Here is a 245639-nt window from a genome sequence, read left to right on the forward strand (position 1 = left end):
GTAGACATGGCCATTTTATGATTATTTAAACCACAGGAAATAAAAGAGCGCTGCGTGAAAACATAAATTATTATTGCTAGAAAAATCATTTATTTTAGGTGGATTTGTTGGGTAAATTTGACCACCCAACATCTTTAAGGAATTTAAAGAACAAAACAAAACAAACAAACGGAGGGAGCAAAATACCACATGAGGTATATAAAATAAAACTTTATTGTTGAATTTCGAACAATTACCTTCTAGAAAAAAAACTTGATTTTTTTTACTCTTCTGGTGAACAATTATATAATTAATTTCATATATAATTAATAAGGAAGTATGTTCCCTGGCCCCACTGACTTTGCTATTTATATATGTATATAGCATTTGATTGCTCCCGGGGATGATAGTGTAAATTTTGTAATTTTTTACCCCTTAATTTCATATTATAGAGTTTAATGGAGTCAAGTTAAAAGGTTTACCCTGCAGAGAGGCAGACTCAAGATGTGATTTGAAATTGCTCTAATAGCAAAAAATACGGAAACCTGCTTAGGGGTCTTTGTTTTGGCCCTAACAAAACGACGCTACTTTGAAATGTTCTGAAAACAGAGCGCTTGACAGACATTGGAATTTAAACGTAGCCTAGAAACTGTTTCATCTTATCTATACAACGTATACATACAGAATTATAATTTAACGTACGATCAAACGCATCAGAGAGGCGGAGAAACCGACATCCCCGGGGACGTTTATAGCTCCGGAGCGCGATATTTCTAAGCTTTACAAATAAAAGTCGAAGCTGATCGCCTTATCTAATTGCATGAAAATACGTACCGAAAAAAACAAACAAGCAAACAAAATCTGATGTGATCTAATTTCGCTGCAAAAGTTTAAATCTACAGTATTACAGGGACTCCATCGCCTTATGTCAATGTGAACTGAACATTTATAGGAGAGTTTGGCCTTAAATATTTCGGGGGACAGATATATATGTAGAGTATCAATGCACGTGTAGAAAATGCGTGTTTTATTTGCAGCAAGTTGCTTTGCATTTTTGCTTTGTGTAACAAATGTGATTTTGGGGGAGAATTTAATTACAGAGGAGTCCGCTGGAATAGAGTTCTTGGATTGGTACAATACAGAGCTCTCAGAAGTGGAATATAACTACTGGACAGTACAGTGGCAATATTACACAAATATCACGGATTTCAATCAAAACAAAACGGTAAGTTTATATTTAATCTCAATTCATATAAAAAAGAAATAATTATATGATTTTAACCGCCTATTACAAGCAATTTTTTTTTCATTTTTCACAAGTAAAACCTCGCGGAATGTTTATAATATGCAGGGTTTTTTTGTACTTCAAAACAGATCCAACAAACAAAGAACATATTATCTTCAGTGTAAATAATTATTCAGTAGACTGTGCAAACACCTTTAAAGAATCCGTCTCTACTTGTCAAATCTTCGCTTTTTTATTCAGAGAATCACGATTATTTGACGATAAGGAATAGGTACATTTTTGAGATACAGTGCTTTAAGTAGTTTCGGATTTTCTGCAGTTCCGGATAATTTTCGTTTAAAAATGAAAATTAAACACACAAAATGGATTTGTCTTTTGTGAATTTTTGTATAAACCATTGAATTTATTGTCTAAAATCTAGACAATAAAGCAAGATCATAAAGTCCGTCTCTCTTTCCATGTTAACAGCTTAATGTTTACTACCAGAAGCGCTTTATTTACGTTGATTAGAAAAATTACATGCTGTTTCTAAAGTTGTAGGTGTTTTTTGAAACTTTTTAAGGGTACCTTTGTAATTGGTGAAGTGTGGATAAGACACTGGTGTTTCTTCTTTCTCTAGTATTTTGGGTTTCCTGATACTACGAAGCATCTCCAAAATAATGGGCAATCTTCACAACATCTTAATTTAAGTAGTTCTGGATTTAAAACTCTAAACCATACAATATTTTTAAAAAAAAAATAAAAAGGACAAAAACATAATTTAATTTTTCATTGAAATATTTGTAAATAATTAAATTGATTTCAAAAGGGCTGAGAAAGTGTATAGAAACATAAGTTCACTTCATGTTGCGATTAATTCATGTTTTCATTTTCAATAAATTTGCTTAAACATCATGTTTTCTCTTTTATATTTTTATTGATATAATGCATATATAAATTACATGTTAAGGTCTCATTGTAGGGAATTCTCTACAAATTGATCATTTATAATGAATTTTGATACGATTTCAATTTAATAATCCCGATAAATGGCTATAACCGGAACTACTTGAAATTTTCGAAACTGCTTGAATTCCCTTATATCTAATGTACGAGAGTTTTATAATATAGTGTAACATTTTTAACAAAATGCCTTTAAATGAAGGTAGGTAAAGGACTATTTGATTCAGTTTAGAAATCAAGTTTAATACGCAAACAATGAAATGATTGATTTAAAAAAAGCAAAAAATTATTGTGTCCTAATTACGTCAACATATCTAAATTTTAAAGTTGTTTTCCCCAAAATCTTCCCATTACCCTTGATTTTCAAAAAGAGCAAGTATAATCGTAACAATAAAACAATAATTTAGACCATTAATCCCAATCAAGGGCCATAATTACAAATTCAGATGATGTAGATATTTGAAAACTCTAAATTACCAATATGCAACGTTTATACAGAAAATTCCATTTTTAAATGATAGGTATTTTGGAAAATTGCGTTCAAATTTATTAACAATTGTTAAGACCACCTAATTATAGATTTTCTAACCGATTTTCATTGTTTCGACCGCGTAATCCGTTCACCGGTAACAAATAGAAATCAAAAAGTATGTCAAAATATTATTGTTATTGTATGTAAGCAGTGCGAAATAGTGTGGAAAAAATTCATATAAATGTCTTCATTAATTTGTGCTTTCAGAATCTGTTTATTAATTATATATAATTTAATACTATTTTTTAAAATTTATTTTCTAATAATCGTAATTTTTCTTGAAGTTTTTTGGTTTCCTATATGTCTTATGCTATAACTCTTATCTCACTTTGTTTTTAAAGTTAGATAACAGTCCAAATAGACAAACATTCCGATTCGGAAAAACAAAATATTAAAATACAATCTAGCGAAAACATATTAAAATGTTAAATGTAATTCTGCATTCCAAGTATTGATAAAAATAGCAAAGTGTTACAGTGCCAAGTTTAGAAAAATAATTAACCCATTTCATCTTTAAAAAGGGTAAAACACTCATCTTATCTGTACAAGGTGTACATACAATAAATTGTTTTACAATAATACAGGTAGAAGCAGATGTCTTGAGATCAAAATTCATTCGAGAAGCAGCGAAAAATGCCTCCCACATTGACTGGAAAAAATTCCAAAACGAGACTGTCAAACGGATGTTCTGGAAGATAACTAGAAATGTAGGACCGACAGCTCTTGGCGATCCGGAAAAAATGAAACAGGTACACGAAAACACTGCTTGAGTGCTCTCTGATAAATGAACAACATAAAAATTCCAACAGTCATTACATAATGTAGTTTAGCAACTACAAATGGATTCACGCACCATATATGTATAACTACCTATTTATTTTTAAAGTTAGGTAACGTTGAAGCCGAGATGAAGAAGATTTACAGTGAAGCAGTTGTATGCAATGTCACGCGGAGCGACTGTTTAGACATGGAATTTGGTCAGTTTGAAAGACTTTTAAAATAATATAATTAGTAATTTATCTAGTATGGAAATTAATGAAAAGCGCCGAAATACATTTGTTAAAAGTGTGTAACACTGGGACAACATTTCATTTTAACTCCAATCATGGCGGACAACAGGAACTACGACACTTTACTTCGGGCCTGGAAGGGGTGGAGGGACGCCAGCGGCAAACAGATAGGGGACCTATGAATAGTCACAAAGTTTTACAAAGGACCCGGGGGTAAGAGTATACTGGTGGAATATCGCGGTACTTAATTCTTTTGCATAAAAAGTATAATTTCAGATTTTTAAATTTAACTTATATCAAACGATATCAATAATTCTGTATAGCCTAAAAGAGTCAAATTATTTTCCAACAGTGTTTAATTTATGTTATATTTTTAATACAGGAAGTCTTATTTACCTCCTAAGTTATAAAGTCTCATTTTATCGCGGTATGGGACAACATGGATGCTTTTAGCTGACATGAACATCAATTTTTATTTTTGAATTTTCTATGTAACTTTACATGAAAAAGTAAACAATTGTATCAACGTAACAGTTTTAAAAGATAAATTTTATCAAAATTTTTACGAGGTTATAAATTTAATGGTCTAAATATAATAAAACGGGACTGGAAATCTGTAAAATTACGTTTTATATGAATATTTTTTTTTCAAACGGATGCTCATAATTCTTAATCATCAAAAAAGTAAACATTCAGACAACATACAGATTTCCATCAACAAAAAAGAATATAGTTATTTCATCATAACGAATTTATAGTGTAAAGGGCGTGTAATTGTTTTAAAGGGTAATACTTTAAGATATTGAATGTATATAGTGATCACTTTTACGCTTATGAAACAATCTGAATACGGGTACTTTATCAGTTTAGCATTAAAATTGGACATATTCGTCTTCATTCTGATTAGTTACATTACTTTTCACCATCTTTAAAATCTGACCACAATATTCAGAGTTGCTCTTCAGACAGACACCCTTTTTCCAGCTCTGTGAACATGGAGTGTCACTTTTTTTTTCTGAGTTATAGATTACGCAGACATGGGGGAGTATTTGCAGGACTGGTACGAATCGTCCACGTTCCAGAGAGATCTAAAGGACCTTCTGAGACAGCTACAGCCCCTGTACTCCCAGCTCCACGCCTACGTGAGGGCCCGCCTACAGGAACAATATCCCCAGCAGCGCTTCCCCAAGTCCGGCCATATTCCAGCACATATCCTCGGTAAGGTTGTTTTACTTATCAAGAAGATGCATGAATTAATATATGCTGGATAAAGCTGGCTGACATATTGAAGCGTAGTGTAAATATATCCTGGATAAAGGTGACTGACACATTGAATCTAGTGTAAACATATCCTGGATAATGCTGATTGACACATTGAAGCCTAGTATAAATATATCCTGGATAAACCTTACTGACATATTGTAGCCTAGTGTGAATATACCCTAGATAAAGCTGACTGACATATTGAATCTAATGTAAACATACCCTGGATAATGCTGACTGACATATTGAATCTAATGTTAACAACATACCCTGGTAAACATATGGATAAAGCTGACTGACATTGACTCTTGTAAACATATCCTGGATCTAATGTAAACATACCCTGGATAAAGCTGACTGACATATTGAATCTAATGTAAACATACCCTGGATAAAGCTGACTGACATATTGAATACTAATGTAAACATACCCTGGATAAAGCTGACTGACATATTGAATCTAATGTAAACATACCCTGGATAATGCTGACTGACATATTGAATCTAATGTAAACATACCCTGGATAAAGCTGACTGACATATTGAATCTAATGTAAACATACCCTGGATAAAGCTGACTGACATATTGAATACTAATGTAAACATACCCTGGATAAAGCTGACTGACATATTGAATCTAATGTAAACATATCCCTGACATATTGAATCTAATGTTAACATACCCTGGATAAAGCTGACTGACATATTGAATCTAATGTAAACATATCCTGGATAATGCTGACTGACATATTGAATCTAATGTTAACATACCCTGGATAAAGCTGACTGACATATTGAATCTAATGTAAACATACCCTGGATAAAGCTGACTGACATATTGAATCTAATGTAAACATACCCTGGATAATGCTGACTGACATATTGAATCTAATGTAAACATACCCTGGATAAAGCTGACTGACATATTGAATCTATTGTAAACATACCCTGGATAAAGCTGACTGACACATTGAATCTAATGTAAACATACCCTGGATAATGCTGACTGACATATTGAATCTAATGTAAACATACCCTGGATAAAGCTGACTGAAATATTGAATACTAATGTAAACATACCCTGGATAAAACTGACTGACATATTGAATCTAATGTAAACATATCCTGGATAATGCTGACTGACATATTGAATCTAATGTAAACATACCCTGGATAAAGCTGACTGACATATTGAATACTAATGTAAACATACCCTGGATAAAGCTGACTGACATATTGAATACTAATGTAAACATATGGATAAAGCTAACTGACATATTGAAGTATGTAATTTATATATCTTAGGATTGTAGCCTTGTGTAAATATATTCTGGATAAAGTTGACTGACATATTAAAGCATAGCAGTGTTGTGTAAACAAACACATTGAAGTGATTAAAGGTAGATCTTTGGAATGCGGAAGGACATATTAAAGCAAGCATAAACACATTTGGGGAAATCTGACTGATTTATGTAAGTGTAATGTAAACATATCTTAGAAATGCTGATCCTAGGAATGCTAAAAAAAACAAATAAGAGTGAGGTGTAAAAATATCCAGGGAATACTTACTGACATATTGAAACCTTGTATAAAGATATCCTGGGAAAACTTTTTGACTTAATGAAGAGTAGTATAACATATCCTGAGAAAATTGAATGACATATTGGAATGTGGTGTTAACATATCCAGGGAAATCTGACTGACATATAAATAATTAATTATAAGGTCTTCAGACATTTTGAAAATGGCATAAACATATTAGTAAAGGCGTCTAAAAACAAATCCCGGTGAAGCTCACAAAGCTCTATGTCCTATTGAAGCGTAGCATTAACATGTACTAGGAAAAATCAGAGGAAATACTGAATCATATAGTAAACATATGCTTTGTTAAGATAATTTGACGTATTGAATGATATATGGAGATAACGAACAGTATTCAAGCTCAAAAGTCCATATAACAATACAAAATAGGAGCAGAGCAAACACTGGCCTCCAAAACAAAAGAAGTGGGGTTAGGTGCCATAGAGAAGTAGGTATCCCCTGCCGACCGGTCACATTCGCCGTTTGCTCCTTGTCATGATTGGGAAATAACGGAAAAATCCGTCGGCAATTCAGTTGGCCTAACAATAAGTATGAAGTGAAGTGTAAACAGTGAGGCTTACTTAAGCACCATTACTTTTTTGGTGCTTTATGTTGTTACTCAGTAAATGAAGAAGTTTTTTTTTTTGCAGAAACCTTTAACACTTGATATTGTGTTTTCAGGAAATATGTGGGCTCAAAACTGGGAAAACGTGTACCACATAGTTCAGCCTTATAAAGATAGACCGGAAATCGAGGTTACATCTTCACTCAAAAATCAGGTATACACGTAGAACTGACAGGGGAAATAGATAATATTTTGCAATGTAATCGAAGGTTTAATTGACTCATTATTGATAGACATATCGCTTATGTATAACCAAATATTGTATTATTACTTAGAAGCTTCAGCAAGTCAAAGTCGGGATTTCTGTAATACATGCTCAAACTGTAATATTCAACTTTGGAAAAAAATGATTTAAGAGAAACTTCAATTTATGATTGTTTCAAATATTCAAGGTTCAGGAAATTCTTAGGATAGGCCTCTTGTAGAAATCTCCTACATAGCTTTGATTTATTAAGGACAACTAGAACTGAAGATTAGTACATCTTTTTGTACAGAACTACAACGCGACAGAAATATTCAGGACAGCAGAACAGTTTTTCACCAGTCTGGGATGGCCCTCTCTGCCACACAGCTTCTGGGAAAAGTCAATGTTGACAAAACCAACAGACGGCCGAAAAGTCGTGTGTCATCCGTCGGCATGGGATTTTGGCAACAGCAAAGACTTTAGGTATCAATCATTAAAAAAAAGTTGTACTGCAACTCAATGAATTTTTAACGAGTTTGAACCGAGAAATAGGTCTGCTCCATAGACGTGTAAAAAGGCTAGAACTTGGATCCTGAGAATTCTAACACTAGTTCCTAAGGTGTGAGTCAATCCATATAATGTTACAATGTATTTGACATGCTATTTATCATTAGTTTTAGTTGCTGTGTAAGATAATTACAATATAAAATGCACATAGCATTAACGTTTTATAAAAAAAAAGTGTCTGTGGTATAAAGAATTTAAACTTTATATTGGCCTTAGGAGTAAGTTCGTTTGTTAAACGAGCGCCATATTTGTTGCAAATAGTTTCCAAAAGCTTTATCAGGTCTAAATTTCTATAAATAGTCCCTTGTAAAATGCAAAAATACTAGTAATTTATTCATCTATCTTATATATGTTTCTAGGATAAAGATGTGTACCGCCATCACGATGCCTGAGCTGATTGTTGTCCACCATGAGATGGGACACATTATGTATGACATGTTATATAAAGACCAGCACATCACGTTCAGGGAAGGGGCAAACCCGGGTAAACAGAAATATAAAGTTTTATAGCATTTACTCATAACGCCAATTCCTACGATTTAATCAATTTAAGAATTAATTAATTTAAATTTCTATTTATATTGTTCTTAAATGATCTAAGATTTAGCATGTTCTTTTGTAAATATTTTTTGTTTATCTGCTTATTTCTATATAAAATACATATCAATATGAATTCAAGCTAGTCCTTCTTCAATCCAAAATTAAAAATAATAAATAAGTCATAAAAAAATTATTATAAAATAAGATTTAACTTTGTAATTCTCCCAGCGTTGAAAAATACATAGGCAGCTGTAAAAAAGAAATAGTGCAGCCAAAGTATATGTATGTCACTTGAAATTCATTAATGACGGTGATAGATAACTTGTAACGAGGAAACGCAAAAATTCTGCAGATGTTACATCTCAGATAAGGACACCTATGTATACTTCATTTAAGAACATGTGAACTTTAAAGTAAATATTGCCGTTCTAAATTCAACATAATCACACATACGTACTTCTAGATGTAAATCAGTTATATTATCAATATACATGAAGAGTAACTGCGTTTTCTTATAAAGTGAAAGGAAACAAGCATGATAAAGCAATAATACGACAGGTTTTACCATAAACAAACCCAGCAGCATTTCATTCAGTTAAAAATTCAATTTGTCCCCGTCTATTTACAATATACTACCAAAGGGGAGTTGTCAAATGTGAATCGTATTAGATTTGATATCGAAAAAAGTTGCATAAATAAAATTATTTTTGAAAGCTTGAGATACAATTTTCTTTGCGAAATATTGTGAATGCCTTATTTCTGTACAATGGAAATCAATCTGGACACAATGATAAATATACAATGTACACAATAATTTATAATTCCTTTTAACTTAATAATATAATATAGACAATTTGTTTTGAATTGTAAAGTATTTTACAGGTAGCAGAGGTTGTTGAGTTCATTTCAGATGCAGTGCTCACCAAAATATTTCTCTTATAGTATTTTAGAGAAAAATAAATTAAAGTTTTGTTGATATCTTACAGGTTTTCATGAAGCCATTGGAGATTTGATAGCTCTGTCGGTGTCAACGCCTTCTCATCTGAAGAAGATTGGCCTGCTGGACCGTGTACAGAACGACACAGGTGACAAAGAATAACCAGACAAACCAATAAAATATCTCCAAAATAAATAAAATATAAAACAGAAGAACCTTGTAGATAGGAGGAGAATAATAATTTTAGTTTGAATGAAGCATCAGTGCAATAAGCTGAAATTGGAAATGGTTAACATTAGAAGTATTTTGTATCAATCAATTATACATATTTCCTAATTCCATCTCTGGAAAGAATATTTATAAAAATGATATCAAACGTTAAATTTAACTATAAAGGAAATATTCTTTTAAAATAACTTAATGAAGGTAAATGTTTAATAGAGAGCGATCTGAACTTTCTGATGGCACAAGCTCTCCGGAAGATAGCCTTCATTCCCTTTGGTTACCTGATTGACCAATGGCGATGGAGCGTGTTTAGCGGGAACACTACGGACTCTAACTACAACAAACACTGGTGGGACCTCAGGTCTGTATAGGAAACTCCATACAGTAAGGAAGCGTAGCCTCCGTCTATGAACAAAAAATTCTAACCCCGCTTCTGATAATTGTTTGTGCAAGAAGCATATAGTTATGGTCAGAGTTGCATAGGAAACTCCATGCGGTAGGGAAGAGTAGCCCCTATCTATGAGAATGAATAAATGTTTGAACAAGAAACACAGAAAATTATTGTTTTACAGAAAACCCAAAGTTTCCACTAGTTCCTTTTTAAAGCTGTGCGTTCAAATTCTTTTTATATCAGGGGTATTATCATATCGGTATACCCCGTATATCAGGTAATAGATCACAGTTGATAAAAGAATTTTTAAAAAACTAAATTAAAAATATGTCTTGGTACCAAGTAACAATGCTTGTAACAATATACGAGGGCTGGAATTTGACGCTTTTCGCGCAATGATTTAATCTTCATTATCAATCTCTCTTGATTAAAACACATGTCCGTAACATTTTGTATCCAATTTCCCATTTTTTTCTTAGTATACTGGAAAATGGCCGATCCAATGATTTCCTGGACTTGTTTCTTCCTTATTAAAGGTGTTTTTTTTCAAATTTGGAAATAGAAACAAGTCAAAAGGTCTAAGATCTGGCGAATATTGTTAATTTGAAAAATATTTACAGAAAGTTTTAATTTGAATTAAATATTTTTTTTTGCAAACATACTCTAGAAATTAAATACAGATTTTACCACTAATATTTAAGAAATTTGCATATAAAAAGTTTCCACTGTTTTGTAGTTCCGTAAATTTTGTTTTAAAGCTATCAAGCGTTTGAATATCAAAACAACATGGATAACTCCAATTATTGATATATTTTTTGAAATGGTAAGACATTTGTCGCTAACGTTTTAACTCATTTTTCAAAATATAGGGTGACCTTTGAGTACTAAGCTTTTTTACCGTCAAACGTTTCTTCACAAAAGTTTAAACTAACCCCGATGTGATGTCTATCAAATTTGCTATGTGTTTTAAAGTCAATCCTACATCATCAAGTATTATTTGGTGAAATTTGGCAAACAGTACATAAGTTGTTATAATTTTTGTTACCATTTTTGATGCCCATTATATAATTTTTTATCTGAAATTGCTTATTTGTCTATAAAACAGGCATTAGTTGCTGTAAATGTCACATATTTCAGTGAATATTTCTTTTGGATTTTTAACAAGTTTTACAGCAGATTTGATCCTTTGGTGCATTCATTTATAAAGTGTACCATATCCCATGAAACTATGTGATGAAAAGTGGTCACATAAACTGTTATAAATTCATTAAAGATTCAACTATTAGAAAAGGTAAAGTTTAATGTTATATGATATCTGTATTGTATGTCATACAGTTCAGGACATTATTTATTGAACAGCCCTCGTAGACTTTGTCTGTAAGGGACATCGATCATAAAATATCATTAGTCATCTAGAAAATTACATTGTTACATATTCTCAGACTGATAGAATATGAAATATGGAGGAAATGAACTGTGTTTGATCTCAAAGTCCATATAAACATTACAAATCAGGAGCAGAGCAAACATGGACCACCAAAAACAACAGAAGTGGTATATCTCGCCGTGTGCTCTTTGTAATCGGGAAATCATATCAGTTCGTAAATAATGGGTACCCCGTTGATGAACTGAAAAAATTGTATTTGTCGACAAGGTCATTGTATCCCATACGAAATGGTGTACGGAAGATCTTGTTTCATCATCTTTTTTGTTTTAGCTTGCGTCGTTTTAGAAAATTGTTCATATGTGGAGCATGCTCTTGCGTATCAAATGAACTGAAAAACTGAAATCCCATATGTAGAAGATAAGGGTTTATTACTGCATAAGTAAGGGACGTTGAAGACTGAAATGATGAATTCTCGCGTTTATCATAAATCATTGTTGTTCCTATTACCATTAACATTTTTTTCGTGTAAAGTATCCAAGATTGAAACGAATGCGTCCGACTATTTCACTTATTTGAAGTAAATCAAATATATACAGATAACGAACAATATTCGAGCTCAAAAGTCTATTAAACATTACAAAATAAGAGAGGAGCAAACACGGACCTCCAAAACATAAGAGGTGGAACCAGGTGCCATGGAGGAGTGAGCATCCCGTAATGACCGGTCACAACCTCCGTGTGCTCCTTGTCGCGATCAGGAAACAACGCAAAATATCCTTGGACAACTCATGATCAGTGTGTAACCAATGGCCTAACAAGCAGTTTGAAGACAGTCCGTCAGCATTTGACTTAATGATAACTACTGAGTATTGTATTTGGTAATACGTCGTCGATATATCGGAATGTCCAGTTGAAGGACACAAACCCAAATAAACTGCTGAAATATCTTAATGTTTAAAGGATTTCGTCGGCATCAAGTCCTCCTATACCAGTGAGATTGTTATATTGGCCTTCGTTTGTAAATGACTACAGAAGTCTTATTTTACCTTAATCAGAACATGACTCACGGCGGGTATACATGGATTGCTTTCCCCTTCCTGGCACCTGAACATAATAGATTTTGAAAATAAATTGACTACTGAAGTCGTTAATCATCTTCACCCTTTACTTTATTTTAGTTTGGACCATTTGTACTATAAGTTTCAGATAAAAGTAATAATAATTTGCCACGAAACCTTATTTTCGGAATGTGTGGAGATAATTAATGTTTTCATTATATGAAGATAATTATATTATGTGATGTTTTGGAGGTCCATGTTTGCTCTGCTCCTATCTTGTTTTGTAATGGACTTTTGAGCTTGAATACTGTTCGTAATCTCCATATTTGAACAAACTTTTACTATATTTTAGTTTCCACATTTGTATCTTTCCTGGCCCAGTGGTTCAGATAAAAGATTTTTAAAATAATTTCCTATGTAAAACTTATTTTGGCCCCACCCTAATGTGTGGTCATGATTTAACAAATTTGAATCTACACTATATAAAGATTCCACATTATATTTTCCTGATGTTTTGGAGAAGTTTTTTAAAAATGCCATTAATTTTTCTCTAATTCATAATTTTGTTGAAAATGGCCCTTTTGAACAAACTTGAATCCCCTTTACCCAAGGATGCTGGCATATATGGTCATTACTTGAGAAGAACGAAAATAACATTTTAAAAAAATATATAAATCAAATCATCGACTTATCCTTTGGTCGAATTTACATTGACGTGTTATTTGGTCGAATGTTTACTGACATCATCATAAAAAACTATTCAGCTATTCATTACGCACTAAATTATCTAACCATTTTATTCCATTTACCTAATTGTGATAAGGAGCAAGTGTGACCAATTAACATTGAATGTTTTCTCCTCTAATGCTCCTGGTTGTTTAAGAATTCGATGTGGCATTTTTCATTATGTCATATATTTTATAATTATAATGGATAGTACACGACACGGTACGCAAAAAACGTATTAAAATATATAAAAGAAGATCCTAATTTTATTTTAATTACTTAAAGGTACTTCGTCAGCTATATTCTTCAGTTCCAGTTCCATAAGGCTCTGTGTGAGGAGATGAATCACACGGGTCCACTGCACACGTGTGATATTTACAACTCTAAAGCCGCAGGAAACAAACTCAAGTAAGAAACCTTATCAGGACAATGAAATTCGTTCAAGTGATTTGGTCCTTCACTTTGCATTCGTTAAAGTGATTTTGTCCTTAATTATGCATTTGTTAAAGTGATGGGACGTTTGGTGTTGCATTTTTGAAAGAGATGTGGTCTTTGATTTGCATTTATTAAATGATAGTTTCCTTGAGATTGCGATTATAAGGATGAAAAGGTCATTCTTTTAGCGGTCGTTAAAGTGATTGATTCTCTTTCACAGTATTGAAGACTGCATAAACCAATGCAAAATGAAACAAAAAATATTAACCGTACAATAATACAGAAAATGATTTTAAAATGTTCCCAAATAATTTTGTTTGAAATCTTAAAAAGTCTTAATTTGTAGTTTGTTTAGAAAAACTTTATTGTAAAAACTCGCGAAATTAAATCTGTATTTATTCAGGTTACAAATATACAATGTAGTTTTTTTAACGTTTGAATTTTAAAACGGGTCTTTTGTTTCTATTAAAAGATTTATGAAAAAAAATCATAAAATAAATGATAGGATACGATGAAAACCTATAATTTTCTATACATTAAAATAATCAAATTGACTAATATGTACCGAGAATGATATGACCTTATTATTGCATTTTTTTTACAATGGGTAGCTTTGGATGGCTGATTGATTTAGAGTTTTAAAATTTTCTTATCAGATAAAATAAAAATTAACAATGTACTGATTACCTTAAATTGCCATAGCTTAATAAAATTATTTTAGATCCGCCCTAAAGCTTGGCTCATCTAGACCATGGCCAGAAGTTCTCAAGGTCTTAACTGGGACATCTAAAATGGATGCAGGGCCTTTGATGGAATACTTTGCCCCTCTTATTGAATGGTTAAAGAACAAAAACGAACAAGATGGAAATACCCCCGGCTGGGCCCCATACGGATGCCCGTCTCTAAGGTAAGGAGACTAAACTGTCATGATAACATGCAAACAAGACTTGTCTTCAAAAGAGAATGGTCAGTAAACTTAATGTACTAGGCATCCCTTGCTTATGAGTTTCATTTAAATACGTATACAGTGATCAATCTGTACTACAGCATAATAATTGTTTATGAGTTTCATGTTAGAACAGTTATCAATCAGATATTTTTTTATGGTTAGGACAGGGCGGGTTGGGGATGAAGAAGCAGCCCGAAGGTTCGCCAGAGACTTTAATGACTTGGCAGAGACTCAATACAGCAAGGACGCGGAGGTCAACTGGCAATATAACACAAATATTACAGAGTACAACCAACAACAAGTAGTAAGTGTAACAAATGTTGGAAATATATTACAACATTAGTACAATCAGAAACAAATTTCAAGTCTCAAAAAAGTCAGGAATTTAATGCAAATATCACAGAACACAACGAGAACCAAATGTAACATGTTATGAAAGTCGCTAATATCATTGAAATACTTCGGTGTAGCAACCTCTAATGATACAACGCCCCTTAATGATGAAAATATCATTAAGCGTTGCAATGCAACGCTTATTGTCAAAAATTACCGCCTTAATGGTTGACATTCTCAACCGCTAATGCTTAATCGCCGCTTAATAATAAAAAAGAATTATATCATTAAGCGATTGAAAAAGTCAACTATTAATGCAATAATTTATGACATTAAGCGTTGAATTGCAATGCTTAATGATACTTCTGTCATTAAACGGCGCTGTATCATTAGAGGTTGCTAAAACCTCATCTCACCTATCCACTTCGTGCCCACTGGCCCATAAATCCTCAATACACGGCCTCCACCTGTCTTTCTTTGAATGCTGCTCTCGCTGACGCCTACATTGTTTTTTGGCAGATGTTCCTCTTTTCTTCTTGATGCCATGTCCTTGCGGTGGTACAAATTCTGTTGATCTCTATCCTCAGCACATGACCAATTCAATTCCACTTCCTTAGAGTTAATCATGTTAATATCTCACTTGCTGTAGTTGTTTTTGTGACTAGTATACTATGATGAATTTCATCATTTCACATTTTATCAGCCTAGCATACTCACAGATTTTTCTATGGAATCTATTCTGGAATGTGTAAATTTCTGTTTGTTTTGGTCCGGCGTTTTCCATGTCTTACCTCGATAAATAAGAACCGACAGGACCAAGTAATTTATTGAATAACTTTACTTCTATTTGGATGGAAATTTTTGATTCCTCTGAGCCTTCCAAACTGAGATTTAGACTTTCCTAGACTGTTGTTACTGTTCTCCTTAGATCCTCCCTTTGTTGTTCTCACACCTCCAATTGTTTCTACATTCTCCAGGTCTTGTCCATCTTGACTGCCTCTATTTTGTCAGAGTCCATCCTCATCTCTTTGGATTCTCTATGTTTATTCTGAGCAGCAAATTCATTTAGTCTTTTTGTCTTTTTTTGGATGTCCCAAATTGTTTTAGAAAGGTAGAGCAAGTTCATCTTTGAAGTATAGATCTTCAAGTTTTGTTAATTTCTGTTCTTGTAGTTCTTCTTATTATAAAATCGATAACTAACAAAAATAGGAATCCAGACATTGTCAAAGTTGCTTACAAACAATACTGAGTACCATACGCTTTTACTGAGTGTTTTGCTCCACACGCAGCTGCTTTTCCACTCCATCATGGAACCTTTGCATCGATGTTCTGAAGAATACTTTGCTTCACACAGACTGTAGTGTTATACCTCTATCACTTTTCTTTGGGATCTTTACTATCATTCCTTTACTCCAAACCGATCGTATGGTGCCTTGTTTCCAAATTTTTGTAAAAAGTTTTCTACACTATACCTTGCTGTTGTCTCTGTATCTTCTTTTAACATCTCAGCTATTATCCCATCTACTCCTTCTGTTTGTCCATTCTTTTGTTTCTTTATAGCTTATGATTTCCTCTTTCCGTACGGGTCCTGTATCCATCTCTTTTCTTACTTGTCCTTCGCTTCCAACTTCTAATATGTGTTAAGGTTGTCGACGGCTTAATGTTTCTTTCTTTCGTATTTGCTGCTCAGGATGTTTCCCTTTTTGTCCTTTATTGCTGTTGCCCTTCCTTTCCTCTCATTACTTTGTGCTTTAAGTTCAATAAAAAGAAATTGATGGCAAATTAAAAACTAGATGTTAACTTTTTCTTCGTAATACGAGTATTCTTATTTCAATTGATTTGGTTTCATACCACGAAATATAGAAAAAATCTATTTCACAAATATGGTTCTGATCGACCTTGCTCACGTATATTTTCATGACACCCTTTTTTAAAAACCATGACTACATTTTATAAATAATTGATTAATTATATATAGCTTAACCAGTTAAGCCTGAGACGGCAATTTTTAAATCAAATTTCGGCTTACATTTTTCAACCAAATGTCCGAAACATTTTTGAAACAAAAATATTTAGGTTAAATCTAGTGTGGAGATGGCCGAATTCAAGAAAGAAATGGCAGACCTAGTTACTCTTTATGACTGGCAACAGTTTGAAGACGAAGATTTAAAAAGATTGTTCAGTAAAATCACCGACATAGGGACTTCAGTCCAGGAAGATACAGATAAACTAGCTCAGGTAAACTAGCTCAGGTCAAATTAGCTCAGGTAAACTAGTTCAGGTACTGCTTACTTGATGTCTGAATGTAATGGGTAAAGGTTTTAAATTTATTTTAATGTAATTTGAATATATTATATTCCTGTTTATTAGAAAATGAGCAAACAGATAAGACAAAGTATCGCATTTAGTAAGAATATGCTAAAAAGATTTAGCTATGCATTGATTTAAAGTATAAATTACAAATAGAAAATTTGATTTTCTGTGTTTCAATCAATAATTTAACAGATGAACCAGGCAGGGTCAGAGATGGAATCTATCTACAGCACAGCTAACGTTTGTCTGAGTGATGGATCGTGTCATCAAATAGAACCTGGTGAGAGAGAGAGAGAGAGAGAGAGAGAGAGAAATGCCATTTGATAGAACCGGTTGACATTTTTAATAATTTATCAGAGAAAGAAAGACAGGGGCCGGACACACAAAGAAATTATGTCAAAATAGAAACTATTTATAAGATTTCTAAGCAGAGAGAAAAAATTGAGAAAGAGAAGAGTTGTATTAGTTGTGAGAGGGTAAAACATCCATGTTATTTGTATTAAAGGTCTAACTGAGATCCTGGCAACGTCTACGAACTACAGTCTCTTGACGGAAGCGTGGAAACTCTGGCGAGATGCGACTGGAAAGAAAATGAAACCCAAGTACAAAACACTTGTGGGTTTAAGTAATGAAGCCATCAGACTAGCAAGTATGTTGAAGTCATCTTTTAAAAAAATAATAATGTTAACAAGTCAAATTTTTCTGAAAAAGTAAATAATACACGAATGACAAACGTTATGTATTCATGATTAAATTGAAATGAATTTCAGATGTACGATAGAATTTTTGTTGTATAAGATCTTACTTACTGGTTGTCTTTCTTTTGGAGAATATACGCAGATGTTTATGTCTTCTGACAAATTGATACAATTTTCTAAATCATTTGTTTTTAGATTTTTCTGACATTGGCGCTTATTGGCGATCATGGTACGAGACACCAACGTTTCAGAAAGATTTAGAAAAATTACTGGACGAGCTCAAACCCCTGTATGAAAATTTACATGCATATGTCAGAAGGAAGCTAAAAATGATTTACAAAAATGATGAGGATAAGTTTCCGAAATCTGGTCACATCCCAGCCCATCTACTAGGTAAATAAAATATTATTCATAAACTAACGAATGCGATGGCTAGAATGTTCTAAGTTTCAAATTAATCTGTCTTTTTTCCACTCTGGGTAATATTTTTAAAGTTTTCAATAACATAGTATTAAAGAAAATGGTTTTCATCCTGTGTTTTTAGGTAACATGTGGGCCCAACAATGGAATAACGTGGGTAAATTTGTCATGCCATATCCTGACAAACAAAGTATTGACGTCACACCAAAACTGAAGGAAAAGGTAATTATTTGATATGAAAACTCTGTTAAAGAGATCAAGAATGAAAAAAAATCAAAAATGCTGAGTACTAATCAATTGTAATTTAGGGATACAATGCCAAGAAACTGTTTGAAATCTCGGAGGAGTTTTTTGCGTCTTTGGGATTAATTAAGATGCCGGACAGTTTCTGGGCAGACAGCATGATAACTAAACCCGCTGACAGAGAAGTGGTGTGTCACGCCTCGGCTTGGGACTTCTACAACAGAAAGGATTTTAGGTAAAAAAGAGAGAGAGCAAGAAAGAGAGAGAAAAAAACCATGTGCTGGTTACCTCAGGAAAACTATTAGCTGTCAATTTAATGAGATGTTAAAGCAAAATAAATCTGTGTAAAATATTTTGTTGCGCTCAGCACAGCATATCACAGAATAATACACCGTTTGTCTTCAGCATGTATATGTAAGTCAAAAACATTACAAAAACATTTTAATGGTAAGACAAAACATACACGGGACATTTATACTTTTTGAGATTTTAAAGAAAAAAACAATTGAACAAGACGACGAATCTTTATCTTGGATTTTGAGAAGAGAAGAGATTTAGAAGTGATATCTTAAAACAATGGATCTTAATTTTGAAAGTCATACATGTTATTAATGTTTTTTCTAAGAACTTATATTAGAGTATTTTATTTTATGTGCAAAATACACATACGGTTTGTGTTACAGAATAAAAATGTGCACTAATATAAATATGGAGGACCTAATTACAATTCACCATGAAATGGGACACATTGAATACTTCCTACAATACAAAGACCAGCCTCTATCCTACAGGGACGGCGCTAATCCAGGTAAACACATATACCTTCAAATACATAAAATAGAGATAACCTGACTTGGTTAGGTATAGGTAACCTGACTTGGTTAGGTATAGGTAAGCCTTATATACCTATAAAAAATAGACTAACCTGACTTAGATATCGGTAAGCCTTATATACCTACAAAAATAGAGTTAACCTTAAGTGGTTAAATATAGGTAGACCTTATATCCCTACAAAAAGAGAGTTAACATTACTTGGTTAGATATAGGTAAGCCTTATATCCCTACAAAATAGAGTTAAGCTGATTTACTTAGATATAGGTGAGCCTTATATTCCTACAAAACAGAGTTAAGCTGACTTGGTTAGATATAGTTAAGCCTTATATCCCTACAAGATAGAGTTAAGCTGACTTACTTAGATATAGGTGAGCCTTATATTCCTACAAAACAGAGTTAAGCTGACTTACTTGGATATAGGTGAGCCTTATATCCCTACAAATTAGAATTAAGCTGACTTACTTAGATATAGGAAAGCCTCATATCCCTACAAAATAGAGTTAACCTGACTTGGTTAGATATAGGTAAGCCTTTTCATACTGAAAGCTTGTGTACACAGGTTAGATATAAAGTAGCTTTATTCTTATGAAAAGTTAGTTATATGTATGTTATATATTTCTGTTTTGAACATATTTTATTGATAACATGTCAAAGGGATTGGACACAATTTCCAAAAACTTAGATACCGTAAATCTGGAAATTTTTACGTCGATTTATTTTTGCAAATTTGGGTCAAAGAGCTGTTGATTAATCTTTACGCTTCAAAATTTTGCGAATTGTCACTGGCGCTAAAAATAAAAATCACTTAATTATTAAAATGTACGTTCATATCAGTTTATGTTTTAAATTAGTATAGTTAGAATAACACCAATATACTTGGCAAGAAATTGCAGAATCGCTCCGAAACTAAAAATACAAAAGGATTTTACTGAAATGACTTCTAAATTAATAATAACAAACCGTTTAGAGGTTGTGTATGCCTTTTAACCTAAAAATAATCCAAATAAAGCTTATTTTCTCAACGTTTGTTTTTTTTTTCTCTCCTAAAATTTACACGCCGTGTTTACATTTGGAACTCTCTAGTAAATGCACTGAGTTCGAGTTATCGCCCTTGTTGATACATGGTTATATAAAATAACTGGTCTCTCTAGCTATCTTTCTTGGCAAAATAATTAAAAGGGACATAACATCACACAATAATGCATATAATGAGGGCAATTTACACACGCGGATAATTAGCTTGTAGTTACAGTAGTATAAACACTCAGGTTTCTTTTTAAAAATGACCAGTGCTTACCGATGCCTATTCACTGAGTTAAAAATAGACACCAGCTTTCAGAAAAAAATTCTTTACATGTTGATTTATTTTTAAGAAAAATATTTTTGCGAATGCGGTGCACGCGCAAATTTGCTAAAAATTTATCTACAGTAAAAAATTCCAGATTTACGGTAGTTCTCTTCCATCTATACATTTTTATTGCCTTAATAAAAGTGAAAAATTGCTTGCACAGTATTGATATTAATATAAGAAGCTTTCATCATTGTTAAACTTCACCAGTTTAGATAACCTACGTACGGTCGCTAACCTGGATTGAATATAAAAATGTCTTTGTCATGCACAAAGAATGAATAAGACAGATCAAATATAAATTTGACACCACATCCTACAGAGACTGCTGACAAGAGTAAAAATATAAACAATTGAAGTCTTTGTCATTTAACGGACTTGCCTGCATGGGTCAAAGAATAAACCTGATAAAAGGCTTTTATTATTTTCCATTAAACATTTTGATTCCATGATGTTTGATGTTTCATTTCAAAGAGATATCTTTAACGATTGAACTGTCAATGGTTTATGCACACTTTTGTCTACTTATAGGCTTCCACGAAGCAGTTGGTGACGTCATGGCTCTATCTGTCTCTACACCAGAACACCTTCATGAAATAGGTCTCCTGGACAAACTAGAAAACGACACAGGTAGATGGAGCCCAAATAATGTATATTTATTATATGCATGTGGAATGAAAAATCATATAATATCAAATTTAAAATATAATAAATATTCTAAACTGTAGGTTATCATCTAATATTGTAAGTTATTAAACATGTTAATCTCATTTTATATTTCATATATATTTAAAACAAATTTATTCTCTATTAAGAGAAATTACAATAGAAATTGTATACAAGCACACTATTTTCATTGTGGCATGATTTTAATTTGATTATATGATTATAAACGTATATTGTCTAAATTCTTTTTTTAAAATTTTTTTTTCATTTTCCGTACATGAATAATTTCTCATTTTTCCTTCAGAATGACGGCTTTCCTAGTGAGTAGAAAATTGAGTTTTATACTTGTTTTTCCAGAGACTGATCTGAATTTCTTGATGTCGATGGCCCTTGAGAAGATTGCTTTCCTCCCGTTCGGGTATCTTATTGACCAGTGGCGATGGAGTGTGTTCAGTGGGGATACGTCATACACAGACTACAATAAAAAGTGGTGGGAACTTAGGTATTGTCAACAAAACTTCCCAAACTTATAAGTATGTTCAGTTATTGATAAAAATCCCAGATTAGCTATTTTTTAACATACTCAGTAAAGTACAAATTTCTCATAGAGGACAAATATCAGGATAGCCAATTGTAATGAGATGATGCACATATGTAACATGGTGACAAACAATATATGTCTGTTGATTTTTACCATAAACTATAAACTCCAATTGTTTGTCCAGATGCAAGCACCAAGGTATTGCTCCACCTGTGCAGAGATCGTCGGACGATTTTGACCCAGGTGCTAAATACCATGTACCAGCCAACGTCCCCTATATCAGGTATACACCTCTTCACCGCCTGTGACGATTACACCTGTACATCATTATTTGAATGCGCAGTTCTAAAATTGCTTGACAAAGAAATCCATTTAATCGTTTGTTAACTTTCCTTTTTCATTTTAGGTATTTTGTTAGCTTTGTGATTCAGTTCCAGTTTCACCAGGCTCTGTGTAAGGCAGCGGGCAAGACTACGGTTCCACTTCACAGATGTGACATTTACAAATCAAAGAAAGCAGGACAAAAATTAAGGTTTGTACCATACACTTAACAAATTTGCAAACAAAGGCCTCAATTTATTTTCTTCTGTAAAACTCCCTTAGTCTCATCAGCACCAAAATTTGTATTTGGCTGCCCAATGAAGTCGTTTTTATGGTTGTCTTGCAGTCACAACCCTCTAATGGCCTTTTCTCCGCTTATATACATTTCAACGATTGTGTACTTAAATGGACAAAAGGTTTCTGGTGATGGTCAATTAGGTTGCAATATTGATGGTAGTGTCCTTGTCTCTGAAATAGTGTAGCAACTCCATGGCCAAGTAATCGTTCAGTGTTTCTTTGGTATTCGTATCTGTGCCTGTATCCGATCAGATTAACTTCCACTTGCCTCAAATTTGCGATACAATGATAGAATTGTTGTGATGTGTCTAATGAATGCCGTTGCTGCCCATAAAAAAACATTTTTACTTGTTGATATAGTCTTCGTAAAGTAGAATGAACAATTTTTCCCCCAAAGAAATTTATGATTTACAATCCTTTACTTAATGATTGCAATCTTAAATACAGAGAGAAATGCTAAACAACATCTAAGACATGTTATTGTATAATAAAATTGATAAAATTCTAACTTTATTTCTGTGTCTATGTCCCTTTAAAAGATATTTTCCCTTCACAAAGACTGAAGTCATGCATCTTTAAATATTATCACCAATGCAAGATATGCCCACTAGTTTCATAACGATAACTAAGACACTCCATGAACACTTCAGTAGACGGATTCTTTCTTTGATTTAGAACTTGTTTTTCCTTTAGAATGTACAAATAGTTACATGTATCTCAAAATTTGATTGTAGTGTAAATGTGGAATGATATATTAAAACTTTTCAAGTTCCACTCAAACTATCAGCATACCGTATATCCGGTTGTTTTTTTTCGCGATGATCTGTTTTTGGGGATCATTTTGAATTCGCAAAATATAAAACACGCAGAAATATAATCATCAATGCAAGATATGCCCACAAGTTTCATACCGATAAGTAAGACACTCCATGAACACTTCAATAAACGGATTCTTTCTTTGATTTAGAACTTTTTTTCCTTTAGAATATACAAACAGTTACATGTATCTTAAAATTTGATTGTAGTGTAAATGTGGAATTATATATTAAAACTTTCCAAGTTCTATTCAAACTATCAGCATACCGTATATCCGGGTTTTTTTTCGCGATGATCTATTTTTGGGGATCATTTTTAATTCGCAAAATATAAAACACGCAGAAATATAATCATCAATGCAAGATATGCCCGCAAGTTTCATACCGATAAGTAAGACACTCCATGAACACTTCAATTCTTTCTTTGATTTAAAACTTTTTTCCATTAAAATTTACAAATAGTTAAATGTATTTCAAAATTTGATTGTACTATAAATGTGGAATTATATATTAAAACTTTTCAAGTTCCATTCAAACTATCAGTATACCTTATATCCGTATTTTTTTTCGCGATGATATATTTTTTTTGCGATCAATTTTAATTCGCAAAATTCAAAACACGCAGAAATTATGTCAGCTATAATGTGACATAAACATTACCAATTTATACAAAAAATCAATCGTAAAAAAAGTTACGCAAAATAAAAACTGTACTTATGTAACCCTTTTTTGCAATAATTCCAACACGCGAAAAAACCAGATATACGGTATTGTAAAATAACTTTTTTACGATAATTTGACTAGTCAAACGATAGTGATTCTGCAATTCAGATGACAGACCAGTTTCTTATTTTAGTGACATGCTGAAATTAGGATCTTCCGTGTCCTGGCCAGAGGCAATGGAGAAAATTACCGGACAGCGTGAAATGAGTGCAGAACCTTTAATGGAGTACTTCAAGCCTTTGACAGACTGGCTGAAGAAAGAGAACGAAGGAGAAGACTTAGGATGGACAGAAGCGTGCCCAGGGTCTGGACGGAGTGGACACGGAGATGACCCCTCGGGATGGTTAGAGGAGTACAACAAGGCGGCACAACAACGGATTTATGAAGAGACGGAAGTGGAGTGGAATTATGCGACAAATATCACAGACGAAAATTCAAAGAAACTGGTACATTGTGAATGTATATTCATTCCCTATACTCCTGTTTTGGTTTGCATAATAATGCGGTCTTTTATGTTTATAAATGTTTCCTAAAGCTTGCTGTTGCAGTATGGTTTGACAAATTCTATTTATATGTTCATTATCATCTTTTTTAATAAAAAAAAAGAACTTGTATGAATCAAATTTGACAGTCCCCTAGCTTTAAAAAATCTCTGATTTTAGGTTGACGCAAGGTTAAAGAAAGCGAAATTTGAAAAGGAGGCGGCTCAAAATGCATCTCTGTTGTTAAAAGAATACGATTCCAGTCTGACTACAATCGAGAAAAGGGAACTGAAGAAAATATCCATAATAGGAACAGAGGCATTAAAAGACGAGTCAAAATTAAAGCAGGTACACTGAATACTAAACTCTCAATAAAAAACAAATTGAATGTGAAACATCTCCATGCACATTACTTAACTGTTATGCAAGGAGCTAACGAGCTAGTTATTTCCAGTTAAACACTTTACAATCGGAGATGGAAGGAATATACGGCAAAGCCAAAGTTTGTGTAGAAAAGGAGAAATGTCTGTCTCTTGAGCCAGGTAAATAAACATACCCCAGGTATTGTCAAAAATTAATTTTGTACTGATGACCATATAAAAATACTATATAGTGGTTCAAACAATAAAAAAAATCGTAAAAAATATTCAGGATTAAAGTAACTCAAATGAGCGCTATGCTCCTTGACTTCTATAGTTTTTTTCTTTTAATTTTTCATCAGACATCTACCATATTGTGGCGACCTCCCGGAATTACTCAGAACTTGAATTAGTGTGGAAAGGTTGGAGAGATGCCAGTGGGAGGAGGATGAAGGATAAATACGAACAATTTGTGGCCCTCAGCAATCAGGCGATACAGGATTTAGATCAAGGTAACGTGGTCTCACTACATTTTATAGTAAAGAATCTCAAGAAAATATATTTTTCTGGGCAAAGCAAGCTTACCATAGTTTGGAGGTTGTCAGTGGTATAGTAACAATACGGAGTATTTTTAAAATTAAGTACGTTGCAAAAATACTGTCTTTAGATAGATAATCTTTCAGATTGAAAATACGTCCGCTGGCTAGTTGTTTTCTCTACATCCAAGAATTGTTCACTCAATTGGCTGGTGAAAGGTTTGAACCTGTTACCGGCATTTATGGCCTTTGAGCAGTATGGATTCGTTTTTGTTTCATTAATTACTGCGAAATGGAACATGTTTCGATTACGGTTTCATCTATAGGAACGGTCTCCACGTCCTTCGATGGGTATTGGAGGCAATTTATCTTAAGTTTGATATACCTAATGGGATATGTACACAGCAACTTTTCTATTTTCTATTTCTAAATCTTTCACTTTTACACAAACTCAATATGTTCTAAGCTTTCATATTTGTGTAAATCCTATATTGCCATTATAAAATAATATATAAAAGAAGCAGCAAGCTAGAGATAAAAATACAAAGCATTGAGATACATATTGCACAAATACTACACCACAAAAAGATACCAGTTTAATGGTAATCAAAGGCAATGTAAGATTATCAAAACGACCATTCAGTTCAGCTTGGTACAAGTTTACATGTAGCTGCATGCTTTAGGAAATCAAGCAGTATATCTTGTTTTGAGAAATGTTACTGACATTTCTGAACAAAATCGCTCTATTGAAGGGTTTAATGACACTGGCGACTACTGGCGATCGTCTTACGAGAGTCCCACATTTAAGGAGGATTTAGTTAGTTTGTTGGAGGAGCTCAAACCCCTGTATCAGGAACTACACACTTACGTCAAAAAGAAGCTCATCCAGCTCTATGGAGCGGAAAGGTTTCCCAAAACTGGACATATCCCCGCTCATCTTCTAGGTAGGAATTAAAAAAGGATCAACTTAACGATTACATTTTAATTCTGATTACTTTTAAATATAACGGCAAAATTATATATAGAATCCGGATCCATTGATCTATTACAATTTGATAATGTAATCATTAGAGAATATTTCGTTTTATTTCCTTAAAAAAGTTGTATTTTTATCGTATTCTATTGATACAGACAAGAATAGATAAATTATGATATCATACAAATGTATCAATAGTTTTATTAAATTATTTATATTTCAATGTTTTTTAGGAAACATGTGGGCCCAGCAATGGAACAATATCTATGATATAGTTATTCCATTCAAAAATAAAACACGTGTGGACGTTACTCCGACCATGATAGCTAAGGTATCAAAGCATCTTATTTCAATAAAATTACTCAGTTATTAATTAATCTGGAAGATGCTGTATAAATTGATTTTTTGGAGAACTTCCCGATTCCACGCACATTGGCCAAAGAGAACTTGTAAAAGAACTTTATTCTCCAATTGCCCAATTTCAACTAGGCCTTACCAAGAAAAACAAAATATTCTATAGGAGTCTGACATGTTTAAAAATTAAAAGCATTGTCAAATTCATTGTATTCATCAAATATTTTTGGAAAACATGTGCACAAGATATTCAAATGTTTAAAATTACACTTTTGCATTGGAATCTGTATTCCGTTATAAATATTTTGCTTAAAAATTTGGATGCTAATTTTCGTTAAGCGTTTCATATCTTCCTTATGGCAGTTTAATGATGTCCGATGATCGAGTTTAATTATTCTGAAGAAATTCCTTGTTTCCCTTTTAGTTTAAGTCTGTGGTAGTTTTATATTTAATAATTCTGTTTGATTATAAAATTATAATGATAATACTCCCTGTTCTGCCATCTGGTAGTTGCATATTAAGAAACAATTCAGTTAGATAATAGCATAATAAAAATAACTCTGTTTGATTATAGCATTATAACGCAACGAAGATGTTCCGCGTTTCTGAGGAGTTCTTTATTTCCCTTGGACTGAAGCCTATGCCTCAGACATTCTGGAACAAGTCAATGATAGTTAAACCGCCCGGCCGTGAGGTGGTATGTCACGCCTCGGCCTGGGACTTCTATAATCAGAAGGATTTCAGGTACCGCACCATCCAGCCAGGATCTGTTACTCGTTTCTTTTTACATTCACTTTTCCAAACATTATGAAGATTTTAAACTACGTCATTAAAGATGAAAATATAGCTGTTTAATCATGTTAGTGATTAAGATATAACCGCATCAAAAAAAGTTTGAAACCAAATTTTGACAAATATATTGATATATTCATAAATGTGAAATGACAAAACATTTTGTTATAGAGGATTCTGTTACTTTTCCATTTTCATGATCTATTAACCATATTTTGCTTTCGGTCACACCATGTTTTGGTCAATGTAAGAAGATAAGTGTTCAAGAAGTTGCCAAATCTTACTTTAATTGATTTCTATTCTGTAGACTGTGAAGATATCAGCTTCATGGCAATTAGTATAAATATTTATCAAAATATGACTTGATTTGTTAGAATTAAGATGTGTACAGCTGTAAATATGGAGGATCTGATAACTATACACCATGAAATGGGACACATCCAGTATTACCTACAGTACAAAGATTTACCGGTCAAATTCAGAAGAGGAGCCAATTCTGGTTAAAGAAATTATCTCTTGTTCTTGTTTGATTTATCTAAGTTGATGTAACAAGACATAAATGAGATGACACAGTACATGTTTTTAATCAAAACAGCGTATTTATAATTTTTCTATGATATTCGCTAAGTTTTATACATAGAGACGGCATAACTTTGAGGAATCTCATTTTCTGAGGTAATAAAAATACGCAAACAAGTTTTAAGGTGCGATCTACTGCATTTTAATTATAGGTTTTCATGAAGCAATCGGGGACACAATGGCTCTTTCTGTTTCTACTCCTAAACACCTACATAGAATCGGGCTATTGGATGAAGTTCAAAACGATACAGGTTATCATTTTATATTGATTAAGTGAATAAAAATAAAAGGCTTCTTTGTGATTAAAGCTGATGTGAAAATGAATTCTGTATGAAAAGTAATTATGTTATTAAGGATGACGTTTACTCAGGTTTCAGAAAACAGTAAGGAAATTTTATAAAGTATAATATTTTAAATCAAAAATTGTTCTAAATGGATAAAATATCTAAGTTTTAACTCATTATCAATTAAAAAATTGATATTTTATTATTTGAAGAAAATATACAGGAGCAAAAGTCAATGAATGGTAATGCAGGGTAAATTCGCACTAAATTTTAAACTTTTTATTTTTGTCAAAATCTTTTATTTCTTGCAATATTAATCACAATGTAAAAGTTACATGTATTTTTAATACAACATCATTTTGCAAATATCATAGGTGTTAAAGCTCATGAATTATTTCAAATTATTTCACATAATCGAATGCTATGAAATAACGGAATTCCAAAATATGAGCAACACTTCCAGACAACATATCTCAATAATTTGATCATTGACCCCATATAATGTCAATACGTTGAGAATTAGAGCAACAAAGGTAACCTGAAACTCTATATAATTTAGAGTTCTTATCATTAAGATTTTTGTAATATTCGACTAAAAATGGGGAAAAAATATAAATATGACAGAGGAAATTCGGGCTGAAATAATTATCAAGCTTTTGGCCAAAACTCTAATCGTTTCTTTACATGAAGCAAAACTGTTCCATTGCTATATTTCATTTTTAAAGAGTTTTGTTGCTTGTAATATTTTGTGAGTGCAGAATAAAATGGTCATAGTGTGAAAACTTGAGGTATATCCTGAGAAATACTTAGGGGCCACTAGCATGAAAAGTAGGTCATTGACCTAGTAATTTGAAATTGAAATTTAACACCAGAATTATAGGTGTACAATGTGCAATAGGTGGTTTTTCGTTCTTATCAGTGGAATTTTTAGTCATTTGAGTAAAGGTATATCTTCAATGCAGTAAAGAGTATTTTCTTTGTAAGCCTCCCATTCGTCACAAAAAGACATTTTTTTCTGGTATTTAATAGAAGCTGATATTAATTTCCTGATGAAGATGGCACTAGGGAAGATTGCGTTTCTCCCCTTTGGGTACCTCATCGACCAGTGGAGATGGAGTGTTTTCAGTGGAGAGACGCCCAAAGACAAATACAACCAAAAGTGGTGGGAACTGAGGTACCGAAGGGATCTTTTAGACAAATATTGGCATTTCACATTGAAAGAATGAAATGATTATGTAATTATTTGTAAGGCTCATTATTACAATTCCATTTTTAAAAAATGATTTTCGGTCTATTAGTCATTATTAAATTTTCCATAATTCCCTTTCTGCGGATGAAATTCTTCAAATCATGTTTCATTTTAATTATTTTTAATATTCCCAACAATTAAAATGAATTTGATTAATCATATCTTATTATGTGTCAGCTTTTTAATATCTCCTCAACAATTCCAACCGCCAAGAAGAACTTTCATCAGCATACCAATACTTTATGCATTAACTTCATAAAAGTAATTAAAAACAAAGATATTAAGGCGAGCTCTTGTAAATGTTCTACAATGGCTTTTACTGAATTCCTAACGAAAATGTTCTCTATAGAATTAAAAGAATGTGAATTTTTTTTTATTTTTACTAAACAATAAATATTATTCATATCCTATTACTTAGATGTAAATATCAAGGTATATCTCCGCCAGTGGATCGGTCAGAAGAGGACTTTGACCCCGGTGCAAAATACCACATACCAGCTGATACACCATATATTCGGTAGGTATTTCATGGGAATTAGCAGAGTTAGATCACATTCGGTGGGTATATCATGGGATTCAGCAGGCATAAGGCTCATTCGTTAGGTATATCATAGGATTTGGCAAGGGTAGATCACATTTGGTACGTGTATCATGGAATTTGGAATGGGTAGATAACATTTGAAAGGTATGTCATGGGATTGACAGTAGTACATCACATTCGGAAGGTATATCATGGGATTGGCAGTAGTACATCACATTCGGAAGGTATATCATGGGACTGGCAGGGGTACATCACATTCGGTAGGTGTATAATGGGATTTGGCAGGGGTAAATCAAATTCGGTGGGATTATCGTGAGATTTGGCAGGATAGATCACATTCGGTGGGTTTATCATGGGATTTGGCAAGAGGTAGATCAAATTCGGTGGATTTATCATGGAATTGGAGGGGGTAGATCACTTTATAGGTATATCATGGGATTTAGCAGGGTTAGATCACATTCGGTAGGTATATCATGGAATTTGGCAGAGGTTGATCACATTCGTAGGGTTTATCATGAATTTAGCAAGGGAAGATGGCATTCGGGTTTATCATGGATTTGGCAGGGTAAGATCACATTGGGTAAGTATGTCATGGGATGTGGAAAGAATAGATCACATTTGTAGGTATATCATGGGATTTGGCAGGAATAGATAGGTATATCATGAATTTGGCAGGTGTAGGTCACATTCCGCAGGTATATCATAGAATTTGGCAGGGATAGATCACAATGGGTGGTTATTTCATGGGATTTGGCAGGAGTTGATCACATTCAGTGGGTTAAATCAAGGGATTTGGCGAGGGAAGATGACATTCGGTCGGTTTATCATGGTTTCTGTTTCGAAAGGGTATATCCCCGTCCCATTTATTTGTCCATGTATCTTATTGGTAAGATTTTACCTCTTTCTAAGTTGCTCTCTTATAAAAACAAAGGCATCTTTTTTTCTTTGCAGATACTTCGTTAGCTTTGTACTACAGTTTCAGTTCCATAAGGCACTCTGTGAAGCTGCAGGACAAACTGGTCCCTTGCATCAGTGTGATATCTACCAGTCCAAGGAGGCAGGGAAGAAACTAGGGTATAAGCCTTGAACGTACATAAATTTAAATGTTGTTCCTTTTCCTTTTATTTATTTCCCATTTACACTAAAATCTCTTACTTTTTCTGCGAAAATAAAGCAAATCGGCTTTGAATTGTTTTCCTTGTAAAGCTGTCAATGATCATATTGTCAATTTAAGGACAGATAATACAATCAAAAAATGGATGCCTGGATCGATATATATTTTTGGGCCTACTTTCATTACAAATGATGCAAATAACAAAATTCTAGAGTATAAAGAAATTGTAAACCTGTGATGTTCAAAAGTCTACCCTTCTGAAATCATCCTTATTAATCTATACAAAATATTTTCACATTTTGTGAAATTTTAATAAAAAATTAAAAACTACGAGATGAAACTTATTCATTTTACTCCTTTAAACATGACCCAAGTCATTATTTTCATTTTTTTTTTTACATAAGATTGTATCATCTGTCCTTAAAAACATATTTTCATTTTTTGAGTTACATCATTTTTCAGGGACATGCTCAAGTTAGGATCTTCTGTTCCATGGCAAACAACAATGCAACAGTTAACAGGACAAAGTAAAATGAGCGCAAGCGCAATCATTGAGTACTTTAAACCTTTAACTGATTGGCTGAAAAATCAAAATGGAGACAGTGTCAAAGAATGGCAGGAGAAATGTCCCACATATTTATCAGACGGCGATAAAGCAGCAAAGGAATGGTTAAAGGGATATAACGTAGCGGCACAGAAAGCTTATTATGAAGAATCGGAGGTGGAATGGTCTTACGCCACCAACATTACTGACGAAAACGAAGAAAGGCAGATAAAGGCCAGGCTAGAACTGGCTCAGTTAGATAAAGAATGGGCTAGGAACGCTTCGTCCATTTTACGTGAACACAAAATATCAAAACTGACGGATAGCGGGAGACAATTGTCAAGCATTTCTAATATAGGAAGCAGCGCTCTCAGGAATCAAACGATGCTTGAAAATGTGAATATATGTACTTGTTCTCGTGAAACATATTTTATTTGAATTAATAAAAACACCTATTTACTGTATTTAAATTTGGAAATAAGTTCTAGAATTAATACAAAGACCAAATTACATTTTTTAAAAAAAATATTTATTTGCAGTTAAACAAACTTCAGTCAGAAATTGAAGGCCTCTATGGCAAGGCACAACTTTGTCTGAACAATAATCAATGTCTGTCCCTTGAGCCAGGTAAAATGTTATCTTTTAAAAACTCAATTAAGAATTGTGCATCAGAAATTTACGAGAGGATCGAGCTTTTATGGATAAGAAATTGTACGTGTTGTTTATCTGAAAACGCTGACTGAGTTTGTATCGCTTTCATTATCAGACATGTACAGAATAATGTCCACATCGCGGAATTTTACGGAGCTACAGACGATCTGGAGAGGATGGAGAGATGTCAGTGGCAAGAAAATGAAAGAAAAGTACGCAGAATTCGTGAAACTGAGTAATCAGGGAATAAAGGAACTGGGAAGGGGTAAGAACCAAAACTACTCAAGTCATTGTAAACATTATTTTGGAAAAGCAACAATATATTTAGAATGGCGTGTGATAATTTATTAAATATTTACGGTCAAATAGCATTCCTTTATATTAGATACAATCCTCTTCAGTAAGAACTTGTCATTTTAAATGTAAGATTTAGCTTTGATCTATTTGCTAGTATGAATTGAGCATTTTCCCTGGAAGGGGATTTTGGGTACACTGTTTTGTTTTTATTTTGTTTTCAGAATATCTAGATTTTTGTAATTTTTTTTTTTATAATTTTTAATTATTTTGTATCATTTGGAGAAAGAGGATGACATCTGCACAGTAAATCCTGTCTGTACAAAGTGCTTAAAGTATTTCACAGCGTAAACAAAACATAAACCAGTGAAATAATTTTGTCTCTAACTTTAAGGTTATAAGGACACTGGAGATTACTGGAGATCGTCATACGAGAGTGATACATTCCAGGACGATCTCCGAGAGCTGCTTGAGCACCTTAAACCTTTGTATCAGGAACTACATACATACGTCAGAAAGAGGCTCCGTCAATTCTACGGAGCAGACAAATTCCCTAACTCAGGACATATACCGGCCCACTTACTGGGTACATTCTAAAGCATTAATTACAACATGCTGAATATGCAAACATCTTATTTTAAAAATTTGAATTTATAAATTAAATATGTTTATGTAAAACTTAGTCAAATATTTGTAAGGCAATTGAAGGTATATTTCTGCAAGATACAAATCAACAAACCTTTTAAAGGTTGTATTACATTATTCTCAATATCCCGCTACTTTGAATGTCAAACGACAATTGTACACATCGTTTTTTTTTTGTAGGCGTTCTTCATTATATTGGTGAATTTTATATCCAATTATTGCATATTGTTCTGTTTAAGGAAATATGTGGGCACAAGAATGGCAGAATATTTATGACCTCCTTATACCATTTAAAGGCAAAACTAACGTCGATATTACTCCTACATTAAAAGCAAAAGTAAGTCATATGAGATGTAAAATTTCTTATTCCCCACCACAGTTTACACTAAAAGATTTTATTTGTTGTAAATCTCAATTACAGAATTACACAGCACATCGGATGTTTAAAACAGCGGAGAGTTTCTTTAAGTCCCTCGGTTTGGAACCAATGCCAGAACCGTTCTGGAATAAGTCAATGATTGTGAAGCCTCCGGGACGGGATGTCATATGCCATGCTTCTGCCTGGGATTTTTATAATCAGAAAGACTTCAGGTTATATATATATATCCTATCCTGGACATTTATGTACCCAGTATTATTTTCACTTTCATTCAATGTTTTTTTTTCCTTTTTAATTTTTCGATGAAGAATTAAGATGTGTACCGACATAACAATGGAAGATTTGATTACTATTCACCATGAGATGGGACATATACAATATTATCTACAGTACAAGAACTTATCTGTGACCTACAGAAGTGGTGCTAATCCAGGTATAATTGGCTTACCTTTACTAAAAGCTTCATCTTATCAGCTTTATTTAAAAGCTGCCTAACTTTTTATAAAGTTCGAATGATATATCGTCTAAGAATGACAATACAGTGACACCATATCTTTTGAGCTTAAATGAACCCCACATTCAGAAATGCTAATATTACTGAGAAATATTGAAGGATTCCATGAAGCTATAGGAGATACTATGGCCTTATCAGCATCAACACCGAAGCATTTACACAAAATAGGACTTCTGGAGAACCTGCAGAGTGATCCAGGTATAGAGCCAGCTGTACTTGCAAATACATATTTATCAAAATTGAAATACATGTATGTATATACAAGAAGATAAATACAAAATAAAAATATTAAGTTACAAAATTTATTGTGTTGAAAGTAACTATGCCTTGGAAAGTACTCAGTATTATTTACCTCGGTCAGAGACTGACTTGAACTACCTGATGAAGATGGCTCTGGAGAAGATCGCCTTTCTTCCCTTTGGTTACCTGATTGACCAATGGAGGTGGAGCGTGTTCAGTGGGGAGACAACTCCGGATTATTACAACGAGAAATGGTGGTCACTGAGGTAGGAAAAACAGTCTATAATAAAATTATGTATTATCTATGATAGTTTTTGCAGTTTAACATGTACTTTGGTAAAGAGATACAATATTTCAATGTTGACTTCGACCATCTCGATACACTTTTGCTGATCGTCATAGGGATAGTAATTGAAACAGTATTTGTTCATCGGTGAGTTCGCACAATTTTTAAGTGTATAAAATGGATTAAATTAGAAAATAAATGAAATTCAGAACTTTCAAATTGATGTGATTTCTTTTCTGTGGATTCAGGTGCAAATATCAGGGAATCTCTCCACCAGTAAAAAGAACAGAAGATGATTTTGACCCAGGAGCCAAATACCACATTCCCTCCAATACACCGTATATAAGGTTGGTCCACAAATATCCGTTTGTCGGTTTTAAACAATCAAACAGGTGCGTTTTATTCAAAGAATAATAATCTTGCATCCATTGTCTGCTTTGTTTCAGGTATTTTGTCAGCTTTGTTATCCAGTTCCAGTTCCATAAAGCTTTATGTGAGGAGGCGGGACAGACAGGGCCACTTTATCAGTGTGACATTTATCAGTCAAAAGAAGCGGGCAAGAAACTGGGGTATGACAGAACCTGCAGACATAATTCTTAATTTTAAAATTCGCATTTATTCGTCTTTGTAATCAACTTAGGAAACACTTTTCGAGATATTTTCAATTTTACTTCTTTATTACTTCAGTGACATGCTTAGGTTAGGGTCTGCTTATCCATGGCAACATGCAATGGAGAAATTAACAGGGAGCCGGAAGATGGATGTGGGACCTTTGATTGAGTACTTTAGACCCTTGTTGGATTGGCTGAAGGTCCAGAACGTAAACGAGACAGGTGGCTGGATGGAGGAATGTCCTGCTTTTCTAAATAAAGTAGATACAAACATGGCTGAACAATGGCTAAAGAAGAATGACGAGCTAGCTCAGATAAAACTCAGCGAGGAGAGTGAAGTAGAATGGATGTATGCAACAAACATTACAGACAAAAACGCACGGAAACAGGTCACTGTCTACAAGATTAATTTTGTATTGATCTTAACAATGAAGATGATATACTTCATTTGATATATTATTTCTATTTCAGGTAGAAGCACGGATTAAACTCGATAATTATTTAAAAGATTCGGCAAGACAAGCATCTTACTTACTTCGAGCTCTTAACATCTCAAAAACTACGAGAACTGGACGGGAGTTGTTCAAAGTATCTGACATTGGAACAAGTGCCCTTACGGACAAGTCCAAACTGAAAAAGGTATAGGCCTATATACTAGTATTTGCAAAGGTTTTTTTTTTATCTTTTATGATCATCTTTTAAGAAGATTGAAATGTTTATATATGCATTGGTGAATTGCCCATTGTCCAATAACTTGGATGTCTATAAATGATTTAATATTCAATTTTATATTTGCTAAAAATGCCATGTTTTATTTAGTTGAATGAACTACAGTCAGAAATTGAAGGAATCTACGGAAAAGCTCATTTCTGTGTGAACAATGATACTTGTTTATCTCTTGACCCGGGTAAGAACTTATGGAATAAATTATTCTTATTAACATTTTACGAGGAAATATTTAAACATATTGGTAAAGTAGGTTAATCAGATCTTTATAATTGGCAGATATGTATAGAATAATGTCAACATCCCGAAACTTCACGGAACTAAGAATGATCTGGAAAGGATGGCGGGACGTCAGTGGAAAGAAAATGAAGAATAAATACGCTGAGTTTGTCAAACTTAGTAATGAAGGAATCAAGGAACTTAATATGGGTAAATATTAGGATAGAATATGTTATGGCTAAATTTCAATATGGGTTTTATGTGAATTTAATTTAGGATATTAGTGAGAAATGTGGGAGTTACTAGGTCGTTGATCCTTTAGGAATCCTAAAATCCTGGCTTCTCTAGACATTCTTTTTCATTTGAAGGATCTAATGACACTGGGGAGTATTGGAGGTCAAAATATGAAAGTGCAACATTCCAGGAAGATCTAAAGCATCTTTTAGAACAATTGAAACCATTGTATGAAGATCTCCATACCTATGTACGTAAGAGGCTGAGAAAGCAGTATGGAACAGAGAATTTCCCTGTGTCTGGTCATATCCCGGCTCACTTACTAGGCAAGTCATTAATAAGTGACAGAAAAATATTGTAGAATATTGTATTATTACTGTAGTCTTCTTGGAATCATTAAAGTATTTGGTAATTTGATTTTCAGGGAATATGTGGGCTCAAGAATGGCAAAATATTTACGACTTGGTGATACCATTTAGAAATAAACCAAATATAGATATCACCCCTGTATTAAATGAAAGGGTAAGCAAATTAACATAAATTAAAAAATAAATAAAAGCGATGTGTTTATATTGCTTTTGTGTTCTCATACTGTACATCAATTTAATTGTTAATATTTGTTTATATTAAAACTCTTTCTTTTTTTGCAGAATTTCACGGCACTCCAAATGTTTAAAACAGCCGAAAATTTCTTTACGTCCCTGGGTTTGAAGCCAATGCCTGAGACGTTTTGGAACAAGTCAATGATCATAAAACCTGAGGGCAGAGAAGCTGTGTGTCATGCTTCTGCGTGGGATTTCTATAATCAAAAGGATTTCAGGTATTCAGCACATAAGATAATTATTTTGTTATAAAGTCATTGTCACCAATGGACTTGAAACAGCTTTTAAATCACGATTTAAGTGACTATCTGTGATCGGGAGGTCGTGAGTTCGAATCTCGGCCGCGACTGACCTAAGTCGATAAAAAATAAAAAAAATGGTTAGCAACTGTTCATTCGCCATGCGCTCAGCACTTGAAGTGAAAGTTGCGAGTCCTTCGGATGAGACTTTGAAAACCGAGGCCCCTGTCACGGCAAGGCGTTGGCACGATGATGATCCCAGTGCCGAGTAAAGGTCAAAATTTGAAGCCCTTCACCGGTATATGGTGACGTCTCTATATGAGTGAAAGATTCTCAAATATGACGTAAAACAACATACAGTCAATTAATCAATACTGTGAATGTGTTAAATAGAGATTTACCGTATCCTATGAAAGGAAACATAGCTTTATTTCTTAAAATTCATTTTATTTGAATTTTCTAAATCTCAATTCTCGTAAGATAATTATTTTATTTTTTAAAAGTAACATATTATAGTTTTTAGCTCACCTGAGCTGAAAGCTCAAGTGAGCTTTTCTGATCACATTTTGCCCGGCGTCTGCCTGTCTGTCTGTCTGTCCGTCTGTCCGTCTGTCTGTCTGCCTGTCTGTAAACTTTTCACATTTTCGACTTCTTCTCAAGAACCGCTGGGCCAATTTCAACCAAACTTGCCACAAAGTATCCTTGGGTGAAGGGGATTTCAAATGAAGGGCCAATTCAAGGGGAGATAATTGGGAATTAATGAAAATTTGGTGGCATATTTTAAAAATCTTCTTCTCAAGAACCACTGTGCCAGGAAAGATGAAAGTTATGGGGAAACATCCTCAGGTAGTGTAGATTCAAGTTTGTTCAATTCATGACCCCCGGGGGTAGGGCGGGGCCAAAATGGCCGACCAAAGTTTTACATAGAAATATATAGGAAAATTCTTTAAAAATCTTCTTCTCAAGAATGACAAAGCCATAATTCATCATATATATATGGAAGCATGCTCAGGTAGTGTAGATTCAAGTTTGTTCAAATCATGACCCCCGGGGGTAGGGCGGGGCCAAAATGGCCGACCAAAATTTTACGTAGAAATATACAGTGTATAGGAAAATTCTTTAAAAATCTTCTTCTCAAGAATGACAAAGCCATAATTCATCATATTTATATGGAAGCATCTTCAGGTAGTGTATATTCAAGTTTGTTCAAATCATGACTCCCGGGGGAAGGGCGGGGCCAAAATGGCCGACCAAAGTTTTACATAGAAATATATAGGAAAATTCTTTAAACATCTTCTTTCAAGAATTAATTCATCATATTTATATGGAAGCATGCTCAGGTATATCAACCCCCGGGGGTAGGGCGGGGCCAAAATACAAAGTTTTTAAAGATATATATAGGAAAATTCTTTAAAAATCATTTTCTAAAAAATAGCAAATCCATGATTGGTCATGGGACTACTTTTGTAAGAAACCATTTTCTACTTTTTCCTACCCTTAGTGCTCAGGTGAGAGATGTGGCCCATGGGCCTCTTGTTAATTTCATAACAAAATTTTATAAATAGTTTTCAAGTTAAATCCATTTTTATTACCATGATATATACATGAGTATAATAAATCACGCTTATTTGTGTTAGATTTGAGAATTATCGAAAATTACATTGATTATTATCTTACTAGAATCAAAATGTGCACTGACGTCACAATGGAGGACCTGATAACCATTCATCACGAGATGGGACACATTCAGTACTACCTTCAGTATAAGGATCTCCCAGTGGCCTTCAGAGAAGGCGCCAATCCAGGTTATACTTGCAGCTATTTTTTTCCAGAAATATATCTATTTTAATTTGTCGTCTTTGGAAATGCTGCAAAATAATGTTTACAGAATTGGATGTAGATTAAGTGAAAGTAAAGACATTTTTTGTCAATATCAAATATGGTTTATTGGCAAATTATTTTGAAAAAACTTAAGATGCAAATTTTGAATATTGTAATTTGAAATTAAGCACCCATGGATTACTTCTATGTTTCTGAAATCTTGACATTTTCAACGAATTTATCTAGAAAGTTTGATGTAAAAAAATTATTTCAGGTTTCCACGAAGCAATAGGCGATACCATGGCTCTATCTGTTGCAACACCAAAACACTTGCATAAAATAGGACTTTTGAAAAATCTTGTAAATGATACAGGTCTGGGGTGAAACGAATTATTCTGTCTGATTTTCATTTAAACTATCAAAATTATGTGTTTGTCTGCTTTTTAGTACTTTTGATAAATGTACTAAATTCTATGAAGGAAGTTGTTAATTAATTTTTATCATATTTCATAGAAACAGATATTAATTTCCTGATGAAAATGGCACTGGAGAAGATCGCTTTTCTCCCCTTTGGGTACCTCATTGACCAGTGGAGATGGAGTGTTTTCAGTGGAGAGACGCCCAAAGACAAATACAACCAAAAGTGGTGGGATCTAAGGTAATGAGAGAGAGGAAGAGAGAGATGGAGCAAGAGAGAGCAAAAGAGAGAGATGGAAAATGAGAGCATAGAATACCTGTAATGCTTAACAAGAGAAACTCGGATTTCACCTGTTGCATGATTACAGGTGTCAGTATCAAGGTATCACTCCACCTGTGGAGAGGTCTGAAGAGGATTTTGATCCCGGAGCTAAATACCACATTCCTTCAAACACCCCTTACATCAGGTTTGTTTGCAATTTTCATTAGTGTTTGGATCTGAGAACTTCATTTTTAAATGTCATCAAGTTTTTGTTTTTAAATATACATATGTAATTCTAGGTACTTTGTGAGTTTTGTGATACAGTTCCAGTTTCATAAGTCTTTGTGTGAAGCGGCCGGACAGACGGGTCCTCTGTATCAATGTGATATCTATCAGTCTAAAGCAGCAGGACAAAAATTAAGGTACGACATATTTCCTTTGACCTATTATGCATTAAGTGTGAAACAGGGCATACCACGCTTGCCAGTCTTATTATAGCAGCTTTAAACAAAGTTATTGCAAAATATTTCACTCAGATTGTACTGTTTCTAACACCATCGTTGGTTATTGCTATTCCCGCCATTTACAAGATGATTGTCGCTAGAACTGGATGCAAAATTTCTATACTGTATTGTCTTGCATACGAAAGATTAACTGTAATATTTACAGTGTATATTCCGGTTAGAAAGGTAGGCATATTCAAGTTCTGTACGTAAAATGAAATAATTATATGTCCAGATTAATATTATGTATCAAGAAGACATATCTTTGACCAGACACAGCTGTATCGAGCAGTATATCATAGAACATTTGAAATCATCCAATAATTAGGGATTAACTCCGATTCTCAAAGTTTCCTTGGCCCTTTTAACATTATTGAACATGGTACTATTATCTCAGGTCGGGGGGGGGATTGTTATAATTGCTTGTTGTAATATACTAGTAGATAAATCTCTTTTCATGATAACTCCAATAATATGTTTATTTACCATATAACATGCATAAGATTCACTGATATATATGTCTCATCTAATTTGCTTTGAAAGTTTTTAGTGTATTGAGAATGAAAACAACACTGAATTTAAATTTGCTTTTCAGAAACCTGCTAAAAGCGGGATCTTCCAAACCTTGGCCAGAGATAATGAGAGAATTGACAGGGCAATCCAAAATGGATGTCTCTGCAATTTTAGAGTACTTTAAACCTTTGCATGTGTGGCTAAAGGAGCAAAATAAAGGCGAAATGAAAGGTATTCCTGTACATCAAAACACATATATTACGTCAGAAGCAGGTGGATAAAGTATCATAACCTTTACACAGATATACGTTAAATACTGTTTAAGATACAAAACACCTGATCCCATCTCTCTAGATATTTCTATAAGGAACTCTTTTGCTTTATTCTCAGTTTGTACTGTTTAATTTGACCTCTAAGCATGCTTACTATTCATGATCTTCACGTTTCTAGGTTTTGCAAAAAGAAAATGAGGAATAATTTAATTGTAGGATGGGAGAAGAATTGTAACAGGTTTACGTATGGACAGTTGTTCAGCTTTTGGTTGAAGAACTATGAAGATAGGGCTCAAACAGAGTTTCACAACAACATGAAAGCAATTTTTGAATATGAATCAAATATAACCGATTATAACGAAGGAAAAAAGGTAACTGATATTTCTTGATAAATATGGTGATAAAATTATATTGGATAGGTAAACTTGTTTGTAGGCAAATATAATATTTCACTACGATTAAATTTATGATATGTTCCAAAATGAAACTAATTCTTAAATTTTTATTTGCTTTAAAACCAAGTATTTTTTCTTTTAAAATATTTAGAGAGAAGCTTCATTAAGGTTTACGGACTTTAGGAAAGAGGCATATGACTATGTCAGACATATCGATATTCCCAATATTAAGAATGAGCGACATCGACGGTTATTTGCAAAAATCAAAGATATAGGAACAGGAGCATTAAAAAGCAAACAAGATCTGGGAAGGGTAAGTTGGGGAATTAAATTGATTGTTAGAAAGGGACACATTAAAGAATTCTCTTCATTATTGATCATTGGACATGACACTATCTATATTTAAACGATAAAATTAAGTCGACAAGCATAAAGACCAGTATACAAACAATAAACACTATAAATCTTTCTTTCTGTTAAGGTATGCAAATCTAATAATTTTTAAATAGCTAGAGAGAGAGAGAAGAGAGAGAGAGAAAGATAAAAAAATCTTCCATTTTCAGATGGAAGACTTGGGATCCCAGATGATAAATATATACAGCTCTGCTAAGGTTTCTGTGAATGGCGTTATAAAGGAACTAGAACCAGGTAACAGACAAGTTGTTTGAATTTCTTAATAGCTTAATAATAAAAAAAAAATGTGTATCAATTAAGCTCATTTTCATTAACCCTTTTATCACTATCTGTTATTTCATGCAATCATTCAAGAAACTGACATCTGTACAAAAAACGTTGTAAATGTTAGCTTTTCCCTCTTTTATAATTATTTCGGTGGAAAAATTTGAGGAGAATATAAAGTATTTGTTTCTTATTACAATATCTAATTTTCATTGTTACGTGGAAGATATTTTTTCCTTATCGTATTGAGGTTTAACGAGGATTTTAACCGAATCCTCGAATTATGATGAACTCCTTCAAGTGTGGAAAGGATTTCGAGTTGCCACGGGACCTGCCATTCGACCCTTGTACGTGGAGTTCGTTTATCTAGCAAACAAAGCCATCAGGGATCTGGGCTATAAAGATTATGGGCAATGGGAGAGACGAAGCTTTGACATGGAGACTTTGCCACAGGAAGTTGAGAAGATTTTAAATGGAATGATGCCAATGTATCGTAATCTTCATGCCTACGCAAGAAAGAAACTGATGACGGCGTATGGTGCTAATAAATTTCCTGAAACTGGACACATTCCAGCCCATTTGCTCGGTAACATTTGACTTTAGCTTATAATATTATAAGATAAAGTTATTGTGAGGGCTTTCAAATGAATTCATAATGAAATTTTTTGGATGTTTTGTTTGATTTGAAAAGATCTTTATTAATGTATTATACAAATTAACATTAAATTTAATACAGTACGTGTATTTTAAAACGTTCTCTAAATGATACATGTATAAAATCTATCGTTCATAATACCCGGTATATCATTGATTTGTCATTTAAATCTTCATATGTTGTTGTAATTATTATCAAAGAAATTTTGAAATTTCATTTTCCTATCACGTGTTAAGTATTATTTAGAGAACGAGACGGGTTCTGTATCGTAGATACTTTGGGGGTGGAGACGAGTGCGCGAGCACGAGTCTCCACCCCCAAATTTGTATCTACGATACAGAACCTGTCGAGTTCTCTAAATGATTTGTGACACGATCAATCAAAAATAGCTCCGCCCACTTTATAACTTTGCAGCATCCAAACTTCCGCCAGAGTTCTTTAGATGAGGCCCCGACGGGGAGTGCCATCCGCAGTATATATATTTCCACGGAAAACGTAAAATTCGGTCAGATTAGTTTTGACAATTTAACGGGGTAGACGTAATCGAGTGATAGTCAGTCTTAATGGATAAGGTGGAGGATTTAACCGTCATTGTTGTGATCTATTAAATTGAAGATGGAGATTTATCATAAATTTATTTCACTGAGGGGTCTTAAAATCCCGGTTTATCTAGATTAACAAAAACAGGATTTACAGAAAACTCTTCGATGGACTTTGATGTCACGGATTTTTATTTTCAAATTGAATTGCGACATTAAGAGACGTTTGGCTGTCGTCAGCGAGAAGGGTTTTAAAAAATAAAAACGCGGAAAAATTGGACTTGAATGATTTTGCACGAGGAGAGTGGATGTTTTCCGTTATTGCGAATTTTCCGTTTCGTTTGGAGCGAAATTACGTACAGAGGATGTTTTCCGTTATTGCGAATTTTCCTTTTACTTTGGATCGAAATTACGTGTTGATTCTGTGTGGAATAAGTTTTTAAAAAGTGATTGAGAAATTTTGACATTTTACATTCTCAGGAAAATACCGGGTATTTCTCCAAAATTTATAATAGGAAAACATCAGCATTTACTATTTGTACGTGTTTTTGCTAAGTTGAATCAGATTTATTTTTAGACCGTGCTGTATTTTAGATACAGAATAGTTGGCAAATACAATGCTGTATACAGGGCTTATACAGAACGGAAAGTAGCTCCGCCCACCACAGTCCCGTTCTGTATTGCTAATACAGAACAGTAAACTTCAAAGAAAAACACCGCTATCGTGTCACAATATCAATTATACAGAACAAAATCTCAGTGCTTATATTATTTTACGTTCAAGATGTAAATTGCGTAAAAAAGGTATGCTTAACTAAGTATATGATTCAATTTTAAATTTGATTCTCCAGGAAATATGTGGGCACAGAAGTGGGACAATATTTACCGGTTACTCCAGCCGTATAAGAACTCCGAGCTGATTGACGTCACTCAGGAACTGGTCCGACAGAACTATACAGTCGATAGGATGTTCAGAACGGCTGAGAACTTCTTCGTGTCCCTAGGAATGGACAGAATGACGGATAAATTCTGGAACCTTTCTATGTTAACAAAGCCGTCCAACAGAAAGGTGCTATGTCACGCTGGCGCCTACGATATGTTCTCAGACAAAGATTTCAGGTACAAAAACAGTAACTTGAGGCATCAGTATACGCTAAAACATTAGTGAAGTGTTTTGGATTTTTAAAAATATTTAATTAATTATTTAATTACTGGTATGTCCTGATTTTTTTCTCTAATATGTCAATATATTTGCGTCAGGATAAAGATGTGCACGGTTAAGACTCATGAGAGTTTGATAGTGATTCATCATGAGATGGGACACATCCAGTACTTCATGCATTACGAGAACCAGCCCGTTAATTTTAGAGATGGAGCAAATCCTGGTGAGTGGAAAACCAGCCAGTTATTTCAAAAAAAACAATAGCCTTGTTGCTTTATGTGCAGATTATGAAATAATACTTGCGTGTATTGTGTTGTATACATTTTGTTATTATCTTTAATTAGAAGGAATGGTATTTTTTAATCTGACATTTGTTCATTCATTTTTAATGATCCTTCTCTTATTTATTACATTTTAAGGTAATTAATAGATGAACTTTCAAAGACTGGGATCCTTATTTAATACGATTTTGTTTTGAGATTGTTTCATTGGTCCTTGAAGTTTCTACGATTATAAGAATTTTAAATACTATAAGAAAATCCTCAATAACTCTTAGCAAAAAGTTTATACTCTTCTAAAGAAAACATATACTGGTAGTAAAGTATTCTCTCGGAATGTATTAAATGAATATGCAAATTTACTTCTCATTCATAGTGTTCTTATATATGCTTTTATTTTCCAGTCCTATAGCTTGTTTTCTCTGATAAATGTTAGAGTACTAGATAAGTTTAACTTTCTTCTTTATTAATTGTAGGTTTCCATGAAGCCATAGGAGACACGATATCTCTGTCTGTACAGACCCCTGGGCACCTCCAAAAGATAAACTTGCTAAATACAACCAGTACAAACAATGGTACAGTTATAATGTCATTATCAAGGTCTTCCGTCTTCAGTGAAGACCTTCTTCTTATTGTAGAGGGGCCAGAAGTTTTTTCCTGATGTCTTTAAAAGTATTGAAAATTTGCTATACAATTCAGAAGCAAAGTTGTTCAAAATGTCAATTTCAATAAATTGGGGTCGTCAAAATTCATCCAAATGTCGTCACTTCCAAACCAAATCAAACCAGAAATAGCTAAAATATCTTACTTTTGCAATAATTAACATAGATTTGGAGGATTTAAACAAGTTTTGGACGTCATTACTCATTTTGAAAAAAAATGAAAGTTACTTCCGGTCAAACATGACGGAAGACCTACTCGTTACTTTGCAAACGAGCTTTGCTCTAGCTGTTATAATTTTTTGTGTGCAGTTTTAACATCTAAATATGCATCATAAATTGGGTTAGGTTTTATTTGACTTCTTTTTTCAGCAGAATTGCAGTTTTAATTTATTATAAATAAAGCAATGATTTATCGTTTTCTTACTTCTTGTGTAGTTTAATATCCAAATTAACATCTTACATTGAGTGTATACTGATTTGTTGCTTTCATTTCTCAGAATCGGATTTAAATTTCCTGATGAAAATGGCATTAGAGAAGATTGCATTCCTTCCATTTGCTTTCGTGATGGACAACTGGAGATGGGGTGTGTTTAGCAGAGAAATCAGTCCTGATGATTTCAATTCCAAATGGTGGCAACTCAGGTTAGCTCATGTATACCATGTAAAAACGGTCAATTATGAAAGGAATTGCCGCTGAGGTGCTCTTACGTCCAGAAGAGAACATATTCATGCAGAGCTCATGGTTTTCAAGGAAATTCATCAATAGTCCGGTGACACAATAAGGAACTTTAAGTTTCCTGTCTGTCTGTCCATCTATCTATCTTTTTGTCATTCTGTTCCTGTTGTATTCCATATTTTAAATGCTTGCTTTTATTGAGTGCAGTTTTGGTAAGTTACACTTTGTAGTGGTGGTGGTGTGTGTGTGTGTATGCTGGTATATTGCATAAGCGGTATTCTCGGAATATCTTTTTAGCTCACCTGAGCCGAAGGCTCAAGTGAGCTTTTCTGATCAAAATTTGTCCGTCGTCTGTCGTCGTCGTCGGCGTCGTTGTCGTATAAGCGTAAACTTTTCACATTTTCATCTTCTTCTCAAGAACCATGGGCCAATTTCAACCAAACTTGGCACAAAGTATCCTTGGGTGAAGGGGAATTAAGTTTGTTTAAATGAAGGGCCACGCCCCCTTCCAAGGGGAGATAATTATGAATTTGTGAAAAATTTATGGCATTTTTAAAAAATCTTCTTCTCCAGAACCGCTAGGAAAGATGAAACTCATGTGGAAGCATCCTCAGGTAGTCTAGATTCAAGTTTGTTCAAATCATGACCCCCGGGGCAAGGGTGGGGCCAAAATGGCAGACCCAAGTTTTACATAGGAATATATAGGAAAAATCTTTAAAAATCTTCTTCTCCAGTACCACTGGGCTAGGAAAGATGAAACTCATGTGGAATCATCCTCAGGTAGTGTGGATTCAAGTTTGTTTAAATCATGACCCCCCGGGGCAAAGGTGGGGCCAAAATGGCTGACCCAAGTTTTACATAGGAATATATAGGAAAAATCTTAAAAATCTTTTTCTCCAGAACCACTGGGCCAGGAAAGATGAAACTCATGTGGAATCATCCTCAGGTAGTGTAGATTCAAGTTTATTCAAATCATGACCCCTGGGGCAAGGGTGGGGCCAAAATGGTCGTCCCAAGTTTTACATAGAAATATATAGGAAAAATCTTTAAAAATCTTCTTCTCAAGAACCACTGGGCCAGGAGAGATGAAACTCATGTGGAATCATCCTCAGGTAGTGTAGATTCAAGTTTGTTCAAATCATGACCCCCGGGGCTAGGGTGGGGCCAAAATAGCTGACCCAAGTTTTACATAGGGATATATAGGGAAACCTTTTAAAATCTTCTTTTCAAGTACTTCAAAGCTATGACTTGTGATATTTATATAGAATCATCCTCAGGTAGTGTAGATTCTAGTTTGTTCAAATGATGAACGCCTGGAGGGGGGGGGGGGAGTAAATTTAAGCCTGATGTGCTCAGGTGAGCGCTGTGGCCCCTGGGCCTCTTGTTATCTTTTGTTTTCAAGACTTTATAATATTAATTATACTCTAATTTGTTTAGATCAATTACAATTCCTCTCAATGCTTTGAAATTAAAAGGCACAATCTCGGATTGTTACATGTATTTATACGACTTTACATTATTGTATTTGATCATCGCTTTTAAATGATTGGAACACCATAAGAATTATTTTTTTAAATGGAATACTGGTATGTTCTAACCTAGGTGCAAATATCAGGGAATCTCCCCACCTATCAGAAGAACGGAGAGCGACTTTGATCCCGGAGCAAAATATCACATTCCAGCTAATTATCAATATATTTCGTAAGTGGTATATTTCCAGTTTGCAAGAGCAAGTACTCAAAATGAAAATCATATTTTCTAAATTCTGAGCTAGTCTGTTATATAAAAGCATCACGTTATAATTAAGGATAAAATAATTTTTCCCCTTTTCTTTTAGATATTTTATGAGTTATATCATGCAGTTCCAATTCCACAAAGCTCTTTGCAATGCTTCTGGACATACGGGTCCTTTGCACACCTGTGATATATATCAATCTAAAGAAGCAGGAAAGCTGCTAAGGTAAGAGATGCAGTTTAAGAATCAAACAATGACTACACTAATACGTATGTATCTGAATGTTTCTACATTTCATACTATATTTCTTCCATTTCAGTGACATGTTAAGGCTAGGATCGTCCGTGCCCTGGCGTGATGCTATGGAGAAAATAACTGGGCAGCGGAATGTAGATATTGGTCCACTTCTCGAGTACTTTAAGCCCTTAAATGATTGGCTAGAAAAAGAGGTCAAGGACGAACGTAAAACCTGGACCGACGAGTGTCCAAACTTGCCTCCACCTGAACCTGTGACTGGGAGCAAAAGTGATATAAATAGCGCTTCATTTATACAGGCATCCATATATACAATCATCTTGATGATAGCAACAGTTTTATTACCATTCGTAACCTGACATTGATTTTTTTATACTATAAGAATAATATTTTATCCATGCTTTAGGAAAGCAATATATATACTGAAAGGAAAAAGAAACGCAGGGTAGCATAATTTTCGATAAAAATTTGACCATATGACCGAAAATTACGAAAATTGGTCGGAAGGGAAATTTAGTTACTGTGCATCAAAATCAGTATTCAGAATTACTCAACCGTAAAATTTATGACGTCACGTAGGGAAAACGCTAAAAAGCCCAAAACACGTGCAATTTGATAACGACGAGTTTGTCAACAAATCTTGTTGCATTATTTGATGCATATGAAGTATGCACATCTTTTTTCATTATTAAGAGACATTATGAATTTATTGCAATCTTGGCACAGTTTACGGAAGTTCAATGGGGTCTTGTTTTCGAATTGCCTAATTAATGAAAAAGGCAACAACGGTTTATTAAGCAGTCTCTTGTAAATTTCCCCCCATAAAACGTTTTAGCCGTTGTCCGAGAGGGTCTGGTGTGGTTTTCAATCAACCGTAACGATGACGGTAACGCGAAACAGAGTCATGTTACGAGCGGGTTATTCGTCCTGCTATCTCTTAAATCGCCACCTTATATACCACAAAAACAGCCATTTATAGAGTAGATGATTATAATCAATACACCAATACGAAATTTGAAAGAAAACATTTCTGCAATTTGGTTTTTTGAGCCAGTCAACTTACGGTTGTATTCCTCTCACTGGCGCATGCGCGCGCCGTTTGACTTAATTTTTTGCATGGTTACCCATGCTTAATATAGCCAGGATTTGAAAGATAAACACTCTGATGCAATTCCATAAAAAGGAGAAATAAGACTCTGACAAATGCACGAGACAGACATTGAAGATAATGCGAGTTTTCGATTTTCACTTTTGGGGGGTATCGTCATTTGAGCTTCAATAATTTATGAATAACTAGACAAAATCATATGAGAATTTGGTTATATCTTTTTGAAAGATGATTTTAAAAGGTAGATAGGAAAACTAAAAAGTTTTTTAAGAAAAACAAATTTAATTCACCTCAAAAGTTTACCCTGCGTTTCTTTTTCCTTTCAGTATATTTTGTTATAAAACTTTTTTTTCAAAAAATTCTTTTATTTCCTACTTGACTTTTATGAATGGCATATATGGAGATAACGGACAGTATTCAAGCTCAAAGTCCATAAAACAATACAAAATAGGAGCAGAGCAAACACGGACTTCCAAACCATCAGAAGTGGGAGCAGGTATAGTGAGCATCTCCTGCCGGCCATTCACACCCGTCGTGTGCTCCTTTCATGATCAGGAAATAATGGGAAAATCCGCCGACAATTCAGTGTGTATACAATTACCAAACAATTGGTATTAAAACATTTATTTAACATTTGACCTTCATCAACAGAATATGGAGTTTATAATCTCTCAGTTGATTCTACACGCAAGAACATGCTCTACGTATGTACAATTTCTCAAACGAGGTAAATTATTGACAAGTTGCTGAAACAAGAATATCAGTAGTCTCATTTAAAGTCATCATTTCGTAAAATTTATCATGTTTATGGTCGATACAATATGGTCTTGTCAGCAAATACAATTTATTATTGAGTCAAACGCTGATTGACGTTTTTCTTACTAATTGTTAGTCCATTATTTACACAATGAATTGACAAAGGATTTTCCCGTTATATCTCTATCATGACAAGGAGCACACGGCGGATGTGGCCAGTTGGCAGGGGATGCTCACTCCTCCATGGTACTTACTTGTTCTGCTCCTATTTTGTATTGTTTTATGGACTTCTGATCTTGAATACTACTAGTTATTTCTGTATGTTTCATTTATGGACATTTGAGCTTGAAATATGCTGACAAGTTCATTGTATCGACCATAGAACTTACGAAATGATGACTTCAGACGAGACTGTTGATATTCCTGTTTCAGCACCTTGTTTGTTAATAACTTACCTATGATCTAGCGTATAAAATCAACTAAGAGATATAAACCCCGCATACTGGTAAGGTAAATTGCTCTATATATACGTAAGGGGAAGTTGACGATTGAAAAGTTCAGGCCTACACACAAGGATTAAACAGTACAACCCCTTCTCCTTCGGAAGGGGGTGGGGGTGTAATAATTTCGCTAATGACCAATGACAAGGTAAGTAAAAGGAGTTCCATTTTCATTGCAAAAGCTGCTGTCGATGATATCAAAAATCCTGGACTTAAATTCATCGTGGAGAATGGTTGGAAACAGATTGATCGAGTTGAAAAGTCGCAAGTTTTAAAGCTGTTGATTTTGGCAAAGTTTTGTGATTTCAAATACTAGTAGTCCAAAAGTTCCTTGGAATTTTTCAAGTTTCGTTTGATTTACACCACTTCTCGCAAATATTGCTGCACCCCTGAATCTGGCTTTCCCCATTTAAATGTTATAGCCTTGAAAATACTTTAGCGAAATACATCCTTGTTACACCAACTTATTTATCAATAGTTTGCCTTATTTTGGACATTATTCTGATGTAGAGTATGCTTTTGTGTATGGAATTAATTGGACACTAAAACCAAGATGTAGATATTTTAAAATGGAATATTGCTACATAATCAAGGGAAGTCTACGGTAGAGAAGTTTTAGTCATCACATTCATTATTAAGTTATTGTAACATCTTTTGAAATAAAATATGCTGTAGCTTTTACTAGTATTTCGATTTCCGAGGGATATATCAGATCAGCGTGAATGTAGGATTGAGAATCTCTTTTTAACCGATAAAATGTGGAATATACCAGCATACTTAAATTTTAGTTTAATATATACTTTATTCACAGAAATGGATTGAACAGCAGGCATAAATGCCTATGATCGTTCTCTCCAAACTTAAATTTTGATCTTAGCAAGAAACTCTTCGTTTAGAACTTACTTTTTTGAATAAATTCCGCGTCATAAAACTGATAAAAGTACAAAAACAGGTTTTCTAAAAACTGGTATCCATGGAAATTTCGGCAGATTGTTTGAAAACTTGATTTTTCTGCTCTAGAAGTAAATTTATATGGTCCTGATACAAAGTAGGAAGGACATAATCCTAAATTGTTGTTCCTACTCAACCCATCATCACCAAAACGTCATAACGTATTATATAGAATCATTGTGAAAGTAAACCGAAACATTTTTCAATACATCGATCTTATTTCAACTTTTTAAAGTTTCTGATCAAAATTTGTCCGTTGTCTGTCGTTGAAATATTTATGTCCAACTTTTCACAGACTTCTTCTCAAGAACCACTGGGCCAATTTAACCAAACTTGCCACAAAGTTCCTTAGGTAAAGGGGCATTTAAATCATGTTTGTGATATGAAGGGCCCTTGCCTTAATGGGGAAGTATTTCTTAGGGAAAAATTAATGGTTTTAAAAAAAAGTGAACTTTCAAGGTATAGTGGGTCTTCGCTCCATTTTTTTGTAAATCAAAAAATATTTTTTATCGCAAACTTTTAAGATTATATTTCAAAAGAATGGAGCGAGGACCCACTCATATTGAAAAATGTTGTTAAAGTATGAAAAAATGATCGTTTTAGTTCTTTTCTGTCTGTGTATGCTTTTTCATGGGCAAATATTTTCAGTCTTTGTGAGATTTTTGTAAATTATAGACATTCTACATTAAGTACACTTCAATATTAGATGAAATAAAAAAAAATTGGGAAATAATTCAGATTAAATTTTTCACTTCTTATCTGTCGCGCGGGGGTAGGTTGGGGCCACAATGGCCTATCAACAGTTTTACATAGGAGTATATAAGGAAAATCTTTATAAAAATCTTCTTCTCAAGAACCACTGGTCCAGGAAAGATGAAACTCATGTGGAAGCATCCCCAGGTAGTGTAGATTCAAGTTTGTTCAAATCATGACCCCCGGGGGTAGGTTGGGGCCACAATGGCCGATCAAAGTTTTACATAGGAGTATATAAGGAAAATCTTTATAAAAATCTTCTTCTCAAGAACCACTTGGCCAGGAAAGATGAAACTCATGTGGAAGCATCCTCAGATAGTGTAGATACAAATTTGTTTAAATCATGACCCCCGGGGGTAGGTTGGGGCCACAATGGCCGATCAAAGTTTTACATAGGAGTATATAGGGAAAATCTTTAAAAATCTTCTTCTCAAGAACCACTTGGCCAGGAAAGATGAAACTCATGTGGAAGCATCCCAAGGTAGTGTAGATTCAAGTTTGTTCAAATCATGATCCCCGGGGGTAGGTTGGGGCCACAATGGCTGATCAAAGTTTTACATAGGAGTATATAAGGAAAATCTTTAAAAATCTTCTTCTCAAGAACCACTGGTCCAGGAAAGATGAAACTCATGTGGAAGCATCCTCAGATAGTGTAGATTCAAATTTGTTCAAATCATGACCACAGGGGGTAGGGCGGGGCCACAATGGCCGATCAAAGTTTTACATAGGAGTATATAGGGAAAATCTTTAAAAATCTTCTTCTCAAGAACCGCTTGGCCAGGAAAGATGAAACTCATTTGGAAGCATCCTCAAGTAGTGTAGATTCAAGTTTGTTCAAATCATGACCCCCTGGGGTAGGGTGGGGCCACAATGGCTGATCAAACTTTAACATCGGATTGATAAAAATATATAGGGAAAATCTTTAAAAATCTTCTTCTCAAGAACCACTGGTCCAGGAAAGATGAAACTCATGTGGAAGCATCCTCAGGGAGTGTAGATTCAAGTTTGTTCAAATCATGACCCCCGGGGGTAGGGTGGGGCCACAATGCCTGATCAAAGTTTTACATAGGAATATATAGAAAAATCTTTATAAAAATCGTCTTCTCAAGTACTTCAAAACAATGATTAGTGATAGTATAGGAAGGAAATGTTTTTAAAAGATGTTTTTGTCAAGAACAGCAAAGTCATATGCTGTATTAATATGAAGGCATTCTAAAGTAGTATTAAATTCAAGCCCCCCCCCCCCTTTAATAAACTTTTCAGTTCTGATCTGATTTGTGTTTTTTCCTAGACGATTTGCTCAGGTGAGCGATGTGGCCCCTGGGCCTCTTGTTTAAAGTTTCGTAGAGAATTTCCCCGAAATATTTATTCCAACTTATTTTCTGTTGAGGGCTGCAAAAAAGATAGAGGGATAATGCGGGCAGAATGCCTATAGCGTCAGATATTAAGAAACCACATTTGATATGTAAATTGAGCATTTAAATTTACTTCTCATTATTGAAATTCATGAAATTATGAGGGGAAAAAATTTTTGAGAGAAAATAAGTCTCTTTAAAATTTTCATTAAAAAAATATTAGATGGTTTACGTGGGGTTCGAACCACAGCAATAAAAATACCAAAGTATCATACTGCTTTAAGACTAACACGCTAACCACTATGCTACATGGTTCTTCATGATGAGGGGCATTTAAATCATGTTTGTGATATGACCCTTGCCTTAATGGACGAAGTATTTCTTGGAAAGATGCGAATGTTTTGTCATAAAAGTGTACTTTTAAGGTATAGTGAAAATGCATGATTTTTTTGTAAACCAAAAAATTTTTTTTCATCGCAAACTTTTAAATTATATTTCAAAAGAATAAGGACACTCATATTGAAAAATGTTGTTAAAGTATGAAAAAATGATCGTTTTAGTTCTTTTCTGTCTGTGTATGCTTTTTCATGGGCAAATATTTTCAGTCTTTGTGAGATTTTTGTAAACTATAGAGATTCTACATTAAGTATACTTCAATATTAGATGAAATATGAAATATAATTGGGAAATAATTGAGATTAAATTTTTCACTTCTTATCTGTCGCGCTATAGGCATTCTGCCCGCCTTATCCACCCATCTTCTTCATACCATACGTAATCTTTGAGTAGTAAGGGATCTTTTTGAACCCTTACCTGCTACAACACAGGGCTTGGTCTTGTATGGTTTAGCTGATGTGAATGACCAATCCTGCAGTAGGATTCAAACCGACCACGGAAGGATCTACTCCTTACTTCACAACTCCATATCAGACCCTTCAACTGCTGTGCTATTTGGGCTAACCCTATTTCAATTCAGAAATTTCACTGATCTTAATAAAGATGCATTTATGCTAGATTTGCAAATTTTCCCACGGTTATTTGGAAATCCAAATCTTATGTTGCACTTTCATTTGAAATCTTGATAATTAGAGCAGTTTGAACGTTCCTGGAAATCATAAAAATCCGATTCGCTGGAAATTATTTCAGTGAAAATCCTGACATTTCTGATGCATCTTCATTAGGGATGTCAAAATTGTCAATAATTCGATAGGAGTATTCGAATATAGTCGAATATTCGATAGAATAAATACATTTTGGATTATAAAATAAATATCTTCACTCTCCTGTCAAGCAGTATAGATTTTATGCCATTATTTTGGAACAAAAACTTATTATAGAGTTTGGTAAATGTGCAATTATATATGTTTTATAATTATTTAATATATATGAAGAGTATACATCAAAAATAGAATGATTTTTTTGTTGAAAGTTTAAAAGCATGTTCCAGTTTTATTGATCCTGTTACTTAAGTCTATTGGTTATACTGAAAACTCCTACAAATTCAAACCAAGCAGAGCAATTATCTAACTACTTATATAAAAGCAATTACTTTTTGCTTATTAAGTATTATTATCCTGATACATGGTGTATTTACATAAACAAGGGGTCCATGTGTTTACTGTTAAACTGTGTCCTTACAACAATACAAGCTGACTGTAAGTATATACTTTGAAAATAAATAAATTACTTTAATAGATACACTCTTCACACCTTTAAGGTAATCTAAGAGGACTGCCTTTTAATTTTGTAAGACTTGATTCAATTTCTAATAAAACTTTGAAAATCCAGGTTTTTCTCTCTTTTAAATGCTTGTACACTTAAAAAACGAATATTCGAATCATGAAGTTACATGTATATTTGAATATCAACTCATCGAATGAATATTCGAATATTCGTTGACATCCCTAATCTTCATCAATTTTGAATGCTTTTCCATAGGCATTTGGCTATAAATGCATTATTAACCGTCTTTAACTCAGCTTGACATGAAGTCTCAATGTTGACATATTGGGACTTGTTATCAAACAAGAAAACCATGCACTTCAGGCTACAGAGACAGACACTTCTAACCATGAGGAGAAATCAGGCTACAAACTCTTAAGTATGCGTGATTCTGAAGGGCGCTAATAATTCGGTTTCTTCATAGATAAAAATTGAAATAGATACCATATGTTTACATTTATTAAACAAAATAGTGTAAAAATAATATACTTGTGTATATTCAACAAATACATAATACATGTATGTAGCATAAAGTACACTAACTGCATATAATCACCTAAGTATGCCATATACAACAAGTCTGGAATTTACAGCAAATTGAAATGGACATATTTCTCATTTAAATGTAAATATACAAAAAAAAATATTTACACATTAAAGCAAATTAAAACTAATTAAATAAATTCAGTATGCATCCAAGTAATTTCTGGTTCATTTAAAAATCTAGCATTTTGTTTTCTAAAACTTCGAATAGCTAATAATTAATAATAACTAATAACTAAAATCATAATCCTGAGAGCAATAGTCATCAATTTACACTCAAATGTGCATAACTTGGCAAGCTAGTCACTATCAGCCATTTCAAAATCAATTCGTTGAACATGTCAAATCAAACATGGTTTTATATCACAGTCTGACAGCTAGGCAGCTGAGGTTGACTTGCATTCCTTGTAGAAGTTTTATTAGCGTTGGAGAGGAGGCTTATTTTGAGAGAGCAGTTAGACAGGGCGTTGTCTCTGTGGCTTCATTTGAAGATCTGCGGTGGCCTCTGTTTACAAACTCCGTTAAAGTAAGGATGGTTGAGAGCCATTTTAGCTGATACCCTCTGACTTGGTTCATATTTCAGCATTTTCTGTCAACAAAGTCAATTGCATGATCATTCATGTTCTATTCAAGGCAATTATTTAAAAATATACACTGACTGTACATATATGAAAAATACTACTCTGATGTAGCATTTTACAGAATAATTTTATCATCCCATGTACCCTTGCTATTTACCTCTAGATAATTATTTAAATCAAATTAATCAAATACATCATACTTTAAGAAATTCCTATAAATACCCAGTATTTAGAATTAAAGCTACTGTATGTAAAATTGCTAAGACACCAGAATTTAACATGTTTCACTATCTCAGGAAATACTTACATAAGAAATAACCTATAAAAGTAGCTTATTGATCAACAAAAAGCCTTTATGATCTTTTTTTTTCATTCGAGTTTTCATTTTTGCCGAGTTAAATAACCTACAGCCATTAAGTCCAGTCCATCACCTGACAGGTGAGGTACAATGCTGCTGATTGTCTGCTGGGGCCATTTAGGGAAGGACGACTTATAATCAGGAAGCTGGGACACTCCAGGCCATACGCTCTCATCTGGAGTACCTGACAAAGACATCATAAAGTACAGATAAATCTACAACTACTTAAATTCAATCTGTTTGATGTTTATCACTTCAGAACAGCTAAAATCAAACAAAACAACTTTGTGTCATAATCAATAACTTTGTTATAATTCACTTTTATAATAGATTATGAACAGTTAATATGTACTTGAGATTTTAAATACACCCTTGTTTTCATGATTATCATAATTTATATCTATGCAACGTCAATAAAGTGTGTGAAAAATTGTTAATTATTAGGAAACTGAAAATACAAATGTGTACAATAGTGGTCAAAGAATGGTATATTCTCTATGCATTACACATATACATATTTTGTCTCTTTGTAACAAACTTTTTTTCACACACTTGTTTTTACTGACATTGCAAATTATATAGTTAAAGTACATCATTTAAAGAGTTAGCAAGATTCAACTTCCCCAAGGCCAGGATTATTTTCCCTTCTCATAACTAGGACCAGGATTTGTTGTTCATCCTTTTTTGAGAGGTATTTGATTATGATATTAATGTATCTGAGCTTTACCTAGTGTCCTGAATATCCGGAACAGCTGATCTATTTCTGAATCTCCTTGGAACAAAGCACGTCTTGTCATCTGTAAAAATTTTACCAATGAATACAAACTAAATATGGAACTGGTTATACAGTGGCGTGCCAAAAGTGAAGATAATTTTATTTTTAAGGTCTTCCGTTTCCAACGGAAGACCTTCTACTGATTCTGTTGGTAAAGATTATTATTCTTTTTTTTCTTCTGCTTCCTAGACCGCAACTTTGAGGCCTGATATCTCACTCATTTCTCAACAGATTTCGCTCAAATTTTCAGAGATTATAGATGTTTATAAACTCTATCAGAATGCTGAGTAAAATTTCAAAAAGTCACTTCCGGTTTTGAGTTATTTCCCTTGAAACGAAAATGTATAGGCTTTCGTTTCCAGACAAAGGCTCAGAGATGGCTAAAGCTGGAGCAGAAATTCTACTGATTTAAGATAATAGAAGGATTGAAGTTGTGCACATCGGTTTTTGTTTTTCGATTTCTCTATTCAAAATGGCACTATATAGGGGTCAAAAATTAGAACGCTTTAAAGAACCAAAAATTACTCATATTTTGCTTTTTATCTTCTAAACTAAAAATATTTTGCTAAAATATATAGAACATAATTTGTGCAGAATTAAAAGATCTTTCAAATGATATGTCGGAAAAAGGGCTGACCCCTAAACTAAGGGATCTAGAGGGGCCAAAAGTTTTTTCCAGATATTTCAAAATGTATTGAGAATTTGTTATACATCAAAGAAGCAAAGTTGTTGAAAATGTCAAGTTTAATTTAATGGAGTCGTCAAAACACGTCCAGCATTGTCACTTCCAGCCAAAGCGGAAGTAGTCGGAAAACGCGTATTTTTGCCGATTTTGTCAAGTTTTTGGGTAACATATGTCTCTGGGAGCTTAAAAATTAATTTTTCATGCGTCGTTGTCACTTCCGGTCAAACCGGAAGTAGTAAAAAATGGCTTATTTTTGCATTAATTAACATAGTTTTGCAGGATTCAAAGCATTTTTGGGCGTTATTTCTCATTTTTGTTGAAAATGAAAGCTACTTCGGGTCGAACAGGACGGAAGACCTACTCGTTGCTTTGCAACGAGCTTTGCTCTAGTTTATATATTTCATTGAAAACAACATTTTGTAAAATCATAGGTAAATGGTCAATTTTTGTCTAATTTAATTATTTATTTCAGTACTTAAACCAGAAAATGTGTAGTTATCTTTCTTTAAAAGATCATTACACATTTAATATGTAGTAAAATATTAGTTCATCACTAAACATCAGTTCTAAAATTCAAGATCAATGTTGACTATATAATTCATTGTGAGTACATGACTTAAAAATTCATGTCACACTTAAATTACAATATTTTTAAATTATCAATGCTTATCAGATAAAAACTATTGTTTTTTTTAACTACAACAATTTCTTGGATTGTCAAGAAATTTTTGATAAAATCTGTCAAGAAATGTTGTCATACCAGCGATTTTACAAAATATTGTTTTCAATGAAATATATAAAGAAAAAATAAAATTATCTTCACTTTTGGCACACAACTGTACATTAGGGGTGGGACGATACACACATCTTGCGATACGATACGTATCTCGATATATTTCGATATTATGATAAATTATAAAACTATTCAAAATAATAAGTATTTTATTTTTTGTCTAGACATTAAATCTACAAATTATTCTACATCAAATCATGTTAACTTTGCTTTGAAATTAATACTTGAAGTTCATCAATTTCATTGACTAAAACTGTACAAAACAATGATACATGTACATACTATTATTACTATTCAGAATTTGTTTACAAATAGTTGTGTATTTCATCAGAGAACACGGACTAAAAATTCATTTAAAAACATCGATCATATTTACATTATTATTAAATCATTGCTGAAAGTGTGTCGCCAAGTTGAGATTACAAAAAAAGTACGAGATAGATTAACAGTTTATAATATCAAATGTTCTGGAAACGATATTTTCTGTGTATAGAACGCATTTCATACTGAAGTTTTCTTGTCCAATCTCCCGAGCCTGCTAAAAAGTGAAAACGTTTTACCCCTAATCAACAACTTATTAGTTCTAAAGTGTGTCTTTAATATCAAAATAATCTCTTCACTTCGTACAAGCCGCCATTTTCAAAGGACAGGTACTTTCATTTTCAATTTTTGGATGGGTCGTTCGTGTATCGTTTCGTACCGATATTTGAATGCTTGTATCGTAAACCGTATCTTGGAGGAAAATATCGGTATGTATCGGTGTATCGGTATATCGTCCCACCCCTACTGTACATGCAACTCTACACTATTTATTTTGAAATACTTGTCAATGAGTACACAAGGTACTCCTATAAAGAAAACTGGGTTCACATTAAATTTTCAGCTGAAGTACTTTTTGAAGCCTTATTCATTTATGTCTCACCATTTCAGCAAAGATACAACCGAGAGACCAGAGATCCACTGGTGTAGAGTAGAATCGACTTCCCAGGAGGATTTCAGGGGCTCTGTACCACAGGGTCACAACCTGAAAACAAACAAAGGAACTCGTACATGTATATATATAGACAAGAGATCCATGCACCACAGCTCTCAACTCATGAAGCCTCTGCTGTTCTTTATCAGCAGATCTTGTCTTCTATTTTCTTGCATAACACTTTGTTCTCCAACTGTAGCCCTGCCCTACTCCCTATGCTTATTCATTTAACAATTTTACTTCTACACTGAGAGTTCTTGAAATCTTTCGGTTCTGTCAGCGAAACCAATTAAAACAACCAAAGACTGATTATTTTTCATTCTCTGTCAGTCAAAATAACCGGTCAGTGTTGACAGAGGAACTTCGACAATCTGACCAAATTTCCTAAGAATTCCCTATAACCAACCGATCATAATCTTTCAAACGCTTTTTCTATCTTGTAATGGCTGAACGCAAGTGCCAAACTAGTTTGTTGACGCACTAAGGTAAGCCAGGTGAGAAAATCGAACTAGATTAAAAACTTGTGAAGAAAATGGACCCCCATGAGAATTCAGAGAAAGTTGTTATATGACGATCAACACAGCATGAAGTGTGCAGTGTTTATTGACGCTTGGTGCACAATATATTGATATTAAAATTCAAATACAGTTTTCATCTCTTTATTGAATTTTTTTTGGATTGATAGAAATCTGTCTGGACTGACAAACTTCACATGGCAGTCAGTCTAAATGACTGACAATGAAGCTCTTCGATGCTAAATCGATTATAAAATAAATTTCAAAAAATAAAATTGTCAAACTTTAATTTTATTACCAAATCCAAGTGCAAAGAGTATAAAAGTAGTGATGAATGTTGAAAACACTTGTTGATATTTTTACCGCCCTGAAAACGGTAATATTGCAAGTAAAGGACAACATAATTATATAATCTTAAACGTAATTATAATCATAAATACAAGTCTAACATGAGGATAATTGCTTTTACAACTTGCAATTTTAACTAATCAAAACTAATTTTAAGAAATAAATACGTATATGTATTAAATGAAAGGTTAGAGTAAAATACCCATTGCATGGACTTTATTAAAAAAAAATAAATTTTGTTTCAATAGTCCTATATTGTTTAAAGTAGACAAAATACTATTTTCCATTTTTTTAAAAAAGAAAAAAAATTTTTGAATATTTTATGTAAGTAAATGTTTTTTATGTAAAACTGACAGAAATTGAATAAGTTTTAACTTTTCTATATTAATTTTATTGAAGTTCAAATTTCGATTATAATCGATTATTAATCGATTAATTCCCCATCACTACTGACAATGAAGAAAAGATTTCAAGAACTCTGACTACACTACCTGACAACAATATAAATATGACTTCTAATCATTATAATGGCCTTGCTATTCTTGAGGAGAAAAGATGTGAATTAGAGTAAAATCAATCAGGGCTTTGTTGTTCTTGAGAATTTTTTTTTAAAAATAAACTTGTGTAAATAAAATTGCGACACTTCCCTACCCCTGACATAATAATCTGAATAAATTAAAATCTACACAATCTTAGATTGCTTCTATAATGATTTATCATGGTTTTGCCTTTCTTATAATAAATAATTTATTGACTTTATACATATACTGATATTCTGAAATGTATAAATTTTAGGCCTTAAAAAAACCTTTTTATCTAAAAAATCCTCAAGTCATTTAGTCATATATGCACAATGGTTTACAAAGTTTTCAATATGATCGCTTACCTCGTGAGTGTACGTTCTAACTGGTACACCAAATGCCCTGGCCAGTCCGAAGTCTGCCAGTTTGATATTGCCCTCCACGTCTATCAGTAGATTCTGAGGCTTCAGATCTCTGTGTAGTACTCGGTGAGAATGACAGTAGGCTATACCCTGTAGCAGCTGATGCATGTAGCTCTGTAATCAAACCATCTCAAAACATCACATTTAAACATTGGAAACTAAACTAAAGAGTCCATTAAAAGCTTTGTTTTCCAGCAAAGTTTTTAAAACTTATTTATTTCTTAATCATAAACAATCATGAAGATAATGAAAATGGACATTTAATGCTTGCTGTTGTATGCAATCTGAACTTAATGAGAGTGATTTATTCAGACTGACCTTAATAAGAGAAGTAGGTATCCCAGAGGCCGGGCAGCTGTCCATGTATTTCTTGAGATCCTGGTTCAGATACTCAAACACTAGGTACAGCTTCTGTTCACTGTGGACCACATCTAGTAACCTACAACACAAAATTATCTATTGAGGATCAAATGTAGCATCCTGTCAATGTGGACCACCTCTAGTAACCTAAAACACAAAGTTATCTATAGAGGACCAAATGTAGCATCCTGTCAGTGCGGAATACAGACATTAAATTTTAAATCATGAACTACTCAAGTTTTTATATTTTAACATTTTTATATTGTTGTCAGAAAGATTAATATCGACTTATATTTTTAAAAAGTACAGTTACTACAGAGTTGTCGAAATCCATGGTACTGTCAGCAGGGCTTGTAAAAAATTGTCTGGACAAAAAACTTTGAAGATAACATCATTACAAATGAGCATTTGAAAAAAATCTAGCAAGACACAAATTCAATAAAGAATAAAAGATCAGGATGTGCAACTGACAGTGACTTGATGAGATCTGCTCGTGACTATACGTATGGGCCTTGTCAGATATTGGTTGACCGAAGCTGAAGGCCAAGGTTAACCAATATCTGACCAGGTCTGCATAGTCAAAGGTAGACTGAATCCAACAGTCAATATTGTTTTATTAAATGATCAGGAATTTTACAACATTTTTGACACTTTCCTTTTTGTCACCAGCAAATATGGGTGCATTGTATCAACACATCTTTAATATATATTTGATGGCTTAACAACAAATGCTTATGAGTGGCCAATAAGTGAGTATAAATTCACACAAAATACCTGACAATACAGTTGTGATCAAGCTCCTTAAGGAGGGAGATTTCACGGATGGCTGTACTTGGAACCCCCTCCGATTCACTACAAACAAACAAAACAATTTTATTATTTATATAGTTAGATTAAAGTTAAGTTTGGTATGATGTTGTTGCAAAATTCTTAAACTACTAAAGATAACGCCACATGACGCCAGAGGAAAATGAGAGTCTCTAGCTATACACCTACATATCTCTTGATACAAATAATCAAACCTATAACAGGTATAATTTAAGATTTTTCTTTTGCTTCTGTGTATACATATCAACCCAGCGTGCTAAAACTATAACACAGATAAAAATATTGAATAAGACACGCCATAGACCGTGATACAGTGATATTCCACAGCAGTGTCGCATGAAAACAAATACACACGTGTCTAATCTGATTTTCTTCAATGCTACAAGTTGTCCGGTGGTCTTATCCCTTGCTTTATATACCACGCCATAAGTCCCTTCTCCAATCTTCTCTATTTTCTGAAAATTTTCCATGGAAATAAGTGTTTACTTGGATCACATCTGTTCCGGAAGCCGTCTGGTCTTTTGTGTACGTAATTTCCCGCGTTAATTCAGGTTTCATTGATTCAATTGGTCAAAATAAAATCCAAATCGAGGCTAGTAAATACGAGAAGTAGACTCATGCGCGGATCCAGCGGGTGGGGGCCCGAACTCCTCTCCTTTTCAGGGATATGCAGTTATTAAAATTTATACTAAACCAATTTAAAGTGATTGACACCCCCCCCCTCGAAAGCGCAGACCTGTGTTACTTTGGTGCATATAGGAAGCTTGATTTAGAAGTCAACAATACCCCCCCCCCCCCCCCCCCCCCAAAAAAGGGTTTTCACGTTTAAGGAGTTTACGAGTTTTTATTTGTTTGTTTTTCGCTTGTCAAGAAATTTCTGGGTTGGTGTTTTTGGTTTTGGACTATGGAGGTCCCTGCCCCTCCCCCGTCCCCTTTTTTGGGAAAAATTATTGGATCCGCGCGCTTATAACTACTCGTTTTAAACTGATTTAAACTGTTAAATGTTTAGTTATTGCTTGTTTTCTATACCAATAAGATGAATATTTACTAGTACACATGTATAATTAAATGGATACGTGATAAATACGATCGGGTCAGAGCACATCTTAATTCAATTATAAATTCAGGTTGGATATTTTTTTCCTCAAATTTCTATTTGCCAGAAATTGTTGGTATATAGTCTTTATTCTTGAAAAGTTTAATTGTATTTTTTGGTAAGAAATAAATACATGTAATAAAATAAATCCAAAAAACAATAAAAACAACAACGCAACCTAGTTAAATTCAAGACTTCTTAGATCCGCGCCGTATACAGGTATACATTCTACGTAAGAGTAAACAAAATATAATAATTTAAAGCAGAAGAAAATAATTGTTGAAAACGTGATTATTTACCAACATTTATGTAAATTTTTAATTGTAACTCACAGCAATTAAGATACTTTTGCATTTTTATACACTGATTGAAGATTGGGATTGAAATGAACCCAGAAGGAAATTGCTCCCTGTGGACCTGATTTACCATATTAAAACAAATAAAGCACAAAATATGAATTTATTACGACAAATAGCACTTGACGAAAATAATCAGGAAATATATAATCTATGTATATTTTAAATTCGAAAGAAAAATTACTTAAATTCCTAATACAATACTATATATATATATATTTTTACATTTCATTACATTTCTGTACATATCAAAAATGCAATCTCATTTTCACATGTAAATATTAATATATTTGTAAACCACAATTTAGAATGTGATTAGATATAAGTCAGCAATGGTTTTGTGAGCCATTGAGAAAGTTTCACAAGTTTTTACACCCAATACGTTTTATTGACGAGGATTGGGACATCAAATTTGACTCGTCTGCCAGGCACAGGAAGGTGATTTAACTGCACGTGCTGTCTGCTGGAATCATCTGAAATTCTGTCTCTTTCTTCTCTCCCTCTACCCTGCTGCTGTTCCCAAAATGACGACATGTCGGTGGGTTGTGACGCACCATAAGAGCTGTGTTCTGATTGGTGATCGAACGCTGCAGTTGGGTCCGCTCGCTGTGAAGTAGCGTGGGAACTTAAAGAGCTGTAATCCAGTTCCGCAGTAACACTCCAACTCTTGAACAACTCGGTGATACTTTGGTGGAAGTTATTATCCGCTTCACTTCCTGACTGCGGGGCGCATATGTCAGCTACATAACTCTGTCCGACGGTCCCTTCATATCCTATGACGCTGTGCACAACACCACCACGACTTTCCGTTTCTTCGGGTGGGAAAGGGCGAATAGAGGACATCTCATCCACCATTTTCGACAAATCCTCCGCACTGATATTCTGACTGGACGCAAAGTTAGCATACTGAAGCGAGGGATTCAAAGTGTTGAAGTACTGGACGGATGGATTAAACGAAGTTGCGAACTGAATCGACGGATTCTGTAAAGACGGCATCACCGAGTTGGAGAGAGGTAGGGACGGATTCAGGGATAAATTAGTGTGGAACTGAAGAGATCCAGTAGGATTTTCTGACGTGTTGCTGCTCCCGACGTTTGGAAGCAATGAGGTATTGTCCTCGTAGTGAGTGTCAGCAGATATCAGACTACTTCCAGCGCTACCCTGGAAAGCGTGGGGAGAAAAATTAGGAGTTTTCCCAAAAGGTTTTAGACTATTATCTCCCGTCATTTGTTGATGATAGTACAAGATGCTGCTCGGGAGACTTGGTATACCTCCACTGAAGTCACTTCCATTTTGGCTGGTTTCCTCTGGGGTTTGATTGGCTGATGGAGCGAAATCACTCTGCAGAGAGGACGGAGGACACACAGGTTCAGGGTAAGACATCATCAGGGAAGCTTCCGGCCCCGTGTCGATGTTTGACGCGGTAAGACTTCCGGCAGATGAGGACATTGGTGAGGACGGATAACTGGTGTACTGGGATAAGTTTGTGGTTGCTGCCGAGTTAAATTTGATGTTTGACGGTTCATCTAAACCACATTCTGTGGTTGGCGTGTTGTAATGTGGATGGAAGGGTGAGCTCATTGTAAGCGATTTGCCTTGCTTCATACAAGCACTGCAAGACTCCTCACTTTGTGTGGTATTGGTAGTTTGCAGGGAATGCATAGGAATGCTTTTCCCTAATGAACTTACTTCTGACTCCTCATAAGATGGCGGAGGTGCATGAATGTACGTCAAGTGATATGGCGAGTATGGAGGGTGAGCGCTAAGATTGTAAGTCCTTGAGACGTTAGCAATGGAAGTTTCGCTTTCGTCAATAGGCGACAAGTGTTGTCGGAGGGTGTTATTGTTGAAGTCAGAGCTCTGAAGTCGTGATTCTGGTGGACATAATCTCCAGTTGTCTTTGTCCCACACAAACGTGAACTTGTCAGCATTCTGGCGTTGAAGGGCGGTCACGTGGACGTTCTCTATAACACTTGATCGAAGTGGCGTGGTGGATCTAGTTGATCCGCGTACAAAATCTGATGTGTTCTTGATGCTTCTCTTAAAACGCTTGGACATTTTTTCTGTGTCTGGAGTTTTCTCGGTAGAGTTGGATGTTCGTCTGCGATTGATCCACGTGTGCCAGAGCAAGCAGATGGTGACTGTCACCAGGAACACGACAATCAGAAGTACAGGAATGATAACTCCCCATCCCACCACTGCGCCATCTCCTGTATCGTCCTTGGGGGCGGGGGTCACTGAATTGTTCAGGAATGTCCATTTATCAATGTCAGGAAGTAAAGTTAATAATTCCGCCAAGGTAATGTTCAGATCTGCAAATAAGGTAATTCACAAACTTATAAACATGCAATATCAAATTGAACATGATGTTGAAGTGAGCACAGAATTGATACAATGTATGCTGGTAATGCTTCATTAAAAGGTAACCCCTCGAATCACTTGTGTAAATTTCATGCAAGAAGATTTAAGATTAGGAAGTGTTATATTCTTGACCTCTGAGTGCTTTGGTGATGGCAATCTGGTCTTCAATGGCGTTTCCGGTGATGTTGATACCGAGGCTCTCTATGTACACTGACTGGCGGCCATTGGATGTCTGTGATATCACGTGACATGTAACGCTTATAAGCAGCAACACCAATTCAGGAGACCCTGTCAATGACATAGTGATGAAATCAATGACTTGGATCAATTTAAGGAAGCTCTAAACACTGCACTCTAAAGAGTTCTAATTAAGTAATAAATTGTAGGGTAGTTTTATGCGGTTTGAGTGACATGTTTTAGAAGTGAGATAGAAACTAGAGGTATACTGTGAGCAATGAGCTCACTAAATGATACCCCACACCCCTATATATGAATATTATGACAGTGTCCATGTTTTGCAATGGGAAACCCAAAATATGTGTCGGATCAAAAAGTAAAATAAGAGGTCATAATGGTATGATGTAATAAAGATTATCTGAAAGTCTCATCAAATTTCTTTCAGCGGTATAAGAGGAATTGCTGACAAGAGATGGGTACCCCAAAGCGTAAAAGACGGACGGATGGACATCCCGATTACAATTAACCCTCCAGCTTTTCAATCGGGGGGGGGGGGGATAAAAATGGTTATTCACAGTAATTTACACTATTTGTAATAGACTAAAATACTTATCATGCATAGCATTATATTAGACCAAGAATAAGTCATTGAATTCATTATTTCCATTAATCTTTCAAATGTGTGTAAACAACAGTATTCCTGTTCATGCATAGTCCATTGTCTTTAAACATTTTCCTGCAGAATTACGGCAGGTACCCTACATGTATGTTGAATTTAAATTAAATAGCCTCAATATGCAAACCTTTATATCTCCAAGTTCAAAAGGCACTTATTGTAAGTGTTTAGAGCTTCCTTAGTCGCGTATTAAAAGATTGAGGGGCAATATGAAAACCATCTATCCTTCTGTATTCAATAATCCAGAAGTGAAAAAAGAACTAGTAAGTATTGGCCCCTGCTGACAAAGTAGGTACATATGTAACAATATTGTCTTTGTTTGTAAGGCTCGTTATACATGTATAAATTGTATTTTAGAAGAACTTTGATTTAAAGGTGCATAGACACAGATTTGTAGTTAATATTTTCTCAAATTTTCAAATATCACGACTTTCACTTATATGTTGCAATATCATTTTACACGAAAATATATTAAAAATCTTATTTCATCTAACAGTTATTGAAACTTCAAATATTTGGACGGGTTTGATTGACACTTCCTTGCACTTTCACAAATTTTAATTTTATTCTTTATACTTAGGAAAAGTGGCAATCTTGTTGTGTATTAATGAAAAATATTACTACAATAGTACATTTCCATTATATCACTTTACTGTAGTAAAAAGTGTGTGTGTGCGGGGGGGGGGGGGGGGGCAACAGCCTTTCAATGAACATTTTCAATAGTGAAAGTAATATTGGGAAAAGGGGTAAATTGCCCCCCCCCCCATCTGACCCCCTGTTGCTACGTGCCTGTTTTGAGCCATGACCTTGAGAATTGACATTGTGATAAAAATGATAGCATTTAAATGACGGAGGGCAGGTCATTCATATTTGACACAGCATAGGCGTCGGAAGCAAATTGAAAGGGGAGGTGCTAATTGAAAGTCGGGGGGGGGAGGGCTCAGCCAACAAAAAAAGGTAAGCCCCAATTTTCAATGCTTATGTGAGGTCTATCTTTGACAGAAAGTGAGAGGGATAAGCCCCCCCCCCCCAGCCCTCCGACGCCTACTGGCCTATGCAGGGTGCTTTAAGTTTCAAGACCACATTACCATGACCTTTAACAAGGTAATGAATATCACTAGATTTCCTAACGTTTCTTTTAATTCATTTTGTAACCACGCATAGTAAACAGAGATTGATGGGATTAGCGAACGAATCGAGAAATCGGACAATTCTTCCAAAAACATTAACAGATCTAGAAATACAAGGTTAATTTTAGTATATCTTAATCTTTGTTATACCACCGTTTATAAATTATTTCAGACATTTGTGTTTTCGATAATGCATGATCATATTCATAATACAGAAAACTAGACTACTACCTTTTAGGGCCGTCATCTTTCCTTACAGTCCGCTCCACCCAGCTCTCTGGAATTGACCATTAGTGTGCAATCTAGTGAACTGTGTTCACAGGGACGAATTAGGGCGATACACTTCTTCACGGTTCACTGGCCATACCGTCTATATTATGTTGCGATTTGTCTATTGATCAGAGAAGCAAGTTTTTGCATCAGGCTCGAGGAGACAATTTTTCGACATAAGAGAAAGTTCAACTGCGTCAATACAAATATTTTAAAATGCATAACTTGATTCAATATAATGTATATTATATACTTAGTAGTCTAATACTCTCCTAGCTGCAGATCTGTAGCGTTATATATATAGTTATATATATATATTTGTCTTAGTAACAGACCCCGTAATCCAAAAAAGGTGCAATTTACGGCGCCGCGCAAGATTTTTGAGCACTTTTGGGGAGAATTTCTCCACTTTCCAGCATCGGTCAATTAACTACCTTTCACTCCCTAATTCTAGACACATTATTTAACTTATCCGTATATTTTAACCCTTTATAGTCGTCTCTACTAGTGAAAAACTCGCTTGATTAAAATTATTTGTTAGATTGCTGAAAATTCACGTCAAGCGAGTTTGCCTGTAGAGACAACTATAAATGGTAGGGAGGTGGATGAAATATACATATTGACTACAGTATGTGTCTAGAATTAGGGAGTGAAAGGTAGTTGATTGACCGATGCTGGAATGTGGAGAAATTCTCCCCAAAAGTGCGCAAAAAATATTGCTCCGTAAATTGCACCTTTTTGCATTACGGGATCTGTAGCGTTATGCAGTCCAGTCCAATACGAAAATTCGTAATATTACGAAAAAAACGTAAGATTACGAGAAAGCGTAATATTACAAGTTATCGTAATATAAAACTTATATTACAATTTTTCGTAATGTAGTTAAATTACGAATACGCGTAATATAGCAGATGTAAGAAACTATATTACGAGTTTTCGTAATCCAAGACAAATTCGAGCATTGCAAGAAATTGAGTGGCGGGTAGCAAAGTATGACGTTTAATACGAGATGTCACGGGCGATAACTTGTACGACTCTTACTGAGATTTTAATTCTGTGTATTTCAATAAGAACTAGGGCTAATTGTAACGGGAACCGTTACAGATGTTCCCCAAACGCTCCCCATCTCCCTTTTGGTGCCTTATTCACTGTAAGCTTCATTAAATAAGACGAACTCTATGCGTTTTAGACTATAACAATGTTTTCACAGAAGTATATTCAGTATATTCAAATTTATGCATTGCACGCATGCGCATTTGAATGCATGTGCGTAATGACCATATCATCTTGTCTACACTATTTATATACTAGAAATTACAATTTTTATCCAAAAGTATTAAAAAATACGTTTTAATCTAGTGTATTTGTAATTTTACTCATTTCACATGCACGCACGTGCATGCATGTGCATGCCGACCATATTTTCTTGTAGGAGTCTGTTATGTTTGTCTATGTTCTAAATCCCATCCTGTTTGGTTGAAAAACGAGGAAGTTATAGCCATTTTAAGTTTAAACCAATCAGATTGCAGCGCACGTGTATGCGCATGTTTTCACGACAACTGTTATATATCATATTGTAGGACATCCTAATGCATGATTATGTTTAAAATTTGAAAGCATTTCGTCAAAAATTAAAAAAAGATATTGCGATTTTTGTTTCAGCGAATCACAGCAAAGCACACGTGCATGCACGTGCATGCATGTGCATGACGACCATACCTCCTTGTGGGAGTCCATTATGTTTGTCTATGTTCTAAATCCCATACTGTTTCGTTGAAAAACAAGGGAGTTATAGCCATTTAAAGTTTAAGCCAATCAGATTGCAGCGCACGTGCATGCGCGTGTTAACATGACAATTGTTATATATCATATTGTAGTACATCCTAATGTATGCCTATATTCTAAATTTCATAGCATTTCGTCAAAAAACCGAAAAGATATTGAGATTTTTGTTGCAGCCAATCAGAGCGAAGCACACGTGCATGCGCGTCAGTTCGTGCTAATTTGACAGTGTCACATTATCTACACTATTAATATATCCTTATTAAATGAGTTTTAAAATATTTCATCAAAAAATGTTAAAGTTATGGCTATATAAAGTATATCCCTCATTTCACTCATTTCACGCGCCCGCACGTGCATGCGTATGCGCGCAAAATAACCTTCGTGTTGCACACCTTTACTACACACCTATTAACCCTAAAAAGGTTTTAGCTCAGTTGGGTGAACAGTTTCTGAGAACACTCCCGGACAAAAAAGTACCGGAGAACAAAGAAGAAAAAAAAGAATAATAATAACTAGAAACGATCTCGTTGCGAGCAACGAGAGGTCTTCCGTCCGATTCAGGAAAAGAACCTAAAATCGAGCTGAAAAAGTGATAAAAAAATTTTGGTCACAAAGAGGATTGAACCCAGGTCGCCAGCGTGAAAATCCAATGCGCTTTTTTCCTCTTTATTCCCAACACGCTTAAATTACGCGTTTGAGTCCACTGCTCTAAATGTACTTGAATATACTTCTTCAACAATACACCTGTCTAAGAATCACGAAAGGCGCGCCACTATTTATAATTTCGCGCCAAACGCCACAAGTTAATCTGCGCGCCTTTTCTTTGGAATGTTTCATTAAATAGGTGTGATAGCTTCAACAGAATAAAGAAAAAGGAACGTTCTTTAAGCCTAAATTTCGAGGTTTAGAAAGTATATTTAACAGATTGTACATATTCTATATCTTATATAGGTAAGTAACACTAAAGAAGTGAAATGGTAATCATTTTTAACTTTTTTAAGGATTTAGCGGTGTAATAGGCCACTTCCGGTTAAAATGCCGAGGTGTTTGACATCGGCAGTTCTCGGAACATCTATCTTCGTAAACAAAAATGGCGCGTCGTCAAGACGGCCTAGGACGCTATTATAAAACATACACCAAAGGAACAGATTATAACTAATCAAAGGAAAGAATTGATATGATATTAAATAGAAAACACCATACTATAATTTGGGTTGACAAAATATGCAGTTAAAACGATGTTATCTTCATATACACATTACAAGGGTTTTTCCAACTTCTAAAAATAGCACCGATTTCGAAAAAACAAACGAAGTAACTTTTCATTGTAATTTTGTGATTCTCTTAGTATCAGCTAACAGTTTGAGAGAATAATGTATGTTACAATATTAATAGCATGGCGTGTATTGTGGAATCTGCAATAAATCGACAGATGTTGTGTACATATAATCTCTACATAATGTAATATTCTGGAATTGTGCAAACCTGTGGCCGTGCTAAATGATTCTCAGGATTTGTGAAATATTGATGGTTTCTTGAAAAATAATTGAAAAAACAGACTTAAAATATCTAGATACTCATGCAACATACATTAATGTCACGTTCAATTATCCATGTTATCACACATGTACGTGAAATATCTGAGATGATCTAAATAGATCGATCAGTAAAAATAATGTAATTATATGTTTAGAACTTTAACAAAAAAAAATATATCAGCTATGAGAACAAAAAAATATTCTGGGTAAGGTCAGGGTGAATTTTATCTGTGTGGGTTTTTTATTTATTTATTTTTTGAATGAGTTAAGCCGCGTCAGAAACGGGGGGGGGGGGTGTTTCAACATATTTATTTATGCATATTTTGTTAATTTATAATATATGTGAGGCACAATATCGTTTTTAAAACCCTTTGATCAGTGTTTTGCGCCTTCATTGTAAAGTAAATAAAAACTATTAAGAACTTTATACACATGGGAACTGCAAAAATGTAGTTTATTTTGTAAACCCTATCTAGGTCAAGGTCAGTGTGAGAAGAGGTCAATTTTCTGAGCAAATGAATCTAATCTGAATTGAGTTTAGTATGACAATCATCTTTTGTTTATATATGCTCAAGCTCATTAGTTATTTCATTACAACCTACCCTATACCATGAACCAAAAAAAATAATGGCTTACATTTTCAGGGGGTACATCACTCTGATGTAGAATATAGATAAATATTGTGGATAGAATAATTCTTGTTTATGGTTATATTATCACAAATACATGTCACACAAAATTTTCTATGTTTTCTTATTGATCATCCCTACCATAATTTTCTATAGCAGAATAATATAAACGGTTTTATAACAATATTGCTAAAATTTTCACTGAAAGCAGACAAGTTCTCTCGATTACAAGTATTCATATATCACATCTGATGACTCTGAACTAAAAAAAATTGAATGTCTACAATCCTAGGATTTACTTTTACAGATGAATACATGAAACATTAAACTGTTCTCCGGCTTACTAGAAAAATTACATCTCTACCCTTTGTCTATTAAGGGTGCACCACTGGCGAGAGGGTACAGTTACATTAATGAGCACATAAGAAATATGTATGGACAAAATTGCATGAAACTAAGGGAAATATTGCCGAAAGTGTTGTTCATTATAACTATGCTTAATTAGGTCATATTCAAGGTCATGGCCATTACACCCCTAATACCTTAACTACCCGTTTATCCCCAAAGTGAACTAACCCGATTCTTTACACCTTCATGAAAAGGTAGAAATGGTTCGATGAAAGACATGTCTCGCCCTTCGACTGTCAAGGATTCAGATTTCATTTATGTTCAATGTTCAACTTCAAATATCTTTGAGAAAAGAATGTAAATATAAACTCCATTAAACGATCTTATTTAAAAATGGTTTTCTTATTTCTGTCTTTTGTATTAGTTTAATATGACTCAAGTGTATATGGGAAACACAGTGGTTACGTTTGTGAAAAACTAATAAATTTTGAATACTGCTCTAAATATAGTTATGTATACAGTACACCTGCAACAATACACCTGTCTAAGAATCATAAAAGGCGGGCCACTATTCATAATCTGGCGACAAACACCACGAGTAAATATTCGCGCCTATCCTTTGGTCTGATCTATCAAATAGGTGTGATAGCTTCAATGATATTAAATATTAAATAAAACAACTTCTTATCGCCTTTATTTTATTTCGACGTTAAGAAAGTAAATTTAACACATTGCACACACGTATCTAGCCCAATTACACTAAAGCAGTAAAACGGAAATTAAGTTTTAAGATTGTCACTGAATTGCAGCGTACTACTAGGTGAAAGTCCACGTAGTTTTTTTACTTTTCATGTATCATTTAGTCAAACGCTCAGCTGCCTCCATAAACCCCTACTCGCGAAATGGCGGAGTTGACAGAGACAGCCGCCATCTTGGGTCCGCTTCAGATTTTCAAATATTAATATCTAGAGTTCTGATTAACCAATATCCAAACAACTTATATAGTAAGCATTGTTTAAAGAGTCTCTATTATCATTCCAAAAATAAATGAAAAATGTTGAAAAACAAAAAAGTTAGAAAATACGAATTTTTTAATTTGCACCTCGTAACGACCGGAAGTACTGACGACGCACGAAAAGGCGATTCTGCAAACCACAAAGTCATGATCTATCATCTCCAATAAGTCTCCATATCATATCCTTAGCCATTTTCGACAAAAAGGGGCGACAAAATCGCATTTTAAAATCAGGAAATTGTCCATAACTTGGCACCAAGAGCGATTTTTCCAAATTTCTCTTCGGATGTAACAACTTCATATAATGACACATATTTTGTGAAAATTTCATGAAAAACCGCTGAATAGTTTTCGAGAAATCGCCTGCACAAAATTTTGTCAAAAAAAGAATAATAATAATAATAAATAAGAAACAATAGAATCACTATAAGGTCTTCCGTGAAGACGGAAGACCTTAATAATAATAATAATAAGAAACCGAGTAAAAACAATATGTTCCCAAACTCCGTTTGGGGAACATAATTGCACGAACAGTTGAATTATAAGACGAGGGTGTGATTTTTAGGGTAGACTTCGCTAGAAAAGTAGGGAGTTCGGGTGATATAGACCAATGCGACATGCTTAAGCGAATATTGAAATTTACTGGAAAATTGGTCTTATCCTTCGGAAAATTCCTATAAAAGAATAAAAGAAATTGTCCACTCACCCATCGCTGGCGGTATTTTCTTCTTGAATTTCCATGCTTTTTGATAGGCGTAACTGACCAAACAGACCGCGTGCTATCAGTAGCCGTGGAATCTGATGTATTACTGACGTCATACTTTGCTACCGACCACTCAATTTCTTGCAATGCTTGAATTTGTCTTGGATTACGAAAATTCGTAATATAGTCTCTTACAATCTGCTATATTACGCGTATTCGTAATTTAACTACATTACGAAAAATTGTAATATGTTTTATATTACGATAACTTGTAACATTACGCTTTTTCGTAATATTACGAATTTTCGTATCGGACTGGACTGTTATGGTCAAAGACAAACGCTGCAGCTAGTGTAACCTTTGTATCTGCAGCTAATCCTCTCCGTGGGCCGGAGGACGCCTTGGGCCATTGGGTATCTTATAGCAACAAGAACAATTGTTATATTGAAATCCACCTCCGGATTTTTTTGCAATGTACAGCAAATCTTCAATATCATAGGAAGAAAATTTCTCAATGAAGGGCTTGCCATAAAATATCGTAAGTTGTTGAAAAAATATTCGTTTTACACAGGCATAGTAAGTCAATTGAAAGGGTGGGGGCTAAACAAAAAAAATTCCATGCCTATATTGTGGATATCTTTGCAAAAAAAGTGCCCCCGGTTCTAAAGCCTATGCTTTATTTATGGGTCTTTCCGCAATTAAACCAGAAGTCTCTGACGAAACTGTATCTCTCCTACATTTGATGATGAGAAACATTTTCTCCTTTCATGTAATCATATTAAGGATGAAAAAAAGTCTTGTATGAATTAATAAACATATCCTGTAAGAATTTTCACAACTTGGACAGTGATAATAAGTTAAATTGGCTCATGGCTAATGAGGATGTGCAAATACTAATTCAAGTCAGTAAAATGATTATAAGAGCTGCAGTATGAAAAGTATTAGTAAATCTATTAAAGTTTTTATTTTTTTAAGTACTAAAGTTTTGTAAATTAAATGTGTCCCCCCCCTATCCTTCTAAAATATACAGAATGGGTGTCTTGAATACTTAGAGTACGGGTTTGCCAGTATAATCGACTGTGCAGAGGCATCGTCCCCTGGTACCCTCTGTATCCAAGTTACCTTTTCTTTACTTTACATTAGTATACTACCTTCAATGTCACAGATTTACATTTATGCATGATAGTATAATTATATTTTATATATACATGTATTCGTATGTAAATTATAATTTATATAAATATATGACTATGACCTCTGACAATTTTCTCTCCTAACAAATACAGCTTGTAGGGGGTCTTCTTAATATCATAGGGAGTTGTGATTTAAAATTTCTTTAAAGCTAGCTTTGGAAAACTAAAGGCGATATCTGGAAAATATAATTTGTAATACTTCGAATTATTTTCCTTGACCTTTAAATAGGTCCTCCTTGGGTCAATTCATTGCAAAAGCTCAAATGCTTTTTTCAAGATATCGTTCAGAAACGAGTGTTGCACAGAGACAGTCACACCCAAATTGAAAAATCCAACTTCACTGAGGGTAGGGGGACTTATTCGAGTTTGACCGCCAGATTCTGATGCAGTCGTACTATCCAGGTACGTTTTGATTTCTTTGCAGCAAATGCATGGACTGCTTGGCAGTAGCAACTAGCAAATAACAACAACTGAGAAATTTTTATAACATCTTGAATGAAACTTTTAAAGCAGGTGACACATGGTTTCCTTGGAACTCTCTACTTAATTTATAAATAAATAGTTAAAATAAATACAATTATTACAATTAGAACATTACATGAAATGTGTCATTAAATAGATTTAGAAGTTAAAATTATTCAGCCTTTACATTTGATGTTTCTTTAAAAACTGTACTGAATGATAAACATGAATTTTATTACACAATAAACATCCATTTAACATTATCAGCGAACTGTAAGGATCTTTAGTAAAGACACATTGTTCAAACTGTTTGGTTTATTTTATGTTTTATTACAGAATATACAGCACCATCAGTCATACCATTTTTAATGCCCCCCTTGCCTCCTTATTCTCTATTTATAATTATAATTTTTAACCAAATTTCTTCATTTCTTGTTAATAAGATGCCATGCAATGAAATACAAATTAAGATTTCTAATCCAAAATATTTTACTCAAAGGTGTTAAGAAAGTTCATTTCACATTTTTTTCTTTTATTTTCAAAAAGAAATACGATGTTATTTACAATTTGTTATATTTTATGTTTACAGGTCCATTGTTGTTACTGATAAGGTGAAAAATTTAAAAATGACAAACTTATTCTTTTTAAAAGTGATCTATGGTTCGTATACCTACACTTATCAGCTGCAAGATAAGCTATGAAAAAACAGAAGTAAATTATCCTTTACTTTCACTCAAAATGACCAGCATTTCTATCATTCAGGTGCTTTAAAGATGTCATATATTTTTTCATATGGATGAAAAGTCCTATAATTTTCTGCTAGAAATGAATTGCTATAAATCTAAAGCACATTCTTGCAATTTTGTCAGACTTGAAAATTCGTCTCTTTTATTAAGCACAACTTTGAAATTTTTGAAAATATTTAATCATGGAACGAACATTTAAACACCCCTTATATCCAACTTTGATACATGTTATCCCCTCACAAAATAGTTGGAGGGGATATAGTATCACAATTATGTGTGAGTGTGTGTGAGGGAGGGAGGGTGTGTGTGTGTATGTGAGGGTGTGTGTATGTGTGTGTTTGTTACTGCAAAGTGGAAGTGGCATAATTTGCATTGGAATCCATGTCTACATGAATATTCTCTTAGTTTATAGATATGCTTATTTCAAGGGAATGTTCCAATTTGTTGTGCACTTGTTATAAAAAATTACACTTTTTAAAAACCAACTTCAAATTATTCATTCATACAGAAGAAGAAAAATCAAGAGAACACACATTTGTTATGAAATCAACAATAGCAAATACCCAGTACTTCAAAATGAACATCTGTATAAAGTGTAGAATATAATAATCTCTAAAGATGAAAAGAACTGAAAATAAGAGAACAAATTATTATGTCATTTGGCACTATATATGTATATAGCAAAAAATAGGTGATTGCTTATGGCACACTTCAAAAAGCAAAATAAAATATATTCTGTAGGCATATTTGGTTTAATATTCATTAAATAAATGTAGAATGGAAAAAAAGCAATGACTTAATAACATGTACACTTAAAATTAATAAATACTTAACACACACACACACACACATATATATATATATATATATATAACTGGACCAGAAATAACACCTGGGATCCCTTTATCACTAAAAGAAGTCGTGTGTTTTGAGCACTAAGCTCCCCAGGCCAATATCCATAATCATTATATAGTCTATTTATATTGCCTATATAATCTATACAAGCGCAAACAGTTCATAACACTACAAATTCACCGGAGTTTAGGCCGTATTCACCGGAGGGTCAATGCGGGTGCAACGGCTTTGTGACGTCACAATCAAAACATCGAACAGCGTTGTAAACAATGGTTGCAACGGCCGCAGCGAGCTACGTATCTGAGCAGGAAAACAATTATTTAAACCTATTTCAGGATTATTTTTTAACATTTGGACGTCTTACACATAGCGAAACTCCGAAAGGAAAACACAGAGGTTACAAACAGTAATCTGGAGATTTTTTTATTTTCAACAACGGAAGATCGCAAATGAAAATGGTGTCATCATACAGCCTTCAATGTCTTATCTATTCAAATCCTGACTATATAATAAAACAATTATGGACTCTTTTGGTATATTGAATATGGTTTGTTATTCACCAGAAAAATATCCATATTGACCTTGGCTTCGCCTCATCATAACTATATGAGTTTATTTTAATCTGGGAGCAGAGGTGATTTTCAAAGAATTCATGTAACCATATAATCAACACCAGAACCCCTGACCCTGGGGCCATAAAATTCACAATAATTGTATAATATTATATTAGTTACAATCCCTTTCAAAAAATTCATGTATTTTCACTATATAAAAAGACACACAAGTTCCCCTTGTCAGGATTAAGCAAGGTAGGCCATGGCACATTTTGTAGTTTTGGAATAAGAGGAGAAGAAGATTACATTGAAAATTATAAAAAGACATATGGTTTGACTAGGAATCAATACTGGGAACCCTGAATTACTAGTCAGCTGCACTATACAATGAGCTATCCAGGCTAATATCCACAGTCCAATCTCAACAGTACAATACAGTTCTAGTTCTACAACCTACTATATCATATAACTAGACATATCAGTTTGAATCATTGAAATTCAATTGTTTAAGTGAAGCTGTTAAATCAAGATGTGGAGCTGCATCTAGCTTTATACTGTCTGGGTAATCTGCAAAAATAAAAATTAAAAGCATATCACTCTCTCTGCCTATACAAATAATTCTGTTGTTAATCTGTGTTATAAAGTAGAAAATCTAATTTTGAAAATGTTAATATATACGCACAACGCAAACGCACGATAGCCAAAATAGGTCAAGTTTAAGGTGACCTAATGAAGTAATTAATATTGTGTATACAGTAAAACTCGTTTAGTATGAACACGGATATTGCAAATTCATGGATATAGCAAAGTTATCTTAGATCCCCAACTATCAATTTTTCAAGAATTCCTTATAAGGATATAACAAATTACCAATATAGCGAAGTATTTTTATAGGTCCCAGTGACTTCGTTTTAACCAAGTTTTACTGTATTGTGGCACACCACTCTCAAGGGTCATGATTTGAATGGAATTCATTAAAATTGCACTAACTGAGCAGTTTTTTGGTAGATATTTCTGTTTAAAATTTTTATCCCTAATCATGACCCAACATTTTGTCTGGGAGCTCATACAAGTTTCATTTTTTTTTTGGCTCAGTGATTCTTGAGATGATTTTTGATTAACTCCACTTTTTTTGGTGATCCTCTTGATTATCCTAAAAGGGGGTTGGTCCAATGTGGAATTTATTTCATGCATTGGGATATGAGTTTTCATTTTTACACTTGTGCTCTACACTATTGGAAAAATAAAAAAAAAATCCTGTCCCACTCATGAAATAAATTCCATACTGAACTACAAAAATATGAAATTTATTTTCCACTCCATCAAGTTCAGGATTGCAGAGTTTGACTGCATATATTTCATAAGATTGTTGATGGGACATGAAAATATCTTTACATACCCTCATCCTTTGTCATGCTGTCAAGGCCAAGATCTGGAGCAGATAGTAGACCAATAGTACTACCTACAGCTGCTGAAAAAGTCATGCCTTGTATATAAATTTCAGAGATATTATATAAATATTGCATGTACATGTAGTTGAGTGTAACATTGAAAATTTTCACCCCAAGAAAACCATGCATTGTCAACCGAGGTGCAGCCGAGGTTGACAATGGTTTTGTTGGGGTGGGTATTTTCAATGTTACATTCAACTACATGCAATATTTATTACATCATACTAAATGTTTTATACAAATACATATAACAGTGAACCGTGTGCGCATAAATTCTGGGCAGTTGCTATTTTTTGGAAAATCACCCGTCGTCAAGCAATGTTGACTGTTTCTATGCTGGAGGGCATGGCTTCATTATTCAGCAGGTAATAGTGTTTTTGAACAAATGTTTCTTGACCAATCAGATTCAACTAATTTACATGAAAGTATAATATTTCACATCATTAAGTACAATGAGAACAAAAAGAAATCCCTGCATTGAAATTAAATAAGATAAATCAGTTGCCAAAATTTTGTGACATTTCATGTTTCATGAATTATCTTACAGATACCTTTCCCATGCAATCTTTCTTGGAAGGACAGATTACTAGGATGTTATTTTTATCGGTGATATACAAGGTTTGTGTGTGAAATTAAAGTAAACAAAGATTATGAAGCTAACCTCTACAAATGTTATCTTTGAGTAAAGCAAATATCACGTCATATTTTTTTTTATAAAGTTTGTGTGCATTTCAAGTTCAATATCCATGCAAGTTTGGTATAAGTAGTAGTTACATGGGAATGGACCTGCTCGAAATATTTTAACCTGGTCACTATAATTCAGGAAAATGTCAATTTATAGATCTGAAAATAGTCTGAAAGATTCCATCCTAAGATGTAAGATTAATCATAATACTAGGCAATATATCTATAGAGCTACACCGGAAATATACCCTGGTCACTCATCTGGAAAATATAGATAGGATACAGCTGGGCATCTGAGGCAAATTTGTAAGTAGCTCTCCGCTCTGTCAATATATTTTTTCAGAGAGCTGCAGTTCTGCAGCTATATAAAACTTTGATTCCCTAGTGAAGCTCCACACTATTGATGAGGGCATAATATGAATAATTTCAATTCTACCCTACCCTAGGATGCATCCAGATAAGTTTCAGCTTTTCTCACCCAGTAGTTTGAGAATATGTTTTTATTACATCATTCTAATTTTGTCTTTTTTTGATTATCTCCCCTCCTTTGGGGATTATGTTCCTCATTTTCACCTAACAACTTTAACTTTGTTTCACCTAACAATGATTCAAAACCAAAGTAGTTAAAATTGGTCCAGTGGATCTAGAGAAGAAGTTGATGAAAACAAGTGATCAGAAAAGTGATGAAATTTGGTACAGACAGACATATGGATAAACAGGTAGCAGACATTGGATTTCTTAAACAAGAGGCCCATGGGCCACATCGCTCACCTGAGTAACTTGGGTGATGCAGTTCTTTACCAGATTTCCCCCTCTTGCTGTACCTATCATGCACCTACCCCCTTCCCTTTTATGATTTTAATACTTTAGAATCTACACTATCCAATCATGCTTCCACATAAATTTCAGCTTTCCTGGCCCAGTGGTTCTTGAGAAGAAGATTTTTAAAGATTTGTTCTATATATTTCTATGGAAAACTTGGATTCCCTATTGTGGCCCTGCCCTAACCCGGGGGTTAATATTTTAACAATTTAATATCTACACTACCCAAGGATGCTTCCACATAAGTTTCAGCTTTCCTGGCCCAGTGGTTCTTGAGAAGAAGATTTTTAAAGATTTGATCTATATATTTCTATGGAAAACTTGGATTCCCTATTGTGGCCCCGCCCTATCCCTGGGGGTCATGATTTTAACAATTTAATATCTACACTACCCAAGGATGCTTCCACAAAAGTTTCAGCTTTCCTGGCCCAGTGGTTCTTGAGAAGAAGATTTTAAAAGATTTGTTCTATATATTTCTATGTAAAACTTGGATTCCCTATTGTGGCCACGCCCTAACCCTGGGGGTCATGATTTTAACAATTTCATATCTACACTACCCAAGGATGTTTCCACATAAGTTTCAGCTTTCCTGGCCCAGTGGTTCTTGAGAAGAAGATTTTTAAAGATTTGTTCTATATATTTCTATGGAAAACTTTGATTCCCCCATTGTGGCCCCGCCCTACCCCCGGGGGTCATGATTTTAATAATTTAATATCTACACTACCCAAGGATGCTTCCACGTAAGTTTCAGCTTTCCTGGCCCAGTGGTCTTGAGAAGAAGATTTTTAAAGATTTGTTCTATATATTTCTCTGGAAAACTTGGATTCCCTATTGTGGCCCCGCCCTACCCCCGGGGGTCATGATTTTAATTATTTAATATCTACACTACCCAAGGATGCTTCCACATAAGTTTCAGCTTTCCTGGCCCAGTGGTTCTTGAGAAGAAGATTTTTTTAATGACCCCACCCTATTTTTGTCTTTTATTGATTATCTCCCCTTGCAAGGGGACTTGGCCCTTCATTTTAACAATTTAAACTCCCCTTCACCTAAGGATGCTTTGTACCAAGTTTGGTTAAAATTGGCCCATTCGTTCTTGAGAAGAAGTGGAAAATGTGAAAAGTTTACAGACGGACAGACGGATGGATGGACGGACAACGGACAAAATGTGATCAGAAAAGCTCACTTGAGCCTTCGGCTCAGGTGAGCTAAAAATAGATCATTAATTGAAATATCCAGGTATGGCATGCTAAAACAAGAGGCCAATGGGCCACATCGCTCACCTGAGCACTAAGGGTAGGAAAAAGTAGAAAATGGTTTTTTATTGTAAAGTTTAAATCCAAAAGTAGTCCCATGACCAATCATGGATTTGCTATTTTTTAGAAAATGATTTTTAAAGAATTTTCCTACATATATCTTTGAAAACTTTGGTCGGCCATTTTGGCCCCGGGGGTCATGATTTGAACAAACTTGAATCTACACTACCTGAGCATGCTTCCATATATATATGTTGAATCTATGGCTTTGTCATTCTTGAGAAGAAGATTTTTAAAGAATTTTCCTATATATTTCTATGTAAAACTTTGGTCGGCCATTTTGGCCCTGCCCTACCCCCGGGGGTCATGATTTGAACAAACTTAAAACTACACTACCTGAGCATGCTTCCATATATATATGATGAATTATGGCTTCGTCATTCTTGAGAAGAAGATTTTAAAGAATTTTCCTATGTATTTCTATGTAAATCTTTGGTCGGCCATTTTGGCCCCGCCTTACCCCCGGGGGTCATGATTTGAACAAACTTGAATCCAAACTACCTGAGCATGCTAGTCCATATAAATATGATGAATTATGGCTTTGTCATTCTTAAGAAGAAGATTTTTAAAGAAATTTCCTATATATTTCTATGTAAAACTTTGGTCGGCCATTTTGGCCCCGTCCTACCCCCGGGGGGTCATGATTCGAAGAAACTTGAATCTACACTACCTGAGCATGCTTCCATATAAATATGATCAATTACGGCTTTGTCATTCTTGAGAAGAAGATTTTTAAAGAATTTTCCTATATATTTCTATGTAAAACTTTGGTCGGCCATTTTGGCCCCGCCCTACACTCGGGGGTCATGATTTGAACAAAATTGAATCTACAATACCTGAGGATGTTTCTCCATAAGTTTCATCTTTCCTGGCACAGTGGTTCTTGAGAAGAAGATTTTTAAAATATGCCACCAAATTTTCATTTATTCCCAATTATCTCCCCTTGAATGAGGGCGTGGCCCTTGATTTGAACAAACTTGAATCCCCGTTACCCAAGAATACTTTGTGGCAAGTTTGGTTGAAATTGGCCCAGCAGTTCTTGAGAAGAAGTCGAAAATGTGAAAAGTTTACAGACAGACGGACAGACGAACAGCTGGACAGACAGACGGACGCCGGACAAAATGTGATCAGAAAAGCTCACTTGAGCTTTCAGCTCAGGTGAGCTAAAAAGAGTAAGCTAGGTATCTCTAATGAATAAGTTCTGTGAAAACTGTGATCAAAATTTGTAAGACAGACACACACACAGCTATATACAGAGAGACACACAGGGATAAAACAGCATACCTCCCTCTCCTTTGGAGCAGGGGTATAAAACTGTGTTTTTTCTCATTGCATATACAGTCAATTCTCGAATTATCGCCATTCGATTCATCGCCATTTTCGCTATACCGCCATGATTTGCCAAGAACGTTTTTCCTGCTATATAAAATTCTCTTTATAACACCAAATTCGCATACCGCCATCCGCCACCCTGTTTTCACAACAAACGTCCATTTTTAAGTGTCAATTATCTCGATATACCGCCACAGGTGCATGTGGTCAGTGAAACGCGGCTAATTGGTTGACGCTATCCCTGTTGTAAAGCATGCAAAGCCAGGCAAGGTACATGCAATTAAATAATTAAATAAGAATTAAATAAACAATGATTTTAACATGAACTGTTATGATAATTTTGTTTTCTGTTTAATAAAAATCATTTAGTGACGGCTTTGCCACGAAGGGGGTCGTTGTTTAAGAACACAGATAACGATATTATTTTGATGATCTCTGCTTTAAACAATGCAAAATTTGCTTTAAAAATAATTATACGGTATAAATTGTGAACATTTTATTAACAATGATGCCTTAAACAATAAATTTATTCAAGAATTCATTTTACGTATTATCGGCATTATATCACGACGATCGACCCAGCATTTTTTTTTCAATATCAGTCGTGCAGATTTACATGCATCCACATGTGCTTGTCTTTATTTCATAACTGCACATTTTGTTTTAGCGAAATTGTACATAAAAAATTACTTGAAGTATTTTAAAACTTAGAAATATGTTTTAATATGTACATGTACATGTAATAATGAGAATAGACACACACAAATTGTATTTCTAAGAAGTAACACACTGGTTTCCTAAACGATGGGAAATTCAATTCATCGCCAAATTCGTTATACCGCCATGATTTCTAAATTACAAAAGGTGGCGGTTTATCGAGAATTAACTGTATGCACAAATTTATTAACCTCATCACTTTAATGAATCAGTAATGTATGATAGTACTTCTGATACCTGCATTGTTTGACATCTGTTCAGATGAAGTACCGGTAAATATGGACGGATCTATTCTTTTTTCACCACCAAAAGTTTTATGTGTATTTCCTGAGACAATTCTCTTTTTTCTGATTCCTCTGTATACACTGCCTTGATGTTAGTTTCTTGTGGTGGAATTTCCTCTGAAGAAGGACTGTTTATATTATTTATATACCCATTCTGAGTGGACTGATTATGGAGACTCCTCTCACCTGGAAAGAAAACAAGATATGTTTGTGAAACACTGATGCCCCGTATGGCAACACAGCAAAGATTTAACTGTTCTTTAATGCAATTTTAATATATTGGTACCAAAGTTAGGGTATTCTGACTGGAAATACAATTGTAAAATGTGAAATGTTAAAGTAAGCCAAGGTCAAAGTTTTTTCATAAGCACGGAAATCTCAAGGTCAAAAGGTCAAGGTAATTGGTATCCATTGAAAGGTCTTGCCACAAAGAATACATATGTAAAGTATGGAACCCCTAGCCCTAACCGTTCAGAAGTTATGGCCCAGGTTAAAAATTTTAAAAAGTAGGTCAAACTCCAAGGTCAAAGAGTCAAAGGTCTTCCTATTAAATGAAAGGTCTTGTCACAAGGAATACACATGTGAAATATGAAAGTCATAGCTGCACTAAATCAAAAGTTATGGACAAGTTTAAAGCTTTTGCGGAGAAAAAGACGGCTAGACAGACAGACAGCTAGAGAGACGGACTGACACAACAAAAACTATATACCCCCGAACTTCGTTTACAGGGGCATAAAAATCTGATCTTGGACTAAAGGTCAATCAGAAAATGGTTTAAGTTTTATACATTATAGTAGGTAAAAATTTATAAATAAAAATGATTTGAATTCTCTGTAAAATGGAAGGTGTCAATTGTCAGATTTTTGACCAATTCTAATTAGATAACAAGGAATAATTTTTTTAAGATGTTCACCTTGTAACCTCAGGGTCCATTAACATATGACAAATTCAAATACATGTATTCTGTATCAAATAGGGGCAACCTTTAAATGAACATTTTTATTTCAATAATAAGTAAGAGGCCAATGGGCCACATCCCTAATTTGAGCTCTTTGGCTAGAAAAAGGCACAAATCAGTTATGAATTTTAAATTTTACAGGGAGGTAGGGACTTGAATTTTATACTACTTGAGGATGCTTCCATATCAATATAGCAAATAACTGCTGTTTTTGAAAGATTTTAAAATATTTATTTATAAAGATATTTTCCTACACATTACTTTGTAAAAATTTGATTTTTCCCTACCCCTGTGGGTTATGAGTTGAAGAAATTTGCCCCTGGGAGGTCATGATTTGAAACTTGAATTAACACTACCAGACAATGCCTCCTTGTCAATATGTTTAAATATGACTCTGCTTTTTCTTGTTAAGAAGATTTTTAAAAGTTTTTTTTTTCTAATATATTACAGTGTAAAACTTTGATCACCCATTGTTGCTCCACCCTACCTCAGGGGGTTATGATTTGAACAATATTGAATGACAACCTCTTGAGGATGATCTTTTCATAAACATGACTAAACATGGATTTGTTGTTCTTGAGAAGAAGATTTTAAAAGATATTTCTATATATTTTCTGTGTAAAACTTTGATCATCCATTGCATCCCCCACCCTTGATTTGAACAAACTTGAATCCACATTATGTCAAGAAGCTTTCCTATAAGTTTCACTAGTTCTTGAAAAGTAAAATTTTCAATAAACCCACCCAATTTTTAATTTTTTACTATCTCTTAGTGTGCATTAATTGAATGTTGATAATGAGGGGGACATGAAGATTTCTTTATGTTTCCCAAACATTCTTGTGTACTTGACTGGGGTCTGTTTTCATCAAAAATGTTACCTGTTCCCATAATTCTGTCTGTGGTCTGTGATCCAACAGTACATTGAGGCGTGCCATTTGGAATCAATTCTGCTGAGCTTTCTTCTGTCTTGTCATTCCTATTACAAGATTCTGTGCTGACTGGAGTATTATTCAGAGGTTCCATTTCCATTTGATTCTCATTTGGAACTTGAAATAAAAAAAATCTCTGAATTATAATAAAATCATAAATTGTATTTCAAAAATATTGATCATGTTTGACAAGTTCTTATGAACTTAGACTTTTCCAAGTAACATAAATGTATTTCATGAAGCATGCATGATTGGAATATGCTTGTGCAAAAGACCTCATATTTTTATGTGAATAAAACATACAAAAAATTCCAACACGTACTTTATATAAAAAAAATCAAATGCAAAAGATTTATGTGCATCTGATTTATCAAATTCTCAGTTAACATTAATCAAAAGTTTAGAACATTTGATCCTTACTTCTTAAAATATAATTGTTTGATGCAATTAACGAGAGAATAAGAGTAATATAGGCTGTTGCCAGCCAGGGATAAGACTGAAATTCATCATTTTTAAAAAAATGATGACCTCTACAGTACTCATAAAATTGATTTTTAGTAATGACTAAAATTCATCATATTTTAGAATGTTGAATACTAGTAATTGTCATACCCATTTGAAATTCACTTTTAAAATAGATCGAATTTCCACTGAAAATAAGTAATTCATATAGATTATATTTCAACATTTAATTTTTATCACATTGGTAGGTCTGGGCAAACTTTTGAATTATCTCGTTTATTTATCAGGTGCACTGATTTTATTTGGTTTCGATAATTTCTCAAGACGACTTCTCTACACATGGGTCCATGGAAAGATAGCAGTATACACTTATCCACTGGTTGTGAGTGGGATAGCTCTTTTATCAAATCTGCGACAGGGAACTATTCCATGAGGGCTTGCCCGGGGGGAATAGTCCCTGTCAAGGGTTTGATAAAAGAGCTATAACATTCATAACCAGTGGATAAGCGTTTTATTATACTGATGTATAATATAATTTCTATGGTTTGAATTTTTTGGGAGTAAGATAATACTGCAAGAATAAACTGAAATCCTGATGACGTCATAATGCTACTGAAGTCATTATGACACCATCAGTCAATAGATGTATCGCTGGAAATGAAAATTGGAGGCAAAAATTACATGAAAATTTTCCGAGGGTGGATAGTATACACTTATGGAATGGGTACAAGGGAAATAGCAAATTCATGGTTCTCCGAGGGAGGAAACTATTTCTTGAGGCAGTGAAGCCGCGGAGGGAAATAGTTTCCTGCCGAGGGGAACCATAAATTTGCTATTTCCCAAGTTCCCATTCCATAACTGTTTTATTATACCGAAACAACCATAGGCGATTTAATTTTTTTTTTTACCAGGTATTCCGACATATAAAAAAACCCACTATACATAGAGGCATAATTACAAATGCATGCGGTTTAACACATTGTATGATAAGTAATGCATCATGTCCTAAAACAATTAAATTATTTTTAAAAAGTATTTTCACTGTCATTTCTAAGAATTATCGTTGTCTTCATTTTGCCAGAAATCAAGTATGATTTTGACATTGCATGTCGAAATGTTTTGACATCATAGTTACATTGCTAATAACATGACATCACACTCTAGACTCGAGATGTCTTCAACGCTCAGCCAACTGAACACTTTTATTGGTTAAAATTACTAATAAATATTCATGAAGGAGTAGTCCCAGGGAGTAGCTCTGATTTTGCAGGGAGTAGTCTTCAGATGAGCGAAATAGTTTCTTCTCAGGGAAATAGACAGTTTTATGGCATTAATTTTATATAGAGTAATTACAGTAGAGGTATAATCACAAAAACTATACCAAGGGGTATAGCTTTGCTATGCCTGAACTATTAAAGAGAGCTATTTTACCTTCTGAACTTTATATAGGAAACATTCTAACAGAAGTATAATAAAGTACTTTATCTTATAACTCTAGTAAATGGTTTCGAAGAATTAACATTGAAAAAGATTGAAATATGCTGAAAACAAGTCATATAAACAAATACAGGTATATCAAAACAAGAGGCCCATGGGCCACATCGCTCACCTGAGAAGCTTTGACCATTTCGTTCTTACCAGATTTCCCCCTTGTAATACATATTGTGACCCCACCCTACCCCATTGATCATAATTTAGACAATCTGAAATCTTAGCACTAACTTAGGATGCTTTGATTCCCCGTTGTAAAACTTTGATTCCAATTTGTGGCCCTGCCCTACCCCCCAGGGTCATGATTTGAACAATTTTGAATCTACACTACCCCAGGATGCTTCCACATAAGTTTCAGCTTTTCTGGCCCAGTGGTTCTTGAGAAGAAGATTTTTAAAAAATTTTCCTATATATATCTATGTAAAACTTTGATTCCCCATTGTGGCCCTGCCCAACCCCCAGGGGTCATGATTTTAACAATTTCAAATCTAAACTACCTAAGGATGCTTCCACATAAGTTTCAGCTTTTCTGGCCCAGTGGTTCTTGAGAAGAAGAATTTTTAATGACCCCACCCTATTTTTGTCTTTTCTTGATTATCTCCCCTTGTGAGGGGACTTGGCCCTTCATTTTTCAAATTTAAATTCCCCTTCACCCAAGGATGCTTTGTACCAAGATTGGTCAAAATTGGCCCAGTGGTTCTTGAGAAGAAGTCGAAAATGTGAAAAGTTTACAGACGGACAGCAGAACAGCTAAACAGATGGACGACGGACAAAATGTGATCAGAAAAGCTCAATTGAGCCTTCGACTCAGGTGAGCTAAAAAGGTACAATATGTTGTCAGTAGAAATAAAATTATAATCAATCATTTTTAGACGGGGTCACGTGACCCCGTCTATTAGTTTACTGTCAGAGCCCTCAAAACAGAAGCCGTGGTGATAACACATGAATTAAATCTACGCTATATCAAAGAGTGCAGAAATAGTTTTGATCAAAATATAAACATATCTAACTGAAGGAAATGATATTATAAACTTTTTTTCTAAATCAAATTATTGAAGCATTCTGTAAATGTAAACTCAAAATATTAATTGTAAAACACACTAGTAAACAAAGTACTCTTCCGAGTAGTATTATGACTGCGTATGCATCATCTATTGTTTACTTCCGGAAAAATATTAATTCTGACCAGGTGAAATTCGGACAGTTCAAAAAGGTTTCTAGACTTAGCAATTATTGAAATCCCTACCTCATATTAAATGAAAAACGCGAATATATATTATTCACAGTTTTGTTTTTAGTATGTTTATTAATTATCATACCTCTGTGAATTTTTTCTATATAAAAATATGACGAATAAACATGCTTTTTTCTCCAAACAGTCCCTACCGTGAAAAAGTTTTTGTGCTATCTGCCTATGGTGAAATAGTCATCAAACTATTCACCGGCAACATTCTGTTTCCCTCGCTTTTTATCTCAGAAAACTTCTGGTTTTATCCGGATTGTGACATATTATGACGTAACAAAAGTAAAGTCAGCATCGGTATAATAAAACACCTATTTACTGACTATTCGGACAATATTAAGTTTATCGTCCCCCTTGACAGCAAACTATTTCCCGCGGCTGTGCCTCGGGAAATATTCTGCTGTTTTGGGGGATGATAAACTTGCCATCGTCGTCATAACCAGTAAATAGGTGTATAATATGATTTACTGACCCCCGACCGATAACTGTATATTTGAAAGTGATCAGTATCACTTTAAAAATGAAATAAAAAAAAAAAGACCCAAAGTTGAAATTAAAACAGAGATTTAGCATGTAATTGTTTATTAGTACTGCAAAAGCACACAAAATAATTGAGTTTACCATTATTCGGTCTTGATCTTCTTTTTCTGTAGCATATGACCACAAGAACCACCACTGCCACGACCAATGCCACCACCCCCACTCCAATAGCTACATATCTACAAATAGTACATGTGCATTACTTTGTAGCTTAGCTGCAGATCTGTAGTTTTATGGTTTTATACATTTGTCTTTGACCATAACGCTACAGATCCCGTAATGCAAAAAAGGTGCAATTTACAGTGCAATATTTTTTGCGCACTTTTGGGGAGAATTTCTTCACTTTTTAGCATTGGTTAATCAACTACCTTTCACTCCCTAATTCTAGACACATTTTGTAGCCAATATATATATTTTAATCCACCTCCCAACCATTTTTAGTTGTCTCTACAGGCAATAAACTCGCTGAAGTGAATTTTCAGCAATCTAACAAATAATTTTAATCAAGTGCTTTTATCACTTGTAGAGACAACTATAAAGGGTTGGGAGATTGATAAAATAAAAGGATTAGTTAAATAATGTGCCTAGAATTAGGAAGTGAAAGGTAGTTTTGACCGATGCTGGAAAGTGGAGAAATTCTCCCCAAAAGTGCACAAAAAATATTGCGCCGTAAATTGTACCTTTTTTGCATTACGGGATCTGTAGCATTATGGTCAAAGACAAATTATAAAACCGTTACGCTACAGAGCTGCAGCTATTTGTGGTATAGTATATCTAAAACACCAATATTTCAAAAAGCAGGGATATATCCAAAGGATTTGCCTGTCTCAATGACTAGCTTGTTGTTTATATTTTTAATTCCATAATCTTGTAATGAAATCTCTTGTAATGAATATACTAGTATATCAAACTGTATCTCGAATAAAGGTTAGTTTTAGTCCTGCATATAGGACTAGTTAAAGATCATGAAAATAGTATTTATGAATGGAAATAATACTAGCTAAGAATGAGGGAAATAATACTAATAAAGTGATAAGCTTAAAGCCATATAAAACTTCCCTGCAATTATTCACAAAATAATCCAATATTCAGGGGGTGATTACTATAAAAATACATAATGAACATAACACCAGCCCACTTCCACCCCATGCATCCTTAAGCAGAGATTAAATGACCATCTAGATCTATAAAACCTCTGTCAGTTACATTGCTATCTGTGTTGTGGTCCCTGAGTCACTGGTATGTTTCGGAAAGTCACTGGTATCTGTGGGAGAGTCACTGGTATGTTTCTGATAGTCACTGGTATTTGTCGGAGAGTCAGTGGTCAGTGTTACCATGGTTACTGTATCCCTCCCTGGGCCTGTCCTCTGTGGTGTACTGCGGACTGTGGGAGCTCTGGTTGTGATGAGGGAACTTTTTGGTTGAGGCGGTGGTATTCTGTTACAATGAGATAATAATATAACCATGATAACAGGAGAAAAACAATGGGCCACAAAGCTCACCTTAATCTGAATCTGTATCATCCTGACAAAAGTCAATAATTAAACTCGACATCCCAAACAAAAAGTAATGTTTTCCGACATTATCATTTTTATTTTACATTATAATGAGACTTAATGTCATCTCATCCCCCCTTTTTCTTGTGGTTGTCTTTGTGTAATTAATTCCCAGGTGTTAAACTCAACTTTATCTTTCAGACCATGCTATGAACAAAGTTGAATCTACATGTAACATATCAAACATTTAAATAGGACTAATTTAAGCTCTGCTGTTCTTAAAAAGAAAATTTTTCCATTACCACTACAGAGGAGACTGATCATCTACTTAGCTAAGATGAACTTAATACATTTATTACATTTTTAACAGTGAAATACTGTAATTTATCCATTGAATAAAAGTGATATCCTGTCACGGTGTGAAAGGATATCAAAATGATATCCTGTCACAGAGTGAAAAAATATCAGAAGTGTGGGAAAACTCGAGATTTTCCTTCCCTTCACTGAGAGTGTTGTAAAAAATTCTTCTTAACCTATTATAAGATTGAAAACGAGTTCATATACCATTCTGTCATAAAATAAAACTGCGAAAGTTCCCCAAATATGTTGCTGAAATTCATGTTTACAATGTTTTTCACTTAGCTATGACGTCTCAACTGCTCAACTATAACGTCATGTAGCCTAAAACTGCATTACAAGGAAGACATAGGCAAAGGGAAAATCAAAGAAAATGTAATAAACAGAAAATTCAATGTTTTGTAGTTGAATATGGAATTTATTTCACGAATGGGACAGGATTTTTTTTATATTTTCACTCATGCTTCGCACTCATGAAAATATAAAAAAAATCCTGTCCCACTCGTGAAATAAATTCCATATTCAACTACTAAACATTGAATATCCTCTATGTATTCAGTTCTCCTAAAGATCTGTATTTTAGTTACATTGCAGTGCCAGTAACACAAGGTGTTGGTAGGTCAGATGATGTATTATCCAGTAAGTGTGTACCAGACGGACATCGTTCACAATGGTCATCTGTACCATTCTTTGTACACACTTTAACATAGGAACCTATAAATAGTTATAACACACTTGTTAGCTGTATCATTCACTTACACTCCTTAACATAAAAACCAACTACAGATTTATATCATATGTGTGAAAATTAAGAGAAAGAGAGAGAGAGAGCTAAAATGGGCATATTTTGTGCAATAATTGATATGATACACATGCTTTTTGAATTTAGACTCAGGATTTACAAATGTAAAAAAAATACTGTACTAGATGGTACAGTGTTTCAATATCTCGGAGTAAGTTACTTTTTTGTACACAGTCCTATGGACTTTTTTGTACAGTCCTATGGACTTTGACCCAACTTGTAAAAGAAATTCACATTTTTCTTACTTCAAAACCTAGGTCTCGTGATCATAACAAGTCTGACAGGTTTCAGGGTTAAGAGAATGTTTTGTGATTAGGAAATGGAAATACGGTAATATTTATAGTGAAATCAGACAAGTCAGTTTCCAGACATTTCTGAAAATCTTAGTCTTATATATAGGGTGATAACATCCTAAAGAGTTGATTACTGACATAACGCTGAGTGGGTGAGTGGTCACCCCTGTGTGTTTACCTGCGGTACAGTTGATTCTGCCGCATACAGTCACCTCCCCTGTTTTATAGTCTGTTCTTTGTATGGTGGACTCACAGGTCACCAGATTCTGCAAAATATAAACAGCAGATATTTACTTCATGGAGAATTCAAATTCACAACTAAATAATGTAACGAGGAATTCAGCAATCAATGAATATGTGAACTGTGAATTCAGGAAACAGTCAGAAAGCAGGTTTTTAGTGTATGATAAATCAGCATACTGTAAACCAACTTTTATTCGCATCATCTTTCATGTGTGATTTGTCAATTTGAAATCAATCCCCGGTGATTAATTTTCATGACCGAGGAAACATTCTCTACAAATACAAAACAAACTGAATGGTTCACAGTGATTATTATTATATAGTCTATTCATAGTCCCTATATAATCTATACAAACGCAAACAGTTCATAACACTACATATTCACCGTATTTTAGGCCGTATTCACCGGAGGGTCAATGCTCATGCAACGGCATTGTGACGTCACAATCAAAACATCGAACAATGTTGTAAACAATGGTTGAAACGGCCGCAACGAGCTACGTATCTGAGCAGGAAAACAATTATTCAAACCTATTTCAGGATTATTTTTTAACATTTGGACGTCTTACACATAGCAAAACTCGGAAAGGAAAACACGGAGGTTACAAACAGTAATCTGGAGATTGTTTTTATTTTCAACAATGGAAGATCGCAAATAAAAATGGTGTCATCATACAGCCTTCAATGTCTTATCTATTCAAATCCCGACTATATAATAAAAACAATTATGGACTCTTTTGGTGTTGAATATGGTTTGTTATTCACCAGAAAAATATCCATATTGACCTCGGCTTCACCTTGGTCAATATGAATATTTTTCTGGTGAATAACAAACCATATTCAACACCAAAAGAGTCCATAATTGTACAATATTCACTTGTTTTTGTCACAAAACTCACGATATTTTCTCACACAAGAATAAAAGTTGGTTTACAGTACCGGTATTTTGTTTTGATGTCAAGTGTCTATGTGTTAAACGAGAGATGAAAACTTATTCTTTTTTAAAATTAATTTTTTATTTATCTCATAAAAAGAAAAAAATATAACAAATTTAACCCTTTCATTCAGTCCAATCATATAGATATATCAAATTAAATCCACAGAAAAGGATATCCACCTCACACTTCATGCAAGGTCAATCAATATCCTTTTCCGTGAAGTCAATATATCTATGGATCGACCTCATCCAGGGGCTATATTTGTATAATATCCATACACATATGAGGATGTAACTTAATACTGGTATAGCACACTTTCCTCCCATCATTGGCTCTCAGCTCTTTGATGTAATTTCTGCAAGTAGATAATATATTATATTAAAATTGAAGATGTCCTTGGTATAGGTACTAATACAGAAAAATAATCAAGAGTTTGGAAAAGATGATCACATTTTACTCCAAAGTGCTTTTGCCATTCTGCTCTTCAGTGGATTTTGAATAACAATAGCAACATGACACGATAATGTCGTTATTATGATGTCATAGTTACAGGACAACGTCAAAATTTGGCGCCAAAAATGTCCGTAGAAAGCGCCAAAATAAATAGACTTGAAACTAAATGATACATGTTTACACAATAATAATCAATAATTTATAAGAAAACAATAATAAAACAGTCATTGATTAATCAGAACATTTATCTGTTTAGTAGGCTTAAATTTATCAATGAAATATTGTTCTTTGGCCCACCGTATTTGTACGTATGAAACTTTTCTTTCAGATTCCATGCACTAATATATATATGTAATTTATAAAAAAAAATTTGTTATTCTCCTTCCTGTGCCTCTACCAACCAAGGAAAAAAAATAAAATAATTAAACCACAGGCCATGACATTCACAATTTTGAAAGAGGCACCATTGCTTATAATAACTACATGTATACACTTAGCATGCTTTGTTTGGGTACTAAATACCCAAAGGCATATAGTGGAGGTACATAAATAATCAGTAATTATATTTAACAAAAATCAATAGTGCCCCCCTACCCCCACCCTCCACAGAAACCCCTGACCCCGGAGCAACACATATTACAATTTTAGAAAAGGCACCCTTGCAAATCATCAGTGTTGGATTTATACCAAGGAGGAGATTTCAAAGTTGTTTTGCAAGTTCATTCCAAAGCTTTTTGTGTTTCACAGGGGTGGGAAGAAATTGGTGGGTGGGAGATGGAACATATTTATTTAATGGACAAAAAAATGGGTATTTTTTTCACCAATTTCAAAGCGCTTTAGGACTATTAAGTAATTGTATTTTATTAATAACTAGAATCCAAACGGGACAAAATACCCCTGCTGGGTTTTTCAGAAGTATGTTTTTCCATAATAAAAATATGTTTCAATCAGGAATTATGAAATTTTTCTTCCAATGACCTTGAACTTCCCCAAATGACCTTAGGTCAAGGTCATGACACAACCTTGGGTCATGGGCAATCTTTGTGTAAAATGAGAACCTACCAAGTTAATCCATAAGAAAGATATGGACCAGACACGAATTATGAAATTTTTCTTCCAGTGACCTTGAACTTCCCCAAATGACTTTATGTCAAGGTCATGACACACCCTTAGGTCATGGGCAATCTTTGTGTGAAATGAGAACCTACCACGTTTATCCATAAGAAAGATATGGACCGAACACAAATTATGAAATTTTTCTTCCAGTGACCTTGAAGTTGCCCAAATGACCTTGGGTCAAGGTCATGACACACCCTTGGGTCATGGGCAATCTTTGTGTGAAATGAGAACCTACCAAGTTTATCCATAAGAAAGATATGGACCGGACACGAATTATGAAAATTTTCTTCCAGTGACCTTGAAGTTGCCCAAATGACCTTGGGTCAAGGTCATGACACACCCTTAAGTCATGGGCAATCTTTGTGTGGAGTAGTAGATTTTAACGTCCCTCTGTAAGAAAGATATGGACCGGACACAATTGCACAGACAAACAGACAGCTGGACAGACAGCTAGACGGACAGACGGACAGACAGACAGATGGACAAGGTGATTCCTATATACCCCCCCAAACTTCGTTTGCGGGGGGTATAATCATGTTTAATTTTTTGCACTAAACATATTAAGAAAAGATTTCAGAATCTTTAATCATATCCAGGCAAGACTATTTCAAAATATGGTGCTGCTTTAAAGTTCGATTAATATTTAATTGGAAAATATCATCTACCCTCCTTATTTCAAGAGCCGAAAATAGGGGTATTCTACTAAATGGCACTGGTTTTAATATATTTAATTAATTACCAATGAAATGTTCTTTATATTAAACTAGAGGTACTGTGAGCAATGAGCTCACTAAATGATACCCCCGCCTCCCATATAATGGCAGTGTCCATGTTTTGCTTTGGGAAACCCAAAATAAGTGTCAGAACAAAAAGTAAACAAGAGGCCCACGGGCCTTATAGGTCACCTGAGTATCATGTAACAACTTTCCAGCGATTGTATTTGGTTCGTGTTTTAAGCCAAAAGCCATGAAATTCACAAATTTTGAAAGAGGCACCATTGCTTATCAAAGGGCAGATTTAAAGGCATTAATTTATTTTTAAAGTACCCCCCTGGTACCCCTGACCCAGCAGCCCTGAAATTATCTATTTTGAAAGAGGCCCCTTTCTTCATTATAAGGCCAGCATTTTTTTATGTTTAGGTTTACTTATGAACATGAGAATAAAAAAGTCCCGAAGGAGAAGGAAATAAAAATTTTTTTTTGATAAATCAATTATTAACATTTGTACATTCTTTTTTTATGCTATCCTAATAGGCTCCACACTGGACACATAATGCTTACAAATAGGAAAGTAGAACATGTTAATGCTTATTTCATCATCTGCCAGTTTGGGCCAGTTATATAAATTTTGTGATGTTGATCAAAATATACTTTAAAAAATCAATTCTTTAAAATTCTTTCAATATATCTTCATTTTTTTAATATGTGTTAGGTGAATGTGTAGACATTGTTCTAAAATTTACTTGATGCCTAAAATTATAATTCCTATCATAAAACAGACAGGGAGTATTTGTCAACATTTTTTCAATTAAGTGTAAAATAATTTTTCTGGCTGATACAAATGATACTACATGCCTGTATATATTTGTATATTCTTGCCTTTTAATAGTTGAATTTTTTTTTATTTCTTCAGGTTATTGTTTATTTCTTCCTCAAATGGACTTCACTTCTCCCATAGTTTTATTCATTACATCTGATGCATAAGCAACCCTTTTCTGAAGAATTATGCTTAGACTGTCAGCTATAACAGAGACCTAAACAATGTTCCTGGCAATATGCAAAAGCTACCACGGGCAGTTTAAAACCTGGGGGTGGAAAATTAATTTACAGTTACTTTTGAAGCGAATACATAATTATCTCACCAGCATGTCATTGTGCAACAAATTTCAGCATTTTATTTGTCCAAAAAACGGGTGAAACGTTTTGAATGACACTTTTATCGATGAATTTTACACTAAACCAAGCGCATGTGCTTTATTTACCCGCCGTGTGACTTCGTAAATTTGACCATGTCCTCTTGTCTCAAATTTGACATCGGAAAGAAAATAAATTGTTTTATTTTTTTCTGAAAATTCAAAACCACGGAGGGTTTGTAAAACTGAAAATAAAAAAATCCTGGCTATATGTAATTATCATTAGCATATTAACCAGGAGCAAAGGATAAGATGTTCAAAGAATTCATGCATTTCACTATATAATCATTAGAGCCCCACCCTAAAACAAGAACCCCTGCGGGCCATAAAATTGACAATTTTGGTAGAGGCACTCTTGCTTATCATAACTATGTACTTAGTTAGTTTATTTAATACCCAGGAGCAGATTAGCCCCGCCCTAGCACTAGAACCCCTGACCCCGGGGCCATGAATTTCACAATTTTGGTAGAGGACCCATTGCTGATTACAATTGCAAACAGTTTGACTGCTTGATGTCCAGGAGTAAAGAAGAAGATTTTTAAAGATTGCATTAATTTTAGTGGTTTTGGCCCCAAGATGAAATTCACATTTTTGTTCCCCTTCACCCACAGATGCTTTGTGCCAAATTTGGTTGAAATTGGTTCAGTGGTTGCAAGAAAAATAAAATGTAAGAAATGTTAACGCACGACGAATGACGGACGACGAACGACGACGGACGAAAACAGTTTACTCAGGTGACCTAATAAGGTGGTGCATAATGGCAATATATAATACAGATTCTGTGAATTAAGTCTCATCAAATTTTCATTCTACGGTATGAGAGGAGTTGCGGATAAGAGATGGGTACCCCAAAGCGTAACAGACAGACAGACGGAGGGTCATCCCAATTACCATATACCCTCTTGCTTTTCAAACGCGGGGTACAACAACAAGAGGCCCATGGGCCTTATAGGTCACCTGAGCATTATGCAACAACTTTCCAGTGATTGAATTTGCTTCATGTTTTAATCCAGATGCTATGGCATTCACAATTTTGAAAGAGGCACCATTGATCATCATAACAATACACTTTGCAGTTGCTTAGTTTGTTTACTTAATACCCATAGGCAGGGTAGGGGAACAAAAAATGCATTTCAAGTAATCAGTAATATTCAGCATGATCAGTAATGCCCCAATCACACATGAACCCCTGACCCTTAGGCCTAGATCCACAAATTGCACAATTTTTGAAAAGGCACCCTTGCTTTTCAAAAATATTTGATTAATACCAAGGAGCAGATTTCAAACAATTCATCCAGTTTCAGTATATAAGTACAGCCCCCCCCCCCTCCTTTATGGTACCCCTGACCCTGGGGCCTTGAAATTCACAATTCTGGAAGATTAGAACCCTTGCTCATCATAACTATATAGGTAGTTCATCTGTTTAATACCAAGGAGCAGAGAAGAAAACTTTCAAAGATTTAATGTATTTTCGCTATATTATCAATAGAGCCCCGCCCTATCACTAGAACCCCTGACCCTAGGGCCATAAAATTCACAATTTTGGAAGAGGTATTCTTGCTCATCATAACTATTTAATTAGTTTATTTCATTCCTCAGAGCAGAAAAGAATTTTTTTCAAAGAATTCATGTATTTTCAATATATATAATCAATAGAGCCCTGTCCTAACACCAGAACCCCTGACCCTGGGGCCATAAAATTCACAATTTTGGTAGAGGCACTCTTGCTCATCATAACTATGCACTTATTTAGTTTATTTAATACCCAGGAGCAGAGAAGAAGATTTTCAAAGAATTCATGTATTTTCACTATATATAGACCCCCCCCCTTTCACCAGAACCCCTGACCCTGGGGCCATAAACTTAACAATTTTGGTAGAGGCACTCTCGCTCATCATAACTATGCACTTAGTTAGTTTATTTAATACCCAGGAGCAGAGAAGAAGATTTTCAAAGAATTCATGTAATTTCACTACTATAATCTATAGAGCCCCACCCTAACACCAGAACCCCTAACCCTGGGGCCATAAAATTCACAATTTTGGTAGAGGCACTCTTGATCAATGCTCATCATAACTATGTACTTAGTAGGTTTATTTAATACTCAGTAGCAGAGAAGAAGATTTTCAAAGAAATAATGCATTATCACTATATACTTATTTAGCCCCGCCCTAGCACTAGAACCCCTGACCCCGGGGCCATGAATTTCACAATTTTGGTAGAAGACTCAATGCTGATTACAATCATGCAAACAGTTTGACTGCTTGATGTCCAGGAGTAAAGAAGAAGATTTTTAGAGATTGCACTAATTTTAGTGGTTTTTGCCCCACCCCCCAGGCCCCAGGGGGGCAGGGACCATGAAATTCAAAATTTTTGTTCCCCTTTACCCATAGATGCTATATGCCAAATTTGGTTGAAATTGGTTCAGTGGTTTCAGAAAAGAAGCTGAAAATGTTCAAATGTTAACGTACGACGAACGACGACGGACGAAAAGTGATAGCAATAGGTCACCTGAGTTTACTCAGGTGACCTAAAAATTTGATAGCCAAATTGCCTTTTATACTGTAGAAGTACTTATTTCCATGTGGTATCAATTAACGCTATGTACGAGGTCACAAATTTTCCGCGGGAATTTGTTCAAGCGTACTTAATATAATTGAAAGGCATATAGTGACAGTCTAAGAAATCCGTGTAATTTTCAACCTGCGGATTAAACGGAAATTGAGATTCCATGGAATTATGACCCCGTGGAAAAAAGTACGTCTATAGTATTTAATTAAATGGGTGTAAAATGTAGGCGGGAAATTAGGGTTACATGTAGCTTGTACATGTTGTAGTTCTTTTAAAAATACTTCTTACATTTCTAAATTTTTAGATGAACATTTTATAAACAGATTTACGGTGTATATCATAAATATTCATTACTGTGTATTAAGTAACGAACAATAATAAGAAGCAATTAATTAGGAGGATTTAAAGTGCATTAATATTATACTCATAGCACTCTGAGAGAAAATCAACCTGTATTATACTGTAAACGTACTTTTTTCCATGGGGTCAAAATTCCGCGAAATCTCAATTTCTGTTTAATCCGCTAGTAGAAAATTACGCGGATTTCTTAGACTGTCACTATATGCCTTGCATTTACATTAAGTACGCTTGGACAAATGTCCACGGAAAATTTGTGACCGCGTACATAGCACAAATTCATACCACGCGGGAAAAAATACTTCTACAGTATATCAGACATCTTGTTTTATACCTGAGAGAAAATCGACCTGTGTAATACCTCTGTTTCAACTCAGTTTCAGTTTCATATCTCTGACTTATGGTCTTATACCTGAGAGAAATTAAATCTTCCTGTATCTCTGACTTATGGTCTTACACCTAAGAGAAAATTGGCCTGTGTTATATTATATATCATTCCAACTTATGATAGCTTATACCTGAGAGAAAATCTTCCTGTGTTATATCTCTGACTTCTGGTCTTCATGAGTGAGCCCTTAATCCAGACACTGTTAAAACAGAACTTCTTGTTATTAATGTTATTTCACATCTTTATATAGATGTCTCATGTAAAACATTTAATCACACTCTTTTTTGTGCTTGGATGTGGTTACAATATGCAACAGCAAGGGCATGATATGTCATGTAGGTCTATATAGCATCCACAGGTAGTATAACTTAATATCATCATGTTAATTCACGCTTATGGTATCTACAGCTATAACAGGAAGGGAGAAAATATATATTTTGGGACCGCTGCATCACTAGTCAGGTGCTCTATCAACTGAGCTATCCAGGCTGATATCCACAGCCCAAACTATTACATTCCTCCATCCTTAAATGGTCTTTGCCCTCAAAGACACAACCCATTGGCAAGTTCTTATTACCCCCTGGCAGGACTTTCATCTGCAATTCCAGGGGTGGTCAACGGCACTAAATCTGTATCAGGAAGAAGAAAATGTATGGCTGGACCAGGAATCAAACCCGGAACCTCTGCATCTCCAGTCGGGTGCTCTACCAACTGAGCTACCCAGGCAAATACCCACAGCCTAAACCATTACAGCTGTAAATGTGATTTCTTTGGCTTGAGGAAGGAATTAGACAAAAATCAATTTCTATACTTGGTGTGATAATGAATTACTTTTTCAGAATTACAAGGTTTTCATTCGAATACCTTGTGAATTTCATATGGCTTTTTAGAATCACTCAATTTAGGACAGCATGTAGTAAGAGGACAATAATTTAAGGTTAACATTTTATCTTTATTTATTCAATCCATCATAACGGTATACATGTATATAAAATTTGATTTTCGTATTTTACGTTACAGTGTATATACATTTTGTAGAATATAAAGCTGATACGTGTCATTGCTATTTATCCAAATGGTGTGTTGTTGTTTATTATACTTTCATTTGAAAGTAACGAAGGGATTTAAAGTAACAGAGTAGAATTTTAGCAAATCAAATCAATACTAGTGTAACAGAAAAGGAGAAGATGTATGGCTGGACAGGGAAGCTGAACCAATGACACCAAAGCTAACAGGAAATAGAAAATATATGTCTGGATCATGTGGAACCCAGGACCCCTGCATTACTTGTCATGTGCTCTAACCACTGAATGAGTCACCCAGGCCAATATCCACAGTCCGAACGATAACACTCGAAAACTATTTCCTTTATCCCTTTGCAATTCACCAGTGGAATATATATGCTGCATTAGGGGCCTATGTTTATTCGAGATTCCTCTAACTCTTACCGGTCCCTGCTTTTTTTATTATGACATGTGTAGGGGAGAGTGTTTTGTATTGTGACATGTGCAGGGGAGAGTCTGTTTTGTATTGTGACCTGTGCATTGGAGAGTCTGTTTTGTATTGTGACATGTGCAGGGGAGAGTCTGTTTTGTACTGTGACATGTGCAGGGGAGAGTGTTTTGTATTGTGACATGTGCAGGGGAGAGTGTTTTGTATTGTGACCTGTGCATTGGAGAGTGTTTTGTATTGTGACATGTGCAGGGGAGAGTCTGTTTTGTACTGTGACATGTGCAGGGGAGAGTGTTTTGTATTGTGACCTGTGCATTGGAGAGTGTTTTGTATTGTGACATGTGCAGGGGAGAGTCTGTTTTGTACTGTGACATGTGCAGGGGAGAGTCTGTTTTGTATTGTGACATGTGCAGGGGAGAGTGTTTTGTATTGTGACATGTGCAGGGGAGAGTGTTTTGTATTGTGTCATGTGCAGGGGAGAGACTGTTTTGTATTGTGACATGTGCAGTGGAGAGTGTGTTTTGTATTGTGTCATGTGCAGTGGAGAGTCTGTTTTGTATTGTGACATGTGCAGGGGAGAGTCTGTTTTGTATTGTGACATGTGCAGGGAAGAGTCTGTTTTGTATTGTGACTTGTGCAGGGGAGAGTGTTTTGTATTGTGACATGTGCAGGGGAGAGTGTTTGTATTGTGACATGTGCAGGGGAGAGTCTGTTTTGTATTGTGAAATGTGCAGGGGAGAGTGTTTGTATTGTGACATGTGTAGGGGAGAGTCTGTTTTGTATTGTGACATGTGCAGAGGAGAGTCTGTTTTGTATTGTGACATGTGCAGGGGAGAGTCTGTTTTGTATTGTGACATGTGCAGGGGAGAGTGTTTTGTATTGTGACATGTGCAGGGGAGAGTCTGTTTTGTATTGTGAAATGTGCAGGGGAGAGACTATTTTGTATTGTGACATGTGCAGGGGAGAGTCTGTTTTGTATTGTGACATGTGCAGGGGAGAGTGTTTTGTATAGTGACATGTGCAGGGGAGAGCCTGTTTTGTATTGTGACATGTGCAGGGGAGAGTGTTTTGTATTGTGACATGTGCAGGGGAGAGCCTGTTTTGAAATGTGACCTGTGCATTGGAGAGTGTTTTGTATTGTGACATGTGCAGGGGAGAGTGTTTTGTATAGTGACCTGTGCATTGGAGAGTGTTTTGTATTGTGACATGTGCAGCGGAGAGTCTGTTTTGTATTGTGACATGTGCAGGGGAGAGACTGTTTTGTATTGTGACATGTGCAGGGGAGAGTATTTTGTATTGTGACATGTGCAGCGGAGAGTCTGTTTTGTATTGTGACATGTGCAGGGAAGAGTCTGTTTTGTATTGTGACATGTGCAGGGGAGAGTGTTTTGTATTGTGACATGTGCAGGGGAGAGTCTGTTTTGTATTGTGACATGTGCAGGGGAGAGTGTTTGTATTGTGACATGTGCAGGGGAGAGTCTGTTTTGTATTGTGACATGTGCAGGGGAGAGTGTTTTGTATTGTGACATGTGCATGGGAGAGCCTGTTTTGTATTGTGACCTGTGCATTGGAGAGTGTTTTGTATTGTGACATGTGCAGGGGAGAGTCTGTTTTGTATTGTGACATGTGCAGGGGAGACACTATTTTGTATTGTGACATGTGCAGGGGAGAGTCTGTTTTGTATTGTGACATGTGCAGGGGAGAGTGTTTTGTATAGTGACTTGTGCAGGGGAGAGCCTGTTTTGTATTGTGACATGTGCAGGGGAGAGTGTTTTGTATTGTGACATGTGCAGGGGAGAGACTGTTTTGAAATGTGACCTGTGCATTGGAGAGTGTTTTGTATTGTGACATGTGCAGGGGAGAGTGTTTTGTATAGTGACATGTGCAGAGGAGAGTCTGTTTTGTATTGTGACATGTGCAGGGGAGAGTCTGTTTTGTATTGTGACATGTGCAGGGGAGAGTCTGTTTTGTATTGTGACATGTGCAGGGGAGAGTGTTTTGTATTGTGACATGTGCAGGGGAGAGTCTGTTTTTTATTGTGACATGTGCAGGGGAGAGACTGTTTTGTATTGTGACATGTGCAGGGGAGAGTCTGTTTTGTATTGTGACATGTGCAGGGGAGAGTCTGATTTGTATTGTGACATGTGCAGGGGAGAGTCTATTTTGTATTGTGACATGTGCAGGCAGGGATTTATCAAGGCTGTTTTGTATTGTGAAAAACAAAAATTCCCCTTTTTGTGCAGGGGAGAGTTCTGAAATTTTGTATTTTGACATGTGAAGTTTAACAGCATATCCTAATTTACCATCCTAGTCATTCAAACGGAGAGATTATTCAAGCTTTTATTTGATATTGATCGGTAAACATGTGCCAAGTCCATGATGTTGAAAGATACGTATGCTATTGCAGAGTTAAAAAGAAAAGTGTAGATGAGTAAGATGGAGCTTATATCACTATGAATCGGAAGAATGGAGTAACAACAAAAACAATGTTAGTAGTGAAACCCCTTAACATGAAAAACAGAATTGATTTGTGATAGATATTCAGAGAAAAAATTAAATAAAGTACTGACCTGGTTTAAATTTTTTTTTTTTTTTTGTTATTTAATATTTTGTCTAAAAAGTGAAGTTTTTGTGGCCTATGTAAAGGTCTACAAATGACATGAAGCTAAGAATGCAGGATTTTGCTCCATTTATTTAAAAATTTTCCGGGGGGGCTGTTTTGTATTGTGTAAAACAAAATAGCTAGATAAATCCCTGGCAGGGGAGAGTCTGTTTTGTATTGTGACATGTGCATGGGAGAGTCTGTTTTGTATTGTGACATATGCAGGGGAGAGACTCTTTTGTATTTTGATATGTGCAGGGGAGAGGCTCGTGCAGGGGAGAGACTCTTTTGTATTGTGATATGTGCAGGGGAGAGACTCTTTTGTATTGTGACGTGTGCAGGGGAGAGACTCTTTCCTGCATATGTCATAATATTGTAATGGTTAAGGCTGTGGATATTGGCCTGGATAGCTCAGTGGTTAGAGCACCTGACAGGATATGCAGGGGTCCGGTTTGATTCCCGGTCCAGCAATACATTTTCTCCTTTCCTGCTACAGATTTGGTGCTGTTGACCACTCCTGGAATTGCAGGGGAAAGTCCTGCCCGGGGCAATAAGAACTTGGGTTGTGTCTTGGGGAACAAAGACCATTTAAGGAGGGAGGACTGTAAATTAATGTTTTGGGCCGTGGATATCGGCCTGGATAGCTCAGTTGGGAGAGCACCTGATTTGAGATGCAGAGGTCCCGGATTCGATTCCCAGTCCAGCCATACATTTTCTCCTTTCCTATTATCCTGGCGTATTGTATTTTCGACCTATTTAGATGTTATTTATTAATTCATTGCAAACTTTATAGAATCTGAAAAAATATGGGCTTAAAATGTTAGCATATGTGTCTATAAATAAAATGATACAACCTAAATTGCAGTTTTGTGTTTATTTTATTTATATGCCATAATATGGAGAAGGTGCAGTTTTCCTTACAAAAATAATAGCGTCTTGTGTTTTCGACCTGCATACAGTATCAACGCCCAATCGGTATTGGCTATAAATATCCATTGGATATTCCAAACAATAAAAATACGATTGTCTGTATTTCAAAAAAACATTGAACAAGTTGCATATTTTGGTTGCAAATACATTTATTCATTGGTTGAACCCATCTGTCAGTAGCTGTGCATTTCCACAAAAAATCAGTGAGACTACGTTGCATTTTTCAGTAAAAATCTGTAAGAAAGTGCCCATATTTGAGGAAGAAAAAAATTCGTTTGATCCACCCATTCATTTCAATATTGATGCACCTCTTTGACAGAGATCTTAATTTTCTTCTGGAAAATTTTCATAAAATAATCTTTGTAATTAACCGATTACGGCTTTGATTAATCAACAGATAAAATGTGCATTAGTAAAGAGACTAGAATTTCTGACATCGGACTAAAACCATCGGGGGGATTCCATTGAATTAATTATTTTGGGTATTTTAAGGTAGGATTCTTCTCTGGTTTCTGACTAGATGAAACATTCAAAGTATATTTGCTTATATGTTTTATATATTGAGGTGTAATGAATTTAAAAAACCATATTTAGCTCTACTGGTCAGAGACCAGAAGAGCTTATGCGATAGTAATGCGTCCGGCGTCGTCCGTCTGTCTGTCTGTCTGTCTGTCTGTAAACAATTTTTCAAAATGCTACTACTCCTACAGTTTTGGTCTAATTTCAATATAACTTGGCACACAAGTAGACTACACTAAGATACATAATTCTGTATATCGGTTTTTGATTTCGATGAACGGTGTTGCGGTTGTTACTAAAAATAGAAATTTCTGTGAAATTCTTTCAAAATGCTACTCCTCCTACAGTTTTAGTCTGATTTCAGTATAACTTGGCACACAAGTAGACTACACTAAGATACATAATTCTGTGTATCGGTTTTTGATTTCGATGAACGGTGTTGCCGTGGTTACTAAAAATAGAAATTTCTGTGAAATTCTTTCAAAATGCTACTCCTCCTACAGTTTTGGTTTGATTTCAGTATAACTTGGCACACTAGTAGACTACACTAAGATACATAATTCTGTGTATCGGTTTTTGATTTCGATGAACGGTGTTGCCGTGGTTACTAAAAATAGAAATTTCTGTGAAATTCTTTCAAAATGCTACTCCTCCTACAGTTTTGGTCTGATTTCAGTATAACTTGGCACACAAGTAGAATACACTAAGATACATAATTCTGTGTATCGGTTTTTGATTTCAATGAACGGTGTTGCCGCGGTTACTAAAAATAGAAATTTCTGTGAAATTCTTTCAAAATGCTACTCCTCCTACAGTTTTGGTCTGATTTCAGTATAATTTGGCACACAAGTAGAATACACTAAGATGCATAAATCTGTATATGGGTTTTTGATTTAGATGAACGGTGTTGCCATGGTTACTAAAAATAGAAATATCTGTAAAATTGTTTCAAAATGCTACTCCTCCTACAGTTTTGGTCTGATTTCAATATAACTTGGCACACAAGTAGAATACACTAAGATATATAATTCTGTATATCAAATTTTAATTTTGATGAACTGTGTTGCCGTGGTTACTAAAAATTGAAATGTCTGTAAAATTGTTTCAAAATGCTACTCCTCCTACAGTTTTGGTCTGATTTCAATATAACTTGGCACACAAGTAGACTACACTAAGAACATAAAGAGACTTTATCAACGATCATTATTCTATATATTGCTGTTGTAAAGTTTCAAATCCCAGCTGCTTAAGTACTCTTCTCTTCCTTTGCTATAAGTTCAAACCAGTAGAGCTTCAGTCTCGACAGAGACTTCTGGGTTTTTTTCCTCATCACAATTGTACAACTTTAAATAGAAATGGTAAACTGCGTTTGAAAACTGGCCAGGACTATATTTTTGGCGGAATGGTGGCGTATGAAAATATCTTCTTTTCTGCCTCTCAAAATCAAAATATCAGGTCATCAAGTTTTGTGAATATAATAGAACAATGAATTTAGTTATAATTTTTACACAATCGACGTCTTGGAGAAATTTTCAAATGTAAGTTAGATTAATAATGAGGGACTAAACTTTCAAAATATATCAAATAAATATGATTTTTCAAACAAACTAGAACTTTATTAGCTTTTAAACGCTTCCTATCAAAGTGCAGATTTGAGCCAAAAATCCATAAAAAGTATTTTTTCTCTATTAATAAACGATCAAAACTTTTTGTTTTTGTATCATTTTGTACATTTATAAAACAACAACTTTATAATATGTGAAAATAAGAAAAAGTTAAATATTGGAAGCATATGAAAATAACTAATATATCCTAAAAAATTAAGAAAAACAGAGAAAATTCGGATTAGCCAATATCCAGTTAAGTTAAATTATTTATGCAAATTTGGTAATATCATGCTATAGACACGATATAGTTATATGTTTTTATTAAAAAAGAACAATCATTAAACTTTCGAAATAGAAGTAGGTATCACATGATTGGCAACAGTTATTTTTTATTATTCTTAATGTCAAGGAAAAAGATAATGACCTTGACCTGACCTTGCCTCTAATTTAAAACGGTCAAATTTAATTTCACTGATACTATCACTTACTGGTATTAAATTCTTGATTCTGTGAAAACTTCATTAATTTTTAAATATTAGAAATATGAGAAGAATCCTACCTTAAGTACATTTGAGCTTCAAAGGTATTTTTCCAAGTGTAGCAACCGAAAATAATTATACACCGCGCAAAATCTGCACGGGAAGCAGATTGAGAAAAATAGGTCGAAAATACAATACGGTCGAAAACAGGATACGAGACGATACAATATAAAAAGCAGGGGTAAGAGTCAGAGGAATCTCGGATAAGGCCACTCCCTGGCCGCACCACTACAAATCAATTTTAATATTCAAGTGCAACCATATTCCATCTATTTCTGTCGCATTCTACAGTTCTAATCTATCAGAAATTTAATTGGCTCAGGCGAGCTACATCAATACAGTAGTTAACGCCATTTAATTTAAGCTGTTTGGGGCAAATTGTTTACTTAGTCAGACATCAAAACACATTATAAAACAAAGTTTTCATTTGTAGTGATAATGCTTACCATGTTGTAGAACTCTTCCAAGTCTTCGCCCGCCTTTCAGTTTCTGAAGTATTTTTAGACTCTGGAAATACCTTGCTCTAAAATAAAATTTTGGAACATACTAAAGACCTGATATACTAAAGACCTGATATTTTGACCTGGTGAAAAAATATCACATAAAATTATCAATTTAAACATTCTGTATCAATTTTTTGGGATACAATTATTGATGATACTATACTAAAATACACTTTTAGTAAATAAAACTGACAATTTTTTCTTTGTATCAAGGTATTCTTACAAAAAAATGTTGACCTGATATTTTGAATGACCTGATATTTCTAGTGAAGATCTGATATTTTCATAAATGACTTGCAATGGGAGGTTTTGATTGACCTGATATTTTTTATTTAATTCTTATAGAAAAATTAAACACTTTAAATGGTTTTGATACAAATCTTTATGCCAGAACTAAAAGAAAAAATTGACCTGATGATTTGAAATGACCTGATGATTACCTGATATTTTTTTTTAATGACCTGATATTTTTTAATGATGTGATGGGTTTAAATGACCTGATTTATGCTTACAGTATATTTTTAGTAAAATAAAGCAAATTTCAATGTTAACTTCATAAAATTTGAATATTTGCAGCAGGTCCATTTCATTTAAAAATATCAGATCTGTAAAGTAAAAAATATCAGGTCATTCAAAATATCAGGTCATCAAGTTTTGTGAATATAGTCAATATACCTTAATACATAGCAAAAAATCTACTTATTATCCACTAAAAGTGTATTTTAGTATAGTATTAGCTACTATCATTAATATTTTTGCCCCAGAAATATGAAATATAATGTTTAAATTGATAGTTTGTAGGAAATATTTTTTCATCAGGTCAAATATCAGGTCTTTGGTATATCAGGTCTTTAGTATGTTCCTAAAATTTTTGACATCGGGTGTGTCATTCCCAAAATTATCAATCCAAAATAAAGCGCGAGATTGAGGCTTTTTCAATATTTCATGAAAAATATTGTCAATACTTCAACTTCAAGTATGCAGAGAAATTTGCGAATGAAAAAAGAACTTCAGATGTTTTCTCAATCTCCGCCACATGGCGTGTCCTGCTGGTCAAACGATGAGGATATCACCCAACTATCAGCACGTAAGAGACTTGATCAGGTCCAGGAAAATCACTATAATTAGCTATATAGCTTTATTTACCTATATAGCTTTATTTACCTAGAAAATATAGCTTTATTTAGTTATTTTGGAATAAGTTTCTGCTTTATGAAAAGCAGACAAAAAGTCGCATGTATATTATGGCTGATACTTTTTTAAAAAGGTTTGATAAAAACAACCTAGAGCATAAATAGTAAAAACATTGCCTCTTTTAAACACTTTTTAACCAAAAAATATATCTCTATTGTTTGGATAGCTGGAAGTGCGGTGAGGCATGACTAAGTGTGATTGCTTTGTATTGTGCTCTATTATTACCAATCAATTATCTTGTGGACCAAAACTGCTTTTCTTTGTTAAAGTAGCTGCTTACTCACAGATTAACTGTTACAGTAAAACTTGTTTAGGCCATAATAAAAATATTCCTAGATTCTCATCCCCGCCCGCCCTGATTTTATACCCCCGCCTCGATTTTTTTTATTTCTGTTTTTCTTCGTCTTAATTCTAATCGGGATTGGTATTCATCTACCTTTCTACTTTCGCTCAGTCTTAATCTACCTTTATTTGAAGCTGACATGCGTTAAATGTAATAAAAATCAGAGTTAGGAATTGTTGCATACTGAGCAGGTCCAGCACAATCTTTTGATTAAGCTACATAGCTTGGTTTAGCTATAAAGCTTTATTAAGCTACTGTAGACGTACTTTTTTCCGCGGGGTCATAATTCCGCGGAATCACAATTTCTGTTTAATCTGCGGGTAGAAAATTACGCGGATTTCTTAAACTGTCACTATATGCCTTACATTAATATTAAGTACGCTTGGACAAATTTCCGCGGAAAATTTGTGACCGCGTACATAGCGTAAAATAATACCACGCGGAAAAGAGTACTTCTACAGTATTCAAAATAGCTTGATCTAAGCTATTTTATCAGACTTTTTATACGCCCGTCTTAAGACGGGACGTATTATGTTATAGGCTTCGTGTCCGTCCGTCTGTCCGTCTGTCCGTCTGTCTGTTAGCTTTTTCGTTTCCGGCTCATAACTTTAATACTACTAGGCCTAGGATTATCAAACTTTGTCATCTGATGCATCTTGGGTAGAAGGTGTGTCGCGCACAAAAAGTAGGTCACTCTGACCTTTAATTAAGAAGTTATAGCCAAATATGGAAAAATCCTTTCCGGCCCATAACTAGAAAACCATAAGACCTACAATCATCAAACTTGGCCAGATTATGCATCTTAGGTAGAAGGTGTGTCGCGACCTATTTCAAGGTCACTGTGACCTTTAATTTAAGTGAATTTTTAAAAAAAAAATGTGTCTTTTTATATTCATTTACACATCCCAAATAATGTAAAAGTATTGCACTGTTCTTATTAAAAAAGTGTTATATTAAGAAAATACTTTTTTTTTTAAGCATATACTTGACAGCAATCTAAAACAAATATAATGCATGTTAGAGAAATCCCATGTCTCCCATGAGTGTAATTATCAGGCACTGGTCAAGAAGAATTTTGATAACAGAAAATTGCATGTCAAATTAGAGAGAAATTAATGGGTTTTGAGTGCAGCAGTTAACTGACAGAGCATTGGCGTTATCTATATCCCTTGAGAATTGGGCAAATGGGTAAGCCTGTTTGATTAAAAATAGCTCTTGTTGATTAGCTTAAGTTTTGAAATGAATTTGATGAAAAGTAATTAAAATTAATTCAATATTGCATAATAGACTAATCTGATATTATGTTATATTATTAATTTAAAAACTAATTTTATGGGGTGGGGTTAAATCAGCATGTCCATATGAATTACATACTAAAACCTGTCGGACATTAAATCTCAACTAAAAAAAAAATCTGAGAGTATTTTATATGTTTTTTTAAAAAAAATATAGTAGATAGTGCAGACCCATTCATCTCTTGGTAGTAATGAGTAGACAAGCATCCAGTTAAAGATTAATTAATGAGTTCAATGTAGGAAGGCCAGCTGTTTCAGTCACTCTGATTAAGCAGCCCTTTGGGGATTAGACAGAAGAACTGCTGGTCAGTTTATAACATTTGTCATTTGATGGCCAGCCTTTTTTTCAAAATTAATTTGGTATAGATTAAGTTGTTAAGACTAATTTGATGATGGGCATTTGACAAGGTCTAACACAACCAGCACAGAAATCTACTGTAAACCAATTATTATACGCGTCATTTTTTATTCGCGAATGACCGCTAGAGAACTAATCCGCGACGATTTATTTCCGCGAACAAGTGGTCATTTTTTTTTTTATTTCCACAAGTATTTTTTTGTATCAGATCAAAATTTTATATCCGCCCATAAACTAGGTAAAATGCTACTGTGAGTACTGCTTACGCATTATCATTCAAGACATTCTGTGCATTGCATCCATTTTTAAAAATCTTATATCCGCACCTAAAGTAGGTAAAATGTTACCATGAGTATAATACTTCTTACGCATTATTCACGACGCTCGAATGAAAATCGGGAAAAAAAAAGATTTAGTTATTAATCAATATGGAAGAAGACTCCTAGATGTTTGTAAACAGTGTAATATGTTTATACTTAATGGTAGATCAAGAGGTGATAGTGATGGGGAATTAACTTGTAAACAAACAAGTGTTGTGGATTATTGTATAGCCAATATTGATTTTATAAAATATGTGTCAGATTTCAAGATATTACAATTTTGCACGCTTTTTTCAGATGTGCATAATCCTATTGAAGTTTCATTATTGTTTAGAAATGAACATTGTATAGGGTGTAGAACTGATGATCAACCTCCTGGCCTTTGTTATGTAGTTGCTAAAAACTGGGATACTGATAAAAAGTTGAACTACCAAAAATATGTTGAAGAAAGGGTGAATGTAGTTAAAATCCTTGAAAATGATATAAAAAACTGTGCAGTTGAAGATACTAATTTGGAGTTTATTGATAATATTGTAGATAGGGTTGGTGAAATCTTTGTAGAAAGTGCTAAAGAAGTATTTGGCACAAAACAAATTTATACAAACTGTAACAAAGAAATCAAAAATTGTAAAGTTAATAAACCTTGGTTTACGGCTGATTGTAAATGTGCCAGGCAAAACTATAGAAAAGCAAAGAGACTGTATAAAAAATTTGGTGGTTCTATTTTCAAAACAAACTTGTATGAAAAAGAAAAGCTGTATAATCAGAAACTAAAACTTGCAAATAGTAATCATAGAACAGAAATGAAAAAGAAACTAAGATACCTACGCACTTCAAACCCTAAAGAATATTGGAAAATTTTAAATACAAACATAAACAAACAAAGATGTATGGCTGACCTAAACGATCTTTATAATTTTTATAAAGACTGTAGCAATATGCAATTCAATGAATCAAATGATAACTATGTTTTGAATGAGGAAGAACTGCTTCTGGTATCTGATATGCAGTTGAATCACTTTATTAATCAACCAATCACACATGATGAAGTTCTTAAAAGTATTAAATTATTGAAAAATAATAAATCTAGTGGTGATGACAGAATTATAAATGAGTACATCAAGAGTACATCTGACTGTTTACTGAACTTGTATGTTGAGCTATTTAATAGAATATTTGATTCTGGAATAATTCCCTCACAGTGGACTAATGGCAATATAATACCAATATATAAAAACAAAGGTGATAAATCTGATCCTAAAAACTACAGACCAATTACATTAATAAGTTGTTTGGGTAAATTGTTCACTTCCATTATGAATGAGAGACTAAATAACTATGCTGACAGAGCTCAACTTATCTTGGAGAACCAAGCCGGTTTTCGAAAAGATTTTTCTACTCTGGATCATATTTTTTCATTATACTCACTTATTGAACTGTTTAAATTATATAAAAAGAAACTATACTGTGTTTTTATAGATTTCGAGAAAGCCTTTGACTCAGTCTGGCGATTAGGTCTTTGGAATAAAATTTTATTGAACAATATAGATGGCAAATGTTTTAAAATTATAACTAATATGTATAAGGATATTAAATCTAGAGTAGTAGTTAATGGAGTATCATCAGAAATGTTTTCATGTACTGTTGGAGTAAGACAAGGAGAAAATTTATCACCATTTTTATTTGCACTGTATTTAAATGATCTTGAAGGTTTTTTGTTTGACAAAAATGTAAAAGGTTTGAAAAATCTGTCTGAGAAAATTGAAGATGAACTTAATATATATCTGCGGCTTTATGTTTTACTTTATGCAGATGACACTATTCTATTATCAGAATCCCCTGAAGATCTCCAGTACCAACTTGAGATGTTTGCTGAATACTGTAAAAAATGGCATTTGAAGGTTAATAGTGCTAAAACAAAAATTGTTCTATTTGGTAAAGGTAAAAGATGTAATAATAATACATTTAAGTTTGAAGGTGTTCCATTGGAAATTGTTGAAAATTTTAAATACTTAGGAGTAACATTTAGTAAAAGTGGATCTTTTAATTTGAATATTAAGGATATGTATGAAAAAGCTACAAAAGCAATGTATGGTGTTCTTGGAAAATGTAGAAAACATAATCTTTCAATTGACTGTAAACTAGATATGTTTGACAAAATAGTGAAACCAATTTTGTTATATGGTTGTGAAATATGGGGATCTTGTAATGTTGCTCTTATAGAGAGACTTCATCTAAAATTTTGTAAGCATATATTAAATCTTAGGTCTTCCACGCCTAATTTTATGGTGTATGGAGAACTTGGTAGATATCCTCTATCTATTAATGTTAAAACTCGTATGATTTCTTTCTGGGTAAAACTTGTGGTATCACAAGGCACTAAAATGTCATCAAAACTATTATTTGTGTTAAAAAATTATGATATACCATGGTGTAATGCTGTTAAAAATATTTTGAATGAGTGTGGATTGGCTTATGTATGGCAACAAAACTCTATTAATATTACATGGTTAAAGAATAAGGTGCAAAATATTCTTGTAGATCAATTTAAACAATTGTGGTATAGTGATATGTATAATTCACCAAAAAGTCTTAATTATAGATTGTTTAAAAAGTCAATAACATTTGAGAAATACTTGTTGAATTTACCTCCTAAACTTTCTATGAAATATTGTATTTTTAGAACTGGTAATGCTAAGCTTCCAATTGAAACAGGCAGATGGTATAATATTGTAAGAGAAAACAGAATTTGTCACTTGTGTTTATGCCAGGAAATAGGAGATGAATTTCATTATTTATTTAAATGCACTGACCCATACATTAAGAATTCTAGATTAAATCTATTGCCCAAGTATTATTACACAAATCCTAATGTTTTTAAGTTTGACCAACTATTTAATTTGAACAACAGGGAAAAATTAATTAAGTTATGTAAATTTATTGGAACTATAATGGAGAGAGTCGGCTCTCTTGGTCTGTGACATTGTCATTTTTTTTCTTTTTTTCTTTGTCTCACGCATGCTTAATTAATTAATTGTAAATATTTTGTGTTATATCCTCTCTATACTGTTTTGTACAGTTTATGAGAATAAAGTCTTGTCTTGTCTTGTCTTGAAAGTCTTGGAAAAAAAATCGAGGAGATTAAAGTCGGTTTCAAACTCACAGGTGTAAAAGTACCTCATGCTAATTGGGTAATTGACGTTTTACAAGATCTACATAGCCAAAGGGCAATTATTATAAATGGTTGGGACGGAGCAGGACTGGGCCATAATTAGTCGTAATTAACCAGGCTATCTCTAACTCGTTTGTGACAATAAAGAACAATAATAACACAAGCTGAAACAATTATTGAATTTTAATCCTTTTTAGACAAATAGTTTTAGATCTGCAATTCGTTTATATATTTTTTTCTGAATGTTTGTAATTAAAGTTCAACTGCTTCTAGAACACTAAAGTTCTTCTGTGATTACTTATTGAACTGTCGGGATCGGTATTCAAAAAAGGGCAAATAACTCTAATCATAACCACATGGGAAAATGAACAACTGGTTCGCGACGATAAATATCCGCGAGCAGAGTTTACTCGCGGAACTCGCGGATATTTATCGCACGCGTATAATACTTGGTTTACAGTATTAGTGATGTAATATTTATTATAATAGATGCCTACATCACAGGGAATGGATAAATATTTTAAGGAATGGAAAAATCATCGAAATCTTAGAATCAAGGTTGATGTGATTTTTTGCACCTAAACTGTTCAAGAAAATTGTAATTTTTTGACGGGCGTATCATGCTGTGGCGCGGCACTTTATTTCTCAAATGTGTTATTTTTCAGCATGTGGAAAAAGTCGAACATTGGTGCAGTGGAAATATTAAACTTTGAACTCTTCTTAATACATTAAAGTTCAAATGTAAAGGACAATAATAAAGCCACAGGTAGTCAAAAAAATATGCAAGCATCCTTAGTTAGTGTAGATTCATCCTTTAAGGATTGGTTCTGACCACTTTTGGGTGTAAACTTTTCATTAATAAAATGATTTCTGCTTTTTCTTAGCCACAGTGCTCAGGTGAGTGATTTGGCCCATGCGGCTCTTGTTAAGCAATACATCTTAGGCATGCCTAGATTGTTATGTTAACAACAGATGAATTTTTGTGTTAATTAATGAATGTAATTATTTTGTCAATATTCTAGTATTTTTGACACTGTAAAATTTATAAGGATTTTGCCCTAGTAGATTTCCATAGATTACTTGTTTTATAAATACCACGAAAAACACATGACATCAGCAACAAAATGTAAGTGCAGCTATGCAAGAATACGATGGCCTTGATCTGAACAAATAACAATTGATATATGAGTTAAATAATTTTGAAATAAGGAGAATTATTGTTTGTATATGTGATATAATAGCAATCATCTCAATTTTTCAGTCTTGTGACTTGTTACATATGTTACACATTAGCCCTAAATGCCATGGAAACCTATGATTCAAGGATATATACTATTGTAACCAAATTCAGCTGATCAAAGCACAGAAAAAGAATCCCTGAGAACAAGGCATTATTATCACTTTGTAATTTTTTTCAGAGATTTTGGGAGGAGAGGGAACACCTTATGAAGGAGGAATTTTTAAGCTGGAAATTCAAATACCTGACAGGTAAGAAATTCAAATACCTGACGGGTAAGAAATCCAAATACCTGACGGGTAAGAAATCCAAATACCTGACGGGTAAGAAATCCAAATACCTGACGGGTAAGAAATCCAAATACCTGACAGGTAAGAAATTCAAATATGGCATACCTGATAGGTTAGAAATTCAAATACCTGACAGGTTTTGTCACGTTACCATAAGTACTGGAATCACTTCTTTTTTGGTTTAGTTTGAAAATACTTTATATCTTAATTTAGTCACCAAAAGGAACATAATTTAAATCAGTGTAATTTAAAAATGTCTGTTGTCTTTACAGATATCCGTTTGAGCCTCCAAAAGTGAAGTTCCTGACCCCCATATACCACCCTAACATTGACAGCGGGGGTAGGATATGTCTAGACACACTCAAGATGCCTCCAAAGGTTAGAACATTAAGGTCTAAAAATTGTTACATGCTTAAATTATTTTGTTGAACTTCAACGCCTGTCCACGCCTGCTTAAAAAGTGAGAGATGCATGGTGATGAGGGTGTCTGTTTGTTTTTCTGTTACACTTGGAGGTACCCACCCCTTATCCTCAACTCCTCTTTCACCACTGAATAGAGTTATAAATAAAACCTGCACAAAATCATTATTACATAGTTGCCATAGTGCATCTACTATCATTTTGATAGGACACAAATTTGGGGATTCCTGTACATACAAAACATTGCCATTCTTTTTATAATATTCAGGGTAAACCATCTCTTGTCTACAACAATTTAATTTTATATACTATTTAATAAAGTTTAAAATGACTTTCACAGAAATTACATAGTGCCATTAAGACCTCCTATTTTACATTTTGATCAGGCATTTATCAGGGGTTTCACAAAGTAAAAGGTGAACATTACCATTCTTGGTACAGTACTTCACTAAACTGAATGGTAACAATACTCCAGCATGTTCAGTGCAAGTATTATAAGAATATTTTAAGAATATGAAAAAAAATATGTAATTAAAATGGCCAATAGAATTTTTATAGAAACCAGTAGTTCTGTTTTAATAAGGTTATGATTGGTTTGTTTTCTGTAGGGAGCCTGGAAGCCGTGTCTGAATGTGTCCACTGTGTTGACCAGCGTCCAGCTGTTAATGGCGGAGCCTAATCCAGAAGATCCTCTCATGACAGATATAGTATGTATCATTAATTAGCTTTTGTTAACAAAAGATGGGGAGGATCTCTACAAAACAGCATAAATTGTTGAACCTCCTCTCTTATCAAGAAATGTGTAGGGTGTATCAAGTCCCTTGTAAAATTTTGTACTAAATTTGCAAGATTTATTGGAGCACAGCTCAGTTTCCGATATTTGAATTTTTCAGTCCAATGAGTATCAGTACAATAGGGCAGCATACATCCAGACAGCTAAGGATTGGACGAGGAAACACGCCATGGAGGATGTCATACAGGTAAGGGGTTATTTACAAGCCAGAATATGTGGGGCGGGTCCTCTCAGTATGGGGACCAGTCCAATTAGGTCATGATAATCTGACATCAATTATCCATAACAAGATCAATAAGTAAGATAGGGTCTGTTTTATAGCTAGGATGATAATCCTACTTTTTAGACCAAATACACTTTCTTGCTCACCCAAGCCAAAGGCTCAAATTAGCTTTTTTGATCAAAATTTGTTCATTTTTAGGTCACCTGAGTAAACTCAGGTGACCTACTGCTATCCGTTTTCGTCCGTTGTCGTCCATCGTGCGTTAACATTTGAACATTTTCAGCTTCTTCTCTGAAACCACCAAACCAATTTCAACCAAATTTGGCATATAACATCTATGGGTGAAGAGGAACAAAAAATATGAATTTCATGGTCCCTGCCCCCCTGGGGCCTGGGGGGTTGGGCAAAAACCACTAAAATTAGTGCAATCTTTAAAAATCTTCTTCTTTACTCCTGGATATCAAGCAGTCAAACTGTTGGTATGATTGTAATCAGCATTGAGTCCTCTACCAAAATTTTGAAATTCATGGCCCCAGGGTCAGGGGTTCTGGTGTTAGGGTGGGGCTCTATTGATTATATAGTGAAAATGCATTATTTCTTTGAAAATCTTCTTCTCTGTTCCTGAGTATTAAATAAACTAATTAAGTACATAGTTATAACGAGCAAGAGTGCCTCTACCAAAATTGTGAATTTTATGGCCCCAGGGTCAGGGGTTCTGATGTAAGGGCGGGGCTCTATTGATTATATACCGGTAGTGAAAATGCATTAAATCTTTGAAAATCTTCTTCTCTGCTCCAAGGTATTAAATAAACTAACTAAGTGCATAGTTATGATGAGCAAGAGTGCCTCTACCAAAATTGTGAATTTTATGGCCCCAGGGTCAGGGGTTCTGATGTTAGGGCGGGGCTCTATTGATTATATAGTGAAAATGCATTAAATCTTTGAAAATCTTCTTCTCTGCTCTTAGGTATTAAATAAACTAACTAATTGCATAGTTATGATGAGCAAGAGTGCCTCTACCAAAATTGTGAATTTTATGGCCCCAGGGTCAGGGGTTCTGATGTAAGGGCGGGGCTCTATTGATTATATACCGGTAGTGAAAATGCATTAAATCTTTGAAAATCTTCTTCTCTGCTCCAAGGTATTAAATAAACTAACTAAGTGCATAGTTATGATGAGCAAGAGTGCCTCTACCAAAATTGTGAATTTTATGGCCCCAGGGTCAGGGGTTCTGATGTTAGGGCGGGGCTCTATTGATTATATAGTGAAAATGCATTAAATCTTTGAAAATCTTCTTCTCTGCTCTTAGGTATTAAATAAACTAACTAATTGCATAGTTATGATGAGCAAGAGTGCCTCTACCAAAATTGTGAATTTTATGGCCCCAGGGTCAGGGGTTCTGGTGTTAGGGTGGGGCTCTATTGATTATATAGTGAAAATGCATTCATTCTTTGAAAGGTCTTTTCTCTACTCCTAGGTATTAAATAAACTAATTAAGGACATAGTTATGATGAGTAAGAATGCTTCTACCAAAATTGTGAATTTTATGGCCCCATGGTCAGGGATTATGGTGTTTGGGTGTGGCTCTATCATGATTATATGGTGATAATACATTACATCTATGAAAATCTTTTTCTCTATTCCTGGGTAATAAGCAGATGAACTATTTATATAGTTATGATGTGCAAGGGCTCTTCTTCCAGAATTGTGAATTTCAAGGCCCCTGGGTCAGAGATACCAAAGAGGGGGGGGGGGGGGCTCTACTTCTATATACTGAAAATGAATTGTTTGAAATCTGCTCCTTGGTATTAATTGAACATTTTTAATAAGCAAGTGTGCCTTTTCAAAAATCGTGCAATGTGTAGACCTAGGGTCAGGGGTTCATGTGTGATAAGGGCACTCCTAATTATTGCTGAATATTACTGATTAGTTGACATGCTTTTTTGTTCCCCTAACCTGTTTATGGGTATTAAGTAAACAAACTAAACAATTGCTAAGTGGATAGTTATGATTAGCAATGGTGCCTCTTTCAAAATTGTGAATGTCATAGCATCTAGCTTAAAACATGAACTAAATTCAATCATCTGAAAGTTGTTGCATGAAGCTCAGGTGACCTATAAGGCCCATGGGCCTCTTGTTTGTTTAGGTCAACATTTTTGTTGGCATAGAAAACTTTTCACAATTTCATCTTCTCCTCCTACTGGACGCGATATTGAAGTACTAAACTATGAGAAAATGAGAGCGGAACATTTTTTTTTTGGATTGGTTGCTGTATTACTAGATAGAATGTTCTATTGTTAAAATGATAAATGTCCTACGGACCCGGTTTAATGATAGAATTCCTTCCTGTATTCTCAATGTAGCAATGTAAACATGGGCGATAACTCGTACTACCTGGTAAGTGCATTTACTATGAACAACCAAGAGACTTCCGAACATTAACATGGTGTGTAAATTTGAAGCGAGAAAAAAAGTTAAGAAAATTAGTTGAATTTTCGTCTTTATTTGGATTACACTTTAGGTTTAAATACTTAAGCAACCTCATAAAGGTTTGTTATAATTAATTTTGAAGTTACAGGTATTTTCAGTGCAAATCCCTTTGAATTCCTCAAAATTGTTTCGGAGCGACTCTGCAATTTTTTGCTACATTGCGAGTATATGGGAGGTATTCTAACTGTGGTGAGGGCTTGTCCCAAGACACAGTTAGATTATTCTAACTACTGCATTACCAACTTTTTATTTTATCAAAATTACTATAAAGACCAAGGTTCACTTTAAATTTGCATTTTTTGGCCCTGTGAATTTCTGAAAAACTGAAACTGCTTAGTTTTTGTTAACAATGCATTGAATATCATTTAGATCTTTGGTGATTGCGTATCTATCAAAAGTGCTTGTCAATGCATTATGACGTCACGAAATGCGTCAATTTCCTCATGTTCGGAAAAGATATACAAAAATGGCCAATTTTTAGAGCTATTTTTCTATATTTAATAAAGAGCACAACCTCTGATCTAAAATATGCAACTAGTAAATGATAGAACTTTGTCTGAGGATTAAAAGACATGTTTTATTTTTTTAGATCAGAGAGTGTGCTCACATTTTTTTCTTCACTGAAAGTACTCAAATTTACCTGTTTAACTTAGAGAAGCCTTCTCTCTTTAAATGTTTCTGTCAAAAATGATATAATTTTTTAAAAATGGCTAATAGAGACAAAAGGGTTATATTATCGATATCAAGTAGTGCATATTAGACTACTAAAATAGGAAAAATGTGTGTCGAACCCAGATTTAAAAAGAAAAAAAAATGAAAGGGCGGGGGTTCCAGCTCCCAGGTGCCTGTGAATCATCCACGAAATGCATGCTGATTTTTTGTCTATGAACACCTGACGACACTATAATCTTAAATTAAAATATCTAGAATATCTTGATAAATTATCACTAGGTTAGGTACGTTGCGTATTTCAGCGATGAATATCCTCCTTGTAATTTTTGAGCATATAATATATTTTTTTATCATTACAGGGTAAAAAGTCCACAGACTTAATAAAAAAGGAAGATTCTTCTGAAGGACCGGAAAGTGTCAAGTCAGTAAGTGAGAAGAATCAAGATCTCAAGAGAAGCCATTCCCCTCAACCAATGGAGGACCTGACTAACAAACTCTCCAGACAGTGATGAACTCTGATTGGATGAAAGTCTGAAATTCACCCAATGATGACCAATCAAATCACAGGTTCTATAAAACATCCAAGATTTAACAGAAAGATATAATAAATTCAACAATAGATAAACTGTGATAGTTTCACTCACAAACAAACTTGATGAATGTTATAGTTGATGATATAAGTGAAGATAGATAGACATTGACCTACATTTAAAAGTGAAAAATGGAAATATGAAAATTAGTCTGAAATAGAGATATGGTGAATTGACTAACATGCTCAAAAATAAGGAATCCACCTCTGTAAAGTATACTGTACGATGTTTATCTTGAGTATCCTGTGATGTGTTCACTGTGCATATTCTAGGATATGTTTACAGTGAGTATTCTCTGTGTTTACCGTTTATCTAGATGATATAATGCATATATTCTAGAATGTGTAAAACATTCAGTGAAATATTCTATGATGTACATGCATGTTTACAGTACATGTTTTATTATACAGTGAGTATGTCGTGTGTTCAAGGAATGCAAGCATATAGTCATCTTCAATTTGTAACTATCTAAATAATCAGAACACTGTGATGTCTGATTTATGAGAAATCATTACATGTATTTATGTCAAGCATCTCTAGATGCTACTGACTGACAGTTTAAAGAACATCGAAGGAAAAAAAAATAAAGAATTGACACATTAATAATTTTTTGGCTTAATATCTTTTCCTCTAGAAAACATGATGACAGTTAAAAATAAACTTGTTTGTTTGTCTGGGCTGAGAGCTTAGATGAACTTTTTAGATAAAACTTGGTCATCTTCTTTTGTCATTTTCTTTCATTCTAACTTCTTTTCAAGAACCAAGGGCCAATTTCAACCACTTAATACCACCAAGCATCTTTGTTGAAAATTTACTGTAATGTTAAGAATGTACAGTGTATAGACTGTCTGATGTGCAAAAATCTTGCTTCGCAAGTCTCATACCCTACATAAATATTTTGGAGAAAAGCTGGACTACTAATATATTGTGCTTAATATTGTAATTAAACTTATAAATCTTATTCCAGTGAACTTAAACTTAAATATATATAATCATGATCTTAGAGACAAAATATTCCTATTAAGTGACCCCTAATATCATGAAATTTTCAAAAAAAAAGGAATGAATTGTCTCCCCCTCCCTCTGTAATGTTATTAACCCTATTCACAAGAGTGAAGACTCTTAGTTCAGGCAAACTATTTATTGTACTGAGATATGAAATTTAACAACTCATTGTAACAATATAATATATAAATATGCAAGCATTAATTGTTAAGTACATAAAAGTAAATATAAATGAAAACATCTAAAATAACTTGAAAAATAAAACCTGTAAATAAAAACCTGGGGGATATGTTTTACATGTATTGTATAAATTAAGATATATATATCATTCAAACAATTAAAAATGTTAACCATACTATGTATGCAACATATATTTTATGTGTCAATAAAGGAATATAGGAGTACATGTACATTTAATCTAGGCAATTATGAAATGTTTGATTTAATTATGACATTTGAGCTACTCAATACAGTGTATCACCAATGTATAATTATAATATATCACATAGCAAATACATGAAGAAGGTGTATAGCATGTTATGTAATCCACAATGAAGATGGGGCTGAATGCCTAATATACAATGCACCGAGTCTACGTATTTTTCATGTAGAAAATCATTAAGCAATACCTTTCTATAGACAAAAGAGTATTGTGTCTATTTTTCACTTTTTAATGCAATGTACAGTATAAAGTACATTTTATTTAATTAGATATTTTACATTTCACTGCATTATAAGGAGCAACAGTTCAAAAACAGAAAATGCAATAGACATAAATGCTGACAGCACTAATAAAGATCGATGCACATTGTGGCCCATAAAGAAAGCAAAATATATGAATCAGAGTAACAGTAAAATGATTACAACTGTATATGAGGAATAAAATGAGCAATTTTAATGCATATTTTATAAATTGTAATGTAGGAATAAAATGAGCAATTTTAATGCACATTTTATCTGAAATTGTAATGTAGATATGCATAGTGAATATTCATGCCTGAGTGAATTACTTTTAAGATGAGAAAATTTCTCAAGTAAAGAAAACTTAAATATACAATTTATTTAAAATGTTCAACAAACCACTTAAAAATGTACAAGGATATACAGTAATAAATGTATAAAATGTGAGTTGATCATCTTTGGATTACCCCGGTAATACTCTATATCATCTACAAACTAATGTATTGTAATGGCATTCAAAGTTCTATGGCTTGTCTAGATAGTTTGTTATGAGATTCTGATGTCGATCATATGGAGGGATTTAAAACATGAAAGTTTATAAAAATCAATAAAAACACAAGTATATGTAGGTTGTAAAATAAAAGCATGACACATGATAAAATCATGTGATACATTAAAAATGCTTTTATGATTTATGTATGGTTCTGGACGGAATATACCTTTATACATCATTGTTTCATTCAGAGCAATAAATGCAGAAAATGTTTTCTTGTACCCTTCTTACTTATTCAACTAATATAAAAATAAAAGTCCTTTTTAATACTCAATTAGAAAAATCTGCTTTCATATAACAGTTGAAAGAGATTATTGTTATATTTACATTGATGTTTTGATATAAGCATTGATGGAATTGAAGTAGATTGCAGTTGTACAGGGGACTTTGATATGCCTGTTTGATTTGTGTGTGATATGGTCTGACCTCTATACAGTTTTAAACATGTTTAATGTCTGCTTCCTCCACATTCCGCGGCCCTGGCTCACCGGTTTTCCAGAATATCTCCACACACCTGACATGTCTACAGCACTTGGCAAACTGTTCCAGAATTTTCTGCAATATCTGAATTATTGGAGTACACACAAGTTTCGATGTAACACAACAATTCCAACAGAAAACACCTGTTGGCTGCATAAAGCCGTTGAACAAAACTGACAGTACAGGTTTCATGACATATTCACCGGTCGTCATGAAAATTCCAATAAATATGGGCTGGAAGACGTATTTAATAATGTACTTGAATAGTTCTACCACAAACAGGATGAAGAAACTGGTCACAATGCGTAGTGCTCCAAAAAACTCCTGCCAAATTCTCTGGAAAATACCCTCCAATCTGTAACAAAACAAGCATACTACAAAATGTATTTATTGATTTATTTATTACTTAATAAATAAAGAGAACCAGAAGTCTCTGTCGAGACTGAAGCTCTACTGGTTTGTACTTGTAGCAAAGGAAGAGAAAAGTACTTAAGCAGTTGGGAATTGAAACTTTACAACAGCAATAAATAGAATAATGATCATTGATAAGGTCTTCTTATGTTCTTAAGTGTTTACTACTTGTGTGCCAAGTTATATTGAAATCAGACCAAAATTGTAGGAGGAGTAGCATTTTGAAACAATTTCACAGAAATTTCTATTTTTAGTAACCACGGCAACACCGTTTATCAAAATTATAAAACGGTACACAGAATTATGTATCTTAGTGTAGTCTACCTGTGTGCCAAGTTATATTGAAATCAGACCAAAACTGTAGGAGGAGTCAGGAGTAGCATTTTGAAAGAATTTCACAGAAATTTCTATTTTTAGCAACCACGGCAACACCGTTTATCGAAATCAAAAACCGATATACAGAATTATGTATCTTAGTTTAGTCTACTTGTGTGCCAAGTTATATTGAAATCAGACCAAAACTGTAGGAGGAGTAGCATTTTGAAACAATTTTACAGAAATTTCTATTTTTAGTTACCACGGCAACACCGTTTATCGAAATCAAAAACCGATACACAAAATTATGTATCTTAGTGTAGTCTACTTGTGTGCAAAGTTATATTGAAATTAGACCAAAACTGTAGGAGGAGTAGCATTTTGAAAAATTGTTTACAGACAGACAGACAGCTAGACAGTCTACTTGTGTGCAAAGTTATATTGAAATTAGACCAAAACTGTAGGAGGAGTAGCATTTTGAAAAATTGTTTACAGACAGACAGACAGACGGACGGACGCCGGACGCATTACTATCGCATAAGCTCTTCTGGTCTCTGACCAGTAGAGCTAAAAACAAATAATTCAATTTCACTGTATAATTAGTATAGTGTGCCCTAGCTAATATCTGGTCTAAGATGTAAGCAGGGGCCATAAAACGTTGATGACCTGATCATCACTTGATCTCAGTCTCACTTTTACCAAAAATATTAGTCCAATGAAATTCTAGATATTCATGTTTACCTGTCTGCAATCTTGGGCATCAAAGCTTCTTCTTCTTCATTGTCCACCTCCAGGTATTGCACTGGTCCATGTCCAAAGTAGTAGGTCATACTGTTAACATACAATACATACCAAAGTAGTAGGTCATACTGTTAACATACAATACATACCAAAGTAGTAGGTCATACTGTTAACATACAATACATACCAAAGTAGTAGGTCATACTGCTAACATACAATACATACCAAAGTAGTAGGTCATACTGTTAACATATAAAACATACCAAAGTAGTATGTCATACTGTTAACATACAATACATACCAAAGTAGTAGGTCATACTGTTAACATATAAAACATACCAAAGTAGTATGTCATACTGTTAACATACAATACATACCAAAGTAGTAGGTCATACTGTTAACATACAATACATACCAAAGTAGTAGGTCATACTGTTAACATACAATACATACCAAAGTAGTAGGTCATACTGTTAACATACAATACATACCAAAGTAGTAGGTCATACTGCTAACATATAAAACATACCAAAGTAGTAGGTCATACTGTTAACATACAATACATACCAAAGTAGTAGGTCATACTGTTAACATATAAAACATACCAAAGTAGTATGTCATACTGTTAACATACAATACATACCAAAGTAGTAGGTCATACTGCTAACATATAAAACATACCAAAGTAGTAGGTCATACTGTTAACATATAAAACATACCAAAGTAGTATGTCATACTGTTAACATAGAAAACATACCAAAGTAGTAGGTCATACTGTTAACATAGAAAACATACCAAAGTAGTAGGTCATACTGCCAACATATAAAACATACCATTAAAGTAGTAGGTCATACTGCTAATATATAACATATCAAAGTAGTAAGTCATACTGCTAACATTAAACACATACCACAGCCAGACTGGCAACAGCAAAAGAACGTAACAGGAAATGAGAAAATGTATGGCCAGATCAGAATTGATCCTGCCACTTATGAGGTGCTCTACCAACTGAGCTATCCAGGCCAATATCCAATAACAAACTCATTATATCTTTTTTTTATTCTTTTTTTTAAAATTCATCTTTTCCCCATAAAATATTAAATTAACATTATTTTGAATTCTTTGATTATTTTAACTGCAATGGATACTGTAAGCTGTTTTAATATCAGTGTTAAAATTTCACAATTTCTCAAAAAGTACCAATCGCAATTCTTTTAATTTCAAGCTGTAAGAATTAATTTAGTTAAGTTTTTAAAAGGATTTCAACATCTTTAAAAACTAATGATAGCATTCACGATGGGTTTAATTTCAAGGAAAAATGAAAAATTGCGAACATAGTGAAATTAAAACCATTGTGAATATTTGCCAGTCTACAGTAACACACTAGCACTGTACACCATGACCTACCCTGCTTCCTCTTTGACAATGTAAGGTGGCGCCATGTTGGCTGGTTTGTAGTCGGAGAAGCTGATATCGTGGTCCTTGTCGGATGGGTGGCCCTGCTCTTTGACCTCGTCGTGGGGCTTAGCCTGGAACATGTTGTGTGGGGGAGGTTCCTGTCTCTGAACGGCTGCCCGGACCTGGGCCACGTCCACTGCATCGTAATGACCCTCATCCCGGTACGTAGGGACAGACTTACCCTCCTGTAATCAGGGTAGATTTCAGTTAATTAAGACTAATGATATCATAAACTGTAATAATAATATAATAGTAATTAATTAAAATATGAGATAATAATTATATACATGTTGGTAGTTTTTTCTGTGGCAGGGGATCACTAATTATTACAAAGAATGTTGAATAAATTGTCTCTTTCGTGTTTTTTTACAAATATACCCCGGTAATCCTTTACATGAGTGTATTCAATAAATGTTTAATAAATTCACATCATTTCAAAATTTGTCCATTGCTATCAGCACAGTCAAATAAGCTTTTGTCAAGACCGTTGGAGTTTAAGTTAGGGGAGTTAACTCTTTCTCAAATGTGTTGCATGGCTATTACCTTTTTTTTCTTTCCTTTATTGCTACGATTTGAGGATCTACCGAGCTTATTCCCAAAACTGGCCCAGCTTTTCCATGTGTTCTCAGATCTGTTGGTCAGTTGACCTTCATCTGCTTTAATATCTGCTCAAATTGACAAACAATTGAGAAATAATTTTTTAGCACTGTGAAATGCATGCTTCATTCAACAAAAAAAATTATAGATAATATCATTGTGAAGAAATGTGGAGTCAAATACAACATTGATAAGTTTATATAATGCCAGCTACTGGTGGCCTTCTGTCAAAATTTAATGCAGATCAAACATGATAAAACACTGTGCCTGTCTGCTGTTTCTACTGTCACCCTTTAAATACAGACCTCAAATGTATTTACATACTTTGTTTGAAAAATCTTTAGAAAATGGAGTCTCTCACTTCATATTTATTAAAACACTGAGTTGAGAGTACCACAGCATATATTTCTATGTAATATCTTTATGTTCATAAACTTCATATTATCAAAATCTTATCCCACATAAAGGGTGAGGGGGGATCATCACACACAGATGCCTATAAAACACATTAGAGGTTTTTTTCGCCTGTCAGAAAGGCATAAAAGTTGCAACAGTGGTACCCTACTGATAGCCTAATTGAGTCCATACCCACTGCTTGACTCTCCACCATAAGACTTACCAGGATCCAGTGTCCTAACGACAGTGTAATATTAGTCCCTACCCTCTGCTTGACTCTCCAACCTAAATCCAATCTGGAGCCTAGTTTATTTCCCTATCTTTGTTTGACTCTCTTGCTTGAGTCTAATCTAGTATCCTAAGGATAGCTTAATTCAGCCCCTACCCTTTTCTTGTCTCTCCAGTCTGAGTCTAATCTAGTGCCCTACTGATAGCCTAATCTAGTTCCCTACCCTCTGTCTGACTCTCCAGTCTGAGCCTGAGTGATTCAGCTTCCTGTTCCTTCTTTTTCTCTGTTTTAAACGTCTCTCTTAGCTCCCTCAGGGTCTTCTCATCTTCATCTGTATCATCCCAGGAACCTGTGCCTGATCAGGGGACATAATCAGTGAAAAATAAACTTATTCTATCATATTCCTATTTCTTCTGTCATCATCATCAATCACATATTGATGAGGTTGTAGAGTGAAAATATTTTTCACACACAGTTAACAAATCTACTGACATCCACTGAATTCTTATTTCCAGGTTATCTATATTAATACTGCTAGTTGAGAATAATTTCAAAAGTTCATCTTTGGATTTCGATGAGCTGTATTAAAATGACAGAGTTTAAGTTTGATAAAATTGTTATTGAATTTTTTTGTCTTACTCATTATGCTGTCTTGTTGTGATGCCGGGGTTTTCCCTTTTGTTGTGACATCATAAGTTGTTCCCTTTTTGTCTTTACCGGGAGGAGGCTCTGTTTTCTGGGGTGTAATGTTCCCTAAAATATTTAACAGAGCTACTTAAATATGGGTAATAAAAAGTCCAAAGGGTAACATCACTTAACTGACTTATATATAGCGCTCTAACTGAAAAAAAAGAATGAGGAAAGAAAATCCCTTATAGTGCTCACAATGCAGCAGACATTTTCTAAACTTGTAATAAAAAATGTTAAAATCTCTTAAAGTCTTTTGTTTGTCATAAAAAAATCTAGATTTGGACTTATTATTCATGAGAGTGTTCATGCACTTATTCCCAAGTGGGCAATGTTCTTGTTTGCTCCTGGGAAAAAGACCTGTGTTTTTATCCAGTTGAAAAAAAATCGGAAAATAAAATAATTTTTTCACTTTGAACTTTATAAATCTTGTGAACTCTCTCAGTGATAGAATGCTAGAGCATTGACTGTACCAGAAACAGCTGGTCTGAAGTTGTAAGGAGGTGGGCTTTCTTTTGACTTCTTCTGTGGTTGTTTACTGAGGAAATATAAAGAATATTTCGATCACATTTAATTCAAATAATTAGTCTCAAGTTGATATTAAGCTTCCTGTCTTTAATAATATATACGTAAAAAAAGGTTCTGAGTCAAAAACAAATAAATTCACATCGTCTTTTGTAAGGATTTCTTTCCATTTGTTTGTAATTGACTTACTCTTTTCTTACGACTTCTGCATAGGTGTAGTCCTCAGGAGTCTGATCTAAAAAAATAAAACGGCAATAGATAACTCAATACACATCATGATCTAAAACAATAAAACAGCAGAAGAAAACTCAATATACACATTCTGTGTAGTCATTCATTTTGCTATTCATAATTTCTCCATTCTTATCAAGCTATGAAAAAATTTACTATTCTGTTCTTTAATCATAATTTAATTATAATGACCCCCCTTCATGCCTTAAATCATATTTCTTGACTAAGTTCGGGTTAAAGGGGCCAATTTAAAAATTGCTTAAAACCTGAAGTTAGCAATACTTAAACAAAAACAGCCTTGGAAACAGATGTGATATATGACATACTGGCAGGGAGTGAGGTCCTCTCCTTCGGTTTGGGTCTCTCCACGATGGAATCCTGGTGACTAGCCTCCTCATCCTCAATCTCCGGGGGAACTGATCGCTTATCCCCCGTCTGTCGGGGAGAAGTAAAATCCAGAGTGCTGTCCCATTCAGAATCGGTTTCCTCATTGTCATTCATTTTAAGCCTAGAAATATAGATACTGTATCATCACTGTTATTCTTTAAGATAATATTTTTTGATTTGAGAAAAATATTGGTTCAAGGGGATTTGTTTTCAGGAATGGCAGACAAACATGATTCTTTACTGAATAAAGAGGTATTTAGGTCAAATCTGACTTTAATTTTGATTTGCAGATCAAATACACTAAACCAGTAAATGTCATATTTGTTTTAATGATGTTGGCCTTGTAATTAGAAGCAAGCTAAACGAATTACGGGTACTGGAAGGTTATGTTTACAAATACTGAGTAGATCTACATTGTATTTGCATGTTACATGCACATTCTTAATTAGTATTTAGTCTATTTACTTTAACTTCCAGTGCCCGTGAAACGAATTAAGGAGGCGAATGTTGGATTCCAAATTGTTTTCACATACTTTAGTGATAAAATATCTCAATTAACAGTGACAAGTGTGTACCTTTGTGTTTACATTCGGTACCCGTATCAAAATCTGCAGCAAGGTATTACACATTTCAAAACCTGTGTATTTCGGTTTCTGTTCTTTGTATCATTTGATTGAAAACATTGCAATGAAAAAAAAATTATCATTTGTTGATAAAAATGAAAGGAAGTTAAATTGTACCTGGCAATGTATCAAACCTCTTGTCGAGTCTTGTCAGAACTTGAGGCCAGTCGGGGGTTACCAATGTAAACTTCCGGTACAAAAAAGCTTTAAACTCATTTCAGGTGGTCCTACAATATCCGGATTATTTAAAAGGCTCTCGTTGGACATCATGATTATTTATTTATTTATCAAATTCCGTAGTTTTTAAATTTTAATAAGATAATCTTAAATAATTTTGTAATCGCTTCTGGCGATAGTAATTGTGAACTTTTTTTTTTTTTTTTTTTTTTTTTTTTTTAAAGAAAAATAAGTCGGGATCGTCATTCTTCAGAAAGTGAAAGAACAATGACAGATTCAGATTAAAAATATTACAAGCCTTAAAAGCGAGTTTTCCTGCTTTAGTGACGTCCTATGTTTTGATTGGTATCCAGTAGTAAGTGTTTTAAATATTTTCCTCTTTTGTATTAAGATTTTAGCAGAAAATTCAACATTCTTTCTTTTAAAGAGGTATTATAAGTTGCAGAGCCTCTTACAATAAACACGTGATTTAGCAATGTAGCTTAAATTACCTACGTAGCTTCATTTTTCTACCCAAGCAAACTTTTTTTTGCTACCAAATCAAACTTATTTCCTGAATTTTTATTTTTTTTTCTCTCATAGTCAAAAAAAATATCGACTTGTCAGGCAAAGATTCACACAAAATTAATGAATAGGTATTAAAAATATCAACACAAATCTCAAAAAAATGAAAGAATTTGTTTAAAAATCATAGATTTAGTTTAAAAAAATTGATAATATTTTCAAATGCAAGTTATTTAAATTAACATTAAAATGATGGAAAGACCTTCCTGATCTTGTGGTTTGTGATATTGATAATATTTTCAAATGCAATTATAAAGCACATCTTGTTTTTTTTAAAAAAAATCAGAATGTCCAGAACAGAATGAGTTATCAGAAGTTTTACACGAATCCCATCCACTCCAGCTCCCTGCTTTGTCAGCTGGCCTCGATGTGGAAAAATGATATAATGTGTGATGCTGTCATACGAGCCGGCACAGTCAACACAAAGGTAAGATAAACCCAAGTCAAATATTTAAAATTTATCCAGATTTACATCTTCATGCTTTTAAAAATCAGTTATGTACTATTTGCATGGCAAATAAAGTAATTTAGTAACTTTGTTTTTCAAATTCTCATCTAACTTACCCTTTTCTCAGGCTCATAGAGTGGTTATGATGGCAGCATGCCCTATGCTGCAGTCGATGGAGCATGCAGCATCAGGATCCCAGCTAGAGATTCGACTGTCCCCCGATATAAAGCAGCAGTCTGTACTGTCATTCCTACAGTACCTATACGAGGGCTTTATTATGATAACAGAGGACAACTACAGAGATATTGAGAAGATAGGGCGTCTCTTACAAGTGGACAGTGTTATCAAGTGCTGCGCTGATTTTTGTAAGAGTCTGGTGGACCAAGTTGGTACATTGTCCAGCAGAGACCAGTACCGCTATTCCTTCTGTGATATGATTGAGTTCCGTCATGTCCGCACCTCAGAATTACACAGAACCATGCCAGACACTCAGGTCAAAAGGTCACATGATCTGTCTCACAATTCGTATGTGAAGAAAACTAAAAGAAGACACAACAGCAGTCAGATGACAACCACCACAAGTAACTATGGCAACATATCTGACCAGTCAAAGAGTCTCCAGGTTGGAGATGTTCTACAGGACAGTTTAGAGCTGGTACAGACAGAGCCAGGAGATAGGGGAGGATCATGTCTGAGTGTAGGGGTGGGGGTGGTCAGTCACAGTGAACCTAATAAAGAGACCAGTGTCGTGACCCCCACGGAGGAGTGTTGCGACAGTGCTACTACATGTACTCAGCCTTCAGTGTCTTTATCCTCCTCTTCAGTGCATTCTAGAACACCAGTTTCCTCCTCAGCTAAAACTCCTGCTACCTCCACTGCAACACCAAACAGTAATGAGGAGACCCCTCCTCCAGATATCAGTGAACAAACTCTGGTGAGAGCTAGTGATCAGGAGTCGGAGTCCTGTGGTCCCAATAAATACACAGGATTAAAGTCACAAAGGTACGTGCAGTATATACAATAATAGAGAGAAAAGAATATGTACAATGTAGTTTATATGTCATACGTTGAATATAAGACCTGTGTACTACCAGGTAAATAAAATAATTGCAGGTCAGAGTCTGGGAATCAACTTGGTCTTGATCTGAGCATTGTTAAGGTGGAATCTGGGACTGTAGACCAAGAGAGACACCAACTATTGGAGCAAGAGCAGGTGGCTTCAGAGTACAGGGACACTGGTCAGCCACAGAGGTCAAAGTCATCAGAGATCATGGACACAGGTCAACAGCTTAACACTAGAAGGTCATCTGTCGAATCAGCTCAGAGAAAGTTAGACAGTGACACTTCACAGAATTTCAGGTGTAACTCTGGGATACAAAGGCATTCAGATAATCCGCCCCCCTCTACACAGGTGACTCACGATAACTACCTCCCGGAACAGCAGCTAGTGGTGGATCACAGAAACTATCCTCAGAGAATTAACCAACAAGGTCAGCGGGCAAGATTTAAAGCTACATTTAACAGAAAATGGAAACACATTCCTAGCATCTGTCAGCATCTTGGGGGAGGGATAGGGGATGGGGGGGAATGTTAGTACCATCAAACCAAAATTGTAGAACAAAAAACTTTTGCATATTAACAATCAAAGTCTACAAAGTCTAATTATGACTTCCAAAAGAACTTTAAAAAATATTTCTTTAGAATGTTTTTATGCTTTTTTAATTGCAATAATTTGGTTCTTGCATTTTATATGAAATGTATACACAATGAGTAGAACTTTGATATCCCTTCTTCTTCCTATTTTTAGGTAAACAGTCCAGGTCTCATGCAGTCTCCACAAATCCATACACCACCTTACCAGTAACCACCTCTCTCTTTCTACCTCCAATATCTGCATTATCCTCCCTCGTACCACCTCCCATCGCCCACCACCTAGTCACCACAAAACCACCGCCCTCGTGTCTAATTGACCTATCAGAGGACAGGAAGGAGAACGGTAGACATTCTGGGGATAGTCAGCCCCCCGCGGTCCACAAACTGATGTACATCCCCAACAGGAAGCCGTGTACCTGGTGTCAGATCAAGGGGGTGAAAACCAAGTCTGGGTGGTACTGCTACGCCAGCTATAAGTGCGACGTTTGTGACGTACCTCTGTGTAAACAGGGCCGAGTGTGCTTCCAGGAATACCACAGACACATAGGGATACCCGACTCAGAGACCATCAACCCTAACAGTGAAACCAACAGTCCTTTCTTCTTTGATTGTAACAAATAGGCTTGGTGAAATTTTGTGAAAATGTCAATTGTTTTTAAAGCAATATCAGTGGGTTTTACCTCAAATTATTATGCACAGATCATAGATTTGACAGGAATATTTTGTTAGAGATGAAAATGATCAGATTTTTCTTTACATAAATGTCATTTTATTTTTACCATATGCAGCTGGATAATAAGTACCTTTTTTAACTGTTATCTAGACAGGATCTTTATCAAACCTGTGGAATCAAAGTAAAAAAAAATGTCTGTTTGTCTGTAAAATTTCAAAATGCTTTTTATCCTTCAGTTTGATCATATTTTGTAAAACCAGACATAATTATATGTTTCACATTTTAATTTAAGATGACTGCTGTTGCCATTGTAACTATTCACATTCTATGATTAAGGGCTGTGAATCATGAATTAGGGAATATCACAGTGTTTCACAATATTTCAGAAAAAAATTACAATATATTATAATTAAGCAAGTGTTTACATCTCCTTGGTTCTACATATTGTTTTTTAAAAGGAAAATACAAGTTTTAGCTTTTTTCTTTCAAAAAGTCTGATTCATTTAGCTTTTGTACAAATTTCTTCCTAATAATCGCTATTATCAAAAAGTATCCAAAAAATGACATTTCATTTTATGTATCAGTGTTTTAAAGCAGCCTTCTTGCATCACCGTATATCAATGTACTGATGTTTTGTTACAATCCTAATCCATATCATGATATGTGTGTAAATTTAAACAATAAAATGCTTTCTTTGTTTGTTACAAGGGTTGATCCAAAAGTAATGTCACACTGTCCATATCTTTTTTATTTGGCGTCATGTTATCAAACACAGTATACCAAAAGATGCACAAATATAAATCTAATTAACATTGAAATTTTAATTTAATGATGTTTATTTGAATTTATTTAATAGATATTTAAAACAAAGAGCATAGGAGGTGTTGCCGCGTCACAACGTAACGTCACGTTTTAAAGTATATTTTTTTCTTAGAACGAAAAAAGACAAACACATTAAAACAGATTCTAAAAAAGCACCTAACCTCCCATTTTTTAAAAAGACACAATGCTCGTAATTTTCTAGTCTTTAATTGAAAATTAAATGACGGCATTAGCATTTTAGATCATAAAAATTGTTGTTTTACTCTGTTGAATTGAACAAAGGGATTTTCGAAATGAATAAAAAACGGCTTGACGAGTTGTAATGCATTTTTGCTTCAAAATATGGGAATCATCACAAGCGACAGTTACGTTAATTAATCAGACTTGCAGAATAAAGAATGTAAATAAGAGAAATCTTAATAGATGGTTTCAGCAATGTTTAGCAGGTTGTGGGTCACTGAATGATCAGCAGAGGACAAGAAGACCGAAAGATAGGAGATCGGACGGAAACGTTCAATGGTGTCTGACATTGTCAAAAAAGACAGACGTATAGAGTGACGTGTGAATTTTTAAGTTTGTCTTATGCTACTGTTCAAAAAAATTTTGATAGAGGGCGTAATTATGAAAAGAGTAGGTGTATAATGGTACCAAGAATTCTTAAAGAAAGTGGAATTGGTGAAAGTGTTTGTGAATCACAAATATTTTAATGAAACGAAGGGGAAACGCTTAAAAGTATGACGGTGGTATCTGTCATATGACATTATATTTAGGTGCAGCGACTACCATAAATGCACACTGTTTAAAATCCGATAATTTGGAAAGTATACATCATATTCCTTTAAATTTGTGTGGTCTGATTTGAGATAAATAAAGCTTTCATCATGTATAATTTTGTTGCTTTACGTCGATTTATCGCAATTTTTGTCAAAGTTGTGACATTACTTTTGGATCAACCCCTGTATTATTGGAATTAACGGATGCAGCTGTTGCAGAAAAAATACATAACCCACGTAAGCGGGTTATGTAATTTTTTTCTTCAATAGCTGCGACCGTTAATTCCAGTAATAACAAACAAAGAAAGACATTTTATGGTTTATATTTATATCTGTTTAAATAATCATTTAAAGTAGGGTTAAAAAGATTATTTATTGTATTAATGATGTGAACGTCTTTATATGTTTCATTGATGGAACAGCCACTGATCAGAAATCTGAACAGGCGACATGCCTAATGTAGTTCATGCAGTGATTAACGCAATGGGTTTTCTTAAGAAAATGAAGGAGAAAATATTCAGTGGATGTAAATATATAATAAATATATAATGTTAACATGCAGGGAGAAGACCTAAATACCATAATACCTATAGAGGTATTACACCCCTATGGTATTCAGGTCTTCTCCGTGCACAACTACTTGGAAGACCATGCAGCTTGAAGATCACACACATTCAGATTATAGTAAGAAGCAGCAAATTTATGAAAGACAGTGTCTTGTAAATAATGAGAGTGTTGTAATTATTTGTCTTGTAATAATTTCTTGTAATATCTAGGGAATATTTAGATGTTGTCAGCTGGCTGTAATATGAAAATGCTTTTGTATTTTGTGAGTGGTTTAGTTTGTGAGCAGATTTGGAAGATATTTATTATTATTGGTGTTTAAAATATATTTTTATGATTAAGGTAGGAAAAAACCAGAGGAGAACACCTTTAGATTTTATGGACTTGTAACTAATCAAATGTCAAGGTCAGAGAATAAAGACCATCAAAATGACCATTCCACTATAACTTATATATATAATAGATGGTGAATGGTTTTTGGAGGCTTCCTTTAAATTTTGGGTACAGTTTGTAAAGGTCAAGATGATTTATATCCATATATTGCTGATTTATTTATTTATTACAATCATTTGGGCTTAACTTACCAAGACAAATTAATGTAGTGTCTTTATGACTATACAGCATGTAAAATGTATAGGTGATCAGGCACATTTTCTTTTAAAGATGAAAAAATCGGTATATAAAATCACTTGTCATACTGTAGTGATTTTTTTTTATAAAGAAAATGTTCAAATGGTCGAGTTCCAGTGTGTATACCTAATTTATAGTTCTAGAATTTTAGAGTTCTAGAGTTTCTTTCGGCAAAATCTTTGATAAATAAAAGGCATTTATAATATTTTCAATACTTATTTTTGAGGGATGTGCTGTTCTGATGTGCTTTCATTATCAGTGGTTTATCAGCTGATTTTAATTAAAATAAATAAGAGAGAGAGAGAGAGAGAGAGACAAATTGATATTGAATTTGTGTATTTTAAAGGACAATATATTTATTACATGTATTTAATTTTTGAAAATTTTACAAATTGTTGAATAAGTCATGTAAACTTGAGAAAAATGCAATTTTTTTTCAAGTGACAAATATCAAATGAACTTTAACAGATGTATAAGAACATAAACCTAAAATGAAGTTTGCCTTTACATCTCCATTAAACTTTAGTTGGCCAGTTGCTTTGACCTTTTTGGAAAATGAATTTATTTTGAAATTTATTTTACAAGGTCATGAGTTTGCAGGTGTGGTACATCTTTTTTAAATGTGCTTTTTTTTTTTTTTGCCTGAAAGTGTCAAAATCTTTAACAACTTAAAGAAGATTCAACATTTTATTAATTTATTTTACATTTACAAGCCCCTGTGTTCAGTTGGTGGCATATCAACTTCCAAAAATACCCTAACAAGCAAAATGAAAAAAAGATTTCAGACTTTTTTATTGAGGGGGCAAAGCTACTTATTTTCTTTAGTATACTATATATCGCCCCGTCCCTCCCCCTCCCCGGTTCCTACGGCCATGAAATAAGAGCTTGGAGTTAACAAAGCTATATACCAGGGTATCATCATGTTTGTCAAACAGTTCAGTTGTTAGTTGTCCATCATCATATATAGTCAGTAAAGCATTCAAATATGAAATAGATGTGGTAGACTTGGTGGTTTTTATTACAATGTATTTCAGTCCCGTAGCAGTTCAAAAAATCTGGCCCTAAAAATCTGAACTGTCTAAAAAATGTGGTTGGGTGGGGGTCCCTCTCCCAAAACAAGTCTCTCTTTCTCTATCCTTTGCTCTCTCTTTTTTTTTTAAAGAAAAAATAATAGTAAGAGATGCCTGCAGTTTTGTTTTCATTGTTGGGAAATGTACTATATATGATAAATGTCCGAGATGAAAATCTTTAAAATAAAATGTCGGAAATGAAAACTTTAAAATGACGAAAATGAAAAGAGGAATACTTCAAAATGACGGAAATGAAATATGCAGCGCTAGCTGAACATTCATTACAATCATATGTTTTATTTAAAATCATTATAATTCTTCTTTTAATATAGAATATCACGTACTTTCAGCATTTGTTAAAAAGAAAAACAAATACCTATACGGTTATGAAAATAAGTATACACGGTATAAATTTTAAGTTTAAAATACAACATTTAACTGAGAACACACTGTAAGGAATAAATTATATGGCTTCAAAATTTTATTTTATTAGATTCTTTTTTGTCTATAAATGCTAGATGATTATGGATGCTTACAATATTTGTGTGCCTTTATCTATCAAAGTAGCGCAGCTTCCTACTGTCTCCATGCATATTCGGTCTAATTTTTCTCTCAGAGTCACCAGGTGTTTATATATTTTTTTTTTTTTATAGGTGACCGATTTCTTCTTTTTAATAGTAAAAAAAAAATGATCATCTCTCAAGACATATAATCCATTTCTTTTGGAGAGTTGCATGTTTGCAAAGACTATTAACCTTTAATGGAATTGAATTTAAAGTTACCAATCTTCAGATGTCAGTATAATGCATTCCCGAAATTTAATGTCTAAAGTGAAATGTAAATGTCAGTAAAGGTGATTAGCGCACCAGCAATTCATCATTATTGATACTTATCGTTTTGTTTATACCGAAAGGTCATGCTATGTAAATCTGTGTTGGGTGTGAGATCACATAATTATTGTCCTTTATAGTTTATTAATTTTATAGCAATCCAGTTTAATTTCCCATCATAATAATTTTAATCATATATTTTTAAGTACAATGAAATGAGTGCCATGCATAATCACGGAAATATTGATAACAAGTCTCTTGCGAAAGGAAAAAAAGAAGAAATTTTTAAGATGTGAATTGTATGAGCTGTGAATGAGACTTTGTATAAGCATATATCTGTATACATATGTGTATAATTAATGATTTTCCGAGGGTTTGCAGAGCTGTGTTAGTGTTGAAATTCCCTGTCATGGTTATGCTGTGAATGCAAATCCCTACTTTGTAAAATTTTGTTTAATTTAACAGGTTGATTTTCTCAACATTTTAGAATGAACTAAGTGATATCCCCGCTTTCCATATGACTGAATTGGTAATGTCCACGTTTTGATCTGGGAGACCCAAAATAAGTATCATGACAAAAAGTAAAGTACGAGGTGTGACAGTGCAATATGTAATGGAGAATCTGTGAGGGTATCGTGAAATTTTATTAAGTGGTATATGAGAAATTGCGGATAAGGGTTGGGTGCTCTTCAATATTATAGAAAGAGTAGCAAAGTCCCTGTTTTGCTATAGGAAACGCTAAATATGTGTCGGATCAAAAAGTAAATTAGGAGGTGGGTAGGCCCTGTCACGCCAAGCTGCATCCACACGGAGTCATTACGGCGTTGTTAAATTTTTAAAATCGCCGTGGAATCGCACGGAAATTGCACAAATTTCTGTAAAATTTTCACAATATGAAGATGTCATGGCGTCTTTAAGGCGACCGAAGCGTTTCTACCGCGTTCTTGCGGCGAGCTGCTGCGTTCTTACGGAGATCCCTTGGCGGTGAACTGCGCTTCTGCGGAGTTTTGTTTAAAGATTCAAGTTACTCGATGACAAGACTTCTACTTATGACGAGATATATATATTCTTTAATTAAAAATGATCTATGTCAATATAATTATACCCCCGCTTGAAAAGCGGGAGGGTATACAGTAATCGGTATGTCCGTCCGTCTATCTGTTACGCTTTGGGGTATCCATCTCTTATCCGCAATTCCTCTCATACCATTGAATGAAATTTGATGAAACTTTCATTTTAATTACATAGATTGTGCACCACCTATTATAATGAATAAGTTTTCACACAGCAAAACATGGACACTGCCATTATATTCGTACGGGAGGCGGGGGTATCATTTAGTGAGCTCATTGCTCACAGTACCTCTAATATAGGACTAAATTATTGATAGTTTTATTTTTAAAATCATTCTTTTTTTAATTTTATCAATTCAGAAGTGTTATAATCTTTCCTGTGATCTCATTATGAATGTACAAAAAATATAAACACACTGAAAAGTTGCTATAAAATTTAATAATTTCACAACAACTCCACTGAAACAACAGAACAAGTTCTGCTATAATATTTTACTTCCCAATTTTACTTCCATGCTCCTGGTCAGGAGTGCATAGTATTATTGCTGATCAAATATGAGGCAACTAGCTTCTCTTGCTTCTTGAGCAGGCTGATAATGCTCCAAGTCTCCAACAACTCAGTGAGAGTGCACTGTGATCGCCAACGGACGCTGTAGATACGCCGAGAGAGCACAATAATCGCAGTGACAACGCCATGGTGTCGCTGTGTAATAGCAGCTAAAAAAAATAACAAGACGATTCATCTTATTATAAGCGCCATAAAAGAGCGATAGAAACGCAGTGACATCTCCAAAGACTCCGCGAGGTCTCCGTGGAAGCTATGTCTTTTATCACTGCTTTCATGCTTTGATCATCTGCGTCTTCACGGCGAGTACGGAGTTCCTATTGCGTTGCTGGAGATTTTACCGCGCTGCTACGGCGATAATACTACGCCTCTAATGCGTTCTTATCAGACGGCGATCACACGGCGCGAAATTTGTGCATGCCCTAAAACCCCTGTCACACCGGGACTGCGACCTCACGGCGATCGCACGGCGTCAATAAAAAATGCAAAACGGCGAGATGAGCGCTAAAAGAGTCTCCTACAGCGCCTTGACAACACAGCGAGATCTCCTTTGAATGTGGTAGGGTCGCGTAGGGTTTCCTAGAACGTCAGGGGACGGCGATCACTTTGAGCATGCACAAAGTACGCGCCGTGTGATCACCGTCTGATAAGAACGCATTAGAAGCGTAGTATGATCGTCGTAGCAGCGCGGTGAGATCATTTTTAAAAATGAATATTTCTTGTCATGTTGATGAGTAGAAGTCTTTTCATCATGTAACTTGAATCTTAAAACAAAAATGTTTTACACCCCTTCTTAATATATATCCATGGTTGAATAACGCATTGTAAACGTAATGTGAACACAGCCAATGCAGTGAAAAAGCCGTGAATGCAAGGTGAAAACTTCTAACACGCCGTGAAAACTGCGCGGAAGCGCAGTGAATCGCCAACAGATCTCCGGAAAAACGCAGTAGCTCGCCGCAGACACATCGAAGAAACGCGTCGCCTTAGGAAATCCGTGACATTTTCATATTTTAAAAATTTTACAGAAATTTGTGCAATTTCCCTGCGATTCCTCGGGGATTTCAAAAAAATTAACAACGCCGTAATGACTCCGTGTGTATGCAGCTTAGTGTGACAGGGCCGAAAGTGCTCGCCGTCCCCTGGCCTGGCATTCTAGGAGATCCTACGCGACCCTACCATGTTCAGTGGAGATTTCGCCGCGTTGTCAAAGCGTTGTAGTAAACTCTTGCGTTCACCTCGGCGTTTTGCATTTTTTATGGACGCCGTGTGATCGCCATGAGGACACAGTCCGGATGTGACAGGGGTTTAACTGCACTATCTAACAAAGCTTCTGCTAAAGTATCATTAAATTTCTTTTAGTGGTTTAAAAGGAATTGCGGACAAGAGATTGGTGCCCCAAAGCGTAACAGAGGTAGGGGCGGATGGACATCCCGGTCACTATATACCTTCCCACTTTTCAAACGTGGATATAAATATGGCATGGGGATAACAAACAGAATTCAAACTCAAAAGTCTATTTAAACATTACAAATCAGAGCAACCACGTATGTCCTAAAACCAGAGACGAGATCAGCTGCCATTGCTGATAGATATGTCTTAGATCGAGTTATGATTAATGGTTATCTTCACCTTTTACATATTTTTTTTTACCGGGATTTGATATTTGAAGACATCGTAATTAAGTGTGCTTTAAAAGAATTGTCATGGATATAAAAATTTTTGAAAAGAAATAGAAAATTAAACCCTTTATGCAGGTGTAATTAAGATATATAACATGTATATACTAAGGTTATAAATATGAGAAGTTGGGAAGAAAAGTCATCACGTTTATCATTGAATTATATTAAACTTTTATGCAAATTAGTTGAATCTGATAGGTCGAGAAACATTTGTTTAAAAACACTATTACACGCTGAATAATGAAGCCACGCCCTCCAGCATATGCAACAGTATAAATGGCAGTGTCCATGTTATGCAAAAATAGGGAAACTGCGCAGAATTTATGCGCGTGTCTGTTATATGTTTTTGTATAAAAAGTAAAATAGGAGGTGCACAATGGCAAAATGTAATAAAGATTCTGTGAAAGTGTCATCAAATTTCATTCAGTGGTATAGGAGGAGTTGCGGGATAAGAGATGGGTACCCCAAAGCGTAATTTAGACGGACGGACGGTCGTAAAGACACGGACGGACGGCAACATCTTTTTCTTATTTGGATGTTTTACTGACTATAGACAATAAAGACCAATTTTAAACGACTAAATTGTCATGACAAACGAGATGAGTGATTGATTGTATATTAAAAATATCCCCGAGAATTTTTCACTAAATAATAACCCCTTGAATTTTAAACATGAAATTTAAAAATTAGAGTAATTTTTTCAGTCAGCAGAGTTCCTTACTTGGGAGGGATATTATAGAATAGGGGATATTCTTATTTATGAAAAGAGATGTTAACTAGAGGTACTGTGAGCAATGAGCTCACTAAATGAAACCCCCGCCTCCCACATGAATATAATGGCAGTGCCCATGTTTTGCTATGGGAAACCCAAAATATGTGTCGGATCAAAAAGTAAAATAGGAGGTGCACAATGGCAATATGTTATAAAGATTCTGTAAAAGTTTCATCAAATTTCATTCAGTGGTATGAGAGGAGTTGCGGATAAGAGATGGGAACCCAAAAGCATAACAGAAGGACGTACAGCTAGATTTGTGTTGTTTATAGATTTATTTTTTTAGACGGACATAACGATTACATATTTTTTATATTATACCCTCCCGCTTTTAAAAGAATTGTCATGGGGGATAATTAAAAACGTCATGTGCGCCTTTGTGGGAAGGGGGAACTTACATCAAGTATACAAGGGTACAAAGCTTTTAGCATTCAAATTAAGTAGATGTTTGTGAAACAAAGTTAAAAGAACCTGTGTCATACCATGATTTCTGTTAAGACGCAATAGATATGTTTATATGTTCTTATTTTGCATATCGAGAAAACATATATCACGACCTATGTTGGTAGCTAAGAAGTCAAATATTCAACTAAAATGTCATGTACCTATTTCTAAAATAAGGTGCATTATAAATTTGGATTTAGATACATGTACATGTATGAGCTGCATGGTATTACCAATAAAAGGTGAAGATGTGTTGTATATTCTCTATTTGAAAGACATTTTTTTAATTAAAGGAGATCTAATTCATGCGTAGCTAGTGATACGGTATTATTTTTAATTATATATAATGAATCCATGTACTATACGCTTAATTAAGGTTGTATAATTGGTGACTGTAGAATTTTCTTAGAAAAAAAGAAGCAATAAATCATTGCATACTGCAGTGGCATAGAGTTGTAAAGTTCAACTAAATCATTTTTTAGTCTTAATGCAAATATTAGTGTCAGGAAATCTTGCTGTAATTTAGAATTAAGATTTCGAATAATGATTTATAGAAACTTTTGAAATTTTTGTTATTCATAATTCATTTGACGTTTTTATTTAAAACAGATTTAAAAATTTGTATCACTTTACATAATTTTCGTTATCAAAGACAATTGATTTCAATATCACTAAAAATGAAATGAAATCAATATATATAATTGACATTTTGATTTTGATTAGAACATCCTTATTTACCGTACACGTGGATTCTATTGACAGTTTTTCTGATTTACTGGGAGTCTTCGAGGCTTAGATTGATGGACAGTTTTTACAGAGGGCGGGGAGAATGTTTAAGTTTAAATTCTCACTCAAACGTGACCTCTATAGATTCTACATCTGGACACACACAGGTAAGGAATTACAAAGTTTAGGGAAAATCAAAAAATAATGCAGCCACAAATAATTTTTTTTTGTATGAAATGCATAGTAATATACGTAGGAGTATGCGCGAATTAAAGTTCAGAGTTATTCCTTTCTAATCTACAGCTTTCATAATGTTAAAATGAATGTTTGATCGAGTATTTTTCTGGTTAATTTAAACAATTAAGAATTGTTTCTGCTTTAAAGAGACTGATGTTAAGAAGTGTCATGCATTTGCAAAATCTTTGATACTAGTCTCTGAAACTATTGGTTCTAAACCTGTTTTTACCTATATAGTTTCTGAGTAAAACATCGTACTGGAAATTACAAGTAACTTGCGGCAAACATTGATAAAAACAACCATCATATTTATCATTCCCAATTTTTTTTTTTTTTGCATTAGTACAAAAAAAAATTTCGATGTAAATATGATGCGTAATGAAATCTATCTAGAAATGATTGTATTACATAAAGTACAAATGATAGTATAATTGATATATAACTTCATATTCTATATTAGAATATTAAGTGCATGCATGGGTATAATTGATGATTCTTACATGTTGTGCCTTTGCCAATTATTGTAATTGTGTTTGCACCAATACGTATTTGTATTTGAATTGGGTAAAAATATGTTTTTTGATTATAGGATGAGTGACCCCTTTATTATCTACTGCCTTCTCCTAGCTATTGGCTCTTCATACAGCCAGAGTAATATGGGAACAAGGCGTGTGTTGTATGGAATGGGAACGGACCAGGATTATGAAGAGATTAGGATGGACATGAAACCGGAAATGACATCTGACGTTCGGTCGATACCGGAAATGATGTCAGGAATGGACGGAAGAAATATCATGTCTGACTCCAGCATGATGGGAAATAGAATGAGACCTTCAATGTCAGGTATGGACACGAGAACTGAAATGACGTCTGATATGCGAACGAGACCGGAAATGATGTCTGATATGGATAGAAGAAACATGATGTCTTTATCTAGTTTGATGGCAAATAGGAGACCTGAAATGAACATGAGGACGGAAATGACATCTGATATGCAATCAAGACCGGATATGATGTCTGATATGCAATCAAGATCGGCAATGATGTCTGATATGGACAGAAGAAACATGATGTCTGAATCTGGTATGATGACAAATACGAGAACCAGCATGTCTGACATGGGCATGATGAACGTGAGGACGGAAACGACGTCTGATATGCAAGCAAGACCGGAAAGAAGAAGTATGCTTTCAGAATCCAATATGATGAGCTCAAGCAGATCGATGCCTGACAGACCCCGGACAATGGATTCTGGTATGAGGAGAGAGATGGGTTCACCTACAATGCGAGGAATGATGTCCGACATGATGCAAGAAGAAATGTCAGGCCTGGGCACACCTGATAAAGTTCCTATAGGTAGGGTGATATCCAATTATATTCTGTTTGAAGTCATGATTTAAAAATTACACAATAATGAACTTGCTTTTCATATTACATATAAAGTAATATAGAAGAAATTTTAAATGAATTACATTCATCGGGAGACCACTGTATATACGTAACGAAATATTCCGTTCTGAAAGTTAGTATAACAAAGGCCTAACAAACGGACTGAAATACGCTCCAGTGATATGTTGTATTTGCTAACATAATAGCTTTTTCTATGAAAGAAAATTATTTCTTTTTTATCAATAGGAAGACTTTTTGCCTTTTTTCATATCTTTTACGCTGCACAATAACCCCCATTTTCCATATACTTACAGAAACGCGAAGCACTGGAAATGACCAGTATATTATGGAAAGAGATACTCCAATGAAATTCCATTATAGTTTTTCCCGCCAAAATGATGGCGAAATGGTGAACTTGCTCAGTGACCGTGCTCATGTGTTGGCAACAATGAGTAAAAGATCAGCAGAAATGTAAGAAAGACTTCTATTTGACAATGCACACACTTGTGTAATGAGTTAATACTCCATACTTTACACTAATCGCTCATACTATTAGTCAATAATCATCACATGTTCATATATAATTTGTTTAATGACTAAGATGAAGCTATTTGAACACCACAGGATGAACGCACGGAGCATCGAAGACGTCCGGGAAATAATGGATGATCCCTCTTATCAAGAGATGATGCGGCGAGAGTTTTCTCCCTTCTGCTATCAGCAGCCTCGCTGTGACCCCACCCAGAAGTACCGCTCCGCCTGCGGGGCCTGTAACAACCTTAGAGCGCCCCTGTATGGGAAGTCCTTCACACCCTTCCGTCGAATTGTACCCTCAAAGTATGAAGATGGTAGGTCATCAACGATTGGATGATTGGTGTCCTTGACTGTATCACTTTCGAAAAGTAATGAAAAAAGTGCTTGCTAGAAAACATTAGAAAAATACATATGATTAAGTTCCTGTCAATCTTAATAATTGTACTTAAGCAATTATTTTACAGGTATCGAAGCACCAAGAACCAGAAGTGTCCTGGGAGGCAGCTTACCGTCTGCACGTGACGTCAGTAATGCCGTCCACCAGGAACGTGCGACAAGTGTTAACGCCGTCATTACGCCGTTTGTCTATTCCTTCGGGCAATTTCTTGACCATGATTTTACTAGCACACCTTTAATGGAAGGTAACTTTATAACCTTTGATAAAACAAAAAGTTTCACATTTCTAAATAGTGTGCTTGTAAAAAAAGAATGTCATTCCTTTGGGTCCTCATCATTATATCTTCTCATCTTTTTTTTTTTTAGATGAAAATGGAAATTTGATTGAAGACTGCTGCTCAAACCCAGAAAGGTAAAAGATTTCCTATTAAAAGGTACAGTAACTCCATTGAGAAAACTTGGTTGATAACACTAAGAATTTTATTCCAGGTTTGAGTGTTTCAGCATTCCCGTGTCATCAAATGATCCCTACTTTACTGACCCTACCAGAAAGTGTATTCATGTGGTACGAGCTGACATAGCACCCCCGCTTGACTGTTCCTCAGGTGTGCCTTTTTTCATGATACTTTAATCGCCCATTGCTTACTTATTGCTTCCTGGTTTTGGCGTCATTTTTCTTGAATCGCTCCTTACAATGTGAACATTCAAAGCTCTTTCTTCTCTGTAATCGCTGAACCAATTTTGAAATATAACATTTATAGCCATAATGTATTAAAATGTGAATTTCATGGTCTCTGTCTTTCTTAGGTCCATTTTCCATGAAATCGGGAAGAAGTAACCATATATGTTTCTTCTCTCCCCTTTTTTATTTAATAGATAAAGTAAGTGCAAAGTTTTAAAGAGCAAGGGTACCTTTTCCAAGATCGTGGAATTTAAGGTCCCTGGATCAGGGATCCCAGTCCAGAGTTTTTAATCTGATTGTGATAATTAAATTAGTATAAAAGGGAAACAAAAACGTTTTGTTTAAAAATAGTTCTGGTTATATTTTATATTACTTTTACAATGTATGCTTGATTATATTTGTAGGAATTCGCCAGCAACAAAACCAGAGATCGTCCTTTATAGATGGCACCATGATATACGGATTCAATAGTGCAAAAGAAGATTCGTTACGGATTGGTGAAATGGGTAAAATAGATTGATAATTACTAGCATCTGAAATATGAATATTAAATTTGACGGGACCCGACCTGGTATTCAAAATATATAAATTGTAATGATCAATGCCTCTCAGGTTTCCTGAAGGTGAGTGAGGATTTTCCTGACACCAATGGAATGCTTCCAAAGAGTGAAGAGGACAGCTGTAACATACGGGACGAGGACAGACAATCACCGGAAACACAGCACTGCTTCGACTCAGGTATATTTACATCGACATACCTTTCTATAATTATTTAAAATAGAAAAGCTATAAAGTTGAAATCATTTTGGTTTTTTTTGCTTTTCTTGCAGGTGACCACAGACAAGCAGAGAACCCGCTACTCACTGTCTTACACACCGCCTTCGTCCGCCGTCATAATCTCATAGCGACTTTACTCCGGGAGAATTTCGGTGTTACAGATGATGAGCTCTTGTTCCAAGAGGCCAAACGTATGGTTATTGCAGAGTTACAGCACATTACATACAACGAATTCCTCCCCATAGTACTGAATAAGAGAATAATGAAAATGTACAGTCTGAAAAGTAAGCCGGCACATGACCGTGTGTACAATGATTCAGCAGACCCAAGGATCATCAATGCATTTTCCACTGCTGTATTCAGATTCGGTCATTCTTTGGTTAGACAGGTAGTCGGGTCAGACAATGGAGATATTGTTTATCTAGATCAATTGCATAAACACTTTGACCGACCTCGAATGACCTTGACTGGAAAAGGCTATGGACATGAGTATGTGACGAACTGGCAGGCAAGAACAGGGGCGTCACAGCCAGATGGTTACGTTGTAGATGCCATTCGTAATAAACTGTTTCAGGCAGAGTCGTCTTCACTAGGTGGAGCCACACTAAGCTTTGACCTCCCTGCTATGAATATTCAAAGAGGGAGAGATCACGGACTGCCCGGATACAATGAGTATAGAGAGTGGTGTGGACTTCCTCGAGTTCGCCATTTTGGAACTTGGAGATTAGGACTTGTAGATCACGATGGAAGAGACGCAGCAAAACTCCGAGCTATTTACAGGTACTTTTTTCCTTTCTTCCTTTTTTGCAAACTTTTTATGACATTTTAAAAAGTGCTTGCATTAAGCATTGAATCCATGTTGTAATTTTGTGACGTATACTCTAGGCACCCGGACGACATTGATCTTTTTGCTGGCGGTTTGTCGGAGAGACGCCTCCGCGGCGCGTTAATCGGTCCTACTTTTGCGTGTATCCTGGCTTACCAGTTTAAACAGCTAAAGGTTGGAGACAGATACTGGTATGAGAATCCACATCCTATCTACGGATTTTCAACTGGTACATGTATATTCCTTTTATACTTATACATTGCAAAAGATATGTCTGAAAACATTTCGAAAAGAACTGTATTAATACATGTTATAGATTCAGACACTCTAGTATTTTGATTAACGGGGAAGTATGTAGTCATTTTATTTTGAAAAGGTTATATTTTGATTAAAAATTTTAAATAGGTATCTTGTGATATATTAATGTATTACAAAATTAAAATCGAGATGGAATGAAAATGGTTTAAATGGCGTAAATAAAGGTAATTCCTCAATATTTCAACAATGTCCATATAGTGTTGCATTCAGCAATATCAAGAAAAGATATGCTTGCTTTTTTTCATTCTGATGATACTTTTTACGTACATGTATTATTATCTTCACCATTGATATCTATTCCCAGATAGTACATGCTTATTATATTCATGTTAAGTAATTATTTTACAGAGCAATTGAAAGAGTTGAAAAAAGTAAGTCTGGCTAAGGTTATATGTTCCACAGCAGAGGAGGGCCACATAATGGACATCCAGCCAAATATTATGATCCGCGCCAGCAAAAAGTAAGAACTAACCCAAAGATATATTTACCTTATTTCTAAATATAAATAAATATTATGTCATTTAGTTTATGAAAAATGCTCATATAAATAATTGTCTATATACACACAATAAAATTTTCTTTTTAAATAACTCAATAACGACTTCATTTTTTAAAAATTCAGCTGCTTTCTGGATGTGACTAGGTAAAACTTAAAATAAAATTAACAATTTTCAAATCTTTTTTTTCTATAAAGAAACCCTCGGATGACCTGTAACCAGGTTTTAGGAGGGGGTCACGAGCTGGGGTATCACATCGATGTGTTTGGAACCAACTTTCCAGGTCATCGGAGACCGGTAATGAGAAGCATGCCGCGACCGATGCGCCGGCTGAGGCGGATCTACCCGTATAACCCCACACTGCAGCATCTCTTCAGAAACAGACTCCACATTAAAAGCCTTGCCAGAAAGGTCGTGATACCCAGGAGGAGGAAACACAGGAGGCGGATCATAGTCAGTAGGCGGAGGCCCCTTCTGTTTAGGCCCGTGTTATCACGACGTCGTGTACCTGGGATTGTATTAGGCTGAAATATAGTATTTTTAAAAAATTGGTTTTGCGATGATGTCAACACAAGTTAGTTTTGTCGGGAGTTTTTAAAGGTTGTGACAATGGGCATTAACATCATGTATACAGTTGAAGCTTTCCTACTGTTACATAGCTAAGCTTATATGATGCTGGCAGATCTCTAAGGATGTATTATACACTATGCTTATTGTGTGCCTTAATCCATGAAACCCTTTGCTCTTTTTATTTTGTCCAATAAAAATGTATATAAAATCAGTATCATATTCTCTTCAACTACAGAGAATCAGTGAACATTTGACATCATAAGTCTTGCGTGTTGATTGCTATAAAGAAAATTTTGTCAAAGTCGGATCCAATGTAAATGTTTAAAAATATTTTGAGTTTCGCTAAATTTAAAAGCTGACTACTTTTTTACTTGCAGCTTGTGATAAACCTATTGATAATAATATTACAGCTCACGAAAACTGAAGGTAAAAATAATATTCTAGACCTCGGGATTTTAATAAACATGTCACAAAGCAGTCCAGGTTACAATACAAAATTTCAATATTCACGAGCGCAGATTTGTTTTCTCTCGAAGGATTTAGATTAATTTTTATCTCAATTAATCAACATAAATTACATTTATCATATATATATATAAAGTTGATATCACGTTTTCTCAATTTGTTGCAATCTTGAAGCAAAGTTGTTGGCTTGTTTGATCGTAACACTGTGGTTTTAGTGAGATTTTATTGTTTATCAACTTTGAAAGAAACACTCATCTATTAAATTTTTTTCTTTGGTTAATGACAACAAGCCTTATTAATGCAAAATAGGTAGAAGCTGTGTTAAACGCATTGTGATATTTAACAGTAATGTACGTAAAACGTTTGAAAATGCTTGAACAATCCATTGTTTGTTTGTTTGTTTATTTTTGTATAACTTTATGTGCCATTGTTAGTAATTTTACTGCTATTTTAATTCCATTTGTAACATATTAGATAAAAATGTTTATTGAAAAACAATATTTTGTGGTTTTTGACTTATTATTTCAACAATGACTGTCAGATCTGTATGTAAAAGAATTTAAGAAAATAACGAAACTTAACTACATCCGAAAATCTGTAATAATAATAAATGGTTATAACTTATAAAGGATACATACTCGACATGAATGGATGAATAATTAGAAAATGCTACGATTTTATTCAGTAATATTTGCTACATGCATTTTTCAACTTTTTTCAGAGTTGTGTCAAACTCCAGTATCTTTTTATTCGAAATCAAAGAGATAAATCTAATCAGCTTAGAAATGAAAGGGATTTTTCTAATTGATAAGTTGTCTTCTATACATATAAATATATGTTGAATTGAAGGTTTCAACAAAAGGTTTCTTCTTTCCATGTAGAAGTTTTTGAATGAAATATTTGGAGGTAACGAACAGTTTTCAAGCACAAAAGTCCAATAAACAATACGAAATAGGAGCAGAGCAAACACGGACCTCCAAAACATCAAAATAGGGATCAGGTGCCATGGAGGAGTGAGCATCCCATGTCGACCGGTTACACCCTCCGTGTGCTCTTTGTTATGATCGGGAAAAAAGCGCTTCAAAATAGATCTGCTTGCACACTATCAACGGACAATGAATACCCGTGGAATACCGACACATTGTTAGAGACGGTCTCGAAAACCTTCCTAGTTAAATTTTTGTATATCAGAAACTCAAGCATCATAGCTCTAAATATAAACTTCAGAGTACGGGTATTAAATCAAAATGTATTTCAATAAAATAATTTTGCTAATAACAAATGACAATGTAGGTAAGTTAACAAGTTCCATTTCTATTGAAAAAGCAGGTGCGTATGACAAAAAGCTATAGCTAGACTTTAATTTATCTCGGGGAATGGTCATAAAAAGTGTCACGTGTTTTATGCCTTATGTCGATAGATACGACTCATCATTTTAGACGATTTTTGTTTTGATTTATGCTCTGTTTTTAGCTCTACTGGTCAGAGACCAGAAGAGCTTATGCGATAGTAATGCGTCCGTCGTCCGTCCGTCTGTCTGTCTGTCTGTCTGTCTGTCCGTCCGTCTGTCTGTAAACAATTTTTCAAAATGCTACTCCTCCTACAGTTTTGGTCTGATTTCAATATAACTTGACACACAAGTAGACTACACTAAGATACATAATTCTGTGTATCGGTTTTTGATTTCGATGAACAGTGTTGCCGTGGTTACTAAAAATAGAAATTTCTGTGAAATTCTTTCAAAATGCTACTCCTCCTACAGTTTTGGTCTGATTTCAATATAACTTGACACACAAGTAGACTACACTATGATACACAATTCTGTGTATCGGTTTTTGATTTCGATGAACAGTGTTGCCATGGTTACTAAAAATAGAAATTTCTGTGAAATTCTTTCAAAATGCTACTCCTTGTACAGTTTTAGTCTGATTTCAATATAACTTGGCACACAAGTAGACTACACTAAGATACACAATTCTGTATATCGGTTTTTGATTTCGATGAACGGTGTTGCCGTGGTTACTAAAAATAGAAATTTCTGTGAAATTCTTTCAAAATGCTACTCCTTCTACAGTTTTGGTCTGATTTCAATATAACTTGGCACACAAGTAGACTACAATAAGATACATAATTCTGTTTATCGTTTTTTGATTTCGATGAACGGTGTTGCCATGGTTACTAAAAATAGAAATTTCTGTGAAATTCTTTCAAAATGCTACTCCAAACACAATTTTAGTCTGATTATAATATAAATGTGGCATGCAAGTAGACTGCACTAAGAACATAAAGAGACTTAATTAATTAAGGATCATTATTCTATTTATTGCTGTTGAAAAGTTTCTACTTTTCTCTTCCTTTGCTATAAGTACAAACCAGTAGAGCTTCAGTCTCGATAGAGACTTCTGGTTTTAAATATATACCTGTCAGAAATGTCTTAAAAAATTGAAAAATATTGCAATAATTGTAAATAATCAGTTTTCTTAGTATTTTCTTGTATATGCATGTATATTTATAAAGGAACATACTACGTGTATTAATTTTGAGTTCAGTTGAAACAAAATAGGAATGAAGGATGTTAAAACCTCTAAAACCAAATTTGCCCCAAATGTATATGTTGTTCTCTCGTTTACGTACATTGAGCTGTTAAAAATTCCATGTAATTAATGCAGGTGTTTCTTTGGAGACAAATATAGTATACCTATGAAAGGATTACCATAGGTGCTTACTGATAGGAATTGATTTAAAGAAACTTTATTTCCCATCGATCAAAATTAAATGAACTTGTTGGATTCCCTATATTAATTTAATCTAAAAAAAGCGAAGATAAGGAACAGTGAGAGAACTTAAGATGCCAGACAAATATTATAAATCTTTGAACAAGGTATAAAACACGAGACCCACTAGTCTCCAGAAGTAGAATCAGTTGACTAGGACGAGTGAGCATCCTCTCGTAGTCGGTCACACCCACCATGAGCCCCATGTCTATTAAGGTGGATGGAACATTCCGTCGTCAGATTTTGTTTAAAACCAACTATTAGTCTCAAAGATGTCAGTCAAGGAAAGACATGCTAATTTCTAAATGCAGACAAACCCCAATTAAAAAAGAATCATCAAAATTTAACTTTTATTCAGTATCTTTGAGTGATGCAATGTATGACAGTACTGTTTCATTCCTCATCCGGGCAGTATTGCGTCTCTTGTCCTAGATCTGACCAGTGAAAGTTTCTGTAAACAGGTGCCCGGTTCTTCTGTGTTGGGCGTCGAAGACCATTCTGAACAAGTGGTACGTTATGTACGTCCTGAACCAATCTATACATCTCAAAAGCCTGAAATAGTGGATCAGTAAAAGACAACCAATCTATACATCTCAAAAACCTGAAATAGTGGATTAGTAAAAGACAACCAATCTATACATCTCAAAGGCCTGAAATAGTGGATTAGTAAAAGACAACCAATCTATACATCTCAAAAGCCTGAAATAGTGGATTAGTAAAAGACAACCAATCTATACATCGATCTCAAAATCCTGAAATAGTGGATTAGTAAAAGACAACCAATCTATACATCTCAAAAGCCTGAAATAGTGGATTAGTAAAAGACAACCAATCTATACATCTCAAAGGCCTGAAATAGTGGATTAGTAAAAGACAACCAATCTATACATCTCAAAAGCCTGAAATAGTTATTTGTATCAGTAAACGACAGTTGGGTATATCGACTACGATCAAATGTGTTAAAACTAAAATGGGTAACTACTTAGCATTAGTTTAATTGATAATAATGGTGACAAACCAGTCTAATTTCTGTCCATTTATATCCCAAAGAAACTCAAACAGAGACACAACAGAGTCTGTCAAATCTGTTTCATGTTTGGATATTTACTGACAATAGACGAGAAGAGCCAGTCAGCAGATAAATCGTATTACAAACAAGAAGACTTAATTTTATAGTCCAATGACGCAGAATTTTGTCGAAAATTTCTGCAAGAGAAGAAAACCATTTGCTGTGGGTTTCAACTGGTCACTCGAGACTCGATATCACAGTGAGCTTGAAATAAAAATATACTGTCTACCGTATCTGTTTCATTTTCCGATTTACCGGCTACTTGTATATTCGATAAGTTCCAACTAAAAACTAAATTTTAACAGTAATTTAACTTTAAAGTGCACTGAGACACTGCAAATTTGGAGTAGAGCGAACATGACCCTATCTAAATATTGGGGGTGAGATCAGGTGTGATGGAGGAGAGATCTTCCTCTGTCAACCGTTCTTTAAGATGCCCTTGTTTGCTTATTTCCGAATTTCTGGACCCTGTGCTTTTTGCAATAATCACAGTTTAAGTTTTCGATTTCTTTCGAAGATTGATCACTGTTTATTATCCGTCCCTTTGCATTGTTCGAATGTAGAGCATGACTTTGCGTATTGAGTCAACCCCAGGTGGTAAGGGAGGTTGACGATGAAAAAGTTGAAGTCATCATGTTTATTATAAAACGTAATTGCTCCTATTTTGTCTCGTTTTATGGAATTTTGATCATGAATACTGTTCGATATCCCTATTTGTGTCATTCCAAAATACTTCAGAATTACTTCAGAATATCCAAGATATTCGTGATATCGGTGTTTGAAATCCCAAAATTTAAACGCACCTCTCTGGAGATCCGGATTGGACAGCGCATGACGATCCACTGGGTGTCGTGGCTACAGGGGGGCGTGGTGAGGGAGCCCTGATACATGTAGAAGCTCCAGTCATAGGGCAGCACGTCCAGCGGTGAAATGTACTCAGTCAGATAAATGTACTCACGGTTAGCTACAAAAGTGACACATGGATAATGTTTGGTGTACTATGATATGACTTTAAAATTTGTTTGAATATTAAAGCACTTAAGCACCATTATATTCTGAAATGGTTTAAGAATTACAGACGTCGTGGATTCTTTGTTTTTAATGTCGGTGTAAAGCTTTTCAATTCGAAATATTTTATTGTACTGAAGACAACGTTTCACAATTTAAAGCATGTCCTTGAAAATTAAAAAAGAAAACAAGGAGATGAATATGCGGCATGAGGCCGTACATTACTTTGATTTTTGGGTGGGACGTACTGACGGACAGTGTAGAAATACTTCTCCATCAATGTACTCATCAACTCGGCCTTCTTAAGTCGGCAGAAACAGTACTTCCTGTAGCACTCGTCACTCTTCTCAACACACGGACAGGTCTTATTAAAATCCAACCTATTCTACAATTGCCAGAATTTAAGTAAATCATTCGAATCTCTCATTTTAATCACAAATTTCTGATGTATTGACCCTGTACATACCTCAATGATTTGGTCTTCACTTAACATTGTACTTTCTTTAATTTCGTCATCATCAATCTATAAATAAAATCTCAAACTAGTTCAGTCATTTTGCAGTCTTTTCGATTAATAATCAGAACACTTGAATATTACCGGGTTATAAAGAAGGAAGCTGTAGGCAGGGCATAAACACGGAAGCCTGGAAATTCCAGAGGTGGATTCAGGTTCCTAGGGAGCGTAATCATCCCCAGTTAACATCCTAGCTTTTATCGGTAGTTCCATGTGGACTAGCGTTTCAATTGACGGAAGCTTTCTGTTGTGCTCAACTTTTAAATGTTAAAAATACTCTAAGTCATCATTTCGTAAGTTTAATGGTCAATACAATGACCTTGTCAGCAAATACAATTTATCATTTAGTCAAATGTTGACTGACGTTTTTCATACTTATTGTTGGGCCATTCTATACAAAATGAATTGTCGACATTTTTTTTCTCGTTATTACCCGATCATGAGAAGGAGCACACTGCGGGTGTGACAGGGCGGCAGGGGATGCTCACTCATCCGTAGCACCTGATCCCACCTCTGATGTTTTGAAGATCCGTGTTTGCTCTGCTTCTATTTTATATTGTGTAATGGACTTTTGGGCTTGAATACTGTTCGTTATCTCCATATCTTTCAACAAGAGGACTTTTTAAAAATAAATATAAATGAAAAGCATGGTATTCGCACTGATTTCTTTGACCTATAAATTAAAGTAAAACTGTTATATACATGCGTATAAATTCATATTTTTGATAAAGACAATTTGTTAGTTTCTTAGATGTACTTATGATTTAGGTATTGTTTAAATATTATAATTGATGTACTGGGAATTTGTAATTGAAAATTAATTGTTTTATTTGATCTTCAGAAAGAGCACTGCTGCACGTGTTTGTAATTTCTCAAACTTGACATCTCTCTCTCCATCCCACGGTATCGATGCTATTAGCTCATAATTGTTATCAGGTTTATGGTCAGATCTTAGACTGGTGTTTCTTTGAATTTGTTATGCTTACTCAAATTGTTTCCTGTGTTATAAATTAATGTCATTGAGCTTTCCCCAAACTTTACTACTGTCTTTTAACTTGTTTCATTGGTTCATTTATGAAATGTGGGAGGAGTTGTCAAAGATGAGACGTGCCTGAGTTTGTTTGTAATTCACTCTCACTTTAGGAATTTTTGTGTAAAAATGTAAATTTTGATTTTGTACTTTTGGACTTGAATAAATTCTAAACTTTAACCAGGAATTATCATTTCAAAACAATATAATTATTACATGGTGGAGAATCTAAAATTTCATTAGTAACTTTGGATCTATTGTATTCACCTTTTCTTTTTATTCGGACTACATAAACTGACAAAAATGTATAGACCAGAAAATTATGTGTCTCCAGCACCAACAGATTTGAACATGGATGATTGGGAGGATGCTTTACAACAAGCCAAACTTGGTGAGGCGTATGGATACAGGACGAGCCACCCTAACACTGTAGCTGCAGTCCGTTTCGAGGAGAAGCCTAGCCGTGGTCGAGATGAACAGCTCTTCCAGATGATGAGGTCCATTACTGACAGGCTGGACAGACTGGAGGCTCCGAGTCGCGACCGTCCAAGAGGGATGCAGAATTACATGTACAATCAAGACCGCGCGAATGTCCGTACGTGCCACAGTTGTTCGGGTGAAGGACACATTCAACGAGTGTGCAATTGGAACGGTAATGGTGGAAAGAAGCCCAATGCGAAATTAAGCCAAACGTGCTATCGACACGCGACCGCAACCTAACTTATGTCGTCTTTATACAATGTATTAAAATGATTATGAACACTTGAAAAAAAAAATGTAAAAACAGAAAAACATTAAAAAAAAAATGCATGTTACATTTGTGTATACTGTTGATATATTTTATTTTTTTTTGTTTGCATAATATGTTTGTTTGATACTTTTGATCTGTATTAATTTACAGTGTTTCATATGTATGTTTATGTAATTACGGATGTTTTATTCCACAAGTATTACAGCTTATACATATTGTTGAAAACGGTAGAAATTGAGAAGGTAGGAATTACTAGTATGCGATATTTGTGGCATACATCGTGTGATATGAAAGTTTTGCGCTGGTTTGATGTCATTGAGCTTTCCCCAAACTTTACTACTGTCTTTTAACTTGTTTCATTGGTTCATTTATGAAATGTGGGAGGAGTTGTCAAAGATGAGACGTGCCTGAGTTTGTTTGTAATTCACTCTCACTTTAGGAATTTTTGTGTAAAAATGTAAATTTTGATTTTGTACTTTTGGACTTGAATAAATTCTAAACTTTAACCAGGAATTATCATTTCAAAACAATATAATTATTACAAAACACAATGAGAGATTTACCTCGACCATTATACCAATGACGACCAGTCCGTCTTCCATGTCCTTTGCGTCGCCTACATTTTTGTATTTATCATTGAAGAAGACGACATGAGCCTAGAATGAAAAGAAAACTTCAAATGTAAAAAACAATAAAGATGCACCGCTTTGAACCTGTTCACCTTTTCATGTAACATCAAAGAAAACATCTATATGAATTTGTGTTTTCTCTTCAATGTAATGTGTATCAATTTTTTCAACCATACATGTATTTGTTCAATGCATTGTATACCTCCATTGGATAGAAATCTCCATCAATAGAGTGTTCTGATCCCCGTTTCTCTTCAGTACCGATGTGAAAATGAATTTCCTCAAATACGTACTTGTCTGACCCTCGTTGTGGTACGTTTGTGAGGGAAATAGTACGTGATTCTGTGCTGAAGTGGGGGGAGTGACCTTAAAAAAAGTTTGAATTGTTACGTGGATTCGCCATCTTGTTATAAATAACCATATATTATGTAGCCCTGGAAAATCCAAAACGGGATCGGGTACCTATATATATCGATAATTTTTCAATGTTCAATATTCATGTTCATTACTACGTATAGTCTGACACATCTGTTTCATATAAGCTCATTTCATATGAAAAAAAAATAATGTAATCTAATAACAAAACTTTTCGATAAACGTGAATACTTACACTTTTTAATCGTCAACTTCCTAGCTTACTTATGCAGCAATATAACCTATTTCATTTGATATGCAAAACCTTGCTCTGCGTGCGAAGTTTATAAAACAATTTCTTATATGAGGCAAGCTATTAACAGATTAACGTACAAGGAGATGAAGCAACATAAATTATCAGAAGTCATCATTTTGCAAGTTCTATGGTCGATACAGTATGATCTTGTCAGCCAAAACGTCTATGGCCATTAAGAGGAATTCTGACTGATGTTTTCATACATAATTGTTGTACCAGTTTTTCATTTGCCCTTTCATGACAACGAGCACGCAACAAGTGTGTCAGATTGAAAGGGGATGCTTACTTATACTTCTCCATGGCATCTGATCCCACCTCTGATGTTTTAGAGTTATTTGTTTCTCCTATCCCAGAGTTATATTGTTTCGATGGATTTTTAAGTGTCCTTATCTCAATATTTAACGTGACATTAAATAAATTCTTTGAGAAAATACATTTAGGAAATAAATACCCTACACCTGTATAATTTTGTATATTTTTCCCTACCATTGTTTCGTATCTTCCCAGGTACTCTAGTACACAGATTCACAAAATGTAAGGAAATATGCGGCCAGTTTATTGTGTTTTGGGTTTTAATGTTGATTGGCGATTGAAATTGCCCATTACATTCATGCCAACATGACGTCACCAGATGCCACTGTGAAGGCCCTGAAAAGTTTGAGAAATAAATCCTGATTCTGTTTGGTAAGAATCAAATATTGTGTGTATACTTCATTTTGGCTTGTATTCACACATAGTTTACACCAGGGTCACAATTATAAGAATGGCGTGCATTTGTTAAAAACTGTGTTTCTTGGATCTAAGTCAGTACACCTCATAGTTAATTGTCTAAGCTTGAGTTAGTGTAATTCAAAAACTGAAAGACAGATATGTATAAAATGAAAGTCATTGCACAAAAACCTTATTTGGACACTTAGTTTTTGAAAAATTATTTTTTAAGAGTAAAAGATCTTTGGTGAAATGCGGATATAATTAATTCGAACTTCATAAAAAAAATCTTTACCATGGCATCCAAAGCGATTGTAGCTGAAGTGAGCTGATTTACAATCCTCCTCAAAACAGAGACCGAAGGCTTGTCTGTCTCTTGAGTACAAAGAGGTCGCGGAGGCAGACGACCAAAGAGGCAACAGCAGACGACACACTAACCAGCAGAAAAGCACCATTCCAACATTAGTAAGAACAATTTATCTTGCAATGGCCTCACTAGAAGACTAGAGGCAATGGACACTACCAGCTTGGAATTGACTTACGACACATGTTACATTCATGTGTGCTGATCAGCCAAGGAAAGGAAAATATAGGAAAATCTGCATAAACACATGTTGTACAAAACACTTGTTTCTTCGTGCTTTAGATGACTGAAGGATTATACAAACCGTTTTTCTTTTATGATGAAGCTTTCATGTTGAATCAGTCATGTTTAAGGATTGTAACCTCTTGCCTAAATCAATGTCAATATGTTTAGGAAGGGAACTTCATAATGAAAAAAAAAAGACGAACAGGGATCAATCTCAAATGTAAATCCTCAAAACAATATGAATCGCCAACGTGACAAACACACCAAAAGACAATAGAGGTGGGATCAGGTGTCTAAAATAAAAATAAAAATAAGCACCCCCTTTCGCCTGATAACCCCCCCCCCCCCCGTAAATCCTTTTTTCTTATATGGTGAAGTGATCAATTCTTAGACCATATAAAGTGTGTGTGTTAACATATAATCACATTTTTATCTTATTTTTGCTATTATAACAGTCGAAATGACGAGGGGTCTAAGTCCATGATTCTGAACAAAAATCTCATTAACTCATACCGACGACGTATTTTCAATTAACAATTGGTAACTTCCATTCTTATGTCGATACGATACGAGGGCTGTTCAATAGGGAGAGATATGGAGATAACGTAGGGCATGCATTTGCGTATCGAATCAACTGAGATACTAGCATATATACTCCGTATGCAGGTGATGAAGGTATATTGCTGCATAAGTAAGGGAAGTTGACGATAGAAAAGTTAAAGTCATCACGTTTATCATATAGCTTGGTTGTTAGATTACCATAACGTCTTTTTCAAGTAAAATATCCAAGTATGAAACAGATGTGTCAGACGCTGTGGTATCTTTTAAAGTTTTATCTCAAGCTCACCAGGATATATCGTATCGACGTAGGAATGGAAATAACCATTGTTAATTGACAAATTGACATTGTGAAATTCAAACGGATAATGAAACTTGAATCCATTGCTTAAACCCTCGAAACACATATATACGATAAAATGCACTCCACAAAAATAGCCAAGGTCTGAAAAGAGCAAAAATTGCAAAAGCCAAAAAAAAAAAAAAAAATCTTTCATATGCCATTTTCTTTCATATTAGTGGTTTTGTTCAAATTCTTATTCGGGAAGGCAGATCAATTTCTGGAGAAGTATAGAAAGCAAACTTCTAAATAAAAAAAAAAAAAAAAAAAAAAAAAAAAAGGTTTTTGAGAGGATGGAACCAGAATCAGAAATCCACTACACTGAATTTCTTCATGACAGCGTCCAAACCCACACGCCATGAAGAATAAACGAGTTTTGGGGATAAACAGATAGTTAATGTTTTGTCACACCAACAATAGTTCACCCTTTGACTTGTTTCATTTTCCAAACTTGAAAAAAAACACCTTTCAGAAGGAAGAAATAAGTCCAGGAAACCTGTAGGATCTGTCATATTTCAGTATACGAAGAGCCATACTCAAAAATGTGTTCTAAAACTATCAGAAATTGGATAAAAATGTTACGGGCATGTGTTTTATTTAAAAGAGAATATTTGAATGGAATCATTAAGACTTGCATGTAATCATTGAAAAGCGTTTTTGTTCCTTTCCAAACACATAGGACATTATTTATTCAACAGCCCTCGTAGATCCCGGTGAGCTTGAGATAAAAGATACCACAGAATCGGACACATCTTTTTTCATATTTGGACATTTTACTTGAAAAAAAGCTAAAGATGTTAAATGTAATCTAACAACCAAGCTCTATGATAAACGTGATGACTTTAACTTTACAATCGTCAACTTCCCTTACTTGTGCAGCAATACACTTTCATCACCTGCATACGGAGTTTATATATCTCCGTTGACTCGATACGCAAGAGCATGCTCTACGTATGAACAATTTCTAAAATGAGGTAAATTATTGACAACAAAGTTGATGAAACAAGAATATCACCAGTCTCGTTTAGAGTCATCATTTGGTAAGTTCTATGGTCGATACAATGACCTTGTCAGCAAATACAATTTATCATTGAGTCAAATGCTGACTGACGCTTTTCATTGACGACAGATTTTTCCGTTATTTCCCGATCATGACAAGGAACACACGGCGGGTGTGACCGGTCAGCAGGGGATGCTCACTTCTCCATGGCACCTGACACTACCTCTGATGTTTCAGAGGTCAGTGTTTGCTCTGCTCCTATTTTGTATTGTTTTATGGACCTTTGGTCTTGGATGCTGTTTGTTATCTCCATATGTTTCAAATGAATTTAACTCAAGAATTGCAATTATAAGAAGAAAAAAAAAGAAGAAAGATGAGCACTGAGATCTGTATAATAAATTATGTGTAAAGCAGGTCTCAAAGTAGATTCAGTTAGTTCCTTTCTGTGTTCTATAATGTAACATTACACATTCACGTATAGTTTTGCGCAACTTTGAACCTATTTATTTTCTCTCCCTTTTTAACGCTCATAAGTATATTATTAGAGAGTGACCGGTCGGCTGGAGATGCTCACTCCTCCATGGCACCTGATCCAACCTCTGTTGTTCTATAGAGGTCCATGTTTGCTCTTCTCTTTTGTTATGTTTAATGGACTTTTGAGCTAGAATTCTGTTCCTTATCTCCAAATTTTTCATGTACGTCTAAATAAGCACATAAATGTACGGGATAATTCACTTCTTAAGAAAGCAATGGTTTTACTCAACTCTTGTGATCATGAATTAGGAAACTGAGTAGTAGATTTTGAGTATTAAATAACCTTAAAGTTAATATAGAAAAGATTTTATAAATTAATATATATTATGTAAAAATTTGCTCATTGTGTATATGCTGCATACAATTCAGAACTGCAATTTTTAACAGTTTAATTAACAGACTTCATTAGAATAAACTTTCATTGAAATATCTTAGTAACTTCAAAAAAACATTCGTTAATTCATCACATGACTTTTTTTATTGAACATATATGAACAATACATTAAAATACGTATAAATAAACTGAGAAAGGCTTTTTTTAACAAAACAAATATAATTTAAATAAAATACATAAATGTGAGCAATAATAAAAGTCAGAAATACTGAATGGTTCTGATATAAATTCTCCATTGCTATAATGGAGAGGAAGTGAGGACTTTAATTGGCACCATACCGGTAGAATCCCTTGTATTTGGGGGACACGTTCAGACCCATCTTTCTGGCGACGTCTCCTCCCTGGTAAGACGGGGAAGCGGGCTGGACAGGGGGGTCTGAAAATCAGGACAAGTCATGTTAATATGGTACCTCTAGACAAAGTATGCATATAATCTGTCATCATTTGAACGTATTTTTTTCATTTAATTTTTACTCTCAATTATAATACTTAGTTTGATTTTTTTTAATTAGATGTAGGAAATTTTTGCAAATTTACAGAAGAAAAAGACACTTGAAATAACAAAACTCTACAATCTAGCAAACTATTACAAGAATAAAATGAATAGATATATTTTATAACTGATATAACATAAATGTGCATATGTTTAAATACGTAAGCAACTGCAAGCTGTGTCATTAGTCCACCATCTAATTCGTTGCTGTGTTTTTTAATCATGCAGTTGAATGTAAATAAATAGAAATACTAGTACATAGAAGACGCATGCTATTACGGAGCTTTTTATTACTTCTAAACATCCATCAACTGAATAAGAAAACTTTTTGCATACACCAAATGGACGTATCTATTCGATGAAGTGAGTCAAATGTTTAGTTAAATCCATGTATATACTTAATTCTCATTCCTGTATTCTACACTGGACATGAAAAATATGATCTAAAAAAGATATGTAATTTTGAGGGGCTAACGATATTTTAAAGAAATGAAAATATCAATATTTTGATAAAAAGTAAAAAATATATATACAGTGTATATATATATATGTTTAATAGTAATAAAAAAATTAAAGAAAATTTCCAGTCATCCAATCTGGATTAATCAAAATACATGTAGCTCATAGTAAGCACGAAAAAGACGTTTTTTGCCATGCAAATGGATTAGTTTTACTGTGAATTTAGATATAAAAGTGTATCATTTTTCAATACATTTAAGTATAGAAATCTGAGTAAGTTTTAATTCTAAGACAACGTTTTGAGAGACACGTGATTAAAACGACACAGACTAGCGCATGCGTCTAGACTTACAAGGCGACTCACAAGTGGATGTACCTAATGGTACGAAGGGGTCAAAATAGGCACGGGTAGGAGAGAAGGCAAGGCGCCTGCCGGGCCCCTCGGGACGGTAGGGATCTTAAAGAAAAAGAGAGCCATCAGAACAGACAGACAGACTTACAGTTGACGGACTCGCCCACCGGCTTGGTCTCGGGGGATACTTTATTTTTAATGTGTGGCATCATCGGTACTTGTGATGTCAATGCCTGGTTGAAATTTTCTGAATCGTAAACACTAATCAGACCTGAAGTACATTGATTAGATAAATATTAATTACAATATTGGAAAAAATGAAAAACTGCGTGAAGGCCACACGCTACTGAAATGAATATTTTCTGTAACAATTTAAAGCATATATATAAATTAATTGTAGCATATTGACTTTATATATTAAAACTTAAAAGTTAAAAGAAGCATAAAATTGATTTAAAAACAAAATTACTGGAATAATTTTGTTATTTATAATTAACATTTACCGTCCACGTAGACAACACGACTTCCGCCGTGACCCAGGACTTCCTTTATGTGTCTCCAGCTCCCACCTATCCTTCCCTGTCTTTGTCTGGGGGTAAACAAATAGGCTTTACATCAAACATTGAAACTGGACGAAAAAATCAAAGCAAGCATTTACATGATTTATAAAGTTACCTTGGATTTCCAGGATTTGGGTATCTGTAGGCGATTTTGTTTGTTAAATTACTGAAGGCTTTCTTGAACTGTAAGTCATGTTCCTTTTGTTCGCTCTAGAATGAATGTTTTAAATAAAATAATATTATAAAGGGTTTGATAGTAAAAAGAATCTGTGATTGGCAAAAAATCAGGGAAAAAACTTACACGTGTGAACCACACACCTTCACCGCCCTCTAAACCTGGTCGGGACGCATACCAAAGCATTTTGTAGGTAAATTTCTTAATCAATGACGTCACAATTGCTTAGGGTCACTGGATATTTTACTATGACGTCACAGACGACAATCTATCTTGTTTAGGCTTTGTATAATTTTTATAAATATACTTTACATTTTTATATCCTTTACCCACAGGCACTTGACAATAGTTTTTTTTTTAAATAAAAAAATATATACCCCCTATCTAATAATTCACCGTGAATTATGAGGCACGGGTATTTTTTTATCAAAAGAAAAATAAGTAACGTCAGGTGCCTGTTCTCTGTTTTTAAGGGAGATAAGTGACAGACTGACCTTTTTTAGATTATGCCAGTTATTATCTGACATTGTGACAGGAACGCCATTCCTGGAAACTTTCATCCAATCGTTCATGTTTCCATATGTTGTCCTAACAACGAACAAAAGAACAACAATCAATGCTTGAATAAGGCGTACAGGTTACAGTTAAAAAGGGTATAAACTATGCATTTTAATGATTCACTTGCACATGAAAAGATCGTACCTTTACTATATTGAAGCAAAAATTAACTAGCTCTGTTATGTTAAACAATCACTATTATTTTATTTTAGTGTAAAATTTTAATAACTGGAATTTAAGTGCTAATTCATTTGTGCGTATATCAGGTGGAAATTAAAATCACTCTAATTTCATCAACTTTATCTTGCATGCATATATCATTCACTTGTAATTTTGACAACCATCGCAAAAATCAAAATAGAAGTAATTAACTAAATTACTAACTATAAAATAAAGCAGTAAACTGTATTCTCTGAAATTGTCTTTAACTGAAATTCTACTAGAACTGAACAATGAACCTGATCACGATTACAGTCAGATTAAATTAATTTATAGAAATTGATAAATACTTTCAATCAAATCCACATGGGATTGTTTTTAAAATCTCTGTATACAATGCATGCCAACTACTTTTTGAGAAATCTTTAAAGAGCGGTTACAAAGAAGTAGTTTGGTTTTAAAGCCGTCGATTTGTTTAGCTCCTATAGGGTGTTTGTCCATTTCGAATTTTATTTTCCCTTCCTAATAAAAGTCAATAAACATGATAAATGTAATTCAATGTTTTCCATCCTTGGCAATAAGAATAGATTACTTTGCTATAGAAATTACTTGTATTTAAAACCAAAGTTTTTAATGGCGAGTAAAGACAGATCGATGGGTTAGAAATCGGATTGAAAGTGCATTTATGATGAGGTCAAATTTCCCCTAAAAGAATAAACACCTTAAAATTTTTCACTCAAGTTTCAAAATCTTTGGTCTATATAACCAAATAAAAAAGGCATAAAGGAGTTGCTCATGACTTATCTTAAATATCAATCTAAAAGCAAGATTCAATATCTCAGTTTCATATATTAAAAATCTATCTACTAAAGAAGTATACAAATTGCTCAATAAAAACATGGACGAATTACGGTTTCAACGCCCTTGTATACGATATTTTGCAATATGTGCAAGAGTAAATTATTAAATTCACTGAAACGATATTAAAGTGCACTGAAAGCGATAATAACTCTCATGACTAGCAAAAATTCATTCAAATATCACCTCTCTCTGCGAACGCCCGGGGGTTCAAAGTCACTCCATAAGTACGCGGGGGTGAAGCTCTGGGCGGAGGCCGGTCTGGGTGGGGCCACGACCGTGGGGGTGGGTTCGCAGTACGTGGGTTGATCGCCGTACATGGTCCAGACACAAGTGGTGTTGTGTTGTTAGAAGTTTTACTCCTACACCTAACACTAAATCGTTCCCCCGCGTCAAGTGAATCGCTCGACACACGTTAATCCCAAAGGTGATTATATTTTGTATCCTTTAAATGTCTTTTGTTAGAAAAAAATATCCCCGTCTACCGAACTTCTACATAGACTGTATATGTATATATTTAAATATTGGGTAAATATTTTCTTATCTTAGATGAATTACACTGTTTGAGATTCGATAACAACGATACCCCTTGCATGGCCCCGAAAGATTAAATCCCCTACAAACCATTTTGTGTGTGCTTAACGACTGTTTTATGGGTATATATACCTGCAATGTGTATTGTTAACTAATCAATACCTATTAATGAATAATGCACGTCCCTTAGAGCTCCATAATTTAACGCAATAATTCATACTTTCAAAGTCATGTTTGTCGGAAAGGCCTCAAGATAAGACCACTAACATTTAATACCATAAAAAATATACTAGTAAAAGACAAAAGCCATACAATCTAAATTCCAACAAGCTTTTTTTTCTTTTTCTACAAAACATTGAAAGATGGACTGCGGGCACCTTTTCGCGATATTTAGATTTTTCAATTTTTTTTCTCGGAAAAAATCAAGAAAAAACAAAAACTGTAGCAATTTTTCAGGCAATCAGTTTATAATATTTGATTTTCCAAGTTTTTGTATAGTAATACAAATGAAGATTTAAATTTTCAAAGTTGGACAATTCTTTTTCTTTGCCAAGAATGGAAACACACGAAACAAGTGCGAAGGAAAAACAAGTAGAAGTGAGCGCTCGTATTAAGCGTAAAAAGAAAGGTATATATAGTGACTGGCTAAATAAATAAACTATGTTGCAAGGGCTATTCTACTCCACACTGAAATAGTGATAAATTCAGAATCAACTACAATCATCTTGGAAAAAAAAGTGCTTTTATGTATAAGGTAATATCTAATGACAATACGTACTCATAGCCCCCAATACTGAAATAAAGTGACAAATCTTTGAATTTTCTTAGTTTTCTATTGTAAATCTGCCATATAATTTGGGAAAAAATACAAGAAAGTAAACTTTTAATATTATATATTATGACTAGTATTTCCTTATAATTTTACAAGAATGGAAAGAAAGGCTAGGCTGCTGTTAGATAAAACATACAGAAAACAATATAACTGAATCCTGACAGTCTTACTTGTGTCGACTTAGCGGGCGATACCTCCGGAGAATCGTCTCACTGGTAAAGTCAGGGTTGGGTTGGGGTGCCAGCGCCATGTCTGTCGAACCAACGATCCCACAATGTGCAGAGGAACTCTCATTAATAGCAAACGATACACAAAGAATTACATTCCATAATAGGCTTAGATTAATAAACCAATGACCCTTTCCGAGTGCGGATGTCTCTCGCTCCAATGAGCTTTCATCAGGGGGTGTACTAATTTGGAGTTGCAGTCTCCGCCCCGCCCCCTTACATAGACGATACAGAATGTCAGAGAGGGGTTAGGACGTCTACAGGGTCATCAGCGTGATCTCTATCGAACACTGCAGTGAAGATGAAGACTATTGTGTCCGCGGTGAATTAAATCAGCTCAGGCATTGTATGTATTATATATTAAGGGTACTTATAAGACAATACCCCCCTCAGAACTCTGACATGCTGTTGACGGGGATATTTAAACACTGCATCAACTAAAGCCGCATTATAACACTTTGGCATTCTCATAAAGATTTGATTTTTGTCATTGACGTAGACACATAATTATTACATGAATGAAATAAGATATATACCGTTGACATCTGTAACACCTTCGTTTTAAGGGGCTGGTGTTGGCTCCCTTCTGTTTTAAAATGATGACTAGCTGCAGAAAATAACAATAAAGAGACAATTCTACGCCGCGTTGAATCAATCAGGTTTGTTAAGCTCTCCTGTGATGATTTTGACCAAAAAGGACCTTTCTATTATTCATATTTACTTCATTGTTACTTGTAGAGCTAATAATTTTTTTCATAACCAAGATGAAGTAAAGCCGTCTAAAACACCCAGGGTTGATTGTCTTCTAATGTACAAGCATTGAAATCAGCGGACTAACTGAGAGAATGGGAAACATTTGGGACTCACGTTCTAATATGAGTATCAATAGAATCCGAAGGCCAATTAAAAATTCCGAATTGTCACTTTTTTTTACAGTTTAAGGATACATTTGTTTGTTTAATCTAGCTTTCACATTTTCAAGATTTTTTTTCGTGGAAAATCTTTTGCACAAAACTCTAGCGGGATCACGCAGAAATATGTAGTATATTTATTATACACTACAAATCGAATCAGCATTTTATTGCACCATAAAATTATACTCCGCAAAATAAAAATTATCTGATTATATTTTTATACCTAAAGATTGTTTACACAAACTCCAAAAATGTAAACAAATATTATGTATTAGATTATTTTCCTTAAGAACTCTAGTCTACTAAAAAGGTTAGGAAAAGGTTAAGTATAAATTACATTTGCATTTATATAATAATTTTATAATCTAGCTACAACCCTCGTACCCAGTTAGAAATGTTTGTTTTGTAATTTTGCGACTATGCAGAGTTTTTATAAGATAACTCTCAAGTGGGTTCACTAGGCTGGACAATGGAGTCATTTTACAATTTTAAGGATACATTGTACATGTCTATGCAGTTTTATCAATTTGATGTATCTAACACAGTCACCACAGAGTCTAACATAGCTGTATTTACTACTGAAAGGCAGTGATCACAAACTAAAAACCAAACTTTATGATAAGCTGATGTACTTATCTTCAAATATCCCCTTTTACATGTATATGTAAAAATATACTTTTATCACCTGCGTAGGAAGTTTACGTTTCTCTGTTGATTTGATTCATAAAGCATGAATAGTGTGACAGATCGGGCTCGGGATGCTAGATGAATTACGTCACCCGGACTTTATCGTAGTGCGCTACGATAGCGGCCGAGGGTAGTCCGGGTGATCATCACTATATATAAGAGCGTTCTGCTGAAAGCTGGCAGTTGCCAGTTGGAGCTCACAAGTTACGGTCGGCAAAAGCGTAATTGCAAGGTACGGGATTTTAAAGGATTTAATACAGTATACGGTGGCTAGTATACTGGGTCTAAAGTATTATAGTATTTTGAGGGAATAAAGCGATAATTTACCTCATTATAATTATTTCATCTGTCTGGGTATAAGACAGAAACCTGAAACGTACATGTCAACGACCTATCCGAGTCCCGGATCGGATACATACCTGTCCTGATACTGGTACAGATACATCCAGGACACAGACCAGATACATGCCCATTAATTGTTGTTTATGTTAAGGATAGGAAATCCTTATAATATATGTATATATTGACTCGTTGTTTTTCATATATGCTTTGTCATTTATCATTTCAAATCATTTGTCTAATTAGTGATCTATCTCTTGTTTACATAATCATTTGTTTAATTCATTTGGTTGATTAAGGATCTATACTCAAATTCACGGACCCATACACGTTACAAAAATTGGCGGCAGCGTCGGGATTTGGGTTGGATCCGATTTGTTAATCATATTTTATGATATTTGTTAATTTGCTTTGTTTTCACGATGTCAAGTTTACATGACATAACGCTTATAGAAAGACAAATAGAAAATCTGAATAGGGAGATAGAGCAGTCTATGCGAATGATAGGTCTACAGGAAAATGCTACCAGTGTCCCAAGACGCATACAACAAACAAGGACGGGTACTCCGTTTGCAAGACGGACAGATAGGTTGCTTGATAATGCAAGTACTGAGGATGTATGCACATGTGATGAGACTGATGATAGGTCTGGAGACCGAGGACAGCATTCGGCACGTGGCACAAATACCGGTACTCATCCGGCGACAGATACAAATCAAAATCGGAATAGATCAAGGCCCAGGAATTTTATTAAACCTGCGACTTATGACGGTTCCAGTATGTGGAATGACTATTTGTCTCACTTTGAGTCTGTTAGTCTCTTGAATGAATGGACTGAGACGGAAAAGGGGTTATATTTAGCTGCGTCTCTTAGAGTGCTAGCACAAGGTGTGCTCGGTAATCAGCCCAGGGATGAGAGACAGAACTATGGAAAATTAGTCAAATGCTTACAGGATCGGTTTGCCCCACTGAACCAGACTGAGCTGTATCGGACTCAGCTCAGGGAAAGGAGACAAAAACCATCAGAGAGTTTACCAGAGATGGGCCAAGATATACGGAGGCTTGTGAACCTAGCCTATCCTACAGCACCGGATGATGTACGTGAGATTCTTGCCACTGAACAGTTTTTAGACGGACTGCATAATGCAGAAATGCGTCTTAAGATCAAACAGTCAAGACCTAGCAGTTTTAATGATGCTATACAAAGAGCTGTTGAGCTCGAGGCTTTTTATAAAGCAGAAAGTCGTCGCACCGAGAATGTCAGAAGCATGGATCAAGACTCGGGTCAGGGGTCAAAGATAGATAAATTCATAGAGACCATGGAGAAGAATATGCAATCTCTTCAAAGGGAGATAAAGGACATGAAACAATGGAAGTTTCAAATGCAAAGGAATGGACGCGATACAAGGCAGACAAGAGATGAAATTAAGAAAACAACAGGAAATGGTATTAGTACTCGAAGATGCTACAAATGCGGTTCTGACAAACACCTGAAAAGAGATTGTCCCATGCTTAAAGATACAACCTCTCTCCCGGAACCTAGACAGAAGATGAGAGGCATGACTGAGCATAAGTCAGATGACCGGACCCAAGCCAGAACGCAAAAGACTGATGAACACTCTAGAATTGTTCATTCTATCAAGGAAACAGGAGCTTATGTAACTGCCAAAGTATGTGGGATGGATACCTATCTGCTCATTGACACAGGTGCCACTGTTTCCTTACTATCGAAAGTATGCTTTGAAAACATACAAGGAGACAATCATTCCTTAAAGAAAGTAGACAGGGACGTCCTGTCAGCAAATGGATCCTGTGTAGAGATATATGGTAAAACATCTATAGAACTCGTGCTAAATGGAACAACTCTGAAGCATGAGATGATAGTGGCGGATATATCTGTAGATGGAATTCTTGGTTTAGATTTTCTTGTCAAGTATGAAGCTATCATAAATATGCGCACACACAAGGTTGAGATCTCAGGGATAGAACATCCAATTCAGATGGAGGGTACAGCACGAGAGTACAAGATTGCTTTGGTCAATAGAATAGTTATACCTCCAAGGTCTGAAGTAATGACTGAGGGCAAGATATGTGCAGGGCCAGATGGGGGATATCCTGTGAATATAGGGCTTGTAGAACCATCTGAAAAATTCCGAAAATCGGATTCCGCTATGATAGCCAGAACCCTGGTAAGACGCCAGGAGGCAGTGCCCCTACGAATTATGAATCTGTCATCCACGGATAAGACTCTACAGTCAGGAACTGTTGTGGGTAAATTGTCTCCAGTTTGTGAGATTGTATCATTATCGTCTTCATGCCATGATAAGAGAAGTAGCAAGGAAATGCCAAAACATTTAAAGGAATTGTTTGATAGAAGCACTAAGAATCTTGGAAGTAATGAAAAAGACAAGGCCAGAAGTTTACTTATTAAGTACTCAGATTTGTTTTCTGTGACTGATGAAGATGTTGGTCGAACCTCTATGGTTAAGCACAAGATAGATACAGGTTCTCATCCAGCTATCAAACAGGCACCAAGACGTCTACCTTTCCATATGCAGGAAGAAGTTCAAGAGCATGTATTAGATATGCTTAAAGGAGGTATTATTGAGCCGTCCAAGAGTGATTGGTCATCAGCGATAGTCTTGGTGAAGAAGAAAGACGGATCCAAAAGGTTCTGTGTGGATTATAGGCGCCTGAATAGTGTCACCATCAAAGACGCCTATCCCCTTCCCCGGATCGACGAATCGCTTAATCAGCTGAAGGGAGCGAAGTGGTTCAGTACTCTAGACCTGAATGCTGGATACTGGCAGGTAGAGCTAAGTCCAAGCGATAAGCATAAGACGGCGTTTGCAACTAGACAAGGGTTTTACGAGTTCAATGTGATGCCGTTTGGGCTTTGTAATGCCCCAGCTACGTTTGAACGTCTTATGGAGACTGTTTTGTCAGGACTACAATGGCAGATATGCCTCATCTATTTAGATGATGTCATTGTGTATGGGAAAACATTTAACGAAATGGTACATAATTTAGAACAGGTCTTTGAGAAGTTACAGTCAGCTGGTTTGAAGCTAAAGGCAAGAAAATGTACTTTGTTTGCAAAACAAGTGAAATACCTAGGTCATGTCATTTCGGAGAATGGAGTCGAGACAGATCCAGAGAAAGTTGAATCTGTGAGGCAATGGCCAGAGCCAGTAAATAAGACTCAAGTTCGTTCCTTCCTCGGCCTCTGTAGCTATTATCGGAAATTCATTGCAAACTTTGCTGATATAGCTCGACCGCTTCATAAACTGACAGAGGCATCAGTTGTCTTCAAATGGTCAGAGGAATGTCAAATAGCATTTGATGTCCTAAAAACCAAGTTGACCACAGCACCTATCCTTACTCATCCAGACTTCAGTAAACCCTTTATATTGGATACCGATGCCAGTCAAAATGCGATCGGAGCAGCCCTGTCTCAGATCCAGAATGGGCAGGAAAGGGTAGTCGCTTATGCCAGTAAAGTTCTTAGCAAATCAGAGAGAAGGTACTGTGTGACCAGGAAGGAGCTCCTGGCAGTAGTGACGTTTATAAAGCACTTTAGACATTTCTTGTATGGACGTAAATTTGTGGTCAGAACAGATCACAGTTCTCTTCGATGGTTGCTAAGGTTCAAGGATCCAGAAGGCCAGTTAGCTCGATGGCTAGAGGTGATATCGGCATATGATATAGAGATCGAGCATAGAGCTGGTAGACTGCATGGCAATGCAGACGGGCTAAGTAGACTCCCATGCGTCCAATGCGGATATTTTGATGATTGGGAGAAAGAAGACTTGCATGGGGGACAATCACATGCAAGGGTATTACAGGATGAGATCAAAGACAATGGGACAGATGAATCAAAAAGTCTAATAGAGATACAGGATGGAAGTCGGGATATTAGACTTGTTAAGGATTGGATGGAGGAGGGGAAGCGTCCAGACTACAGTGAAATTACTGCTGAGAGCTATATGGTCAAATCATTGTGGGCTCAGTGGAGTAGATTGGCATTGAAGGATAATTTGCTTTTCTCGCATGTGGGAGCTTGAAGAAAGCAATGACACGACATATCAAATTGTTATGCCACTCTCACAGAGAAGGTTTATTTTACAGCAGATGCATGACTCCAAAACATCTTGTCAACTAGGGGTGACCAAAACCCTGAACAAGATCAGACAAAGTTACTACTGGCCGGGACTGCAAAGCGACGTAAGAGGTTATGTTGCTGGATGCGACATATGTGCCCGGAGGAAGCCTCCACTTAAAACAAAGCGCGGACCTATGCAACCTTTGCAAGTGGGTTACCCAATGGAAAGGATAGCCACAGATATCCTCGGGGAATTTCCGATCACAGAAAAGGGGAATCGCTACATACTTGTAGTCTCTGATTATTTCAGTAAATGGACAGAGGCCTTTCCGATGCCCAACATGGAGGCTCAGACAGTTGCGAAACTGATCGTAGAGGAAGTTATCTGTAGGTTTGGAGTTCCTGTATCCATCCATTCTGACCAAGGGCGTCAATATGAGAGCCTTTTGTTTAGCGAGGTATGCAAGCACATACAGATCCGAAAGACAAGAACCACACCATACCATCCTCAGTCTGATGGTATGGTGGAACGGTTCAATAAGACTTTAGCCACCATGCTGAGTAGTTATATTAGCGAGAATCATCGGGATTGGGATGAGAGCATACCTTTTGTGATGATGGCATACAGGGCGGCACAGCATGAATCAACCGGATACACGCCAAACATGCTGATGCTCGGTAGAGAAACTGCCACCCCTCTGGACATCATATATGACATGCCAGCAACCTGGAAACAAGTACCGAGTCATGAATGGGTGTGGATTCTGACTGATCGAATGGAAAGGGCTCAAAATTTGGTGAGAAAACAGTTAGAAGGAGCTATCCTTCGACAGAAGCATTATCATGACATGAAGATGTCCTATGAACAATTCAAAGTTGGGGACCAGGTATATGTCTATTTTCCCCAAAGGAAAACTGGGTGCTCACCTAAGCTCACTTCATATTGGAGAGGACCTTTTAAGGTTCTGGCAAAAGTCTCTGAGGTCCTGTATAAGGTGAATTGTGGACGCAATGGAAAGGATCAGATAATTCATTGCGACAGGATGAAAAGGTGCAGAGATCAAGTTCTTCGAAGCGAAGATCCAGACCTAGGACTCGAAAGTTCAGAGCTAGGGACAATTGATTTTTCCAATGTTCAGATAGATCAAGAGGATCAGGATGATGACTTTGGGTCATCTAACAGAAACATTGAAGTCACGGATGAATTAGTTGGTGATCGCAGACCCAGACGCGAAAGACGTGCCCCAACTTACCTTCAAGATTATGTCCAGGACTAGGACATGAATATATGTTTTTCTTTAAGTCTTGAATTAAACTTACAAAACTATGCGTGAATTGGCTTACAGAGTACTTATAACCCTGCTATTATTTAAGTTGTTCTGCTTTTTTTCTATGAAAAATATTGATATTATTTGCATTGATGTATTGTCATGTATCTTTGTAGTGAAATCATGGTTAATACAAAGGTGACGCCGAGAAAATCTAAAGAGATATGTCCAGTGTGTTTCATTGAATTGGACGGGAAAGATGCCTGGGCCGCTCATGTGTTGAAGTGTGCTAGCAGCATGTTGGTGTGTGAGAAGTGTCATGTATCCTTTAAGAAGAAGGAATATTTGGTGAAGCACATGAAGTTGAAACATGCAGAAAATGATCATGCGTCTAAAGAGCCAGAGGATGATGAGGCAGGTCCAAGTAGTCCAGTCCAGAATAACAGCGACAGCGGGAGTGACTGGGATGAAGATCCAGGGGTACAGCTGGAGGAACCGTCCAAAGAAAATGATCCTGAACCCCCCACTAAAACCGCTAGTTTGCTGACAGGACGCATATTCAGAAAGCGGACCGCACCTAGCCCAGTACCCACTACACGGAAAGTAGTCTGCAGATCTGAACCTGATCCAGAACCTGATGCTGAGAAGACTGTGGATAGGGGGATGCAGATCGATTCCCATGCAAACATTACAGTGGATCAGGGGACCCAGACTGCAGGTTTTAGAATGCGGGTGAAAGAGGTTACAGTCACCAAGTTTCATGATAATGGCAGAAGTGTGGAGAAAATTGTAGAAAGAGAAGAATTTTATAATATGTAAATTTTTGATTTATGCTGTTTCCTGCGAAGTTTATAAGACAGATAGTCTTTTAAGATAATCATGGTCTTGCTTTCATTTTGCATATATCTCATGTTTTCTTCATTAAAACATTTATCATCTTGTTACGTCATTATTTCATTATTTTCTTTTGTCATGCGAGGACGCATGAGTAATAGAGGCGTGGGTAATGTGACAGATCGGGCTCGGGATGCTAGATGAATTACGTCACCCGGACTTTATCGTAGTGCGCTACGATAGCGGCCGAGGGTAGTCCGGGTGATCATCACTATATATAAGAGCGTTCTGCTGAAAGCTGGCAGTTGCCAGTTGGAGCTCACAAGTTACGGTCGGCAAAAGCGTAATTGCAAGGTACGGGATTTTAAAGGATTTAATACAGTATACGGTGGCTAGTATACTGGGTCTAAAGTATTATAGTATTTTGAGGGAATAAAGCGATAATTTACCTCATTATAATTATTTCATCTGTCTGGGTATAAGACAGAAACCTGAAACGTACATGTCAACGACCTATCCGAGTCCCGGATCGAGATACATACCTGTCCTGATACTGGTACAGATACATCCAGGACACAGACCAGATACATGCCCATTAATTGTTGTTTATGTTAAGGATAGGAAATCCTTATAATATATGTATATATTGACTCGTTGTTTTTCATATATGCTTTGTCATTTATCATTTCAAATCATTTGTCTAATTAGTGATCTATCTCTTGTTTACATAATCATTTGTTTAATTCATTTGGTTGATTAAGGATCTATACTCAAATTCACGGACCCATACACGTTACAATAGTTTCTAATACGAGGTAGACGATTGATAAATAAGCTGATAATATAGGGATATGAACAATGTCCTTGAGTTCAACACTAAGTTTTGCACTCAATACAATGAATTTGTTTGCTTATTTAGTCTGTTGTTCAGGAAATTGTTGACTGATGCTTTTTGTGCAAATTATTTTCAAGCATTTTTCCCGTTCACCATGTCGTGACAGGGAGCACAAAGAGGGTGTGACCGATCAACAGGGGATGCTTACTCCTAAATAGCACCTGTTCCACCTTCCCTTTTCAGAGGTTTGTATTGGATCGGCTCAAAATTCAGTTTTACATTAATTTTTAAGCTTGTCCACTTGAGTGCTTGTTACCTTAACATTTTACCCCTACTATGTTTAGCACGCTTTTGACCAAATTTATAACATCTAAATAAATTTTTATTATTTCACAGTGTGGTCTGCTGTATAATTAGAATTGTGCTTGTTGGTGTCATAAAGTAAAAAAAAACATTTTTGTGCTCTAAATATTTTTATTGATTGAAATATTTGTCATTTAATATTAAATCTTCCCAATACTTTATCTTAACAAAACACAGAATGCACAATTCTAAATCATTAAGTAATCATCTTTGGTTATCAGCATTGTACAGAATTTTGTCTTATAGATGTAAAAGTCCTGGCGGTGTATATACATTGTTAGGATCTAAAAATATTTTTTTTTTATGTTTGTAAATTTTATAAACACTTGAAGACAATCTTGCTTTGTTTGGAGTTGGGGACTCTTTCATAAGTCAACTTTCTTTTACGTGATCCTGCTGATAAAATAGCAATTAGCTTTGAGTTATTAATAGAACATACGAATGTAAAACACAAAACATAATTAACCCCAAAGAAATAAATTAAGGAGTAATGTTATTTCTCTAACCTGAAGTTTTGTTGAAGCAATGTAAATCTTCTACATGGCCAGTTTCCTGAATAAAAATTTAAAGAACACAAAAACAGTAACTGTATGTACATGTATGTGCAACAAAAGTATAAACAATGTAAATACTCATTCCTGATCATCTCAAATGACTTCTAAACCAAAAATTAATTGCACATTTTTGAAAACAATATATTAAATTGTTACAAACAATCAAAGAAAAGATCTGAATTTTTAAATTTTAATTTAGTTTTTATACATTTTGATTGATAGCTTTCTATTTAATATTTAGTTGGTCTCCTTTTCTGTATTAATGAAATACAGCCTTGATGTGGATTGGCATGCTATGAATATTTGGCATGCTATGAATAAAGTTTTAACAGAGCCTTTGGGAATTGAGCACATTTCTCACTGGAATGCATGGCAAATCTCTTAGTTTCTATCATAATATATAGGTATACATGGTTTATAGACACAAATGATCTACATGATCTCAAACACTGATATTTAAAATACTAGGGATATATTGTGATTCGGAAATCCCAACCACTTATGAAGTATTTTACCTTCAATATTTTGAACTCTCCACTTTTCCTTGGTCCCACTGAGTTTGAAAAACGGGGATTAAACAAAAACACACAACTCTACTATGTAAAGTTAGTAATTATAATCAGCGACTTCTTACATAGAAATAGGGTACTTTAATATATATATATATATATATATATATACCTGTTGAGGATCGTACTCGATGTCCATTGGTGGGGAGTCGTACCCTGGCCACCTCTCTAGCTGACCCCTGTCATTCTCCAATAAGAGATCACCTTGCCTAGTAAACTGTGGCTCATACTGCCCCTGCATTGAGGGTTTATCACCTGAGTATCTTGATGTGCAGTCTCTTTGACATGGTGTTCTGTAGCTGCTGAGTTGTACTGGAGCTTTATGTATACCATCTTGTTCAACTCCTTGTCTTTGCTTCAAAGTTAACCCTAAAGTACTGGACTGTCCAAAGTCTGAATCAATAGAGTAGTTCGTGTTACTTGGTATTCTGCCCTCTGCATTGTTGTAAGGAGTTGTGTTTTGCCTCAGCTGTACTTGACTTCTTAAAATCTGGGAGTTTGACGAGGCAGAAAGAGGACCATCTTTAGTTGTCACATGATCTTAAAAATTAAAAAATCTTAAAAATAAAAATTTTGATCAATTACACTGACCAAACAAATTATCAGGTTAAATTTGTTTTTTACAGTTTTAAGGATACTGTAGTTTCCTAAAAAAATTAACTCTTCAGGAACAGTGCTCTCAAAAATCCATGCTTCTATAATTTGGCATCTATATGTTATTTTACTGTTACAGTATTTTAAAATATTCAAAAGTTAAAGGAAAAAAAAAATATATAGAATGTATTCACTGCAGATTAAACAGAACATTAATTGTACTATTTCTTTACTCCCTTACCTGTATTCTGTGGCTGTCGTAGGGGTCTTGCCAGTCCTATGCTGACTCTTCTTGGTCCGGACCTTGGGAATATTTTGTCATTTGATGATAAGCTTGCCTGCTTTAGTAACTGTCGAGTTGTAGCAATGAGACTGTCCCTAAAATTCCCACCAATTGTGTGATAACCTTTATCATCCAATGGACCACTTCCTTTATTTGTTTGGAAAGTATCCTCTGTTGCATGTTTATTGAATTCATCTGAAGAATGAAAACTCTGTGACGCCTGACCACTAGTATGGGTATTAAAAGTGTGTAAGTTATTATGTCTGCATGCATTGGTAGAATTTAAACCATGCTGATTTCTAAGAAATAAGTTCCTTTGGATATCGTCATCAAAGTTGACACTCCAATCATCTGTCCTCAGGTTGTCAGATACTTGGTTAATCTGAGAGTAAGGTTGCTCATTTTCTAGGGTTTCCCTTCCAAAGAAGAAATTTTCTTCATTTCGATTCTGCACAATTGAGTCACTTGATCTTTCCCTTGGAGTCAGATCATCTTGGAACCAATTTACTTCAGAATTAGAGGACTGTTCTGCAAGACTTTTTCCCATGACATTTCCTTTTTTGAATAGGTAAGACATATCTACATCAGTTGGTCCACATAATTCAGATAAATACCCTCCTGGACGGCATCCTTCCATTTGCTCCTTGGCTTGTCCATCAACAGTTCTACTGAAGTCCTCCAAACAGCAGCTTACCTCCTCCTGGACTCCTCTTTGCACATTTCTTACAAAATCAGTCCCAGAGTAATTGCTGGGAGGGGAGAATGTAGAAATAAGACCAGAATCTTTCTCTACATTTGGGACTGACTCGTGACAATAATCAGACATGTGTTTGAGAGTCCCACCATCTTGCTCATTGGGAAGGATTTTTTCATGGGATGTAAAGGATTCCTCTTTAGCATGTGTTGATGGGGAATGGGGAATTTCCTGACTAATTTCTTTCTCCAATACATTGCTCTCTACATTTAATTTCTCTAAACCTTGATAAAACATCTACATGGAGGAAAGAAAAAAAAAATTTTTAATAGCAACAGATGAAAAATTTATTAAGTTACGAAATATTTCCTTCTCATATGTGATCAAAAGTTTGGAAGAAGAAGAAAAATTTCTCAACAATAACCAATTGATTTCTTTCTGTTACATACAATAAACCTCTCTGCCTGATAATTTTTTTTTTTCTGACCTGAATGATTCTCTTTGGAACATCAGGAAAGAGTCTGCAAAGTTGATCTGGGTGAAGGTCCAGGATAGATTGTAGGTCAAGAATCTGAAGCAACTTCTGAGCTCTGCAAAAAAATAATGGACATGTTATTGTATAAGTGGAAATTTTACCAAGACACATATTTAGCGACTGGTCCTTAAAAATTAGTATTTTATTTTTATCAAGATGTATTTTAGCAAATTTAAAATGCTCACTAAAAGATACTATTACAAATAAAACACAATTAATTTTTAGCGGTATTCAATTTTAGCAATATTGGCATCCTCGCTAATAATGCCAAAATCCTCACTAAAAATTCTCACTAAATCCTCACTAACAAGATGTGTTTGTGAAACACTATGCCCCCGGTGGTAACACAATTTTTGAGTTGGGCAGTCTGGTATTTTTTTTTTGTAAAAGTAGGTCAAACTCCAAGGTCAAGAGGTCAAATATGGTGGTACCCAGAAGAAAGGTCTTATTACAAGAATTACACCTGTGAAATATAAAAGCACTACTTTTAACTGTTCAAAAGTTATGACCGAGGTTAATGTTTTTAAGAAGTGGGTCAAACTCCTACGTCAAGGTCAAAAGGTCAAAAATATTTCTACCGTCTGAAAGGTCTTGTCAAAATAAATATACATGTGAAGGATGAAAGCCCTAACTTCAACTATTTAAAAGTTATGGCCAAGGTTAAACTCTGGTATTTTTTTGTAAAAGTAGGTCAATCTCCCAGGTCAAGGTCAAGAGGTCAAATTTGGTGGTACCCAAAGAAAGGTCATGTCACAAGTAACACACCTATGAATTATGAAAGCCATAGCCCCAACCACTCAATAGTTATGGGCTAGGTTAAAGTTGGGGGACAAACAAACAGACAGACAGACAGACAGACGGACAGACAGACATGTTCCGGGGGCATAAAAATTCTGCTAATATGGTATGTACTATAAAGATACAATGGTTGTCTACCAATTGATCAGCCATTTGATAGGTATGGTTCAATACAACATTTGGTTTCAAAATTATTACAAAATCAACTTCATACTATGATCTTTAATAAAACAAGAAAAAATGAAAAACATCATTTTAATGAATACACAATTGTTATATTTAAATAAAAAATACCGATTTCATGCATTCGAAAAGTGTATATGAAATGAAAAACATAAATACATACAAAATAGGATTGATACAAGGTATACTTGTCAAAAACTGTTCCTCCTGAAGAGATGTTCATCAAATACAAAAGTTATTTATACATTGGCATATCAAATATTGCATGTTTTTAGACAAATCCACAAGCAATTACACACATTCATTTCTCTTTTCCAAATCTACAGGTCATCTTAATTCAAACATAGTTTATTGGTAGTCATGTGTGCATAAGGAAGGTACAGACTGAACTCTCAGTGTATGATGTCTGAATTTGGTCTTGTTGCTATAGGATGAACACACGTACCTGTGATGGAGAGGCAGACATCCAGTTCTGGTCATCTGATGACAGGACCATCTGACAAAACCTGGCCACAATCTCAGCTGTCATAGGGAGACTGTTACTAGCCATCACCTGTACATGAAGGCACTACTGACTACACAGTCAAACAACACATCCTCCCACTAGTTGATACATGCACTAACAATCAGACAAATCTATTGCTCAACAACATATCCCCTTCTCATCAATAGACCACTCTAGCTTTGGCATACTGTGCCAACAGGACCTACTTTCACTGTCTGAACAAATATACTGTAGATATAAATATATACCTTATACTGTAGATCAGCTACTTGAGAGACAGCTTGTCGCAAAAAGAAATTGAACTTTTGTTGATGTTGCCTTAATTTTAATCTGTAAAAGATTAAATTTCTTCTACAATAAATATGGAAATTTATTTAATCATATTTGAATAACTGTAGCAAAATGAGCAAAAAAAAAAAAATGTTTCTCATAAAAATCTTCTGATACTTATAAACATTTTCTCATCACTTATATAGAAGTAACTAAGCCCAGTATCATATGAGAACATACTAAATGTAAAAGTGCTTACTTCTATTGTTTTTTTAACTCTACATTAATACACTTTATGCTTTGATGATTTATCAGTTTTAAAAGTAATTGATTACCAATACTAGTAAAAATTGATTAATAATAGAAACAAGAGGCCCATGGGCCTTATAGGTCACCTGAGTATCATGCGACAACTTTCCAACAATTGAATTTGATTCATGTTTTAAACTAGAGGCCATGAAATTCATAATTTTGAAAGAGGCAACCATTGCTTATCATAATTATACACTCAGCATGCTTATTTTGGTTACTTAATACCCAGAAGTACCAGTAGATCAGAGTAACAAAGAGAAAATGCATTTCCACTTTTAGTGAATTTCAGGGCCCCTGGGTCAGGGCTTCTTGCATTGGGGCAGGTCCACATTTGAGCTCCCCATCCCACAGGAACCACTGACCCTGGGGCCACATCTTTCAAAATTTTGGAATTTTTTTTAAAATTTTATTTCATCATGCTGTTGATTAATACCAAAGTGCAGATTTCAAAGCATTAAATTATTTCAAACTTTTTACCTCCCTCCCCCAAAGTACCTCTGTCCCAGGGGCCAGGAAATTAACCATTTTTGGAAGAAGGAGGTTTTTTTGTCATAAATATATACTAAGATCATTGGCATCATACCAAACAACATAGGAAAAGAATTCATGCATTTTCACTATATAAACATTAGAGCCCCACCCTAACACAAAAAGCCCTAACCCAGGGACCCTGAAATTCAAAAATCTCAAAGAGGCATCCTTCCTCCTCATAACTATGTACATAGCTCAGGTGCTGAAAAGAAGAGTTATAAAGAATTTATGCATTTTCACTATATAATCAATAAAGCCCCGCCCTAACACCAGAACCCCCCATGAAATTCACAATTTTGGAAGAGGTAGCCTTCTTCAACATAACTATGTACTTGGTTAGTTTATTTAATACTCAGGAGCAAAGAAGAAGATTTTCAAAGAAATAATTCATTTTTACTATATAACCTATATAGCCCCGCCCTAGCACTAGAACCCCTGACCCTGGGACAATAAAATTCACAATTTGAAAAGAGGCAGTCTTATTCAACATAACTATGCACTTGGTTAATTTATTTAATGCCCACAAACAGAAAAGAAGAATTTCAAAGAATTTAGGCGTTTTCACTATATAATCTACATAGCCCCACCCTAGCACTAGAACCCCTGACCCTGGGGCCATGAAATTCACAATTTTGGAAAACACAGTCATTTTCAACTTACCTATGCACTTGGTTAGTTTATTTAATGCCCAGGAGCAGAAAAGAAGAATTTCAAAGAAATAATGCATTTTCACTATATACATGTAACCTGTTAAGCCCCGCCCTAGCACTAGAACCCCTGACCCTGGGGCCATGAAATTCACAATTTTGGAAAACACAGTCATTTTCAACTTACCTATGCACTTGGTTAGTTTATTTAATGCCCAGGAGCAGAAAAAAAGATTTTTGGTAGAGGACTCAATGCTGATTACAATCATACCAACAGTTTGACTGCTTGATGTCCAGGAGTAAAGAAGAAGATTTTTAAAGATTGCACTAATTTTAGTGGTTTTTGCCCCACCCCCCAGGCCCCAGGGGGACAGGGACCATGAAATTCAAAATTTTTGTTCCCCCTCACCCATAGATGCTATATGCCAAATTTGGTTGAAATTGGTTCTGTGGTTTCAGAGAAGAAGCTAAAAATGTTCAAATGTTAACGCACGACGAACGATGCACGACGACAGACGAAAACAGATAGCAATAGGTCACCTGAGTTTACTCAGGTGACCTAAAAATATAAACTGTAATGAAATTTGTTTCATTAGTTCCAACAACAGACTTACTGAGGCTGATTAAAGTTCTGGGTGCTGGCAATGATAAGAGTGTCTCGGAATTGTTGAGACAGGAAGGATAACTCTGACAGCAGAGTGGAAAAGTCCATACCAACCACAGACACATCATACATGACCACACAAGTTACTTCATCTATCATAATGTAAGGGAGGGTCAGCCCCACCCCAGGGCTTCTGAAGATACAGGTCACACCATACCTAGTTAAACAAAGACAAAACATATAACATAATACAAAATTACTTTGAAATTAGGTTTGCACAGATTTACTTCCCCTTGTCTTACATTTAAATAAAACTTACTTAGATTCTAAAAGGTGAACCAAGCCCTCTGGTACTGTGTTAGAACACATGATTGTCATGTTCACTTTTGGAATACTTTTACCTACAAAACAATTAAATTAGGCAGTTGACACTGATTACAAAAGACCAAAAATAACAAAACAAAGAGATTTCAATTTGGACAATTAAGATATCGTTTTCTATTTCATTGTTTTAACATGTACATACTTTGTAAGGACATTGTTGTGTTTAAAAACTAGCTCAATATTATGGGCAAAAAAATTAAACTGCAGACCAGAAGGTTACACATAATAGATCTCCCTCCCACTTATTTTGGATATAAACAAGAGGCCCACGGGCCTTATAGGTCACCTGAGTATTGTGTAACAACTTTCAAACAATTAAATTAGAGGCCATAAAATTCACAATTTACAATTTTGAAAGAGGCACCATTGCTTATCATAATTATTAACTTAGCATGCTTACTCTATTTACTTAATACCCAGAGGTAGATCAGAGAAAAAAAGAGAAAATGCACTTCCACTTTATAACCAGTTGTGCATCTCACCCCAAAGTAACCACTGACCCAGGGCCATATATTTCAAAATTTTGCAAATTTTATCATAAAATGGTTGATAAATACCAAAGAGCAGATTTCAAAGCATTAATTTATTTTCAGGCTATGTAACCCCCCCCCCCCCCTTTTGACCCTGGGGGCATTAAAAACCACTTTGCTAGATGCACCTTTCTTCATCATAAATATATATATACTTGGATCATTGGCTTAAAACCCAGAAGCAAAGAAAAATATTTACAAAGAGTAAATGCATTTTTACTATATAATCAATACAGCCCCGACTTAACACCAGAACCCCTGACCCGCCATAAAATTCACAATTTTGGAAGAGGCGCTCTTGCTCATCATAACTATGTGCTTAGTTAGTTAATCTGATACCCAGGAGCAGAGAAGAAGATTTTCAAAGAAATAATGCATTTTCACTATATAATCTATAGAGCCCCACCCTAACACCAGAACTCCTGACCCTGGGGCCATAAAATTCATAATTTTGGAAGAGGCACTATTGCTCATCATAACTATGTGCTTATTTAGTGTATTTAATACCCAGGAGCAGAGAAGAAGATTTTCAAAGAAATAATGCATTTTCACTATATTATCTATAGAGCCCCGCCCTAACACCAGAACCCCTGACCCTGGGGGCCATAAAATTCACAAATCTGGAAGAGGCACTCTTGCTCATCATAACTATGTGCTTAGTTAGTTTATCTAATACCCAGGAGCAGAGAAGAAGATTTTCAAAGAAATAATGCATTTTCACTATATAATCTATAGAGCCCCGACTTAACACCAGAACCCCTGACCCTGGGGCCATAAAATTCACAGTTTTGGAAGAGGCACTCTTGCTCATCATAACTATGTGCTTATTTAGTGTATTTAATACCCAGGAGCACAGAAGAGGATTTTCAAAGAAATAATGCATTTTCACTATATTATCTATAGAGCCCCGCCCTAACACCAGACCCCCTGACCCTGGGGCCATAAAATTCACAATTTTGGAAGAGGCACTCTTGCTCATCATAACTATGTGCTTAGTTAGTGTATTTAATACCCAGGAGCAGAGAAGAAGATTTTCAAAGAAATAATGCATTTTCACTATATAATCTACAGAACCCCGCCCTAACACCAGAAACATAAAATTCACAAATCTGGAAGAGGCACTCTTGCTCATCATAACTATGTGCTTAGTTAGTTTATCTAATACCCAGGAGCAGAGAAGAAGATTTTCAAAGAAATAATGCATTTTCACTACATAATCTATAGAGCCCCGCCCTAACACCAGAACCCCTGACCCTGGGGCCATAAAATTCACAATTTTGGAAGAGGCACTCTTGCTCATCATAACTATGTGCTTAGTTAGTGTATTTAATACCCAGGAGCAGAGAAGAAGATTTTCAAAGAAATAATGCATTTTCACTATATTATCTATAGAGCCCTGCCCTAGCACTAGAACCCCTGACCCTGGGGCCATGAATGGTAGAGGACTCAATGCTCATTACATTCATGCCAATAGTTTGCCTGCTTGATGTCCAGGAGTAAAGAAGAAGATTTTTAAGGATTTCATTAATTTTAGTGGTTTTGGCCCCACCCCTCAGGCCCCAGGGGGGCGGGGACCATGAAATTCATAACTTTTGTTCCCCTCCACCCACAGATGCTGTATACCAAATTTGGTTGAAATTACTTCAGTGGTTTCAGAGAAGAAGCTGAAAATGTTCAAATGTTAACACACGACACACGACGGACGACGACGGACGAAAACGGATAGCAATAGGTCACCTGAGTTACTCAGGTGACCTAAAAATGAAATCAATATTTCAGATAGAATTAGCAAAATTAAGAAGCAATGACTCAGTGTGCTTTTCTGCCAAATTTGGAAGTGAATAAACAAATGTGTCATACCTCTTTTTCTGTTCAAGTTTGAGCTTTAATGATGCAAAGCTCATGGAATAAAAAAAAACACTGAAAATCTAAATGATTCTTGTTGTCCTATGTGCAGACCCCCCCCCCCCGATCCATTGAAGAACTGATATTTTTTGTCATTAACCACTTAACATTTTAGAGCTCGATTGAACCAAATGTTCACATGAAATGCATTTTTACTTACATGCACCTGTCCTGGCAGCTATTGGGGTATATGAGAAGTGTATGTATTTGATATTTTGTCTCTGACACAGCTGTAAGAATCTGTCTCCTTCATACTCTATAATCAGGGAGAACTGGGACCAGGGGAAGTCAGAACCAATACGATCCTGGTGTAACAACATGCAGTTACAATGGTCAAGACTGAAATTCAACAACATAGAGTTACAATGAACAAAACTGAAATTCAACAACATACAGTTACAATGGTTTAGACGAAAATGGTTGTGCCTCAGTTGCAAATGACAATGGTTCTCTTGGGGTAAAAATTGATAATGTTACAAATTAATTTACTTCAGATTAACTATATGCTAAGGAAGCTTGAATGATTTCAAATTGAGTACCAAAAAATCATGTAGATTTTGATTTTTTTTATTTGATTTTAATTAAATGAAAACTGATTACTCAAGTGCATAAAAATACAAAAAAAAAATTCAGAATTTGATGTCTTCAGAGGATCCCTTAATATATTATAGATCTTTATGGTACTCACTTGTCTAGTATACCCTGACAGTCCCCTGTGTTCTGCACACAAACCTTGACTTTGACCACTCTCTGTAAATTCAGCTCCAGAGTGCTAAACAAACTGTCCAAATCTTTACTCAAAATCACCAGTATCTGAAAAACAATTCAAATTACTTGGGAACACTCTTTATCATATATTATGAAATTAATTACATTGTTGAAATCTTGACTCAAATTCACTGGGAAATGCAACAGCAAAGATCACATCATTGGATCCAAGGCTTTTTTCATGATCACAAATTATGATGTTAAACAAACAAATGAAAGCAATATTCCTAGATACTGATTACTTATTTAATTACATTTCCATTAATTCACCCAGTCTGATACATGTATAAATTAATGATCAATACCTTAGTGTGACTTAGTCTCTCTGTATCTTTTCCTGTCAGCTTCTTATGGACAGACAGACAGACATGGTAAATCTTAGGATGCAGGATTCTCTCCTGGTCATACCTCAGCTTCACAGAAAACAGTCTCTGTCTGAGGGTCTCTAAACAGCCTGTAATAAAGTGTATTGTCAACCATTCTCTGTGCTCAACATATTCCATGACTATACATCTCATAAAATTGTAAAGAACTAGGACTTCTTTTTTTTTTTAAAAAAAACAAAACAAAACAGAAAAAAAAAAACGCTCATCCCACAAGGAGAATGGTAATAATATGGATACAAAAATAACAATTAAATTGCTGTGAGGCATAATTTTCTTCATCAACTCAAATTATTTCCTGACCTTTAAGACAGTTTTTGTACTTTTCTTGTATGATAGACAACAGTTCCAGACAGGACTCAAGACAAGCCACTCCAAGCATCTCCACAGCACAACACAGTGTATGTAATGCCAGGCAGGAACGGTACCTTTCTTCATCTGTAACAAAGAGAATGAGAGAGGTAATTCAGCTTTTTCTAGAGCTCTAAAATAACTATTCAATACTTTTTAATAATTTCTGTTTCAAACACAATAAACATCACTATGCATGTAACTTTCAAGGTACCCACACTATTTACATGTTCTGATTATGATTGTGCTTTCAATAAAACTAATACTAGAATGACAAAGATAATGACAGTGTGGTTTCTGTGGCTGACTGGTGACCTCCTTGACTAGGTATCTTGTGGCGTCAGGGGTCAGTGAGGTGAAGGACACGGATTTGTCAAGGTCACCACTGTTCACCAAGGCCATGATGAAAAAGGAGGCATATTCAGCAATCAGATTGGCAACTTGTTCATATTCTCCTAAAAATAAGATACTGTGTTAGCACTAGTGAACATAAACATGAAACTAATCAATTTTTGTGTATCTAATGCATAGAAAAATCTGCTTATTAGGCCATAATAAATAAATTGCTTATTTTTAAAAACATTTATATTTTTTATTTTTTCATTTTATTTTTTATATTCCACTTGAATAAAGTCATAGTAAAAATATTTACCATATATTACAGTAATTGCTGTCAAAATCATGTCGACTCGCGGGATTTACGAAAGTAGAATGGTAGATGTAGTCGATCAGAATTAAGACGAAGAAAAACAGAAATAAAAAAAATTTAAAATTGGAGAGAATCTAGGAATATTTTTATTATGGCCTTAATAAAAACATTTATAATTCACAATATTCCACTTGCATAATTTATAAGAAATATTTACCTTCTAATTGGTAATCTATACATTTAGTCCTTGTTTTCGGAGGTCTGATTTTTGGACTTTTCCGTGGTACATCCTTAGGTTCACCCTCTCTCCTACTATTCTGTGTATCTACAGAGTTATTCACTATTGCACTGGTCTGTACACTTTGACTGCTATGAGAGTCAGCCCCAGCCACCTGACAACTGTCAGCTCTCTTCACTGACTGATTACCATCAAACATTTGATTTGAATTAATCCCATCACTTACTGGTCCCATAGTCAGCCTATCCTTTATACTCTTGTCAGATTGAGAATCTATTGGCATACTTTGTTTATGTGACACTAGTCTGTTGGTTCTATTAAGGTCAGTGTTCTGATGACTGTATTCATCAACATGCTGTATATGCTGGTTCCGAGTTTCCTTGTTTGTCACACATTTATTATTTAGAGGCTGCGCCTTGTCCCTAGCAGTGCTGAATAGTGGAGGAGAATCCATAAAAGGATCCTGTAGCGATCTGAGTGTCCTGAACTCTTTAGGGCTGTGAGATTCAGGTATTACTGATCCGAGTGTCCTGAACTCTTTAGGGCTGTTGGATTCCAGCATTACTGATCTTACTCTGTCTGAACTCTGAGTAACAGGTGTTCCCAGTCCCACTGTGGTCCAGGCCATCGGGCCTTTACTTCTTTTAGGGATGTCAGCCACAGGTATTGCGAGTTTATCAATGTTCTGGTCTACAGATGCTATGCATTCATCACTGCTGGAGGTAGTAAATGTTATGATTTTCTCCTCTGAACTCCTGGTCTCCTCTAGGCTTTGAGTTTCCACTGAGGAGACTTCAGTTCTGGCCTCCTGTAACTTATTCTCAGTATAAACAGATGACTGGTGTTTATCTTTTTCATTTTCATTGTTAACTTCAAAAGTTTTTTGGGGGCTTGATAATGATAAGGAATCCATAGGCCAGTCATCTGATTTTCTGTCTTTGCTTTGTTTGTTTTTGGGGGTGCTAAAATGGTTAATATAACCCATTAGTCCACTGTGCTCTAAATGTGTCAATTTATGGTCAGCATGCTCAATAATTGAAATTTCCAAGTCTTCATGAAAATCATTCAAGGAATTTAAGGGAGATAACTCCAGTAAATCTTTCATGTAAAATTTCTCTAGGTCATCTATAATAAAAAAAAAAAGCAAAATCATGAGTTCTTTCAATTTTAGTATTCAGTTATACTTGAAACATTTATTTTCAAAAACATTACAATAAATGTTTGTACATAATCTTAGTGGTCATTATTTGGAAAATAATTTTCCCAAATCCTCGTTTTATGTGTCAATCAAAACGAGGTTTTTACCTTTCCTTTGTTTTATGATAAAAGTTTTTAATACCTATGTTTCTTTGTTTCTTCTCATTTATGTACTTGACAACTGCCTCATTCTGATCCAGTCTGTCCTCAGGTGGGGGGTGGATGTTCCATGACAGATTTAACTCCACTCTCCACCCGTTCCACTTCTGTACAGCGACTTCCCTCCACTCTCTGTGTAGTCTCTCCATGTGGAGATACTCCACACTCTCCATTACTGGCTCTGTGTCAAATAATTTATATTTCTGAGTATTATTACTAATTTCTGTTTTACATTTATCATCTTGATTCATTAAATCAATATACTTATAACAATAAACAAGTAATGCACTAAGAACATCTAATATTTGCAAACTTAGGCCAGATAAAATTAATCTTTAGATTCTCATCCCCGCCCGCCCCTCTCAAAATGTCCCGCCCCGGCGTTTTTTATTTTGATTTTTGGGTGTTAATAAAGGCATTTTCATGTTTTTTTATTCAGTAAGAATTTAGGTGAAGTTTAAGAGTTATCTCCCGTCTGTATTAAAAGTCGCATGTCGCTATTTATAGCAAAAGAGCCATGTGAAGAATGGAGAAAAATCGGCAATAAAAGCAGTTTAAATATGTAAGGAAAAGATTATTTGTCAGTATAGAGAAAGCAGAGAAAAAATAATTGCATAATAAACACATCTAGATACCATCACTGCCATTCATGAGCAAGTTTTTAAAGATTTTTTGAAACCAAGTATAAAAATAGACATGGAAAATGACACCTGGTCAAGTTTAAACAATCTTCAACGGTGTGTGATTTTGATTTGAAAAAAAAATAAAACATCGTAGGCAGGCTTTAGAGAATGTTTAGCGTTAAGAAAATATTAAATATCAAACCTGTTCAGGCCTTGGATTTTTTGGTATGACATTTCATTAGAATATTTTATAGATTTTGTAAATATGACCTATTTTATTGTCGAACATGTCAAGTCTCAAGAACGATTCAATTTTTGAGGAAGGTGGAAATCTATGATATTTTACAGAAAACACAGGGATTTGTTGGTAAAACTAAAGGGTATTTAGGGAAAGGCCGATTAGAAGTCATGCATACAAAATTTATTGATATCAGAACCCCACCTCATTTTGTTTTGCGTATGCCGTACGTACTGTAAATCACTTTTTATTCGCACTTTTCGCGTAATTACGCGAGACGGTATGCTCGCGAAAATTTCATTCTCGCGTATAATAGAATTCCTTAAGATTATATAAGGTACTGACCACAATTCGTGAAAATTTTGTCTCGCTGATAAAGAGTAAATGACTGTCTCGCGAAAATAAGGTGTTGCGAAAATTAAGTGATCTACAGTATATGTGTACTTGATAATTTGTTAATTAACAATAAATATCTAATAATTTAAGCAAGAATTTTCTTTAAAATATTTAAAAGAATATGAAAAAAATGAAATCTATTCATATTGGCATTAACATAATGAAAAAATGTGTACGAAGAGTCCATGTTTTGTTAATCATGTTAATACTTACAATTTAACAATTATAAAAAATAAAAAATAAAATCCGCCCACCCGCCCCAATTTTTTAGCAAATTAGGATGAGAATCTAAAGATTAATTTTACCTGGCCTTACCAGAGAATCTACATTTTTCTATACATCTGAGGTCAAAGTTGACATCTGACTGTATCAGCTGGTGGCTCAAGGTTCCTCGTGAGAGTAACATAAAATCTGACCTTCTAAAAATTCATTCAAGATTTTTTTATTCTACAGCTTTTAAAAAATAAAATTAGTTAAAATGTCCTGGAATACTTAAATGTGATTCAAGTATATGTTTAAAATGTTTTATAGGATAATAATTAAGATTTGGCTTGCACGAACAGTTTGATATACTACTTTGTAAATGGTAAAGTAGTAAGTTTTCCTATGGTGAAAAGAATGCCTACTTTACATGTGGTAGGGGTTTAATTTTTTTTTTAAAATATAGGGTACTTACTTTGGAAGTGGTAAGGGTGCAAGTTTTCCGATAGATGGAAGCATGGCACACACTGCTGTGGGTAGCAGTGGTGACTCCAGACCAATGATCTCAGTCCCAGGGCACACGATCTCTGTTAGAAAACAACATTCAACATTCTGTAGAGTTTTCAAAATAATGAATCTAACCTAAAAAAATCAAACTTCATGTTCCTTTCAATATTAAAACTCTACATTACCTCCATCATACTCTTGGTTCAGTTCAAACTTTTCATTTGAGATCTCTCTGGAGGTATAACAGTTGTCCTGTCTGTCCACTACCAGACTCTCTAGCATGGACTTATCATCCAACTCACTCTTTATTGTGGTAGCCTCCAAATGCTCATCTGAACAGATACAAAGTTTTTGATTATATTTTTAATACTGAAAACATATTATTATCAGAAGAATTCTCAGTTAACCTTGGACTTTCAGTAAGGTGTGGCATTGTTAGTTCTACATAATAAGCATCTGTCAAATGGCAAATACATTCTCATTGTTTAAGAAATTAGTAACATCAGGAACTTTAAATTGTTGTTGACAACGATGAGATGACTTAAGCCCCATCTCTTTGCCGTGCAAGATGCTGTATTGGTTAATTTCTACACTTATTGACATTTGCCGAATTTCTATCCCATGTATTTTTCAACAGTGAATGAAAACTGTGTAAATTTAAGACAGTAATTATGCAATGTCGTCAGTCGAGAATGCCACGCCTTACTGAAAGTTCAAGCTTACCTGAGAATTGTAGTGACACTTTTTCTCCACATATTCTCTGGCAAATGTAACACTGACAGAATATTTAATGAGCTTAAGATACTACCATGTCTTTATATATTTAGCAAAAAAATTTAAAAGTCAATACCATACATATATATATTTTTTTAAACCTTCATTGAGACCCCCAAAATGCCACACTTTATTTCATTTCAAAAATTGTGGCCATTATAGTGTTTCACAAATATTTTCAAAGTCATTAGAACAATCTGTTTCTGTTTAACCTCTGGCCACTTTCTGTCTATCCCTTGTTCTAAATTAAGTCTTTGACTACATCATTCTTACCTTTGTTTGCATTCTAATCTTTTTCTATATTCTATTTACTAACCTAAATTCCTTCTAATCTTTGTTTAAATTTTGTCTAAACTCTGTTAAACCTTGCCTATAATCAAACTTTTTCCTTTCCATATCTTCTCTAACCTTTGTCCATCCTCTATATTTTGTCTATATTCTATCTAATCTTTGTCTATATTCTGTCTAACCTTCATCCCTCCATATTTTGTATTCATGTTTAATTTGTTCTGGCGGTATGTTTTTGTTTTGAACATATTTTATTGTATAATTTATACAATGGGATTGGTAACAAGTTCTTGCAACTTAAAAAACCTCTCCCTGAATATGCGGTATGTATGTGCCACTTGCATTATGTCATGCTGAATATACATTATGTTAAGTTTGCTCTGTGGCTTCTGTTTGTTTTTACCTAAAGGAAGAGGAGACAGCTGATGCAGGCTTGATATAGATATCTCCTGGTGTTCAAACTCTCCAGGTGTAACCAGTGGAGGCTCCTACAAAACATGTTCTTTCAACATATTCAAATAATGGGTTAAAACCAAGAATATTCAATGTAAAACACTTTTCCCAGTTTCAAAAAATTACCATGATGTTTTCTTGATATAGGTCTACTTTGATGAATTGTTCTTCTGGATGTTTGTGGCTTTTGTCATGCACAGTACTAAGTTCAGGTAGATCACACCTAATTAATATAATTACAATATATCTAGTAATCTGAATTTTTAAAGATTTCATATTACCAATGATATAAGATGAAGTCACTATAAATATATCAATACATGTATGGGTACTCACCTTTCCTCCTCCCTCGGTTGCAGTAGTGGGTCCTGTAGAGGGAGGGGTTGAAGACCTTTGATAAGTGTCTTCGGTGAGTCGAGGTGTGGGGCAATAGGATCAACATCAACAATGATCTCCTCAAATAAATCATCTGAAATTTTTTTTAAAGAAAACTTTTTTCAATATTAGTCAGTATAATTTGTGAACAGTATTTTGAATTTTCTTTGGAGTGAAAAATAAATATTTGTTTGAAGTGACGTAGTTTAAATAAAACTTATCACCAAATATAAATTGTCTCCCTTGATTTCTCCCGCTCTTCATAATAACAAACAAAAGAAAACTATTTCTATAATGTTTCTACATTCTATAAATTCATGATGTTACTCTCACATCCCCAATTACCAGAATAATTTGACTCAGTAAGGAATTCTTCAGTGTAAGGTTCCTTAGCTCCCTCCTCCTCAGTGACTACAGTGTCTGTCAGATCAAAGTCTCCGTACCATACCAGGTCCTCATCTCCGTACAGTGTCAGGTCCTCACTGGGATAGCCCCGGTCCTCAAACTCAATCTCCTCCTCTGTCCTCTGAACATGGGGTGAGGAGGAAGTCCTCAGACTGGGCCCCTCCCTCCCATAAGGCTCCAGATGACATGACTTGAGAGAGTCGAGTTCTGAGAACAGGCTGTCCACCGGTGGATTAGAGTCCCCCAATAAAATGGTGGCATCTAACTTTGCTTCAGCAAAAAAATGAAACAGGAAAAATCAATTCTCTACCTTACAGAGTAACAGTTTATCAGATTAGCTACATGCAGAACTGTAAACTCTATATCAAACTGTAAAATTGGGAATTTCTTTTCATCATATGATAACCATAGTGCATATTATATTCAATCAAGTCAATGACTACCCCACCTTCCCGCCAGGGAGATCTGATTTTGTTTAGACATTGGTCCGAGCAGACTTCATCACAGGTCCCTGGTACAGATAAACAGGCTTGGCGGAACAATCTTCTCTTCTCCAACTTTATCTTGTAATGAATAACAAAACAAATTTCTACATACATCTAACTAAATAATAAATATCCAGTTTTATGTAGAGATGTTTTTTGGTTGAATGCTGGATCCTTAATCATGTTAATAGCACAGGTACTTGGGTCGTGGTTTACAAATATGTATAATGTACCTTATTGATACGTAAAAAAAAAGTATATCAATAAGGTACATTATACCTACACATCAAGGGCGGATTCAGGGGGGTTTGGGGGGGTTCGGGAAAACCCCCCCGCTCATTTTTTTTTTTTTTTTTTTTTTTTTTACAAGTGTCATTTTATCATTTTGTTGCATTGATAAGACTCTAAAAACATAAACCCTTTGTTTGTACAACTGTGAAATATACATCCACTACGTAACAGGAAATCTCTTTCCGCTTGAACGCACTCAATACACAGGTAATCAACAGAGAGAGTGCCTCAGAGATCGGGTAGTCCGTGCATCTAGTGAAGTCACAAGGTCACTGTACAATGTAATCAGGTACCAACAACAGAAAACTGCATAGTTACGGTGCTGCTCAGTAATATTCTTTTGCTGATAAAATGCATGTTTTTTTAAACTATGAATAAACTATTATTCAGGTTTTTTTTTTTTTTTTTTTTTTTACCGTTTTAAAATTAAAGTAATATAATTTTTTTAAAAACCCAGGTTGGCTTAGCAAACCCCTCTAGTTTCGACAGATTCTCCCGTTTATGTAAATTTTTTCTTCAGTTAAGACAGTTTGAAATTTCATTAATTGTACACGTGTGTTTATATTCCAAATCATATTGACAGTATATACTCAAGTAAGTCGAAAAGCACAAGTTAGGGATTCTGAAAAGAATTCAATTTTTAATTTTTTTAGTGTTTAAAAATTTGGTACATTAGTTGTATCTTGGAAGTCAGCTTGACATAGGACTAAATTAATTGTAGGTGCATTTAAAGTAAAGACAACTTGAAGTCAACTGCTTGCATTCCTAAAATTGTCAGATTTAACATTTTTTTTAAAGCAAATTCTAAAGTCTTGTGTTAAATTTAAATTAAATTGAAAACATTTTATTAAAAATTTGTAATGATCGGTCTTTAAAAAAGCTACAAAAAGTACCCCCAAAATGCTGGAAAATGCACCATTTAGAACCATTTAAAACAAAATTTTCTCGGGGGAGGCCCCGAACCCCCACCTATGGGAGGGGGACACCCCTCCCATGCCCTCCCCCTTCGGTCCTTTGGGCCTCAACCCCCCCCCCCCACATGAACTTCTGGGTCCGCCACTGCACATTTATAATGGAACGTACCACGACGCAAGTACCTGTGGTTAAGAGTACTGAAATGTAAACAGAAGTCTACTTGATTCCGAATAAGCACACTTGTTGCTGGTATTGGTGCAAATATCAGATTTATTCAGATAACAGTAACCCTTTTTAAATTAAAAGATTTAAATAAAGCAGATGTTATACTAGTTAGAATAATCTAACTGTGTCTCGGTACAGGCCCTCACCACAGTTAGAATACGTCCCATATACTTGCAACGTAGCAAATCGGAGCGGATCCGCTCCGAAACGATTTTGAAGAATATAAAAATTTGCACTGGGAATAACTACCAAAATAATCAAAACAAACCTTCTTGAGATTGCTTATTCCTTTTATCCAAAAAAAAATAATCCATATAAATACGTAAATCCAATTAATTTTCTCAACGTTTTTCTCTCCATTCAAATGTTTACATTCGGAACTCTCTAGATTGTTCCTAGTAAATGCACTATCGCCCGTGTTTCTTTCTGCTACATTACGAATACACGGAACGAATTCTATCGTTAAACCGGGTCCGTAGGACAATATCATTTTAACGATAGAACATTCTATCTAATGTTATACAAAATCTCTGATGGTAAGCATTTTAACTCACCAGAGCGAGATAATCAAGTCCAAGATACCTCACCATAGTCGGCCTGTCATCACAGCCAAAGATTTCACACCTCTAAACAACATTTAATATGCATAAGCTTCTAACTGCATAAACTAAAAAAATATGATTGCAGCAAATTATAACTTTCTCAATCAAAGACAGCAATCAACATCACTTCCTACCGTCTGCCAGATTTTATTTAGTGAATTTTGAACCCGATGTTATTTATAGTATTAAATAAAAAACTACAGGTCAAAACGGACATGGGGGTTGGGAGTGGGGTGGATCGAACTACTTTCAGTACAATTTTTTTTTTCAAACACTGACACTTACCCGTCTTTTACTATATGTTGAGAGGGGGTGGGGGCCAAACCTACGCCCCATTTTCAATGCGTATCTTTGTAAAATTAGGGGGGACAGCTGCTTTTTCAATGTAATTGGAAGTATAGGGACCTGTATACAGTTAGTATATAAAATCCCTGATGGAATTTATATACTTATGTACATTGTCATTGGTCATTTGCAAAATCATTTTTTTTAAAACATTGTACACACAATTTAAGTACTCTGAAGTTGGCATTAAAAAGATGCTTTCAAGAGTTTCTTATTGCCAATATCTATGTGATTTTTGGAGACCAAGTTTTCCAACAATCTATTCAGACTATTGCATGGAATTCCATGCATGGGTGCCAATACTGCGCCCCGTTATTAGGGTGTGTTCCCATTTCGCCTTAACTGTGAAATTCAGGTAAGAAAAAGTCAAAAAGTACTAAGGCGAAATGGGAATTTTAATATTTGTAAAAATTATTATAATTTAAATTTTAAGAATTGAATTAGATTGAATTTAACAGTTAATTGAAATTTATGAATACAGTGAATGAAATAATACATTTAACACCAAGTATTTAAAAAAATACTTTATGCTAAATATTTTAAATCTTCATCACCTTAATTCACCTGAGAGCTTACTAGGGCGAAATGGGAATGCTAAATTTTACAGTTAAGGCGAGATGGGAACAAACCGTTATTAGCATCGTCTCAAGCCACGGTCCGGAGTCCGCATATAGCTCTCTCCAGAATGGGAGAGGATCGTACATTTGGCCGTGGTTTGCGACGATGCGTTATTAGCAGACCTATATTTTTCAGTGTTCAGCCCTCATGCGTCCTCCGGGGCACGAAGAGGATAAGTAAGTAAGTAGTATTTTTGTATTCATATGAAGCAGAATTGGTCCAAAATATTAAATTCATGAAAAAAAAGAAAACACTTGCTGTGGCTTTCAACTGGACATTTTGATATATATATCGATCGACGACGTTTTGTCAGCTAACAATGTTATTTCCATTCTTATAGATCGATACGATATTTTACAGGTGAGCTTGATATAATATATACCCCATAGTCTGACACATCTGTTTCATATTTTAAATGTTTTACTTGAAAAGACGTTAATGGTAATCTAACAATCAAGCTTTGTGATAAATATGGCGACTTAATCATTTCAATCGTCAATTTCTTTTACTAGTGAACAATATACTTTCATCACCTGCATGCGGAGTTTATATATCTCAGATGATTCGATACGCAAGAGCCTGCTCTACGTATGTCGTATGAACAATTTTCTAAGACGAGGTAAGATATCGACAAACAAGTTGATGTAACAAGATTATCAGCAGTCTCGTTTAAAGTCATCATTTCGTAAGTTCTATGGCCGATGCAATGAACATGTCAGCAAATACAATTTATCATTGAGTCAAATGCTGACTGATATTTTCATACCAATTAATTGTTAGTCCATTATTTATACACTGAATTGTGAGTAAAAGTATGTGAGTCTAAAGTTCCAAGATATTAAATTTAGATTTTTTTTCAGACTTATCTGCTAAATATCCTTCCACCACTAAAAATAGTCCCTCACAAATCTTGCTTCTTTGTAGCTTTTTTGAGCAGTTTTTTCGTTGAATGTTAAACCATCGACATTGTTAAAATTAAATATGTTATAAAAATTGAATTTTGATAAATAGTTTTGAAGTAAGAGGGCCTGCGTGAACTTTTCCAAAAAGCTGACGAGTGACCTACCTTAATTAATTTTTGTGGCGTGTTAAACTTCAATGACGTCACAATTAAACTTTCAATACGATGTACAAGGAATGTGAAATCTGACCTTCCTTAACATAGCTGAGTATACTGTTTATTGGACTTTTGAGCTTGAACACTGTTCGTTATCTCAATATATTTCATTGTAAAATTTTGATCCCCCATTGTGTCACCTCCCTACCCCAGGTTGTTATGATTTAAAATAAAATGAATCTACAGTGCGTTAAGCATCTTCGCTAGCCAAGGGTTTTTGGTCCGCACCGCTCCCGTTTATGGGGAGCGGTGCAGACCGAAAACCCTTGGCTAGCGAAGATGGGGAGCGTTGCGGACCGAAAACCCTTGGCTAGCGAAGATGTGCGTTAAGAGATATTCTCCCATTTTACTTAAAGAAGACGTTAATGGTAATTCAACAACCAAGCTTCATGATAATTAAACGTTATGGCTTAAATAACTTTTAAATTTAATTTTCAACTTCTCTTACTTATGCAGCAAAATGCCTTCATAACCTACATACAGGATTTATATTTCTCGGTTGATTCGATACTTAGTACGCAAGAGCATGCTCTACGTATGAACTATTTCTAAAACGAGGTACGTTAATATTGCGAAACAAGATGATGAAAAAGAATATCAGTAGTCTCGTTTAAAGTCATCATTTTCATAAGTTCTTTGGTCGATACAATGACCTTGTCAGCAAATGCAATGCAATCGATCATAAAGTCAAATGCTGACTGACGATTTTCGTACTAACTGTTAGACTATTATATTCATTTGAATATGTAAATTCATGTAATGAATTCGTGTGATGGGACTTTTTAACCATATACGTAAGTGTAGTCATTGGAATCGTTCTTACAATAAACCTTTAATATACAGTGTCTCTTTTGATTCATTACTACCTTATGTAAATCAGCAGTTAGGTCTACATCGTATTCGCACCAAGCTCTACTCTTTCCCTTTGAAACTTTTAAATAGTCTTCTTGAAAAGGTCAAGGGAAGCCCGTTTTTGATTTTTTGATACCAGAATATCTTCTTTTCCTTAAACTTCAATATGCCAATAAAGAAATTGACGAGGGTAATACAAATAATATTCCGAATCAGAAAAGGGTCCAGTCTTGTATTCCATCATACATCAATGAAGGATATGGAGATAACGAACAGTATTCAATATCAAAGTCCATAAAACAATACAAAATAGGAGCAGAGCAAACACGGACCTCCAAAACAGAGATGGAATCAAGTGCCATAAGGAGTGAGTACCCCTTGCCGATCGGTCACACCCGCATTGTGATCCTTGTCATAATTGAGAAATAACGGGAAAATCCGTCATCAGTTCAGCGTATAAAGAATGGAGTACATGTAACATTTAGTATGAAAAACACCAGTCAGCAGCATTTGACTCATTGTTAAATAGTATTTGCTGACAAGGTTGTATCGACTATAGAACTTACAAAATGATGAATTTTAACGAGATTGCTGATATTCTTGTTTCATCAACTTGTTTGTCAATAATTTATCTCATTTTAGAAAATGTTCATACGTAGAGCATGCTCTTGACTTGAGTATTGAATCAACTGAGATACATAAACTCCGTATGCATGTGATGAAGGTATATTGCTGCAAAAGTAAGGAAAGTTGACGATAGAAAAGTTCAAGTTATCACATTTATCACAGAGCTTGGTTGTTAGATTACCATTAACGTCCTTTTCTAGTAAAATATCCAAATATGAAACAGATATGTCAGACTCTGTGGTATCTTATATCTCAAGCTCAACAGGATATATCGTATAGACATAAGAATGGAAATTACCATGTTAATTGACAATATGTCGTCGACACATGTACATCTCAATGTCGAGTTGGAGGCCTCGGCAAGTGTTTTCTTCTTATCACGCATAAGATCTTGCACAAATTCTGCTTCATGAATATAAAAATAGGCATGCTAATAACGGGGCGCAATTGGTACCCATGGGAATTCCAATAGATTGTTTGGAGACCTGGTACATCCAAAAACCACATAGATATTGTCAATCAGAAACTCAAGCATCTTATTTTTCATTTATGGAAAATGAAAATGAGTCAAATGCTGAATGATGTTTTTCATGCGAATTGTCGATACATTACTGAATTGACAACGGGTTTTCCCGTTATTTCCCGATCATGACAAGAAGCACACGGCGGATGTGACCGGTCGGCAGGGGATGCTCACTCCTCCATGGCACCTGATCCCACTTCCGATGTATTGGAGGTCCGTGTTTGCTGCTGTGCTCCTGCTTTATATTGTTTTATGGAGTTTTTGATCTTGAATAATGTTCGTTATCTCATGTTTCATTCATCCGCTGAATTATCGATGGATTTCCCCGTTATTTCCCTATCACGGCCAAACCGGTCGGCAGGGGATGCTTTCTCTTTTTGCCGTTTCAAAGGACTGTTTTTTTATTTGCACTTATTTTTATTGTTTAAATAGACTACACTGTAAAAAAATGTGCTTAGAAATTAAACACTACCATAACATGTTTATATCTAAACATGTTTAATAATATGTTTAACAACTAAACACTTCGGTCCAAAGTATTTAATACCTTAACACGTTTAGAAATTAAACGTGTTTCATTCTTCAGTCAGTGAAATACGGAGTTGTCTTCCCGGAAATGATCGAGATATATTCAAACATTAGTTAGTCGGAAAATAGCTCTTCAGAGCTAATATTCTTTGTTGATGTACCTGACTTTAAATAAATATTATCTTATCTTATCTTATCTTATCTTATCTAGCGCGGTTGTTGAACAAAGAAAATCACAGGATTAGGAGAAAGCTGTTTTTCCTAGCAAAATGATAGACATTCAAGATACAACCGTTGCAGAAAAAGTGAAATACACGAGGGAGGCTTTTTGAAAACTGATTTAGAATGTTTGTATGTTTTTATTTACACAAAATGAGCATGACGAGAAAGGTAAACAATATCAGCATGCAGTACTTGCTTATCTTAGGATCTCGCATTCTTTACTGAATTTAAAAGATACAATGTACACCATCATTAATTAATACAGCTTGACTATTCATAATACAGTTATAAAATAATGGATATATTAATGGATGATCAATTTCAACAAAGAGGTCATATATCCTGTACTATTATTGAGTTACGAATAGTATGTTGTGTGTGTCTTCTACACACGAACAAATCTTGGATATAGTACATACTATTAGTATGCTTTTACATGAAACCCAATTAATAATTGAAATTCTTTTATTTATGACAGAGAAAATGATGGAGAGGTTAAAAAGACTTTCAATCACACGGAGAAAACATTAACTTCCAACAGAAAAGAATCACTGATTTGATCAGTGGTACAAGGTAAATTTATGTTACTTGTACAGTGTACTTGTACTTCATTTAAATGTGTTAAACTTGCTGTTGATCTATCTTTTATATGTCAGAGGTTTTCTCAGCTTGCCTCTCTCATGGACTGTTTCTTTCTCTAGTGTTAAGATTTAAATTTCTGTCCATTACATTTGTTTTAATTTGATTTTTTACTAATATTTTTTGTAGGTTTTACTATCAAAGCAAAAACGTAAGGATCAAGCCAAGTTGAAGATCAGCAAATAGGAAAAGAATAGCATTATGAACATCATTATTGAAAGAGGACTGGAGATAATGGGGGCTACTAAAGTTGTGTTGTGTTCCTAAGCTCGGGACTTGAGATATCCCAAATACTTTCAAATTTTTGGACGTTTTACGCTTTGTATTGAGCTTGAAAAATGTTCGTTTTCTCCATATATTTCATGTATTTACTTTATCGAAATATACGAACATTTTTTTTATAAAAACACTTCAATTAAATATCACCGTTGATACATAACACAAAAAAGTAAGATTATTCAAGATTCATTTATTCATTCAATAACTTAGATAAAAAAGATTCAAAATTAAAAGGTTAAAAATATTTGGTCACTTGAATATATTATATGGCACAAAGATATAGAAAGATGCAATTGACATTTGAATTGATTTACAAACAATTTATTTATCTATACAAGTATACAAATTGGTTTAATCACTCTTCGTTGGTGTCATATCATTTGCCTGGATTTTTTATATGACATAAATTTGTCAACCAAACACTGTGGTTTCATAATTTATTTGCTGAACACAATGTTCGCTGATTGCGATGTTAAAGAATATCAAAATGTTTGATCAAAGTTGCAAAAAAAAAAAAAAATTAATAACTAAGAGTTTTACATTAAAGAGCTGTCCACGATTTAACACATCATTTATTTGTATCCAAAACCACGAAATTTGATCCACATAAAAATTATTGATACCACAATTATATTCAACAAAAAACCGATACTCTATATAAAGCATGATAAAAATAACTAAATAAGAATAATGAATATATAAAATCAGTACATGTAAGTTTTGCGAAGCATGCATATTCAAGTCTTAAAGTATTTTTTTTGGTTCTATTTTTCTGCTTCAGTAACAAAGTCCCGCGTTTCCTGTGTCATAGGCAGGTACTTATTATATATTTGGACAATTGATGACTAGCAACAATAGTCTCGTCCTTCTATTTTGATTTTTGTTTTATTTTGACTGATAAATCATCTCATTCATTCATCTCCATGGTGCCTCTATAATACTCTTAGATCTGAACTATGCCTTATAAAGTTAAATCTTCTAAATTTGAATGATGGAGCCTAATATTTAAGGGCTCATCATCTTTCTGTCCAAAAGACGGATAAATTTCTATTCTTCAGTCTTTCATTGTTCAATAGTTTGGAGTATAAAGATAATTTAGGTCAGATACGACAATATCACATTATATCAAACATCACACTAAACATTACATGGTCCCCCCTTTTAAGAAGTTTTCTACATGTATATATAGAAACAGATTTCAGACGGGGATGACATATGAGGTGTTAGTCTCAAGATTTACGAATGCAACGAATGAAAAGTGCTTGTCATTGAATTAATATAATTAAACTTGTGAGATACATTATGATATGAGGAAACAATCTTTTGATGAATTGAAATATTTCACTCTGCATTTTCTTTTTAAAAAGTTGTTCCTCACGAACCATCAGAACGCGGACCAAGACTTCCTTTTCATTTTCTTTTAATCTGAAAGAGAGCAAAATAAAAGTTTCTATATACCTGATTCTTCATGATCCAAAAATCCACAAAAACAAATCAAAGGAAATATTTTGCCTGGTTATAAGTTTTTCCGAGATGTATTCATAAAAAATAAATATTTTGGTATAGGGTTTTACAAATTTTGTTTTACAACAAAACATTTTAGGTATCCTATCTTATTGTAGACACTTTACCATTTACTTACCTTTTACAGGTATTTTGTTTCTAACAGAAAGAATTCCGTCCGCATCTCAATGCCGATCTCCTCGTCTGAAGTTTGTATAGCTTCTACAAAAATCAGTTTATACATTACTAGTGTTATAACAGACAACAGGTTTAGTATCACAAGCAATTGGGTACTATTAAAGTGATTCTAAATGTAGAATAATTTGCAATCTGTCTTTTCAATTAACTACAGACTTACTGCAAACACAGTCTTATCAAAAACCAGTCATCATCTGCACTGACCAAAAATAAAGTAAATACTGATTTTAAAATTTGACATTCTAATACTGAACCTCCTGGGAGGGGAGTGTTGTGAGGACACTTCTATCTGCTCCTCTTCCTCCTCTTCTGAATCCTCCTCCTCATCACTTCCCCCGTACAGCTCCTCTCTCAGGCTCCTCAGAATTTCGTCCTCATCCCCATCCAGGTCAAGATCATTGTCCGACAGAATTTCTTTTTGCAGCAAAGATACATATTTAAGATTTAAAGATTCACAAAAGTTGAAAAAAATAATCTATGTATATCTTTAAAACAGGGATTTGGTCAAGCTTGAAAAACATACGGAAAGAAATATTTATCAATTACCTTGAACTTGGCGTGAATTTACATTATGGCTCTTTTTGCATCGTCTTCCAAACTTGCAGGTGCCCTTAACATAAAATTCACACAGGTGAAGATAAGAGCAGTCCTCTCTCTCGCAGACTCGGCGGTTGTAGTAATAACAGAGCTTTAATGGTACGTGGTCCTTCGTGGAGGAGGTGACGCTCTGTGTCTTATTCCCGGTCTCTTCCTTTATTATTTTCTTGATGGTCGGTAGGTCCATAAACTGAAGATGATGGTGCTGCAGCACTTTCCTATTGTGCTTGGTACTCAGTGTATGCGGATAGGGACAGGGTTTTCTAGTTTTTTTCTTCGTATGAATGCAGTTGTCCAGCATAAAGTATTTACAGATGTGGAGATCCTTGCATTGCGGAAAACCAGGACAGTTCCTCACATTGTCACAGACGTCGATGTTGAGGTGAAGTGAAACATCCGGGTCCTCTTGTGACCCTTTAAGACTGAAGGATTCCGAGTAGCCCTGTAGTATCTTCTGAAGTGTGAGCGGTTTTAGCTGGAGATACCTACAATGGGGGTCGTTTTTGATAGCCATCGTCAGTTCAGATAGTGTCAAACATTTCTCACTACCCAGGATTCTTTCAGTTGTCTCTTTGATGAACTGAGAGAATGACATAGGGGTAGGCGGAGGCCCACCTGCTTCACGTTTCAGGTATGCCATTACTTTGCTGAAGTGACGGTATAATCGTGTGATATATGGTATATGACGTAAAGTCTGTTTATATCATTTTCCTATTTAAGGAAACAATGTATTTAATTTAATATCTATGTATTTAAATGATTAACGTTTAATTTATCTTTATCTTGTATTACGTTTGAATTCTTGTTACTATTCATATACAATATTTTATGTTTTGTAATACTCTTGAATTACTTCAAGTTGTTTCAAGATTTTAAAGACGAGGTTTCGACAGCTATTTGGCAATATCAGATATATATTTTACTTAATTAAAAAACTAAATTGTGAACACTTACGATTTATAAATATAATATCTCTTCTTCTTTAAAAAAGCTTTTTGCTTCCGTGTTGACCAAAAATCCCATGGTTAAAAATAGACAAGATTTCTACTTTCATTTTAAAAGAATGGACCGCTTTAATGTACAGTAATATGATATTCTGTTCTGAATCATTGTCTATATATGAAAAGAATAATCGCAAATTACGTGCTGCTTATATTAGAATTCAAAGTAATGCAAAGAATCGAAAATAAAGGCTTCATAAGTTGTGCGAGTTATCGTTCATGTTTCAAGCAATGTCTCTTATCATACAATTGAGATCAGATGACATTAAAGTTATTTAAAATTCTTTGTGAAATTCTCATAAAAAGTATTTACAGTTAAAGGGAACAATATAATCACATGTTTCATAACACAAACAAATACAAAGAGCAATGCTGTATACGTAATGACTTCTCAATCGTCAACAACCCTATACATACATGTATAAAGAAATAAATCCTTAGTCCGTGCATACGGAGTTTACGCCTCTCACTTGATTCGATACGCAGGGGCATGCTGTACGTATGAGCAATTTCCCTAAAAGCGAATCAAATTCTTTTCAACCAAACTGATGAAATAAGGATATCAACACTCGTTTTGAAGCCATTTTTTTGCAAGTTTTATAGTCAATAAAAATAAAAATAAAATAAAATAAAGTAAAAAGTCATTTACTGACGATTTTCATATGGATTGTTAGGCTACTTTACAGACTAGGTTGTCTACGGATTTTTATTTGCTGATCATGAGACAAGATGTGGAGAAAATGAACAGAACTTTATCATTTTCAGAAGAGAGCAAATACTATAAGGACACAATTCAAATGTCTAACACATGACAATAAATGAAATGAATATAAAATGAAACATATGGAGATAATGAACAGTATTCAAGATCAAAAATACATAAGACAATACATACTAGGAGCAGAGCAAAAACGGACCTCAAAAACATCAGAGGTAGGATCTGGTGCCATGGAGGAGTGAGTATCCCCTGCCGACCGGTCACACCCGCCGTGTGCTCCTTGTCATGATCGGGAAATACGGGAAAATCCGTCGTCAATCCAGTGTATAAATAATGGAATAGTAATTTGTATGAAAAACGTCAGTCAGCAATTGATTTAGTGATAGATTGCATTTGCTGACAAGGCTTTATATGTATCGACCATAGAACTGACGAAATGATGACTTTTTAACGAGATTGCTGAAATTAATTGTTTCATCAACCTGTTTGTCAATAATTTACCACATTTTAGATATTGTTCATACGTAGAGCATGTTCCTGTGTATCAATCAACTGAGAGATTTAAACTCCGTATGCAGGTGATGAAGGTATATTGCTGCATAAGTAAGGGAAGTTGACGATAGAAATGCTAAAGTCATCACGTTACACTGCGTCTTTTCCAAGTTTTGGATTTCCCTGTTTTGTATTGTTTTATGGATTTTTGCCTTGAAAACTGTTCGTTGTCTCCATATGTTTTATTTCAATAATAAACTTTAATGATTATTCTTCTATCAATATGTTTGACACATACATATTTCTATACACTGCAGTATGTTGTCGTTCTGTCTGATAACTTCTGTTGATTCATGAAGAAAAACATAATACTTAGCCTGAGATTTTTTTTAAAATTTATTTTTTATCTCACCATTGTACAATATAATAACTGTCGGCATTTTCTCTGGTTTTTCCTACTTCAGATCTCAACTCGAATATCTGCGGTCCGTGGCCACAAATTTGAGCAGCCATCTAAAAACAAAACAAAAAATGCCTGGTTAGGATCAGATTGTGATGTATCGATAACAAACGACATTAAATTAGACATAAACCTTTATTAATGATAGTTAAACTTAATGAATAGGCATGACTGATATGGTGTTGGAAGAGACCCTAGACCCGTTCTGTTGGAGTTGTATAAGGAATTTTGGCGAGCACTCGCGAACGTTTGTTCTGTTGAATAGTCCTCTGGAACGACTTTAAAGTTTATGCACAAAGTACATGTAGGCAATATCGTTTTTTGTTAAACCTTTTAAAATGTTTCCAAGACCAAAAAATCTAGTTTTTTAATGTTTTACCGAGCGGTCCAAAATATTCAAAATTGGATCGCTTGATGAGGTGTTGGACCCTTATTATGGACGAGATCAGATATACCTGTGCATCATGTATCTATTCTGCATTAATTTTGCTGATGCTCGACAGTTACCGAGATGACCAAGATTAAGATGCATTACTGGATTTACATAATTTTCCCTCATCTTAATTGCAAACATATACAGATACCTTAAGATTATGATAAAAAAAAATAAGAAAAAAATGGCTGGTTGTTCTGGAAGAATGCAGTTTTTCTAGCTGGAACGACACTGCCATAATAAATAAACTATAGTTTACCATTGTTAACTATTGTATAAAAGTAACAACTTTGAAACTTTTATTTACTAATTTGAAAACTTTACAATTTTGATTTATTTATAGTGAAAACTTTGGATCATTGATTAGCTATTGTAAAAACTTTGACACTTTGATTAACTATATAGTAAACTATTGTTAACTTTTGTGTTTGTTTTTAGGATGTTGCCATCGACATGACAGCCTTAAAAAAACTTTTCATTTTTGGGTCCGACAAAAAATCATGTTGCCCTAAAACCCCGTCAATGGGAAGCACAAAAATATCAAACAAAAATTGTTAAAATGTATTTAAAAAATTCAATTATAGTTATTTATGTTTAATGTAATGTGTTTGACTTGTCTCAGAAATCAGTTTATAAAGAAAAACCTTTTTTGAAATTTTGGAAATAAAAAAAATACTCACCTGGAATCCCTCCGCCGTGCATTTGATAAACACCCCTGATAGGGCGGTGCCGTCTGTTGCGTATTGTCCGAAAAGGAAAGTAGAAATAGGTGTGAATTTAGGGATTCTATTGCAGTTCTGCATCACCTACGAGCGTAAAATCAATGGTGCAGAATTAAATAGATATAGAACTTTTTAGAATTAAAACAACAAGAAGGGAACATCCCGTTGCAAAAGACATCGATAAATCAAGGCAGCATTTGCATCTATAGCTATGCAATTTAAGTCACTTCCAGCATACAAACCTACGGACAAACTTACCATCCCATCCCCACATACAAGCGTATCACTATATTCCCTCCAACTCCGTTGTGGTAATTATCTTAGGACAAATCTTTTAACTGAATTCTCTTGTCATAGACTTTTAAATTGTATGACTTTTTTCTCACCCCTTTTAACATTTATATTTTTTATTTCAAAGATTATCATTTATCAGGATTGACTAGAAAACTATGTGATAAGGTGATATTTATTAGGGAGCTGCTTTACGTTTTGTCCTTGTGTCCACATTTTAGGCGGTTCGGCTCCACACGTGGCCAGTAACAATGCTTCTGATTGGCTGTTTGTTAGGTCGGTACACCTCCCTGCATCAGAACTCACCAAAGGTTTTCCGATGGCCAGCGAACGAACAAACAGTAAATGATCACAAGAATTGGCTGAAATATTTACAGATAATTGTAACGTTTCCTTAATTTTAAATCTGCATTATATAAATATACAGTGTAAAACTAGCCATACATCCAGGGAGAAAGATGAGGATACTACATGTATAGATCGAGTTTTAATTTTCACAGAATCATTTAGATAGATAAAATAAAAGCAATTACATGTAGCTTACAAATTTTTACGATCAAATATATTTTTAGAACATAAAATGACATGTATATTACTGGCGAATACTTCACTATCAAACTTGTATTTATGTTCAAAAAAACTTATAAAATATTTGTTTTTCATATGCAAATACTAAGTGTACCTCATTCACACAAGTAACTTTTAATTGCACTCTGATATAAGGATAATATTCAAAAATGTTGCAAAACAACGTTGACTATTTCTCTCAAACGATATAGGAATGTTTTACTCGTTGCCTAGTAATGCTTTGGCATCCCTACAATTAAGGTTCATCTCATCTCCGGTTGCCTAAATTTTACGATACCATTTTGCGAAGTCGGTTTACAAATATGAATACAAAAATAGGTTTACAAAAAGGGGACGCAATTTGTACCCATGGGAATTCCAAACGATTGTTGGAAGACCTGGTTTCCAAAAACCACATATTTGTCAATCAGAAATTCAAACACCTTTTTAAATATCAACATCAGAGTACTTGTGTGTAATTTAATAGGTAATAAGATTTTTTTTACTAATGAAAATAAGTTTTCTTTAACTCTCACTTGAATCAATAAGCAAGAGAATGCAATTAAAAAACAATGTGATGAAACAACTGTATAAAAAGTCTCGTTTAAATTCATGATGCAATTTTTATTGTCGATACAAAGACATTGTCAGCAAAAGCTTCCTATTATTGAGTCAATTGCTGGCTGACGTTTTTATACTCATTGTTAGGTCATTATTTACACATAAAATTGTTCATGGAGTTTTCTGTTTTTTCCCAATGATGACAAGGAGCATGGGATGTTCACGTCACTTCTCCATGACATTTGATCCTACCTCTGATGTTTTTAATAGGACGGTGTTTGATCTACACCAGATTTGTTTTGTTTTAATAGATTTTGAGCTTGTTATACTGTTCTATATCTCTATAATACAAATGTGTTGATATATCAATTAAAAAGCTGGCTAATTTACAAAAATGCTTTAAAAATGTTGGCGTAACGTTTAAAATATCCTCAATGTACCATATAGACAACATGCATGTGGCATTGTGGGTACTCACAAATATTTAACATAATTGGCCGAGATGTGGTAGATGGTGCCACTGTAGTTGTAGTTGGTTTAATGGTGGTTGTGGTGGTAGGGGTGGTAACTTTATGGGTGGGGTGTGTGGTGTGCGCGGTTGTGGGATGAGTCGATACTGCATGTGGTAACCTTAACAAAACTGCACACCAAAACAAGTAAAATGTTAAAAAGCAAATGATAATAATAAAAAAAACAAACAAATAAAACGACACATTACTCTCAGAAAGGCTTGTTTTTGGATTGTTATTTGTAGAAGAAAAGAAACATATAAAATTCTAAATTATAAACACTTGAAAAGTTGTTTCGATAATGGATCTGTCTCTTTTATTCAAGAAGTTCCATATTTAAAAAAAAAAAAAGAACCAATTCTAAAAACGTTAATCAAACTAAGTTTTAATGTAAGATAATTTTGGAGGGATTTGTATTGACCGGGTGCATTCTTTTTTTTTGCCATTTTTTAAATCAATGATTCAAATAAAATGTTGGGAATATATATTTCTAATTCTCAATAAATAAATCTAATATTTATATGTTCATTTATCAAATAATGCTTATTTTAATTAATGTATTTGAATATACAATGATTAAACCTATAAGAATGGAACACTGAAGCAAGAAAACTATTTCCCTCCTTTTTGTTTAATTTGGAGTATGTTTAGCATAGTTTTTCCCCTGATTGAAAATATGTAGAATTACATAATGTTAATATCTGTAGGCAAATGAAAATATGCAAAATATGTTAAATTGAACTATGGTAGTTTTCCTATATGGAACTTACTTTCTATGTGCCAGAGCAACTGTGACAAACAGATAATGTTCATGTGTTCAGTCATTTCCCGTTCGATCTTTTCAACTGAAAGGAATCCCAAAATACAACGATATTCACTGAGTTCAAAATAAACGTTATAGACAGTAAAAGATACAATATAACCAAATAAGTCGTCGTCATCGAAGAAGGACTTTACCCTAGATACATGTGTACCGTTTGAACAATTACGTAGTTAAATGCAACAAAATCTGTTGTCTTGATTATGCCTCTCTTTCAACAATTAGATATGGAAACAACGAAATGTTTTATCGTACATACAGTGTAAGTACGAAAAGTTGACGATAGGAAAGATTTGCTGATAGGATAAAGCCTTTTTCTTGTTAAACATCCAAACACGAAAGAGATGTTTTGCTTCCAGGTTATATTATTTCAATGGATATTTAAGCTGAATGAATGTTGGCTGTCTCCATAATTCATCTGATTTTTCCCTTATTTCCCGATCATGACAAGGAGCACACGACGGGTGTGACCGGTCAGCAGGGGATGCTCACTTCTCCATGGCACCTGACCCTATATTTGATGAGCATTGTTCTGCTCTAATTTTGTATTGTAAATTTGGCTTTTGTTGAATACTGTTCGAATTCGTTATCTCATGTAAGTCATCCACCCATTTAAGAATGTCTATCTTTAACTATCGGATTATATTTCATCTAACCAGTTAAGTATTCTTACGATAAAGTCCTTTGTAATAGGATTGTATTTTATCCAACCATCCACCAATTTTAGATTATTTAGTATAATGTCCTTTACCATTTGATTACCTTTAACCCATCCATTTAAAAATACCTACTTTCATCCTCTATGTGATGATGGTGTTCTACAAAAAGATGATGAGACACGTACTAAACTTCAATCAGAGAAAAAAGGTATTCCAGTTCATTGAATAAATTTGGATATGACCGCCGAAATATTGCCGGCTCGGCGTAAAAATAAACAATAATCTGTTCATTGCATGGGAAAGCGAAGTGAGACTTACCATGATGCGGTGCCCTTAGTTCTCGATCTATATTAGTCTCTAAAATTAAAAAAATCAGTTAAAGGTAGATTCATTTGTTATTCATATCGGCAAAGATTGTCATCATTTTGGTATTTTTTAAAGTACCTGCATCTAAAATTTACATTTATCTAAATTCTTGCTTTTTTCATAAAATTGGCTAATTTCTTCCTAAAATTTATTCCCCTCTCAGAAAACAAGGATATTTGTTTCGAAGACAGATAATTCTGATAAGAAATATTCATCATATTTCCCCAATATGAATCAAAATAAAATATCTTAGAACAATGCTCTTAAAAAGACAGGGGGTCAAATTAACAGAAAGATATAACTAATTTTTTTTATCTTAAGCTGTCAACTATCATTCGCAAAGAAAAAATTCATACGTTTAAGTTTTAAATTTTATAAATTTTGTATATCTTTATATGGAGGTCTTCTCCTAAAAGAATTCAATATTGTCTGAAAATGTTCATAACCACCCAGTCATCTTTAAACAATTCTTTACTGGATTTTTAAAAGATTTTGGCTTTCTACTTGAAAGTTTTTTCCGGCAAATTCCATGATCGACATAATAACCTCGTCAGACACTCATGAAACCAAATTATTAGGCCATAATTTTCACACTGAATCGTCTACATTTTTTTCGTTTGCCCAGACATGATAGAGCACACACAAGGCGGGTTTATCCGGTCGACAGGCGATGCCTGTATTCCACTTCTCATATTTTCCTAGCTGCAGATCTCAGTGTAGCTCTACAACCGTTCTGTCAATATAGCTACAGATCAGCAGCTTATATTTTTCGAGTCTTGTGTTTGATCTGCACGGTCAACCAATACTTTTTATTGTGTTTAACGAACATTTGAGCTGAAAATTTGTTCGATATGTCTTCAAATTTTTGTTTTGTTTTGATAGTTAACAACCCTTTCGAGAATTCTTCACTCATGTGGAGACGCCAGCACGTGCCGGTGGAGAGCTGTTAATTTTGTCCTGTACTCGACATTTAGGGCCATTGAGCAGGGAGGGATCTTTTTCGTGCAAGCACCTTCTGCGACACGAAGCATTGGTTTACTGTTCTCGTCCGAAGGATGTGTTCTAGAAATTGCTTATTTCTTAACCTCTTTTGGTAAAAAAATATGTGAGTTTGTGTTCTAGAAATTGTTTATTTATTTACCTCTTTTTATAAAAGAAAAAAGAATTTATGTGAGTTTGTGTCCTAGAAATTGTTTATTTCTCAAACTCTTTTGTCAAAAAAAAAAGAATTTGTAGGAGTTTGTGTTCTAGAAATTGTTTATTTACCTCTGTTGGCGAGAAAAGAATTTATGTGAGTTTGTGTTCTAGAAATAAATTTCTTTGCCTCTTTTGGTAAAAAAAGAAGAATTTGTGTGAGGTTTGTGTTCTAGAAGTTGTTTATTTCATTACCTCTTTTTGTATAAAGAAGCATTTGTGTGAAATTGTGTTCTAAAAATTGTGTATTTCATTACCTCTATTTGTATAAAGAAGAATTTGTGTGAGTTTGTGTTCTAGAAATTGTTGATTTCTTTACCTCTTTTGGTTTGTGTGGGTTTGTGTTCTAGAAAATGTTGATTTCTTTACTTCTTTTGGTTCATGTGGGTTTTTGTTCTAGAAATTGTTGATTTCTTTACATCTTTTGGTTCATGTGGGTTTGTGTTCTAGAAATTGTTAATTTCTTTACCTCTTTTCCCAATAACAGGCTGTGGTTGATGGTGATGTCTAAAGTCATAAAGCAGCATGTCTGTGTAGATTTGCTTGACAACTAAAATAATAAAAGTTCGATGTCAACAATTCATCATGAAGGCCTTTAATACAAGTTGTGCATGTACAAACATACATATCCATTTAACATTACAAAATACATTATTACAGAGGCGCTGAGACATCATTTATAAGTTCATGGTTTTAAAAATGAATATATCTCAATTATTTCTCATTTTACTATACAATTATATAATTATATTGAACACAGCAATTTTTCCTATCTTCTCAAAATCTTTTTGAAGAATAATACAAGCGGTTTTTGATGCAACACATTTGATTTCCTATGAATTTCGTTTCACAGGTAGACGTCTCGTGCTTCATTATCTTGCGATTTATTTATTTTCAGAAAAATTGAGTAAGGAATAAACTCTTTTAACACTAAATCAAAACATTTTTTTATAAAAACTATATTTACGAACATTATCTCCATTTAAAAACATACCAGACACATTTCATAAATACTCTCCTTCTTTTAAGGGATGCTTTTGTTTTTCAAAATTCATTAATATAAAATATCAATACTTACTATATAAACTGCTTGGTTCATTTGATGACACAAACTCACTCAACTTGTGGTAAATTTCTTTCAGGGGAAAATGAAAATAAATTTTAATATTATTATTATAAATGACAAAGCAAATCCAATGTACATGTTCTCTTTTTTGTAAAAAATGAATTCAAATTTTGTAGAAATTTTTTTTTTCCGAAACGTATTTTTATTATATTTTTTTAAACATAAGAAAATTAGTGTTCTTATCTTACATAGAAAGAAATGAAAAAGAAACAAAAATGCAAGAAAATCATTATCCATCCAAATGCATGAAGGTTATCAAAATTTGTATAATACTTCGTAAGGTTATAGATGAACAGAAAGAGCATATGTATGGCACGCCAAATTCACAAAAATGAGATAAACCTAGTTTCACATTTGATAAACTAGGTTTATCGACTGTAAACTATAGTTTACAAACCGTAAACTATAGTTAACGATTCGTTAAGTATAGTTAACGATTCGTTAAGTATAGTTTTCATCTCTAAAACTATATTTAACGGTTGTTAACTATAGTTTACGAATGTTAATTTAAGTTTATCTGTCTGTAATAAAGCGTTAACAATAGATTTTGTTGATAAACATAGATTCACGTTTGTAAACTATAGTTTACAATCAAAAAACTATAGTTCAGAGTTGTTAATCATAGTTTCACAAATTGTGAAATCTATATTTATCAGATCGTTAACTATAGTTAACGGTTTGTAAATTATAGTTTACAAATCGTGAAACTGTATTTATCAGATAATCTATGTTTTGCAATCGCAAATGATTGTTTTCGGTGTTAAGTATAGTTTAAGGTTGTGAAACATAGATTATCGCGTTAACTATAGTTTACAGATGTGAAATATAGATTAACGTTGTTAACTATAGTTTACGGTTTGTAAACTATAGTTTACTCTCTCTCTCTCTCTCTCTATCGATTGTGAAACTATGATTATCTCATTTTTGTGAATTTGGCGTGCCATACATATGAATGTGTTTTCAAAAGATTAGAGAGTAGCATAACATTGCTGGTCATTTGAAATCTTTTTAGCTCTTGCTCATTTCTCATAGCATATAAATCGTAATTAATAAATGTAAAATTAAACAGATTTCACAATTAATTGCATGTCGCACAGGGTTCAAAATCTTCAGAATTTTATAAAAAGTACTTATCTTCATTCTAATATTATAGATCAAAAACTTTTCTGCAGGTGTTAATTCTTTGCTTATTCATAGTATAAAAGCGATAATAGAATGGATTAAATAGTACAATTCTAGAACACAAATTTTGATAAATGGATACATTTTTCACTTAAAAAGAACTGGTTGGTTGTTTCTTATATCAAATAATGTTCTAAATAGTTTCGAAAATGTGTGTAAAAACCCTGTATATAAGTATGCAAAATAAATGATTATTATGTTTTACATCGCACATTCTCTTGAACAATTTCATGAATTTAGCGCAGATGTTTATGTAATATAAGTAGAAATTTTTTATCAAAATCTCTCTTTAAAACGTTTTGAATTTTCACTAGTACCATAAGTCAGCACAGTACATAGACTCACCACGTCTTTTATGAGGGTCGTCACACGATTCCGCCGACGCGAAACCTGTAATAATTATTCTTAGAAAATGAAGCCATAAAAACACTGGTGTATAACGTTATAATACTATGTGCAATTTATTTTTAACCTTGAGGTACTATACATTAATTTTATGTGTACATTGTAATTGCAGAAGCATGAACATGATACACTGTCCTTGGTTATGGATCTTGAGGGTTTTTTTCCCTGATCATTCCTCTTTTCATTATATTTGAGAAAAATATTGTCTATCAAGTCTTTTGATAACATTGAAGGATTATTTAGGCTGACGTGATATAAAGTAATAATAACTTATCTCTCTCTCTCTCTCTCTTAAAAGAATATTACATTCAAGTGTAAGGTTATTCAACAAGTAATATTTAAATTTAAGAATGACACGTGTTGTACAGTAATTCCAAGGTCATTTAAAGAATAGACATCTACATTATTGGATAAAAGACGTTCTTAAAGGAAAAACTGCCCACACAGTTGTATATTTATCGGTCACAAGGTTTTTATAACCTTTTAATGAATATGACTCCGCTAAGCCATGATAGCGCATGATATATGTACCATATTGTCTAAAGCAAGCACTCGGCATGCAATTTTCAAAATCAAAAAAAGTTGACAAAAATACACATAATTAACGATTTTGTTGCACCCCTAGAAAAACAAAGATGGTATTCGCTATATTAAAATAAAATTAAAAAAAAAATCTCTGCGTCAAAACATTTTTTGGAATAAATTTATATTTCCAATAAATTTCGAATCAATTGCTACAATATTTGACTAAATGAGATACAAATTTGAAAAGAATTTCCATCGTTTCTTAAGAGTAACAGACACTCTTAATTAAAAGATGCATTTCATCAACTATATCCTTCTTTGAAAGATCATATGAGGAGGGAAGTCTTATGGTTGGTAAAAAGAGCAGGAAATCGCATATACGTTACCATTATTTAGAGAAAGAGAAAAAACAAGAAATATTAGGAGTGTCCTCATGTTGACGTCCGATCCTCCTGCTAAAGGCCGAAAACTCTCGACCATAGAATATCGAAAACCCAAGGTCAGAGATAATACAGAAATCTGGAGGTCAGATAAACCTTTAAAGTACTAAAGGACCAGTTGTTAGTTGTAATTTTCTGTCACATTCGTGAATCCTTTGATATAAAAAACAACAACAAAAGAAAACTAACTTATTTGTTTGATGGATACTGATTTCAATTTACTTATTTAATACCGATAATTCTTTTCAATATATAAATATGATATCATATACCAATACTGCGGAAAACAATCAAAACAAAACCATGTCTGCTAAAAAGCTTTCCAAAAAAAAAAAAAAAAATAAAAATAAATAAATAAATTTATTATTCCTGCGCATGCTTTTCACGTTGTTAAGGTATTCAATGTATAATGAAGGAATTTTTAACGATTTCAAATAGTTTTAAAGTAGTTAAAAACACATTGCTAGATAACGATAAAAAAAGAAATAGACCAAATTCACAAGAATGATAGCATGTAAGGAGACAGTCATTTTGCACGTTAAAAGTTTTCGAAAAGTGATATGCCCTTGATGAAAAGAAGAAAATTTTTGATTTCCCAAAATTTCTGCAGTAAATAGATTATTTTATTTCAAAGTTTTAGAAAGTGAGTTTATGCAAATTTTTCCCAAGAGATTTGTTTGTGAGTCAAATTAATTTTTAAAATATCTGATAAAAACATGCACTGCCCTTAGACTTCAATGTAAAATTCAAGGAGCAATTAACCAAAATTTTGTAAATTCCTTTGTCGAGCATTTGTATTTAATAACTTCTTCAAAATGCTACCATGATTAAATATATCGTATCATTCATTTACTAGGTACAGAATATGGTCGTTATACATTGAATACCTGCATACCTTGATTTTTGTTTGTTAAGCTTTGTCTACACAAGATAATTAACTTTTTTGTCAATTTTGTTTCTGTAATGAAATCGGTGAAAAGCTAATATTACATGTAAACTAGAGAACTGAGTAATCAATTCAAGTGTGATGGAATTTTTTTCAATTTATCGAAATTGATGAAGTTAAAATCTTTTGTTTTATCATGGAAACACATACATTATCCCTTATACGAGAGTTGTTCGAAAAGTTCGTGGACAACTGTCATATCTTTCTTATTTGACGTCATATGTTATCCAAATTTGGTAGAAATATTTTTACAATAAATCCAAATTAATCATTTGTATTAAATTTTTCCAAAATATTACGATTTATTCAAAACTTACCCAGATTTTAAAAATGCAAAAATCGGATCACGGAGCAGGTCAAAATTTAGTGATTTACAGACAATACGCTATACTGTATAATGTCTGTAGTCATAGTCATATTCTCTGCAAAATGGAGCAAGAACGAGAAACAACTTAAAAATTCAAATTTAGAATTGTTACATTGATTCGTGTACCAAATTATGATTTATATTTTGCTTTGTTGAAAAGAAATCATTTTGAGAAGATAGGTAGTCCTTATTGAAAGCGACAAAAAACGATGACGTTTTAGAACGTCATGGAGCAGCAGATAACGATGCAATTTTGTGTTTTACTCAGGAAAAACCCTGAATAAACTCTAAAAATGTTGGGGGAATCAAGAAAATATGTCACACGGAGTTGTGCATGTATGTACAAATAGTACAGGCAGTACTGGAGTGACAGAGACTCTGTATCGGATGAGGACAATTTGTGAAGCGCTACATGTACGGTTTAACTGTAAAAATTTAAACAAAAACTTTTGAAAGTGGAACGTCAAGGAAAGACATAAGCGCTTCAGTGTTGCGTATCCTGTGAAAGCAGAGTTAAGTAATAAAAGAAATTAAAACCACAACAAAGGAAATTATACAAGGAGAGCAATTCTTAAAAAAATATATGTCAGGTATTAGAAAAAGGATTTAATGAGTGGGCATTGGATTATACCGTGTGACATGTATGGGGATAGTATTTTTTAGAAATTCTTGACGCTATGTTTTGACGTTACTTTGCCGTTAAGTGTGCTTCGCGGGTACAAAACATGTTGATTTTAAAATGAAGTAAATTGATTTCTGTTAAATCGAATGGAATGAAATTTCACACATCAATAAAACATATATTTACATATTATATTATGCTTATTTTAAATTTCTAGTGAGTAATACCTGGTATAACGAAGATTGACATCGTCCAAGAACTTTTCGAACAACCCACGTACATGTATTTCACATATAAATATATCTCAATTGGTAAGTTGGTAACCCATATTAGTTTTGATTGAAATAATGCTAAACAAAAATAGCTTTCAAATGGCAAAATTTTCTTTCATGCATGAAATCATTTATTTGACAGCTTCCAAGAGATTCCGAAACGACCCTATATGACACAATACGAACTAACACTGATTTAGACGAGTATCGATTGGTTCAATTTGTCGTAGATGGCAGAGCTCCAGTGTCTTGGAAACACACACGAGGGCGCTGTCACTCTTAGACATATATTTGTTTGCTAAGGATGTATTCAGAGATTCAAAAGAAATAATGAAAGGTAAGAAGAATTGAACAATTTTTTATTGTTTTAATATTTTCTACATTTGATGAAGACGGAAAAAATTATAACAGTTTTGTAAAACAAAATGTTTCATTTTGGAAACTGTAAACAGAAAAGTTTTTGAATTTCAAAATGTTTCAAAACAATTTCCTTCTTTATATATAGACAGATCATAAATCAACAGATTAATAAAATTGTTGTGCCACATAACCTGGAGTTTATGTCAGGGTCCTTTTTAAACAATATGTTACTTGCAATACTGAAAATCATCGTAGTGCCAAAACAATATACATTTTAGCGAACTTTGGAGAAAGTCGTATGTTTAAAGCATGTTCACTGTTCATGAGAAAAGAGATTTTATGATATATTTATCTTGCAAGTTTACTTAATTTTACACGTTTGTGAACGTATTTGAATTGTATGCTTGAATTTATTTAATTAAATGTTTCTCTAACTTGATAGCGTAGTGGACATGACCCCTACGTGCTAATTAGTGAGTACGCTATAAGAATAATCTTTTTCTATCATATTCTCTATATAGTTGAGCTTTAGACCATATTTAAGATGACAAGTTTTTATTCCATTGGGTGTAAGTGTTAAATCTGCTTAGAAAAGGTGCTAATAGATCGTGCTTAACATGATATAAGTATATCAGTCCAACGTGGTCTTTTGAATATTATAAATTATACTTTATGGCTAATAAAGGAAAGACATGTACTAATATGAATTGATTTAAAAAGCATGAGTGTACGAAACGTGCAACATGTGATGCTCTTTATATATAAATTGAATTACCATTGGGTATTTAAGGTGAAGTAAACCCCATTAATCACAAAGTACAGTGTATATTGTTTTATCCAAGCAAACTAATATTTTTCAAGCATTAAGTTCTTTCATTTTAGTTTAATTTTTTTCCAAAGATTTATTTCACAAAAGCATAGTTTTCGTACACCTTTCGAAAAAATAATCCAATTGAAAACTCTCAACATGTTTTAAAATGCATAACATGTAGCTCCTGCAATTATTGCCAATAACTTCTCAAGTGAATGTCCCATTTGAGCGTTAGTTGAGTGGTTGAGTCAATTTCTTTTTTTACTCTAGGCTATCATTCAGCTGTATTTTGTTCCATGACCAGATAACTTTCTAGAGCAGTTTGTAACTTAAGCGATTCCAGGAGCCCCTTTCCGATCAATTAGGTGCGATCCATGCAGTCTCCCTGAACATTCTTTCCTATCGTTTGTAAACGAAGAACCGCATATCTGACACAAAATAGGACTATTGAGTGAATAAGTTATTGATTTGACAACATATCTTGTTAAAGAGATGAACCCTGTCAAAATCAGCATTTCTGGTATAGTGTTTTTATGCTGTGCTTTAATTTGTTCATAAATAATAAGGTTTGACAGTTTCTGGAATTGATCCTCACAAAATCAAAAACCTCTAGTTACTGTTTGATCTCAACGATGACACAAAAATGAAGACTGCTAATAACAAATATACATTCTTCTAGCAAATGAAAACATTTCACAAACAATGTTCCTTACTCTGAAAGAGGAGGTAAATGATAAGGAGACACCCCCCCCCCACCAAAAAAAACTTTAAAAAGAAATAAGCACACATTGATTTTTATAATATTGAAACATATGGAGATAACAAACAGTATTCCAGATCAAAAGACCATAAAATAATACAAAATAGGAGAAGAGCAAACACGGACCTCCAAACATCACAGGTGGGATCAGGTGCCATTGAGGAGTGAGCATCCCATGCCGACCGGTCACAACTGCCGTGTGCTCCTTGTCATGATTGGGAAATAACAGGATAATCCATGGTCAATTCAAGATATAAATAATGCACTAACAATTAGTACGAAAAACGTCAGTCGGCAATGTAACTCAATCATAAATTGTATTTGCTGACAAGGTCATTGTATCGACCATAGAACTTACGAAATGATGACTTTAAACAAGACTGTTGAAATTCTTGTTCCATCAACTTGTTTAAGAAATAAGGTTTTCGTGAATGTTGCAGAATAACCTCCGAGGTCGAGAAATGTTGTTTGAAAGATAAAAGCCGAGGCTTTTATATTTCAAACAACATTTCGAGACCGAGGAGGTTATCCTGCATCATTCACGACAACAAGGACTTTATTTCTATTCTACAAAGATCGATAAAATACTCTGATCGTTTCCTCTATAGAGAAACGAATTAGGTCACCATCTAGATTAAGCTGTTCCATTTAACACCAGAGGGAAAATTTGTTTGCTTACCTGTGTATCGAATGCAGACGATTTGAGCTTTCGTTGCATTAAAAGTAGCTTTTTTAAATTACGATTTTTTCGTAACATGTATTGATTAATTTTAATGAATATATTACAACAAAATCATGTTCCTGTTTTACTGCTTCAATGAGACTAAAATCACGTTGTTTGAGTGTGTAGGGAGGTCCGTGGAATAGCCCCGCTTAGCTATAAAAACCGACATTCCTCAGCAACTCTATGCAATTTACAGTGTTTATACTGCGAAAGACGACACATTGATGTGGTCTAAACAAGTATTTCATTCTACAGCCAAACATGCATTTGAATTGTTCAAGTTTGATACGTGTTTCTGATCTTATAATTTTTTGATGACGTTTGTGATTTATTGGAGAATAATGTCCGCGGCACTTCTTTGATCTCGGCAATAATCGTAGTAGAATTGCCAATAATTTACCTTGTTGTAGAAATTGTTCATAAGAAGAGCATGCTCTTGCGTATCGAATCAACTGAGATATTTAAACTCCGTATGCAGGTAATGAGATTATATTGCTGCATATAAGTAAGGGAAGTTGACGATAGAAAAGTTAAAAGTCATCACGTTTATCATAGAGCTTGGTTGTTAGAATACCATTAATGTCTTTTTCAAGTTAAATGTCTAAATATAAAACAGATGCGTTAGACTCTGTGGTGTCTTTTATCTCAAGCTCTTCAGAATATATCGTATCGACATATAAATGGAAATTTCCATTGTTAATTGACAGTACGTCGTCGATATATCTAAATACCGAGTTGAAGGCCCCAGCAAGTGCTTTTTTTTCACGCATAAGATTTTGCATAAATTCTGCTTAGTGTGAATACAAAAATAGGTCTGCTAATAACAGGGCGCAATATTGGTATCCATGGGAATTCCAGTAGATTGTTGGAAGACCTGGTCTCCATAAACAAAATAGATATTGTCAATCAGAAACTCAAGCGTCTTTTTGATGTCGACTTCAGAGTACTTAAGTGTACGATCAGAATGATTTTTAATAAAATAATTTTGAAAATGACCAATTACCAGGTAAGTAAATTTTCGAGTTCCATTTTTATTGAAGAAGCAGCTATCAATGATATAAAAAAAAGCCTGGACTTTAATTAATTTATCGTGAGGATTGGTTGTGTATAAAGTTGAACATTTTTCAAGCTGTTGATTTTGGTAAAATCTTGTGATTTCAAATTGTCCAAAAGTTCCTTTGATTTTTTAAGCATCCAAATCTGATTTACGCCACTTCTTGAGTATATTGTTGCACAGTACTCTTGAAGTTCCTCCTTCACTACTGTTAATATCTTAGTGAGGAGTAACGAAAGAGGCTTTGTTGAACATTTACAGAAACCCACTATGTATCTTTGTAAGGATTCTTATGAAATTTGGAATCCAATATATATCTGGTAGTTTAAATTGATTTTGGTTCTTTGGGGTATTAAACATATTCAAAACTGACATATGATTTTGAAGAATTTCTTCCTTAGGGAACGATGAGTATAAGTTGGATTACCACTTGTAGGATTAAAACTGAGTTCTTCTAAAATATAATTTATATAATGAGCCTTACAAACGAAGACAATGTTGTCAGCAGGGACCAGTACGTACTGATCATGTAATCTAACTCTTTTTTTATTTCTGGATTATTGAAAAGAGAAGGATAGATGGATTTCATATTGCCCTGTTTTCATTTTCTTTGTAAACATCTTCGGAATATCTCTCCAAATACTTATTTTCTATTTATTGTTTAATTTCTTTTAAATTTGCAATCATTCATGACATGAAATGTAAAGGTAAGAAACATTGATCACTCCAAAAAGTCAAATCAAAAGATACAATATATGAACAAGGAAAACGTTTCTGTGATAGAGGCTTGATCAGGTGCCACAGATGAGTAAACACTCCCTACCAATCGGTCGGTCTCACTTGCCTTGTGTTATTTTTTGGTAAAGTGTGGAAAAGGGAACATTTAAAGAAAACTTCTGTATGAAAATATTGCCCCATTTAAAAAGCAGATGAAGATAACGAACAGTTAATGATCTCACCAAGCAAAAAAGATATAAAAATCCGAGAATGGAACACAAATCGTACCTCCGCAAACTTTAAAGGTGGGATCAATCTCATTCAAAGTCAGTGTTTGTATATTCCATGGTCTTTATAATGACCTTGTTAGCAAATGTCATTGCATAGTATATTGACTGTCTTAAACCAAAGTGACTGACTTTTGTTTTGCTTTGTCAAGGGCATATTTCGTCTCCTTGCTGAATACTTTAGACTCATGGCGGTCGTGACTTGTCAATAGCGGATGTTTATTCCTCCTCAATACCCGATACCATTCCTATTTCATGGGATTCGTGATATAGCATGTTTACGTGTTTGCAATTTTTTTTATGCGCGATTTTTTTTAGTTCGTCATCGTTATATTTTTATTAGAAATTTATGATAACCCTTCCAAATTTCAGTAACAACCGATTTTTAGACTTTTTCTACATTTTCCCGACCATTTTTTATGAAAAAGTAAATAACCCTAAAGATTTAATGATATCAAATACAACGACTTTTTAAATCTTCACCACTTTTTTGTTAAAAATTATCCTGATTCTCTACACCAGTACTCCTTGTTTTTAAAGGATACTGGAGTTTCTCACTGAGAACATCTACCTTAAACTGTCTTCGGATACAAGGCTTTTTCATAGAAACTGTTGGAGTTGCAGTGGACAATATATGTGCTTCTTTATTATATGACCAGTTTTAATAGTCCTGTAAAACAGGTTTTTTTTCTCTAAAATGTTCTACTCTACAAGAGAAAACGAAAGCTGTACCTTTTAACTCGACATTATGTTTCGTCGACAAAACAATATAAACTAACAATAGCTAATTCCATTCAAATATCGACCCGCTGTATTCAGAAGGAACTTGGAATAAAAGACTCCACACAACCAGCACACCTGTTTCCTATTTAAATATTTTACTGGACAAACGATAAGGGTCATTAAACTGTTTGACAAACGAGCTGACTTTAGTTTTCGTTGCTCAATTTTCTTTATTCATATTTTTATTTTGGTATCAAATGCACAAGTGTTAACATCTTATTGCATATTCGAAACTCAGCATGCGCTGAATACAATTAATTTAAAATGGATTTAATATACTCACGCATGGGTCAATGTTATGGGGATTTCAAAAACTTCGTTCAAAGTCGGCATTTTGGAAAATCTATGCTTTTAATTTTGACCTCGTTAGCAAATATAACCTAATGCTCTGCCGTCTTTTGGCTAACATGTTCATACAATATTGTGAAGCCTTGATTTGAATTCTTAATTTGAGTACAGTATTCCGCCAACGTGATCAATACATAGTGCTCACGACGGCTGAGGCGGGTTGACAAGGGGACTGTGCTTACATCATAGACATAGTAATCCAAGTTTGATCTTAAGAAGATGCCAAGTTTCTCATTGATACAGTACTATGACAAAGATAACGAATAGGGATGGGTCTAAAAAAATTCCATAAAGAGTACAACTTTGTGAACAAAGGTTTCCATATTTCATTTTAACTACCACATGCACCAAATATTTATCTCCGCTTGTGGACAGTCTGTCTCCAAGGTTACTTCTTGTTACATACTTTATCAATCATGAGTAGTATATATGAGCTGGATTACTGTTGGTTGTCTCCTTATTTCATTTTTTATCAGCGGACATTTTCCCCCGCTGGTGGACAGTCTGTCTCTAAGGATACTTATCATTCAGTACTTGTTCATCCGTGAACAGTAAATTCAGCTTGGTTGTCTCCATATATCAGTATGAAACAAGGACCTCGGACTTAAAAGAGATTAGATCAGTTGCCTAGGGGTAGTAAGCATCCCCTTCGATCAGAAAGGAAATTCTTTTTCACTTTTGAGTTATTACAGTCAGAAACTATATGATTTTTTAAAAACAGTTTTTCAATCGTTTAATACGATATTTCAATATTACACCTTAGTTTTAATCCATCCTTAAAAAAGTGTCAATTTTTATTTCATATTGGACACATAATTGCTTGACATGTTCTTCGAAAGAATTTAAATAAATTTTGAAAAATCCGTTGTCACTTGAATGATCAGGGGCTCTTGAATTTTTGCCATATAATAAAAGTGAATTTAGGTACTGATTGTTTACTATGTATACCTCAAAAGTAATGATGATTCCCGTAGGGCTATAGCTGTCGGAATGAAACATATTGAGATAAAAAACAGTATTCAAGATCAAAAGTCCATCAAACAGAACAAAATAGGTGCAGAGCAAACACGGACCTCTATGGGGGAGTGATCATCTCCTGTTGACCGATTACACCCGCCGTGTGCCCATTGTCATGATTGGGAAATAGCGAAAAAAAATCTGTCATCAATACAGTGCATAAATAATGGACTAACAATGAGTATGAAAAATGTCAGTCAGCAATATAACTAAATGATAAATTGTATTTGCTGACAAGGTCATTGTTTCGACTTTAAACGAGACTGCTGAAATTCTTGTTTCATCAACTTGTTTGTCAATAATTTTCCTCGTTTTAGAAATTGGTCGTACGTAGAGCATGCTCTTGTGTATCGAATTAATTGAGACATATAAACTCCATATGCAGGTGATGAAGGTAATTGCTGCATAGGTAAGGGAAGTTGACGATAGAAAAGTTAAAGTCATCACATTTATCATAGAGCTTGGTTGTTAGATTGCCATTAATGTCTTTTTCAAGTAAAATATCCAAATATGAAACAGATGTGTCAGACTCTGTGGGATCTTTTATCTCAAGTTCACTAGGATATATAGTATCGACATAATGAAAAGAAATGGAAATTACCATTCTTGATTGACAACACGTCGTCGATGTATCTAAATGTCGAGTTGAAGGCCACAGCAAGTGTTTCCTCTCATCACGCATAACATTTTGTACAAGAACACGAACACTCGAGGATTACCTGTCATTGTTTCAAATGTGAGGCAGAGATATGTTCTTGACAATTTTTGTTAATGAATATAAGTACTCTATTCATAAATAAACTCAAAAAGGTGGCAATGTATACAAATCATTACACTTATCGAGGACTGATTATGAATCACGAGAGGCAAGGGTACGGCGTGTGAGTTTGATACCATCACTCAAATCCTAATTTTTAAAGTGTTTTGACTTAATCAAAATACACACATGGAATTCTGAACTCACTTTTACTCATTCATTACAAATTTTGTTATCCTTTCCTTACCATACGTATAAAATAAATTTTGAGAATTCCCATAATATAGGCTAACTTATCGCGGCTGTGTTTTTGTGATTCTTCTAATATACATTAACTAATTTAACTAGCAAATATAGCAATTTAGAATTAAGATCATAATTACATGTATAATGTTTTTTAATCAAAACTTCTTTCTTGAAAATGTGAAATAATGTTTTGTTCGTGTTCATTACTTTGGATATATCTTATTAGCATTATTTACATCAACTCCTAGATGAAAGCTTTTCCGTTGAACTCAGAAATCCCAGACATTAGCAAATCTATCCTAATTTAAAGTGCGAAAGAACAGATGTTTCGTTGCAGTTGTTATCAACAGAAAATCGTAACAGAAGATCCCGTGAGAGGACTCGATTACTAGATGTATACTTACAGTGTTGAGGTGATATCATAAATAGCAGCGAGTATGTTGCTGTCGAGAGTGGATAGAATAAATAGGATGGGATGACCTAAACACTTAGTCAAAGTAGATGGATTCAGTATTTAAGGATGACGTCTACTTAGGTTTCAGAAATCAGAAAGATAATTTTATAAAGTATAAATCAAAAATTGTTCTAAATGGATAAAATAACCAAGTTTTATCTCAATACTAATTTAATAATTTAATATTTTATTACTAGTATTCGAAGAAAATATATAGAAACAAAAGTCAATGAATGGTAATGCAGAGGAAGTTCGGACTAAATTTTTAATTTTTCATTTATGTCAAAATTTTTATTTCTTGCAATATTAATCACAAAGTAAAAATTACATGTATTTCAAGACATCATTTTGCAAATATTACATGTGTAAAAGCTCATAAACTATTTCAAATAATTGAATGCTTTGAAATAAAGAAATTCAAAAATATGTACAAAAACCATTCCAGACAACATATCTCAATAATTTGATCATTGACCTCATATAATATTAAAACCATGAGAATTAGGGTAACAAAAGTAGCCTGAGGCTATAAATAATTTAGTTCTTATCAATCAGATTTTTGCTATATTCGAATAAAAATGCCCAAAAAGTATAAATATGATAGAGGAAATTCGGACTGTAATAATTATCACGTTTATGGCCCAAACGCTAATTATTTCTTTATATGGAGCAACGCTGTTCCATTGCTATAATATTTCATTATTTAAACAGTATTGTTGCTTGTAATATTTTGTGAGTGATGAAAAAATTGGTTATAGTGTGAAAAATTAAGGTATTTCCCGAGAAATTCTCAGGGGCCACTAGCATGAAAAGTAGGTCATTGACCTAGTTATTTGAAATTAAAATATAACACAAGAATCATAGGTATATAATGTGCAGTAAGTGGTTTTTCGTTCTTATCAGTGGAATTTTTAGTCATATGAGTAAAGGTATACCTTAATTAAGAGCTATCAATATCGAGTCAGATTGTTAAAAGGCAAACAATTTAATACAGATCCTTCCGTTATTTTATGAATACAAATTGATCACAAAATCAAAAAGACCACAAGTACATCTTATTAATCTTGATGACAAGACTTGTTACAGTATAGTATATGTAAAGCTCATGAGTTCACTTTGGAAGACTGCTTGTATTCGGTCCACAGATATGAAAACCTAATATCTACCTTATGTACAATTTGAAAACAAAAAAAGTCTCTATAATCACTTTCCAATTTAAACTGTAACATTGCAACATTTTAAAAAAGTTTAAAAAATCAGATGCTAATTCTTAAAAACTTAAAAGGATTTTTTAAATATTAAACTAGTAATCTTTATATCATTTTTCTAAAGCAAAAACGGGCGGATTTTCGACATTTTATACCATGGGTAAAAACATATTGGTAAGCTTACTATATAGTAATTGATGTCATATACAACAGTTCTCTCAATACAAATGAACTAATAAGTTCTTATTCATTGTAATTGTTAGTTTTGTTTAATGTCTTTCTCGAGAATTCTTTTGACCATTTTAAGTCACCATCTTTCACCAGTGGAGGACTACAAATTTAGACTATACTCGACACTTAAGGTCATTGAAAAGTAAGCACCTACTGCAACACTGTCGCTCGGTTTATAGGTCTCATGGAATGGATCAAATCACTCTGATTGAAATTAATTCTGTAAATAATTCAATTGATTAGAATTATTTTTTTTAAAAATATGGAAATTTACCTTGAAAATATACATTATAATCTTTGAAGAAGGATATGGAGATAACGAACAATCTTAAAGTCCATAAAACAATACAATATAGGAGCAGAGCCAACACGGACCTCCGAAACATCAAAGGTGGGATCAGGTGCCATGGAGGAGTGAGCACCTTTTAAGAATAAATTGGAATTTAGATGAACACAAAGTGTGTTCCTTTATAAGCCAATGTGTGCTTTTCACTTTTAAGGAGCAGAATTCCTTCAACTTGCTTAAATAGGAGGCATTTTACCCGGTATTCTGACATTCAGTTCCTGCATTTCATATTTATATATTTGATAACGTTGGTTTAATAAACAAAACTCTCAATTTATTTCTCGACTGATTTTTATCACATTTATGATGGCTCTGTCTTTTTCTCTTGTCAACCTTCCTTTTACCTACGTAGCAATGAACATGTACCAATTTTACCTCCAGATGGGATTTATGTCTTCTATTTGATTTGATATACAAGACCATTTCCTAGGTACAAACAATTTTGAAATGAGGCAAGCTATTCACAAACAACTTAAGAAAACAAGGATAAATTTATCACCATCCCTTTAAAGCGTTCTCTCACCTGCTAACCACCACATTACATATCCCCAAAAGTACCTCTCCCATAATACTTTTCACCAGTCCCATGCATCTTGTTGATAGTTATAACCTTGTCCTTGATTCTAAATTTTTAACATCATAATTTTTAGTGTATATTAAGGGCTTTCATATGGCAGTAACCTGATGATGATTAAAATATCATCCGGTACATGTTTATATCTTAAATTAGAGTATTACAATAAAATTGCTGAAGAAATAAATTCATTAACACCAAATAAATCTCAGAAATTTTGGAATAAAATCAAAGAAAATAAAATTAAAATGACAGAAGCAGAACCCATAAACACTTCCGATTTTGTTGATCATTATAAAGCCCTGCTAAATAAAGAATATTCACCAGAAGAAAATGAAAAGTACAAATTAGAAAATTTTAATCTAGAACCCCATCCTTTAGATTATGAGTTCACCCAAGATGAAGTTAAAAAAAGTATACTGAAACTAAAAAAAGATAAAAGTCCAGGTCCAGATCTGATTTTGAATGAATTTATAAAAGCAGGAAGTGATGTACTTTTGCCTGTTCTCACAAAATTGTTCAATATAATTCTTAAAAATGGGACCATGCCAAAAGATTGGAATCTTTCACTTATAACATCACTTTACAAAAATGGTGACCCAAATGATACAAATAATTACAGAGGCCTTAGTGTTACAAGTTGCCTTGGAAAACTCTTTACTGGAATTTTACAACAACGCTTAAATTATTATCTTGAATCTAATAATCTTCTTAGCCAATATCAGACAGGCTTTAGAAAAAACCATAGAACTACGGACAATATCTTTGTTTTAAGAACACTTATTAACAAATATGTATTTAAAAAGAAAAAGAAACTATTTGCCTGTTTTGGCTTTTCAAAGCCTTTGACACAGGCACTTTTATACAAGATTAATGGTGGCAATTTTTTGAAACTCCTATACAATATGTTACAAATATAACTCCTGTAAGAAAGACAATCAAATGAGTGAAGAATTTTTAGCAAATGTGAAACAACATCTTTTTAAATTTTTATAGTTTGTGCAGCCACAGATCCAATATTTAGAATTAATGCCTATCAACCACATGTTTTTTGCTGATGATCTTATTCTTGTATCTGAGACACCTAGTGGTTTACAGAAATGTATAGATATTTTAGGTAAATATTGTCATGATTGGAAATTGTGTGTGAACATGGAAAAAACAAATATAATGATATTTTCTCTCTCTCTCTCTCTCTCTCTCTCTCTCTCTCTCTCTCTCTCTCTCTCTCTCTCTCTCTCTCTCTCTCTCTCTCTCTCTCTCTCTCTCTCTCTCTCTCTCTCTCTCTCTCTCTCTCTCTCTCTCTCTCTCTCTCTCTCTCTCTCTCTCTCTCTCTCTCTCTCTCTCTCTCTCTCTCTCTCTCTCTCTCTCTCTCTCTCTCTCTCTCTCTCTCTCTCTCTCTCTCTCTCTCTCTCTCTCTCTCTCTCTCTCTCTCTCTCTCTCTCTCTCTCTCTCTCTCTCTCTCTCTCTCTCTCTCTCTCTCTCTCTCTCTCCTGCAGCTCTTGGATATTATTTCTGTTTAAGTGGACTTATTTAAAATCTGTCTTACAATTGTATAAATTATGATAAAATGTATGATACTTTGGACACTTGCTAAAATAATTTTTTTTGTAAAAATATACAAGGTTGTTAAATTGTATATCCTGCACATACTAGTATGTAATCACATCATATCTTTTGAAGCAAGGATCTATGCAACATCAAAATAGGAATCAGGTGCCATTGAAGAGGAAGCATCTTCTTTGTATCGTTTACATTTAGCTAGAATATTGCTACTGTGACAGACCCTCGCCACAGTTGAAATACCTCGCGTATTTCCGTTATGTATATACTGTGTGCCGCTTGTCATGATCGGGAAATTACGGAAAAATCCATCGACAATTTAATGTGTATAATGGCCTAACAATAAGTAAAAAAAACATAAAAACAAAAATTGTATATCCGAAATATACAAATTATAGGAAGTTCATAAATGTCAGTAACAGACATTTCTGTCAAATACAATAAATTTACAACAATCGATATATGTAAGCTCTACATCAGACAATTTTCTGAAGGATACTTCTTGGAACTTAGTGTCAACAACTGAACTTGTAACGCTTTGTTCTTCTTAGAATGGCCAGCTGGGCGTGTAATATGAAATCTCAACTTCACATCGGTAAATCGGTCCTTTCTCTCATATCTCCTATTATATAATCTCAAAATTAATTGTTTAAAAACATTCATTTTTCATTTTCAAGTAATAATTTTTTGTTGACCCTTGAACTTCAATTGATATGACATTGGATCTATTCGTCACCAAGACAATGAAAATTTGATCAAGTTCTCCTCGCAATAAGATCTCAAGGCATACTATGTATAGTTTATTTCTTCATACAAATAAAAAAAAGTGCAATAGTTCACTTTTCTCCACTGCAAAATATGATTCTAGTAGAGTACCTTTTAGGGACAATGACATGCGTTTGGTTTAATGTTGCACATTTTCTGTGAATATCAATTATCTCCACGTAATCTGATTTCCAGACTACCTGCGTCAATAGACTCATGTTTATTATGCCCTTAAACCTGAGAATAAGCAATAAGAAGCAATCTTATTTCAGGTGATAATGCAAATTATGCCTTTATTTGTTCAGCATAAAATTATTTGTGGCAACCTTGTATTATAATTTTGTTTTCCTTCATATAAAGTATATCACAGAGAAGTAAACATTGATTTCAATAACTTTTATACCTTTAAAAATACTATGATAACCTTTCTTTAAAATTAAATTTGGGGGTTTTAAATGCTTGAAAAATTTCCTGAAATGTAGTGTTACAATTTTATTGAGTCTGGAAACCTGAACTCAAGGCCTTTGTTCCCTAAGGTACTAGTTATTCTTGTGAAGCAACGTCAAAATAAAACAGAAAAAACCAGCAGAATGGTATACAATTATCATAGTTGGTAAAAACATATACATTTTGAGTATCTACAGACAACTTACTTCGTTCAGTAAAACCAGGTCACAGTAAAATTGCTGAAAATCCCAGACAAATATTACATTTTTACTATCCCTTGCAATATTTTGAGGTTTTAACAAAAGTTGGTTATACAGTGTATAACAAAATGCTTTTTTGAGTCCTCTAGAAGTGAAAAAAATGAAAAATTCTCATTTTTTATGTATTGAACTGACATAAATTTTGTTAGTATTTATATTCAATCTTTTGGACTCTAAGGTAGATTTGTATTCAATACTTTCCTTATAAAATTTGGTAGTTAAACTTGAAGGGAAAAATCTTTATTGCTATTTCGCTTTGTATACTCACAATTAACGAATTGCGTACATAGTAAGAAAGATATGGAGATAACGAACAGTATTCAATATAAAAGTCCATAAAACAATACAAAATAGGAGCAGAGCAAACACGGACCTCCGAAACATCAGAGGTGGGATCAGGTGCCATGGAAGAACCGCCGTGTGCTCCTTGTCATGATCGGATATAACGGAAAAAATAAAACACAAATCCTCGGAAATTCAAGAAATCGTGTGAGTTGCGTAGCAGGAGGAGGAGTAAGAGTTCCCATCGCCTGGTCACCTAACAATTGATTAGGTAGAGGGAATATTCCGAAATCAGTTTTTTCGAAAAACGAAGGTTTTACTATTGGTTAGATACACGTCAGCGAAATAACACCTAATGACAGTTACAATATGCGATTATATTTGCTAATAAGATCTTTATATCGACCTCTGAATCTAAGAAACACTGAACAAAGAGGTTGTTAAAATCCCTGTGAAATCAATTTCTCTGACAGTAGTATGCCTTGGTATAAAAAGGATCATACTCAGAGCATGCTCTTGAATATCGAATAAGTTAGAAGACTTAAATCACAAACACATGTGATATATATATAAATGAAAAGTTGACGTTTAAGATGGAATCTTCTCATTTGTCAAACAATTAAGTTGTTAATTGATAACATTCCCGAATAAAAGGAGTAGAACCACCACTTTATCCCATGAAAGATAGTCGAAATAAACCAAATAGATAAAGCACATATTACGCCGTCTACACGTACATATAAGAAGATAATGCAAGCCACAGAGAAAAATATTTTACATGAAACCAGCTGAAATTTATCTCCTTTTTTTTTTTTTATTTTATTAAAAACTATTTTTGCAAACCCAATTGCAAATTGAATCTGTATTATAGATTGAAAATATAACAACAGGTTTCTTGTTGTGTCTTCCCAAAGGCTTTAATTTCTACATATATCGACGCTGTGACGAAGTTTATGGTTGACATTGGTTTATTTTAATAGGACATGCGCCAGTATCTAGAATTTACAAGATCTAACTAATTAAGGTGACCTTTATATTTTTGTTATCCTGTCTTGACACCATGAAGGATTAGGTTGTGTCTTTGAAGTAAAGCTATAAATAGGAGATTAATTGTCAATAACTGTGGAGAAATTCTCTTTTTATTATGATAGAATTTCGATCAGAACGTGCTGGTGAACTCTCGTTTTGAACATTTTATAGTAAAAAAAAAAAAACAATGAACACCACTGGTCAATTTTTATTCGGACAAAATGGTACGCAGTAGACATAAACAAATATATTTTAAATAAAGAAAAAAAAAAAAAAATCAGAGAAAAAAATTGGTTCGTTTAAGTTAATGTCAAATGACAAGATTTTTATAATTCTCGTAGTTTAAATTTAAAGACAGTTTAAATGAGCAAGTGATTTTCGCTTCTCCTTTTCAAAGGGTTGTGTGTTTAAAGCAAAGCTTTAAAAGCCATTGTTATTAACAACAATTGTCCACTTCTTTTAGAATGATGTCAATTTTTTCCGGATTATATCTAGACCTTTTACTCACTTGTACTATTAATACAGCTGATGTAATGTTATACCACATGAGAACATTTCTGAAACGAAGGATCCAAAATATATCATAGCTTTATTTACGTTAATTTCTGTTTACCATTGTGATTCAAGTACGGTACTCGATGTCCGATCTGACAACGATTTCCCCGTCACTATGTTTGTCGGTAATAGCCTTTTAGCTAATTTGCCATCAGTGCTGTCCCATTCTATTAAAATGCCCTAAACCTAAATCAATAACTGTTTTTCATCTTTTGCTTTACATAATAACTAAAAAAATACAAGACCATATGCTCAAAATCACTTTTGCAGAAATAGCCCATTAAAAGAGAAAAAAATACTTGCGTTTAGTTTTCATTTGGCTTTGGTATTGATGAGGTAAACACTCTTTGTCGCAGGGCGTGCAGTTTCCTTTTCGTATTAATATGGTTGATTTCTCCATCAATTCATGGCGTCATATTAGCGCTCATATTTTGCCCTTTATATCTTTAATGGTTTCATTTATCTACTAGTATTATGATGATTATTGGTACTGATCATACTAAACATTACAAGAAACATTTTGATCATGGTAATTTCTTCTCTGTGTTGCAAAAACCCTTCTTCCACAGGAAATTTAAACTTAATTGTAACAATTAAAAAAATCCATAAACGTTTCTTAAGGACTTTATACTTGACAGTAATAATTAAAGAAAATCATTAATCTTTTTGGTAATTTGAAAATAATTCGAATTCAAACAGTATTGGAGGTTCATACAAGAACAGACTGTCTAAAATTTTTAACCTTGTCCTAGATACGTGTCATAGAGACCTGATTGTAGTCGAATTGGCCCAGGCCCGTTGTGATGCTGTAACTCGATCTTTATGTATGAACTGTGTAAGAAGTAGAGTAGTTCCTTAATCACTGATGATATTTTCATCCGTAGCTTTTCTTCTACAAAGGTTGAAATTTGAAAATCGAACATAAAACACCTGGGCAAAATACATAAAGTACTTGTGATAGAAAAATTCTTTAAAATAAGTTCACATGTATTGACATTTGTAAAAGCCAAAAAATCATAATCTATTATTGTTTAAAGGAAAATTGTCAATCAAGTTTAATCTTACAAATAACGGTAACCCCTCAACCTCCTCGCCCTCAAATCTGGGTTAAAGATGTAAGAAGTTGTTAATGAGTCACTTTTTTTAATACTTTAAGATATATCAGACAAGGTATTGTATTTGTTTGAAACCATCCAAGTTCTAGCTAAATAGAATGGAATGATCCCATCGCTTTTAATGGATATGTATAAAGCACCTTGTTCCTTTCATCTGATAGATAGAACATGTATAATAATATAAATATTGCAAGAAATGTTGATACCTCTTTCTTTTCTTACAATCGTTAAATCCTTTTCCGTTTTCGGAGAATGTAATTTTCGTTTAAGTGGTCAAATTTTTATCAAAATTAAGTATTTTGTTCCTTTCATCTGATAGATAGAACATGTATAATAATATAAATATTGCAAGAAATGTTGATACCTCTTTCTTTTCTTACAATCGTTAAATCCTTTTCCGTTTTCGGAGAATGACAAATTAAGTTTTGATTCGGTTTAACATACATATGTAAAAGAAGCAATATTTTCCCTGCAGAATTTAATAATTTGATTTAGTACATTTTATTAGATATATACAGTGTAATTTTAGATGATGATATTTATATCTATCAATTTTATTCGTTAAAAACGTATAGGATAATGTGCAATTTCAGTAGATGTAGTACACTGCACACAGGCATTGTTGTACAGTAACAGCATTTCTTTGGTGGATTACGTCTCGTTGAATTTTAACAAGCAAATTCAAAGAATTGTGGTCCCCCGCTTTTGGTGTCTTTGTGGGTGAGATGTTATTTTTTATGACATATTGTGTGTAATATGAACATCCTGTCATATGTCATTTATTTAGAAAGTAACATTGAAGTTGATTTTTTTTTGAAGGATGAAAAACCCTAATCCTGACCGTTAAAAAGTTATGGCCAAAGTAAAAAGTTTTTTAAAAGTAGGTCCAAGGTCAAGATCAAAGGGTCAAATTTTTTGATATCCAATGAAAGATTTTCTCACAAGGATTACATATGTGAAGTATGAAAGCCCTAGCCCTTACTGTTCAAAAGTTATGGCCAAGGTTAAAGTTTTTTCATAAGTACGTAAATCTTTAAGGTCAAGGTCAAAATTGTTGATATCCAATGAAAGGACTTGCCACATAGAATACATATGTGAAATATAAAAGTCCTAGTATCTTCCGTTCAAAAGTTGTGACCAAAGTTAAAGTTTTTTTAAAAAAGTAGTTAAAACTCCAATGTCAAGGTCAAAGGGTAAAAGTTGTTGGTATCCAATGAAAGGTCTTCTCAAAAGGATTACATCTTTGAAGTACGAAAGCTCTAGCCCTCACCGTTCAAAAGTTATGGTCAAGGTTAAAGTTTTTTCATAAGTACGTAAATCTCCAAGTCAAGGCCAAAAGGTCAAGGTTGTTGGTATCCAATGAAATGTCTTGCCACAAGAAATACATATGTGAAATATAAAAGTCCTAGTTTCCACTGTTAAAAAGTTGTGACCAAGGTTAAAGTTTTTTAAAAGTAGTTAAAACTCTAGGGTGAAGGTCAAAGGGTAAAAGTTATTGGTATCCAATGAAAGGTCTTCTCACAAGGATTACATAAGTGAAGTACGAAAGCATTAGTCCTCCCCGTTCAAAAATTATGGTCAAGGTTAAAGTTTTTTTTATAAGTATGTAAATCTCTAAGGTCAAGGTCAAAAGGTCAAGATTGTTGTTATCCACTGAAAGGTTTTGCCACAAACAATACATATGTGAAATATAAAAGTCCTAGTACCTATTATTCAAAAGTTATGGCCAAAGTAAAAGTTTGGAATTTTGGGTCAAACTCCAAGGTCAAGGTCAAAAGGTCAAATTTGGTGGTACCCAAAGAAAGGTCTTGTCACAAGGAATACACATGTGAAATATGAAAGTCATAGCTCCACTAAATCAAAAATTATGGGCAAGGTTAAAGTTTTTGTGACGGACAGACTGACAGACTGACAGACGGACAGACTGACGGACAGACGAATGAGATTTAATGTCCCCTCGCTTTCGCGAAAGCGGGGGACAAAAATACAGAATACATGTATATTGCTATCAGTGCTTTCAGTTCTTTGATTTTGTTGCCTCAAAGGCATCCTCTATTTCAGCTATATTTTTTGTTTTTAAACAGAATTTGAATAGATGAATAAGTTTGCACTTATCCAAACTTACCGGTTAATATTCTAAAATTACACTAACACATATACTCACATAATAATATTATAACGTTTCCTTGAAACTACTTGGAAATCCTCATGCTTAAAATCAGCTGTACATTAAGTAAACATATTGAAGCTGCGTTTATGTAATTCCTCTTAGCATTCTACTGGTATTTACCGGCTTACTAAAAACCTGGTTTGAAAAATTTGTCCGGAATAAAGTTGCTCAGACACATTGTTCAAACATTATTTTACAAATGTGACAAGATCTTGCAACTGATTTGAATCAAAATAATGATTCGTTTTAACAAATTGTCTTTGGCTTCCGATTTTCTAAAAAAAAAGTTTGGTATATACATAATGATTGCATTCCAAATCTTTAATATAAAATCCTTTCAAACAAAGTTACATTGCCGGGTCACAGGAACTTGATAATAATTTAACCCTTAATATAATAATTACAATTTATACTATGGGTTAAATAAATTATGACAGAATCAAGAGTCAGGTCCCGCAAATGTGTTACAAAGCCTTTATCTTAACTCCTGACAAAGTATTATTTAATATAAAGGAGAAACTTCAGAGATACTGTGATACATTATATCCAGAAGTGAGGTTTATAATACTAGGTAGATTCTCAAAAACTCGAAGAAGCCTTCAGAAAATTTAAATTTACCTACATTATCTTAAGTCCTTATGATCAACATGAGAACGTACGATTTTTCTACACTTTCCACAATCTTTCCTCGATAAGTGAAAAACTAGGCTTTTTTGACAGACAACTGCTTCTTTACTAAGAATGGAACTCTTGAAATTATTCATCTACAAAATTACCTTTTAAAATTCTCTGATTCTTCAGAAAAGTACTATGAAATTAATGATGAATGGGAAGTTGGAGACACCACTTTATCTGCCAATTTGTTTTTCTTATTCCGATATAGCAGGATGTATTCTAAAACTTCTACAATAAAGTACTGAAAGCACTCATGGGAGTTGAACATGGTGTAAAATAAAATCTTTGATCGGGGGGTTAAGTGAGTGAACAATATTATTATTTCAAATACAGACAACTGTTTCAGATTTTTTGAGTTGCAACAATTTTGAGAAAGACATTCAGAGACACTGAATAGCAAAAAATGCATGGGCCATAATTCTTGCCTGCCCACAGTGGTCCATTTTATGCCCCCTGTTTGAAAAGTGGGAGGGTATTTATTAATCGATATTTCCGTCCATCTGTTTGTTACGCTTTAGGTACATTCATCTCTTATCCGCAACTCCTCTTACACCCTGAACGAAATTTTCATAGAATCTTTATTAGATATTGCCTTTGTGCATCTTTTATTACTTTTTCATTCTACATATATTTTGGGTTTCCCATTGCAAAACATGGACACTGCCATTATATTCATATTATATTCATATTATGTATATGTGAGAGTTTGTGTGCGTAGAAATTATCTGGTATGTAAATGAGGTTTTCCTTTTATTAATAAAAATTATACTTCATTTTGTTGTTTTTAATCGCGATTTTACGAAAACATCGGTGTCCGTTTTTGGTTTTAACATTTATAACAGAGTACTAAATTTACCGCTTTTGGTAGGTGATACTGCTGATTTAGTAATAAATACGCATGTTTCCTAAAGTTTTTATGCATTAATGAATTCATTTAAAGCAAGAAAATTTTCATGAAAAGTTTGAATAAATTTTGTGCACCGGTAAAAAAGAAATTGCTAAAAATCAGGGACCGTCGGGCGTCGGAAAGACTAGTTTTACCGCTTGCCGTTAGTCTGTAGAGTTGTCGTTGGTATCTGTTTCAGTGTATGACGCTATACTAAAAATGAGTTCCATTACGAAAAACTTTTGAGGTTCTTTATAATTTAGTTTTACTTTGAACGAAATCTAAGATTCAAAGTAAGATGACTTTATCATTACATTTACTTACATTTCAAATTATGAAAATTAGATAAATTCAGGAGGAAATGACATGAACTATTTGTGGCGGATGTTTATGCATGTTTTCTGTTGAATATCATCGGAGTAAATCGATCGACACAGTAGCCTCGCTTTCGGCTCTATATAATCAACAAAAATTACTGCGCACGTTAAATGCGTGATGACCATGGGAGATTGAACATAGTTCAACTCCCAAAAATAAACAATTGGTTATTTCCATTCATATACCGATCAATCCATCCTGATGACTTAAAATAAAAGACAGCTCAGAGTCTCCAAATCTGTTTCATTCTATGTAGTTTTACTGACTACAGTTGATAAAGGCCAACAAACAACTTAATTTATGGCTAGCAAGATGACATCACCTTTCATAATATAGAAAACTCTGTACAAGACACATTTACATATTATTTCCAAAACACCTATCCAAATGCAAATCATATTCTATCCTACGAGTTTACATCTTTGATTCAATAAGCAAAAGCATGCTCTATGTATGCTCGATTTCTAAAACGGGGTAAGTTATTGATAAGTTATTGATAAACATGTTGATGAAACAAGAATATCAGCAGTCTCGTTTAAAATAATTTGATTGAAACGTACTAAGAAGTACATATCGATAATACTATACAATTAGTTCTATGGTCAATACATTGACCTTGTCAGCAATAATTGTTTTATTATATGATTCACTAATAAAATGATAAAACCCATTACTTGTTTGCATTTGATTAAGTCCAAATACAATGCAGAATTAAAATGTTAATAAACCTTACAGGTCGTATTTATTTTTTTGTTAAGTTTTTTTTTCAATTTTAGTTGCCATGAAAAAAAATTATACTTTTTTTTGTTTTAAAGGAAGGAGTATTATCAGGGAAAACTGACTGCCAAAAAGTAAAAATTGTTTTTCAGTAAAAGTGTTACACACTCACCCTCACCCGAAAATATATATCACATGAAAAAAAGTTATAGTAGTTTAAATAGCTTTCCAAATTCAATTTGTATCAAGAATATGGCTATTTTTAGATCAATGTCAAGGAAATAAATCCTTGTATTGACCTGGAACGTCACGTGCAGGAAGTACATCAGCCAATCAGAGAGATGAAAACTATTCAATCATATAATAAAATAATTTATCTTTTTAATCCTACTTTAAATGATTAGTTATACAGATATAAATATAAACAATAAAACATAATATTATTTATTTGGTTGTTAGTATGGGAAATGAATGTCGCAGCTATTGCAGAAAAAAATTATATAACCCACCGCTTACGCGGGTTATTTATTTT

General features: G+C 34.3%; 14 protein-coding genes and 1 pseudogene across 20 annotated transcripts; 6 read left to right on the forward strand and 9 right to left on the reverse strand.

Moving 5' to 3' along the window:
• The first annotated feature begins 969 nt into the window (after positions 1–969).
• Positions 970–3469, forward strand: LOC134238285 (angiotensin-converting enzyme-like). The gene is made up of 2 exons (XM_062720414.1): positions 970–1204; positions 3284–3469. The coding sequence occupies exons 1-2, from the start codon at positions 998–1000 to the stop codon at positions 3467–3469; spliced, it is 393 nt and encodes a 130-aa protein (XP_062576398.1). The 5' UTR covers positions 970–997.
• A 1266-nt stretch (positions 3470–4735) lies between these two features.
• LOC134238260 (uncharacterized) lies at positions 4736–48818 on the forward strand. The gene is made up of 66 exons (XM_062720381.1): positions 4736–4927; positions 7235–7332; positions 7673–7845; positions 8289–8413; positions 9456–9554; positions 9848–9992; positions 14350–14535; positions 14740–14881; positions 16987–17148; positions 17416–17503; positions 17729–17872; positions 18117–18314; positions 18466–18563; positions 18650–18819; positions 19268–19392; positions 21298–21396; positions 21790–21934; positions 22158–22256; positions 22380–22505; positions 24263–24575; positions 24792–24959; positions 25066–25153; positions 25333–25482; positions 26259–26450; positions 26716–26813; positions 27411–27580; positions 28003–28127; positions 28360–28458; positions 29521–29665; positions 30159–30257; positions 31233–31355; positions 31858–32335; positions 32479–32566; positions 32706–32855; positions 33279–33470; positions 33769–33866; positions 33951–34120; positions 34217–34341; positions 34522–34620; positions 34784–34928; positions 35197–35295; positions 35395–35517; positions 35636–35948; positions 36031–36198; positions 36379–36466; positions 36565–36714; positions 36873–37064; positions 37163–37260; positions 37389–37558; positions 39260–39384; positions 39675–39773; positions 39914–40058; positions 40186–40284; positions 40379–40501; positions 41178–41326; positions 41584–41738; positions 41914–42075; positions 42326–42410; positions 42691–43026; positions 44486–44753; positions 44895–45019; positions 45551–45649; positions 46234–46378; positions 48015–48113; positions 48250–48372; positions 48467–48818. The coding sequence occupies exons 1-66, from the start codon at positions 4747–4749 to the stop codon at positions 48759–48761; spliced, it is 9951 nt and encodes a 3316-aa protein (XP_062576365.1). The 5' UTR covers positions 4736–4746; the 3' UTR covers positions 48762–48818.
• Positions 48819–55991: 7173 nt separating this feature from the next.
• Positions 55992–63850, reverse strand: LOC134238276 (cyclin-dependent kinase 2-like). Its single transcript, XM_062720401.1, has 8 exons — positions 63604–63850; positions 63196–63273; positions 62380–62500; positions 62005–62175; positions 60205–60306; positions 57757–57826; positions 57080–57213; positions 55992–56679 (listed from the first exon to the last, which is right to left on the reverse strand). Exons 1-8 carry the CDS (start codon positions 63717–63719, stop codon positions 56572–56574), a joined length of 900 nt encoding a protein of 299 aa, XP_062576385.1. The 5' UTR covers positions 63720–63850; the 3' UTR covers positions 55992–56571.
• A 1067-nt stretch (positions 63851–64917) lies between these two features.
• LOC134238261 (uncharacterized) lies at positions 64918–69422 on the reverse strand. Its single transcript, XM_062720382.1, has 3 exons — positions 69277–69422; positions 67195–67350; positions 64918–67013 (listed from the first exon to the last, which is right to left on the reverse strand). The coding sequence occupies exons 1-3, from the start codon at positions 69290–69292 to the stop codon at positions 65071–65073; spliced, it is 2115 nt and encodes a 704-aa protein (XP_062576366.1). The 5' UTR covers positions 69293–69422; the 3' UTR covers positions 64918–65070.
• A 10239-nt stretch (positions 69423–79661) lies between these two features.
• Positions 79662–102791, reverse strand: LOC134238277 (uncharacterized). 3 transcript variants are annotated; one of them, XM_062720403.1, is made up of 11 exons: positions 102430–102791; positions 95950–96114; positions 95778–95854; positions 94497–94584; positions 93811–93937; positions 92577–92807; positions 91452–91549; positions 87584–87751; positions 85700–85932; positions 80543–80614; positions 79662–79710 (listed from the first exon to the last, which is right to left on the reverse strand). In XM_062720403.1, the coding sequence occupies exons 3-9, from the start codon at positions 95826–95828 to the stop codon at positions 85751–85753; spliced, it is 945 nt and encodes a 314-aa protein (XP_062576387.1). In that variant the 5' UTR covers positions 95829–95854; positions 95950–96114; positions 102430–102791; the 3' UTR covers positions 79662–79710; positions 80543–80614; positions 85700–85750. The 3 variants fall into 3 exon arrangements, with proteins under 3 accessions (XP_062576387.1, XP_062576386.1, XP_062576388.1); XM_062720402.1 differs by lacking the exon at positions 95950–96114; XM_062720404.1 differs by lacking the exon at positions 95950–96114 and having other exon boundaries at positions 95679–95854.
• Positions 102792–111371: 8580 nt separating this feature from the next.
• On the forward strand, positions 111372–124436 carry LOC134238278 (ubiquitin-conjugating enzyme E2 T-like). The gene is made up of 6 exons (XM_062720405.1): positions 111372–111538; positions 118552–118621; positions 118933–119038; positions 119689–119787; positions 119974–120060; positions 123618–124436. The coding sequence occupies exons 1-6, from the start codon at positions 111397–111399 to the stop codon at positions 123765–123767; spliced, it is 654 nt and encodes a 217-aa protein (XP_062576389.1). The 5' UTR covers positions 111372–111396; the 3' UTR covers positions 123768–124436.
• A 1330-nt stretch (positions 124437–125766) lies between these two features.
• LOC134238262 (uncharacterized) lies at positions 125767–133350 on the reverse strand. The gene is made up of 10 exons (XM_062720383.1): positions 133285–133350; positions 132484–132665; positions 132116–132161; positions 131875–131939; positions 131354–131467; positions 130938–131069; positions 130036–130157; positions 129442–129677; positions 128035–128124; positions 125767–126922 (listed from the first exon to the last, which is right to left on the reverse strand). The coding sequence occupies exons 2-10, from the start codon at positions 132656–132658 to the stop codon at positions 126526–126528; spliced, it is 1377 nt and encodes a 458-aa protein (XP_062576367.1). The 5' UTR covers positions 132659–132665; positions 133285–133350; the 3' UTR covers positions 125767–126525.
• Positions 133351–134200: 850 nt separating this feature from the next.
• Positions 134201–137170, forward strand: LOC134238263 (uncharacterized). The gene is made up of 4 exons (XM_062720384.1): positions 134201–134335; positions 134484–135358; positions 135470–135846; positions 136164–137170. Exons 1-4 carry the CDS (start codon positions 134210–134212, stop codon positions 136628–136630), a joined length of 1845 nt encoding a protein of 614 aa, XP_062576368.1. The 5' UTR covers positions 134201–134209; the 3' UTR covers positions 136631–137170.
• Positions 137171–147545: 10375 nt separating this feature from the next.
• LOC134238265 (peroxidase-like protein) lies at positions 147546–153381 on the forward strand. The gene is made up of 12 exons (XM_062720385.1): positions 147546–148226; positions 148574–148730; positions 148884–149107; positions 149258–149434; positions 149556–149601; positions 149679–149794; positions 150276–150377; positions 150484–150609; positions 150702–151428; positions 151534–151703; positions 152141–152252; positions 152487–153381. Exons 1-12 carry the CDS (start codon positions 147554–147556, stop codon positions 152815–152817), a joined length of 2961 nt encoding a protein of 986 aa, XP_062576369.1. The 5' UTR covers positions 147546–147553; the 3' UTR covers positions 152818–153381.
• Positions 153382–156491: 3110 nt separating this feature from the next.
• On the reverse strand, positions 156492–162932 carry LOC134238266 (nacrein-like protein; annotated as a pseudogene).
• Positions 162933–166019: 3087 nt separating this feature from the next.
• Positions 166020–171369, reverse strand: LOC134238279 (uncharacterized). Of its 5 annotated transcripts, XM_062720408.1 has the most exons (7): positions 171043–171369; positions 170819–170833; positions 168426–168519; positions 167872–167966; positions 167700–167785; positions 167345–167467; positions 166020–166268 (listed from the first exon to the last, which is right to left on the reverse strand). In XM_062720408.1, exons 1-7 carry the CDS (start codon positions 171120–171122, stop codon positions 166156–166158), a joined length of 606 nt encoding a protein of 201 aa, XP_062576392.1. In that variant the 5' UTR covers positions 171123–171369; the 3' UTR covers positions 166020–166155. The 5 variants fall into 5 exon arrangements, with proteins under 5 accessions (XP_062576392.1, XP_062576393.1, XP_062576391.1 ...); XM_062720409.1 differs by lacking the exon at positions 170819–170833 and having other exon boundaries at positions 171043–171366; XM_062720407.1 differs by lacking the exons at positions 167345–167467; positions 170819–170833; positions 171043–171369 and adding exons at positions 167197–167301; positions 169693–170138.
• Positions 171370–178592: 7223 nt separating this feature from the next.
• On the forward strand, positions 178593–179228 carry LOC134238287 (uncharacterized). Its single transcript, XM_062720415.1, has one exon. It carries the CDS (start codon positions 178593–178595, stop codon positions 179226–179228), a length of 636 nt encoding a protein of 211 aa, XP_062576399.1.
• A 1320-nt stretch (positions 179229–180548) lies between these two features.
• LOC134238267 (uncharacterized) lies at positions 180549–200896 on the reverse strand. Its single transcript, XM_062720386.1, has 26 exons — positions 200815–200896; positions 198793–198907; positions 198285–198614; positions 197901–198033; positions 197691–197787; positions 197515–197599; positions 196235–196381; positions 196018–196129; positions 195657–195760; positions 194068–194265; positions 192708–193853; positions 192129–192296; positions 191794–191928; positions 191413–191561; positions 191028–191152; positions 190500–190678; positions 187840–187921; positions 187531–187737; positions 185405–185486; positions 185097–185204; positions 184815–184858; positions 183623–183725; positions 182400–183432; positions 181677–182104; positions 180948–180993; positions 180549–180837 (listed from the first exon to the last, which is right to left on the reverse strand). Exons 1-26 carry the CDS (start codon positions 200848–200850, stop codon positions 180758–180760), a joined length of 5472 nt encoding a protein of 1823 aa, XP_062576370.1. The 5' UTR covers positions 200851–200896; the 3' UTR covers positions 180549–180757.
• Positions 200897–207307: 6411 nt separating this feature from the next.
• On the reverse strand, positions 207308–209970 carry LOC134238268 (uncharacterized). Its single transcript, XM_062720388.1, has 5 exons — positions 209865–209970; positions 208860–209621; positions 208568–208727; positions 208255–208337; positions 207308–208037 (listed from the first exon to the last, which is right to left on the reverse strand). Exons 2-4 carry the CDS (start codon positions 209548–209550, stop codon positions 208301–208303), a joined length of 888 nt encoding a protein of 295 aa, XP_062576372.1. The 5' UTR covers positions 209551–209621; positions 209865–209970; the 3' UTR covers positions 207308–208037; positions 208255–208300.
• A 1540-nt stretch (positions 209971–211510) lies between these two features.
• Positions 211511–218377, reverse strand: LOC134238288 (uncharacterized). Its single transcript, XM_062720416.1, has 8 exons — positions 218362–218377; positions 218173–218253; positions 216462–216500; positions 216276–216302; positions 214634–214795; positions 213223–213389; positions 212695–212820; positions 211511–211634 (listed from the first exon to the last, which is right to left on the reverse strand). The coding sequence occupies exons 1-8, from the start codon at positions 218375–218377 to the stop codon at positions 211530–211532; spliced, it is 723 nt and encodes a 240-aa protein (XP_062576400.1). The 3' UTR covers positions 211511–211529.
• Between the last annotated feature and the right edge of the window lie 27262 nt (positions 218378–245639).

The sequence above is a fragment of the Saccostrea cucullata genome, unplaced genomic scaffold (assembly GCF_032062105.1).
Source record: "Saccostrea cucullata isolate Sc308-1 unplaced genomic scaffold, CSIRO_AGI_Scuc_v1 ctg1059, whole genome shotgun sequence".
NCBI lineage: Eukaryota > Metazoa > Mollusca > Bivalvia > Ostreida > Ostreidae > Saccostrea > Saccostrea cuccullata.

What these genes read in the sequence shown, in the direction of transcription:
- LOC134238285 (XM_062720414.1), top strand. Translation starts at nt 998, where the DNA reads ATGCGTGTTTTATTTGCAGCAAGTTGCTTTGCATTTTTGCTTTGTGTA. An exon ending in ATTTCAATCAAAACAAAACG is followed by an intron (nt 1,205 to 3,283) that starts GTAAGTTTATAT and finishes ACAATAATACAG; the next exon opens with GTAGAAGCAGATGTCTTGAG.
- LOC134238260 (XM_062720381.1), top strand. Translation starts at nt 4,747, where the DNA reads ATGGGGGAGTATTTGCAGGACTGGTACGAATCGTCCACGTTCCAGAGA. An exon ending in GATACAGGATTTAGATCAAG is followed by an intron (nt 25,483 to 26,258) that starts GTAACGTGGTCT and finishes GCTCTATTGAAG; the next exon opens with GGTTTAATGACACTGGCGAC. An exon ending in GAAGCAGGAAAGCTGCTAAG is followed by an intron (nt 48,373 to 48,466) that starts GTAAGAGATGCA and finishes CTTCCATTTCAG; the next exon opens with TGACATGTTAAGGCTAGGAT.
- LOC134238276 (XM_062720401.1), bottom strand. Translation starts at nt 63,719, where the DNA reads ATGGAAAATTTTCAGAAAATAGAGAAGATTGGAGAAGGGACTTATGGC. An exon ending in GATCACAACTGTATTGTCAG is followed by an intron (nt 62,501 to 63,195) that starts GTATTTTGTGTG and finishes TTTGTGTTGTAG; the next exon opens with GTTACTAGATGTGGTCCACA. An exon ending in ATGGACTGGACTTAATGGCT is followed by an intron (nt 56,680 to 57,079) that starts GTAGGTTATTTA and finishes CTTTGTTGACAG; the next exon opens with AAAATGCTGAAATATGAACC.
- LOC134238261 (XM_062720382.1), bottom strand. An exon ending in CATCACCAAAGCACTCAGAG is followed by an intron (nt 67,014 to 67,194) that starts GTCAAGAATATA and finishes CCTTATTTGCAG; the next exon opens with ATCTGAACATTACCTTGGCG.
- LOC134238277 (XM_062720402.1), bottom strand. Translation starts at nt 95,828, where the DNA reads ATGATGGGAGGAAAGTGTGCTATACCAGTATTAAGTTACATCCTCATA. An exon ending in TAAGTTACATCCTCATATGT is followed by an intron (nt 94,585 to 95,777) that starts GTATGGATATTA and finishes TATATTTTGCAG; the next exon opens with AATCTGGTGACCTGTGAGTC. An exon ending in AAGATCAAGACCGAATAATG is followed by an intron (nt 87,752 to 91,451) that starts GTAAACTCAATT and finishes TTTTATTTCAAG; the next exon opens with TTCCAAATGAGAATCAAATG.
- LOC134238278 (XM_062720405.1), top strand. Translation starts at nt 111,397, where the DNA reads ATGAAAAATATTGTCAATACTTCAACTTCAAGTATGCAGAGAAATTTG. An exon ending in GAAATTCAAATACCTGACAG is followed by an intron (nt 118,622 to 118,932) that starts GTAAGAAATTCA and finishes TTGTCTTTACAG; the next exon opens with ATATCCGTTTGAGCCTCCAA. An exon ending in CCATGGAGGATGTCATACAG is followed by an intron (nt 120,061 to 123,617) that starts GTAAGGGGTTAT and finishes TTATCATTACAG; the next exon opens with GGTAAAAAGTCCACAGACTT.
- LOC134238262 (XM_062720383.1), bottom strand. Translation starts at nt 132,658, where the DNA reads ATGAATGACAATGAGGAAACCGATTCTGAATGGGACAGCACTCTGGAT. An exon ending in GCAGAAGTCGTAAGAAAAGA is followed by an intron (nt 131,940 to 132,115) that starts GTAAGTCAATTA and finishes ATATTTCCTCAG; the next exon opens with TAAACAACCACAGAAGAAGT. An exon ending in ACTGGAGAGTCAGACAGAGG is followed by an intron (nt 130,158 to 130,937) that starts GTAGGGAACTAG and finishes CAATTTGAGCAG; the next exon opens with ATATTAAAGCAGATGAAGGT.
- LOC134238263 (XM_062720384.1), top strand. Translation starts at nt 134,210, where the DNA reads ATGAGTTATCAGAAGTTTTACACGAATCCCATCCACTCCAGCTCCCTG. An exon ending in CCGGCACAGTCAACACAAAG is followed by an intron (nt 134,336 to 134,483) that starts GTAAGATAAACC and finishes CCCTTTTCTCAG; the next exon opens with GCTCATAGAGTGGTTATGAT. An exon ending in ACAGGATTAAAGTCACAAAG is followed by an intron (nt 135,359 to 135,469) that starts GTACGTGCAGTA and finishes AAATAATTGCAG; the next exon opens with GTCAGAGTCTGGGAATCAAC.
- LOC134238265 (XM_062720385.1), top strand. Translation starts at nt 147,554, where the DNA reads ATGGGAACGGACCAGGATTATGAAGAGATTAGGATGGACATGAAACCG. An exon ending in ACCCTCAAAGTATGAAGATG is followed by an intron (nt 149,108 to 149,257) that starts GTAGGTCATCAA and finishes ATTATTTTACAG; the next exon opens with GTATCGAAGCACCAAGAACC. An exon ending in CCCGCTTGACTGTTCCTCAG is followed by an intron (nt 149,795 to 150,275) that starts GTGTGCCTTTTT and finishes TTATATTTGTAG; the next exon opens with GAATTCGCCAGCAACAAAAC.
- LOC134238279 (XM_062720406.1), bottom strand. Translation starts at nt 169,826, where the DNA reads ATGTACGGCGATCAACCCACGTACTGCGAACCCACCCCCACGGTCGTG. An exon ending in TCGTGTTGTCTACGTGGACG is followed by an intron (nt 167,468 to 167,699) that starts GTAAATGTTAAT and finishes AATGTACTTCAG; the next exon opens with GTCTGATTAGTGTTTACGAT. An exon ending in GGTGGGCGAGTCCGTCAACT is followed by an intron (nt 166,269 to 167,344) that starts GTAAGTCTGTCT and finishes CCTGATTTTCAG; the next exon opens with ACCCCCCTGTCCAGCCCGCT.
- LOC134238287 (XM_062720415.1), top strand. Translation starts at nt 178,593, where the DNA reads ATGGTTAATACAAAGGTGACGCCGAGAAAATCTAAAGAGATATGTCCA.
- LOC134238267 (XM_062720386.1), bottom strand. Translation starts at nt 200,850, where the DNA reads ATGGTGAGGTATCTTGGACTTGATTATCTCGCTCTG. An exon ending in GCTGTCTCCTCTTCCTTTAG is followed by an intron (nt 196,382 to 197,514) that starts GTAAAAACAAAC and finishes GTATCTGTTCAG; the next exon opens with ATGAGCATTTGGAGGCTACC. An exon ending in GCACCCTTACCACTTCCAAA is followed by an intron (nt 195,761 to 196,017) that starts GTAAGTACCCTA and finishes ATGAATTTTTAG; the next exon opens with AAGGTCAGATTTTATGTTAC.
- LOC134238268 (XM_062720388.1), bottom strand. Translation starts at nt 209,550, where the DNA reads ATGGCATACCTGAAACGTGAAGCAGGTGGGCCTCCGCCTACCCCTATG. An exon ending in AAATTCACGCCAAGTTCAAG is followed by an intron (nt 208,728 to 208,859) that starts GTAATTGATAAA and finishes TGCTGCAAAAAG; the next exon opens with AAATTCTGTCGGACAATGAT. An exon ending in CAACACTCCCCTCCCAGGAG is followed by an intron (nt 208,338 to 208,567) that starts GTTCAGTATTAG and finishes TGATTTTTGTAG; the next exon opens with AAGCTATACAAACTTCAGAC.
- LOC134238288 (XM_062720416.1), bottom strand. An exon ending in ACTAAGGGCACCGCATCATG is followed by an intron (nt 216,303 to 216,461) that starts GTAAGTCTCACT and finishes ATCTTTTTGTAG; the next exon opens with AACACCATCATCACATAGAG. An exon ending in GCCAATTATGTTAAATATTT is followed by an intron (nt 213,390 to 214,633) that starts GTGAGTACCCAC and finishes TAAATATTTCAG; the next exon opens with CCAATTCTTGTGATCATTTA.